The following is a 288,358-nucleotide window of genomic DNA, read 5'->3' as shown; positions in this document are numbered from 1 at the left end:
ACTAATTCAATCCACTACTACTCACTGCTCCAATCTTCCTCTAGAGCCCTGGGCATAGCACTTTTCTCCAATGGAGTCATGCACTACTCTTTTGCTTTCCTGGTGCCATGCCTTTGCTCAGGGGGCTTCTCCTACCTAGACACCCTTCCCACTTCTTTAGTCTTTCTGCCTGTCATTAGGGCCACTTCTAGCCCTACCGCTCTCCTTTAACTGTCTTTAATAGCTCCTATGGTGATCTAACACCTCTTGTATTATCCTGGATAGAGCCGGAACCCATTCTACTAAGTGAAGTATCACCAGAATGGAAAAAGCAAGCACCACATGTACTCACCAGCAAATTGGTACTGACTGAACAACTCTTAAGTGCACGTATAGGGATAGCATTCATCTGGTGTCAGGCAGATGGGAGGGGGGAGGAGAGGACGGATATATAAACACCTAATGGGTGCAGTGCACACCATCTGGGGGATGGACACGCTTAAAGCTCTGACTCGCTTGGGGCAAGGGCAATATACTTAACCTAAACATTTGTACCCGCATAATATGCTGAAATAAAAAAGAAAGAAAAAAACTTATACTGTGCTTACTTTGCATTAATATATCTTCACATAAGAAGATTTTTGACACGGGTATGATTCTATCCACATTACAACATGCTAGAAATGTCTTGCATATAGAATAGATTCAATAAATATGTATTAAGTTGGTCCTTAAAGGATTTTGGAAATGCAGAGAATTTCAGAATGCTCCAAGAGTAAACATATGTTAAGAGCAATCAACACCAAGATGTTTAGCAGGTCAACAGACAAGCAAGCCTTCCAGTTTGACATGACAAAATGCTCCACGTGTAAGATCGTTCCTATGGTGATGTCAGCGTGTGGCAGGGTCCCAGGTCCGCCACTTCCCGAAGCATGGAGATTCCCCTCGCTGCTGCTGTTGGCAGTTGGCTCCCTTTCCGGCACAAGGGCTCTGTTCCCTTGCTCCCTGGCTCACACGGCAACAGGAGCTGCAGGAGCCTAGAAATGTTCGGCTGAGATTCCCAGCTTTTCCTGTCCAAATTCCAGCTAATGTAACTTCCGAATTGTTAATGTATTTTTTACTCTCATAAAGGGAGGCTTAATCTTTGCAATGGAGGAAGTTATTTCGTGTTGCTCAGAGACTGAATTAAGAACGATCACGGAAAACCACGTTTCCAGTCCTAGCACTGATTTGCCTTGCATCTCAAAGCAGGGAAATGTCTTTGGCATTTTCTAACCTCAAAGGGATGCCCTAGCTTTCTGTGTATATTCTGGTCATAGAGTATTAAGATAGCTACTTTCTGTGTATAATTTTTCTCCTACTTTTATTCATCACCAGTGACTTCCAACAGCAAAAACCCTAAGGGCAGATGTGCTCAAGGTTCAGGTTGGTTCAAGTGAGCTCCGGCTCCTCTGTGCCTAACCAAGAACCACTGAAGCAAAGTAAAGAATTGGCCCCGTAAGTACCCAGCCTTGGTCACTATGCATTATATACTTGAAACAATTTCACATGTACTCCATATATTTGCACAAATAAAAAAAAAATTAAAGAATTGAGTACCTAGATCAGCAGAGGTTTTAATTCTTTTTTCTTTTTCCAGGCTACAAGGGCCACATCAGTCCACATCATCCAGACTTAATGCAGGATCCTCGGTTCATCATTTGCCAGTGCCGTAATGATTCATAAATCACAATGACTTTGCATTTCATTTCTCAGTGTCAGGTTTCAACACTCAGGTTTCAGGGCTATTTTGACATCACAGGATTTCTGATGTGGCTAATAAGCTCAGACTTCACCCAGTTCATTCAATATGTATTTTAAAAGTTGCAAAAAATATCAAGGGAGATTTTTATGGGCAAGATAATTTTCTATATATATATTTTTTGAGACAGGGTCTCACGTCTCACCCTGTTGCCTGGGCTAGAGTGCTGTGGCATCATCATAGCTCACTGCAACCTCAAACCTCTGGGATCAAGCAATCCTCCTGCCTCAACCTCCTGAGTAGATGGAACTACAGGTGTACACCACCATATGCCTGGCTATTTATTTATTTTTCTATTTTTTGTAGAGACGGGATCTCACTATGTTGCCCAGGCATGTCTCGGACTCCTAGCCTCACCTGATCCTCCTGCCTTGGCCTCCCAAAGTTCTGAGAGTACAGGCATGAGCCACTGCACTCGCCCATATTTTTCTATAACCTCTGAAAGCAAAAGGGATGTACGCTTTTGTAGATTGTCATGATGGGAGAGAAGAAAATGTGCAGCATCCCCTAGATCGGTCTGATGGAAAGAATGTAATTATCCAAGTAACACAACTTGAGAAAAATGTGGGAACTCCCCTCCCCAAAAATGACACATGAAGAGAGGACATTTGAGCAGAGGGAATGGCATCAAATGTGTAAAGCCTAAGGACAAATAGCTAGGAAGTGTGTGTTCATGACCAGAAAGAAAAAAAAAAAATAAGGAGAAAACAGTATTTCCTAGTGTGATAAATTAGGCCACTAATAGAGGTTTGGGCTAAAATCCAGGTTTGGGGCCAGACTCTCTCACCTTTCTTGCAACAGTGTCTTAAAAATTATTCTTTGTGAGACCAAAGCTATGGTGAGGAGGCTAATGACAGTAAGTCAGTCTGAAACTGTAGAGTGAAGAAAAGTGGACATTATTCTCCAGAATGATTTATCCACTGTCTGGGGCCTGGATAAGAGCCACACAGATCTTTAAAATATACAGGTATAATAGGAGAAATAGCATATGTGGTTAATTGCAAATGTCAAAACCTGTATGTAACCGAGTAATGTGATTGCATTTCTCTCTTACAGGATCCTCGAGCTTAACTCCTTTTATTTATTTTCAGACCTATAACAAACATCAAGATGCCTCACAGGTTCACATGGTTATCACCTAAGGGGTCAACTCATGCAAATAGTTTTATTAACTTCCTACTGGTTAGTAACCTCTCTACACCTAGCAGTTAAGGTCTTTGAGGGCAGGGGTTTTTGACTTGTTTGTATTCCCCACAATGACCAGAAAAAAATGTCTTACAAATATACTTAATAATATTCAGTTGATTTTCTTTAAGGTAACAACATGAGGCATAGTTTAGTGCCTGTCATTTTTGGAAAAATTGAAGGAACGACTGCGCATAATGAAGGTCGTCTCCTAATACTCACTCAGGGCAGAGAAGAAAGAGAGGGTCAGGCTCTGCAAATGTTTAATTTGTGTCAGGACTGGGTGGCTGGTAGCCTCTATCAATGTAATTTAATGCATAACCAGATTGGTGTTTGAGCACTGAATAATTCATGTGTAGCTTACACAAATATGTTTCTATTTGTGCTACATTATGCACATTTAGGTGAACTTGGGTTTTGGTCCTTAACCCTTAAAAAGGCACTCATTAAATTAAGCATAAATGTTTCATTTAAAAAATGGACTTGTTATTCCATAGGGAAATATTTGCTGTGTCATATTGTGACCACTCATTTAGCTAAATTGTGTAATTTAAGTGATTAAATGTGATCAACCATATCATCGCTTTATCATCATATGATACAAGCTTCCCACAACAAATGAGGCAGTTCATTGCTGATATAGGAGGAAAATAATATTTATTTCAAGAAGTTAGTTTTGCATTATTTAAAAAATATTTCCTATCTACTTTTCCTGCCATTTGTAATGTTTTGATTGAGAAATAATTTGCATGCAATAAAATTTGTCTACTTAAAAATGTGCAATTCCATGTTTTTTAGTATGCTTAAAATTGTGCAGGCATCAACATAATCCAAGTTGAGACTATTTTCATCATCCCAAAATGAAACCCCATATCTTATAGCTGTCACTCCCCATTTCTCCACAGACTGCCTATCTTGGACATTCCAGATGAATGAAATCATATACTTTACACTCTTTCTTTCATCTTCCTTCTTTCACTTAGCATAATGTCTTGATGGTTTATCCATGTTGTAGAGTGAATCGGCATTCCGCTCATTCTACTGAGAATAACATACCCCTGTGTGGATATACCACATTTTTCTATTCATTCATCCCCTGATGGGCATTTGTATAGTTTCCACTTTTTGGCTATGTCTTGCAGCATTTTGAAGAGGTGCATTTTCAAAAATTTATAAAGCCCGCTTCTGCTTTAACACTCTGGAAGCGTGAAAATGCAGCCTCTTCTCCAAACTCCAACAAGGCAGCTTTCCCAGCTTGTTGGCAGGGCAACCACCCCAGCCTCTGTGGTGTTTACAGTCTGAAGACAGGCTCCCATTTCCCCTATAAAACATGCTTTTTCTCTCATTCATTGGCTGGATCCATTTTACCAAGAAAGTCTTCATAATGTAATGGAATAAAAATACACATTTCCCAAAATTTAACACAGAGAGTGCTGCTGAGGTAGTTAAAAATAAGTGTTTCTGTCTTCAATCGTCCCATGACCTACTGGAGAAAACAAGCTTAGTCTTAAGGATTCCCTGCTCAAAGCTGTGTAGCAGTGGATGAGGAGCAACTCCTATGGTACAAACCTGCACCAAACAAACCAAGTGAAAAACCAGACCAATACCAAAAGCCAAAGAATAAAAAAAAGCTAACAAAACTTTTATCGCTGTGTAGGGGACTGACATATATTTTCCTAGTTTAAGAATTAAAGTTAGTGATTAACGTACGTGTTCTGCCCAGAGCATTTGAAAGTAATGTGTTCTGGACAAGGTCCTTGTTATAAACAAGGCTGTTGCCCAGAAGCATAACAAAGGACCTGAGTTACAAATAAGCAAGAGCTGCCCTGCCTCACGGCATTGGGGGTCTGGAGGCCACACAATAAACACATTGTTCCTGTGATTGCTGCACACACCCCATAAGATGGCTGGTCAGTCAATGACGGGTAAGACCCCTGTTAGCCACCCGAGTGGAAATGTGCAGTGTGCTCTCTGGGGTTTAGGAGGGAGGCTGGCCCTGGGACGACACTGTGGACGTCACCCGCTTGTGGTTGGTCCCCGCAGCCAGGAGACTGGATGAGATCACCTCTATGGAGACTCGCAGAGGCGGGAATCTGGTCCTGGGCCTGACTCCTCTGGGCCAGGAGATAGGAGGAGCTGGAGAGGCACATTAGTGGGTACAACCATTGAGCAAGGAAAGTCTCCAGGCCAATGTGGTGTCACAGAGAATAAAAAAAAAAAAAGAAGAAGAAACTATTTCAGGAAGGAGGAAGTGAGCAACTCTGCTAAGTTCCACTGAGAAGTAGAGGATAATGAAAGGTAAAGACTGATCATTTACTAACGAAGAGAAGGTGTAGATTTACTCCTTACAGATGCAGTTATTAGATGCAGTTATTGTCCCTGTTTGGTGGATTACAACAGAAGAGTTACAAAAGCTGTTTGCGACTTGGATGATGAGCTAGCTTGGGCTGGTAGGTCTCAATTTGCCAACAGCTTACAACTCCACTTCGTGTCCACGTGTGTTAGTGCAGAATCACGCGCCACAAGTGGATCATTCACTAAGTCATGGGCACACGTGACCTTCATCTGCACTCTCCCTCTGAGCTTCCATGCAGATCACTCTCAGAGGTTCCATCCCCTGGTCTCCAGAGATTGCAGAAGGAAGGCTCTGGGTGTGGGCTCTGCAGTGGTGGTTAGAGTAAAGTCTCTGGAAGAAAGAGACCCAGGAGTGTGGGCAGCATAACAGAAAGGGAAGCCTTTACCCTCCCCTGCTGTTTTCATTGCTATTCTTACTTCTATTTACTGACCTTTCCTATCCCTGTTGCACATTAAAAGACCCAGCCTATTAGGTAAGACCCAGCCTATTGGTTTTAGAGAAGTTTGTCAAATAAAATTTGTTGGCGATAATATGCAATTTTTCCTCCCTCTCTCCATTTTTCTCCTCCCTGCCTTTTGCAGTTGTGTGGGGCGGGAGGTGGGGAAACAGGTTAGCACAGTGTCATCTCAGCAGGCGGGGAACAAGCAAGAGGGAACTACCAAGTGAAGTGATGGATTATCCTCTTTCGCCTATAAATTTCTCAAGTCTGCATTAAATTCTAGCCCACGATCAGCATTGGCTCTTTATGAGTTTCTGGAAAATGAAGGTGGGTTTGGCGAACACATAGCAGTTTAATCATATAATCATGCACGGTATTGATTTATTTTTAAATCCTAGGGAAACCTCGGTCAAGTAAACGAAAGTTTAATTTCACTGAGAATTAAACACAAAGGTGGAATTTCTTTTTTTTTTTTTTTTTTTATTTTATTTTTTTTTTTTTGAGACAGAGTCTTGCTTTGTTGCCCAGGCTAGAGTGAGTGCCGTGGCGTCAGCCTAGCTCACAGCAACCTCAAACTCCTGGGCTCGAGCGATCCTTCTGTCTCAGCCTCCCGAGTAGCTGGGACTACAGGCATGCGCCACCATGCCCGGCTAATTTTTATATATATATATCAGTTGGCCAATTAGTTTCTTTCTATTTATAGTAGAGACGGGGTCTCGCTCTTGCTCAGGCTGGTTTTGAACTCCTGACCTTGAGCAATCCGCCCGCCTCGGCCTCCCAGAGAGCTAGGATTACAGGCGTGAGCCACCGCGCCCGGCCTAAAGGTGGAATTTCTACCTACCCTCTCCTGCCTGTCTCACCCCTTCATTCTCTGTACTCTGGTGGTTTCACACAGTATGCAAGTATCACAAAAACTCCCTGAAATGATCTATGGAAACTGACTGAAAGTGATTCCTCCTTTCTCCTTGTCACCCAGCTTTCCGGGGGGGGGGGGGGGGGAAACAGCCGCAGGTGGGTAGAGAGCACAACATGGTTCTGGTTCTGGATGCAAGTCACACGGCCCACATAAAGTTCAAGGACTGAATATATATTTTTAAATACTAGATAAACTTTAAGGGGTAACTTAAAGAAGAGCAATTACTTAGAGATTGATTCTATCTTTCAAGTGCCTTCTTGCTTTCTAGAATCAATCAAAGGTTTCCTCTTCTGGGCCCCAGACCCTGGGATAAGTGGGCATCACGATCCCTCAGGGTGTACTTCAGAGATGAGGCTGAGACGGGACACACGAATACCAGCCTCGCACTAACATCTCGCCTTTGCCACCCCACAGCGCTCCTGCAGCGGGCTCTAATTGCAAGACACTACACAAACGCCAGAGCCCTAACGGCTTCCATAGCTACGCCCACCCTTTCCTCACATTTAGTACAATGTTTTTAAGGCGACATAGACTTGCCGACTGCAAATTCACAAGCATCGATACATGACGAAGGCATGCAGGGCAAACTGGGAAGCAAAGATGAGTGATTTCCCTTGTGGACACCGTTGATCACAAAGGCAGGAGTCTGAAATGATGGGACAGGAGTCCTACACCATAATATTTTAGAAATATCTAGCCATGGAATCCTTTCTTTGCTACGCCTTCCTAGAATGTATGGATAACGGATATCTGAAGTCAGAAAACATCCCTAGTGGAAAATATGTTAATGCACCCATTATCTGAACACCAGATCATCAGAGATTGGTGTTACAAATATGCACATAGATTGGAAGTAGCTATTCATAGAATTATTTCTTCATCAATGAAATTATGGTATTTGAGCGACTGAATATAACAGAATTGTTTAGTCTCATCCTCTGAGGTTTATAATAAAAGGAAAACAGTGACATTTCATTATTTTTTTCCAAGACAAATTCTGTTGTCATCCACTGGGCTTCTCTTTATGCCAGTTCTTGTGGGAAGACAGTCTCTGATCTGTTCCCACATGGTATGTCATGCTGTCCGGCATGTTCAGAGGCACTAAACTATGTTTCTGGAAATATCTGGTCAAACCAATGCCACTGTAAAGTATAAATGAGTAGTTATTACTAAAAATATCACAGTGAACCAAAGTGAGCTTAATCCATTCCTGGACCCTTCTCTTCCCTTCCCCTCTCCTGTGGGTAACACTCTAGAAGGACCCAGCTTACCTCAACAATGAGATTTCACGTTTTCTCAGGAGAGCAAGGTAAATAATTTGAAGAAATCAACCACACTGTTTCCCCACAGTCAAAGCAAACAAATCTATAATTAGTTAAGCAAACATCTCAAAGGATCAAAAATGTGCAGCTCTCAGCTGGAAAGACGATCAGGGATTTTGAGACTTACTAACAGCATATTTAAGAAATAAATTATCACTTCATCTTCTCCAGAGGGAGAAGACCAAATAAAGGTTCTTGATTTCACAGCATAAGGCATGAAAACCTGGCCACAGATTTTTAGCCCTTGTTATGGTCCCAAGGACTCTTCCACTCTGGCTAACTCCACGGCTAATTCCTTTTTTGCGAGGCCTGATTGAAGTTGCTTAGAGAAACTAGTAATGTGAGAACACATTTTCCTAACTTCCTATGGACATTATCATAGCCAACCTCTCCAGCTAATATCTTAAAAATGGTGACAGTAGTGAAAGACTTCAAGGAAAAAAAATCAAGAAAAAAAGGTTAGAATATTTAACTGTAACGAAATAATGGGCACCCTACTAAATGTGTGTTAAGGTTTGCTCAGCATGCTCAGATATCAGGTAATGTCCGAGCTTGCTGATAGGTAAGTGTGGCAAATTGCTCTTTGTGAAGTTCACCTCCATGCCCTGTTGAGATATTGTCCTAGGGAGAGCTGGCTCTTTCCCTGTGAAATGACAACCTTGACAATTAGTTACTTAGTAGACGATCAATCCCTCTATATGTGGAAATTTTGTAGCGAATGCATTTAGGTTTTTCTGCTTGATGGGTTCAGAAACTGAACATTCCATTCAGAACCATCTTAAGGAACGTGGATCGGAAATGTAATAGGTTTATTTGGCAGTTTTTCGCTAAGCATAGAAGCAAGGTGGATGGATGTTTGTTGGATACTAGTACACATGACCATGTGTCCTCCATTCATTGTGGTTTCACATTTACATTGCAAATTATCACTGAATCCTGTTGTTTGGTTCAGTACTACAGCCTATGCATTACAGATTGCTATGTAAATCTAAAGTTATTTATTTAAAAAAATGAAAGGCCAACAAAGTGATGGATGTTAATTAGCTTTATTCGATCATGACACATTGTGTGTGTGTGTTTATATATATCACATTGTACCCCACAAATGTATACAATTATGATTTTTCAATTAAAACTAATATAAAAAAAACTTTTAAAAATGCCTTTGTCTCAAAGGTAAGAATATACAGACTCAGGAAATAAGAATTCACAGATTCAGGAAAAATTCTGTTATGGAAACACATATAACAATTTGGGGAAATGAAGCACAAACTTATAGGAAATGATGGGACTGCAGGAAGAGGTAAAATAAAGTCCATGTGACCCAGGGCTGTTAGGACTCCGGGCTGAGTACACACAGGGGCAGTGGAAGAGTCTGGAGCTGGCCAAGAAGGGCAGGGAGGAGGCACTAGTGCCACACACAGACCTGGCTGGGGAGGGCTTTACCCTGAGTTCTGCAAGAATGAGCATAATTACGTATGCTTTGCTATTTGGGCATGTTTGAGAAACCTGTTCATTAATGGAATGAATCGTTCAGTGATGTAACTTTTGGATAATGTGATGGCCAGTGTTTCCTACATTGTGGTTCTAGAGCAAATGCACCACATTTATTTTAGACCAATCTACAACTTGTCTTTTCAAATAGAATTGTTGGTAGATTTTTTTTTTTACATGAGTATCTATTTTTTCACTTTCCCCAGCACATACATGTTTTATTTGAAGCAGTTGTCTGCCTTAATTATTGGCATTCAATTCTCAGGAAATTTGAAGAAAGTAAATTGACAATCATTGTTAGTCCTATACCAAATAGGTTTGATAGTTGATCAATTAATCAAAAACTCAATTTAAATTGATAAGTCAAAAAAGTGACACTTACACATGTTAAACATCATATGTGAGCATGAAACACACATGCACAATCATTTGCCAATGTATTCATGCAGGACCAAAATCTTTCTTTGGAATTTGAGTAATTCAGTTATCCAAGTTTGGTCTTGTCTGTCTTGAGTAAATTGCAGCCCTTTGACATTTTTCACAATTTCTTGTTTCATTTTATTTAGTGTGGAGCAGGAATCTGCAGATTTGTGAAGCAATCTGATTTCACATTCAGAATTTTGAATTTTTACATATATATTGCCTTCAGTCTTTTAAATAAATAAATTTCTACTTATACATAAATAGTGATGTTTTTACTCTTATCAAATTTTTCACATACATTCCACATAGTTTTTACAAAAACCCCCTCTAGATGTGCCTTCACAGCTGATTTTAAAAGACGTTTGGTTATATCATATAATTTAAATAATAAGCTTGGCCACTACAAATGGTATTTTGAAGAAACAGAAGCATGTGGTGGTAGCACACAAACTAGCAACAGGTAGCAGAAATTCTAAAATCTAGAGAGAACCTAGCTAGCCAAGGAGCAGCACTGGGCCATGACTTGACATCAGTATGTCTAAGAGACGAAATATATAAATAAAAGGTAATCTGGGGTAAATGATAATCCATTAAGAGAACATCTCATTAACTTCAATTGACTTCTGAAATAATTATTGCCTTAAACTCTTCTGAGAAGCAGAAAATAAGCTCACATTCCCACGACCATGTTTATGATAATATATAAATGCTCACAGGGATTCAGATCCCCAAGCTAGGAAAGCAGGTGCCCCTCACACACCTGCACAAATGCCCATTCCTGAGCATCCCTCATCTGCCAAGTCATAAATACAGGATTGTTTTAAAAGGCCCATAAAACAAACAGTCTGGAATCTCTTCCCAATGCTGTCCTCTCAATTGCCTATGCTGAAAAAAGCAAGTTAATTACAAATATATTTTTTTCTAATAGCAATAAGTTAATGCATCAACAAACTAGAAGCTAAGCATGAATTTTTAATCTGATTTGGAAACAGGATGTCAAGATGTATTTTGCAATTAATGTTGCATTTTATTTTCTTTCTGATCAATATCTGGAGACGAGTGGGAGTGGAATACCGGGGCTGAAAGCACTTATTTGTATGTGCAAGTGTCTGGGCAATTTTCCCTCAACCTCCATCTCAGCCCCACTCCTTTTCAGGAGCAAAGAAAGCAAAGAGATGGGCGTTGACATTAAATAATTTTATTTTAAGCCCTTAATCACATTTTTATAAAAATCGATACGCCATTTTGAGTTTAAGTTCACTAGATGAGATCCAGCAATCAAAGACTGGATAAACTGTGTTTATAAAGTTTCCTTATTTTGTTCTGGAGAAATGATAGTCCATGTGAAATTCATTGGCCCCCTCTGGTGGCATCTTGAAGGCATTACCACCACACGTCTTGCAAAGGATCTAATGAGTCCCTGGGTTTTCTACTAATATTAGTCGAAAGTTATTGGCAAAGAAAGAATGGAGAATACATTTTTATGTCCATAACTGAAACTTATTTTAGAATTTCACCAAAAATTTATATTTGTACCAATTTTAATGAAAATGATACGTGCCTGAATTGACAGCAAATTTGGTAGATTCCTTTTGGTTGAAGGAATCAACCTGAAGACAGCAAATTTGGTAGATTCCTTTTGGTTGAAGAGGAATAATAAACTTTTTTTTTTTTTTACCTTGAGCAAACCTTGAAACAAAAGCAGAAATATGTCAGTGACCATCTCACAATGTTGAACTGAAGAGGCTGACATGGTGAGACAAGGAATCCGCTTTGCTGGTTCCTACCCAGTCAAGCAGAAGATTACATAAGTCCCCCTCAAGCACTTCCAGATAGAGAGGGCATGAAAAACACACACTTCACATGTTGCATTACGAAGGGCAGGGGGGCAAGTTTTAACCCAACCTGAGGCCCTGAGCAGCCTCATTCTTCTCAGTCCGCCAGTGATGCACGGTGATCGACAATATTGAGGGTGTCACAGCACACAGGCACACACGGCAGAAACGTGAAAGAGAGCTCGTGAAAGACGCAGTTTGCTGAATTACACCAGTGCAGCTCAGGGGCACACAACACACAACGTGCTCACAGCCACGCAATAGGGCAGTGATGTGATACATTGAAGCAACTCTAAATGTTTAAAGTTAGTGTCGAGTTTCCATAGAAGTTTGGGTAATAATTGCTCTGAATTAGAACAGCACCCTCAACATAGGGCTGTGAAAGCATCTTAAGGAATTGTTTCCTAAGACAATTTTTATGTATTTTACATATTATTTAAAGAGATGGGCCAGGTGCAGTGGCTCACGCCTGTAATCCTAGCTCTCTGGGAGGCTGAGGCGGGCGGATCGCTCAAGGTCAGGAGTTCGAAACCAGCCTGAGCATGAGCGGGGACCCCCGTCTCTACTAAAAATAGAAAGAAATCAATTGGCCAACTAAAACTATATAGAAAAAATTAGCCGGGCATGGGGGCACATGCCTGTAGTCCCAGCTACTAGGGAGGATGAGGCAGGAGGATCTGGCCTGAGCCCAGGAGTTTGAGGTTATTGTGAGCCAGGCTGACGCCACGGCACTCTAGCCTGGGCAACAGAGTGAGACTCTGTTTCAAAAAATAAAATAAAATAAAGAAATGTTCACATCAACTCCACATTGTGCGTATATGTATATATATGTGTTTATATATGTAGATGATATTAGATTATTTAATCAAGGATCCACTTCAGTTTTAGATCCATAAATGAGTCGCCTTTTTTACATGTTCAAACCCTAGTGATTTTCAGTCACTAACGGAACAGAATAACAGGGGTTCAGATGTCCCCCCATGGAGAGTCTGATCCCTGCGCCCTCCCTCCCACTGTGCCCATCACACGGCCTCTGCAGTTCTATTGTTCCTCTGATTTTTATAGTCTGTCTTTTCCTATTCCACAAAACTTATAGTAATATCTTCTTTTCGGTGCGTGAGCATTGAGCTCTCCTGTTTCTTAAACTAATCCAGCATCGGCAAAGCGGCATCTTCGTCTGTGGTAGTCAACCAAAGCAGTGAGACCAGGTATCCCTGAGCAGTATGTGTGCCTCTAGCTCTCCAATAGGGTAGAAGGCTTCTCTTTCAGCAGCTATGTTTAGACCAGTAGACTTTGGTCATTCCCGAATAGACAGCTTCTCTCCCCCTGCTAGTCCCTCGGAAGTCATTAGGAATTCTTCCTAAGGAAAGAGAGCACTCTCACTACACTGAAGGGCTTCAATCTTCATTTTTTTGTTTTTATTTTCCTTTTCTCCTTATCAGACACTTTTGCATCTTCTCAGTTTGACAGCCACTCAGCCTCAAAGGAAGCTATTGTTAAAGATTTGGCGCAAAGACAGGATTTCCAGTAAGTGAACAAAAATAAGAAAGCACAGATGTGGGGCTTGTCAGCTTTTGAAGAGATCTCATCACCGCTGCTTGCAAAGTAAATATAGTTCGCGATGGTTTATGAGTCATTTACAATAACCCATGTTGTCCCATAAATCATTTTATTAAACAATTTACTCCCTTTTTGATATTGAATTTTTTCTTATTAAAACTTGCACTTATTTTGCAATGTTAAGGCATCATTTTATCTGAAAAGCATATTGAACTGTTCCAGTAAGCATAGAATAACCCCATTTCTCCCAGTTTCTCCCTCTTCTAACTAAAAAAAAAAAAAACCCTGAACAAAATACAGCAAACAATCACAAGAGACTCAGAAGGAAGAGAAGGAGGTGGCAGGCAGGCTCAGGACCGAGGACGGGAGGAACGGCCTGGGTGAGAACCTGGATTTCCTCATCACCTGGCATGTTTCCCAGGACAGGTACTGCAGAATTCTCAAACACAGGATGGCCAACAGGGATGAAGACATACAGCTCCTAGAGAAGTTTGATTCTCCTAGAAAATGACCAGGAATAGGGTAGCCTAACAACAGATTTTTTTTTTTTTTTAGCAGTACCTACCCTGATCTAGCCAAACCCAAAAGAACAAAACAAAACAAAACAAAACAAAAACAACCCAACTAGGTGCAGACTTTCTACACTTCAATGAATGGAGAAAATATAGACACTAGCAGCTGGTGATAAATTGCATGTGTGTATTGTAATGCCTAAAACCACCACCGACAAAACTACACAAAGCAACATACTCCAAAACGCCATAAATAAATCAAGATGGAATCCTAAAAATACTCGAGGAGTTCGCAGAAAGTTTGAAAAAGAGAAACACGGCAAACAAGACATGGAGGAAGACATAAAACATAGGAAACGGAGGAAACAAACAGAAAGCAAGTATTAGAATGGCAGAATTAAACCATACGGAATGAAGGAGAGTTTGCAAGCTCAGAATACTTGGGGCATTTGACAAAGGTCACTATGGATGACCTTGAGGACAAGAAAGAGAAATGAGTTGGAAAAGGCAAAATTAGATAAATTTGTCTCAGGGCCCGAAAGGCAGCTGATTAACAAATACTATTAAGTAGAAGGAGTCTTAATTTTAGAGTTTTATAAGGTAAGCTCAAACACATAGTCCCTCTTTTATTTACCTGATGGTGACTTTGCACTGTTTTCTCCCCCTTTGGGCATCAGTCTCCTCGGGATAGTTGCCCATTTAAATGGTGCCTCTGAGAACTAAATAAGGACTCAGATGAAGCACTTGTCACGGGGCCTCCCACACCACACTCAGTACGTGCAACTTACTGTTCTATAGGACAGGGAGAAAGAACAGATTTCAGAGTTTTGGTTGACGGAGAGCTCACGCTCCATGAAATGTCTGTCTCTAATTTGGGTTGCAATTATAGAGCCGTGATGTAAATACCGAGGTGGGTGACAATCCCTCTGTGCTTAGCACTGCTCTAATGTCACCTTGAGTCGTGCTTTGGGGAGCTGCATTGTCACAGGGACCTGCACCAGTGGTTCCCACACCGTGGTTCCCAGACCAGCAGCATCAAGCGGCATCTGAGAATGTGTTAGAACTTCAAATCCGTGAGCTCCACCTGTCTCTGCTAAACCAGAAAGTCTGGGGTCGGGACCCATAAACCTGGTTTTAACGAGGTTTGCAGGTAATTCTGGTGCAGGCTCAAGTTTGGGATCCATTGACTCCGACGGACACTGTGTTTGGAGGTGGAGAGAGGACTCAGAACCGGAGCTCCTAAGGGTGCCTGAGGGACTCAGTGAGCTCAGTCTGGAAAGAAAAAATCTAAAGGGGAGACAGACGGAAGAGGGAGCTGGCTTGTTTATTTTTGTCTTTCCAGTGATGGCTGGGAGCAATCAGTGGAAAACAGGGAAACAAGGGTAGCACGGCGGCTTGGCAAAGGAGCACTTGGCCGTAACAGAAAACTAACGCAATGGCCTAACTGGCAAGGAGTTTATTAGCCAAAAAACAGGAATCCAGAGATGGGGATGTTCGCTGCCGGTTATTCAGCAGCTCAGCTGCATCCTTGAAGACTCAGGCTTTTCCCATCTGTCCTCCCCACCACCCCACTTGGGTCAGTAACTGTATTCAGGGGTACCAGGTGTCCTGCCATGCCTTGCAGGACAAGCCTGCACACCGTCACTCGTGTATGGCACCTTTCACCCATTGACGAAGATTTGGGTTGTTTCAGCCTTTGGACTACTGTTAATTTGTACACAAACGTTTATGTACAAATTTCTGGTTGAACACCTGATTTCAATTAATTTAGATACATAGCTAGCATCACAATTCCTGGGCCATATCCCAACATGTATATATGGAGACTATTACTATGCAATGTTTTCTTTTTTCACCGAAGAAGCTAAAATACAGTAGGGTGAAATTGGCTAGGGACTAGTTAAAGTACCTCAATTTTGTCTAAGACCTATGTATGTGTTGGTTAAAAATCTTATAGCCTACGGCTAACGTCATTTAATTTAGAAAGTAGCTGATGTCAGAACACTAAAAGAAGGAAATTTATGAAGATATATCCACGCTGACTACTGAGATCAAGAAAAGTCTGGCATAAGACCATTCCATCCTTAGTTAACTCTTCTAGTTGCTTAGTTGTGCTCGCTCTCTCTCTCTCTCTCTCTCTCTCTCTCTCTCTCTCTCTCTCTCTCTCTCTCTCCTCTCTCCCCCCTTCCTCTCCATGTCTCTTTCTTTCTGCATGAAGTGGTGTAATTCTCTTTAGGACCCGCTGAGGCCTACATTCTATTTTTTTTTACCTGCCCCTTGAAGCTGAATAAAAAAAGAAATGAGCAAATTAGCCAAGTCTCCTTGCCTTTATTTTCTCTTGCTGTCAATTTCCTTTATCCTTTCTCTGTCTTGCATGCTTTTATTAGAGCCTGCATAAAAACTGGGAGCAGTTTACATGACAAGATATCCCAAATGGGAGGTGACATTAATATGGCTTGATCACTTTGTCATAACCAGCAGTGATTATTGCTGCTTAGTTGACAAATGCAAAAGCAGTCCTTACTAGACTGCATTATGGAAGCCTCACATCACTCATTTGCAAAAAGGCAAAAGCAACAGACATGCAGGCACGTACACAGGTCTCCGCACACTCACACACACATTCATGCACACACAAACACAAGAACCTATCGTTCCCGAATACCTAATCTTTGATGAATAATTTCACAGAATTGTGAAGCTGGAGGGGACAGAGAACCTTCAGCCATCAACCGTCTGTGTCCCCTTCAATCGGGCAAGGTCACGTCAAACATTTCAGCTCACTACTTTCTTCTCTGACATTCACTAACGAGGACAGCCATGCCCCAGTTTCTGCAAAGATATTGAACAGCTCTCCTTAGACATCAATAAGATTGTTTCCACCCTTGAAAGTTCTTGATCTTTGAAATAGCCACTTCCTTTTCATATAGGAGGTTTCCTTTAGGGTTAAATGTCATGACGGATTAACTAGTGGCTTCAAAATGGTGTTTGGGGCTATGCCTAAAATTAATTGTAAAAAGTACTAAGGGTAATATTTGCTGGCCCATGGGCGTATGTCTATTTAATGTGAAAATGTGTAAGATTACACTGCAGAAAGGAACTTAAGTTTACAATGCGAGCATTATAGCTAAGTGGTAAATAAGTATGTACATCAATTTAATGTTTCTAAAATCCCAGAAAATAGGCAATTTTTTTTTTATTATGAAAAATGGGTATCGTGTCTTCAAAACTTCTGCTAGTCCCTGCGTATTACCTCAGCAGTTGGTTTGCCTGTTTAGTGTATTTCTCCTGGTAGGTAACCAGTTTCTAGGACTTCTGCACACCTAACCCCTACAAATGGTCACTGTTTCTACCAATTGGAATATGTGATGCGACTATCAGAGATCAGTTTCAAAGCTTCCACCCCTCATTTTACTCAACTGCAGAACTTGAGAACTGTACAGATACGATCTAGTACAGGTTTTTACAAATGAGGAAACCAGGACAGGGAAGGCAACTGACCACAGTCTTAAACTAGCAGCCCAGGCTGCTACACCCATTCTGAGCACTCACCGCTGTTCGCTGTGCCCCTTTGGGTCGGATTTCTGCCACAGAACACTGGGAAGTAAAGGAATAAATCCTACTCTGCCCTCCAAGCATTTCCAAACTCTCTACCGTGTCCTCTCCTATGTCTGATAAAATACTCATGTGCTAAAAAATAAAAAAATACTCATGTGCTTTATTGTATACAATGTTGACGAGTCATTGTATTCTAGTCCCTGGCGTGGATGCTGGGTGTAACAGGGTGGGCAAACGTGCACGGTCCTCCCCTTCCTGGGATTTACGCTGTGGTGAGAGAGTCAGTTAATCAGAGGAGCCCACACATCAACGTGTGATGACAGACGCTGATGCGTGCTCTCAAGGCAAACACTGAGTGTGAGGAGAGGGCAAAACGCGGGAACCCGGTCTGGTCCGCTGAGTCAGGGAAGCATCTCGGGAGTTGAGGATATTGGGTCTGAAAGCTGAAGAGAAGGAGCTCACTGGGAAACTGGGAGTCACGAGGAGGAGGTGAGTGTGAACACGGGTCAGAGGTGAGTGTGAACACAGGTCACAAGGAGGAGTCAGCGTGACTATCTGAGGAATGGAGAGAAAGAGGGTTGTATTGGCCAGGGTTCTCCAGAAAAATAGAACCAACCAACAAGAGATACATAAATACCTTTCTAGATCACATATATAAATATGCAAGAGATTTATAATTAAATGCAAGGTATTGTGCCATGAGTTGACAGAGGCAGAGAAGTCCCTGTTGCTGCCATCCGTGAGCTGGAGGACCAGGAGTCCTGAGGGCAGGAGCAGCTCGATGCCCCGGTGCAAGCAGTCAGGGAAGGAGTGCGAGAGTGAGAGCATGTGTCTCCTCCACCTTGCTGCTCCATCCAGGTCAGCGGATTGGAGGGTGCCCGCTTGCCCACCTGCAAGGGGAGGGCCATCCGCTTGGCCCAGTTCACCAATTCACATGGGAATCTCCTCAGGAAACACCCTCACAGACACACCCAGAGATAAGCTTTAGCCAGACCTGGGCATCCTGTGATCAAGTCAGGCTGACACGCAAAATTATCTCAGGTGCGAACTGGAACAAAGGAGGGAGGGAGGGAAAGGTGGCGTGGTGCAGGAGGTGGCCAGTTGCCCGGGTTGTCAGGTGGCGTCTGGTGTAGTCTTCATCTAAATGAAATTCTGGTGTTACTTGGAAGACAATTTACTGTTATCTAATTCTGTAGGATCTTTTGCTTTTCATTGAATTTTAGTGATTTTATGACTTTTGAAGTTACAGAAAACAGATTGTAATACAAACTATTTTTGTCTATAGAGATGCAAATAAATTTCATCAGGTGGAGATTTAATTGATTTCTATTTCATGGAAGAGATGACTCAGTGTTACAGTTTGTGCTCTGCGAATATTGACAAAGGAGCAATTAATTTCAACATTTCTGTTTGTCTATATATGTGTTTCTCTTTGAATTATTTTTGGAATCAGTTTTAATCATTTGCTTTCTAAAATCATTGATATGCATTCATTTTCTCATAGCATGAGAACCATGATCTTACACAGTCTTAAAAATATTCCTTAACAGGCCTCATTCAATATTTTAAAGCCATGTGACAAGAACCTATCTGAGTTATAAAATAATTTGTTACTTAGTCATTAAGGCCACATACCTACTACAATATCTACACCAATGTTTTGAAATGTTGCTTTCTTCAAGGCATAGAAGCATTTATATCCTCAGGCAATACATGCAATTAGATTCAGGATTCCTGAAGGTAACACCATTCTTTTTAAAGTGGCTAAAGAGAGACCCAAAAGGTGTTGGGAAAAGAGAACCAGCATGAAGCAGGAATGCACTAAAGTTAGAGTTGTCATGTGGATTAATTGAATAAATACATGTAGAGCATTTAGAAAAGTACTTGCAGAGAGCAAACAATCTCAATAAATGTCAGCTTTTATTATTCACTCGTGCCTATTGATCAAACAGAAATCTGTCTCAAAACTGCTCAGAAGAATATAATATAATAATATTATATATATAATATTTTTTCTTTTGATTCATGATCAAGGTGTATCTTTCTATGAATTAGGCTTTCTGTAATTACTCTCAGCAATGTTTTATATTTTTAATATAGAGGTCATGCAGTTTTTTTAGATTTATGTCTAGGTATTCACTAATTTTGATAAAATTGCTTTTTATTTTTTGTTATCTTATTTCAGAAACTTTAGGAACTTTAAATACTGACCTTGAATGTGGCAACATTGCTAAATACACTTGTTAATTTTAAATATTAATTCCAATATTTCATATATTGTTTTGGATTTTTTATGTCTGTGAATAATGATCATTTTATATTTCTTTTCCCATTCCCCTGCATTTAATTCTGTGCCTCCAGTACTGAAATTGCTGGAACTTACAACAGTACAATATTGAATTAAAGTGAACATGGCAAGCAGACTTGCTTGATTTCTAACCTCAGAGGAAAGGTTTATATTTTTCCAGACTTAAATGTAATTTATGGACATATATTTCCTGTAGATACCATTTATAAAATTAAAACATTCCCTTCGATTTTAAATTTGCAAAAATATTTTTCAATCCTAAATAGATCTTATATTTAATCAAATGTTTTTGTTGTTCATCTACTAAATGACCATATGATTCTTCCAGTTTATTCAATTAAAATGACAAATTATATCGTATAATCCTATCATTCCTGAAATATACACCATTCAGGCACAATATATTAATATGAGTTTTATATATTTATATATTTGCTTTGCTAGTATTTTAATGTTTTAAAAAAATATCTCTGTACATGAAAGAGACTGATCCCTAATACTTATTTTTTTGTAACGTCCATATCAGGTATCACTTATTCTAACCTCGTAAATATAAGTATTCTATCTATCTGTTTTCATTCTCTGGAAGTTTTACTTCCTTTATAGGTGTTTGGACAACTTCACAAGCAATGCTATTTGGGCCTCAAGGCTTTATTTGTAGAAACACTGATAATAACATTTACTTTAAAAAAAAATAATAGAAAGCATAGATTTTCTATTTTTCTCATTTTAATTGTGAATGTGTTTTTCAATAATTTTTTTAATTTTTTATTCAAATTATCAAATTTATTGGCTTAAACCATTAACAATAACATATTTTTATCTTTTATTTTTTGTATGATTTGGAGTGAACTGCTTTTGCATTATTTCTGATATTTGGCAATATGTGTTTTCTACTCTACTATGTTTTTTGATTATTCATTGTGGATATTTATAACTTTATTAACCTTTCAAAGAAATCACTTGGTTTTGTTGTTTTCTCAATATTTATTTTCTATTTTGTTGTTACTGGCTTTTATCTTTAATATGTTCTTCCTTCTACTTTCTTTGGATTACCAAACAAATGTAAAACTAAAAATTTCCCTCTAAGATTTGCTGTATCTGTATTTGTAGGTTTTGATTAGTTATACCTTCATAAAACTTTAACTCTTAATTATATTGTTTATATCTTCTTTTACTTCAGGCAATTGTAAATTTTTCTAGATATTCATTGTTGTTGGTTCCTAACTTAATTTTACTTAAAGAACATAGTGTGACTATTTCAGTCTTTTAAAATTCATTAGACCTTTCATTATTATCAAATATGTGGTGAGTTTTGTTAAATTTTCTGTGTATACATATGAGGATTTTGAATTCTGTCACTCTTGTATTCAGGGCTCTGTGTGTATGAATTCCATCATGTTAAGCATGTTTTTAATTTTTCCAAATCTTCTCAATTGTCACCTGTGTGTGCTGACTTTTTTTTTACTTCTGTATTATGTAGATAAGCAACACCTGTTTGATTTATCTAAGTGGTTTGCATATTTATTTAGTTTTTAAATCAAAGCCTTTTCCTGACAATTGACTATATGGTGCCCACATGTTTTTAATTAATAAATCTTTTTAACTATGTTGAAGTCGAAAGTATAAGATACAAAATCTTAGAGCAATGGAAATATAGTTGTGTTATTGTCCTGAAACTGAAAATCCGTCTGATAACAACATGTATTCTGTTCTCACCAGCAGATGTCTCTCTTACACTTCTTCAAGATTCTTCAATACACTTCTTCAATAATTTTTTAAAAGAGTTTTATGTAAATATTGGATGATACATTCCACTCTCTCAGCTTCATGTGTCTTTGGAAAATCAATTGCAAGTCGTGTCATCATTAGACAAATATTTTGCGACTGCTTATATGAAACTTTAAATAAAATTAGAGAATGCAATAATTGCAAAGGCTGGAGGAGCTTTCTGTTGTTATTGATGCTGGCTAACAATGTAGGAAAGAGACACTCTACATACGTAGATGTTTGCAGTCTTCATTTCCATGTCATTTAAAAAGAAGAGGGTAAATCTATCAGAGTTCTGGAAATGCACGCAAAATGCACTGTTCATGCCTGCATCAACCCTCAGATTGTCAGCTGAGTTTAACTCCGAGGTGTTGCTACACTTGGAGGAAGGCACATGGCAGCAGCTGTAGGGTATCAGCTGTGATCCTCCTTTGGATGAGCCAAATGTGTCTTGAGAGCAGGTGGAGGTGGTGGAATGTGCTTTTGTCTGCATTTGTTTCCACTGAATGTTGAGTAAAACTAGGTAAAAGAAAAGAAATACTCTGAGGGACTCTCCCCCAAGGACGCTTATACCTAATCACCGAAGTCTGCATAATTTGTAGTACTGCCTACACCCACCACTTTAGAAAAGAAGTAAAAAATTTGACAAAGGTTAAGGGAGAGAACTAACGTCAAACAACCTCAACTAGAAATTCAAAATCGGGTCTACATCGCTCCAATGTCAAACCATTTCCATGACGAAAAGGAATTCTGCTCATACATCCAGGTGTATACTGGTCACATGTGTGAGTTATTTACAGCATTTATGTTCGTATTCAGCACACATGAATGGGCTCAGAAATGAAACCATTTCTATAGGAATCACTTAAAAGTTTATGTTCAATTTAACAATGTTTTTTTTTCTGCTAAATTTTTGAACTACTCTTCTCTTGAGAAGTATTAAAAATACTTCTCTTATCTCACAGACATGGCTTAGACCCCATAAGATTCCTTCAACTCTTAAACATAAAAGAAAAAAAAAAGTGATTTGATTTACCATGTAGCTTCCAAGTTAGACAAATGAAGTAACATTTCTTTGAAAGGCTCCCTCAACTGACAATTCGGCTCACTGCCACGCCTTCCTCCACAGTGACGGAAAAGAACAACAGGAACCTACGTGAATCAGATGCCCTTAGATAATGGGTATGGAATGTTAATACATAAAAGCCAAATATTCAATTACTCTTTATAGAACCAACCTTCCTCTAGTACAAAATAATATTGAAAGTACCTATTTCACTGTTGATGTTTCTGCATTACTTTCAGCTTTCTTCAGGAAAGGAAGTGAGCTAAAATTTTTATGCTGAGCAAATGGTACACTTCTGCTTTGTATTAAATTGTTATCTCCTCAAAAACAAGAGAGCAAATTTTGATTCAAAGTGGCTGTGAAAATTGCAAAGATCGTGTATGAAGATATCATTTTCGTTAGGTGCTGGTATTTGAAGTTACAGGAAACAATTTCAGAGATAGGTGGGGGAAAATCACAGCAATAAAAATAATCATGCCCTAGCTAAGAAACTATTGTTGTCTTTATACAAGTCTCGATTTTCACTTCAGTCATGTATATACCTCATGAAATATTAGAGTGGGAGGATTTGGGGGGGGAGCAATATGAGGTTATTTTTCTACGTGGAACCTGGCCCCAACTCATTTCCTCTGTAACGTGACTCCTGTAAATCTTGCTATTATTCGCAAATCTATTACTTAGCAACAGTGCCACCCCAGGCTCTGAAGAACCTACTACTCCATCTCTGCTGCTGGCTGTGGTGGGGCGGGAGGGAGGAGGCGGTGACTCCTCTATTTGTTCGAATTGGTCCATGAACAGGGCACTGTGGCCTTTCTAGTAAATTAATGGTAATGCTGTGCCTTATAGATTTTTTAAAAGAACCACATAGACGACTTCTGCTCATGTTAATATGAAACAGAAATACTTCTCTTTTCCTTCTGCTAAGTCCTAACACACCTCTGAACATTCTATATAAAGCAAATATAAAAAGACCAAATTATGGAGAGAAGAAAGCAGACCAGCTAGTGACCTTGCAACCCAAGGAAGGCGTTAATGGTGAGTTGCTGGGTTTTCCTTGGCCTTATGTCAATACATCCCAGACTTGAAACTGAAGAATTCTGCCTGCAACCCAGAAACATCAATGGACACGGTCAAAATAGGTCTCAACAAAAGCCTGTTCTCTCTGGCCGAAGGACCAGCAAAAGGGCATCGCAGGAAAACAGAACATTTTAGACAATGACCTCTCCACTTCAGCAAATATCACAGGAAAAAATGAGGTCTTACCCCTCCCACCACCATCCAAGGGAGCAGGAGCTTCGATTTCCACCTTTGTCAGGCCCTAACAAGGACCCCAACCCCAACATCCCCTCTGAAAGGTGTCATCTGGCTGGGCAGTAGCGAGGTGCCCACGTGGCACAGTGCCAGTGCAGCGCATATGGGGGCCTGGACTCCACCCCACCCGGCACTGATGAGACACCCCTCTGCTTCCCTGCTGGGGAGACTCGGGAAGAAGAGTCACGACTTTACCCCGAGCCAATTGCCAGCAGTAATGGGGCCAACCCCCATTCCCCAGGGTCAGTGGAGGTCAACTGTAGAGCCGAATTCTCACCCTGCCAAAGCTCAGGAGCAGCCCTTATTTATCCCCTTCTCTTCTGGTCCGCAGAAAATGCATGGGGAAGCTGCACATCCACCCTCACCCAGCAGGAATGAGGTGCTGCCTCCTTCTCCTGTCTGAAGAGCAAGGCAGAGCCAGCTAAAACAGAGTGTTGAAATAAAATCGAGTGTCACATTATGCCTGGTTTCAACTGAAAATCACTCGTCACGCCAAGAAGCAGGAAAAACTCAATGTGAATGAGAAAATCCAACCAAACAGACTGCAAACACCAAGACGATACAGATGCTAGAATTGCCTGACAAGGAATTTAAAGCAGCCACAACAAAATGCATCAACATGGTGAGCACACTTGGAACAAAGTTCTTAAAAGTATTTATTTTTCAGAAAGAAAGATACAAAGAAGAACCAAATGAAATTTTTTTACAACTGTAAAATACAGCTGAAAATAAAAAAAAAATACTCATTGGATGGGCTCAAAAATTGAATGGTGATACAGAAGAATTAGTAAACTCTAAGGAAGAATAATAGATATTGCACAACGTGTAAAAGAGAGAGAAATTGATTTTTAAAATGCACAGAGCAACAAGGGCCTGTGAATATAACACAAGATTTATAACACCTCATCCAAGGTGGGGAGAAGAAAGATGACAAGATTGAAAATATAGTTACAAATTTAATGGCTTTTACTTCCCAAAGTTGGTAAAAGATACACGCTTATAGATTCAAGGAGTTGAGCAAACTATAAACTGTATAATCCAAAAGAAATCCATGATGAGATACATCATAGTCAAGTTTATGAAAGCCTAAGATAGAGAAAGAAAAAAAAATTGAAAGCAGGAAACAATACCTTAAACTTCTAGGAGAAAAACAATTCTATGAGGCAGGATTTTTCATCTAAAATCCTGAGGCCAGGGAGGTGTCACAAAGGTTTTTTAGGTGCTGGAAGCAAAGGACTGTTACCCCCCCCCAAATTTATAACTAGCAAAAATATTCTTCAGTAATGAAGAGGGAGTTGATATTCTCAGGTGGAAGAAAGCTAAGAGCATCTGCTTCTGGGACACCCACCCAAACGATGGCTACACGTAGTTCACCAAACAGAAAGGAAGTGATAAAAGAAGAAACTTTGGAACATCAGAAAGAGAAGAAGAACTCAATAAGAAAAAAAAATGTGGGCGAATATAACAGGTTTTCATTCTCCTCCTGGGTTTTTAAAACTATGTTTGATGGTAGAAGAAAAAATATATAATGCTGCCTGATGCAGGTTTCAGTGAATGTAAATAAAATATTTAAGACTTTTATAAACAGAGAAGCAAACAGTAACATAAAGGTAGGTAATGTTTCTACATTTTACTCAAACTGGCAAAATGTTGATACCCATAGACTGTAATGCTAGGTATATATATTCTAGAGCAATCACTAAAACAGTTATACAAAGAGATTTACCCAAAATTCAACAGATAAAGCAAAATAAACTAAAAAAATCTTCAAGGAACCCACAGAAAGGCAAGGAAGTAAAGAACAGAGAAAAAAACAAAAAACAAACAAAAAATAGCAGACATAAGCCCTGACATCAATAACTACATTACATTTAAATGGTCTGAATATACAAACTAAAACTCAAGAGATTTGCAGAATGGACCAAAAAACAAACAAAAACAAAAAGCAGGCTGGGCGCAGTGGCTCCCGCCTGTAATTCTAGCACTCTGGGAGGCCGAGGCGGGCAGATTGCTCGAGGTCAGGAGTTGGAAACCAGCCTGAACAAGAGCGAGACCCCGTCTCTACTATAAATAGAAAGAAATTAATTGGCTAACTAATATATATATAGAAAAAAATTAGCCAGGCATGGTGGTGCATGCTTGTAGTCCCAGCTACTCGGGAGGCTGAGGCAGTAGGATTGCTTGAGCCCAGGAGTTTGAGGTTGCTGTGAGCTAAGCTGACGCCATAGCACTCACTCTAGCCTGCACAACAAAGCGAGACTCTGTCTCAAAAAACAAACAAACAGACAAAAAAAAAAAAGCAATAAAAGCTGACCTATAACTATAAGCTACTTATAAGCAACTCACTTCAAATATAATGATATGAGTAGATTTAAAATAAAAGTATGAAAAAAGATCTACTATGCAAATATTAGTGGGAAAAAACAGAAGCAGCTCTATTAAAATTATACTTCAGAGCAAAGAAAATTGCCAGACACAAAAATGACCTTATGTAATGATCCACCAAGAATTAGTCATAATGATGCTAAACAATTGATCTGCAAAATATGTGAAGCAAAAACTGGTAGAGGTGGAATGTCTATTATCACAAGTAGACAAATTCATGATTATATTGGAGACTTCGATACCCCTCTCTTAACAAGTGATAGAACATCTAGACAGAAAATCAGCAAGAATATAGGAAAACTCAACACCACCAATCAACAGGTTCTAATCGATAATTATAAAACACTTCAAATAAGAGCCAAATACACCTTCTTTTCAAGTACTCATGAAATATTGACTATGATAGACCATGCCGTAGGTCATAATACAAACCTTGAAAAATTTAAACAATGAAAAATACACCTGCACTAGAATGTTTATAGCAGCACAATTCACAATTGCAAAGATGTGGAAACAACCCAAGTGTCCATCAATACATGAATGGATTAATGAAATGTGGTGTATATATACACCAAGAAGTACTACTCAATACAAAAAACAATGGTGATCTAGCACCTCTTGTATTATCCTATATAGAGGTGGAGTCCATTCTTCTAAGTGAAGTATCACAGGAATGGAAAAACAACCACCACATGCACTCACCATCAAATTGGTATTAACTGATCAACACTTACGTGCACATATAATAGTAACATTCATCAGGTGTTGGGCAGGTGGGAAGTGGGAGGAAGGGATGGGTCTATTCACACCTAATGGGTGTGGTGTGCACCGTCTGGGGGATGGACACGTTTGTAGCTCTGAATAGGGCAGGGCAAAGACTATATATTTGTACTGGCTAAACATTTGTACTGCTGTGATATGCTGAAATTAAAAAAATCATAAAGAATGTGTTCTTTGATCATAGTAGAATCAAACTAGAAATCAGTAACAGAAAGATAATAGGAAAATCTCTGAACACTTGGAACCTAAACAATATATTTCTAAATAATCCTTGGGTCAAAGAGAAAGTCTCAAGAAAAATAAAAGAAATAACTTGAACAAAATTAAATTTCATGAACTAAATACACTTATAGGAGATAAAGAATGATTCCTAAAAGATTTCTCAAAAGCCAATAAACTAAGATTTATAACAGTACACTAAGTATGAATCAGTATTTCTGTCGAGAATATCAGTGAATCTTAAAATTATGATATGATTAATATTTTTTAATTGTTGTTTTTCAGTAATTAGCAATAAAAATTGTTATTGAATACTAGCTTTTGTAGGGTATACATTGTTAAAATTATTATTTGCAAAAAGAAGATTTAAACGGAAAAGCACCAAATAATGTGATTATTCAACTGGCAACTCCCCGGTAGACAATCTAGGTCACCAAGAGCTATTGCCCCAAATGTGCTCACCTATATGAAGCATCGGAAATGGCTTCCTTTTGTGAAGGGCTTTATTCTTCAGAGAAAGAAAAGGGACACATCCCTGATTACAATAAGGACAATTTAACTTTAAAGAAGGAAGGAAGGCTCTTGATGTACTTTCTAAACACCTGGCAGAACATTTTAAAACTTGAGTGAACATGTTGGGAGGGACTTATAGAAGGTGTCTTTTTTGCATGTAATATCAGAGAGAATTATTATGAGGTTGTTTTATTTTACAAACAAACTTCTGGCAAATTGATGTGATGGTGTATTCCGAGTTACTGTCCTGACTCGCTGGCATTTATTATTTAGTGTGATGGGGACCTTAAACCCCAGCTAGTAACTGTTATATAAGAAAAAGATAAAATAAAATGCCATCTGTTATTCCTATTGCCAGATGAATACCACGAGGGCTTGTTAATGCCGTTGATGTAAAATGTAAGGGAGATGTTATAAAACTTCTCATGGCAGGTGTAAACACACTTCAAAATAGGTATAAGATCAATCAACACAACATGTGGCTCTCGCCAGCCAGCTGTTCTGCGTTGATAAGACAACCGTGCAGAGTTCCAGTGGGGGCCATGCCAATCAGATGCCCTGATTCCCTTACCTGTGCCCACGTGTGCAGGTGAAAGCTCATCTTAATTCAGATGAAACAATGGGGCAACAGGAGAATGATTTTGAGCTATGTCACCAATCTGGTCAGAAGTCCATGCAACAGATAGGGTAATTAGTACATAATTAGTATATTATTAATGCTAACATAATTAATGCTATGTCACTAATCTAAAATAAGATGGGGGGAGAGAGGGAGAGAGAGAGGTTGAGAGAGAGAGAGAGAGAGAGAGAGAGAGAGAGAGAGAGAGAGAGAGAGAGAAAGAGAGAAGAGACTGACTGCTGGAAAGCAGTTGTTGGAAAACTGAACAGCATATTAATGCCTTTAGGCATATACTTTCAATTTGAAATATAAACTGAATCTGGAGCTGGAAGGGGCCTTAGAAACCATTTGGTTCTATATTTTGCACTTGGGGAAAGCACAGAACTAAGTGATTTATTAAAGGTCATGGCGAGTCAGTAGCAGAACTGGTAATAGAATCTGCTTCTATTTCTGATTAGACATTTTATTCCTCTCCCCAAATTGCTACTATCAACCAGAACTCAGACTTTTAAAAAAAATGTTAATGCACAGGACCATACTCCCTTCAGCTGACGCACACGCCAGGGCTGTAGATGAGTTCAGAACATGCTGGAAGTGGAAGCTGTCAATCAGCCAGCCAGGGGGTGAGCGCTAGTTTACCTGACCGTACAGACCTGTGGAGCCTCTGTGTCCAGGTAGAAAACATCACTGTGTTGGAAACGGAACGTGCTGGGGACCTTTGCTTTTCTATTAATAGGCCAGAAGATAAGGGCTGCCTGCAGAAGTCCACAGGTACTAAAATCTAAACAAAGAAAACCCTGGCTTCCATTTCTGTTCTGCACATATGGCGAATCTCATGACAACTAAGTTGTGGATTTGGTATGGTCACTCATTAGGTAGGCAAGCCGTTTCATCTCTTAGATTCTTATTCTCTAGTCTTTAAAATGAGGAGTTTGATTAGATGTGCTTCTTCTGTTCTCATGTCTGATCCACAAATTTTCAAAATCAGGGTATCATTTACTTTTCTAGAGCCAGCGATGGGTAATAATGATACGTGGCATAGAAAGTGCCTGATAAAAATAGAGCAATCGCCAACAGTGGGAAGAAAAAAATTCAACCGCCTTGGGGGGCATGAGCCATGTGTTGTTTCCCAGAAGCCCACAGCAAGGGCTTCATAATTGCCCTTTTAATGCACTCTGTCCATATCCAGGGAAAAGTATAAAATGTTGTTTGTGGTGTATCCATTCATTCATTCAACAATGATTTTTTGAGAGTCAACTATATGTCAGGTGCTGTCCCTTCTACTGGGGATAGAGCAGTGAACAGGACAGGCAATGTCCCTGCTGGGAAGGAGGTCACAGTCCACTGGCGTGAGAGAGACAAATCACATCAACAAATGCGCCAATCCCAGATAGTCAAAGAGCCAGGAAAAACACAGGCTCTAGATGGAGTCTGGGAACAGCCTTTTCTCTAAGAAGGAAACATTTGAGTTGAGATCTCCATGACAAGTCAGAGATCAGGGATAAGGGATTTTCAGGCGGGAAGAATATACACGTTGAAAGAAGCACAATTTATGGAACTATAATCATTTCCACTATTCAGTATGAAAAATCACGATACCAAAATGTGTATTTGGCGTTTTAATGTTTGCAGCACTGCATGGGCATGGGCTGAATTGTTCTCCCCAAAACTCATGTGTTGAAGTTGTAACCCCCAGTCCCTCAGAATATGACTGTATTTGGAAATAGAGTCTTCGTAGAGGCAACAGAGTTAAAATGAAGTCATTAGTCTGGGCCATAATCCAATATGACTGTTTTCCTTATAGGAAGGGGAAGTTTGGACACAGACACTCACAGAGGGAAGTTGATGAGAAGGGACAGGGAAGACGCCATCTACAAGCCAAGCAGCCAGGCCTGGAGGGTGCTTCCCTCACAGCCCTTGGCAGGAGCCAACCTCATCGTTTCTCTAGCTGTTAATGAAAATATCTTAGAAATTTTAGATATCCTTTTATAACTCAGTATTTGTTTTCCCAAAAATCTACACTATTCCATATGCATTTTGTGATTTTTATCATTCTTCTTTGAGGTAAAAAAAAATTAGCACAGTTTAAAACAAAAAAGAACATGTGTCAATAAAAACTCCCTAATAGTGCAAAATTAAAAGGAAAATAAAAGGAATCAACACTACTGACACCTGGATCTTGGGGTCCTTGTCTCCAGAACTCTGAGATAATAAATTTCTATGGTTTAAGCTACCTAGTTTGTGGTCCATTGCTACATTAGCCTGACCAATCTAATTCAATAAATATGTTCTCCAGAAAAAGTGACCCCTTTCCAATTTATTTTTTAAATCAACAATAGTAAATTGCATTGGTGACAAAAAAAAAAAAAACAATTGGAAATGGATGTGAGAAAGATTTTGCAAAAGTGTGAATCTCCATCACATCATAAAACGTTGCCTCTTCCGTGAAGTCCTCCTGGGTCTCACCGTGCTGGCAGTATTGGACATACACACAGGAGCCCTGTGGCCACATCCCACTCTGGTAGCTGGTTTGGGAATGATGCTGTCATTAAAATGCATTTAACACAGTGATTTTTCACCATTTATTCAGTGTCATCACTAGTTTTTCAAAAATCATTTTGTGTTGTATTGAATAAATTCTAGGGCCTGTTAACAACCAGCCTCTGGGATAATCGCATAAACTACTTTGAGTTACTCTGCTAGGACACTCAAGATTTAACAAGATCTAAATTTAAGTGAGGACATAACTTAGAAAGCAGTTAGTCAAATTAAAAGAAAATTCATCATTTGGTTCTTGCAAACAGTGATTTCCCTCGGTGCCTTTAAAATACTATTTGTCGTACATTAAATATTTCAGGGCCATGGCATTGCACAAAGCAAGGCACAGATTCTTGATTTAATTTATTCAGAGGAGAGGTTCAGTTTTGATAGCTTCCATGGCAGAACTAAAGTTCTTAGCAGCTGGAGTGGTCATAATAAATTGATATTTCAGGGAAAAATGCATTTTTGCATTTTCCTAAAAACTTGACACAGCTTTTCTTTTTAAATCTCATCAGGGAGTCTTAGGAAAGTCTTATTTTTTTTTTTTTTTGTAGGTAATTCAACTAAGTTAACAAGATAAACCCAGTAATTCTCTTAAGTACTGCAGTAGTATTTGTATTTAATAAAAAGTTGGTATATTGTAGTTGTACATACTTCCGAGGGTACATGTAGTATTTTGATACAGGTATACAACCTGTAATTGTCAAATCAGCCTAGTTACAATACCCATCACAACTCAAGTATTTATTTTTCTTTGTGTTAGAAACATTACAATTCTTGTCTTCTAGCTATTTTGAAATATAAAACAAATTATTATTAACTATAATTAGTTTACCTACTGTATCATTGAATTCTATAACTTACTCCTTCTAGCTAACTGTGGGTTTTTGTGAGTGTTTTTTCCTGTTTGTTTTTGTTATGATGATTTGTTTTGTGTAGAAATCTTGGTGTCTGTGAATGGTTCACTTGGCTTGGGAAGGAGATAAAAGGAATCTCCTTCTTTTTTCTCTGGGTAATTAGGAAACCGTAACCTCCCTGCAATCCCTAATGGGGTGACAACTCTCTTAAAAAAATCTCCAATGCCATTCATTGTTCCCTTTCAGTATGCTAACCTGTGTTACTTTATTAGACCCCAAAGTGGGTGATTAGGGTCAGAATTTCAGAGCCAGATTTTACATTAACGAACTGGACACTCACGAACAAAGGAACAGTTCTACTTAACTTTATTGCAAAGTAGTCTTCCATTATTTGGATTTTTAAAGTAATTTACTGGATATTCAGTATTTATATCTGTATTAGAGAAAACACCATTATAGCTAAATAATTGTTCACATATTCAGTAATTTTATTTGAGTAACTTTACAAAAGTAAAATTGTTTTTTTCCAAAAAGTATGAATTACTGGATATTTTATATCCACATTTTCTCTCTGAAAAGGCTCTCTAAATTTTCCAGTATACCACCAGTCTGAAAAGAACTCATTTCTGTGCCCATAATGAAATGAGAATTCTGGATTTTTGCTCCCTAAATAGCCCAGCACCTTCTCCATATAAGTAAATGATGCCATTAAGCTGTCACTCAAGTTACAAGTTAAAACCTTATGAGTCATTTTTGATCTCCCTCTTTTCCTCATTCACCACATGAAATCTGTCAGCCTTTCCTGTCCATTTTATCCCTAAAGTATATCTGGAAGTCATCTTCTTCCAAGCCCTTCAGCACCTACCTCGTGGACAGCTGCTACAACTTTCCATCTGCCTCTGTGCTTCCCAGAGACTCTAAGCATGGACATGTACTTTGAGAGGCTGGGCAGGGCCAACCTTGAGGAAGGGCTGCCATTTTTAAATTTGTCTTCCCAGAGGGGATCCGGCCTGTAATTCCTCCCAAGGGGAGAGTAGATTCCACAGATGTTATGACCCTCCCACTCTCCTACCCCTCAAATATATTCTCTGCAGAGCAGCCACACTGACCTTTTAGATATAAACTTAATTGCATTGTTATACAATTTATGTCTTCTTATGGCTTTTTCTAGCATTCAAAGTTGTTTTTATTTCGAAACAATCTTAAAATTACAGAACAAAATTCAAGTACAATTCAAATAACTTTTTCTCCCCAAACCATTTAAAAAAAAAGTTGTCAACATGTTGCCCACCATCGGAGAATATTATAGAGTATATTTCCTACTAACAAGGACCTTCTCCTACATACTAACAAAATGATCAGCGAAGGCAAAAAAAAAAAAAAACAAAAACAAAAACAAAAACAAAAAAAACCGTACTGCCATATACTCATCTGACCTCATTCAAGTTTTGCCAGTTGAGATATGGGGTGTTAGGAAGCTGGGGAAAGATTGTGTAGGAGCTACTATAATGATGGTGTAATATAAATAAATGACAATGAATAACTAATGGCCTGTTTTGAACCAGACCATTAATTTTTGTAACATGTTTTTTTTAAAAAAAACATGTAACATGTAAAAAAGACATGTAAAAAAAAACATGTAAAAAAAACTTGTAACATGTTTTGTTTGTCTTGATTTCCACAAACAAGACCATTAATTTTTGTAACATGTTTTAATTCTTGTAACATGTTTCATTTGTCTTGATTTCCACAAACAAGTACACGGATGCAGACGTCCAAACTCTTTTTTTTTTTTTCCACACAAATTGATGTGACTTTTATTTGATCAACATGAAGTGATTGATTTACTAGTGCTTGTTATTTCTTTTGTGTGTGTGTGTGTGTGTGTGTGTGTGTGTCATTCTGCTTTATTTTTTTATTTCAGGATATTATGAGGGCACGAACATTTTGTTTACATTTTATATCATTGCCTCTCCCTTTGGAGATCATGTGCTTGGAGTGGACGAGGCCCCACAGCTTGCTGCCTCGCTCCCACTGGCAGAGAAGAGTGGAGGTTGAAAGAAGCCTTAGCAGTTAACTGTGAGTTTAATGGCCTGCATCTTTATAATTGATCATTTAGAACATCCCACTGTGGTATATCCAAGTATTATAATTTCCATTTTGCAGGTGGAGAACATGAGTCAGTATTAAAGCTGCAGGCTCCCTAGGAAGTTGTATTCAAACCTAGCTTGAATTTTAGGCTTATTAACCTGGTGGTAAGTTCATTAGACTGGGAAACCCCAAACCATCAATTGGAATAGGCGTTAACACCTACCTGCCTCGTTATGCACACGGGCACTTAACAGCTTATAAGTCAGAAAAGATTAGTTACAACCACAGAGTCCCTCTCCTGAGATTTTCCTTTTCTACTGGGTGGGTATGCATGGACTTAAGGCAGCAAGGTCAGCCTCATCACGCCAAACATTCCTATAAGGTGTGCCACTTTTGAACACCACGACAATGATGTGTCTGTGTTAGGATTAAGCTATTGGAATCAAGGAGCAGTGATTTAAAATGTCATGCTCTTATCATATAAATTTCAGAAATCAGTTGAAAAAGAATGAAGAATATATTTATCCAGAAGCACACAAAAAAAGTCTTATATTAAAAAAAATTTATTTTTTTTAAATGGGCAGGCTATTGTAGAGGAGCACCAATGTTGTTAAACATATAAACATTAAACAGGTATGGGCCTAATCACAGCTGAGTAACCTTTGGCAATATTTCTAAGGCTCAGAATCCTTATCTTTAAAATTGGCAAAATAGTAATGCTTATCTGAAAGGGTTTCTGTGGATGTTAAACAGAATAATGCCCTGAACTTGTTGAACACAATCCCTGGCACTCAGTAAGCATCTAAAAAATATATATTAGAAAAAATATATATATTTAAATGATTAGACTGTGTTGTACATTTGAGTACTGAAATATATGAGACTCAATGACAACCCTTCTTTAAAATATGGCTATTTTAAAAATCTGTGACTAAAAGTCTTACACCTAATGCTTTAAAAAGATAAATGAAACCTTTCAATACATTTTTTTAAATTTATAGTATCATATGATGTAGGTTTTGCACATTACAAAACAATTTTAAGTAAAACTTTTTTTCATAAGGAATTAGTGCTTTCATATGAGGTTGATAATATCTGCATAGTGTTGAAGTATCCTTTTCCATATATCATTTCACCATCAAGTATACCTTTTAAGAAGTGTCATAAAATAGTTAATAGTTTTCATGTTTTAAGCTACTTTTTCTATTTGTCATGTTAGCATGTGTTACTTGAATGAGAAAGACACATTCTGAGCAGTGTGAAGAAAACTGGTATGACCACAGATATATGTGTTTTTTCTCTTAAGGATATTTTAAATTCAAAATTGTTTCCTAGAAAGCAACATGCTCCCCTCCAAAAATAGATGAACTTTATAACTCATGCAAAATAACTGAATAAAGAAGGGAAAAAATTACCTAATCAGAGGAATACATCTGAATTTCAGGATGGAATTAGAGACTTCTTTCTTGCACATAAGAATATTTTTTCTATTTTTAATGTATTTATTTGGTTGTCTATTATTTCTGGAAACTAAAACATAAAGGAAATGCATTTCTTCATTTAGACTAATAAGTAGAATTTTGATACTAATTCTAACATGTAAAAGCTCCGTGTCTGCAGAGGGATCACGTAATACATGTTCATGCCATGTGGTTGTACATACTCTGAAGCCTTATAGGAAACTTTCTTGGTATTATTCTCTCGGCGTCTCTGTGGGCTGGTGAGTGCTAATTCAGATTGATGACTGCCAGCTGTGTTCCAAACTCTGTCACTAACCACCTCTTTTCATGCGCTTTCTCATTTTAACTATCTACAGCTGATTTCACTTGCAGAGAAAAGGAGCACTTTAAAATGAGTCACTGTAAATCCACAGTATAGTTAATGTGCTGGTGATGGTGCATTGTGTGATGGGCTTATCATGCAAGGAAACTGTATTTGGGGTATTTGTTTGAGAGTAATCATTGCCTTTTGTATCATGTTCTAGCAGTATTTGTCAGGTAGTAACATGATACTTAATGGTATAATTATCACCATCTGGGATAACAAGATCATTTCCTGAATCTATAATCAACAGAATACACAGTGAAAATGTAAATGTAAGGCAAAATTTGAACATGTTATCAAAATAATCTAGTTTTGCTTAAAAATATAGAGTCTACAAATTAAGATTTGTCATCTTTCTCGATAGAAAATCGTCATCAACTCCACAGTTTTAAAGCCTTACTTTGTTGTCTCAGGTAGCCCATGTTTTTATAGTCTCATTAATCTTCAAGGCCATATAAGGGACACAATGTTATTATTTCTATTCATGAGATGAAAAACCATAAGATTTAGAGATATCCGTTGGTCCCGTAAGTGAATGGCCTTCCAGGGTTTTCTGATTTCCCCATCATGCAATATTTCTCTGACTCTGCAGAATCTTCTGAGATCCTATTGATATTTTAGGAGCCATTATATCTAAAGAATGAATCAGCCCTTTGATGTAGAAATGTAATTACTAAGGCCAACATAGCAAGACGCTTTATAAGCATAAATCTGTATTGATGTATACATGATTTCTTTCTTCGCTTATAACAAAATGAAAGCAATTTTTATGTCTTAACTAATACCAACATTCCTCTTGGCAAAAAAACAATAAAATTTAGACAAAATAAAGAAAAAAGCAAATACAGCCTTAATACTCAGTTAAACTAGAAATCTAAGCTTTGTGTTGTTGCTTTATGATGGCTTCTAGAAAAAGAAAAAGTCAAACCATCCCTCATGAGACAGAGAATGGATTTGTTTTTAATCTTTCCAAGAACAGTTATGTAAGAACATCAAAGTGAGAGTTGAAGGATAAAGATGAGCTCCAGGAGAGGGTAGGACCCTATTCGTTATGTGGGAAATTGTCAAGAAAATCTCCATTTTGTGTGATTCAAGAAGGAACATTAAAAGTCTTTACTATGTGATTTTGAGTGTATGTTAGGCTTCAATAAATATGAAGCATTCTTGTGATCTTTAGTTGTTCATTAGTCTACTTACTCGCAAAGGCTTTGTGCGAGTAGATTGTGGGTGTGCTGAGAGGAAAGTGAGAGGTTGCATTTTTTCATCTGTAATTTCTCGACAAAGGGAAAACTTTGTATCACATGTAAGCAAAAGTGGCTAATAGAATATAACTTTTTTGACAAAACTGACAATACTATTCCAGAGAGGAACTTAGACACCCACACGGCTTGTGGTGTCAGGGAGAGACTCCTGAGCCAAACGAAGACTTGAGTTCTTAGTCGCAGTGGCCAGCCCAGAGGGGTGGTGTAGACGCAAGGACATCCTGTCTTCGAATGCGTCCAGTGCTCTGCCCTGCCACCCTTGTCAGGGGAATTTTTCTTATTATGAAATCAAAATAATCACTCTCACTTCAGGCACTATGTCTATAGTCCCAGTAGACAAAAGAGCAGGCAAAGCCTGAGCCAGCTGAGTTTGTTTTATGGCATTCTCAGAATCTCCACTTGAGCTGAGTTTTGCTCACACATCGTTGACAAGAACAGGCTCGTGTGGCCGTGTGTGGCTGGGCAGGTGAAACTTAACTGGACATGCTGATACTCTGAACAAAATTGAGATTCTGTTCTTAAAGAAAAAAGGGTAAAATATCGGTAGCACTCCAAAGGCTAGGGGACTCTAACGGTATTTGGTATACTATAACCTCTTTAAAAAAAACAAACACAAGTCTTAACAGTGAAGAGTCCAAAGGTGCAAAAAATTTAGAATTTGTCATTCTCTCCTAAATTTTAACAACCCTCTAAATACTCCTAGTCATACATCCTAGTCATACCATACAGTTAATGTAAATGGTAGTTTTCAGGCATAGACTCATTAAGTAAATCCCAAATGGATCTCAGGCTACAAGTTAGGAATTAAAAAAAAAAAGGTAGGCTTGTGTACCACTAGTGCATTAATTAGAACCCATCTGGTTTCATGAAAGGATTCCAAAATCTCCACAAGCCAAAAGGATGTGTTTTATCTGCCATGACAATAGCAACACCTAAGGCTCTGTGTCAACTGATTTGATAATTAGAATTCTTACCTGGCTGCAGTGCACGTTTCCTTTGGGCTTCCTTCCCAAGGTGCTACAACTCCAGCAGGCGTGTTTCCATAAATCCTTCACTTCTGTAACATTGTGTCTTTTTTCTTTTACATAAAGATACGGTGTTTTTTTTTTTTTTCCCTCTCTTTCAGATTTTGTTAGTATGGAATAAAACATGGTCTTGGAACTGAAGTCAGTTTTGCGAATGCATTGGGATCTATGCTGTTTTCCTGACATAGTTGACTTTGTAGACTATGTGGGGCATTATGTAAGCATCACCAATCTAGGTATTAGAAGAATGAAATTGTGTTCTCTGATCTGTTGACAGACTTTAAGGAAGTAGTTGGACTTTTTCTGGCCCTCAAGTTTTCATTTATGAAACCAGTAGTGTAGAATAGATGACCCTCAGATGACTTTTAGCTAGCACAATCTCTCTCCTCCATATGGTAAGACCTTGTCTATATACTCTTTAATACAGCTTTCTTACGGTGCTCATATCATGCTATGCAGATCATTTCCTATAGCTTCACTCCCTAGGTCCCAAAAGGGATAAAAGAAATCATGGCATCCATCTCATTCTTGGGAAGCTTTTATGACAGAAAGGTAAATAGACCCAGTCATTTTCTATTTTGCGGTAACAGAGTTCAGATGGGTTAATTGATAAAAAGTGCCTATTCACACATAATGCATGCTAATTATTAATAAGTAAATAGTCATTTTTTTAGGAAAGATACAGGAAATAATGGCTATAATGTCTGGTAAAATTGTGTTGCAAGACTGGGGTGGGGGAAGCTCACTCCTTCTTAATGTATAATCATTTACTCAAATTTCTACAAATTTATTTATTGGGCAAATCAGAAATTTGGCAAGATTGTACAGATAAATTATAAATGGGACAGTCTCTTCTCATAAAGTCTCCAATGCAATAAAGAGCCATAATTAATGAAACCTGTCATTGCAATTCGGTATTACCAAGGCTATGGTAGATATGTTTGTCCGGTGTATAGAAGCAGAAAAGGGAGACATCAAACACAGTCGATGAAGTCAGGTATGTCCTGGAATGCAATACATCGAATCCACTGAAGAGCTGCCAAGAGTCAGTCTGGCAGAGGAAGTATGTGAGGAATACCGAAGATCTTAGATTAAAACAGAAGTTATTGTAAATTGAATTGTATTCCCAAAATGTAATTGTCACCAAAGAAAAACTTTGGCCAGAATGTTCTTAATCTAAAGGAAGGTGAATTAATCTAGGATGTAAGGTTAGAAAATTTAGATGTCTGAATGTCAGTAGTGAAGATAAATAAAAAAAATATATGCACTGAGAAAGTAGGGTCAGAGAAACCTCAAATATACTTAGAATAAAGGGGAAAGTTATGTTGTTGATAATTGGTCAACTGTAGTTTGAACGGATTGAAGCTAAAAGAAACATCAGAAAACTTTTGAAGGTTTCAAGACAAGAAATGATAAAAAGCAGGTGGGGTTAGCATTGATAGAGTATGAGTAATCTGAAAATGAATCATCAAAAGTGTGAAAAAATGAGGCTATTTCCAGATTTCAAGGCCAAGGACAGTACTGATATTTAACTTGTTCACTAATTAGACTTGTGCTTTCTGCTCTGACAAGATAGTTTCTCTCATGTGACCCTACCATGAATAATTATTAAAAACTGAATAAAATATAAAAATTATTTGTTTGAAAATATTACCAAACATCCCACACAGTGCAGAGTAGAAAAGATGAGATGCTGGAATGGGGAGAAAGCATTGATCCTTTCTGACATCTGCCAGTCTCAGGATTTGGAGGCAGTGCTGGCTGAATGCTGAGTAGAACGTGATGGTTCAGAGCTTTTAGGAATCTCATGCCGTTGAATAGACAAAATGCTGGAGCTGAAGGCCATGAATGTAACAGGTATTTCTGAGTCCCGGGAGTTTTCCAGTTAACCATCACACCTGAGGGTGGTCTTGGTGAACATCGGCACAGCATATATTTATCAATTCCTTTGCTCATGTTTTCTTCTCAGATCCCACTTATTCTTACTTTGTTTTCCTTCTTATTAGGGACAGTGCAGTAGAGCAATTCTTACCATGTGGAACACGAGCAGCGACATTTTCCAGTCTTTATCTGGAAATGTGTTGAAACCTTTCTTCAAAGATTGCCCATCTGAGTTAGAATACTGGGTTAATAGACATGTTCCCTCAGCACTATCAACATTTTGTTTCTTTGCTCCTTTATTTATAGTTGGTAGTTATCTACTGACTACCATCATAGTGATAACAGTGATGGAAAAAACAAAGGTTTATGTGGCTCGTAGTATGTTGAGCAGCATTCTAAACATATTAATTCATTTAACACTCATGTCATAGTGAAGAATATGCAATGACTACCCCTCCCCTCAATAGAAATTAGAAGGGGACACAGCTCATGATAACAAGAAAAAAATCAAACAACCCTATCAAGAAATGGGCAATGGAAATGAACAGAAACTTTTCCAAAGAAGAGAACATATAAAAGAATGCTCAACAACTCTAATCATTAGAGAAATGCAAATCAAAACCACAATGAGATATCACCTAACCCCGGTGAGATTGGCCTCCATCAAAAAATCCCAAAATAACAAATGCTGGCGAGCATGTGGAGAGATAGGAACACACACATATTTTTGAAGTTATTAGTTATTATTTAAAGCGATTTGCCCTTATTATTATTAGTTCTATTATTTATGCACACTTTCTATTTTCTTTTGAATTGATCATGTCTCATGTCCTTTATTCCTGTTGTTAATTACGTCTTTTCACTAGTCCTTATTTGATGGATATTTAATTGATTTTAATTTACAATCGTATGCTTTTCTTTTCTCCTGCATCTGCCCCATGGGATGCCAAGATTGTAATAGAGGCCACACCCTAAGGAAGACACCCCGCTCCATAGCATCACAAGCTAAGCACCCCAGGTGAGAGGCCACGGGAGAGAAGTGACCTAGTTGTTGAATATGGTTCCTCAAAAGCGGGCCCTGAACCACAGTCTTCTCCTCTCATCTGTGATCTGTATCTAGTGGAATCCTCCAAGCCTTTGGGTTCTGTGGTCACCTGTGAATTACAAATTTATATCTCCAGCTCAACTTTTCTCCAACTCTAGAGACCCTTTGTATCCATCTACCAATTTATTAATGCATCTCATTTTGAGTATCTCAAAAACATTCACATCAAAACCCAAACACATGGGACCAGTACTTACTTTTTCCACCATCTTGCATTGGGTTATGTGAAAACCTGAGGACTTTCTTCTCTTCCACTAGTGACCAGACTATAAGCTTCTCAAAGTTAGAGAAGCATTTTCTTTTAAATTCATTATTGTCTCTCCACCATAAGCCTGACAGAGTTTGAACTGAAGGAGTGAAGGGTGAATGAATGTATTCATTTGCAAGAAGGTCAGCTAAGCAGGGCCATCAAGGCAGAAGTGAGATAGCCTGGCCTCTACCTACTGGCCTTGCCTCATAGGCAGAGTCTCTGGAACTCTCTGATCCTGTTTGTAGCCAGCAACAGCCATCACCCTTGGAAGAGTCCTTGGAAGACTCATGCGCAAGCCTCCTCGCCTGGAAAAACAGTATTGTTTTTCTTTGACTCCCACCTTAAGAGCCAGTTAAGTTGCAAAGGCTTTGTACGCAGGTAAACTGTGTTTGCATCATGGCTCTACAGTTTCCTGGCTGTGGGATCATGAACATGCTACCTCCCGCTGAGCCTGCATTTTTTTTTTTTCATTTCTAAATGGAGAAGATAGTTGCGTCTGTGAGGTCAGAAAATCACATTGTGCATAAAACAGCATGCCCAATATCAGGTATGTATGAAAACATCTTCATAATATTTTTAGGAAGAATTAGCTGCCTTCCCAATGCTTAATTTATACTTTATACTATTCAATGTAAGTATAAATATATTTATTTTTCAATATAGCTTGGATCTACTATAATTATCTATTTATATGATTCTCATGAGATCATGTATGTTAATAGTTACATTTCTCAATCCCAATTAGGTGTCTTGCATACCTCATAAATATTTATTTAATGTATGAAGCCATGTTTGAAGGATTAAGTGGACACATTGTAAATATTGTTTGAAATACAAAAATGGTAAAGTGATTACAGAAGCACAATCAAATTACTTTACTGCAAAACTTTATTATAGATGTAAAATATGTACATATGAAACCATATGTAGTATAACACAGTAAATATGTACCACAATCATATTTATTTCTTGTTACTGTCAGTCAAAACTCTGATTTATACGCACTCTGACTATTTTACCAAAAGCCTGAGAAACAATACAACAAGGTATCAACTTCCTAGGAAGCCAGGTAAAATTTACGTGTGCAGCATTGCTTATATTTATTAATCTTAAAGTTTTTATATTTTGGCTTAAGTTTAGATTCATTTCAGAAGCATTCTGTCAAATTATTTCAGGTTGGGAGACAGTATGAACAGCCGCTTTATTCTGAGATGTTTTGAAAGAATGTGGGTGAGAGAGAAGAGAGGTTCTTCTTTAAGAACCAAATTGAAAAGTCAAGTTTTTTGCTGCCAGTAACTATATTCTTATGTAAGTCTTTCAATACCTTTCTTATGAAGAAGGATACAGGAAAAGACTTAAGGAGAATGGCAATGACCTAGCAGATATCTAGAGTTAAAAAGGGTAAAAAAACAAAACCACTCTTGTATTTATATCTAATGCTGGAGGTTGGGGAAATATATCGCCTGAGGGAAAATCTTGAAAGCAGCTTGCAGCCCCAGGACCTGCAGATGGAGAAGAGCTCTCCAGCTTTCAGTATCAAAGCCATTTGGAGATAAGCTGGATACATTTTTTTCTTCTTAAAATTGCTAAGAGAAAGATGTCAGAAAACCAAGAATTACTTAGGAAAACAATAAAACTAGCTGTTTATTCCAACATAAAGGCATTTTTGAGACAATGAGGGAGAGGGAACAAGTACAGGCTCTACTACCATGTTTCCCTGAAAATAAGAGAGGGCCTTCTATTTATTTTTCATCAAGAAGACACCCTAGGGCTTATTTCAGGGGTTGTATTATTATTTTTTTAAGTACGGTACAACCATCTACATTTATTCAAATATAGTTAAGTCATCTTCTTCTGGAACATCATCATCACTCTCCAAACCCTGAATTCCATCCTGAATTTCTTGCAACTTTATTTCCTTTAGAACCATTGGCCCCAAGCTCTCATGTCGAGCAACAGAGCTCTCATGGGGCAGATGAGAAGAGCTGCTCCTGTTCTTTACCACTCCGTGATGAAATGCATGGGATGTGCAGATGCGCTGTATATCCACACCCATCACTAGGTCTTATTTTCAGGGTAGGGCTTATATTGTGCAAATGCTTAGAAATCCTGCTAGGGCTTATTTTATGGGTAGGTCTTATTTTTGGGGAAACACAGTATATCCGCGAGCTATCCTTGGAACATTTTTTACATGCTATCATTATATAATTTGCACAAAAATTCTAAAAGGTAGGTATTTTCTTTCATTATTTTTCTTATGCTAACATTAAGATTCAGAAAAACCAAAAAACCATGAAAGTTATAAAAGTCACACATATTTTAGTTACAAATCTCAAATCCAATGTATTAGATATTCAGAGGCCTTTCTGATTTTCATAGTTTTAATTAAGAACTCTGTATAACAAATTCTGGTCCTTGAAATTCATACGTAAAATGGAGACACTTTTAGGAAACATAACCTTCTTTAGCAGGATCAATTTTATAGAGAGGTGAGGTAGATTATTGTTGTGAGGTATTGTTTCCAACTATTTATTCCCTTCTATGTAAGATTTTATGTCCCTCCCCATGGATTCTGGGTTTGGCCATGTTACATGTTTGGCCAATGCAAGGTGAGCAAATGTGGCATCAGCCCAGACCAAGCAGAAGTTTCAGAAATATCACTTGAGTTTTCTCCAACTCTCTTGTTTCCCTTCTCTGAGGAGAATTGCTTGTCTTCAATAAAGGCTCCTCTTTCTGACGAGATCCCGAAATGAGAAACACGCTGAGCAGAGCTTCAGGAGCCAACTGACCAACAGTCCCTGGCACGTAAGGAGAGTGAGATATCAAACGCTCATTTACGTAAACCATTGCCTGCGTCTTATCTTACTCTCACCCATCTGTATAAAAAGAACTGTCTTGGTGCCTGAAACCACATAACTAAAGTTAACCATTGATGTCATTCTGGAATATTGAAAATGCCCGTTGGCCTCTAGATATGAAAAAAAAAAAAAGAATGAAACACAAATTATGATTTTTCAAAATTGTTTAAATTGTTTAAGTATCATTTATATATTCATTCACCAAATATATATTGCTAATCTGCTATGTACCTGGACCTGTACTGAACAGTGTACACAGAGTTAGAACATACAGTACATGGTGCCTGCCCTATGTGGAGTTTACATTCTAGAGGGATAATTGTAACTATACTAATTGTTGTGCTGTGGAGTAGTGATTATCTCAGTAGGGAGGTGGATTGAGGAACCAGGGGAGTTAGCACTACCATACAGTTGTCCCTTGGTATAGTTGTCCCTTGGATTAGCCCTAGAATCCCCATGTATACCAAAATCCCTCATACTCTAGTCCCACAGTTAGCCCTGCAGAAATGGCATATGTGAAAAATCTCCCCTCCAGGTATGTGAGTTTAGCATCCAAGGAATACTATATTTTCATCCGTGTTTGGTTCAAAAAAAAATCTGTGCATAAGTGGCCCTGGGCAGTTCAAACCCACGTTGTTACAGGGTCAGCTATACCAGGAATGCACGTACTGTTCAATTCAATGACTGAGAGTGGCTGTAGAACAGCAGCAGATAGTGTTTTAGCCAAAATGAAAGTTTCAGAAGTCTCCCAAGAACACAATGAAATTTTTTTCTGAGGCAATTGTTTTATTTTTTTAGTTTTATAGATTAAAACTTGGTATGACCATGTTGTACATATGTGAGGGCAAACACCACTAAGTAGATTTCCTGTTGGGCATGTACAGTATTATCATCAGTCATTGCAATGATTGCCCCTGATAAAGCACATCCAGTTAAAGAGGCAGAAAGTAGGTGTCTTTTTAGTTACTTTAAGTGAAGTTCTTAATCAGCTCTGGGATTCAGATGCATTCTCTACGACTCTTTGCAGGAAAGGTTCACTACACATTCATCATTGCTCTTTTTCATCCTATTAAAAATATTGAACTCAATACATTTTATTTTAAGCCCCCAAATCAGTATTCACTCAAGTCTAACAAAACATTATTTATAACCTGTTTTATTCATAGATTTGTATATATCTGGTATTTTTCAGATTATCATGAACCAAAATAATATATTTTTATATACAATGATGAGTAATTTTATTCAGTAATAAATTCCCAGCAGTATTATGCATAAATATTCTTTTATCTACCAGAGACATGGATAGACTAAGAATATAAAACACCTATAACAGAGGGAAGGCTGTTAATCTTTATTAGTGGATACTAATAGGTGGGACTGGATCTCACAATGGTAATTGCTTCAAGCATTTAATAGCAGGTTTCATTTTCAAATAACGTCCTTTGCATTAATCTTTATAATAGCATTGGTGACAATACTATTATTTTATATGTTTAGGTTGTATACTCTGCATACAGAAGCTACTTTTTCCCCACACATACAATTTTATACACTGCCACTTGGTACCTAGCAAGACCTTATCATTGCAATCTATGATTTTAAAAATCCAGGCTTTTAAAAGATATGCTTACCTGAATGTGCTATATTCATGTTTTTTGTACCAAATCACTTATTACAAAAAATATAATTTCCTATAAACTCAGTAGCCTCAAACTTTAGATACACCCAATAAATTGGAACCATTTAAAAAATAAACAGTGAAATACATTCTTTAGATTATGAACTTTAAAAAATATAGTTAAATATAATACAGCCAATATTATTATCAACTTATTTAATCCTTTAGTCTCATTCTAGACATTGGTAAGATTATTGTTGCTCTTTGTATTTATATGATGTCAAAATCCTTTCCGCATATGTGGGTGTGATCCACCTCAGGTCAAAACCAATGTTCACAAGCTTTGTGCAGTGGCAGCATTGTGGCCAATGAAATTTATCCAAGGCACTATTATTTCTAATTGAAAACTTTTCCTAATACCCTGCCATGACAAACTTGAAATATAGTTGGCATTGCCAATCTTTAACAATCTCTATGGAGACTGAAAATAAAAAAAAAAAATAGAAAAGAAAAGAAAAGCAATGTATACAGTTATTCTTATCCCCAAAGCAATATTGACCAGTAGAAGCAATTTGGGTAAAGCATTCACCTTATCATTTCCACAGGCTCTTTGCACATGTTAATTATTTCTCTAATGCCTGCTATCTTTTATTTTTCATAATAAACTGAGTAGAATTAAATAAACTTATTGTAATACATTGCAATAAAGTATATACATAACTAAATATACAAATCTATATATTTAATGTCAAGCATGTTCTAACCAAAAACAATTCTCTTTAATTTACAAAAGAACCACTCCACCTATATTGGTAATATCACGATTTGAATTAGGCCACAGGGATGATCTACTATCTGTGTTAGTCTGGGTTTAGTCAGAAAAGCAGAATTTCCATAGCATTGTAAGAATAAGGAATTTAATAAATGAATTGGGGCTCCCATAGGTGCAGGAGGAGATGGGGTAGTAAAGGTCTGGATGGTAGCAGCTGAGGGATTAGAGAAACAGTCAGTGAGGACGGGGGCTGGGGAGAAGCCAGAGTTCTCCAAGAGGTCAGAGCCTTCCCATCTGGCCACCACAGCTAAGGACCAGAGAAGACTGTAGACTCATCTAAGAAGCTGCTGCATCTTCCCACTATGGCATTCTGAGAAGAAATGACTTCCACGCCATTCTTCCTTCCAAATCCTTGCACCGACCAGCTGTAACCCTTAGCTAGAGAGAGAAGGCAGATTGTAGAGAGTGTTGGCAGAGCTTTTTAAAAAACTGACATCCCAACATAATTCCTATAAAGAGAAACCAAATAAACAACTCTGTGTTGACAGGAAAAATAGTTTTCATAGAGATGAGGATGCATGCATATTATAGACTTATTTTTCTCTGAATGGCTTTGGATCCTGTGACGGTTAATTTTAGATGTCAATGTGACTGGATTAAGTGATACTAAGATAGCTGGTAAAGTATTTGTTTTTTCTAGGTGTCTGTGAGAGTCTTTCTGGAAGGGATTGGCATTTGAATCAATGGACTGACTGGGGAAGAACTGCGCTCACCTAATCTGGCCGGGAACCATCCAATTGGCTGAGGGCCTGGGGGTAGAACAGAGGAAAGGTAGATTTTTTTCCCTCTCTCTTCTGGAGCTGGGACACCCATCTTCAACTGCCGGGGGACATCAGAACTCCAGGTTCTCTGACCTTTGCACTCTGGGACTTGCACCAGTAGTTTCCCAGATTCTGAGGCCTTGGACTGAGAGTCATATCATCAGGTCCCGTGGTTCTCATGCTTTTGGAATTGGATTGAGCCTGCTACTGGCTTTCCTGCTTCTGCTACTTGCAGACAGCCCACTGTGGGATTTGTCAGCCACCATGGTCATGTGAGCCCACTTCCCTAATAGATCTCCCCTTTATCTCTCTCTTTCTCTGTCTCTCTATGCCCTGTTGATTCTGTTCTCTGGAGAATGCTGACTTATACAGATTTTTTTTTTTTAATAATAAGTCATATAATGTCACCAAGCATAAATTGCCTTGGGGCAAACATTGGCTATTTTTACTTACCTTATAACATGTTTATAAGCATTGAAGTAGATAATGCACATCAAACATTAGTGCATTTCAGGTGCTCAATACATTAAGGCATCATTTTAGTAGAAAACGAGTTTGTTCTTAGGGTCTAGGTGCCCAATTCATTAATTCAGTGAACTGAATATATTGGTTGACTTCTTTAACATTCAGTTTACTTACCTGTAAAATGGAGAAGGTAACAATATCTTCATTTAGAATTACAGTTAAGATACAATGAAACAAGACAATGTGTGTCCAAGAATCTTCTTTATGGTTAACTTTGTCTTATTTTGTAGCAACATGTCATTCTCACCATCAATGCTTACCCTCAGACATTAGAAAACGGAGGGGTCTGTTGCTGAAAACCAGACCTTCCTAGCAGCTGCCTGAATCATTCACCCTTTTAGTGACTGGGAAGCAGCACAGCTCCAGCCTCTGCCAGGCCCCACCTGCCTTGACGATCAGGGGTACTGAGAGCAACCCATGAAAAAACAAGGGCAGAATGTCAGGTTCTAAAAGAGGCTAGTTGTGATGGTACTGTGACTTTTTAATAAGCTTCCAAAATATTTTCTTGAATAGTCCTTAGGTATATCTTTTCAGAACTTGACAAGAAGATTGAGCCGTCAATTTACAATTTACAAAGTATTACACTGAAAATTGTAATAACATCTGAGTCTCAAATCAGACTTTAAAAAATCACGTATCTTACTGAGGACAAACATTTTTTACCAGTAGTTCAAAGTATAGGGGTCATTATGAGATTCAGGCCAAGCATGGGGAAGGATGGATTGCAAACGAGGCTCTCAAGTTCCTTTAGGGTTGCATCAGTACCACTCTGACTCCGCAACGGAGCTCCCTGACTGGTGCATATGGGGCATCACAAGAGGAGAAATTTCAGTTACAAAATATTATCATCTTTAATCCGGTAACCATGTGCTGGCCCTGACAATTTTAGCAGATCTTGTGCTATGAATCTGTGAGTTATACCTTCATTTACCATCACTAACCTAGACAGACCAGGTACATCTTGCTAAAAGCATTTCATACATTTAAGATTCTCCACTATTTTTCTCTAGTATATACTATCTAGATATTAGATTGTAGTATCTACTAATAACATGTTTTCAGGAGAAATGAGTGTTTTATTGTTGTTACCTTTTTTTTTGGTCCTGGTCTCTTGTCTCTCTCTGGGATTGCTGGAGTAAGTAGGAAGGGTGGGTTTCAGATCAGTGGCTACCACTTTGCTTCCCACCTACTTAACCTAATGAATGGCTAAATCAATGAGAATCATTATGATGCACTGGTAAGACTATAGATTCTGCACCCACCATTTCCAAGGTTAAGAGCAAGCCTTACAATTTACTAGTTACATGACCTCAGGAAGGTTATTTAACTTTTTGGGGCCTCATTTTTTCATACTAAAGCTGATAACAACTACTTTATCAGATTGTCTTAAGGATTAACTGAGTAAATACCTGTAAAGTAGTTAGAACTATGCCTCCTGCAAACTGAATATTCAAATAGCTACTTATTGTTAATATTTCAGTGCAGGGCTGACTGTTTTGTTGGTTGTCTACCTTTCGAGATCAAGCCCGTTCTTCTTGTTGTGCCTTCAGAATTACCAAAATTTGCTAGATTTACTAGGAAAATAGAAATACATACATGTTAATATTCTGTAAGAATCCAAACTTGAGAAGTGCTAAGAATATTATTGTATGAAATAAGTTTAATCATGACAAGCTATAGTTTCATCTGATTAAGCTAGGAAGATGAATCTTTTCTTATGTATAATCACAGGCTGTAGGAAATCACAATTTAAACAGATCACATACTGAGTCATAATCACTCCACCCCCCTATCAGACACATCTGGTTGTCTCTCTGTTCCCTTAAGATAAAAGTTTGATGGTGGTTGCCTTAAATAGGTTTAAATCCTTTATCACCAGGTTATTAGATTTAAAGTCATTCTCTGAGAAAAATTGAGGTTATATATTTTTAACTTTCCAAGTTCTGTGGCTGGTTAATTAGAAGTTAAGTTGTTAACCCTCCTAGGAAAGGCTCTGAAACTTCTAATATATCAAAGTATGGTCTCTACGGTCTCTTTCAAGTCATCAGTAGTACCATACTGGACAACCATTTTGGACAGTGTTTTATTCATAGACAATAAAGTTACATTTATAGGCAGTTTAAAATTGATTATGGTCAATATACATAAATTAAGAAGTTGCCTAGAGCTGACTAGGTAAGATATATCAATTAAAAAGACAGTCCTCCTTCATTTCAATGTCATTTCAAGGTCATTGATATGTTCCTGTGAAATCCCCATGAGAATTGAGGACTACCCATTCTAAGAAAACAGAATGCCTGCTAATTATAAACACAGGCATTGTAGCCATATAAAATTTAATGTTTCATTGTATAGAACTAGTAACCCAGAAATAATCCAGTGAAATACTTCTTTCTAGTGGGAAATTTGATTAGGCAAAGTTGTCATAAATTAAGCAAAAGCATCTCAAGGAAGAATTTTTAAAAGTCCTTAGGAAGGAAAAAAATCCAATTAAAATTCATCTTAATCCTTTGGTCAGTGAAACAGAAAACATACAAGGTACCTCAACCCAGGGATTTTGATAAAGGTAATCCATTGCAAAGGTGTCAGAGTGCTGAAAAACAAAAACATTGTGGAGATAACACAGAGGTAATAAACTAAGCAGAAAATATCTATATATTTTGTAAATTTTTCTATATAGTTGGGAGGAAAACCTTGGCTATACAAAAGAAATGAAACAAGAAAGTATTTTCTTTTAAGTATATTAACCTTTCATAAAGTACTTTTAATATTATCAATTAATATAAGCTAATTAAACTTTTTAAAAAAACATAAAGATTATCCTTACAGAAAGTTGGACAAATACATTTATAAAAATGTTCTCACAGGATACATCTTAGCAATAATGATCTATTTAGAAAAACTCCCTCTAAAAATCAATTTTTTTAAATATAAAACTTTTATTCATAAAGATATACATGAGAGGCTAAAAATCTAGAATGTGTCATGGTTTCTAAATATACTGAATTGATATGTGCTTTAAGAAATTTATTTTAAATGTTACTCGTATTGCCCTTTAAAACTTCCCAATTTTTGTGTTTTGAGTGTGATTTTGTTTAGAAAGCACAACCTACTAATACTTCTTTTTAAATGAGAAAGATATATATCTGTGTATATGTATGTATGTTAACACTTTATTAAAATATAATTTACAAATAATGAAATTCATTTTGGTGTACCATTCAGTGAGTCTTGACAGATATATATTATTATGAAATCACAATCATAGTCAAGATACAGAATAGTATTAACATCTCTACCCAAATTCCCTCATATTTTTTGTGGTCTCCAGTTCCCGACAACTGATCTGTGCTGAGACATCTCCTCCTGTATTAGTTATCTCACTCTGCCTAACAAATCACCCCAAAGCTAAGCAGCACACAACAACACACATTCATCATCTCTCTGTTTCTGTGGATGGAATCTGGCAGGGCTTACGTCAACAAATTTATTTCTTTTAATAGAAATCATGTAAATCTTACCAACATCTAGATCTGAGAATTGTCACTTTTACAAACAATTTTATAATTCAGTGAAATTAAAATGCCTCAGTGACCTATAGGTTTACTCTATACTAGTCTCATCACGTTCCATATTTTATGACTTACCAGCTAAAAGGTACCATATTTAATTAAAATAATTAAATACAAACACGAAGGTAGCTAAATAATATATTTCATGACTGTTAATGAAAAGTATCGTTCTCCATTTGTCTGTGCATTACCAATAAAAAGGAACATATTTGGAATTTTACAAGTTATAAATAGCACATATGATAGAAAAATGCTAACAAAATGTCACTTTATGTCTATTAAGGCTGATGATTTATTATTTTCCTTTATTGAATGTCATCTAACTGGTCCATGCCTTAAAAGATTTTCTTTTCATCACTGGGGCAGGTACTGGATCTTTGCACTTATCTCATTTTCTTCCAATAATAAAATAAGTGAAACCTAATTTAATGTACCCACATATCAAAGGAATTTGTTCATGACAACTTGAACATTTTAGCCAAAAATTATCACAATTGAAATGTTCCTTACCTGGGACTATTTAAAAGCTTGCATTAAGAAATATAATAGCTTTGTCCTTACCTTGAATAACTGCAAGTTGGTCCAAGCATGCTATTTATAATTAAGTGGCAGTGACCAAGAAGTATATTGATTTGTCATCAACTAATTGGCTGAAAATTCTGCCTGAGGAATTGTGGTCTATTTTCATGTAATAAATCCAGAGCCACTAATTTGCTTTTATTTGCATCTTTCATACAGGCATGCCAGTACTAGGCACAGAATAGGCACTCAGTGTACAGCCATTGAGTATTATGCTGATGATTATGTAGTTAAAATAGCACCAAGGACAATACCATATGTTTACATCTTGGAGAAGATGGCAGTGACAATCTTTACCCTCCACTATGCAGAATAGTTAAAAATCAGCCAAATAAAAACGATACTCTTATGGATTATTATAAACAGTCAAAATATGATAAAATTATCAACATTTCTTGATATGAAAAAATAATTGATGTAACTATTCAAACTGAAGCAAATAAAAAAAAGCCCTAGGCTACTGTTATTTTAAAGGAGTCCAAATAAATGAATGGGGAGATAGGAAGGAAAAAAGGAGGGAGGGAGGAGGGGAGGAGAGAGTGTGGGAGGAGGAAGATTTTCTCAGCCTTAGATTGAAGATAATTACTGTAATCTAAATATGGCAACACCAATTAGCAGTTCATTAGAACCTATATAATCCAGTTGAAAATACAGATAACAAATGACTGGCTTTTTTTTCTTTATAAAAATATTTTTGTATCTGTAAACAATTTATATTTAATGGTTTAATTTTTATTCTACTTCAACCAGTCAAAAAATACTGTCCTTGCTTATTTATCCTCCAGTAGCTGGTGATTTTGTTTTACTTTCCTAAAGCCTAAGACACTGTATACTTTGCTTAGTGTACATTTTTTACTTGTTATTTTGTTAAGATGAAAAACAATTTTAATTGTGCCAAGATGTGTCTTGTCTTTATAGTCAGAATGTTAGAGCATAGAATCAAAATCATTTTGATTTTAATTAATAATTGGGAACATCCCGAACTTCCTCTCCCCTCTTTCTAATTATTTAGATGCCATTTTCAGTGATATTTATAAAAATAGATTCATGGAAGTAATAGAATACAGAGTACTAGGTTTATAGGTTAAATAAGTTCATAATATTTCAGATATGGTTTCTTAAAATATTATTTATTCATTTTTAAATAATAAATGATGAATAAACAAAAGCGAATGGGAAATTACTTAAAACTAGATTATCAGGGTAATAGAGAATAAAATATGTATAGATTTTTCTCATTTTGAGTGAAAATGAAAGAGATGGTTTTCAAAATAGCAATTTCCTATTTTTTGTTATAATTCCCTGGGATTGTGGAGTTCGCATACCACCAATCAGAGCTATCTGTCTCGACAATATAATGAACAAGATATTATGCAATGGCTATAAAAGCTGCTTACTAGGGTTCTCAGAAACTTTTTTGCTATAGTGATCATTTATCCATTATTTGAACAGCTTATTGGCTAAGAAATTATCTGGACCACATTATAAATAAAAATAGTGATTATACCATAATATTAATTTGGAATTGAGAATAACACTGTAGGTGATGTAACATCCAAAACTGCAGATATTTTAAGAAAATATAACTGTAAAATTATTTTTTATTTAAAAATATTACAGGGGTGCAAATATTTTTGGTTACATGTATCAATTTTGTTATGGGTGAGTCAGGATTATAAGTGTGCCCATCACCCACAGTGTTCATTTTACTCATTTGATAGGTTTTTACTCATCCCCTTGTCTCTCTTCCCCCTGCTTGATTTCCACCAAGTTTTACTTCCCTCTGTGCACATGTGTGCTCATCGGTTAGCTCCAGTTTAATAGCGAGCACATTGGGTATTTGCTTTCCCATTCTTTAGATACTTCACTTAGGATAATGCTCCCCAGTTCCATCCAGATTGTTGCAAAAGAACACAATTTATCCTTCTTCGTGGCTGAGTAGTATTAATGTATAATTATTAAATGCATAGTGTAACAATGTTGATAAGAAGGGAAAAAAACTATAAGTGGTAAAGCTCATTTTCCATATTTAAATCAATAAATAAAACAATTGTTGTACACTCTCTGTTATGCAATTCATATTATGAATTTAAATTTCTTTTTTAAGAGACCAGATCTTGCTCTGTCTCCCAGGCTGTAGTGCAGTGGTGTGATCATAGTTCACTGTAGCCTCAGACTCTTGGGCTCATGAGATCCTCCTGCCTTTGCCTCCCAAAGTGCTGGGATTATAGGTGTGAGCCACTATACCTCGTTGAATTTGATTTTTAGCAATTATATATAATGATGACACATAATTAGAACAATAATAATGACTCTATTTTTCTCCAACTAGATGAACAGTAACTAACCACATTCTGTTTGAGAGCCAAAAATGTTATTGTTATATAACTGAAAAATACTATAAAAATGAAAATAAATTAGGACATAATTTTAGATGGTAATATTTTAGAAAATGCATATTCTGTGGTTTATAGTTTAATATAATAAGAGAATACCAGTTAATTTTCTTAAGTGGATCCCTTCCCTGTTTTTCTAAGTTAATTGTTACTGATTTAATCCTTGACTTTTCAGGTGCAGTTATCTAAAAATAGATACATAAGAAAGACTGAAAATATAGGTGTGTGTCTGTGTATGGGGACTTTAAATGTATTTATTTATGAAAGGAAATGAAACCCAAATTATTCCAAATGTGAATACCAACTAAAATTACAAATTTTTCTGTATCATTTCAAAAATTTTCTTCTAACTTTATATTTAAATTTTGGCTAAATAATCCCCAGAAAAATGCCATCAATTTTCCTCACTTATGGCAAACCATATAAACAAAAATATACCTTAAATATAAGTGTGGGTAATAGAGTTTAAAAAGGCATCTGGGGTCCGGTGCTGTGGCTCACACCTGTAATCCTAGCACTCTGGGAGGCCGAGGCAGGTGGATCATTTGAGCTCAGGAGTTCAAGACCAGCCTGAGCAAGAAGTGAGACCCAGGTCTCTACTAAAAAAAAAAAAAAAAAGAAAGAAACAAATTAGCTGGACGACTAAAAATATATACAAAAAATTAGCCGAGCATGGTGGTGCATGCTTTTAGTCCCAGCTATTTGGCAGGCTGAGGCCATAGGATTGCTTGAGTCCAGGAGTTTGAGGTTGCTGTGAGCTAGGCTGATGCCACGCCAGGGCACTCTACTCCAGGCAACAGAGCAAGACTCTGTTTCAAAAAAATAATAAAAATAAATAAATAAATAGGTATCTGAAATTATTGCAACTGTGGAATCTGTCTCTTATTAAGACATATAGAAGTATCAAACTTCTCTGTAATGACAATTGTTTACAAATGGCTACTATGCCTTGGATAATATTTGTATTTCCTCCTTGCCATTGTATTCTCTCTCAGCCAAGAAAACTATGGATGTTTCCACCAATAAGATAGGGCTATAAATGGAAGAATAGATCAGTTTAGATAAAGGTTAAATTCATATACAAAGTAATATCACTAATAAATATAATCTGGGTGTGTTTAGATGGAGCTTCTGTGACAAATAAAGAAACTTATTTATGTACATGTAATTTTTTCATTTATTTGTTCACTTCACAGCACATATTGACTATTACTTATGTATAATGTCCTTAGTTATTTTGAAGGATACCCAGATTGGTCAGTCCTGATGTCTGTATTCAAACATATATTCTAGAAATTAGCAGTTCTCATATCCACATTATTACTAGCATATATGTGTTGGTAGATTATGGTAGATTATCTTCTGGTAGATTATCGCCATTTATATGGTGGCATATTAAGAGCTAACAGACAATATCTGATCCTTGTTTCTTCCCACCTTACTAATGCTTATGTTTCTTCCATCTGGTCCTCTGTCTTAATAATCCCTTAGAAATTGATGATTGGCTGATCTGTGACTTTTAAAGGTGAGGTCTTTTCCTGATTTGCTGAAAGCTACCAGGCTCACAGAGATGGAACATTTGTTTTTGCCAGGAATGCCTGTATCCACAGATACATAAAAAGTATAACACACAAGGGACATTTTTTTCCCCATTCTATAATGCAAAACACCAGTGTAAATACTACTGCCTTCACTGTGGTATCACTGATCTCATGCGGTGTTTTTATGCATATCGTCTCCAGTTCTCACAGACTCCTTTTATCGTTAGGTATAGCTTTATCTATTTTACAAAGAGTGGAAACTCGGAGGATTCAAAGAACTTTTTAAAGAGTGCATAAGTGGCATGAAATGAAACTAGAGTTTGAGTTCGACCTTTTGAAAATCTATTTTCACTACAGGACACCACATTTGTGTATGATAATTTTGGTTATACACCCGCACTTACCTACACGAATGTCCATTTGCTTGCTTATTCACATACCATTATGTGAATTTGTGCCAAACAATTATCTGTGATTGAAAAACAGGATTTGCTTTTCTGTGCATAGTTGATGATGAGAGCTTTTGGGGTCACTTAGGAGCTCCAGCGCTCACTGTTGTTCATGAATGATGAATAGCACTTCAATAAGATGACGCAATAAAATAAACATTGGAGGAGACATCATTCAGATGAAGTGAGGATCAGTGGGTTCTGAAAGTCATGTATTTTACTGAGGGCAAGAGAAGCTGGGAGTTTTTCTTCACTGCTGCTCTTTATAGATGACACATTTGTTCCGTGTTGGTTACGAAATGAAGTTTACACACGACTTTGGAAAAATGATTTATTTTGTATAATGCATTATAGGGTATAAAAAAAAATATCTTCCAATGTATAGTCATTTTGATCTTCACACTCGGTAAGGTGGAGAGAAGGTACTATAATACATATTTTTGCAGATGAGGAAACACAAAACTGGGGTTCATATGGATAGATATCAACTTTTTTCAGTGACACGGACTCTGTAGAATATTCATAGGGTTGTATTGCACAATGGTTAAAGATCATTGGTTGACTCTGTGGTTAGCTTAATTTCAAAGCTGTGTTCATCATTCTTTAAGTACAATCTTAGAAAATTTACTAAAACTCTCTTTAGTTTCCTCGTCTGTACAACTGATAACAACAAATATTATTATTCATAAAATTGCTAAGAATATCAGGGAAAAGATTACATGTGAAACACTGAGAATAGTGTTTGGCATGTGACACACAGTATGTTCACAAGTCAATCATAACCTTGGAACAATAATATATAGTAGAAAATAAGTTGAAAATCCAGACAAATATTCCTAGATATCTAACAACCCACTAGTTACTTTTTAAGTGTCTTGTTTCTAAACTGTTTTGATTTTCTCTACTTACTGCCACTCACTCAATTTAGCAAACATATTCCTCCCAGAGGATTTTACTTAACGTACCACTCTTAAGCCACACTTTGGTAACAGACATTAAAATATTCTCCCTTAAATAAAATGCATACTGCTTTGGATGGTATTACATGCACTCAGAAATCATGACGTAAACTCCAACTATATTTGCCATTATTTTCCTGTCTATGCTCCAGCCAGTTCAGACAAATGATCTTCTAAGACCACACCTGCTCTAATTACTCTAGGTGAAAGTTTCTCCCTGCAGTCCCTTTTGACAATGGTCTCCATCCTTTAAGAGCTGCTTATAGGGTCAACTATTTACAATGCCTCTCTTGATCCTCTTAAGAAGATATCTTTATCTGCTACTAACTTCTTGATTATAAAACATCACTTTTATGGTATTCTCTTGACAGCTGAAGAAGTTTTATCTTCCACAGGAAAGGATGGAGGAGTTAAACAGGGACGTGTAATCAGCTTTTCAAGATGATCAACACGGCAGATAATTTTGGGCTTAATTTTCCTTACACAGCTCCTCTGAGAACTCTTCCTTCTATAAGACTCCATAATTATGTTCTCTACTAGATCATCTTCTTCATTTTCCTCTCCTAAGTACTCAGGAAGGCATATAGATTGTAGAGGCTCGAAAAGGCTGGCTCTATTGACATCGAATTTAATTAATGGGAGAGTGAATAAACAGTACACATTTTATAATGTGATATAAAAGGAATGTTTTATTTTAAATAATTTATACACTGTGCTTTCTGTTCACTTTTAAGCTTTCTGTCAGTACCTGTGACCACTGAGAGAGGGCACAAAAATCAACTTTTCAAAAATGAAACACTGTAAAATAGCATGCCTCAGAGGTTGGAAAGATAGTAGAAGTCGGGACAAAGAACACATTGGCTGCACAATTATTATGGACATAGAGGGGCAGTTTAATTATATGATCATACTAGCTTGGGAATATGGACTTTGTGGAAACCAACTCAAGAAAATGACAAAAGCCTGAAGCAGGCTGAGTTTTGTTTCCTACCTCTGAGGAACTAGAGGCATGTTAAGAAAGCATTTACCTCTTTAACACACACAAGGGAGTACAGAACCAGAGGCTACGAGGAAAATAATGAATTGTTATGAATGTCTGACATCAGTCACCTGTATCTGTTATTTTTATTACCCTGTTTGATTCATTTAGATGATATAACTAAGAGAAATTTGTAGTATGATTTAAGCAAATTCATTAATGAAATGAATCAGGATATTTCTAAATTAACAAAGGGCACTGGATTTATTGAACAGGATTATTTATAAAAGCATATCTCTATTTTAACAGACTTTTTATTTTGCTACTTTATTCAACATTTAAGAGGAGCATGGGAAATACTAATCAAATGGATAAGAGAATAATAATTAACTTGTCTGTTTCTTTTATTTTTCATCTATTTCACAATTTTTTGGCTGGATCTTTCGTGCCAGACTGTGACGGACAGAAATGAGCCAATGGAGGAAAAGGTCCACAGAGATAAATAGCACAGAAGCTAACTCACTTCAGTATAGTTAGACAAAACCAAAACCCACTTTTCAAATCATATGCATCTGGAGTTCAGAGAATTTTAAAGGTTTTATTTATATAATCTCCCTCCAGAGTTGGAATCTGACACGTCTCATTTTCATCACTGAAATATACAAACTTCATGATAAGATGGTATTATTTATTTCACTGCCAACACCTCAATAAATTATTTGTCATCAAGTTAATAAAGGTAATGGGAAGCAGGATCACATTTTCTAATTTATTATGATATACTGAGGTTAACGAAAACCCATTCATGGATTTGGATTTTTTTAAAAAAAAAAAATAAAGGCTATAAAACTTGAGGAAAATCCAAATTAAATTCCTAAGGGAAAAATATGGAAAAAGTTGATGCAGTACCTTGCATGAATAGTCAAGTAATGCCAAAGACCTAAATATATTAACCACTGAGAATCATAGCTGATGGAGTGAATTAGACTCATTGGAATATTTTTAGTAGAAAAAAAATAATGTGAAACAGAAAAGTCAGCAACTCCACAATGTGGGTTTTTCTTCCTTAATAGCCCAATGATATTGATCTCAAATTATATTTATAGCCACTTTAATTATCTAACAAATCAAGGCTAATTATGGCAAATCAAACATCACATGTGTCTATTTTGCAATGTGATACATAAAATTGGCATGTGTATTAAAATAGGTACCAAAAATCAGATTTCCAAATCAGAACACTTTGAAGTAGGCAACTAAAGTGCACTTGGACAGAAGTATACAAATCTTAACTCAGCGCTTCACAGGTGATGCTTGTAAATTATGATATGCCACTGATTTTGAAAAGCGAATTCAAACACAGAAAAATAAAATTTAAAAAATAACTTTATCAAATTAACATAATAGACTAAACTCAATACATTATTTAAAACCAACTTACTGAATTAATAAAGTACTTGTGTTAATATTTGAATTCACTTTATAAAAAAATACAAAATATTTATTAAAATAACTTGACTTACACATCTTGAAACATCTCATTCCTTATCTACATATGTCACCCTCTTTCGAATGTTGGCCAAAGGTTGAATTCAGGTGATAAGATCTGATGTAGCCATTAAATAGAAGTTTTTAATATATTGATAAATTTCAATGCTGTTTTTAAAATAGGAACCTCCAGGGCTCTGGAGAGAACATCTCCCAGCTCTGCTGAAGCCCGCACTCCCAAGATCCAGCATCCAGAGCTGCTGCCGGAAAATAGCACGACTCCCGGACATTGCCTCGACATCCTCACTATCTTCTTTTCTGATGAGTCAGTGCCTACATGTTGCTACATAATTCTAGTATTACCACTGAGGAGGTCTATTCTTCATTTGAAATGTTTTCATTTTCCCATGAATATGCTGCGTATTAAATGCATGTGGGCTACTCATTCTTATTATTTTACTTAGTTTAGTTTGGTGGGGTTTTTATTAAAGTCTCCATTAGTGCATTTCTGGTATAAATATCTTTTAAGCATAGGATCATCTGTATGTTTAGGAGGAATTGGAGGGGATGGAAAGTCTGTGGGCAGCTACAGGACAAGTGAATGGTGAAATGGTCACCTAATTTATTTTCCTATCTTTATTGCTGTTATAAATAAAAAGTCTTGGCATATATATCATACTTTTTGAGATTATCATTCAAAGTGAAAGGAGTCCTATGAAGATATCTAAATAGTGAAAGCAATATAAAATATGACTAATCACTTAAAAAATAATCTTTGGAGCATTAACTCTGAATTAAAGGGCATAAAAGTAAGCATGGTAATAAATAAATTGGTCAAGCCAAATAAAAAGGGTACATTTTATCATAAGCAATGTGTATAAAGATGTGTAACATGACATTCAAAAATAATTAGTATTCATCATGTTTAATACATTTTTTCAGTTCCCCACTTTATCAAATTCATTGGAAGTGATTATTTGTGTAGGTTGACATTTTTTCAATATAGAGTATTCAAGGTTTTGATAATTTTTTGATTTCTCCATTATAAAAAATTTATTTTATTTTTCATTTACTTGTTTTTTAATGTAAGAAACTGAATTCCTGACAGAGATGTAAAACAGTAATTTATCTGTTTGGTTTGTAAAGCCTGCTTGAGTTGCAAGGTCTGAATTGTGGTAGACCAGATTGCTATGCTAGTTGAAGAACAGAATTCTTTTAGCCTGTAGAATTCAGTAGTTTTGAAAACGTTGGTAAGCAGATTTATAGTAATTCTGATTTTCATTTTTTTAGCGATTATATATACAATATTTTTAAAGTACTCACTCACTAAATCAAACTTTATAGAGTGTGCATACAATTCAACACAAATTAAATACATTTTAGGATTTTACTTTATTCATGTGAAATACATCATAATCACTAACCCTCCGGTGTCATATTCGTGCCTGAGTATAAGAATAATGGAGAATGATGTAATTTAGGTCATAAAAGAGCCTGTGATTTTAAAGCATCTAAAAAAAAGACCTTCCTATTCTAAAAGGAGAACATATTCCCTAAACTTTTAGAAGTCAAATATTTGGAGAAGTAAACTTCAATACTAACGAAGATCCTAAATCCTGAAAGGTGGGAAGATTGATATAAAATGTGTACCTATAAGAGTCAGTTTTTTTTTTATCACTCTAATAGAAGAAAACATTTCTCTTAACTCAATTTAGGAAATTATTATACATTTTATATATCTTTATATAAAAAGTTACAAGTAGCAAGCATATGACCAAAAGAAATGGAACAGTAACAGCAATATTTGAGAATGCATGCTTTTTACAATGTGTCTAACAAAAAGGATATTTTCCCAACTCAAATATCCAGTACTGACATGCAGGGTATTTTTTCAAACTGTCAATACAGTCATATTGCTAAGTGCTTAATCAAAAACATTTCTATTGTAGGGTATGAACGGCAAAATACCTTATTTCAAAAACTATTTCTGAAACTCAGTATTTTCTTTTGATATAAAACAAAAAGGAAATCAGGGGTATATAGGAGAGGCCAAAAATGAGATTTTTTTTTCTTATTGCAATCTAGTAATTTTACTCATTACTTTTTGCTGCATTTAACCATCATATAACAATAGGTGTGTATAGTCCATAGACCTCTAGCTGGTGTTTCCATGGTCCACATTTTCACTTTTCACTGTAGCATGTTCAAAATCACTCAGGAACGCACTATTCTCAAGCAGTCTATCTAATGAAAACAATGTACATGTAACACAAGGTTCATCCAAATTCATGTTTTTTTTTTTTTTCACATATCACACAATGTAAAATTATATAACAAAGACATAAAACAACATAGAAACAAAAGTGAAACTGACAGCAAAAATAAAGTTGGGGTAGTCTTAATCAGGAACTAATTTCTTCTTCAAGTTTCCAGTAAATCTTAAAATGTATTTAAAAACTAAGGAGCACTTGGTGGCCAGCAACCAAATTACGAAATGAACATATCATTGTGCAGCGGGGATGTCTTGCCGAAGGAATAACAAATGTCTGTAATTCTTATGTTTGGATAAAGGCAGTGGAATGAATTTAGAAATATGTCCACTTTTCACAATTCGCTATAGAATTTTCTTTTCATAGTCCCCATGTTTGTATAAATAGTTCTTCTCTGAAAATAAAACACAGTTAAAACATTTTCTCCCAATGAAAAATGCATACAAATACACCAATTTATTACGGTAATATAGAGTATGGAAATGCATTCACCTAATTCAAGAATAGTTGATAGGCTTGAAGAGTTTTGAAGAAATAACTGTCAAGCAAATTTAACTGGAGACACATTAGGCTAGTATAGATATAGACTATCAAGTGCAGTAAGTAAAGCCATTATGATATCTGATAACAAAATAGATGTACACGTAGACAACTTGTATTAATGGAACCTTGTACATTATCAAGCATTCAAATTTTATCTTATAAAATTTGACATAACATGCTGCATTTAATTTTGATGAGATAAATTACATATCCATGCAAAAATAAGAGTGCATAAAATATATGAGTACCACCAAATACTTAGTGTATGAATTTTGAGTTGACTGTTGCCAAATTATATAAAATAATTACCAGTTCTATATATTTACTTCAGCTGTATTGAGACTGAATATTCTAATTTTCTTTATTTCAAAAAACTTGGGTTTCTTCTGGTATTTCTTTGAAGAAAATTCATGATTGTATTATCTTTTCCTTAAAACATGTAAAATTTAGCTTACTAATTTGATGTTCTTTTTAATAACATTTTGGTACAATGCTTGATGGTAAGAAATTAACATTTATTTTAAAGACATATATCCTGAGAATCAACCCTCCATTAGCAATGAATAAAATATTCATTATACTTCTAATCATGAAATGTCATGAAACACATATCTCAAGAAATAATGAATAAATAGCACATTCCCTAAAAAACTACAAGACAATTGCAACAAAACAAAACAAAACAGAATACAACAAAGTGGGAGAAGGAACCAAGGGCATTTGCTTACCTTGAATTTTCTTTTTAGACCCTAGTTGTGTTGTATTCAGATTCATGTTTGCTTAGAGACCCAATGAGGCAGAACCTGGAATGTTATGGCTATTTCATTCAACAAAGTAATATTTGCACAAAAATAAATATATCCACACAAATATTTACTAAGAGCATTCCTAAAATTCATAAAACTGTGGAAATAGATGTTTCTTTCATCAGCATGCAAAATGTATCAAATTAACTAAAATATTTCAGTTTTTGAGAGTGTATGATGAATGGATAAAGCAGGTCAATTTATACAATAAACTATAGGCTAATAAACATGCAAAACAAAGTATAAGCAGACTGGATTTTGGAATTTAAAATAATTACTTTAATTTTTTTCCTGAAAACTTTCACTGATTTTAGGACTAATAATATAACACAGATAATACTCTATTTGTATTAAAAGGAAATAAATCAAATGTTTATAATAATTCTTGCTATATTTAAATATATATGTTTAATATATCATGCTATCATATGTAATTTGTAATATAAGTATTATGTGATACGTGAAATAAAAGTATTTTCATTTTCATACCAAAAATAAATATATTATATTGAAAAATATGTTATTTGGGGATTAAAATTATTCAGCAAGATGGGCGAGCCATCTTGGTAAGGCAATTGTTTCCAAATATCATTTCATATCTTAAAATATATAAATATTGATGAGACCAACATTAATGACCATGTGGAATCAAATTATCAACATAAATCTGTATTATAAATTAAAATCGATAATTTTTGTAGAAATAGATATTTGTATATGTTTAGAAACGAATGAAATATCTTTGGTCTGTGTGTGCATGTGTGTTCCCACACATATACATACCATGCACATGGATGGGACTTATTATTAAGTGTATGGATAACACCGAAAAAGAAAAAGAAGAAAATAGTTGAGACACTATGGCTTAAATCATTGATCAAGGGGAAACTGAAATATGAAGAACAAAATAGAAGACAACACTCTGGAAGTATTACGGTCCTCAGGTTATAGTTGTCATCAAAAAATCTATTGATACTGACCGCTGGACGGCTTTATCGTGTCTGGACAGCCTGTGACTGGTAGTCGGCACCTCCTCGATTTCGTCTATGTCACAGGCATCTGCAGCATCCTGCGAGTAGTTGTGTTTCATGACGAGGATGTTCCTTCTGTTCATGGGCGGGATGAGGGGTTTGATGGGCTGTGCGGGCATCTCGGTCAAGATAGAAGCATCTCTTGTGCTGAGGTTACTGCGGCTGCCTTTAGTGCTGGACAGTTGGGATCCACAGTGGTGGTCGTGAATGCATTTGGAAGATGACCTCCGCAGTTTATGGTAGTTTTCAAGGTCATCTGCCACGTCCACAAAGTCAGCTGTTGCTCCTGTCCCTCTGAGAGTACATAGCTCGTAATGAGGAGGCTCAAACACCTCCTGGAAAACCGTCTGGTCGAAGTCTGATTTCCTCTGGACGTACTTTTTACGAGGCTGTTTGATCTGCACGATGACAGAAATGATGATCAGGATGATCACGATGCAGGACGTCACGCCGATCACCGTCCCGCTGGTGTTGGTCAGCTGGTCCAGAAGGCTGGTTTTCCTCTTTTCTGTGCGTCGAAGAGAGTGAAAACAACAAACAAGCAAACAAGAAACAACCCGCCACGTGTTAATATTACAATCACGATGTATTACTGAGAACTTTAAAGTGAAATGGGCTGAGCATATGATTTTTACGGGCTTATAATAGCATTAGAAAACATTTAAAACTAAATAAAATGTCTCACTTTTCATGAAGGCCCTATCTTCTAGCCTTAAAAATAGCCCTTTCATTGCCCAGCATTTTCACTTTAAAAAAAAAATATATATATATATATGTTTAAAGAAATTCGTACAGTATCTTCAGCATGACATTTGGAAATGAGTAAATTCTTTTCTTCTCATTATTATAAAAAACCCTCTAAACTCCAATACTGGGAACATAAATATATCTGTTGTCAAAATAACAACAGCATTCTGATGCTGAAAGGTAATTCAATTCAACTTGAAGACAGATACTTTTGGAATGGTGGCATGAAGACCTACATAGACTCTATCCCAAATCAAATAACCATACATTGTAAAGAAATTACATCCAAAGCTCAACCACTTAAAGTCTGGTTTAAGGAAACTCCGGAAATTTTCTTAGCAGTGTACATTTATACATTTATTTAAACAAATTTACTAAATTTCTTTTGGAAGCATTAGAGTTGGTGGCACTGGAGCCATGACTTGCTCCTTCCACTATTAATTCATCCTGATGGAAACTCTACTCAGGGAGGTGGTTGCAGATAAGAACACAGGACTCTTGAAGCTTGCTGCATCCAGTTGTGAGAGCTAATTGTACCTCCAGATGGGGCAAACTACCAGTATTTCACATTCCCCACTATCCCAGATCCATGTTGCAGATGTTCTATTCCAGGCCCTGGTGACTGAGATGTCTGGGCCTCCCTTCCTCCCTTCCTCTTCTCAGCCTGGATCTGTAAGTGGAGAACATCAGTGCTGCTCCCCTCATCCAACGACTTGTTTATAAAGCAGGTCTGTTACTCCAGTTCAGGGGTCCTCAAACTTTTTAAACAGGGGGCCAGTTCACTGTCCCTCAGACCGCTGGAGGGCCGTTGGAGAGTGCGGAGCACATTCCACACGTGCACTGTGGGCCGGGAACGAGTTGGCTAAGCAGGACAGGCAGTCATGGCAAAAACACCTGGTGGGCCGGATAAATGTCCTCAATGGCCTGCATGTGGCCCACGGGCCGTAGTTTGAGGATGCCTGCTACAGAAGAATTTGGCCGCTCTTCCTGCCCCCACCCAGGGCAGTGGTACAGAAGGGTTTCCTGGGAAGGGAGTCAGGCCACATGAATGCAGGGCACGATAGCTTTTCCCCAAAAGGTTAGTTTATTTGGAACAGAGTGCAGAGAAGCTCAAACCCAAGGATAGTCTCCAAGACCACAGAGATTTTGTAGTAAGCAATTAAGAAGAGGCTGTTAGTGACTTAACAGCAACAAGCCAAACCTTAGAGGAGCTAGACGTTTAACAAAACAAGCCAGGAACTTAACAGCTGAGAAGAGAATCCCCGCATTGTAACAGCTCAAAAAGCCTTGACTCAAAGACTACCGCTGCAATCAACTGAATTTAATCGGATCAGACTGTGGAACAACTTATGATCCTGGATGTTGTCAAAAGCAGTAGAACAAGCAGTTGGTGATGAATGGGGACCAACAACCGGGTGTGGTGGCAACAGAGGAAGACGACTAACCAGAGAGAACAGGGAAAGAGACAAAGAGAGCCTTGCTAACACCACATCTGTCCAAGGGTGATTGTGGGGATGCCCGAGGCTGTGCCTTTGTGGTGCAATGGCAGAGGCTTCACTGAAGTAGTCCAACCAGGTCTACATTCACACACAAGCAAGAAAACCACAACAGGAGGGAATTTGTATCCAGAGTTGCTATAACGTATTATCTAATGTGCAGTTTGCAACAAAATTTTGTAAGGCATGTAAAGTAACATGGAAGAGGAAAGTGCAATTCATTTATAGAAGATAAAAAGGCAAGCAAAGAAAACACCTTTGATAGAGCAAGATTTCTGACTTAGCAGGCACAAATTTCAAAGCAGCTGTAATCAATATGCTTAAGGAAATAAAGCAAGTAATGAATAAAGAAGTTAAAGAGGATGAGGGCAATACCTCATTCAATAGAAAATATCAATCAATAAATAGAAATTATAAAAAATAGAAAGCTTAGAGTTCAACAGTGCAATCACTAAAATTAAAATTACGTAGAGTGCCTCAACAGTGGGTACAGGTCAGCTGGAAGCAGAAACTATCAGCAGACTTGAAGAGAGAGGTACAAAACTAGTGCAATCTGAAGAGGAGAAGAATGAATGCAGAAGAATTAATGGAACCTCAGAAAAGTGGGGAAACCATCAAGAACACCAATATAATGTAATGGCAGTACAAGAAAGACAGGAGAGTTAGAAAATAACAGGAAAAACATTTTTAAAAAATAAAAAACATCCTAAACTTAATGAGAAAACTCTAATCCAAGTTCAACAAACTCCAAGTAGGACAAATCCAAAGAGATCCACACCCAGATATATAATATTATAAATGTTAGGGAAAAAGAAAAATAGAAAATCTTGAAATAGAAGGAGATAAAAACAACTCTTTCGTAGAAAGGAGCCCCAGTCAAATTAACAGCTGATTTTCTCAGCGGAGATCAGAGGGCCACATGGGGACCAAACCAAAACAAAAATCCAACATAAAAACCTGTCAAACAAAAACCTAATATCCAGCAAAACTACTTTCAACATGGAATAATTGCCAGAGAGACAAAACTAAAGAGAATTCAATGGTTCAAGAGCTGCCTTAAAAGAAATATTGAAGAAAAATTTTGAGTTGAAAACAAGTGACCTCAGACCATGACTCAAATCTATGTGAAAAGTTAAACAGATAATGAATTAAATAAGCAAATAAATTTAGTCAATAAAGGCAATTATGTCTATAATTATGAAGAACAGTATAGTTGCATATTTCTTCTGTATTCTTCACTTAAGTTTTAAAAAAACAAAGTAATATTATATAATTGTATTTTTGAGCCTATAACTTATTGAAATGCAGTATATTTGGTGAAAACAGAACAAATGATGTAGGTGAGAGAAAAACAGTTATTAGAGTAAGGAAATAACACCAGAGGGCAATGAAAAGCTACAAAAACAAAGAAAACAAGAAATTGTAAATAAGAAGGACTGTATCACAAATCATGCTAATATATACTTGCTATTCTTTCTTCTCTCAATTTTTAAAAGGCATAAGATTATATACAGTAATAATTATTGTAATTTATTGTTGGGTTTGTAATATATAGATGTAATATGTGCAAAAACAATAGAAAAAAAGAAAGAATAGAGCTATATATGAATGATGCTTTTATATATCTCTAGAATTAAGTTAGGATAAACCTAAAATATATTTTGAGAAGTTACGCTGTATACTATAAGAACCCTAAAGCAACTACTAATGAAGTAAGTGAAAAATACATACATCCAAAAACCACTAAAAATATTTAAATGTCACATTAGAATGTATTTACTCAATGCAGAATAGAACAATAAGGAAGAACAGAGGAAAAAATACATGTGATATATAGAAACCAAAAATATAATGGTAAACATAAATCCAATCATATAAATCACAGTATTGAGTCAGACTGGATAGCAGAGTAAGATGCAACTATACACTGTCTACTCTGTATCTAAGATAGAGATAGAGTGGGAGTTAAAGGATGGGGAAAAAGCATGGACACCAAATCATAAGGAAGGTGGTTATACTAATGTCAGACAAAATATATCTTAAGATAAAAAATACATTACTAGATATTGGATCATTTCATAGTAATAAAAAGGTCAATCTATACAACAACTATAAACATACATGGACATAGCAACCAAACTTACAAATACATGAAACAGAAGCTTTCCAAGACTGAAGAGGGAAACAGACAATTCAACCATAATAGTTGGAGAATTTAATACCCACTTTCAGTAATGGATAAAACAGGGCAGAAGATCATAATGAAAAGAGAAGACTTGAACAATGCTATAAGCCTACTAGATGGAATAAGCATCTATAGAACAATCTACCCAACAGTAGCAAATCATATTATTTTCAAGGGCACATGGGACAATTTTTAGGCTACACCACATGCTTTCCATAAAACTAACCTCGATAAATTATAAATGATTGAAGTAATGAAAAATATTTTCTACTAATGCAAGAGAATGGATTACAAACCAAAAGAATAGTTTTGCCTTATGAAGAAAATAAATGTGGACTTTCATAATGCAATATTCACATCTTCTTGATTGCTGCCTCATGTCAAATATTCTTACATACATGAGGACAAATTTACATTGGGCAAACAAAGCCAATGGTGACTACTCATCATTAACAGGGCTGTGTTAAGATAATTCGGAAAGTATTTAATTTCCTATCCATTCAGAAGTGGACACAAAAATAATCATTACCAACACCCCACCATCAAAGTAATTGATACTGTAGAATATTTCTGACTGTAATAAACTAATGGACGCTGTGGCAATGTTTCTCTGCTTTTATCCACAGAAGGCATTTTAATAGGTAATACTGAACTTCAAGCATGAAAGAGTTATTTGTCTGTTCATCATCCTTTGCAAATTATTTAATATTGGATATAATAAAAGAACTTATATGGCACTTTTAACTTAACTAAAATATGCAACGTTCAGAATGCAGCCAAGGATCCCTTTCTGCATGAACAAGCCTTTGTGCGTAGGCTAGAGAAGGAGGCAGGAGCATTGCAAGCTGTTCTCATTGGAAAGGAAGGAAAGCATTTCCATAGCAAAACTGAAGTAAAGTGAAGTGGCTGGAAGCACTTGAAACAACAAATACTCCTGCAAGATATTTTATCTCTACAGGATGTGTACAAAGCCCAGTGAAGACAAAGTGGAATGGAGTGGTGTTGCCACAGATGAAGGGGTACCAGGTATGACAGGAAAACAATGTGCTCCACTGAAAGCTCTATTGTTCCCCCCCCCCCCCCCGCCACCCCATGGTTCTGCAGGCTCTAATAAGGAGATGTCTTTAACGAGTATTCAAGTGTTAAGGACAGCCCAGTGTGCATCAGTGAATGAGGAAACATCTGGATACAGAATACTTACAAATCGACTATAAGACATACACGGAGCTCACGAAAGCCACTCTATACTCTATTTTTAAGAGGTCCATGCATGTAAACTTCTCTCTTACTCCACAGGGAGGGGATGTCTTAAATTAGTAAGGACTAATCATTACCTTTGCAATGATTTTCGTCCCAAGGATACACACAGTTCTGGAGTCCATTGCAGACCAGTGTATTATTAATACACATGTTACTGTGGCAGAAGAATGTATTGCCTTCACAAGGAGCTAAAAACAAGAAGAACAAGACAAAGGAAGAGAGTTATAACTGATGCTCAGTAGTAAATCACTCACCCTACAAATCTAAAAACAAAAAGATTAGAATGATAATTTGCCATCAAAGTGAGATAAATGATCTGCCATGCGATTTTCAGAAATGTTGCTGCAGTGGTAATTATTTTTTTGTGTGTTAATAACGGAGCTGGCATTTTTCTAGAGAGGCTCAGCTTATAAAAACAGCATGGTGTGTTTTCCATCATTAAAATGAAGTGCATTATTCACTTTTTTTTTTAGTTGGTACATTCATTTAGCAAACTTTAAATGTCTACCATGTGGATAAATTATGTTTTACATTGAAATTCTGTATGTATAATTTAGTTTTACTTTGCAAAGACACAACTGAAATATTAAAATATTTTTTAAAAATATATACTTAAAAAGTACTAATGAAGAAATATTTTTTTTTTTTTTTTGAGACAGAGTCTCACTTTGTTGTCCAGGCTAGAGTGAGTGCCGTGGCGTCAGCCTAGCTCACAGCAACCTCAAACTCCTGGGCTTGAGTGATCCTTCTGCCTCAGCCTCCCGAGTAGCTGGGACTACAGGCATGCGCCACCATGCCCGGCTAATTTTTTAAATATATATCAGTTGGCCAATTAATTTCTTTCTATTTTATAGTAGAGACGGGGTCTCGCTCTTGCTCAGGCTGGTTTTGAACTCCTGACCTTGAGCAATCCGCCCGCCTCGGCCTCCCAAGAGCTAGGATTACAGGCGTGAGCCACAGCGCCCGGCCGAAGAAATATATTAAAGCAAACCCTGGAACACTTAAGCATAAGAAAAAACATAGTCTGTCATTAAAATTTAGAACCAGAAAAAAATTAATCCTGAGTAACATAAAAATATAAAGAGATCATGCCCATCCACATTTTATACATCCACATTGTATACATTTTGATGACATTGGTCTACTATGCATGTGTTTCACACATTCTAGTGACTTGATATCCAGTGACTATGATCTCCAGATTACAGTGGACATTTAGTGAATGGGAAGGCAAAATAAGAACTCCAAGACAGTGTGAAATCTGGCTACAAAATTATGTTAAAATGTGAGAAGTTTAATATAGTAAATGTAAAATGTAAGATATGATTTCAATATTAGGAAAACACATTTCTTTCATTTTTAGAGTAATAGAATAGTCAGAGTAATCAGTCTTTATATTAATGTTGCTTGTGAATTATAGTTTACAGAAAGTGCTTTAACGCTAACTTGTTTTTGCTTGTATTCGTTGCACATATCTCAACAAATACAATGTTAATGTTATTCTCTCAATAATAGTTCTGTAATACTTTTAATGATAGGCATTCTAGAAAAACATATTACATTCAATATATGTAATTTATAGTGATTAATCAATCAGTAAAGATTTATTAATGAGCAATATTATCTAGACACTGCAGTCATGTTATAATGTTTTCTTCACTTTCAAAACTATATGTTACATACATTTTAGAAAGTTAGCTTCTTTATTGTATTTGCTATCCTAATCAAAATTTTCAGGAAAATATTGTGCACAAAATAACTTAATATATGTTAATAGTGCTGGAAAAATCCTTTAAAAACATGAAAATTCTGAAAATCAAAAGTAAGGTAAAAAGATACAGCTAACTCAAGTAAAGTGATTCCTCCTGGCTCTTCATGCCTTCCACAGCCTCCCCCAAATCAGTTTCTTCTCTTGGCTCATTCTGACTTTAGGTTCCTGGTTACATAGTAAAAACCATGTAATGGTTGTTTTGAAAAACAAAATTAAAAGTAGAAAATATGTGATATTCATTTTGAAAAAAGTATCACAGTTAACACTTTATTGTGCTAATGATTTGTTAAGCAGTGTTGAGTATAAACCATTCATAATGTAAAATTTAACAATCTGATACATTATTGTAAAAACTTGCATTTTAGTAAAGAAGTAAATTTGAATATCTGTAGTCAACCATAATGGCCTCACAGAACAGATGTGGTTTGTTAAGCAGATAATGAATGTTGTCAAATTCTGTACACAGAATATAAAGGAGGTTTTGGCAAGTATATTAGAATGACTGAAAAAGGCTTTTGTAAAAATGTAAAAAACACTTAATTACAGTGGCTTTGAAAGTACAGTCATCCACCAAGTAAAGTTTATCTTTAAAAGAGCATAAATATTTATTGACCTTCCATGGTGAGTTGAAAAAATTATTATAATTATTATTTAATGGGATAGGTTAGGTTGAAAAAGTAAACATAGAAATAAAATTAAACTTGCATTCTGTAATTGAGTGAAGTACAATAGTATGTTGGTAACAGTAATGAGATTTAAATTCCAAATACTATGAATTAGATTTTATTTGTTTCTACTCCTTAGTAGATGTGAAACCATCAATATGCCAGTATCAGCTATGAAATACTAAATATTAGTGGTTTTACTGGGAATACAATAGGTAATCCAGAAATGTCAATAATTACATTCCTAACGCACTCTTTTACATTAAATAATTTTGCAAATACGCTAGTTAATTGGGAGTTATCCTCTTTTTTGTTTGTTTGACTTTTGTATTATTCTAGGTACTTTTCCATATCTTTTCTTCCTAAATTTTGCTAATACTTACCGAGTCACTGTGCAAATGACAAAACAAAAATAAAAACAAGGAAGTAAATTTTGTAATGGCTAAGAAGCAGATGTATAACATCTTACGTACCTTGAACGAAAATACATTTTTTCTTGCAGACACCAAAAATATAATATTATATTGGGTTCTGAGTTTTACTGCCAGTGTTTCTCTGAATATTTCTCTCATAAATGCATACAAGCAATGGTGCATTAAAGATTCTCACTTATCTCCTATTATGAACTAAAAATGGTGCCTTCTGCCTACTAAAATCAAGCTATTTTCGTATTCTCTTCAAAGACTCTGTGCATGAACACTCACGTCCTACTACTCTCAACACACACCTGACATATATAGCTCAGAGCCCATACACCTTTCCCCCCCTCTACCTGTCCCGAATACCCATTCTTCACTGTCATTCAAATCATATCAATACTATATTATCTAAGAATTTGTCCATTACCTCCAGGTTTTGTAGTTTGGGGGCATATAGATTTTTACAGTATTCAAAGATAATGTTTTGTATTTCCATGATGTCTGTAGTGACCTCTCCTTTTTCATTTCGAATTGAGCTTATTAGAGTCCTTTCCTTCCTATTTTTGTCAATCTAGCAAGAGGGCTGTCAATTTTATCTGTTTGAAAAACCAACTTTTGGTTTTATCAATCTTCTGTATGGTTCTTTTGTTCTTGGTTTCATTTAGTTCTGCTCTGATTTATTTCTTTTCTTCTGCTGGGTTTAAGATTGATTTGCTCTTCCTTTTCCAGTTCCTTGAGATGGTTTATTAGTTTGTTGATTGTGAACTTGACAATAAACGCTACATGTACCCGCCATCAATTGGTACTAACTAATCAACACTAAGGTGCACACATAGTAGTAATATTCACTGGGTGACAGTCAGGTGGGGGTAGGGTGGGGGGGGTAAATTCACAACTAATGGATACTGTGAGCATTGTACGGGCAAGGGCTCAATTGTAGCCCTGGCTTGGGTGATGCAAAGGCGTTACATGTACCCAAAACATTTGTACCCCCATAATGAAATTTTTTAAAAAAGTTAAAATAAAAAAATCTTCACAAAATACTTTAAAAAATCATATCAGTACTGTATTATCTATATGATCTTAAAATATTATTCTAATCCACCAGAAAACGTATCAAGTTCCATTTATACCTGTAATTTTTGAAGAGTTGAATACTTAGTATATGTTTATTGTCTTTCTCAACAAGTTTTTTAAGACTAGGGGCTATGCCTTTTTAAAATTTGTAACGTTTATGTTTAATATCTGATAATGGCTTAGCCTTGCTAGGCATGTAGTAAATATTCAACAGATATTTTAAATGATTAATATTACTTAGCAAAAGGTTGGCTCTGGCAGGGCTGTATACCTTACTATTCCAGAGAGTGGAAGTCTGTAACAGGTGCGCTTATTGGTCGAGAATTAACCTTCAATGGCATGGTCTTCAAGTGTGACATGTATTGTGATATTCTCAGAAACTAAAGCTCAGCATCATTTCTCTGGTTCTTTTACTATTTCTGATAAAGCATATGTGTTACCAATGTATAGAAAGCTTCCTCTTAGAAAATCCAATATTCATGGTTAAGACTATTGCCTCTTAAAAACCAGCCCCTTATTTCCTAGTTATTCAGAAGAAACTCAAAGTCGAGGTTTATTTATAATTAAGTGACAGCCAAGGAAGCATGTTCACAATGCTGTGCACCTCACACAGAACTTTCCAGGATCACAAGAATCTACTTATATCTATTAGAATAGCAACTATAGCTCCACATGGATGTTAAAATGCCAAGTACATAGATGGAAATATTTGCCTCTGCTTTTTGTCACTGAACTATTTTAAGATGTATTTATAAATGAGGAGCTCCAACTAATGCAACCTCACACTTCACTGGGAGGGTTTATTAACCATCACCATTTTATTATCCAGATCTGATGCTAAAAGGTAAACTAATTTGTAAATATGCAGTAACATAGTTTAGTCAGCCAAAAGAATGTCATGTGTGAGCAATGTGCCTATCATTTAAATCATTCACATATTATAGAAAGCGGACATTTTTAACACTTAAAAATGAGCCTACCTCACTGCTCCTTCTTCCTTCATACACGAATACATGCATATTTGTGCAAAGAATTCTTTTTTGTCTATGCAATAGCACGTACATTCAATAAAGCTTAGAGACACGTCAGTCTGGGGTTGGAGCAACCTCAGGAGAACAGAGGGCAGAGCTGTGACTCCTGCTGTAAGGACCAATAACCCCCTAAGGGCAGATGCTTCTTCCCTGAACAAAAGCAGGTGTATGACAGAGGGTAGAGTGAGTGTTTAGCAGACTTGCAGCCTGGCAGCCTGGTCTCAAATCCCCAGCTCTGCCTCCTTCAAGCTCTTTGCCCTTGAGCTGGAAAGTTGACCCGTCAGTGACTCAGTTACTATGTCTGTACAATGGGTATAAAGGTAATACTTACCTAATTGATTGAATTAGGCATACAATGCAGCATAGTGTCAGCTATATGGATGCAAACATTACAGACATAACTGCAAACCGTGTTTTAGGAGAGTATTGCACAGGGCCTGTGGAGTCAAAATGTCTGATTGCGAAATGTGGGCCCACCACTTCTTACGTGGGTGATCGTGGGCAAATTGACTCAACATTTTCAGATTCAGTTTACATCTATCACAAATGGGGATAATTATAAATATCAGATAAAGCTGCTGTGAGAATTAGATGTCAGATGGTTTATGGATGCCAGCTGTTTCTGAACTACTACGATAGGTGCGGTACTAATGACAAAACAAAACAAAAAAACTTACAACGTTAAGGAGACATATGATATAAAAGTCGAGTGACTTAGTTGATATTAAATCTCCTAATTTGCAGAGTGAAGATAGGTATTCATAGATCCCTTGTTACCATTAGATGACAACACAGACTTGAAAGGTATGCCCAGGATTTTCCTGCAACTAAGACTCCCTAGTTATCTTTATACCTTGGAGAATACAAGCCTTTGTTACAACCATGCCTAGTGTAAAATACCATTATGGCTAAATTCTAAAAAAAAAAAAAAAAAAAAAGGGCAAAAAGCAGAATTTATGTATATGAAATCAAATGGCAAGTACATTTTATGTCAATACAGGTTTTTGTTTTTGTTTTTGTTTTTTGAGACAGAGTCTCGCTTTGTTGTCCAGGCTAGCGTGAGTGCCGTGGCGTCAGCCTAGCTCACAGCAACCTCAAACTCCTGGGCTCGAGAGATCCTTCTGCCTCAGCCTCCCGAGTAGCTGGGACTACAGGCATGCGCCACCATGCCCGGCTAATTTTTTTTTTTTATATACATATCAGTTGGCCAATTAATTTCTTTCTATTTATAGTAGAGATGGGGTCTCGCTCTTGCTCAGGCTGGTTTCGAACTCCTGACCTTGAGCAATCCGCCCGCCTCGGCCTCCCAGAGAGCTAGGATTACAGGTGTGAGCCACAGCGCCCGGCCCTCAATACAGGTTTTAACATGTGTTGGTACTACTTAATAGGAGGAAGGCTTAGCTATATAAGATATTTAGTTCTGATATTCCTTCTTGTTTAAAAAGACCATCAAGATAACAGATATTTTCTAATATCAAATTGTACAGAGTGCAAATCCCTCCTTGGGAAGCCAAGATAAGCAACATGTAGAATAGAACAGATCTTGACCTTTTGAATCCAATATAGAAGGAGTTTCCAAAGATTTTAATGATCCCATAGAATTGAGGCATAGATAAAATTATTGTCTTATAATAGTAGTAATAAAATTTTTGGAATAGAGAAATTTAATATGCACAACCAGATTTTAGGTTATCTAGAGGTATCTTTACTCCAATTTTAAAATGCCAATTTAAAATGTCTTTGGTGGACATTTATTCAAACACTTCACAAACAATTATTTGAAAACAAAAAATTTAGTACAATATTTAGCTTGGAAATTGAAGACATGTAGTGTGAATCAGTAAGACTGAAAAACATGGTTTGTTACTTTTAGTGATTTTTAGTGCCTTGATCCCACTGAAAAGTTCAGAGAAGTTATACAGGAAATAAGCCCATTTAACTATGTTTAATCCAAACGATTCCAACTGTATTTAACACTTAATGTTATAAACAAAAACAAAATTAAATTTAAAAAATCTTTTGGAAAATATTGATGCAGTGTCCAAAAATAATTATATTGATAGAATTCTTAATTATTAAGACAATACATAATAATGTAGAAGATTAGTTAGATGTAAAATTGGGCAAAAAAATGAAGATACTTATTTTTAAGTATAAAAACTCACATACAAACACGTTTGGAGAATTTTTCCAGAAATAAATAAGCCCGACTGTCAATAATTATTATTTCTAGGAGTTACTCAAGTTATATTTAAATTTTTGAACATTTTTCATATATGCTCATTTGTATAAATATGTATATATACATACACAAACCCATACACACACGTAGTTTTATAATTAAAGAAAAACTCATAAGTTTTCATGAAAAGAATAGCAAATGTTACTGCAAAAAAGTCCATTTTCATTTTCATATTTTTGTTTTTACATAACGTCTTTACTTTGTTGTATTTAAAAATAGATAATGGCCGGGCACTGTGGCTCACGCCTGTAATCCTAGCTCTCTGGGAGGCCGAGGCGGGCGGATTGCTCAAGGTCAGGAGTTCGAAACCAGCCTGAGCAAGAGCGAGACCCCGTCTCTACTATAAATAGAAAGAAATTAATTGGCCAACTGATATGTATATAAAAAATTAGCCGGGCATGGTGGCGCATGCCTGTAGTCCCAGCTACTCGGGAGGCTGAGGCAGAAGGATCACTCGAGCCCAGGAGTTTGAGGTTGCTGTGAGCGAGGCTGACGCCACGGCACTCACTCTAGCCTGGACAACAAAGCGAGACTCTGTCTCAAAAAAAAAAAAAAATAGATAATGTACTTAGAAAGTGTTTTTACTAAATATTGCTTCATTCTCTTTTTGGTTCTATTTTTAAACCGTTATCCGTTCCCTTCTGACCACATGGTGGCGAGCTCACACCAGACTTCAGGTAAATCGCGGCGTTTCACTCCATCGGTACAGTTAAACTGAATTAACCTGGGGGAAAACGTTTGCACCTATATATCGATAATCCTTTTTTAGAAATTAATTATTTAGAAGAAGACAACCCCAAAATTTTTAGCGTATTTGAATTAGGTGAGAGAGATCAAAAGATTGATCACCACAGCACTCAAAATAAAGGAAGTTTTTGTGCAATGTGTTTAGTAAAGAATCATGAAACATCAACATCTTATAATGGGAAAGGTCTAATCATAAATGGTCCATCTTTTTTCAGTGTTTGTCTCACATGTTGGTAAACACTGTTTCATTTCTGTAATTAAAACGTTTTTTTAAAAAAAATTATAATTGCTCTTTGATTGCCCAAGTCACCAAAGATCATTCTACTGGGATTACTTATTTCCTTTTTTTTTTTTTTTAAATCCAGAAATCGACTATTCAAGAAATATGAAAACAAAACTTAAATCAAAACTGGCTTATTTCTTTCTGAAATGGAAGTTTCAACTACTGATGGTTTATGGTTAACAAAACTATCACTGGTAGATTAGTTTGACGTCAAAGAAGTAACCGTACTGCATCAAGAAAATTTGGAAATAGAAGTTGAGCCTGATGATACGCTCTAAGAAATCTCCACACCGTCTGAACACGCGCTTGGCGTAGGGTCTGGTCCTCTGCCCGTCTCAAGTCCCCTCCTTCTTGTTCTTGTCACAGATTCCCTGGGCTTCTTACTGCCCTCATATTCTTCTTTCATTTGAGCTTTGTCTAAACCCCACCCAGCTCCATGCTGGCCTGTGTGGGTGCAGCCACACTCTCTCTCACACACACACCCCACACACAGACACACACACACACTCTCAAACTCTATCACACACACTAATACACACACATCACACACAAACACACACAAAATCTCACTAGCACACAACACACACTCATACACATCTACACACACTAATACACACACATCCATGCACTCATGCTCACACTCACACCAACCACACACACTCACACCTTTGGGTCTTCTCCTTCTGCTCTTTTTTATTCCTCTTCTGTCCCTAGATTTTTAGCGCGAATTGGGACATGGGAAGGCTCCCCGACACGTGCAGAGAAGCAGAGGCGGAACTAGCTTGGAGTACAATTGCATCTTCTTGCTTTATTTCTCGGATTCAACTTCTGGCTGCCTTGAAGATTTATTAAACCTTTCTGATGCTCAAGATTGCCTACAGTCTATGACCCTTTGGTTGCGAGACGGAAACAAGCTTTTAACACCGTTATAAATATAAAAATGTGTTACATAGCTACATTATATAGTTTGGTAATGAATTCGTACTAAGCAGCCAAATCTAGCATACTTGAAAACTCAATTGCTTTTATTCCATACCCAACTTTGATCAATTCGGGGGGCTAAGATGATTTCCCCTGCCTCCTCAGGCCACTATGCTGGTGTCTACCGACCTCTGCAGTGAGGTTCCCTGGGGCCATCATAGCCCCGTCTCTCCTCTCTGCAGATCCTTTGTCTGGGTGGTCCCGTCAGACTCAGAGATCAACTCCCGATTCTGATTGTGTCTGAGTTCCAGACTCAGCCTGAACATTCGATTCCTACCTAACATCTCCACCTAAATGGAAGATGGCTGAATGGGCTCATGGAACACCATCCTACTCCTCCCAGCCACCCCATTCCCTGTAATTCTCCCCTCACACGCCTTCCTGGCATTAGCGAGGGGCACGCCCTCTCCTCAGCTGTCCAGCCTGGAGGCCTAGGATCATGTTTGGGAGCTTTCTTCCTCTGACCCCTTGTGCTAACTGGCTATTACTTGTATCCCCTCTACCTCGACTCCAGGCTCTTGCTAATGTCCCCACTGCGGCCACAAAGCCACGGCCACTGTTCACGGACAGCTGCCTCCCACAGCGTCCATGGGCCACAGTGGCCACGGGGACGTTGGGCATTGGAAAGTGTAAATCAGGCCATTTTTCACCTTGTTTATAACGCCTCAGACCTTTCCCAATATGATTAAATTCCAAACACCTTATACTCTTTAGTACGCAGCAAGTGATTTCCAATCTCAGAACTTCTGCTTACCCCAAACCTTTACCAACTTCCTGCTGGACTCAAATATCATCCACCACACAGGATGCATCCTGCCCTCTTCCTTCCCCAACACGTGAACCATGCAGGGGTTTCCCACAGCACCTATTCGGACTTGAGCTTATCCCGTATAGCTGACTTCCCTGGGCATTGCTTGCCTCCTCCTGCAAGAGTGTAGGGCAATGATCTGTACTAATAGGTACTTAATAAATACTTGTTGACTGACCAGACATCAGAATAAAATGGACATCTGGAGCACAATGTCATCCTCTGACAATGGATATTAAATGTCATCTTCTCACTAAAACCTGTAAATGATTTTAATTTCTAACAAATAGCAAAACTTTTCTTAATAAACTTGATGAAAGAAAATTACTAAAACATTAGAAATATCAATTATTAGTAATTAAATGAGGATGGATTAGAAGAACTTTAAAAACTGGTTTCAGAATGTATAGTTTGCTAATAATTTTTAATTGCAGTATTCTAATTAAAGAAACAGGAATATAAATATATATGTAATGTAAGTATATATATATTTAGACATTAGAATTGCCCTTCAAACAATTTTTTTTCCAAAATAAAGGGGAAAACTGCCCCATGCACCACATTAAACTTCAAATGTCCCTTAAGCTATGCAATTAGATGAAATGACATTTTATTTGAAAAATACTGACCAGATTTAAGGCCAGAAATAGATTTGTGCAACTTCTTTCCCTGTCCTTTATCATCTTCATATTTGTTTTGAAAAATCAATATCTGTTTTCCAAAACTCTCTGTTCCACTGTGACTGTTATTGGTCAAAAATATTTAGTATTATCAAGTGAGATGTACCTTAATCTCATTTTTAGTACAAGAAATTCTGTTCACAAATTTCAATTTAATCTCACATACATCTATTAGATTGCTCTCCAGTCTCTGTGCTAAAATTGCATATTCTCAATCTACATAAAGACATGATATTAAGAAAAGAGAAACATATCTTCATGTAAAATTATATTCTATAGATAAAGACAACTTCTTTCCTTTCACAGGGGGTAAACCCAATCATGATTTATCCATTCTTCTTTAGTTCCAAGAAATTATTATACATTTTTATATTCTCATTATGTCTGCCTGGAATCAGCCACACAATAATTTATTCATTGTGTGTAATTAGACATTATAATTACAGTAAGGAGGATATTAAATTTCTTTGGAGCCTGTACGCTGATTACTGTTAGATCCTGGATGTGTCATCCAAGGTTTGTTTTCATGATGTATACATGTCTGAAACAGTTGGTTAGTTTAGACACACTGTTCTTATCAAGGTGTAATATTTGGTTTCACTGCTGAACATGCTACGTCCCCAAAAGGGGAGTTGTAGTAAGTAAAGATTAGAGCTTAGCATAAAGAGACCACCATAACCTCAAGCTTGTCATTCTCCTAGTTCAAATGCTGACAATTCAGAATAATTTTCTGTCTCCATGTATTTTCAGTGACAGACACAAGCTATGGTAGCTGTGAAGCCAATATTAGATCAATATATATTATTCCCAAGGATCTTACCAAAAATTACAAGAAATTTGGTGCCTTTATTCTTATGTAAATGATTTACTGAAGACCCACACACTTTACTAAAGGCAACATTGATCTAAAATGTTCAGTGAAAGTTCTGCACCATTTGGTGAACAAACATAGAAGCCAAAATTATTAATATTTACATTGACAATTGTTTTATTCTAAAAAACTACTTGATAGAATTGATGTTAAATTTTAAGTTATTCCATCAAACTATATATCTATAGGTATAAATCTTTTACAATGATTTGAGTTGAATGGACAGGTCAGAAATAAAAGTCCATCAAAAATTCATTTCAAATAATAAAATATTTTTGACAGTTGTTTTCTTTATGGTACCATTCAACTCAATCAAAAGTAGTTTTTTTAAGAAAGGAAAGGAAGCAAGGGAGGAAAGAAGAAAGAAGGAAGGAGGGAAGGGAGGAGAAAAGGAAGAAAGGAAGGGTTGGTTGGCCCCTGGCAGATTATATGATTTTATTTTATTTTCCTTTGCTCAATAGCCTCATTATATTTGAAAGTAAGGAAGTGTTAACTATCAAAGTTTTAGTATGTTGTTATCCTGTTTACAGATATAATATTAGCCACTTCCTACTGACGATTTGCTCATTTCCAGACACATATATTTAAAATTTTTGGCTGCCCTGTACTGTTTCCTCTATTTTCTGGAAAGGGAATTGTGGATTAAAGTCCAGGCATCACACACGAGAAAGTGGCAGAATTAGTTGACTGACAAGGAGCTCATGTTCTCACACATTTTGTCATTCCATTTCAGGTTTTCTTTTAAAAAGCAAAACTATTTTTATTTTATTTTATTTTATTTCAGCTTATTATGGGGGTACAAATGTTAAGGTTACGTATATTGCCCATGTCCCCCCTCCCCCCTCCCACCTGCCCGACATCTGATAAATGTTATTCCTGTACGTCCACTTAAGTGTTGATCCGCAAAACAATTTTTTTTAAATGGCTGATTTGTGATTTTTGTTTCTGAAAATGTTTAACAATAATTTTAAAATTCCAAATATACATAGACTTGACAAACTTTTTAATAGTAATATAATACTTAATTTTAAAGATAATGTCTTTAGATGGAAGAGTACTTATTCAGTAGTAAGGCGTGAAGAGGGCCATGAGTTTAATTTAATATCATTATCAGTGGGCATTGGACGAGGGCTGTCCAGAAAGTACCCAGCCATTGTTAATACGACGAGAACGGTTATGTGGCTGGATGCTTTCCGGACAGCCCTTGTATACCTTCAGCTTTCAAGTCAACTAAATTATTATTTTTATAATTTCAGACAAAGAACCCATTAGTTTAATAAAAACAACCAAAACACAAAACAGAAATATCAAGTCTACCATGGTAAGGTAAATATGGGCTCCCCACTGTAGCTACACCTTAATTTCCACAACCTGTGAATGCTACTGTATGTACCTGGAACTTCACAGGTGTGATTAAGGATTTCAAGAAGGGAGACTATTCTGGGTTACCCAGGTGGGCCCAATGTAAAAACAGGTAGGGGAGGCAGGAGGTTGAAGAGGCAGAGGTGATGTAACGACAGAGCAGAAAGACATGAAGATGCTGCCCTCAGGAAGCTTTTACTTCCCTACCAGAAGTCCATATGCTTTCATTTCACCACACCATCTCCAAAATTGACTATTCCGTTATTATTAACAGTTTGATTGATGAAAATGGTGTCTCATTACCACTTGAATTTATATCTCTTGGCTTACTCATATGTGTAGGTGTTTGTTTTTCATATCATTAAAACATTCATGTTTCTTTTATGAATTGATTATGTAATTTATTTGTCCCATTTTCTATTAAAATGCTTATCTTTTTTATTTTTGAATACAATCGCTTATTCTTTATAGGATAAAAGATTATCTATTGCCTGTAGTTTATCTTACCGATTGTTCTCCAGTTCAACGTTTCCCTGTTTATTTTAATTAAAATGTTTCTATGTCAATAAATATTTAAAATTTATATATATATTTCAGCATAGTAATATTTTCTCTTATTTGTAGTATATTTTGTATCTAATTTAGAAAGACCTGCCGAAATATCACCTATACTAAGTATCTTTCCAGCATATTTGGTATACTATTTATATTTAAATCTATGCCATGGCATTTATGCTGTTGTGTGACATATATAAGTAAATATTTGCTACATTCATTAAGCGGTCTTAATCTTTTTAAGACACATCAGTTCACAATGGTGAAGCACTGAGATTTATGTACTCAAGACATCAATTTATACTGTGTTATGATTGCTAGCACTGCTTTCTGCCGTACATAACATTTTATTTCCTTATTGAAATACATAGTGAATAAAATGCCTTTTGATCTTAGTATTTATTCAAAACTTGTAATTGTGTTTGGCCTTGACTATTCTAGAGGGATAAAGGAAATATTATTGTGAAATATTAAATGAGAAGAGTTATGTTTTGGCCTCCTTATTCTCTTTGACTCTTTAAAATAAAGAACTCTAAATTTGAAAATGTGCTAGTTTATTTTTCCATCATCAACAAAGTATTTAAAGTAAACTTTTTTTCTTTTTTACATCTAAACAAAGCTGGGAAGGATTAAAGTGAGTTGACCATTATCAACGTATTTTGGTGTATATTCTCAGAGTGTTACAGAGTTAAAATCTTTCATTTTTTTCCCTTTAGGATCCATTAATTTTAGTTATTAAAATAATGTGACAATTTTACTTAGTTATTACAAAATTAGGATTTTGCACTATCCGGGACAGAATGCTAAGAAGAGGCAGATTGCAGGCTATAAGCTTGTTCTAGACAGAAAAAGATAAAACCGAATGGTGAAATAAAATCAATCCTGGTGTCAGAAAAGCAGAGACCCAACTAACATAAACAAATGCTTGAGAAAAGGAAACTCTATGAGAAGAGAAACAGACTTCTTGGAATACAATCTTCCAGTGCATAGTTCACGAAAGTAACTGAGGGTGTCGGTGGGGAGTGCGGGGCGGAACACTAGATACAAATGAGCCTCTTCCGCGGTGAGTTGCACACTTGAACTGAATGTGAGTTGGCGTGGTCACACAGCTCCCTAAGGGGAAAACCATCTTATTCATCTTTGTGCCATCAGTGTCTGGGCATTTAAGTGTTTACCGAGGGTACAGAAGAATAAATGGAGGAATGTAAATAAGTGTCAAAATGAAAAAGGATTGACAATTAGGCTGATAATCCAGCAATGGCACCTGAACAACGTTTACAATCAAACTGATGTTGGAGTGATCACTATTTTTTGTTTTCCTACAATTACAGTTTATCATGCCACATGTCCTGAAGTACCAAATTTAGAAATAGTACTATGTTGATAAAAAGTTTTATCTATCTATCTATCTATCTATCTATCTATCTATCTATCTATCTATATATATATATATATATATAGAGAGAGAGAGTCTCCTTCTTTCACCCTATGTAGAGTGCAGTGGCATCATCACAGCTCACAGCAACCTTAAACTCCTTTGCTCAAGCGATCCTCCTGCCTCAACCTCCTGAGTAGCTTGGGACTACAAGCCCGTGCCACCATGCCCAGCTAATTTTTTTCTATTTTTAGTAGAGACAGGGTCTCACTCTTGCTCAGGCTGGTGAAGGCAATATATTCATTAATGCTTTTAAGTAATATTTTAAGATTGACATTTAGATCATCTATTACCTGAAAAAGTCCCAAACCACTGCAATAGGAATATGTGTTACTTTTCTCTTGCTGAGTTGCAAACTCCCTCACACTTAACCTACAGCTTAAAACGACACCCTGTACTCACCCAAGTTTCTGTGTGTCAAAAGTCCAGGTAGGGCTCAGGTGAGTTCTCTCCTTAGGGTCTCACCAGGCTAACGTCAGAGTCAGCCTGAATCGGGTTTCCCTCTAATGTGTGGAGGCCTCGTCAAAGCTCTTTCAGGTTGTTGGAAAAATCCAGTACTTTGGAACGGGACTGAGGTTCCTGCTTTCTTGAAGTCTGACAACTGGAGGACATTCTTGGTTTCTGGAGATCTCCCACAATTCCTTGCCACGAGGCCCTCTGTATCGTTTGGCAGTTTGTTCCTTTATGGCCAGTAGGAGTATTGACTACAGTTAGGAATCTCTTGGCAGTTTGTTCCTTATGGCCAGTAGGAGTATTGACTACAGTTAGGAATCTCTCTGACTTCCTTCATCTCTCACCTTTAGACCCTCTTTTATTTAATTTTTTACTTTTTCTCTCCCAAGTTCAAACTAGCTGTTCATTGTAGTTCCTGTTATACCAGTACCTGAAGGCTGGCCAAAATTTCCAGAGGCTGTTGGGAAAACCTGCTGATGAGAGCTTTTGCTTTGCAAGAAAGAAAAACGGTGCTAGGATTAAAGTGCACTTTCTAATTAGTTAAAACCGTTGCCAGGCTTGTAGCGGAAAAGTCCATCCCGTTCAACAGTAAGCGTTCCATTTGGGTCCTTGGATTCTGCGATGGGTTCACTCGCTCAAAATGGTAGACGTGTACTTGCAGGTCTTTCTGAGGTGGCTTAACTTTGTATGAGGAGGAGTATGGCTTCAAGCAACCCCAAATTTCTGTGATGATTGAGAAAAGCAGCAGATTCATGTATCCCCAGCCTAGGGAGGTGGTGATATGACTAAATAATAAAACTGCACTGCCCCCGTGAAAGGGACATTTCACTGTATTACACTACAATTTAAAATACTACAAAGTGTATGAAACATATATGTATGATTTAAAGACTACCATACCAGTATATCCATTGCCCAAATGAAAGAAACAGAATGTTACTAGTATACTGGAGGCCCCCATGTGCCCTTGCTCAAGCATATTCTACTCCTGGACCCTTGAGTAGTGGATTATGGCCATGGATACACAAGGTCTTGGAACAATTCTCTTGGTTCAGTTTTCTGAGTCTTTCTCATGAAAGGTACTGTATGTTTGCAGCTGAGTAGTTTTATCAGATTGCTTCCTGCCATTAGAATTTTGGGATTCCAACCACCTCCCCTCATTCAGTTCTCCCGTTGTCCCTTCTAGCCCAAATTGACAGTATTTCCACTGAAACAATTTTCTCAAGAACCTTGTGGGCCTTGCTTGAAATTCAGTGGCTTTTGCTCCATCAGGCAGAAGCCACACCCATAAATCTCTGAGATAATCTTTTCTCTTGGGCTCCTGCCCGGATGACTGACAGACGGTGCCCTTAATCCTGCCAGTTAGATGTAGAGGATTTGCAAGGGACGGCCTTAACCTCTTGCAAGCGCCTTTTTGTTACTGAACACTGTGACCTTTTGATGTTTCTGATGGTTTAGCAAAGCTTACCCCATCACACATTCAGCCTTTTCTCTACGCTGTACTTTTAGGAGTCTTTTTTGACTTTCGACATCTTTACCACCTGGGGAAGTTGGGAAAGTTTAAAATCATCCATTTCTAATTCTCTTTTTGTTTAATAATTCTTCCTTTGATCTATTTCGCCCCTCTCATGTGTTACTATAAGCAGCAAGAGGAAACCAGGCTACACGTTTAACATTTAACTCAGTAATTTACTTAGCTCGGTAGCCTATATCTGTCACTCGCAAGTTCTGCTTGCCACGCACCTGCAGAACACAACTTTGCTAAGCTTTCTGCTGCTACAAAGCACACCTCTCCTTCCTCCAGTCCCTAATAACACGTTCCTCACTTCTGTGAGTCTTCCACAGCCCTCCAAATTCAGATTTCTACTCACTGTCTGTCCAAGGCAATTTAAGCTTTTTTTTTTCTCTCATGCTCTTCAAAATCCCTCCAGCCACTGGTCTCCAACTGTTCCCAATCTTTAAGCATTTGTTATAGCAATGCTTTGTTTTTCAGTACCAAAACTGAACTAGTTTTCTGTTGCTGTGTAACGAATTGCCACAAATTTAGTATTTTACAAAAAAACTCCCATTGATTGTCATACAATTTCTGTAGGTCAGAAGCCTGGGTACCGGATCATCTTTAGGAGGTGCAATCAAGGTGTTGGCTGGACTACAGGTTTTTACCTGGTGCTCAGAGTCCTTTTTCTAGGTCATTCAAGTTGTTGGCACAATTCAGTTCCTTGGAGTTGTATGACTAAGGTCCTCATTTTTTTTTTTTTTTTTTTTGCTAACTGTTGGCCAGGGCTGCTCTCAGCTATTAGAGGCTGCCCTTCCAACAGGCAGGCAATTCACAGCATAGCAGTTTGCTCTCTTCCTGTAGACCAGCAGTCTTTCTGAATGACGCCTCACCTATTTTAGAGAGCTCACCTGATTAGGCCAGGCCCACCTCTGATAACCTCTCCTCTTTTGATTAACTCAAAGTCAATTGATTAAGGACCTTATTTACACTTGCAAAACACTTTTTTTCCATAGAATGTAAGTTAATCACAAAATGACATTCCAAGCTATTCACAGATTCTGACTGCCTCAAGGGGAGGGGATTTATATATAAGGCTTCTATACCAAGAGGCAAGAATCTTTTGGCTGATCTCAGAATCTGCCTTCCACAGATTAATTCAACTCAATTCTTCTTGGGACTTAAATGTTATTGTATGTATGTTTCTTAAAGATTTATAGCTTAGACTTGATATTCTTTTGTCATAAGTTAATATAAGACAAAGTATATTCTCTCATTGTAGCTAACTGTCATAAACAATCCCCATATAAACTAAAAGTGGACAATCGGTTTTCATCTCTTTTCACATGCATGTGTGTTTTAAAAAGATATGTGTTACTTATGAATCAAGTATTGAGTGATCCATATTTTATTGTGCAAAAGCTCTTATGCTCTCATTTACGACTTCAGAAGTCAAAGTAGATAATACTTATGTCATTCATCCATTGCATTTACTGCAAATTCATCTTTCAAACAAAACAAGATTGGCTCAGAAAATTAAGCAGGAGATTTGCTTTGAATGGGCATATTCCACTAAGGCCTCTATTTTTTCATATTAGACAGTTAATATTAAATACACAGTTTTATCATGATTGGCTCTAAATTTTCACATATAATAAAAGTACACTTAAAATTAAAATTTTACTAACCATAATCAAGTTTTTCAAAAGTTGAGCAATTCTTTATAGTCAATGACTTCATAAAAGGTGACCAAAATGTGTAAAAATATGCTATTATAAATAAACTTAAATTGAATCAATAAAATAAAATATATCACACTTTCGGTAATCAATGTAAGAATTATCCAATATATGGTATAACTCAAATTGGATGAATTTTTCTTTATCTACAAGTATGTTTCTAATCTGATTCTCCCTGGGATTTGATGCTTCTTGACTCTTGGAATTAAATTAGTTACTAATAAATTAAATAATAACTTTTAATATTAGCTTCATATATTTAAATGTTAAATAAGTCTTCTTTCTTAGAGAATATAAGCCAAAAATGATACTTAAATGTTTTGTCTTTTTTTTTTTAATAACCCATAGATGTGCTCTTCTCCATTGGGTAAATTCTTTAAGAGTGTACTAAATATTTTGAGTAATTCAAGTGCAAAGTGCCACTTAGGTTATTAAAAAGGCTATAACCTAATAGATTAAGAGAATTACCCTTCAGTGACAATATTGATTTTTGCTGTTGTTGTTGTGTCCCTAGGTTTCAATATTGCTCTATAGCTGCAATCCCCAACCCCTGGACCACTGACTGGTGCCAGTTCGTGGCCTGTTAGGAAACAGGCTACACAGCAGGAGGTGAGCGGTGGGCAAGCACTCGAAGCTTCGTCTGTATTTACAGTGGCTCCCCACCACTCACACCACCACCTGAGCTCTGTTTTCCCCCCACCCGTGGTCCATGGAAAAAGTGTCTTCCATGAAACAGGTCCCTGGTGCTAAAAAGGTTGGGGACCACTGATATAGGATAAAGAGACTGGATACTACTTTTTTCTGAAGAAAAAAAATAATATTTAGTTGGACAGCCAACAGCAGTGTGAGGCCACAAATCAGGGCAGCAATCTCTAGCAAAACTGAGAAAGGCAGAGGTGATGAGTTAGCAAGGCAGTTGATACAGTAGTACCACACTTATGGGAGTAAGCTATAGAGGTGGTATTTCTTCAAGCCTTAGCTGCAAGTACTACTTCTCCTTTTTAGTGATCTTATAATCTCCACATTACTGGTATTAGAGACTATTTTGTTGCAAATATTGGTGGTTAACACAGGCTTTATAAAATGCTTCTAATATGTATATGCAAGCTAAAAGTCCAAAGACTTTTGTAATAATAACTTCATACTTCCCTTGTATGCTCATTATTTTATTTCCTTTTTCTATAATTTATTCACACTCAAATGTAAACATATGATAATTTGGAAATATATCCATATAGGCATTCATTACTCCCCAGAGTAGTAAGTTTCAGAACAGAAGCCACTCCTTATGTTGTATTTTTTTCTTATATTAGAGGTCGTATCAAAGTGGCAGACTGCATGATTACAGCTTGTGAGCATTTATGGGCATAGTATGCCGCACATAGGACAGAAATATCAAACTTCAGTTTGTAATCACTTAAAACAATGCTTACATATTAGAATAACTGGTACCTATTTTTAATCATGATTATCATCATCATCATCTTTAGATAATGGGACTGCTGTCTCAGAAGTGCTGCAAAAGTGGCAGGCAAAATTATACACGAGAGAATTCATGAGATTAGGAGTCAGGTCTTAAGTTCTTACCTCAGTTCTGTTAACAAATCATTAAGCATGAGGTTGAGAATGTGCAGGGAAAGTCAATTAACTTCCCTGAACCTCTTCTTTTTCTTTCTGAATTCAGAAAATGTGAAAAATTGAAATAGATGGTCTCTAAACTCTCCCCTCACTCCAAAAATACTCTATGGTCCTCACATAAGAAATTTTGGCAGATATTAGGATATTATTGAATATGTTCTGTTTTAGCCCATTTTGTATTCTATAAAAGAATACCTGAGACTGGGTAATTTATTTATAAAAAAGGTTATTTAGGTCACAGTTCTGCAGGCTGAGAAGTTCAAGGGCATGGCTGCCGGCGAGGGCTTTTATGCTGCAGTGCAACGTGGCAGAAAGATCAAAGGGGACGAGGACATGTGAGAAGAAGAGTTGAAAACCTGAGCAGTGCCCTGGCTTTATCATAACCCACACTCTCATGAAATAACCCATTCGTGAAAGAACTAACCCACGCTTTAGAGGGTGAGAATTCACTACTACTTGGGGGTCAAATTCCAACATGAGTTTTGTGGGGGAAAACCAACCATAGCCAAACTATAGCTTGCACAGAGTTCATTTGGGCTGCTGCCACAAAATACCATAAATTGAGTAGCTTTTAAGCAGAAGAAACGTATTTCTCACTGTTCTAGAGACTGGAAAGCCCAAGATCAGCAGATCTGGGGTCAGTGGGGGCTTGCTTCCCCATAGACAACTGTTTTCTTACTTTACAGGGCAGAGAGTTGAGGGGTCTCCCTCAGTTCTCTTTTCCAAGGGCACTAACCTCATTTATGAGGGCTCCACCCTTGTGGTGTAATCACCTCACAAAGGTCCAACCTCCTAATATCATCACCTTGGGGGTCAGGATCTCGACATAGAAATTTTGAAGGGACATAAACATTCAGACAATAGCATCACAACCCTGGACCCCCCCCCCAAATCTATGTCCTTCACACATGCAAACTGTATTTATTTTGTCCCTGTAGCTCCAAAAGTCATAACTTGTTTTGGCATCAATTTAAAAATCTAAGTCCCAAATCTCATCTACAGCAGATATGGGTAAATTCTAGGTATAATTTTTTCTGAGGCAGATTTCCCTCCTACTGAAATCTGTGAATTCAAACATGTTATGCTTCTTCTAAAATATAATGATAGGATAGGCATAGGCTAGATATTCCTGTTCCCAAAGGGAGAAACAGGAAAGAAGAAAGAAATAACAGGTCCCTAGCAAGTCCAAAGCCTTAAAGGTCAAGGATAATCTTCTTTGTCTCAGTGCTTTGTCCTCCAGGTCTACTGGGGTGGAGGTCCTTCCAGAGACCGTGGGGTGCAGGTACCACCCCATGGCTGTGCTGGAAGCTGCCCATGCCACAGCTGTCACAGGTTGGAGTCACGTGTCCCTGGCTCTAACAGTCTGGGATCTCAGGGGTGACCCCATCCCACAGTTCTGGTTGGCACGGCCCAAGTAGGGGCTCTCTGTGGCAGCCTCCCCGCTGCAGTGGTTCTCTGCCTGGGTTCTATGCATACCTTGAGCTTTTCTGGATAAAATGCACATGCTCTAATTGGGGCAGTGAGGAGGAGTGCTGCCCCAGCATGCGGGGATAAAAGACTGAGATGGGAGATGGTGCTGGCCAGTGGTGACCATTCTTTGAAGTCACTGTGCCCATTCCCCAGACTCTGCACTCTCAGCCTGAGATGGAAGAAGCAGGACCAGTGATCTCTGAAATTCCCTCAGTGTCATGATTGCACTGTTTTGAATAATACGTCCTGACATCCACTGAGATGCCCACCCATACCAGCCTCCTTATCAAACGGTCGGGTGGCAACACCCTTGGTGCTGTCTCCTTAGCACACCGTCTCATTCTCTACAATATGGGTAGGCTGGGAATTTTTCCAGCTCTTTAATCTCTGCTTCCCTTTGGATTAAAAATCCCACCTTTAAATCATTTCTTTCTTCTTGCATTTGACTACAGGCAGTCAGGAGGAATCAAGCTGCATCTTCAACACTTTGCTTAGATATTTGCAGTTTCATCACTCACAAATGCTACCTTCCACAAAACACCAGAGCAGGAACACAGTTCAGCCACATTTGTTGCTACTTCATAACAAGGACGAGCTTTCCTCTGTTGTCCAATAACATATTTCTCATTTCTGTCTGACAGCTCATCAAAGTGGCCCTTACCAGACACATTTCTGCAAACATTCCGTTCAGGCTTACTTAGGGTTTCTCTAAGAAGAGTCTCCTCTCCTTTTGAGCCTTTACCTAGAATTACTCTTTTTTTTAAAGATTTTTTTTTTTAAATAAATTTTTGTTAGTTTCAATTTAATAGTGAGTACATGTGGTGTTTCTTTTACCAATCTTGAGACATTTCACTCAATCCCATTCAGATTGTTGCAAAAATGTATTAATTCATCTTTTTTATCGCTGAGGAGTACTCCATGGCATACACACGGTACATTTTATTAATCCACTCATAAATTGATGGGCACTTGTGGAACCAACCCAAGTGCCCAGACAGTGTATCTTCCAGAACCTTGACCTTGGGCCTGCCAGCCTCCAGAACTGTGAAAATTAATTTTTGTTGTTTATAAGCTACCCAATTGATGGTATTTTGCTATAGCAGCCCAAACAGGCTAAAATATTGCCTACACAGTTTTGTTAAAATGTTTTGTTTTTCTGCATTGGCTAACATTTGTACAGTATTCTACTGTTATATATATATATATATATATAAAACAGTATATATATATATATATACCTGCTGGCAGATATGCTGTCTGGTTAGGGCCAGTTTCCTAGTTCATAGATGGAATTTTCTAGCTATTGGCTTACATGATGGGAAGGACACAGCTACTCCCTGGGTCTTCTTCATCAGAGCACTAATCCCATTGATGAGAGCTCTGCCTTCATGATCTAAGCACCTCCCAAATGCCCATGTCCTACTACCATTACACTGTCGATTAGATTTCCAACATATGAATTTTGGAGGGGCGCAAACATTGCAAAGACCAACATAGCTGGCAACATGACACACAGCATAAACTTGTTTCAGTGGGAGTTTACTGTAAGTATACGGGATTATCAGAGAGAATGACATTGTAAAACTCGACATTTGAAGAGAGTGATTATTCATCCACCGTACAGGAACATAAAGAGTTGGGTGCCCTTTCTTTCTATGTTGGAAGAATACTCTGTCTTCTGGATTACTCATTTAAAAGTCCACCCACTTGAATGACTTCCTGAGAAGCATTTAACCATATGAATTAGCACTCTATTTTTATTTCAAATAGACATAGTTCTAATGATACATGCACAGTATGCTATAATTCACCATTTCTTATATATGTAGATGTTTAAAGATTCATAGAAAATCAATTTTAGAGTCGAAAGGGGCATTAGGTGCTATTTTCCCCTATCCAACACAGATATTTTTCTTACACCCGTTATGTTAGATGATAATCCATTTTCAGATTGGACCACCCTTCTATCCGTAGATTATATCTTTCATAGAAATCCATTAAATTTTTGAATATCACAGCTCATGAGCTAGACATTTTCCCTTAAATTGCACTCAAAAGTTTCCCTATAATTTTCAAACATTGATCTTACCTTTGAGACATGAATTCCATACTACCCAGCATAAGTCTAAAGTAGTTATCACATTTTAAACAACAACAACAAAGCCTAAGGTAAATATTCCTTCTTCTTGGGCATTATATCTCAATTCTAAATGCTCCTTCATCTTTGTCAGCCTCTTCTAGGTGATCACTGCCTTCATTAATTACACCCCAAAAAGAACCAACTATATCCTTTTGCATTTTTACTAGTGCAGTTTCCCATGAGACTGTTATGTTTGCATTGTTCCTGCACTTTCTTTAATATAGGCTAAAATGGTTCAACATGATTTTTGTCAATTATAATGGAAGTATCAGCTCCCACTAATTTTGAATGAAATAAAACCACAGGAAGTTTAGGAGTCAGGGTTCCTTTACGTTATCATTAAATTGATTTTTTTTAAATGTGCCAATATGTTTTTATATGTCCCTATTACATTTTATGGTGTGGCTTTGATAAAAATTACAGATATTTAAACAATTTTGATTATATCCTCTAACATATTAGCTTCCTCTTCCATATTTTTGTCATATAAATTAGCAAAGAGTTCTCAATAGGTTGCTACCCAAAACTTATAAGGATAGTGAATATATAGAGAACCTTGAGATCCCTTCACCAAAGGCAAAATTCATTGAATTTGGCACAGCAATCAGCAGCGAAAGAACAAAAAATGCTATCTTATAGCCTAAATTTCTTTATATTGTAGTCAAGAAAATGACATTCCCTCCCCAATACTGTGCTAAAATAGAGACACATTACCTCTAACATTTTAATCAACTACTGAAATAAAGACATAGATAGCGATGTACTGTTTAAACCTTACATAAAGCTGGGAAAGAGATTTATAGCACCCTCGATGATGGTAGCAAGACTTACAAAGATGGAGTGATATTCAGTGCTTCTGGGGCCCTAGTATCCCCCCACCTGTTCAGTCTGAGGGAAATTGAAAGTCAAACCTATTTACTCACTGTATAAAATAACTGTCTAGGCCAAGCGCAGTGGCTCACGCCTGTAATCCTCGCACTCTGGGAGGCCGAGGCGGGTGAATTGCTCAAGGTCAGGAGTTTGAAACCAGCCTGAGCGAGACCCCGTCTCTAGTAAAAATAGAAAGAAATTAATTGACCAACTAAAAATATATAAAGAAAAAATTAGCCGGGCATGGTGGCGCATGCCTGTAGTTCCAGCTACTTGGGAGGCTGAGGCAGGAGGATCTCTTGAGCCCAGGACATTGAGGTTGCTGTGAGCTAGGCTACGCCACGGCACTCACTCTAGCCTGGGCAACAAAGAGAGATTCCTTCTAAATAAATAAATAAAATAATTGGCTAATACATTTAACATTTATGAATTAAAAAAAAAACATACTGGTTGCTTTGCTGCTGACAACAAAAGGATCCTTGGAATTTCAAAAATATTTTATCATATTTTCGAATTACACAAAAATGTATAGTTGCAAAATACTAGATGCTTATTTCCTAAAGCTGTATCACTCAGGGATCTTTTTCCTTTGCATACATTTCTGACACAGGAGATAACAGTTGCTAAAAATATTCCAAATACATATCTATTAATATGACTTATTATTTGTTAGAACATAATTTTCTAAAGTTTCCGTGCTTTGCACTTCACTCTGGGTCTTGCCCATTGTGCCATTTTAAATATTTTCTGGAACTTCTTCTGTATACTGTCTGCTCAAGCAATTCTCTCTCCCTGCCCACTTTAAATGGAACTCTGCCATCGCAAAACTACTTGGAATAAATGGGACTGCAAGGGAGACCTACTGAAGAGAACCTACCAAACATTTATATGTAGCTTTTTTGTGCTTTTAAGATTTAAAACCAAACTTCATCAGAATCTGCTGCGTCAGTTCCGCATGCTTCGTAAGAGCTACACCAAAGACAAACAGAATTCATCATTTCCCAGCGGAACGCTGTGAACTGTCTTAAGCAAGGATAACGCGATGCATATGTGGAAATAAGTAATCAAAATGTAATACGTAACTCTCTCCTTGTCAGTGCATCAGAGTGAAGGAAAGGGAATCTCAGTGATTTTTGTCAACTTATTGAGGAATAACACCCTGCTGAGCTCAAACCAAGTGAAGAAAACACCATTAACAGCTTAGGAGACTGGCAGCATACGGCAAACCTAAAGGACAAACAGTCAAGCGCAGAGAATCTTACGTTCTTGAAAGGATGTGAAGAGCATCTGGAAGCGGCTGTTGCGACTGCCCTCATCTGCCCACATGCGGACCACCCCGAGCCCTGTGCGTAGCATGACGTCGTTGGCCACTGTGCTGCAGAACTTGGCTTTCAAGTCCTCCACCGAACTGCTCCCGTCATACACAGCCACGAAGTTCCTCTTGCATTCGTTCGAATTCTGCATTTCATAGTCCAAGAATCGTAAGTAAATCTGTAAAACAAAGATAATTTCCCCACATCAAAATAGGAATGTAAATCAGTACCAGAACTTCTTTTTCTCATTTTCAGTCTCACAAAACAATCCTGATTGCAATCAATCTTATTATTTTTTTCCCCTGTGAATAGCAGAAAGATGTAGGAGTAAGAACAAATTGTTTAATGTATTTTCAAATGTCTCTGAATAAATGCTATTATTACCAGTAAAGCTGGGTATTTTTACCCAAATGACCCTTATGTCTTCTCATGACTTACCTGGAATCAGGTATTCGTCTGGCACACTTATACCTGTTTTATTTTGATTAGCAAAACATATTTTAAATATCCCTGATACACTCCTGTTAAAGTGCCCTGGCTTTTTTTTTAACTCTCTGGAATGTTTGGAAATAAATAATTTGTATTAAAACCAAAGGAAAACAAAACAAAAATGAAATTGAAAGATAGTCTCTGATTTCAGTTTGTTTAAATTATATAACAAAAATATGCTGTTTCATTTTTGAAGCAGTATATATATATTTTTAAAGGCCAACCTAGTTTTGGCCATTCTTGCCATCTAAAAATCAAGCCTTTTAGGTACATCCAACTAAAAAAATAAATTAATATTTAATGAGTAAAATGTACTATGCAACCTGCTTTATATGCTATTTTTAATACTTCTAACAACTCTATCCATTCATTTTATTTTTATGTTCAGATAAGAAAATTCAGACTCAGGTGGTATAAACTGGAAATTAGATATGAGGACCTTCTAAATACCTAGCCATAATCCTTCCATAATGTAGACATGGCTTCAGATAGACAGATTTTTTTCTTTTTCTTTTTCTTTTTTTGATCAACAGACATTGGACTCTGAACTGATCTGCATTAAAAATCACAAGTAGCTAATTCAGCCAAAGATAAGTCTGTAAAGAAGTTGTTTGTTCATGCATCCATCAGTTTAGCAGTATCCTCAGCTTGGCCTGTTACTTTGCTGCAGACACTATTTAAGGCATTGCAGATACGACTGAGAACAAAGGAATGAGGGCCAGTGCTGGAAAAGGTGCTTCCGTTAAATCATGACCCCAAGATACAATGTCAAACTGTTGGAATTATACAAAGCAAGAAATCTGTGCACTATGAGAGGTATACCTGGAATGGTTTTGGAATACAGAAGGAATACTTCACACAGGTATCTTCTAAGTGTTTTTACATTTTATTCTAACATGAATGCATATAGGCTATTTCCTCTTAAGTTCAATTCTCTTAACATGACAGGGATATGAAGATATACATTCAATTTAAAAAGTCATCTTTTCATCACTACTTTATGCATTTTCTCGTATTTCATAAAATGGGAAACTCAAAAGCCTGTTTTTTTCCCAGATCCAGTATGTCTACTCTAAATTTTAAAAATTCACTATTTGCATTTTTTGCTCTCAATGTTCTTGTTCAGTAGGGCACTAGTCCCTGTCAATTACACCTTCAAAATATTTGTTTTCCATCTCCACTGACACTTCCGTGATATTTCAAGTCTGCTGACTAGCCTGGATGTTTGCAAGTGACCGGTTCTCCTCCTATCCACAAAGCTCATCCCAGCCAAAGTTATCTTTCTAAAAACAAATCTAACAATAGCTCTCTTTTTGCCAAAATTTTAACTGGTATATAATTAAAAAATAAAAAGTAACAAACTGGCAAATTTACCCCCTTTCTTATCTATCAACGTCACACACTTCTTTTCAAAAATGCCATCCTTTATAAACATGACATTGGTCTTATATGAAGTATCCATTCCCCACCTCTGCCTAGCAATTTCTTCCTGATTTATCAAGTTTAGTTCAATTATTGCATTTCCAGTGAAGGGTCTTCCCTGCTCCCACTCTCCGACCATGGCAATAGTAGCCTCTATTCCCTCTATCCTAAAATATAATTTTGGACATATTTTAAGCTGTGGTTATATGTCCCTTCTAAGAAACTATGTGTTCTTCAAAAGCTGTGGCGGTGGTATAAATTTTTGTATTCTAAGTGTTAAAATATATTTTGCACATATTAAGCCCTCCAGAAAAATTTGTGACTGAATAAACCTGTGAATGTTCAGTTATTTGGAAATTTTAATTTCTTCATTGACTTACTTTGTTCTGCATTCATCTAATATTTATTGGGCAACTATACGACAGACCTTATTTTAAGTGCTATAAACAATGATAATTATATAGAACAATATATATTTTATTGTTTACCATAGGAAATTATACACAATAATTCTCAAAACAAGGTATAATATAGATCTAAACTATGACATAAAAGGGTAAGATATCATGTTGCTGACTTGTAAGGAGTTGAAAATAAAATGTGAAGTCCCAAGTGAGGAAATTCTGACTTTGAGCAGGAAGAACAAAAACAGAGAAATGTGGGAAAATGAATGACATTGACCAAACAATGGAAAACGCTGGAGTTTTTTTATGCTTTTCATGGTAAGAAGATTTTCATATACAGATAACCTGTAACACTTCAATTGGAAGCCATCCTATAATTTCTAAATATTTTGATGTTGATTTTAAATAACTATCATTGCTATAGCCTTAAGAAACATACACCCAAGAAAGTCTGCATTTTCTTCATGCTCAGGTTATTGCTTTATTTTATTCTTTTAAAAACTAAAATATTACATTGTCTGTGATCTCTCCTCTCAACTCAATATTACATTACTGAAATTATCCAGAGAATTTGAGAAATTGTCCAGTTTAAGAAGACATCTGAAGGGTATCTGATAATGTTAAACTTCTAAGTTTATGCTAACATGTTTCGTTTTCAATGTTTACATGGATTTTCAAAAATGAAGGTTTTTTTCAGATGACCTTTATTAGAAAACTGCAGCAAAGGATACAAAATGACCTGCTTACGGAAAAGAAGCAAATTGAAATGGGATCCTTAAATAGGATTAAAATCCCCAATTCTGTTTTTAAGTCTCTTTCCACATTGCCCTCTACTAAGTAAAAGTATACAAACTGAAAATACTATAAAAATAAAAACAGAAATCTAGATATTATAAATTTGTTAAATCAATAAAAAGCTAAGTATATATTTATATTCTAAAATGCCATGCAGTAAATTTAACAAGTTCGTCAGTTCTCAATTATATGAAATTTCAATTTGAAATATACATTTTTATGAACAGGAGAAAACACCGATTATGGTAAATGGAAAAGTGCATTCTACTTCTTTGAAGCATAATACAAAATAACTCCTCTCCCTCAATATTCTAACAATTTTTTTTAAAAGTACTATTGCCAAAGAAGAAAAACTATTTAATGAAAATACTTATGTTACTGATTTAAGAAAGATATTTGACCACTTGATGTTTTCAGGTTGAAGTGTTTCAGTGTCCTCATGTGTTCGAGCAATTATTTTAAGTTTCTTATATAGCATGTACAAACACAACTTAAAATGCAAATTTGTTATTGGTTAGGAAAAGAAAATATGCATGGTTTATTGACAATAGGTTAAGACATTGCTAATGCATTATTTTAAATCTCTCAGCAACAACTGACACTTGTTATAACCATTTTAGGATGAAGAAAACTGAGGTTAGAAAATAAAGTAACTTTGTCAATGGGATTGTATTGTCACTTAAATAATGCATTGGTATTGAAGTCAGATCTGCTATACATTATCACAAAATCAGCCTTGGATAAAATTTTTTAAAATGTTCACAGGCTTATATTCCAGAAAGAAAATTATAATCATAAATAAAACAAACTACAACAAAATAAGTAAACAAATAAGGAAGCAAAGCAAAACAATTTCCATTTTGCTCAAGGGGCCAGGAAACATGTTGACTATCAGGACATAAGCGACACTCATAGAAAATAAAAGTGTCCCTCTGAAATAAATGTCTGTCTTTAAATTCTTTGAAAATAGGATTATTTTATAGAAGAGCATTGCTATATATAGGAAATCAGTTTGCATACTGGGCCCATGTTTTCTCATTTGACAGTTTTGGAGTGTCTATAGTTTCCATACGAGGTGATCAACTTGCATTTGTACATGAAGTGCAACAACTGTCTTTTAAGTACCTTCTATATGTAAAGGGCATTCTTATTTTAAATAGTGTACTATTTAGACAGGAAGTGAATGATTACACAGTCACTAGGTCTTATGTAATCACTGCTGAAGCATTCAATGATTTTTTAACTTCAATTTTTTATCATACAGAAAAAGAAAATATACAGCTATGACATTTGCTTTACTGGGTCCCCAGCTATCAAATACAGAAGCCAGATTCCATTTGCCAGGAAAAGTGACCACGCTTTCCCACACTAATTCTGGTTTATGTCATATAAAAGTCTTCTCTCCATGGTATGATTTGAATGACTATCTCATCTGTGTAAAGCTTGTGTTATAATAATACCAAGGGAGAGAACTATTTAAGGTACCAAACTGCAGAAAGCATGTTAGTTCTTCTATTGAAAAAAAGAGAAAATGATAAACAGAGTAATATATAATAACTCCAGAAAAATGGTCAGACTATCATCTCTCAGTGAATCATTTTGACGCATTCTTCGTTTTAATCAATCACAGAGTTTACGTCTACAGGGTAATTTATTGAATGGGACATAGGAAACTTCAGAACATAAAAACAATTTCTAGTAACATCTGTTTTCCAAATCACACTGATATGTAAATCAGAATCCCTTTTTATATGCAATGAAAATAAACATAGACAACAATTTGCTAAGTCATATATTTACCAACTGCCCAACCTGGTCTATTCCTCATATCATAATGATATACAGAAAACAGAAATTATTTGGGCAATTGTTTAAGACTTGCCAGAACAGTTTTCTCCATAATAAATAAAAATTAAATATGCCACAGTCCAAGAAATGTTACATATGTCTTTAATACTACTAGACACTTTTATAAATAAACCATATTCTAAAAAGCATTCAGCCCTGGACTTTTTTTGGTTGCTGTTGGATTTGTGACCAGAAAAAATCAGGTTTATAATCTTAGACAGGATGTTCCTGAAATTTGCAGGGTAGCAATGTACCCTCTATTTGGAGAAGAAAACCAGAACATCATACTGTTCTATATAATATGTTAAAATACACACACACACACACACACACACACACACACACACACACACACACCTCTGTAACAAATCCTTACATAACAATATTAAAATGATTTTCTTGAATGAATAAATAAGTATCAAAGTATTTAAAGTCATCTAAATAGCTCTCTAAAATCTGACAGTACAAAAATGAGATTTCCTTTCTTAAAAAATGTTGAACTATACCATTCTCATTGGTAGTTATCTAGCCAATATAAGTTTTCACTTTGTTTACCTAATTTTATTCTCACTTTTGGAGATAATGAGGGCACAGCCAATCTTTAGAATCCTTAATACTTATTGTAGTTACTTACATTTAGTACCCTTAATATATTGCATTAATATTCTATTGCTCCATAGAAAGTATCACTAATTTAGCAGCCTTACACAAACATTCCATTACACGCTTTCTGTTCTGCAGAAGTACTCCAGGCTTGACTCTGTTCTTTGCTAAGCGCAAGTGAGGGTGAGAATCCTTGCAATTCTACAACCGAGACTCCCATTTTCCTGATGGCTGCTGACCAGGGGGTCGTCCTCATTCCCAGGTTCTCTCATTCTCTGGCTTCTCCCTTCACTCACAACCAGAGAGACATCTGTCTGCTTTTAAAGGTTCATGTGATTAGACTAGGTTTAGGCGGTTAATCTAATTTTGATTAACCCAAAGTCAACTGATTGGTAATCTTAATCACATCAGCAAAATCCCCTTTTGCTGGGTAACAACATAATCAAGTGTGTGATATTTTATCCTATTCACAGCCCCAGGGTTTGGGGCTGGAGTCCTGGCTACCCTCTTAGGATTCTGCCTGTAATACTTATGTTGATTGTATAAGCAACTTTAACACCTGTACCACAACATGACTATAAAATTCCATTGACTTACTGTGTTTGTCAAGCATCTATGCACACTTGATTATAATTTGGCACACATTACTTTTGAATTAAGTAGAAAAATTAAAAATTATTTTGAAACATTAAATGATGGGAAAATAGTAAAATCTAGAGCTTTATTATCCCAAAACATTGACTATTAATTAATAATCTTCATTTGTACATTTTTATAAGTCTTTTGACTCTATCCCCGATCCTTTTTTAGCAAATGATATGTGAAATGATATATTTGTTAATAGATTGATTTAATCATTCCACAATGGAAACATATATCAAGACATCACATTCTACTTCCACAACAATTATTATTTTTCAATTAAAATTACATTTAAAAAGTATTAAAAATGAAATTAAAAATAAAACTTGATTATTATATCAAATAGTGTGGTTTTTGTGACATCAAACCATACCAGGAGTTAGGAGGTGTTCATCTTGCTCCAACTCCATTACTAACCAGCCAAATATCTGGGCAAATCACTTATCACAGCGTCATGGAATTTTGGTTTTGAAAGGACTTTCCTGTTACCTGTGCCAAACCATTACTTGACTTTTAATTATTATACAAAGACTCTGCCAAACTCTGTTTGGATTCCTCCTGTGAGATCCCATTTGATCTCCATTATTAAAACAAAACAACCTTTTCTATATTAAATTGAAAGCTACATTTCTCTAGTTTCAAATATTCAAATAAATTTCAGTATTTAAAACTATGCACATTAAATCTTATTCCTCTGTCATATGACTGTACTTCAAATATTTGAAGATTACTATATGACTTTTCTTCTAGAACTACATAAGTTCATTTATTCCATGAATTTTAATTGAATAACAGGCATTTGGTTGACACTGGGTATCTGGTATACAAATAAGGCCCGGCTCTGATGGAGTTAAGGTTTGAATATTAGATTTATCTCCCTTCATTCTCTTCTGCTGGTGGTTTCCTAGACCAGAGTCAGAACTGGACGCTATAAGACCCTATGCCACCCTTACCTTAGTATCTTGGTATTTCTGAAATACTTGCTCACAGAGGCGTATTTCTATACCCTGTTCTTAGCCCGTGTTGAACTTTACGGTCCTGACTCAGTTTATTCATCTTATAAATGATCTAGACAGTAACAGACTTTCAATGTTCTCTCTGGCTTTGGTTTTCTAAATTCTAAGAAATCTTGGTTAATCCCATTCTAGTTAAATGGGACCATCTATATTACTATTCTCAAATAAAGGAGATACCAGATATTATATTTTCTATTTGTCAAAGGTCTGAAAAGCAATATGTAATTTATATAAATTTTAATGGAACCCAACTAAGCTATTTAGCACTTTGATTGGGCAATATGGTTCAGTCACCAGCATCATTCAAACAGTCACCACGAGCCATTTCAAGTTTAACGCACGCTTTGATAGTCTGTGCTCATGAGCTGCTAGGAGCTCCACAAAAATAGAAAGCCCACACAGGCAGTAATCTCCAGTTCTTGCTTTTCTCCGCAGTATTCAAAGCCACTTCCTCTCCTCTAACCTTTAATTTAACAGAGAAAGCCTGTCACAAAAGAGCCATCTTTGTCCAGCTCTGCGGGCTGCTTCCCCTTTGGGTCACGGAATGCCAAATTTCGTAACAGACAGGTACACCCGTTATTGTTGTCTGAGATTGTACAAAAGACAGCCTATTTATTTACCAGCTGGAAGGGAAAGGTGTGTTCTTACACTCTCACGAAATCTTTCTCTTTAGCACTGTGGTGACAAAGGTGCTGGTTATGACACCAAGATGTGTCACATATCTTTCCTGTTGAAGGAAAGTCTTATAAAATCTTTCATTCATAGAGTTTAAGAAAAATAAACAGCACTTGCATGTGAATAGACATTTTATGAAAGAGAGCATAATGAACTGCAGTCTAACTCTTTTATAATCCATGTAGTGGGTATTTATGGTTTTATGTTATCAATAGCTTTGGACTGACAACAAAAAAAGAAGAATAACTATGTATTTCTTCATAATGCAATTAACGTTTTCAAAGATTTTTCTCAGATGCATAGGGAACTGCAAGTGTCAAAAGCTGGAACCTGGACCAAAATCTCTGAATCTCTGTAATTGGAAATCAGGAAACAACATGCCACAACTCTATTTTATATGCAAACGCTAGAGATATATATCCAAGGAAGCATCAAGTGAAAAAAGAAAAAAAAATATTTCCTGAAATTCCAACGTCCTCAAAGATGGCACTTCTTTGTTTCTTAGCATGAATATCCGGTCACCAAATTCTACCCTGTCTCTCTTTAATGTTTTCTTCATGGTCGACCACTGTGATCCAGTCTAAAGACACTGGGATTCTTGCTTCTGTAGCTTCCTACTTGGTCTTCTACTTGCTGTGTTGACTCCTCTGTCTTTTCCTCAAAGGAAAAAGCTATTTTCCCAAAACGCACTCCGGTCATGTCACTTTTCTGCTTCCTTCTTCTGTGTATCACTAAAGCACTCAGGGAGACGTCCTAGTTCTTCAGGGAGCCCCACAGAGCCCTTTAGCATCATAACCCAACATTCCCCCATCTCTAAGCTTTTTCACATGCAATTACTTTAATTCCTGAGAAAGCACACTCTTAGGAGTCCATGACTTCACAGGTGCTATTCTCTCTGCCTGGAGAGCCCTCTCACCTCACCTACCTGCCAATCCTATTTCTCATTAACTCTCAGCCTACACCCAGACTGCTATTCGGTTCCACCTTTGACTTACCCTACCAGGTATATGTGGTCTTTTCTCTCACTCTGTTATACCTGATAAATACCTCAATGATATTACCTTATTGCTTAGATTAATTTGTTACATAGTTTTCTAGAAACAAAACTAAACACTTAGAGGACAGGGCCTGGTGCACTTTTCCATTTCTCTGGCATAGTCCTTCAGATTGTACAAGGTCACTGAATCAATTAATTAAATAATAAACTGTTTCAACCTCAATAGTCAACTACAAATCCAATAAATTAATAACATTTTCTTGCAACTTCAGAACTGAAGAATAAGAATAAAAGGAGGATAAGCCAATATTCAACACTGTATATCCATGATGGCTACTGGTGCAAAATGATGATGCTCAATATTTTGGAAGATATTTCCATAAATAGGATGAATATCTACTTCATTTTATTCTATAGAAGTGGTTCCAAAATGGTGGCCTGAGTCTGAATCTGGCCCATGACAAATTTAATTAAATACATACAATATTTATAATCTTTACAATGTATTGCAACGCTTAAAAATCAGGGTGATCAACACAAAATCTACATTTTTGGTGTGTTATGAAAAAAATGGAGGACTTGGTAATGCAGGACCCACATTTTCTCATAACAACAAAGATGAGGAACTCAATGGGCAGGTGAGTGGAGCCTGCCCCCTTGGAATGGGCACAGGCTCTCCCAGGTGCTGGAATCATTGGCCCCCAGGCTTGTTACACCTGTATATTATATGCCAGACACACATGATTTTGTAAGCCCCTGCTAATTTCTTCCATAGATACAATTTTACATTAGAAAACAAACAAATGACAGATACTAACAATAAGAGCAGAAGTGTAATTATGCTTGGAACAATGGCTCTGGCATAGCATTTCAATCCATTTTTCAGAGAGTTAGACTTACCTGAAAGTCTATTGTCCAGATTATCAAATGATCTCTTCAACACACTCTGCATATTGTTATTTATGACACTGTATGTTAGATTGGGTAGGAGAAAATAAGTTGCTTTTCAAAGCCATAATAAAATCATAGCTTACAATTGCACTCTGAAATATATTAAGCATGTCCAGTTGCTTCAAAGCAATGCAGGTTAGAGACACTTGTTAAGTACACTGTCAAGTCTGGGTTTCATATTAAGACTAACCTTGGATCGTGGAGGTGCCCGGATATACCACTTGCAATCAACGGCCTCACTAGCAGAAGCTTTGCCTTCCTTCATAATTTGTATGGACTCCACAATTCCTTCAGGACCGCCCATCTCAAACTCACACACTAAATAACAAAATGCCAAACACACACACAAAAATGGAACTTGAATAATAAACCAAAAGTATATTTCATAGCAGAATACAAAGTCCTCTGAACATTATTAAATATCTATTGTACTAACCTGGTAATGGTTTCAAAACTCCAAGGTCCTTAAAGTCGGGATCTTAAAAATTGAGAAAAAAGACAATTAGTCTTATTCTGCATTTATTAACTTGCAATGATTTTGAGTAATATGCCATTAAATTATCCAGGAATCTGCCTTAAAAATACATTGGGGAAAATTAAATGGTGAAATTAATAGTGCATAATAATATTATGCACGATGCAAAATGTTAATTTATATGTTTTAGAATATAGTTTTATTACAAGATTTTTCTCAATACAAAAGACACCATTTTAAAAAACCTAATGCAATTTCTGCATCTTACTATCAAATCAAAATTTTACTCATTATCTATAAATCCATAATTAGACAAAAGATGTTTTCTGTAAAATGTACCCCTAGGTAATTCAAGGTGTGGGTCAACTTCCATGTATTCCAAATATGGTTCTTTTGTCTGATTCAAAATATTCTGTTGTTGGAAAACAATTTTCAAATAGAATATTAGGAGCACAAAGTTAAGCTGTAAAATCTAGTACTCCTCTCTTTTGGCTGACTGAACTATCTTGTTTTCATTAAATCTTCATCTTTAACATTTCATACCACGCTAGCTTTCAAAGTATTCCTCAGTATTCTATCTTGTCAACTCAACACCCACTCTCCCCATTCCTCTTCTGAGTTCAGGTATTTGTTTCCTTGATCATTTATGTGTTTCAGAGGAAGCTTGTTTTATCATAAGCCTCAAAGTTTCCTAATTGCTGTAAGCCAAAAATGGGGAGAGTCTCATTCCCATTTTTTGTAATTGATTTTGAGGTAGGTATGCAGCAATGAAATACAAAGATGAGCCTTTTAGAAGGCTACTGGTAACGTTTCCATCATAATAAATAGAGACAAGGTATATCCAGTTTTTCTGGCTTGCATTGTAGTTGTGATTATATTAGACTCTTTAGAATCATATAATAGCCAATGTTTGATGTTGAGAGAATCCTGTACTTAGAAAATCCCAAAGAGTCAACCGAGAGACTCCTGGAATTGATAAATAAATTCAGCAAAGTCTCAGGATACAAAATCAATGTACACAAATCAGTAACATTTCTATATACCAATAACAGTCAAGCTGAGAGTCAAATCAAAGACTACAAAGAAGTAATAGCTACAATAGCTACAAAGAAGATAAAATCTGTAAGAATATACTTAAGCAAAGTGGTGATAGATCTGCACAAGGAGAACTATGAAACACTGAGGAAAGAAATCCCAGAGGACACAAGCAAGTGGAAAAACATATCACACTCGTGGATTGGTATAATGAACATTGTTAAAATGTCCATACTACCCAATATGATTTACAGATTCAATGCAGTACCCATCAAAATACCAAAATACTTCACAGATCTAGAAAAAATAATTCTGCACTTCATTTGAAACCAGAAAAGAGCCCCAATATCCAAAACAATCTTAAGCAAAAATAACAACTCTCACAGCATCACATTATCAGACTTCAGACTATATTAAGGTTATAGTAACCAAAACAACATGGTATTAGTACGAAAATAGAGACATAGACCAATGGAACAAAAGTAGAGAACTGAGAATAAAACCACCTACCTGCAGCCAACAGATCTTTGACAAAGCAGACAACAATGTACACTGGGGGAAAAAAGCCTTATTCAATAAATGGTGTTGGGAAATTGGATAGCCACATGCCTAAGAATAAAACAGGAACCCTATCTCTCACCATGCAGAAAAAATAATTCAAGATGGATAAAGGACTCAAATGTGAGGCATGAAACCATAAGAATTTTAGAGGAAAATGTAGGAAAAACTCTTCCAGATATCAGCCTAGGCAAAGAATTTATAAGTAAGACTCCAATGGCATTCACAGCAACAACAAAAATAAATAAATATAATTTAATTAAACCAAAAAGCTACTGCCCAGCTAAGGAAATAATCAACAATCAAATAGACAGCCTATGGAATGGGAGAAAATATTTCTAAGATATATATCCAGTAAAGGGCTAGTAACCAGAATCTGTACAGAACTCAAACAAAATAGCAAGAAAAAGCCAAACAATCCCATTAAAAAATAGGAAAAAGACACGAGCAGAAGTTTTTCAAAAGAAGACAGACAACTGGCCAATAGTTATATGAACAAATGTTCAATATAACTAATCATCAGGTAAATACAAATTAAAACTACAATGAGATCACCTTACTTCTATTAAAATGGCTTTTATTAAGAAGTCCAAGAACAATAGATACCAGGACGGATACAGAGATAAAAAAAATGCTTATATATTGTTGGTGAGGCTACAAATTAGTACAACCTCTATGGAAAACAGTGTGGAGATTTTTCAAAGAACTCTAAGTAGACCATTATATCCAGCAATCCCACTACTGAGTCCTTACCCAAAGGAAAAGAAGTCATTTTATCAAAAAGACAACTGCATTCAACTGTGTATTGCAGCACAATTCACAACTGCAAAGACGTGGAATCAACCCCAGTGCCCATTAATTCATAAGTGAACTAATAAAATGTGGTATATGTATACTACAGAGAGTACTACACAGCCATAAAAGGATGAATTAGTGCCTTTTGCAACAATTTGGATGGAACTGGAGAGCATTCTCCTAAGTGAAGTATCCCAAGAAGGGAGAAACATACACCATATGTACTCACTATTAAACTGGAACTAACCAATGATCACACATGTGCACAGGAGGGAAGTAAAACTCAGTAGAAATCAAGCAGGGGGAGGGGGAGAGGAAGCAGAAGGGGAAAGAAGGGATGGGCAAAAATGTCCCAATGGGTACAATGAACACTATTTCGGTGATGGGCTCACCTACAGCCATGACCCAAGCATTACAAAAGTGATCCATGTAACCAAACCCACATGGCTGAAACTGGACTCTTTGCTATTAGAAACTATACACATGCTTATAGCCTCAGCCACTCTGAGTCAGACTTTTGTTGACTTATGGGTGGGTGAAGGCATCAGTGGCTCCCTATGTTGGGGACACTTAGTAGACAATGTAAAAGATGATTGTGAAATTTAATAATTCATTATTAGTGTGGTATTTGCGATGAATTAAACATATTTTGGCTTCAGATATAATTTTGTGAGACACTGCTCACTCCAGTGTGAAGAGGTAGCATTCTTTCTGGAGAAAATCATTTCTGGATATTAAGACCATGTGGGTTTAGATATATGTGTGTATCCAATTGTGCTTCCTTGTGTGCCTGTGTGTGTGGATGCACCACACTTATAATTGCAGGCTGACTTGTGTTAGTTTAGTTATTTTCATCACAGGTTGCTTTCGTTGTTGGCTTGTTTTCTGTTTTGTCAAACAGGGGTGTAGACTGACCTGCTGAAACCGAGAGCCTGGATCACATCCACGCTACAACCTGACTGTATCAGCTGAGACTCGTTTTTGTTACAGGGACCAACTAGAAACTGTTAATAAATTTTGAATGAAGATATAAATTCATTTGCATAGCTGTTTTGAAAACAGCTTTTTGAAAATGTTTTTAGAAAAAAAAAAAGAAAAAAATACCTCTTTTTTCCTGCGACTTCCGTGAAAGATGCAGAAATGAGGACATCATAGATAATTTGTACCAAGATAACCTCCTAGCAGGAATTTTTTTCCTTCATCTGAATCAATGAATATGTAATTATTATTCCAACAAACTATGATTTTGTAGCACTACTAGATTGGTCGTCACTATTAAGCAGTTTCATTGGTATTAAGGAGACCCATCCATATCTTCCTTGTTTTTATATCAAGCTTGACAACTCCAGTTATCTAGATTTTTTTGTTGTTGTTGTTATTCATTATATCCTTTGGCTATTAAGAATAATGCTTAACTATATTCATTATTAATACATGTTATCTCCTTTTTGATTAGACTGTTTCAGCCTGACATTGTTGTTTCCGTGATTTTTGTGGAAATGTAGTTGATATTCTGTTTTCTTATTTGAAGGTTAACATTTGTCATTTTTATAACTCATGCCAGACAACGCTGAGAGAAATGCCAGTTCTGGGAATTGAACATTTATTTTTGTCTTTATATTAATAGTGATAGTACTGATGGTTTAAAAACAAAACTTTAGGTAAAAAAAAGGGTTTTGCAATTCCATTTGTATTAGCCACCGGTGATATAGCAATTATAGATGGCCCATATGACTAGCAAAAACAAATAGATAACAAAATGCTGTTCCTGAAACAACCTAAATTGAAGCTAAGATTATAAAGATTGATGGATTGCCCAAGGTTGTTGTGGGGCAGTGACATAAATTATTATGCAGATGCACAATAAGGTGGTTCTACTCCAGATCTATCTTTAAATCTAAGCAACCTAAATAAACTTTTAAAAACATAAATCAAATGTTGGTGAGCCATGGTGCTCACCTGGCTTTCCATTGTTCTTAGAATGAGACCACAACTCTTTCTAATGGATTATAACACCTCTTGTGTTCTGTCTCAGACCACCTGGCCTAAGGTGTTGGCCCCTCCTCTTTCCTCTATAATCACACTAACCCATTTCTGTTTCTCCAACACTCAAGGCCATTCCCATCCTTGGCCCTTGGAACATGTCCTTTTATTTGTCTGCAGTGCCTTTCCCTATGGGGCTGGATCTTTCTCATTCCTCAGTTATTGGTTGAAATATCATATTCTCTGAAAGGCCTTCCTCGACAGTCCTCTCTAAAGTAGCACTGTCTCCCATTTTCTTTTCTTTCTCCATGGATCTTAGTACAAAAAGACAGAGTTAATACCTTGTCTGCAGAACATTACTTTTGTCTAAGAAATAGACGAATGTGCAGACATGAATGGGCTTTTTTATTTTGATTAAACTGGTTCAGCGCCAGCCAACATGGGCCTATCATCAAAGATCATCTTTTATGTGGAATGCTTGGCAATACATCCAAGTAGTGTTGAAATATTCAAATTTTTTTTTTTTTTTTTTTTGAGACAGAGTCTCACTTTGTTGCCCAGGCTAGAGTGAGTGCCGTGGCATTAGCCTGGCTCACAGCAACCTCAATCTCCAGGGCTCAGCGATCCTACTTCCTCAGCCTCCCGAGTAGCTGGGACTACAGGCATGCGCCACCATGCCCGGCTAATTTTTTGTATATATATTTTTAGTTAGTCAATTAATTTATTTCTATTTTTGGTAGAGACGGGGTCTCGCTCAGGCTGGTTTCGAACTCCTGACCTTGAGCAATCCGCCCGCCTCGGCCTCCCAAAGTGCTAGGATTACAGGCGTGAGCAACCACGCCCGGCCCTGAAATATTCCAATTTTTGAGTAATTTTTGAATTTTATGGCTTATACCAGAACATCTGGGTTGACATTTGCACTGATGGTGCAAAAGCAATGGTGGATAAAACCGCTGATGTTTTAGAAATGAACCGGGATAGTGGCATCAACCTTGGCATCCAGTATTCATTGCAGAATTGACTGCCATATATTTGCAAGGCAGAGAAGAAAGGAATTCTACTTAAAAATCTCCTTGATGAAGCACTAAAAACTATTTTTTTAAATCTATAATCTTGAGTAAATGCCTCAATATCCCATAGGATGTAACATTAAGTATGAATAAGGTACTTTTGCTGCAGACTGACTTGCATGATGGTTTTCTTAAGAAAAAGCCCCGTTGCAATTGTTTCAGCTGAGAGATGACCTAACCACCTTTTTCATGGAGCATCATTTTTCCTTGAAAGACACATTACAATAATAGTTATTCAGATATGGATATTTGGCACACATTATCTTGAAAACGAAAAAAAAATGAATTTGTTGGTTTCTAAGAAAAACAACTGATAATATTTGTTGCCAATGATAAAATTCAAGCTTCAAGGGAAAGAAATAGTTGCTACTCTGCTTTTGACAGCTTCCCAATACTTAGACAATTTTTAAATGAGATTTTTGTTGTCATGAACAAATGTGATTTTTGATATTTTATGAAGAAATGTGTCAACATTTGGAAGTTCTGCATAATAGTAATCCAATAACTGCCAAATAAACAATGCATAATTTTAAACAATCGTGCATGCATAAAAGAGCCATTTAAAGAGGAAAATACATTGATAGATATTAATGTAACAGAATACAAAAAATTTCACTGATACAGTTTCACACTCCCTGTTACAACTAACCTCTAAGAATTTATCAATAGTTGAGATTTGATGTAGTATAAAAGAATAACCACTATTATCTGAAAAGGCAATTAAGATATTATTCCTTTTTTCAACTACTATCTCTGTGAGGCCAAATTCTCTTCATCCACTTCCTCCATAACAATACATCATAAAAGATTTAATGCATATAAAGTAGATGTGAGAACCCAGCTGTCTTCTAATAAGTGAGACACTAGAATTGGAAAAACATACAAGAATGCCATTCTTCTAATTAATATTTATTTATTAATATATCAATTGATGTTTTAATGAAATATGCCATTTATTTTCACACATAATTGGTTTATTGGTGTAATTTTTATGACTTAATAGCTATTCAGAATGTTTTCAGTTTAAATGGCTAATATGATAAATATTGAATAATATAACCAATAAGCCAAAGCAATTTGAAGTTGTCAATAATTCTTAAGATAGGAAAGGAGTTTGAGACCAAAAAGTTTCTGAAGTTCAGCCCTAACCAACCCAATCTTTGTATCATGGGTACCTTCTTCCAACAGAACTCTAAGTCACAATTTAATTATTCAAGCTTGTGCAATGCTTTTATTTCATAATCTAAAGATGTTTCCATACTGCCAGCCACTTTATAAGTGAACTTTCTAGGAACTGCTGTTTGACTTATTAGACTATTACTGAATCATATCAGAGGTATCTTCATCTTATTAAAAAAATGGGAGGTTAGCAATTTTAGAAAAATGCAACTTGTTTTGATCTAAAACCTAAATAGTTTCAGAGCTGCCTCTAGAACTTTGTGCAAATCATTAAATCTTTCTGAAACTTCTTCAACTAAAATGAGGATACTGTTGGTTTAGGCTTCTACAACTCAAGTAGTCCATGATACCTAAAAGTCTCTACTATTTGCTATGGCTTTGAATAACTGGCCAGAATTTTTAAATGACCTTGAATGGTGTTACATTTTTATCAAATAAATCACAAGTAAAATGTGGAAAAACTGAAGTCATGTTACAATGTCGTTCATAATCATCTTAAAAATCTTATGAGGCCGGGCGCTGTGGCTCACGCCTGTAATCCTAGCTCTTGGGAGGCCGAGGCGGGCGGATTGCTCAAGGTCAGGAGTTCAAAACCAGCCTGAGCAAGAGCGAGACCCCGTCTCTACTATAAATAGAAAGAAATCAATTGGCCAACTGATATATATATATATAAAAATTAGCCGGGCATGGTGGCGCATGCCTGTAGTCCCAGCTACTCGGGAGGCTGAGGCAGAAGGATCACTCGAGCCCAGGAGTTTGAGGTTGCTGTGAGCTAGGCTGACGCCACGGCACTCACTCTAGCCTGGACAACAAAGCGAGACTCTGTCTCAAAAAAAAAAAAAAAAAAAAAAAATCTTATGAAATAATAAGGCTCTGATATATAATTGCAAAACATTCCTTAATTGGACAGAAAAAATAAATCTAGTATTCTGGTAGAAGTTATTCATATTTATACTACAAAAGCTAATGCAGACTTTAGAATAAATTTATATGTGTTAAGCATTCCATAATTGTTTATAAAGACAATCTTTCAGAACTTTTTAAAAATACAAACTACATTACAAATGAATCAGATTTTTATGAGGCTCAAGGCTTTTCAAATATTCTACACACATGAAAAATAAACATAAAAGTTTGAAATATATCAACATAACTAAAACACGATTTGTTTTGTTTTCTTGTTTTCATTCATAAGTATCTAGATTCAAGAAAATACTCCTGCAATAATTAAAATGTTCTTATCACTTTGAATATGGTAAATTATTAATTTTTTAACATTATAGCATGAGGCAAATCACAATATTATGCTTATTTTGTAGCTGAGGGAAACAGGCACAGAGGTTTTAAGTAACTAGCCTAAGAATCCAAAGTCAGTAAGTGGTAGGGCTTGAAATCACAATTAGGCAATCTAGCTCCTGATTTACACACTGTCATTTTCTATATCCCCAAATTTCTAAACAAAAAGTGACTTTTGGTTCCAGACCTACAAATGTTCAGAATGCCATCTCGTCTGCTAGGCCTCCTGGGCTCTCTACTGGGCTGTTCGTGCTCCTCCCTTGAATTGGGAATGAAACGACTTAAAACAATTTTATACATAAAACAGATAAAATATAACCTTTTGGCATGGATGAATACGTTCAAAGATCATATTGGAGCTATGGTTAAAAAAATACAAAGATATTTAAAATATTTCAAAAATGAATTTCAAAGATCAAGATGCTTATAAGAAAGTAGATATTGTTCAATTGTGCTACAAAGGAATACATTAGAACTATGTGTTGAAAGTTAAGGATGAGAGGTGCTAGATGCTGCCATAAGGAAACAAGTATTGAGTATGCTTGGAGGTGGGGTGGTCCACTAAATTACCTGTGATGTTTGTTTCAAACCTGAAACCCAGGGATCCTGTGATTAGATGATTTCTAAGCATAGGATTATCTTTGGGTCCAAAGCAAATTTGGTCAAATTCTCATAGTCTGCAGTACATGTTCCCTGAGTAATTACTTTATTTTAGGTTTGCTCATGGATTGGATATTGGAAGTGAAATAGAAAATAAAAATTAATAAAAATGTTCAGTTCTCTCATTTCAAGAGACAATTACACTCCATGAGTTGGGAAGTTATTCAATTTTCCACTCCCAATCTGTAGACTCATCTGGATCCACTCTCATTCTTACCTATTTGCCATCTGTCTCAGAAAATTCCTGTCTCTCAATCTCATCCTCCACATGTCTTCGGGATTCCCTAATAACCCCCCCTCGTAGCGGTTAGCACATCAGTTAGCTTTTCTCCTACCAGTGTTCCACCTTCCTTCGGTTATCTATACCCTTTCAGACAACAAATTGGCTCAAGTCCCTTTTCCTCTAAAAACAAAGAACTTTACTGTGTTTCTCACCATCGACTCCTTCTTCCCCGCCCTCCTTCCATTGCCAGATAAAGTTTCTTAGATGTGACATCCCTAATGGGTGTTCACTTCCACATCTCCTACTCACTTTTGAGCACCCTGCTGCATCTGTGCACATGTCTTTGTCGAAACAACCCTTGCCTCGAAACTAACTGTGCCGTGTTCCTGTGTCCTTCCTTCTTTCCCTGTCGGCAGTCCCACGGTGGTTTCCCTATGCTTTGTCCGTAAGACTGAAAACCATAGTTTTTGAAATCATTTAGCTGCATTTAAAATGCTGTCTTAAAAAAAATCAATCACAAAAATATCTTGACAGCACGGTACTAAAATAGCTTACATAATCGTATTAATAATCTGATTTATTTCACCCTTGTCTAGAAGCAGCATCACTCTAGTATAAAATTCATAACACAATGTTTTAAACTCTTTTAAAGATGTACTGTTTTCTTTAAATATGGGGTTGTCAACTATAGCTTCTCATTTTGAGTTTGACTTCCTGTTTTTTTTTATTTTTATTTCAGCATATTATGGGGTACAAATGTTTAGGTTACCTATATTGCCTTTGCCCCACCCGAGTCAGAGCTTCAAGTGTGTTTATCCCCAGACTAAAGGTTTTAGTGTGGGCATAGAGTTTATATATCATGAATTCTTTTTTCTAGTTTAACATAAAATTTACTTATATATAAATTTCATAAATACAAACTTATGAGATATATAGGAAAGAAATTTTCAAGGCCTTAAAGATAGTATTGATATTTGCATGGCTTTTACAGTTCTTTTTTTCCTTGTTTTGTTTCACTGTAATATATGAAACTTCCTCATGGGCTTGTATTCATATTTTTAAATAAATTAATAAGACGAAGCTCTTTTTATAATGTAAATACATGTAAGCTGGACTTTGAGTGTGCATATTAAATTAGCTTTTGCAATGCTTACGTGTGATGGACAGCCATAAGGCAATAGTATTGCTCTATGGAGAAAATGTGTTTCTATTATATGTAATAATAATAAAATGCGGAGGAGAGGGAAAGAGGAAAGAAAAAATTCATCAAAAGAACAAAAAGGGGCAGAATCAGAATGATAAAGACAAAACCCCCAAACTAAACAAAAATAAGCCTAGATTTTCCAAAAGTTGGTGTTTGTATATTCGAATAAGCTATTATACATCATAGAACACTATTTTTTTCTGTCCAAGGGAAACCAGGGAAATTCTTGACTTGTTATTAGAAATCCCCTTTCCCCCTTAATTGTCTCGCAACGAGCTCGTTCACTCATGTAGCGAGTACCTCCTAAGTCACGTGGAACCCACAATAAACGAGTCCATCTTCTGAACCATTTTTTCACTAGAACTGGTTTAATAGGGCATTTCTTCCTGGCACAACTGTGGCGCCAACACGGTTAGTGCATAAAACACCTCTACTGTCTTCTTTCTCTCAATTATGCCACAACTCACACGTTTCCTAATATCCATTCATGTTTATTGATATGCACAGAAAGTGTTGTCTAGAAACCAGGGAGAGGGAGGAAGTGCTGACCGCAGAAGAGTTTGGAGCTAATCTCACGGCAGGTAGGATGAGACTGGGTCTGAGGTTTGATGCCCAGAAAGGCGAGAGAGCAAGAAGTAACTTTTCGTGGAGCTATGCCAGAGTCTGCGTATGCCTAATTTTACTGCCTTGGGACCCAGGCTAGCAAGCGTGGCACAAGGCTGCAGAGGAGGAGAAGGCCCTGTCTCTGACACACCACAGGCTGGAGATGGTGGTGGCACGACAGGTTAGTGTGCATGTGGTGGGGACGGGTAGGGGAAGGCACTATCCCCACTGACATGGTCCTCTTCATCCCATTCATGCCACTGTAAACTAAATTAATTATGTCGATAAAAACCAAGAAACAAAATATTTTTTATAAGAAAAGTTGTGCTTTCTCCATTTCATTATTCCTCTTTAAAGATATAAACGTGAGCGTCATGAAGAAGCCTTATATGCCACGGTTAAATATAGGAAGGACACAGTAAAGCTATATGAGCCATGTAAATGTAGCTCCAAGACAAGGTCTTTTTGCTTCCAGTGAATTTGATGAGCTTTAGCCCCTTGTAACCAGAGTTGGAGCAGCCTCTAATTGAAAACTTTTGGAGCTTCTTCTGTTGGTGCCATTGGCAAGGACACTAGAGATTTCATGCCAGGCGGTGGCAGTGCACATGGGCAAGTGGAGCCACCGTGGGACTGGAAGCAGAGCAAACGCAAAATGCCCAGTGCTGCTGCCACCAGAGGGTTGGCATGGAGTGTGCATGAGGCACCGCTTGATCAAACCTAGGGATCAAACCTAGGGATGATCCAAATAGCATGAATTTCTACCGGTCTGGACAGGGGGCTGAAGTTACCACATTCTGCCTTTAAAAGTGAATGTATCCTTACTATTGAGTCACATTTCTTTTCCCTCACCAAGGTCAGAATATTTGAGTTCTAGCCATCGCTCTGCTTTTCAAATCTGCAAAATCCAGCCACTGACTTCTTAAAAAGCCACACATGATGCATTCTTACATAGAAAGATTGAAATTAAAAGGGCCAGAGGTTGTTATGCCAGTCAAGCAATAAAAAGAAGAAAAATCTTTTTGCAATGATGTTATGTTAAGCAAAATGGATTTAAAAGCAAAACCAAAAGATACAATAAAAAAGTAGGTCAAATACTTAATTTCTTAAAGAACAATTCATCAGAAAGATTTAGTATGCTGAACCTGCATGTGTCTAATAACACCTATAGACACCTATTCCACCTTCTAAGGCATCACTTCCCTCCCTTATAAAAGATTGGGAAAAATAATATCAATTGGGTTGGTGCAAAACAGAGTACTTGCAAATATCAACTTATTAATGAATGGAGTAGAGATTTGCCAAAGTATAAAATGCTACATAAATATAAATTATTCCAGTATATACAATTTATATTTTGAACTTCTTTCTTGGTGATGCATGATGAGAATCATCTGAATTCATAACAGCACCTGAAATATGATTGCTCTTTTATAACCATTATTTACAAATCAAACACTATTGTTGTAGCCTCACCGGCTATTCCACATACTGAACTTATTTTTGCTGAAAAACATTTAACTTCAGAAATAAAGAGGACTTCATCTTACTTCTTCAAATGCCTGAGAACAGTTGGAGAATCCCTGATGAAAATTCTTAACATAGAGTTTACTGCATGTTTACAAATATCCAAATAGTGACACATACTTGCTAAACGCCCAAGTATCAATGTTCCCCTTACTATATATTAATAGCATCATATGACAAGTATTAAAAGATCTTCTATGTCCATTTAGCTCAAAAATCACACCCAAATCGTAGATAATGATAAAACTGAGCTAATGTAAATATGTATGAAGCACTTTAAAAAATATTTCTTCTACTATCACAAGTTACAATTTATGAGGTCTTCCTGGATGTATGCACCTGTCTGAGAACTTAAAGGATTTATTTGCATTCCCCAAATCAAGTAATCTTGGTCCAGTTTAGAAGTAGAAGTAAAAAAAAAAAATTACCAAAAAAATACAAATAGCTTTCACCTCTATTTTCTGTATTTATTTTTGACCTCCTGATACTTGCTTTCCCAATTATTGTGGTAATTCTGAAAGTTTGAATGGGCATCTGAAACCAGTATTTGTAATGGGTAGTGCACTTGAAAAATACAAGTGATCACATTGGGTAGCTAGTTTTGGACAACATATGGGCAGAGTTAGACTAGAGCTCATTAAGTTCCTCCTGCCTCTGAGAAAGAATTGTTTCTAGAAAATGTAGCCTCTACCCTGGGGGACTGGGAAGAATGATAGATCCTGGAGCTACAGATAGAACTAGACCTCCTCGGTCCACTCGGCACCTGAATCTACCACCTCCCAAGGATTGTAAGAATCAAGAACATTTTCAGCCTACGTCAAATACAAGTATAAATATGGGCTGAAATGGAAGTCTTAGAATTGTTAAAAATGCTATACCATTTCCACTGGCATTTAAAACAATCGTGTGATTTTGAAAATGGCATTGCATTGATGAAGGACTTTGAGATGGCTCATTTTCCCCTAGATTGCAGATGAAGACACAGCTGTTTATCGAGGCACTTGCTAAATCTGCAGTTCCTTGCTCATTTTCCTGTCATTCAAGCACAAGAGCATCAAAGGTGATTTCATTAAGAGGTGTGAAAATAATCCAAGGCTTTCTCAGAGTAATGGTCTAAAGCAATGAAAATCAATATCATAATTTTTAGGTTCTGTTATGTTAGAAGGAAATAATAGATCTCTCTCGTTTCGTTAGAGAGTGAGATTGATGGGGTGCCTTCAGCTTTATTCCTTAGACTTTTCGTTTTTATCCGTCATTAACTTGAGCTTGGAAACTTCCAAAACAAAATAAATTTGACTCCTTGCTCACACTTTCCCTTCATCAGAAATATACCAAGAGGTTTCAGTTATTCTTTGTAAGATCTCTGCTACTTCCCTTCTTTTCCATACTGGTCATGATTTTCTTAGTCCCAGACATCATTGCCCTCGGGCTCCAGAATCCGAACCATCGTCTTCCCTTAACCTCACCATCCTCCACCGCTTTGCCACTGACCGTTCTGGAGTCCAGATCTGAGTATCTCACTCTGCACCCACCGACGCTGAACGCCGCCACCTGTTCCCGCGATCAAAACCCGTGAATAATTTCTGAATTCTCATTCTAGAGATTTTCTTTATTGTAGTCACGTTTCCATTTTCCAAGGACAGCTTTCCCTCAACTTAGAAATTCTCCTGCATCCATATTCCAAAAGAAGCTTTCATCAGCCGTACTGCTAGTGAGGATAATCTTTTTTCTTTCTTTCCTGAAATTCTTTATTTTGAATGTTTTATACCACAAACTACCTTTCATTTATCTCACTAACTTCAACGAGTTACACTGGTACAAAGCAAATGACGAAAACACTTGATAGACTAAGTGAAAAAGTAATTTATAAATAAATCCATGAATTTGGGTCCTGAGTTGTGTGTGTGTGTGTGTGTGTGTGTGTGTGTGTGTGTGTGTGTTTTCTTGGTGACCTTTCTCTTGGCTCTATCTCTCATTTCAGCTTTTTAGGTAGATGATGCCCAGTTCAAAAGTGTGCGGGATCTAAGCATGCAGACATGAGCGTACAGATATTAGTAAGGGAGTTGTTTCTGCTGTGGTGACGGCAGCATAAAATTGTAACTGTAAGTCTAATCCTAACATCTTTATTGAGGAACTGTGGTAGGTTGGATTTTGTTGGATAAACTGTATGGCATGTAAGTAGTGAAATCACTGCACTCTATGAAATGTGCACAATTATTCTCACTGAATGCAACAGAAAATCAAAGTATATGAAAGAATAAAGAACTCACCCCAAATCACAAAGCGAGTAACTGAGGTGGCAGTATTTAAATGGAATCTGTGTGAACCTAATTGTTCACAGCTGTGATCCACTATTACCTATCAAACCTCCAAAATGGGTCGCAGTTTCACTGATAGTTCAGCCTGACATTTCAGCCCGAATATTGATTTACCACTTCAGAATCATCAAGTCTAAAATTGACATTGTTATCTTTTCTCCGCTTTTTCCCTACAATTTTGGTCACTGTCATGAATGATTTTAAAGTTATCCAGCTTTAAACTCCAGGAACTTGTTTGATTTCTCCCCCACTCTTACTATCCCTTCATAATGACCAAGTCCTGTTAATTCCTCTCTTAAATGCTCTTCTTTACATTACTTTTTCCTCTCAATTCCCACTACTATTTCCTTCATCATACTCAGAGCACATCACTTGTGCCGCCCAGTCCTCCTAATTTCAATGTCTGTGCTTTTCAAACAAGTCCTTCTAGAATGTACCTTAGATGCTGCCGACTTTGTCAGAAATGTTGAATTACTTCTATATTAATAAATGCATAATAAATCTTAAAGTTTTAGATATATTTTACTAGCAATCATTCAAGACCTGTCTTAAATTTTCTCTGGGAGCCAATCACCAAGTGAGAACGAACTACCTCATCACTGCAACATACCTCCTATCACACAAAATGCAACTTTGGTTAAACCGCCATTATGGATGGCGTGCTCATCTCTGAGATATGTACATATCCAAGTTTTCCCATTTTTCAGACTTAACTCCAGGGCCTCTTCCCATAATTTAATATCTCACCTATATCTGCACACAGAATCATTTTTCTCTCATGACTGTCAAGAACCGTAGTACTATTTTTTTAGTCCCTGCCTGACAAATGGCTTTAAATTATAATTTTTTATAGCATAGCTTTGGCTCCCTTATACATGGTAATTTTATGGAAGGTAACATCAAGATTTTTAATAATAACTCTACTAAACTCTACTAGTTTTATTTTTCTTAGGGGTGATATCTATACTTTAAGACTGTATCTTAATAGAAGTCAAAATAAGGATTATTAATTGGTGAGCATTCCAAGATTATTCACTCACTTATGAGAAAGTTACTTAAGGACAAAGAATTTAGTACTTAATAAATCATAATAGTAGACCAGTAATTCTCAAAATTGAGTGTGCCTAGACATCCCTATATGAACACATTAAAGTTCAGCTTCTGGGTCCAATCACAAACACTGTATTTCAGTAGAATTAGATTAACATATGACACATTAAGTATCCAGGTCCTAGGAATTCAATCTAGTAATATATAAATTATTTTGCCGTCATTAGCACTTTTACACAAACACTCAAACTACTTCAAGAGCAATTTTAACTATCAAGATAAACAATATCACTAGCTACCAAAAGAAGTTGTTATATCCAGGCCAAGGCTGGCAGAATTTGAAATTCTTACACCTGTGTCTAATCCATTCAGTAATGCGTTTGTCTTAAGGAGAGTTTTAGATGAGATAACTAGTCTATTTCTGCCCCAATGCTCAGTGTGAGGTCATGGTGAAGAGTACATTTTCAACAGGCTTTCAGGGCTGGCCTTTGATTCCAGCTCTTCCAGCTGCAGCCTGTGGGACCCTTGGCTAGTTACCTAACCCTTCTGTGGCACTGTGTCCTCATCACAGAACAGGACCAATGATTAGACTTCTATCACAGCACTGTTTTGGGAATAAAGGAATTAATACAGCAGTTCACAACCTTTATGGCACCAGGGACCAGTTTCATGGAAGACAATGTTTCCACAGACTGGGGTTGGGGATGGTTTCAGGATGATTCAAGTGCATTACATTTATTGTGCAGTCAAACCTCTCTGCTAATGATAATCTGTACTTGCAGCTCCTCCCCTAGCACTAGCATCACCGCCTCAGCTCCACCTCAGATCATCAGGCATTAGATTCTCATAAAGAGCACAACCTAGCCCTCACATGCATAGTTTACAGTAGGGTTCTGGCTCTTGTGAGAATCTAATGTCGCCACTGATCTGACAGGAGGTGGAGCTTATGCAGTGATGCGAGCAATGGGGAGTGGCTATAAATACACCTGAAGCTTTGCTGGCTCTCCTGCTCCTCACCTCCCGCTGTGCAGCACAGTTCCAAACAGGCCACATACAAGGGCCTGTCTGTGGCCTGGGGGTTGGGGACCACAGAATTAGAATATGCAGAAAAGAGCTTAGAATGCCCAGCAAAGTTTATAAATAGAAAATGTATTTATCCAGGCTATAAATTAGCTAACACATGCATCATGTGTGATTGTGTGTGCATACCAGATAATGCTAATAATGCATTAAATAATCCCCTATAAACTTGGCCATATCATTACAAGTAAGTCTGCTTTAATCCTCATTGGCACATCAAGAATCTGATAATTAGAAAGGTTGGTGGAGTACCTAACATGTCATGTGGTGTAAGATAAAGTACAGGGTTCATCCAAGGTTGGGAATCTGAAGAGAGACCTGCTGTCCATGAAGCTAGAACTGGGAAGTGCACCACCTCTTATGCAAGATGAGTGAGAGGGAAGTCCAGCTCCTGCTGACTTCCCACTCCCAGGGGTGAAAATAACGGAAAAGAGAATAGGCCTTGCTGCTGAACAAAAGTGAGGCACAAAAATGTGCATGAGAAGTTTTAACCAACACTTTTAATTCCAGTAGATTTTCATCCCAAATACACAATACCTGGATCATCCAAATATCTTAAGCCATGCATTTAATTTAAAAGGGTTAAAATGCGCTGAAGTAAATATAGCTGTTTTCTGCAGGAATGTAACTTCATTCAAGGCCTCAAACAATTCCTGCAAATAATTTTCCAAGGAAAATGGGTTGCTATAAAAGATAACCATTGGAGCATAAGACCTGAGGGAGAAACTGTGAAAACAAAACAAAAATGGATCTTGAAAGATTCCATATAATAGAACTACCATACACAGACTATAAAAGAACTGTGTTTACAGTCCTTAAATAAATTACAAACAAGATCAGACATATCTGCAGGGAACAGGAAACTATCAAAAAGAACCCAATATTTTCAAAAAATGACCCAATAGATTTAGAAATGAAAATCACAATAATTGAAATTAAGAACACAATAGACAGATTTGACGGCAGATTAGAATACATTCAAAGATACCAGAATAAATTCTCTAGTATGTGGCACTAGAGATAAACAGTGTGAAAATATAAGGGAAGTTAAAAGGCAGAACAGAGCAAAGCCGTCAATCTTACCAGATTTCTAGAAAGAGAGAGGAAAATGAAGGGCACATAGTATTTAAAGAGAAAACTGTTGAGAGTTTTCAAAACTGTTGAGAAAGTTAAAATCTTTAAAGCATCCAGAGGAAAGAAAAGAGTAGTTTCCTCAACAGAGCAGTAATTAGATTGATACCCGAGTTCAAGACAGTCTGGAAGATGTTGGAATGATATATTCAACATGCTTGAAGAAAATAAATGCCCACAGAGACTTCATCACCTGCATCAAACTCTTTCAAGAATAAAGGTAAAACAGGATGGTTTTAGTCAAATAAAAACTAGGATTATTTGTCAAAAGTGATTTACTTATATACATGTGTAAATATATATATTTAAGAATAGTATGAGGGTACAAATGTTTAGGTGACAAATATTGCCTTTCCCCCACGCAAGTCAGAACTACAAGTCTGTCTGTCCCCCAGACTTTTGACGGTGCTGTCAAAAGTCTATTTTCCCTAAGAGAATCTCTGAAGTCTGCAGTTCAGACAGAAGGGAAGCGATACTAGGCGCCCAATTTTAGATGCAAGAAGGAATGAAGAATACGCAATATGTGGGTAAACACAGATGGGCATTGACTGAATCAAACAATAACAGTAAAACAAAAATAACATATAAATTAAATGACAGTAATTTGGGATACAAAATTTTTAAGTTTCTCGTGTTTTCCAAGGAAACAATAAAAACAGATTTTAAGAAGATCATGTGTATATTGTAATATCTCAGATAACCACTAAGAAGATAAAAAAGAGTAAATTAATTTCAAAAATAAATAGAGGCAGATAAATGGCATTAAAAAAGCATAATTTTTTTTTTTAGAAAAGGAGGAACAAATACAAAGCATAAAATAGGATGGTTGATCTAAGCCTGGATATATGAATATAAATGAACTAAATGCATCCTAAAAAAGTAAAGATCAAAGGACAGGTAAAGAACAACACAAATCTATTACTGTGTTGTTTTTCAGAGATATCTATAATATAGGAATACAGAAATGTTGAAATTGTCGGAAATAAAGTTATCATACAAGTCCAAACCCAAAGATATAGCTATTATTATAGGGCTAAAAAAAAACCTTAAGGAAAAAAGCATTAGATATAAATTGAGTTATGTCAAAACTCCAAAAGACTTAATTCTCTAAGCAGATACAAGATTTTTAAATGTACATGAATCTAATACTATAGGTACAATATTATCATTGCATCAGTGAAATATTTCCAGACTCCAAAGAGAAACAAAAACCTATTATCATAGAAGCAGATTTTTATCAGAGGCAAAATTTAAAAATTATAATTATTTAATAAAAGTATTATAAAAACAACTATTATAAAATACTATATAAACAAAGTGTTGTTGCTAAAGCAGAGCTTACAGGGAAACTTATAATTTTAAGTTAAAGGCAAAAATGCTCAACTTTCTTCAGCAGCATCTGTCTTGATGATCTATTTTTTAATTACTCATGTTGGTATAACTTGGTATTCGTATGGAATCAAAATGAAACTGAACCCCTGCTTTGCATCACACACTAAAAGACAAAATATGAAAGGTCAACAAACAGTATTTAGATGATATTAAAAATAAATCTTTGTTATTTCATTAAGGGGAGATTTCTTAAATCATAAAATGAAAGGCAAAAGTTATATTGTACCACATTGAAATTAGGAACTTCTAATCCTCAAATGACATCATAATGAGAAATGCAAAGATAGGCTGCATACTATAAGAAGATCTTATCCACACATAGAACTTCAAATCACCAATGTCCAGAATATATACCCGCTTACTACCAATCACTGTACAAAAAGAAAGACAATGCACTATGAGACAGGCAAAAAGTCCTGAACAGGTATTTCACACAAAAGGAAATCCAAGGCTCCCTAAAATGTAATATGAGCCATTTAATCTTATTAATAATTAACACAGTACAATTAAAATAGCAATGTGTGATTCCATTAAGAAGCCAACAGAGGTCTGGCACAGTGGCTCATGCCTGTAATCCCAACAATTGGGTGGCTGAAGTGGGAGGATTACTTGGGGCTAGGAGTTCAAGTCTAACCTGGGCAACATAGTGAGACCCCGTCTCTACAAAAAAAATAAATAAATACATAAAATTAAATAAAAATGTTTAAAAAGCCAGCAGAACAGGAAGAAAAAAATAAGACTGACATGTCAAGTTGAGCCAATGGGCTGCCGCCACGGAGTGTCATCTGCACGCAGACCCAGTGCATATGATGGGGTGCGAGGCTGCAAGCTGATGCCGTCATGAGATGACACTTTTGAGAGTTTTGGAAGCGGGTGCGTGCGTGCAAGCTCGTGGGAGGCATATGGAGTATTACAGCCACAGGGCAGACCAAGGTAGCTCCACATTCAAAGGTGTGTTCCAGCAAGTTCCCCTCTCACTTTATATCTCTCTTTATAGAGGTAACAGTTCTCCATCAAGAGGTAGAGTTTATTTCTCTTCTCTTTGAACCTGGGTTGGCCCTCTGAGGCTAGAAATGGATGTTCCCTCATTCTACTTTGGTTCTCAAACAGGTACCGTGCACACTATCTAGGTAACAGGCACACTTATGACTTTGACTCAAACTATACAAAAGCAATTCATGTAACCAAAACGGTTGTACCCCAGTAAAATTCTGAAATTTAAAAAAAGAAAATTTGATTTGAAATACTTGATAGAATAAAAACTTTTACTATTAATATATTTGTAATTTCATCTCTTTGAATTTGAATGTTTAAAATTCCTTTCCTGAAATTTCCTATTGACAACTGTCTCTAAAATTTTCACATAGTGAGACATACAGAAAACATAAAATAATATTAAACATAAAAAGAAACACTAAATGTAGAGAAATTTCTAAATAAAATATAATATGCCAAAGGTGAAAAATGGTTTAAATGCATAAAAACAATTTTAAATTATATCTGAAATGAAAAAATGCTCTAATTCCTGGATATTAAATTCAAATATTATACTGGGATCAGATTTCCATTAGCTCATTTTGTTTAATTATCAGTTTCTGTTTCAAAATTTATTTTGTTGGTGAGAGATTCATGCAATAAAAAATCAAACATATAGATGGCAGTAATCTGGCACTAACTAGGAGATGAAACAGTTTCTGTTTTGCTTTTGTACCAAAAGGATGTAAAGAGTATGTTTTATATTAAAGCTCCATAAGTAACAAAAAGATCAAATTTATAAGCTACTCTAAAAAAATTTAGAGCGGCCTTTTGACACATATATAGTCCCTTAACGTTCATTTAATTTATCTACAGACAAGAAGAAAAGGAATGAATTTTGTTTCCTATTTTAGGAAAGACCAACAATAAATGTGTACAGATTAAAATTTACAAGCACATATTTCTAATGTTTCAACTCTTTACAATGTACCCCACTTTATAGCAATTAAACAAGGATCTCCGCAGTTGTCTTTACCTAAGGACAACAGAACTCAGTCACTCTCCACCCCAGCCCATTCACTCTCCTTCTATTGGTGCTGTTTGTTCAGATCCTTCTGACCTCTTTGTTGCGGCTTTGAAAACATATAATAAGATGGTAAAATGGTTAACGCATCACCCTGACTGAAGCTCTCTTGGGGTGCTTGGCCATTTGGCCAAACATTACTCTGAGTGTGTTTGTGAGGGTGTTTCAGATGAGATTAGCATTTGAATTAGTGGACTCAGGAAGTCACATTGCCCTCCCTAGTGTGGGTGAGTGGCATCTAGCCAATTGAAGACCTGAATGGAACTAAGTGACCAAAGGGGAACAACTCCTGCCTAATTGCTTGAGCTAGGAAATGGGTTTTTTCCTGCCTTCCCATTGGAACCGAACAACTGGCTCTTCTTGGGTCTTGAATCAGCCAGTTTACAGACTGGAAGTGCACCACTGGATCTCCCTAGCTTGTCAACAGCAGATTTTGGGACTTCTCAGCCTCTGTAACTGTGTGAGCCAATTTCTTATAACACATCTCTTTAGATAGATGATACATACATACATACATACATAACCTCCTATTTAGAACCCTATTACAAATGGCACAAAGGCCTTCATGACCCACCCCTGTATTTCTCTGTTGTCTGAGAAACAGCCCTGCATCTTTCTTTCATCTTTCTGATCCCTGAGCAGCTTCCCTTATCTGATACCCTGTCCTTTCCTTAGCCTCCCGTCTTCTGTCTTCTGGAGCTGAGTCCCTGCCATGCAACTCTGTTGGCTCTGAATGGTCTCTTCTTTACATAAATAGATAAAAGTATGGGAACCATCTCCAGAAAAAATCATGCAATATTTAATAAGCCTTTACTATGTGCCATGCCATATGCTAGAAATGTTAACGTTGATGATAATCTCATTAATCCTCAAAATGATACCTATCTCATGGGGTTGCCATCATCCTAGTTTTTAAGGTTGAGGAAAGAGACACTTAAGGCAACTGAGAAAATTAGTGACAGTCGCACAGCAAGCAAGGGGAAGAGCAAGAATTTGAATACAGGTAATGTTATTCTAGAGCCATAGTCTTAATGCTACACTATTAAAGTGTCTTTATAAAATTTAACATAAAGGAATTATAAGGGGCATATCCTTCATTGCTCACCTAGGTTCATGATGTCCTTTCCCCTTGTTGAATTTCTTTTAATGTTTAAAATTACCCCAACGTAGGCGGAAGGTGGATGGGGTGGGCTACTGAGAAGCAGAAAGGTGAAATTTTACTCGCTCACTGGAGACTGATGTGTGAGGGGCATTCCTTAGACAGCCCTGTTGCCACAGTGGCCTGGAACTGGAAACAGCATTGGAGGAGTCCATGAAGAGTGAGAAACAAAGAACTGGTACTCACCCAGACTTTTCCTTACAGCTGGGGGGGGGGGAATTTGCATGTGACTCATGGACACAGAAAGGATAGTGGACATTGAGCTTGATGGGGGCTCAAGTCTCCAAGGCTGGAGGAGATGTGAAGAAGTGGGCGCCATAGGACAGCTGGCAGCAGGTGGGCAGGTGTACTGGGCAAGGAACCTGACTCCCCATGGCCTCACCAAGCCAGGAGGCTGCAGACTGCCCAATGTGCCGCCTGGGAGAGCAAGCACAGGGCACAACCCTGCCACGGGTCATATGACAGGCCAGGACACTGCTACCCTGGAGTCACCAGGCAGGACTTGGGGAGGAGGAACTGGGAGGGGGAGCGATTTGCAGGGACACTTTCAAAGAACTGAGTTACCTGCCTCTTAAATCCAACTTTTAAAGAGAGAATTCACTAGATAAGTTTCAGTTTTCTACTGCCAAGCAAAACCACGAGCCTCAGAATCAAGCAAATTATTTTAGTTATAAAAGAGAGTGGAGTTTTTCTATCCCAAAATATTGTACATTTTGTAACTATAAAATATATAACAATTGTGCTACTGTTACCAAACAACATGGATTGTCATAGGAACAAAAGCTGAAGATTTAACTTGTGGCAAGTACTGTTCTGTAAGCTTTTTTATACATTATTGAATGTGCGCATATAATCATATTTCTGTAAAAACAAGAACAACAATGGCAGTAGCAATCATTTCTCCTACCCCTCAAAAAATAAGCAGGGGGGTCATATGCATGGGTGTATGTTTGTATTGTACTCATACATATGGGGCATAAAGAACAGTGTGAATATTTACTTACCAAACTGTTCCAATGTCTCAAATGAGTGGGAGTGCAAAGAGTTTGGGGGATTTTAAATTTTTCTTCAAACATCTCTGTATTTTTGACTTCTTAAGAGCATGCATTACTTTTACAACATGCATAAACACAGAAAGCCTCCTACATAACTCCCCTCATGGTGAGACACATTCTTTTGACGTGCTCAGTGTCCTTCCCATCCTTTTACTACTTAGTACACATTTATTGGGCGCTTTTTATGTTCCATACATTATTCTAGGTGCTGAGGATGTAATATTTAGCAAAAAAAAAAAATTATGGTAGTAAGACTATAAGAATATCTAAAATGTCATGCAGTGATAAGTAATGAGTGCTATGGGGAACATTAACTAGGATTAAGGAGGAACAAAAGATGGTAGGTGGGTGAGGGGCTACTCTTTTATATGAGGGGGCAGAGGAAGATGGGAAGGGCGAGAAGACCTTTGGGATCAAATGACATCTGCAGGGAAACTGGAGGGAAAAGAGGAAACCAGCCTGGGGATAACAGGGAGAAGGGTTTGCCAGGCAGACAGAACAGGACATTTCAAGACCCCGAAGGCTCACTCAAGGAAGGGGCATCCGTGGAAGAGACCAGAGTGGCTCGGGCAGTGAGAGAAGAGGGGATTGTGGGTCACAGAAGGGCACATCCTGCCCACCCCTTGACTGTGTACAACACAGGAGTTACAAATGTTCTTTACATTTAAAAGTAGATTTAAAAAATATATATATTTTAGGACATGAGAAAAGGATTTGAAATTCACATTTTCATGTCCATCAGTAAGTTTCATTGGAGCACATCCGAAGGCACTCCTTTCCTCTTTACTGGCGTGATGGTGCAGCCCAGGACTTGCCACAGGACCACGTGGCCTCCCTCAAAGGCACCAAAATTAACTCTCCGACCCTTCACAGAAGATAAGCCTGCCAGCTCCCGCCAACGCACAGTGGCGCAGGGCGACAGAAAGACTCTGATCAAAATGAAAAATCACTGGATGGGTTTGTGGAGGAGGGACTTTGCCTGACTTGCATTTTTAAAAGATCACTCTGTCTGCCGTGTGGAAAATATTCTGTGGGGAACAGGGCTTGACAGAATTTTTACAGAATTTTGTTCTCAAGTAATAATATTTCCTCATCCAAAACTAATACATTAGATATGCACCTTGAGAATAAGTAGCCTTGTTTGTTTGTTTGTTTGTTTTAATCTCAGTAAATACAGTTGTCAGAATCCCTAACATTTGGTGCGTACTTATTAAATAATTGTTAAAGAGCAAATACGTTCAAATCTTTCCATGCAACTTGACTATGGGTAACTTTGATTCTTGTTATCTTTTCATGCCATTCTACTATTAATATGTTTTTTTTGTTGTTGTTGTTGTAAAACTTTTGTGAGCCTCCATCTTAGAATTATGATCTCCAGTAGAATTTATAATTATCTTGCTCCGTCTACTTGGTACAGAGGTCCCGTCTGAACAACAGAAAATGTTCTGGGAAAATAATCATTAACTTCTAAGAAAATCATCATATGAGAATAGTTCCCAAATATTTATTTCAATTCCCGAGACTATAAAAGCAAGTTAAATTGTCATAAAAGAGATTTAAGATTCAATCTAAAAAGTCCTCTTGATTTTAAAATAATGGAACAAGAAAAGTTGTCAAATATTCTTGTGAAGGTTCTGATAAGTAAAAAATCTCCAACGATGAACTCAGAAGCCAACTGTAATAGACATGGAAACAGATGCTAAATAGGGGGAGATGAACAGTCACTATTTAGAATATGATGTTGCAATACAAGAGCAGTGAAAATTAATCCTGAGGAAGACAAGCAAGTGACTTTGTAAAGGAAAAGGCCAGAAGAGAATGCCAAGGCTGGAATGGCGCATCCCAGATCCCTCACATGGGGCTTTCCTCATTACCTGTGGTGCTACCGATTTCTACTTTATCAAATAATAGCAATCGTAGGCTTTCTGTTTCTTCTCAAGTCATATTTTTATGTGTGATTTTACTCGCGTTTCTTAAACATTGGCCTATTTTATTAAACTATTCTAATATACTTGGCAAGAATTTCTCAGAACATTCCTTTTACTCCTTCTAAATTGTATTCACATACTCTAATTTCATTGATATTGTTTATTTCTGCCTTTTTCATTTCTTGATCAACTTTCATGACTTGTTTTCAAAGAAGCATGTTTTCATTTTATTAATTTTTTTTAGTTTCTTTGTTTTATTTCATTAATTTCTTCTCCATCTTTATATTCTTCCTACTTCTACTTTTAAAAAAATGAGTCTATTATAATTTTTCTAACTTCTTGAGGTAATGTTTAAATCTTAAATACTTTTGATCATTTATCAACAGTTGTGTTTAGGTAGCTACTTTGGGTGTAAGCCAGAATGTGGTATACAGAGCTCTGTTAACACTTTCATTAGCATGAAACTCCAATTACGTTGTCATTTTCATCCTAGTTCCTTCTTATAACCACTCAAAGTGAAATTTTAAGTTTTTGAACAGGATTTTTAACAATCACCTTATTGATCCCATTTAATAAATAAAATGCTATTAAATCACTAGATTACTTAGGAAGTGTTGAGATCTTCTCTGTGACATACATGTGGTAAACTTTTGCAAATATTCTCTGTATTCTTGAAAACAATAGATACTCTAATTATTGAGCGCAGAGCTGTAAACATATTTGTTAGATCAAATATATTAGTTATCTTTTTGATGTCTTTTATATGCTAACTTACTTTTATTTGTATAAAACCATACCTAGAGAAGTCACAAATTTTCCGTAATTATTGTGGTTTGCTAATTTCTTGCTTTAAATATCTGCTTTTAATTAATTTATTTAAAAGTATATTGTTGACACCTAATGGCTTATTTTATTTGAAAATTTTCTTATTACCATTATGTAGTTCCTTCCTTATTAAAGATTTTTTTAATTCCAAATACTAATTGTCCTGATATTAATTTTGCTTGTAGCAGATTTTTTTATTTAGTACCTCTCTGTACATATTTCTTAATTTTCAACCTTTTTGCATGTGTGTATGTACGTTTTACTTTCAACTGTATTATTTATAAATACTAAGTTGCTGGCTATTTTCCTTAATGTAATCCATTTTTCATGGTTTTTAAGTGGTAGATTTATTCTCTTTACATTTATATTTATTGATCACTTTTACCCTTATATTCTGTGTTTTTCTTATACTATCTTTTTTATTCGCCTTGCCTTTTATCTCTTTTCTTGACTTCAATTCGAATGATGAAGATTCTTGTATTCCCGTTTAATTATGTGATGATGCCTTGGAAACTACAGAACGCATTTCTATGATCCTGAGAAGCAGGTGCGCTGTGCACTGGACACCAGCTTGGCTTTTCTGAGTCTGCTGAGAAAGAGCATATTTGAAAACAGCAAGCTACAAGAAGAGAGTTTACGACCTCCAGGTAGGCTTCCAGGAACAATAGAAGCCCAGGACACAGGGTGAGTGGTCTCCTGGGACTCATGACACTGCGTGGCATGAATAGAATCTCATCTTCAAGTGCCCCACTTGCACCATGAGTGATCCCAGAAGGCAGCCCACCCTGGGGGTTACAGCCTCAGTGAAGCAGGACACACTAGTCCAAAGCCTTGAAGGACAACCTGTTTCTAGAGGGGACTGGAACAGAGACCAGACTGCTCTGGCCAGTCACCCTTATCTCAAGATGCTGCATTCCCAACACACTCTACAGTTATTCTTGAAAACTATAGCGAGAAAGGGGGAAAACCTGGGTCTATCCAAGGCCACCCAGAGAACTGTCCTGCCATATCTAATGTTTCTTTCTCAAATTTATAAGTTACGCCTATTTAATTATAACCTTCTAATATTTGTAAAGGCTCAGTAGTGGGTTTGCTGAGTTTTATCTTTTTCCCCTATATCTACTGTTTAATATATTCACAGTAAAGTCAGTATTTGAAAAAATCTGAGGACTTTTTGTAACATGAATGAGTAGGAAGCTACACACACACACACACACACACACGCATGCATACACTTCCCCATCAATAGTCTCTTTATAGTCAAACTCACGGTGGCCTCCCTGATCTCACTGCTGCACGATAAACTCCCAGACCCAAACAACCAGGTAACCATAAGCTTGGCAATGCATGATTCCTATAGCAAAACTTCTGTTGGAATATTGAACTTTGGGAAAGAACTGAAAAAGGATGCTTGGCTTGGGGATCTTTTCTGCATCAAAAACATCTGAGAGGTGTTGAAGTGGTTTTGTTGAGATGATATCATTTGCTATTTGCAGAAACAAAGCAAAAGCAGAAAAAAAACCCATCATTAGAGATAAGTTTCCCAGCATTATTCTATATAATAGTAACAGCTTAAAAGAGCAAATCGAAAGCTCACAAAAAGGCTCTCTATATATGAGAGCCAGCAAAAACGACATACAATTGATCCTAGAGTTTGCAGTTGTCAAATATAGAATAGTTTTCTGTAGGTATATGCGCAATGTTTTGGAAAAAATATATAAAAATAAGTATACAGTAAGAAACTATAAGAAGCAACGAGATTAAAAGTGGCATTTTCATTAAAAATTGTTAAAGAATATAATTAAAAAATGGCAATATTCAAAGAAATAATAGCTACAAACGTCAAAGAAGTGGGTAAGAATCTGTAGCCTCTGTTCTGAAGGAATAATATATTCCACAAAGGAAATAAACAAAAAGATATCCATACATAGATACACGGCAATGGAATCGCTAAACACAGAAGATGAAGATAAAATCTTGAAGCCACAGAAAGAAAAGCCATGTCAATTAAAGGAAATGACAGTTGGGATGATTGCACATATTTCAATGGCAAAAACATCAGCCAACCGACAGTCAAATAATGTCTACTAAGAGCTGGGAAAAAATACCTGTCAACCTAGAATTGTCAGTCAGCAAAACAATTTATCAAGGATGAAGGGGAAATAAAGACATTTACAGAGTAAGTAAACACTGAAGGATTTCATCTCCAAAAGAACTTTTCTAAAGAAAATTTTAAGAATGTAGTTCAAAAAGAAACCAAATTATCTATGAAAAGCCTCAATTGCAAGAAAGACCAGTGACCAAATGGAATGGTAGGGAAGAACATTCCACAATTCCAATTACATGACAAAAATAAATGAATTTCATTTAGAAATTTAAAAACACAATCATTATAAAGAAAAAATGGATCAAAGAAGGAATTTTAAAAGACTTAGAACTGGATGATAGTAAAAAATATTAGATAAGTGAAGACCTAAATAAGTGAAAACTCATATCATTTACCTTGTTCATAAGATATAAGACTCTAAATATTAAAAATGCTAGCTCTCCTCAAGTTGATGTATAGACCAACCAAAACCCCAGTAGTGATTTTCTTTTTGGAACCGGACAAGCTGATTCTCAAATTTTTAACAAAACAATAAAGGCACAAAAATACCCAGGATATTCCAACTATTGACTAAATCATATTATAGTACTAATTATCATTATTATCATTGTTACAGCTGTATTTTCACAATCCTAGCAACCTTCCCTCTGATGCACCTGATATGGTTCACTCTGGGATTTAAATGTATATTTTCACATCTAGGTTCTACTTTAGCTGTTAAAATAGCGCTATGTTTGGTTTACCCTAATAGGTGTTTAATTTTCAGAATATAATCTGATTTGTTACTCCCTTGCCAAAAAGTAGACTGAAAGAATATAGAATGATAAGAAGAGAATGAAAATTCTAGACAACAAAACAATGTTTTGAGGATTACCCTTCAAAATGAGGGAGGTACAGTGTTCACACTGGTGCTCTTAGCTGAGAGCATAAGACAGTGCTGGTCTTCCTTTACTTTTCTGTCACCTCAGGGTAGCCCTAGTTACAACACTCTTATCCTGCGTTGAGACAAATCAGCATTTCCTTAGCATTGACGTAGGAAGGTTGAAACAGTTCTGACTGTATTTAAAGTGTATCCAAATGGGAAAATAATAAACCCACACACAAAAAAGAAAAGATACAGACTTTTGGTTGTACAAACGCAGGTTCAAGAGAAGGTGATTTGGAGCAGATCATAGTGCGTGCCTCTGAGACTGCCTCAATTCAGTCCCCAGATTTATACAGGTGGCTGAAATAAGAAAAGTATCGAAAGACCTAAGGCTTTATCATCACATAGTATTGTGTGCAGAATCCGTCCACAGAACTGGGGGAGCGGCAGCGTGGGCGAGGAGGCGGCCCTCACGTGAGGCAGGAACAGCAGTGCTATGCTGGTGCGTGCTGGTGAGAGTGGGAGCAATGCTGCTGGAATCCGCAAAGGCTGCCGCGTCTGCGTCCACACAGTCAGCACCCTGGACAGCGTCTAAGCACCAGAAACTGGGGTTGGCAGCGAGGACTGAGCTTCAGGGACATCAGGATGGCCACGTGTGCTTTCAGGAAACCATCGTGGTATCATCTTTGTTGGGCATTGAGAGGAACTGGGTCATCTAAACTAGGAGTCCAAGCAACAAATAAGAAATGACAGAAATAAAGAGGGCTGAGGGCTGAGGGCTGGTTCCCAATGCCTCAATGAACACATGTGATACAGAAGATCGCCAGCATGTTCCAGGATCAGCTTTCAGTTTGGAGGCAGGGGTGGGGTGGAGAGGGGGGCGAGTTTCGCAGGTAGAGGCACAGCATAGGAAAACCTGTCTCAAGGCTGCTTCCTAGTAGAACCATGTCTTGACTAATGAAGCGACAAAAGATGAACTTTATAGAGCCCCTGCGGACCCTGTGTGGTTCTCCAAATTCACAAACCGCTCTTTCTTAATCCTTCCTCCACATGATTCCTTTCACAGACAAGGCTCCTGAAAGATTCTTCTACACACATAGGCTCCAGTTGCTCAGACTTATTCCCTATTTTGTTCTCTGCACTCTGAATTTTTACCACCGCCGGAAAGCTGCACTTGACAGGATCATCAAATACTCCTTTTGGTTGCAGTCTCTACTTGGTAATAGTATTCTGTTTTACAAATCAGTAAATAACTCGACTTAAGTATGTCTGTCTTCTTGGTTTTCAGGACCTTCAGCTCACCACTTTAAAGCTCACCTTGCCCTGCTGGCTACATTTTTCAATATTTATTTTAGGCTCCCCAAACAACAGCCTGTCTATTCCTTTGCCAGAACACCTACTCAGATGTTCTGTCTTTATTCTTCTTGATATTTCTTTGCTGAGCAATGCCTTCCACACCCGTGATTTCTACTACCACCTCCATGCCCATGACTAACGCATTTGATTCCAAAGACCACATCTTTCTTATAATTTAAAATTCTATTCAACAAGTGAAGCCACAACAATGAATTAAAATGATCTATTTCTTAGTAGAATTATACTCTGGTGTGTCAGATGATAAAAAGATACTGGGTTACTTCACTTCTGCATCTCAAAGGTACCTCAAATGAAAGATGTCCCAACATAATTCACTGTCTCTTCTCCTCTAACACAATCAGCATATGCTATAAATTTTAACATCTATATAACTCTGAAGCTGCATCTCCCTGTTCATAGACAATGCTACCACCAGCGCTTATTTTACTTCACCTGGACATCTTTTACAGCTTTTCAATTCATCAACAATTCCACCCTGTCCCAGTTTACCTTCTATCTTATCACCCAATGGTGCTTCTATGTCTCAGATGTGATCATTTTCATACATAAAATATTGGGTGGTTTCCACTGTTTCAAGACTAAACTCAATTGTGCTAGCATACCAAACACTGGCATTCAGTGTTTGGATAACTCTTCTAAACATAACTCATTATATCTCTGTACATAGCCTTTATTTCTAGTGGAGAAGTGATACCAATATTTCTGTCTTTGGCATTGTAGCTTCACAGCCTAAAAGGCCCTTTCATGCCTGCCTTCTAGCTAGCTCTTCTAAGTGCTTCAAGATCAGCTTTGATGTTATCTCTTGCAAGTATTGTCATATAGTGTGGGTTAGTTTAAGTTAAAGGTCCCTTACTTCTCTAAAATGATATGTTTACCTTATTGTAACATATATAACATTGAACTAACTCCCTAAATAGGATATAAGCAGGGTCTGGGTCTCTTTTATTTGTTACCTCCAGTGTTTAGCACATGAGTAAATGAATACCTGATAGATGAATTAGATGGTGCATTTAACATTCCTGCTAGCTCTCCAATTTCTTAATTCTTAAAATTGGAGGTGATATAAAATGCTTTGTAATTCCTAGAAAGTAAAATAAAATTTTCATTCCCCAAATTTATAAACAGTTCTTTCACAGCATTCAAAAATTTTGGTATGACTCAGTATATTTTTAGGAAAAACATTATTGTTTTCACAGCTAATAAATCTCAATTCTGAAATGAGTAATTTGCATTACATTCATATGGATCAGATTTCTTTCTGATTTTATTTACCTACATTTATCTTTCAGGAAGAACCACTTCTAAATTATACTGCAAAAGAATTAGGAAATAGCCAAGTAGTCTCCTTTAGACTTTTATTAACCCATACACTGCAATAAGCAGATCTCACAACTCTATCTCTTGAGCTCCTACATAACACCTGGCCATTGATGTTTATAAATCCTGTTATGCAACATTTTCTGGCTTCTTAGTGTCATCTAAAGGATCAATGTGTGACTAGATGAACCTAATGTGTTCTGCCTGCCACTCTTATTTATATAGGCTATTATAATAGCAATAGGGAGACAGAAGGATGGTTTATTAAAATTCAGTTTTTAATATAAACTTTATAGTGTTGGGGTTAAATGCATATTTCCACATATACAGTAGTGTAATAAAAAGCTGTTTTTAATATTGGTGTGTATTTCTTAAAAAGTGATACTATTTTATTTTATTCTGTTTTTGTAAATGTGTGGTTTATTGTAAATGTCTGGTAGGTTGAAATCTGAATAAAAATGAGCAAGAGTTAAAAATGCTCTTAAATAGTTTGCACAATGGTTAATGAAAATAATTGTTATTAATCTAATCTATTTTATTTTCCCTGGTCATCAATTCATAATCATTAAGTACCTGTCACCTTATGACAAGTCTATAGTTTTTAATACTCACCATTTCCACATAAATATAGACTATGTTAAAAAATAACACAGAGATTTATGTGGCAATTAATCATAATCATGGTTTCTGAACAGATATATGCACCCTAGAAAAAAACTGTCCCATAATTTATATGGTTTTGAACTGAAGCTGTTATTTCCAAAATTGATGACATTTTAGAATGCTACAAAGGTCCCTCCTTTAATGCTTTTCCTATCTTCAGCACTCAACTGAGAAATAGGTGAAAAATTAAGGAGTTAAATTCTAAGCCTCCATACAGCTCTACAAATCTATTACTTTTGTGAACTCAACTTAAATGCCATATATATAAAGAAACCATCCAAATTCTTGGTAATCATCAGCAGAACTGGAACCTGAAATCCAACATAGGAAACTTTGAAGCATCTGCACATTGATGTACCCATATAAAATAGCTTTTCCAAAATATGAGTTTACCATTTTTCATTGTTGCTCTGTTTGAGTCATAGACATTTCTGACAATTAAGTTTTTCAGATGTTTATGGTACTTAAGTTCTTCACCTGGCTACAACCTCCTCCTTCCGTTCTGTATCTATCCTGATGTTAATATTTCAAGGAGACTTTCTCTGGCCTCTAGATGGTTGGATTCTTTGCTGAATTCTCCAATATCACCCTGTTTTCCCCATCGAGACACTCACACACTTTATTCTAATGGTTTAACATTGCATCTGCCACTAAAGCTATATGCTCTATATTTTTCACTACTATTGGCTCCTGTTTTGAACCGTTCTTGCAACATAATTGTTCTCAAGGAAAATTGGTTTAATAAATGAGTTATTTCACCATTACTGTCTCTCCCACCCTCGCTGATGCACGACACATTTCTGACTCTCACATCGTCCTGACCCCATCCACAAGCCCACCTGGTCACTCTCCCTCTCACAGTCAGGACTGGGCTGAGAGCCAGGAAGAGTATAAAGAAGATATGGCCTGCGGGTGGCATGAACTATATATGCCTTACATAAGACTTCCAACTTTTAAGAACTGAAAGCCTAAGGATTTGTTTGGGGGCCTAAATAATGGTCTCCATCTTAAAAACAACTATGTAAAATTGAGGACTCAAAACATCCCTGCACCAAAATATTAATAGCTATTTCAGCATAGCCACAAAACATTCCATTTCTCATCAAACAATTCAATTTGCTTTTTTAAAAAAGATATAGTTTCACATTTATGACTTCTACTTCTATAACATCTGTAGGTTAAACTTAGCAGGTCCACAGTGAATCTAACATTCTAATACCCAATTTTTCAAGACATGGATAAAATATTTTCATTTAGATATTTATGTTCATTTCACTGCTTAAAGAAAGACTTAGTTGTGTTTCCTGCCTTATTTTCTTGGAAGATCCTCTGTTTAACGTCAATAGTGTGGTGTTTAGAACTTTTAACAATCTTTTTGTTTAAAAAATACTATATTTATATGCATATATTAGTGTGCTGTAAAATATTATTATGGTGTAAAATAAGTTTAAATTATATCCCTACAATGATAATAATATTGACTGTCCCTACAGTAACAATGATGTTGAAAGAAATAACTATGACAAATCTATAATTTAATCCATTATTTTTTAGAAAGAAGGGAAAAGAGATATTAAATAGAAAGAGGCTTAGGAACCAGACAGCTTGGATTTTGTGAAGAGAGTAGAGAATATCTCACTAAATTTCCAAAGAAATACAAAACACAGAAAAAGATTTGGGCCCAGACACCAATTTCATTTTTAAATCATGTGATACTTTTAACAGTTAATCAACTATTAGAATATCAATTATTTTATAAGTAACATAAAAGTAGTGAAAACATTGTTGTAGTTTATTTCACAACATTGTTGTTCAGATCATGACACTGTTGGAGATATAGAAAATTCATGTTTTATAATTGATTAATTCACTTATGTATTTGTTTTGGTTCCTTAAGTCATCTCCAACCTTCTCACTGAACGGAGGAATAACAGCTTTTACCATTTCATTGTTTTAACAAAGATATGTTAAATCTGTGGTAATTCCCAGGCACTGACAATAAAAAAAACAAAAGCAAAATTTCTGGGCTGAAGAACTTACGACATACTGGGGAGGGGCTGAGTTTACCACTAACATTGTTTTAATAATAATAAGATCATGGTGCAGGGATAAGAACAAGACGTAGCTCACAGAGGAAGCTGGTGAGGGAAGAAGCCCTGGAGGAGAGGGACCGTCTCCTGAGTTTTGTGGCAGGAGATAGACACTGCTAAGTGCGAGAAAGTGAAGAACTTTCTCTGGAAAGATGGAGGAAACAGCATTTTTAGGGACACAAATTATGGTGCCTCAGGAGCTGGGGGTGTGTTCAAGATGGCTTTAAATCAAAATTCTAGGCACTGGGGCATCCAGAGATGAGGTGATGGAGAAGGAGGTGAGCACAAAATAGTCTGTCCTGCTAAGGAATTTATATTTTATTCTAGAGGCAAAGAGAAATCAATAAAGAAGTCTAATTATATAAGTATCATGAGAGATGTGAATTTTAGGGAGTCCATTTTCACAGATGTTTGGATAATGTGGGAGGAGCAATTCTGAAGTAGGAACATAGTTAAAAATCTCTCCTAGTAACCCAAGCACCGTGTTTCCCCCAAAATAAGACAGGGTCTTATATTTATTTTTCCTCAAGAAGACACCCTAGGACTTATTTTCAGGGGATGTGTTATTTTTCCCTCAAAGCCTCAGCTTGCAGCACGCACAGGATGGCCGGGACCTGACAGGGGGAGCCGAACTTGTTGGTGGGGCTGCCCGCACCTTCCCGGTCACCTCTGGGATAGTAGACCTCAAGATGGGGCAGATGAGAAGGGCTGCTTGTCTTCTTTACCACTCTGCAATGGAATGCATGGGTTGTGCAGATGCGCTGCATAGCCATGCCCATCACTAGGTCTTATTTTCAGGGTACAGCTTATATTGCACAAATGCTTAGAAATCCTGTTAGGGCTTATTTTATAGGTAGGTCTGATTTTCTAGGAAACACAGTAAGAAATGAGGACGGCTTGAACTCAGTGCTGAGGTGGAACGGTACGGCAGAGATTCGAGAAATAACTAGAAAGCCTTTCTGAAGGATGTGGTGTTGAGGGAGAGGGAATAAGGATGGCTACCACACAGCCTACTGTTTGGTGGACTGGACGTTGGCAGCACTATTATCCCCAGCATGAAATGAAGAAGGAAGACAAACACTTTCTCACAAAGAAATACTGACATTTTCCAGTTTGAGGAAGAAATGGGACACAGGAGTAAAAACAACAGTAGGCTGAGAAATAAATGGGTGAGAGGAGGTAATACGCGAAGTATATGCTTCCATATGTTGACACTATGGCTAATGTTTGGAACACAAACATGACTCACGGTTGCTTCCTTAGAAAGCTCACAGCCGAGTGAGAGGAAAAGAAATACGTAAACAGATAATTGCAGTGCAACGTGAGAGGGCGACAAGAGAGGTGTCTGTATGTGACGGTGAGAGCACTGAGAAGAGGGGGTGCTTCTCCACCTTGAGGCAGGAGCAGGGAAGGGATAAAAGGCAAGGAATGAGTAAAGGGGCAGCATTCAGGGATAATTCACAAAAGTACATAAGAATTTCTCAAGGAGACCATCTCCCGCTACTTCTATTTGAGCGCTGCCCATGCTGTAGGCACGCTGCCTTCTTTTAGTGCCTCCCTGTGCCCCGCTGCTTTGCACCTGCAAGCTGTAGCAGAGGCTTTCCGCTGTCTAGAACGCTCCTCCTTTCTCTGCCGGCCCAGGATCCACAGTTCCTCTACACAGCTGACTTCCACGGCCCTATGGACCTCCTCCCAAAGTCTCTTTTTCAGGAAAGTCTTATCTTTATCTCGAAAACTAGGTCAGATTCCCATGTCATGCTCTCTTTGTAACGTTCTCTTCTTCTCCTCGATCCTGCCTACTTATAGCAATTTTAAACGTAAGGAATGGTCTAAATATGTTATTTAAGGTTTGTAATTAGATGTTTAAGGTGCTTAAGACTAAGGTTCACATTTGTCTAGATTATCACCGTGTTCCCAGTGTCCCGCACACAGAGCAAGTGTACAGTACGCATTTCATTAATGAATGCATGAGTTGACAAAGACATTTCTGGCAAGAGAAACACATGCGCAATATTTCAACTGCAAATAGTTTTGTGTGAACGGAGGTCTTGTGTCAGAGGGAGGGTGGTGGAGGAAGGCTGGATGTAGCAGACAGGGATCAGATCACTGAGGCCTTTGATCGCTGTGATAAAAAATGGTATACTAAGCTAGTGGGTGTTTTTTATTATTATTATTTCAGAGTTTTACAAGGGTACAAATGCTTTGGTTACATATATTGCCTTTGCACTGCCAGAATCAGAGCTACAAGTGTGCAGATGTCACAGACAGCACACGCCACACCCATTAGGTGTGTATATACCCATCCCCGCCTCCCCCTCGCCCGACACCTGATGAATGTTATTCCCATGTGTGCACATAAGTGTTGATCGATTAATACCAGTCTAATGGTGAGCACATGGGGTGTTTTTTTTTTTTTTTCCATTTTTGTGATACTTCACTTCGAAGGATGGGCTCCAGCTCCATCCAGGATAACACAAGAGGTGCTTGTTCACCATTGCTTTTTATGGCTGATTAGAGTTCCATGCACCACATTTTATTAAACCACTCATGGATTGCTGGGCACTTGGGTTGTTTCCACATTTTTGCAATTGTGAATTGTGCTGCTACACACATTTGAGCGCAGATGTCTTTTTATAGAATGTCTTTTTTTTTTTTTTTTCCGTTTGGGCAGATACCCAGTAGTGGGATTGCTGGATCAAATGGTAGTTCTACTTGTAGCTCTCTGAGGTATCTCCATACTACTTTCCACAGAGGTTATAGTAGTTTGCAGTCCTGCTGAGTGGTTTTTAATCACAGGGCGGATACAATTAGATTTTTGTTTCCTATAACTCTGATCTAACTTTGTTAAATCAAAATCAGAAGTGTATTTGGAAGAGACAAAATAGCTATTACATTTGACCAGGTGACACACCAAGGGCCAGAACAAATGTGTGGTCAGTAGGAAAGGAGAGATAAAAAGCACATAAGAAGTTTTAGGATGTATATTTAGCAGGACTCAGTGATAAATTAAAGATTAGAAGGAAAAAGAGAAGTGAAATATGTTTCACAGAATGCAGATTTGAATTTCTGGGTGCACATTGTGCTATTGTTCCATGATAAATAGAACATAGGAAAGACTAGGGCTTGCGGGTATTTTTCAGTATGTGCTGCTCATTTGGGGATATGGAGTTAATGAGTTCAAGTTTGTAGATCATAAATATAATGTGTCGAATACATCTAGGGAATTCCTGATAAGTAGCTCTGAACTCAGAATTGAATTTCCATAGAAAGTGCAGCAAGATAAAGAACAGCAGGTGGTCTGGGTTTAAGAATATACAATCCTTGCATTAGTCAGTAAAATAAAAATTGAGTCAAAATCGTGTTCTTTCTTACTGTGAACATATCTACAACTAAATTTAAGTCATTTTGATTTTCACGGGTAGTACTGCATAGAAGTTAAGAGCAAATGTTTAGGGTCAGACTGCATGGGATTTGAATATTTTTGCTATAATTTGCATATTGGTTGTCTTTGGGTCACCAAAGTTTCTTAACTTTTCTAAGCTTCTATTTTCATATTTCTAATATAGGAATACAACTACATATGTAACTTATTTACTGAACTTATCTCTATGGAGTTCAAAGAAGAATAATCTTACTTTATTTCTAACTATGGGATTTAGCTGATGTGGTGTTTCCTTTATCTGTCCTTCAATGAGAACTTGGGGGGATTTTATACCATTTTAATTCTTAAAAAAAAAAAAGGAAAAAAATCTTGCTATAACCATTAAGACTCAGTTTCAGATATTTCAGCTGTTTAAAAGCCAATAGCTGCACATCTGATTAAAACAGTTAAAACCTTCTCTCTTCCCCATCCCCACTCCCTATGGCAGGGACGTACCTACAGAGGGAAAAAGGAGCCAAGCCTGTCTTTCCTCTTCTTATTTCCCTTACCCCTCTTGTCTTCTGCAAATTTCTGGTTGGGGAAGAGGTTAAAGGAAAGGGAGCAAAATTTGTATATTTAGCTGAAGATGCTTGTAGTCAAATCTTGACTTTTAATGGATACACTGTGAGTGGCAGGTGTTTGCATAATGCTTTTCGCTTAGAGGACATGGTTCTGTGAACACTTCAGACTCCTTCCTCCCAACCCATTCTCTTTAACTGATGTCTTGAGACAACTCTTATTGCACCACTAGATCTGATATCCCTTTTAGACCACCTGGATGGGCAGGTTCTTTTAAGACGGTTTCAGCAGCGACCACTTGGCCCATAGGAAACTGACACACTCTTGCTATCCCAAGATGCAGGAGTACAGGCTTGACTTGATGCCCCCCTCACACTTCGACTGCCATGCCAGGCTCCTGCATCCACACTCCAGCCCAGGAAATTCTCCTAGTGGGAAGCAAGAACCTCTCCTTCTGCTTGAATGCTCCCAAACTCCAAAGCCCAAGAACTCCCTCACTGTGTTGCTCCACTGTGTCTTGGTGCTGGAAGACCCTAGCTCCATTCCTTGCAGAAGAAACCCATAATCGCTAGATTGGATCTCTTAGAGAATCCACGACTAGGGGAAAGAGCCTTCTACTCTCAGACTTCCTAAATTTTCAGTTTACTATTTACTGTTGGAAAATTAGGGGTGAGATTTGAACCACAAGCTTGGTCACTTAAATTATATCTGAAAGTTGACTTTAGAATGTTGGGATTTTTTTTTTTTTGCCCTACTTTTCTCAACTGTAAAGTTTCGACCAGAATTTTAAGGCAACAGGAAAAATTACATCCTGTTATAATCATAATAATGCTTAAACTTTCAGGGTTGTGTTAGGGTTAAATGATTCGATATTTTGCCTGTTGTTATTCATTCTTGCCTACTGCTTCACTAAGAATTCACAACCACACGACATTGAACAAAGGTAAACTTCTGTCCCTATAATTTCAAAAGAAAGTAAACAAAATAAATGCTCAATGTTTTCTCATCACAGAGCAATTATTAAGAACTGGACATCAAGGGGGAGTTCTACTGAAGGTATGAAATGAAGAATCTGAATCTGTTGTCTCCCAACATGAGTAAAAAGAAACTATGTAGAGTTTAGAGTTAAGCAAAGTGAGTTTGGACATTAAGTCTTTCAGGTATTAGTGATAAGCAGTGTGCACAGCCCCCTTAATTACTCCAAAATTCAAATGACTCATCAATAAAATAGGAATGCAGGGAAAACAACATAATTTTGTTTTGAAATACCAAGTGATCAATCTTTCTAAAAGTAATGTTAATGGAACAGTGAATGACCCTACAATTTTAGAATGTTAGAGCTGACCAGTCTTGGATGACATCAAATATTATGTTAAAAACAGAGGCCTCACTGGGTGAAGGACCCTCCAAACTTCATTTGGTCAAGTTCTTGACTCGGGGCCCATCAGACCATGGGCGTTGAAGGAGATGAGAGGAGCATTCCCTCATTTCATTAAAACTCTCACTGGGGGACACACACGCTTGAAGCTCTGACTCGGGCGGGGCAAAGGCAGTACATGTAACCTAAACATTTGTATCCGTGTAATATTCTGGAATTAAAAAACAGACCCTCCTCCAATGCCTTCGTATTTCCTACTTCAATAGGTTCTGTCACAAAAAGGTACAGACTCTCTCCCTAAGGGATATATAGAGAAAATGTAAACAAAGCAATGTTTTCCACATGAAAGGAACAGAAAAAGGGAAAAGGCCTTTTTCTGTAGTCCAAATGTTCGAGCACATTGGAGAAATTTTATTGTAAGTATTTTTGTCTCTAATTAGCCCTAGCCCTTATATTTACCATGATTATACTTTTCTGTTTGTCTCCTACTTCTGGAAGACAGGGGCAGGCTTTGTGCCTATGACTTCCAGTACCTAGCACATAGCAGGTACTCAGTGCCCATTTGGCTAGCGAATGCATGTGCCCTGTGAGTTAAAGAATATTGCAAAGCTGTCAAGGTTGTTTCTCTCTCTCCATGGTTCCTATCGTGGCCTAGAAGTATATCCTCCCTGTTTCATTCCTTTGAAACCAGCATGGTTTTCAGTCTTTGTGAGTCATTGTTTAAAATGCAGATTGCCCTAGTTAGAGTGGATAAAATTCTTCATTAGGTAAAATTCCTGATCGGTAAGGACTGGGTTACAGGGCCATTCTCCAGTGGGGACACGAGCTCAGAACTGTATCTGTGTGACTGAGACACCAGATAAGATTCTGAGGTTTCACTGACAGACAAAAATGGGGAAATGCAAAAACAAGAGCTATCCATGTGCTAACCACAATCCTCCTTTTCCATTATTGGCTGGACCTAGTTTGCCTTCTATGCTCACGGGAAAACAGAATATCTCTGAAGCACTCATTCTCAGTATAACCACATCCAGTTGCTCCATGTATACAGTAGTTTGATACAGACCTCAAAACCATCATACATATCATCAGAGTACCAATTAAAGGCAAACAAACACTCCAAAAACAAATCATCATGTGCCCGTCAAGCATTTCACATTTCAAGGATCATTCTTCCAATGATACAAGCAACAGGGGAGCAATTATTGAGGATGATTTATAAAAATCTTGGAAAGTCCACTAGTGGCCTAGAGAAATTGTCCATAAATTATGCATTATATAACTCAACAGGAAATTTGAATTTGCTCCAACAGGAAATTCAGAGATTAAAAAAAAAAAGACAGAACAAAGAAAGAATTTCTTAGAAATTATGGTCTAAGATTTAACCAACAATACAGATATAACAATGCTGTTAATTTAAGTTTAAAGTAAGGTTAATTTCCTGGCAAGATCAGTGCTTGTTTTAGAGATGCAGGTGGAGTGATGGACAGTAGATATGATCACAATAGTACACTAAAGAAAATTTTAATAGGCATGAAGTAGAACAGGTAAGTGGTGACTACCAAATAATTAAATGGAAGGCTTTTACCTATCTTTTGTAGAGTGCTCACTAACTCATACACTGTCAGGGACTGTACTAAAGTATGTCCAAAGGAGAGAGTCCTTTCCTTATCCCTAAGAGCGGTAGAAACCTGAGGAACAGCAGCTGTCTGTTATTTAACTGTTGCCAGGATTCTAGCTGTTGGTTTAGCCCTCAGGGATACAGAGGGGAGGGAAGAGATTGATGCAAGGATGATGGTCAGACTGAGAAGAGTTTGAGGTAAGGGAGAGAAAGAGAGTATTTGATGGTTGGGAAGAAAGCAGATGTTTAAAGAAAATATTTAGGAAACCTGCTTTTTGATATCTGAATCAATTACCTAACCCGTATCCTTAAACCGTTAGTAAAATTTGCATTGTGGATCATTGACTTTGTATTACATTTTAATTTTTAATATGTTGACATGAAAGAGTTTCCAAGACCAGTCTATAAACAGGCCCAAGGTGAGAGAGGAATCTGTAATTGACCCTTTCAAACAGGTTGCTCTTATATTATCTTATTTAATTCTTGTAAAATTGGATAGAACAGTTACTATAACTAACCTTGGCAGATGAGAAATGAGCTCGGAAAGACTTTGTTTCTTTCATTAATATCTGTATGGTGCCATAAGTGGCTTGGGTACAGGTACATCTTACTTCCCTGATCTGCATTCCTTTCTCCACTGTATCCACTGGAGCTCCCACTTGCCAGCAACAAATAAACCAAGAAGTTGTACCATTTTGACATTCAAGGTCCAGGAAATGTGGTTAAAAGAAAAGACATTTAGCTCTTTCTGAAGTTTAATGAAAAGGGAAAGCTGATTGATACTATTTCTCCGCTTAGTAAAACAATTAAATAAAATGTATACAGGACATTTTCCTGAGAGGGAGGCAAGATATTTGCACTGTAATTGCAAATTTTCTGTAAGTTTAGTATCGTTTCAAAATTATTTTTTTAAGTACACAGAAATGTAGATTGGTGCCCGTGGGGGGAAATATTCAAAATGAAGAAGGCGAAAATCAATTATTATTTCAGCATTTGAAATTGTTATTAACTTTTTCCCACTAGTTGACAACATAGACTGAGTGAATTAATCACTTTTCTATGGCAAGTACATATTATAATATAAATGACAAATACTGTCATGGATTTGAAATAGATGTATAAGATATAAATTATAAGCAGTGATATTGTTATTACTGACATTGATTACTAATACTGTTGACTAATATGATGATGATGAGAATGATGAAAGCAATTACCATAATTAAGATTTTTTAAATGTAGGGGAAATTTTTTCTTAAATCATGATATAGGGGCAAATGTTGATGTTGTATGAAAGGTATTAGAGCATAAAATAAACAGGTAGGCTATAAAAACCAAAAAAAATAATGCATGCAAAGTGCTTTGAACAATGCTTAGCATCTGATATGAACTCAATAATTCATTATTCTTATTAGGGTGGATTTCTTATAATGAGATTTTTAGAAAGCAGGAATGACTGCCTAATTATTTCATTGGAATTAATTTTGAATGGCTGCATATATCACAAATTATTCTACTGGACAATTTCATGGGGAAACTTAGGAGAGAGAGTTTTATCTAATTAATATATCCAAGTGCTTTGGATAAGAAAGAAGTCATTTTTGTTAATATATTAAAAATATGTATCAGAATACTTTCCAAAATATTTCCTCTTTCTTATCTAAATTATAGTCAATGGCAAATAATATTGGTATTTTACAGTGTTATGGCTTGTAATTGCAATTAGATTAAATCCTAACAGAGGATTTAATCAAACAACAGTTAAAGTAGTAAAGTAAATATTGCTGAATGACAAAGAAATAATGAATAGAAAGAAGTGGCTCTTTTCTCCACCTTTCTTCTTTTTTTTTCAAAGCTGGACCAAATATATTTCTTCAAATCTTGCAGAAAACCTGAAATAATCCTGGTAATAGAGACACTATGGTATTTTCAAAAGCAGGTAAAAGTAAATGAGGTCATTCCTAAAAGGAAGCATGCCAAAGTTATACAGGATGAAAATTAAACCACATATTACCAAATGGCCTGGTCATTTCATATGCATTATAGCTCATGTCTACACTTGTCCTTTTCAGAAATACACCAAGGAAGCTCCTTTTTTTAATTATGTAATGAGTCTCATGAAACTAGTTCTCTCTATAACTCAGAAAAGGTTCCAAACATGAGACAAAAGAAAAACTCTTCCCTTATCTTAAAAAAGAGTATACTATTAGAGTCAATCTATCCCCAAAGAAAAACTGATGCCAGTTGGTAACATGCTAAAATTGTCTGTAAGGAAAGAGACCAAGACTGAATGAAATGTAAAATTCCAAAATACACAATCTGTATTCTAATTTGTTCAGACAAGAGGACTAGCTCTAACTCATACGATGTTCTACTTTATATGTGGATGGCATCATTAGTTGACGGTTTGTTCTTAGTTATCCAATAAGCTCGCTTCTTCACCTTCCCTGGCCACTCCTCCTTGCCTGAGCTCTAAATTGCTAATGAGTCCACAAAAGTGCCTCACCAGCACTTCTCTTTCAACACCTTTAAAATAAACAAAGCATTTTCTATCATTTTATTCTCCAAGGTAAATTATGGCATAACCAATCACCAAATCGCGAAGGATAGTAACCACGGCCATTTCTACTTCTCCTTCTCGACACACATACTTAATTTGCCACTAAATTTTATTAATTTCAGATTTGTTCTTTCACTCCATCTCCACAGACACGGCTACTCTGACATCAGTTCTAGCCATACTTACCTGTATTATTTCACTTGTATTTTAAATGTTTTATTTTTCCCGTGTGTTTATTCTCTCTCTCTATTCAATTTATCATCCACATTCTGAAAAAAACACACTCCTGCAGTAAAGATCTCAAATGTTACTCTTCCATTTAAAATATTAATATACTTCCCACATCTCCTAAAATTCTGTGTGAATCACTGGCATGGCTTACAGAGCCCTTCATTATCTGAATCAGATTATTACTTCAGTCTGATCTCACCTCCTCTCCTTTCAAAGTCACACACCTACTTTCCAAATGGTCTTGACTACAAGACACACAGCAGCACATGACCCATGTTTTCATATCTGGTGCCTCACTCACTTTACTTGCTTTGATTACTTAACTTTGTTCATTCATTTATTCATTCATTGACTCATTAGGTAGTCATTTAAGCAAATTTCATCAAGTATCTGCTGTTGCTGAACACTACTGAGACACTGGAGATTTAAAGGTGAAAACCAAAGTTCCTTTTTTTTATAGGAAGCTTGGTGTCCATGGAGTGCAAGATAATGCACTTTATGATAATGCACCTCCCAAGAGCATGAGGGAGCTATGGCTCAGTGAGCGCAGGAGCACACTTCATCCATCCTGGGGACTCAGGAAGGGCTGCACAGAAGTACTGCAGAGGTACAGACTTCATGTCCCACCAAATGTGGCCTGCACCCCCTTGTTGGTGAACATGACATTATACACATGCCACAGCACTCATTGAAATGGATATAGATATTTGTTTCTCCAAACGCACTCTAAGGCCCTCAAGCAGATGCTGCATGTAAACCATTTCATATCTCAGTATTTATTGTATAGTCTAGATTAAGTATGGGTCAATAACCCTTTGTTGTTGAATCAACATAGGAAATAGTGAATCAGAGGTTTGCATGTGATCTCATGTGATCAAATGTGAAGTGCTGTCAGTAATTTCACCATATCATTAGGTAGCAACACCTGGAATGGTACCTGGAAGATGCTTCTCTCATGAGGAATCTCAAGCCCTGTAAGAATAAGTAAATCACTGCTGCCCAGAAGCACATAGCAAGAAAGTATCTAAGCCAGAATTTCACAGTAGACAATCTAGCACTGTAGTCCATGTTTAACTGTGCTTAATGAAACTATCATATCGAGATTATATGATACAATGATACATATATAAACACATCTATAAGATGAAGCTATGAAATACAGTAAATGAGTTTATGCAAAGTTGAAAAACTGAAGACACATACGAATAGACCATGGCAATGATTTGGCATATTGTCTTTGAAAGGAGCTAAGCATCATCTAGTATATTTTAAAGAAAAAACTCAAAATAAATTATTTTTAGTTGAATGTGTACAGTGAATTATGACCTCAAAAGATGAGTAATATTTTTTCCTGAGGAGGAAATATAAGTTACAGTGAAAATTATTCAAAACCATTAAGGAACTTTGCTAGAACATGAGTAGCTCTTGCAAGGCATAAAAGAATATTTTATCCAAACCACACACAAAATGTGAGATAATGAGAAGAACATACCAAACCATATTTTTATAATCACTTTACCTGAAATTAACAGAAAGTTGGGCTTTATGGTGTACTATTTTGTGATTTAGATTAGAATATTTAAGTTGTTAGGAAAAAAAGGAAGCTATTTTCAATTCAAGCTATACAGCGAAAAACTGAAAAGTCTAGCACAATGAACAGAAATGTCAACATGGGCATTTTTAACAGGAAACTAAATATTCTACCTACTCATAAAATTGCTATATTTCTCCTACATTGAGGGCTCATAAATAGTTGGAAATTATATCTGTATTTTTTTCTAGAAAGTGTGGGAACAGACCAAAAAAAATTTAAAATAGGGCTGGCAGAGTCAAAAAATGTAATATGCATTCAGAGCCTGGAGAAGGAGCAAGTCAGAGATCATGGGGGATGCACAGTCTAGAAGTAGTCAAGGAAAGGGCTTGGGAAAATGAAAGAATCCAAAAAGATAAAAAATAAGATGGACAGAATGGAAGTGATGTCAAGGTAAAGCAGTTGTAAACAGAAAACAAGCATGGTTGTATTATTTTTTGAAATAATTATTTCCTTTTTTAAAATTCCTTATTTAAATTTAACATTATTCTTAAATTTCCTTATTTAAAATTGAGATGCAAATATTCCCCAAAGAATGAATATTAAAAAGAACGTAATGTGCACCTGCAAAAAAGCTAGAAATAATTTTCTCACCAGTTAACCAATTATTTACAACAGCAGATCTCTGCAGGGCCGATTCATTTTTGTGCCCACGGAAACTCTCTATTTCAGACGTTACCTATTATTGCCATGGCAACCCTCGTCTGTGCCATTCTACCTCGTCAGCACAGCCACTGACCACCGTACAAATTCTACTTTGTTTACCCGCCAAATCTTCTAAACCAAATACACATTCCTTTCAGACCGCAGGGGCGAGCACAGCGGAGGTCTGGGAATGTTTTAAGGTATGAACAGTGAAGATTTCCATATCATACCTGTTACACTGCATTTCTCTCTGAATCACTTACAGAAACCTCTTGGGGCTTTGAAGTGCAGATTCCTGAAGGAAAGTTCCCAGGGAATAGCACAGTCTTCTGATTTGGGTTATGATCAATAGAGAACAGAATGGAAGTGACATATTTATGACTAATATATCCTCCTGCTTAAAAAAGTCAACTGTGGTTCTGTCGTGGGTACATGGCCCGCCGATTGTGAACAGTCATACTGTATTGTAATCACTCTGCAATCCCTGGGCTTGTCTAGCTGAAGCGAGGTATCGGAAAGTAGCTGGAAAGGGAAAATGCCATAAGGACATACTGAAGCAGAATTTCAAGCAAGTCAGCATAGCTGCGGAATGGCAGGCAACTTGCCAACTGAGCAAGCAGGAACAGACAGCATAGCTCTTTTGAAGCAAACGCATCAGGCGGATATGCCATGAAGAGGCAGAGGCTTAAAGTGTGCCAGGTTCTACAAATAGCTATTATTGCCACAAACAAAAATGCCACCATCCCATGCACATCTTTGGAAAGGATCGCAAGTTATTTTGTTGGGGCTTTAGCCATATTTATGCATAAAGATGGCATTCACATAAAACCAAATGATATAAAAAGACATACATGAACATCTATCTAGATAGATGCTATATTGATTTTCTTTTGCTCCTGTAACCAATTGCCACAAACTCAGTGGCTTTCAACAATGCAAAGTGGTTATCATACAGTGCTGAAGATATGTCTGAAGTGTGTCTCACTGGGTTAAAAATCAAGGTGTTATCAGAGCTGTGAGCCTTACTGGAGGCTCAAGGGGAGGACCTTTTCCAGCTTCAAGAGGCTGCCCACTTCCTTGACTCATGGGCCTTTCCCTCTTCAAAGCCAACAATGACCACTGAAGTCTTTCTCACATTGTGTCATGTTGAGACTAACTCTTGCTCCTGTCTGCTTTATGTTGAAGGACCCTTGTGATTACGCTGAGCTCTTCCAAATAAACCGGGACAATCTTCTCATCTTAAAGTCAACTTATTAGCAACCTCATTCCATCCACCATGACCTTAATCTCCTTTTGTCATGGAACATACCATAGCCACTGGTTCCAGACTTAAGAATGTAGACATGTTTGTGGGTCATTTTTTTTTTTTCTTTCTATCACAGTCTGACCTCTGATCCGTCACAAATAGATCCATCCACACACAGAACACATTCATTCCATCTCAAGTTGCCTGGAAGTCACAACCCATTACAGCATCAACTCAAAGTCCAAATCCCATCAGCTCAAAAGTCCCACATCACAATATCTGCACCATCAAATAAGGTATAAGTGAGGCTCTATATATGATGCACTCTGAGGCACAATTTATCTTTGATCCTATACACTCAAGAAACATGTTACCTGCTCCAAAAACACAATGGTGAGGCAGGAATAACATAACATTTATAGACATTACTACTAAAAGATTAAAAAAAGAAAAAAAGGAAGGGAAAAAGAAATTCGCCATGTCCTAGGAATTTTGAAATGAGGCTGACAAATTCCACTTGTTTTCAAGGACTGGGAATCAACCTTCCTTTTTCATGAAATGTAGCATATATTTCCATCTGAGTAATTATAGCAGCATGCTCATTGCCTGCACAAATTTGATGGTTCTGATCCTCCTCTCCTCCTCATCCTCTCTCTGTGAAGGTGGCAGTGTTTCTGCTGATATAAAATTCTCAAGAACCGTGTGTATCTCCTGTGTATGTCATGAGATTCACTCCATTAGCCAAAATTTTTCTTCACAGGTCTTTCCTAGGTAACCCCATCCTATTTTTGGCTTCTGCTGAGATTTATGAGTCACACTCTTAATTATTCCAAAAATCCTTTTAAATGAGACTGAATACTCTGACCTCTTGATCATTCTGGGGGATTAGCAAAAGGTTCTCTAGCTCAATTTTTTTTTTCTCTTGGGCCACGCTTTTCCAATCATGTCCAAAGATCCCTTAAATTTTAAATGACAGTGAATTTCTTAAAGGTAAATATCCAAGTTAATTGCTTAAAAATTCTGTTTTCCACATAACTCCAGGATATAATTCTACTAAGCTTTCAGACTCAACATAACAAATAAACACCATTCCCTTCAGTTTCCAAATACACGTTCCTTATTTTCCACTAAGTCATTATCATCAGCACCTGTAACCTTCGTATGTCTAGCAATAGTCTGTTTATGACGATTTAGATATTCTGTAATGCAAATGTTTTATTCACGATGCCCCTGCCTTCCTTGTGGGACATTGCTGGCAGTCATTAACATCCATATTTTTACTAACGGTGTGTTTAAGGCAATGTAGACTTTTTTTCTAACATGCTTCTCAAAATTCTTCCAGCTTTCGCCCACTGCCTAATTTCAAAACTATTCACTCATTTTCAAGGCATTCTTTACAGCAGCATTCCGATTCTAGCAACTAAAATCAGTATTTGTAATTGTTTCTCCAAGAAATTACCCCAAACTTAGTGGCTTTACACCATACCAATGTGTTATCTCATGGTTCTTAATGTCAGAAGTCTGGAAGGGTCTCACTGGATTAAAATAAAGGTATTGGCAAGACTGTGTTCCTTATTGGACGGTCTAGAGGAGAATCCACTCCTTGCCTTTTTGAGCTACCAGGAGCTGCCCATATTCTTTGGCTTGTTGACTCTTCCATCCATCCTGAAAGCCAGCAGTGGCGGTTGGAGTCTTTCTTACAACACATCACCCTGACCCTGTCTCTTCTCCCTCCTTGCTCCACATCGAAGGAGCCTTGTCATTACACTGGGCCTTCCCAGAAAATCCAAAATAATCTCCCTCTAATAAAGGCAGCCAATTGGCGCCCCTAATACAATTTGCTACTTTAACACCCCTTTGCCTTATAACCTAACATATTCATAGATTCCAGAGATTAGAACATAGATGTCTGGGGGCAGGCACATTATCTGCCTTCCAGACTCATGACTTCTATCTTCTAATAGATGCTGAACCCACTGTATGGAAGCTAGGGTCTCATAGATACTGTATTTCTACCACGTTAGCATAATGGATCAATCAAATATGTTGAATAAATGTAAATGGCTAATGCAGTCTAGTAGAAACCGAATCATTCTGGGTATTCACTTTAAGAATACGAACATGAGTTATACTTAATACTTATAATGGCATACAAATTCAAAAATAGCAAAACATTTTTGGTTAAAACAAAACACTGTGGGTTATTTTTTTACTATAATCCCTTGATTTATTCAGTACATGAATAAAATAAAAATAAGCCTCAAACTGTCTGCAAACTGTTATGAAAGGCAATGTTTAAGAGAATGAAAAGATGATAACATTTTCCCAGGCAAAATATAAAGGAGGTTTAAAATTTGAGAAGCATGTTTTTGAATATGTAATAATAAGCTAAATGTTTTTTAGAGGTTTCTGGAAGAGTTTACCATGAAGGCTAGCAACTAGAGACACCCAAGCACATGAGAGTCCAAAATGGAGATAGAACCTATGCATCATTTCTTTGTTGTGTTTTTATCAAGTTTCTTGAGTGTTCCTCTTTTTTTTAAATGATGCCATTTTTCTTTAGGACAATGAAAGTGAAGTCTGGATGCTGGTCATCTGAGGATGCGATTGGATATAGAGGTGATGTCATGATTCATCAAGGCATGGCCTCTGCTAGCCCATAGCACATCTTTTCATAAATTAGGAAACGGTCCTACTTCTCTACTTCTCAATGTCACCCTGCTCCAGGGAATCATCCCATCTCTCAACTAAGTGTCTTTAATGTGCACAACTGGATACCACATCCCTGGCATCCCTGGGGACGGGGTGGTGGTGGTGGTGAGGGAGGTGACAAGAAGTAACTGGCATCACAAGAAAAACCCAAAGAGGCGTACATATTAGGGAATAGGGAAAGCTGTGGTACAGCTAGAAGAAACAAACTAAAGTTTTTATTTTCCCGGTGAGTATTTAACATGTGAGCCACAAGTTTCAACTAATGAGAGCATTGTACACACAAAGACCATGTCAATAATAATAGATATTTGAGAATAACAGGAAATGAATCATGTACTTCAGGCTCAGATGGGTGGAGAAGGCAGAATTTTATAATAGAGGTAGAAGGAGGGGGGGGAACCATTGTTTCTTTGTTCATTGTGAACTGAAAGACATTTCAGACAACATGGGAAAGGTGCATTTTAAACTCATACATCAGTTAATGGTGAAACGTGAGTGATACAGTATTATCCCTTAATTAAATTCTTACTATAACTATACTAAAATCACCTGCAATATGTGACGTAATTAAAGTCATAATCTCAACACTTTGTGGAAGGTGTATCAGCACAGGGTTACATAACTGATAAACAGGCAGAAGTTTAGTGTCTACACAGAGTTCATGAACCTGGGCAGCACATTTTCTCTAGATTTCTGGTTTCTTTATCTCTAAATAAAAAGGTTGGACAAGATAAATTTCAAGGTCTCTTTCTGATCTAAAGAAAATATATGTCAATAATGGAATTATATCTGGGGCCCCATGGGGTCCAATCCCAGACAAATCATATTCAAACCATACAGTCCAGCAACTAACCGATAAATAAATATAAACACACCTAAGCCCTTTTCTCTGCCTCTCCAGGAAACAAGATGAGGAAGACATTCTTTCTGTACAGGAAACTTCTTAAAAGCCTTTCTTCTCCTTTGCTACTGCTTTCAATATTCTCTGCACAGATGGGAGCTAATCCTGGAAATTTTCTCTCCCACTCTCAGCTTCTCTCCTGAACACCCACCTAGACAAAACAGCATCTTTGTCTCTCCCTTTATTCCTCGTGCCTTCTCCTGAGTCCTATCCTACATAGATCAGATCAGCCAAGTCGAGGGCTGAGTGGACTGGAGTCAGGGATGAGAAATCACCTCACATGGACAGCTTTAGTACCTACTATACACTGATAATTTTGTTAGTGACTCTCAAGTTTTTTAATTTAATTTCTTGAAAAATACTCCTCAAGAAAAAAAAATGTAATTTTGTTCCTTACATTTTCCATTTGAGAACTTTTCCTGGGGATGAAATGAGAATATTTTGAGTTAACAGTGTAAATATAATAGTTAAAAAGACAACACATACTGACCTAAATTTGTTCAATCTTTTATTTCCATGTGAAAAATATAATCAAAGTCCTTTGAATCTTAGCCTTTAAAAGTTTCTATTCTCTTATTTTGGTGTAAAATGCAAACTAAACTTAAGTTGCTGAAATAACGATAATTTTTTTTTTCTTATTGGAACTCTGATTATCTGGCTAAAAAAATTTAGGAAGTTTTAAAATGGTTGATACTGACATAGGCATTCATATTTCTGATAAAAATAAGAAAAACATTGCACTGAGTAATTAAAATAACATTAAATCCACAAGGATATCTTACCTTAATAATATATTTCATTTATTTATGCATAGAAAGTTTTTAAAGCAGCTGAATTTAAATCACTGCACTGTCATGTGTTGTTTCTTTTGCCTTTGAAGTGAATCAGCATGGAACTTGAGAGGAGGCTAGGAATTGGTCAGAAAGTCCCTAAAATATTTTTATCTCCTCAGACGAAAGGTACTATTTATGTACAAAGTATCATAATAATTTCACCATATTTAACAACTCCACTCACTTCAGTGCCAATGCCTAACTCAACCTCCTCACCTATTTGGTATTTTGAGGTATATTCCTTAAGTTAAACATCTCCAGTACATTGTGTGTACTTCACTTCATAAAACTAGTACAGAAAAAAAAATATACTCAAAAGAGGAAGATTCCATAAATGTCTCATTCTGTTTCTATAAATGGCAGAAAATCTCTCCATTAGGAAATAAAGGACAAGGCTAACAAAAGATATCTGTTACTAAAGAGATTGGAAGGTTTGCCTTCTCCAGGAATGGAACATCCTGAATGTTTTCTTTCTTAATACTGAATATAAAATCCCTGGGTAAGGCCATGGTACTGAGGAGTACAGTAGATAACTGTGACGTGTCTCTTCTTCTATTTCCAAGTGCAAAGAAAATTGAGGGAGGAAGGCAGCTGGCTGCAGGGAAATGTTGTACTCTGCTCAAAAAGCATTCTTAGTTTGAGTGGAAAAATTTGTGAAACATGGAAAAATGATATTCCCTTTTCTAAAAAATTCACTAAAATTCTCAACTGTGGTATTTATTTTTTATATCTTATTTACTTACTTGTGTAATACCAAAAATACAGTATCCATTTCAAAAATTAAAGCATCACCAATGAAGTTGAGTCAGTTTTTACCCTATCTTCTTCCCCTTGGCCCCTGCAATCCCCATTCTCCTCCTCTGCCACCCGTTATCCAGGGTGCTGAGGAATGCTACTCTGATGAGCCTGGTGTTCGTGATATTCCAGGATTGTTCAAATCACTTGTATCACAACATACTTTCTGATTATTTGCTTTTCTATAATAAATTTGGTTAAATCATTTCAAAGAAAAATATCCTTTTAACTGGGAAAATCATATAATTCTATTGCAGTGAATACTTTCATATGTTTCTGTATGTTTTCTTATTGAATTGCCTGTTATCAAATTTTTCCATCATGTAATTTTTGGCATTGTCAGTGATTCTGCACTCATCTCTCTTCTGGGAAGTGGGAGAGTGTGTGGGAGAGGAGACTTCTTAGCACAGGAAGAAGAGAGCTTGTCACTACAGGCGTCATCCCTGAGCTGGCACCAGAGCTCTAGGTCCCATATCCTTTCTGTCAGTGTCACTTATGCCCTTAGCAGACCCCAGAAATCGAACCGGTTGATTTCTCCCTGACTACTGCTCAATCTCAAAATCCTTTTTGTGCATGCCAGACTATAATCCTAGGTGATTCATCACTGCATTGTGGATGTGGGCAAAGCCACAGCATCTAAAAATATCTGTCAGTGAACTAAAAACCAAGGGATCATCGGAATATGTCAGGAGAAAGAGAAGAGCCTCCCGTAAGCGAGTTTCCGAGGGATCTTCTCTATCTCTGCCCTCCTTCTCGCCATGGCCACGCATGACCTCCGGTTGGCTGGTTTCCATATATCACCGGGAATTCGGAAGCATAACTCCCAGGAACAGCAAGAGCCAGGCCATTCTTTAAAGCGCAGTGGAAAAGAAAGTCAGGGACCCAGATACTAGGACACAGGAACAATTTTGTCGATAAAAGTCTACACAGTCAGTGTGCTGGTTAAGATGGGAACAGAAGCTTGGAGACTGGAACTAACCTATGGTAGTGTGAGATCTAAAGTTCCCTTGGAATAAACGGTCCATGTTGTGGAGATGGATCACTAGGTCTTAGCTTGATGATATGAAACATGCATGTTATATTGTTTCATATTTGGATTCCACACTCAATAAACAACTTTCTGATATAATATGCCTGCCCAGGTATGTTTGCTTACAGGAAAACCTGTGCTGTGTGATTCTAAGAATTCTTACTGAATAAGTGTGTGTCTGTATGTGTGTGTGTGTGTGTGTGTATATAATCTATATATGTATGTGTATTTATGTATGTGCATTGTGTATATATGTATCTTCAGTCTTGCTAGTTTGGCAAACATGATTCATTCCTAAGAGATGGGTATGCTCTCAATGTGTTGACATCAAGATTCTGAGACTATAAGATTAAATCTAGATTCCAGATTGTGGTAAATTCATAAAAATAATAAAGACCACCTGGCCTCTGCTGCTGCTATCTCTGCCTTGACATATTTTATGACTGTCATCATAAATAGCTATAACCCTCACCTGGAAGTCCAAGCCCAGCTAAATTAACTAACTTTCCTAAACTAAGGAAAAGTAAGATGCTATAGGTATGAATTTTGTGCATCTACTCCAAAAAATCAGGGGGAAAGGGGGTTAGAATTAAAAACAAAATCTATCTGGGACACTTGTTCTCTCAATTTCCTATACCATGTCTCCTTTTCTTTGAAAGAATGCATGATCAAATTAAAAAAATAATAGCTGTCAATGGTTGAAATCTTACAGGCACTCAAAAAGTCCATACATATGCACTGGTTGACTTAATCTTCAAAAAGTTCTGTGGTCAATATCATCCTTATTTTACAACTAAAAATATGGAGAGAGAGAAAGTTAAAAGCTACGCCCAAAGTTTACAGCATGCAAGGAAAAGAAGTCAGAACTGGAAGCCAGATCTGTTTCCAAAGCCAGTGCCCCTCCCAGCAGACCAGGTGTCTGAGATGACCTGTTAGGCAACCTTCGCCACCAATGTGTGTCTACTCAGGTAGCCTGGCAACTCCAGCAATGCTTGACAACATACATAATTAAGTTGACTTGAGAAACTCCTCCTCCCTCAGTTTCTCCAGGCCACCACTTGAATCATACCACCAAATAAAAATTAAGCCGAAACGACTATTTCAGCCTGGCTCCAGATTCCATAAATGCAGTCTAAATTATCACGAATCTTTTCCCACTTCCTACTTCAATAACTAATTGGCTTCCTCAGCCCCTTTATGGAATGAGTTGTACGTTGTTCTGCTGCTCAGACAGTGGCCTCAGGCCATATAATGCCAACTTTTGCTGTCATGGAAGTTTTACAAGTCTCCTCCTTGTGGTCCCGTTTGTTTGCTCATATGCCAAGTTTCCCTGCAGGCTTCACTCTAGTTGATCTAAGTGTAAACAGTAGCCTCGGCCCATTCTTAATTCATCCTAATTTCATGGAGCCATCTCCTCAAATGGGCTTCTGATTCGCTTGTCCCTTGAAACAAAACTTTCTACTTCTATAGATGAAGTATGGTGGCTCCAAATAAACAAAGAGCAATGAACAATGCCCAGGAAACAACAACAAAAAAGGACTTTCAAACCTAGATCAGACTGAGCAGCACTATCTGTCATCTCAAGTAGATCTAGACAAGTGGATAGCATTGCTTATGTTGATACAGTATGTTAGTCGACCCTACGATCTTCACGAAACCACGATTTTAAAGCCTAGACATTATTTTCATGATCACCAAATGCAGAATTAAAATACAATGTATAAAATCCTGGATCGTGCCATGTTCCACTGTCTCTAGCTTTAGATTATATTCAAAATTATCAGTTAAGAACAAATACAAGACATTTCCATTTACAACTCTAGCACTAATAATCTGTCAGGTAAAATAAGCTAACGCTTGTACTTTATTTTGGAGTATCTCAAATTAGTTTAGTCCTGGCACATGAAATATCCATGATTTCTGTGAGCGATCCAATATTACCAAAGCATGATTAAAATCACAATCCCTCGGTGATATTATAAAAACATTCCTAAAGCTTAAGATTAATGCATATGATCCAGTAAATATCTGATTAATTTAACACACACCATGTCATAATGAGAGTCATCATTAATATTCTGTTAATCATTTTTAACGTTTTAGTTTTTTAACTGAGCATCAAAGCCCCATTTAGATGTTACATCTGTAACACTCAATAGAAATTTCAATGAAATTTCACACATATTTCAAATTCTTATATTACATGTTATAACCTAAGTAAAAGAATACATACAGACCAAAAATAGGCATTTATATATAAATAGTGGGCTTTATGTAATTTGAATCATTTTTTCCATTTAAAGTAATGACTTCATCAAATCTCAAATTGATGAATATGAGGCATTTGCAGTTTAAAACTGTGATAACCAACTTTTACCGTGATGAATGGTAACTTCATAAAGTGAGCCAGTCAACATCACAGACCGGTTTTATTATTAGCAGGTTAAAAGCAAAATTGACATAGATGCATAATTTTATAATTGCACATAATGTCTGCAAGGCCTTGCAAATGAATATTTGGCTACTACAGGTCTCAGTTTTCCTTTCATCGAAACTCTTAGGAATTTGTATTTCTATAAAGAGATCAGACTACTTTGTAGTAGAATCTATTTGCTTTAAAAAATGATAATTTTCAGAACAAATGAACTTTTTATTCAACTTCTCCAAAGATCATTTTGACTGATATATTTTATAATACTGCAATTGCCTTTTCAAGTTTCCTGGGATCCAATGTATAATTAGTTTCCTCATTACAGACTATCTCTCAAATTGGACATTCAACATAATAGAAGTCCATTTAACTAACTATGTTACTGATAATCCTGGAGGCCTCTAAGTCCCTGCCCTTTACCTCTAGTGTAGGCCACATGTCAAGGAAAATAGGAAATTTTCCTTTCAGAATTCATGAAGTGAAAAGGGAGCATGTTGTAGGTTTGGTTTTAAATAGAACTTGAAAATTCTTTGAAAAGTTACAATGATGTCTTACAAAAGATTTCGTACCATAAAAATAGAAAACAGGAAGAAAAAGACACAGATTTAAAAAAAAAAAAAAAAGGCAAAGAAAAAGCCCTTACTTACCAGGTGTGAAATTGTATCGAGCTGAAAATCCCATAGATTCCAGCTCTCCATCAGCAAAAAATTTAATCCATAGAAATCTTCCACTGGATTTTATTACCGGTGGATTTTGTTGTCCACAGAAACGTCCAATTATTGGAGAAAAGCCAAAAGGTCCATCTCGAACTTCAATATGATCAAATTTGCACTCCCAAGATGGCTCAATAGAGTACTTTTCATCAAAGTAAAGTTCAATGCATTGTCTTGGGGCAGCTGTGAAAAAGAAAGACTTTTTTAGATTATGCCTGAAGGGCCTTTTCTTAAATCTTTAGGTTGACTTTTCCGATTTTATTTCAGATTCTATTTGTACGCCTATCAAACTTTGCAGATGATATGCATGGAAATACAAAGAAAGCATATGGTACTTGCTATTCTAAGGGATAACATTTTCATAAAAATGTCTAAGGGGTGAACCTTAAACCTGATGAAGTTGCACAAAATATTATTCTGATATAAAATAACCACTTTTATGTCTAACACAGAACTAACAAGTCACAATATGTTTGTGAAAAGCTGCCAGGTCAGGTTTAAAAGTTCAAGGGGCATTTTTCTGAGTCTTTCCTTATGTTTTACAGAATACCCAGGTTTAAGATCGGAAACCAGTTAAGAATTGTTCAGCATAGATATACAACTGCTCAAGGAGTCCCAGTCAGGTGCTTTGATTATCTCCAAGTGCATATCCAAGGATATTAAGAGCAATTTGTGGAGAATGAATATCTGATCACATCCCTCTCAGGTTTAAACCTCGGCAATGTACGTGACATATCTTATCCTTAAAGATATACTACTTCCAAGGTATTTCGCCTCACAGACAACCCAAGTTCAGACCACGTCAACAAGCCATGTTGTCTACGGCAGGATGCTCTTTCAAGCTTTTACGTACGTTCCTATACTTTTTAAGACTGGTCAAGTGTAGTACTGAGAAGGGGGAAAGGAGTAGAACAAGGAGTTTGACCTGTAACTGACTGGGAGCAAATTAACTAGCTGTGAACTCTATCTTTAGAAGAGCCCATATTTTCCCACTTTCATGAATACTGATACAAGTACAACTTAACCCTTTTTTATCCACTTCCTCTTTAAATCATTCATGAAAGATTAAAAAAAAACAAACATATCTTATTCACCTTCTTTTCTCAGCACTTAGTACTTGTCATTAAGAATTTCCCCCAAAAATATTTTTGAGCAAATTATAAATGAGTTTATTTGCATAGATGTCTTTATAGCTCTCTAAAGAATCCCAGACGAGCATTATGGGGCTAGCAACTCAATACACCATCACATGAATGCATTTGTTAATGTTCTTCCATTCTTCCCCTCTCATGTCCAAACCAGCCCAAAATTCTGGCACTCCAGACTTACATTTGGCCAGCTTACTCCAGAACGGCCATAACATTTGTTGAAATATCAACACACATTTATCCTAGTTAGTAAGCAGCTGTTGCCTAGAGCCCTCTGAGTGCTTCTCTGCTCTATGGCCCTCTTCAGGGACTGAGCCCCTCCAGACACTTGAAAGTTAAGAGTTAGCACAGCGGAGCCTGCTCCCCCACGTGACCAACAGCCATTCTTGAATGGTGGCCGCCCCTGTCTCACGGGTTATTAAATATATACTGAATATCGCCCTTGATGACTTAAAAACTGAACACTTGTATGCAGAGATGTCAAGAAAATTATGCAAAATTAAGATACATAGTGACTTGGAAATTAGAGACTTATAGAACAAAATATAACCTTGATGCTCTCTAAATGTAAAATGAAAGATCCATAGGTTAAAAGTCCATTCATGTTACAAGATTATTTTGCAGATTATTTTTTAATTTATAAAAATGTTTCTGACTCTTTTCACATCAAAAGGAGACTCTTTCAAGACCTGGCATACTCTTGTCCATTATTAAGATATATCGCAAAGGTCAACAAATATAGTATCCACAACAAATACAGTATCCACAATAATAGATTTGAGGGAGTTTCAATGAATTTTTTTAAATCTGCACATTTGAAAGTAGCCTAAGAAACTACCTGAAAAACTATATTTTCTGCCTAAAGTATGAATCTAAAAACAAAAGGAAAATGCTTAAAGAGCTGGACCCATGTGTGTATTTGCATTAAATACACCATTTGCATGCTTTATTTTCCGATAGCATATATCCCTGTTTGTCTCCTTTTCAATAAGTCAGCATCAAAATTTATGAGGAAACAAACCATTTCTGATTATGGGATAAATCCTTTTAGATATCAATAATGTATGTCTAGAGAAAGGTAAAGCAATGAGAACAGCCCCTGCTAATTTGCTTAGAAATCTCTCTATCATCTACTGACAGATGCCCACCCATTTCCTCTATTAGGAACTACACGGCTTTCTAACATGAATTCATTTATTCATAACCTTCATTTTCATTGTTGCTTACGTTCTGTCCAACATGGATGAACAAATCTTTCAATATTCCTTTGGGAGAAATGCTATCATTACAGCTTTTGACAGACTGTGTCATACGTGGACAATTCATTTTCCTTTGGTCCAACACGTTGAAGTTAATGACACCCACGCATCCACATAGGAACCCCACTAGCTGAATTTTAGCAGGTAGTGAAATAACTTTTTAAAAATATGCATGCCATATAGTTCTAGTTGTAGACAAAAAAAAAAAAAAAAGAAAGAAAAAAAAGAAAAAAGAATGATTAAGGCACATGTAAACCATTTGAAGCTATCTGGGTCCAGATCCCTAAAGTTACATTTTCTTTACTTTCAAATCTCTCAGCTCACAGCTGCCTTTCACATTAACACTTCCTCTAAGTTATCTTGGGTCTAAAACCGAGGCTCCTTTATGAGAGGTTTCATCTTCTGAGAATCCTTAGACACGTCAAGGAAGGAAGGAACTTTTACCTGAATAGTGCACATAGATACAGAATATGTCCTCCAATTTGGGGAAGTTTTTAGACCCCCTGAAACTCATAAATGGACTCCCCTTTTCATTTCTGAGAACTCACCTATATTCATCACCACACTCTATCATACCTCTAGAAACTTGACCAATTATTTATACCTCTTTCTCTTATATTTTAAATTTACTTTTTCCTACAATAATACAGTATCTGTTTAAGAGCTAAAAATATACAGTTTGCCCCATGAAAAGAAGAAAATACAGAAAGAGTGAAAGCAATTGCCTTTCTACCATGGGCTCCACCATCCGCCAAGCCCCTGCACCCACCAGCAGCCTCACTGCTCCCTGCACTGGGAACTGGCTTCACCCACCACGATGTCAGCAAGAGTGCTCATCCTAAAGTTACTAACAGGCTCTTAATTGCCTCATGTAACAGATGCATCTTGGTTTTTAACTTATTTTTCTTCGCTGTGAAAACTTTGACAGCAAACTTCTGCTTTTTGAAACTCCATCCACTGTAGTTGCTGTGGCAACTTCTACCTGATTCTCCTGCCCAACTCTCCGGCTCTCCTTCTCAGTCCCTTACTTTTCTCCTTACTCTCTTGCATGTTATTTTCCAGAAATCTAGTCTATGTCCTCTTTCATCTCAGTTTAGACCAAGTACACCCTGGCATCGCCATGGAGGGCTGTGGCAATACAATGATGCCTGAGGCTCCATCTAAGACCAATTAAATCAGAATTCCTGGGGACAGACCCAGGCATCTGTATTTTTTAAGAGTTGAAAACAGTGCTCCAAAATCTTTGGATAATTTTATTCATATTAACAATCTCTATGACACACACACACACACACACACACACACTCACACTCACATACAGATATTTTTTCAATGCAAATCTCTCTACCAAACTAAAGAGCCATATATCCAATCTCTTTATGAGACATCTCCATAAAAAAACAAAATTTAACACATTACATTTTCTTTTTCCACCTGCATTCCTTTACTGGTATGACAATTCCCTCTAACTAGTTACCAAATGAAGAGCCTTAGGATTCCCTGTTCTCTCATCTTCACCGGCAACCATTCATGAGTTTCTTAAATTCATCCCATTTCTGCCATTTGGTCCATCACTGGTGCTGCTTCTTTAGTTCAGGTTTTTACTGTGATTTACTTGACCGTTTGTAGTCATTTCTTAGGGTATGTTATTTTCCTTCAGTTACTCCCCCACCGAAATCTCACATTATTTTTCTACTCAAATTATTTCAATGGTTCCTCACTGTCCGTAACATAACATCCAGACCTGCATGAGGTGGACAGATAGAATGCCAGGTACTCCTTTTTCTAGGCACGTCTACCTCTTCAGCCTCCTCTCCTGTTCTCCTCAGACTATGAGGAAGCCCTAGAATCCTGTATGTAGATCCCAAGCCATACTGTATCTCTGAACTTGTGCACATGCTGTTCTAGGGAGGTGAGCACCTCTCCTTCCCTGTAGTCTCCTCTTTGCTCTCCTTGTTCCAACCACGCTGTGCTAATCTTGGGGCCCCTTTACATTGTTTACTGACACGGAAATGGTCCCTAGAACATATCGTACATCCCGCAAGGCAAGTATCAATTTCCTTTTCTATTACTCATAAGAGGAAGTAAAACTGCCAGACCTTAGTTTTATTCAGCGTTATCCTTTTAATATCAGAGCTTATCATTTTACCTTCTTATAGTGTGGTGTATTTTTGCTAAAAGTCAACTTCAGTACAAGGGGGGGAGAAAAGATACTTCACCCAAAAATCACAAAAAAAGTAAAAGAATAATTTATAAAGATTCTTATAATCAGTTAAACATAATGTCTGCTTCTTTGAAAGATCAATCAAATAGAGATGACCCTGATTTACAAGTAGATACAGAGCACACCTGCCTTTTCAATTAAGGCAGCTTTGTCTGTATACGTGTGTGTGTGTGTGTGTGTGTGTGTGTGTGTGTGTGTGTGGGTGTGTGTGTGTGTAGTGTTGGTGGAGCCTTTGCAAGTATTAGTCAATAAGGTGCTAAGATTTAAAATACTATAAGCTTCTGGCCAGGTACATTGGCTCATGCCTGCAATCCTAGCACTATGAGAGGTGGAGGCAGGAAGATTGCTTGAGATCAGGAGTTCAAGACCAGCTTGAGCAAGACCCTGTCTCTACTAAAAATAAAAAAAAAATCAGCCAGACAACTAAAAATAGAAAAAATTAGCTGGGCATGGTGGCACATGCCTGTAGTCCCAGCTACTTGGGAGGCTGAGGGAGGAGGATTGCTTGAGCCCAGGACTTTGAGGTTGCTGTGAGCTAGGCTGATGCCATGGCATTCTAGCCCAGGCAACAGAGCAAGACTCTGTCTAAAAAAAAAAAAAAAGATTTTCTACCATTAGATGAAATGTTTATATATTTTACAAAACTGTACTTTATACAGAGACGTCCACAAGGTCTCTTTTTCAGCACTGTTTATCCTTCAAGTTGGGAACAAATGATGAAACAAAGCACCATAATTTAGAATCCTGACTTTGACTTTAAAATATGATAATGTCACTTGGTAGCACAAGATAAGGTAACTGGCTTTCAGAATGATGTTCAGAAAATGTGATTTTAGATTCATCTTTGACATTAATGTGTTTTTTGTGCTTTATAATAGTAAAGAAAATAGTAACCGGTGTATAGGTCATTCTAATAATTGTTAAACTAAAAATACTAGTTTCTCAAACTGTTACATATTAGGTAATATTACACTAACTTTGAATCCACTCTCTTACTTTGGAACTCTCAATCAATTAAATCCACTGCAAAATAAACTCTGAAGTGGTTGTTTTGTATTTATTTTCCAGAATTTGCTTGTTCATAACCCATTACTAATAATTTCGATAATTAGGCTGATTCCAGACTTTACAGTTATTTGATTCACCCAGAGATGTTTATGTGCACAATCTCCAAAATCAATTTTGTAATGTATATATGCATATTGTCCATCCAAAGCATAGGGATGGCCAGGTTTTGGCATAGTGTTTCTCTCTAGCCCTGGCACTCTCTCACTTACCTTCTATGATGTAGATGCACTCCCGGTCAGGGGGGTACTTGCTGGGATAGTTGGGAGAGGTGAAGATCCCTCCCTCAGCATGTTTTGTCCAAGTTCCACACTGTACTGACTTCTGTGTTTCTGAGGTGGTTTGCTTTTCTGTAAAAGAAAAAGAAATTAAAGAGAGCCATCATCCAATTTTCTATAATACTAAAAATAGGACATTCTTTATAATATCCATTAGTAAATGAATTTCTAAATGTTGTCTTACTCAAAACCAATCAATTATACACACTACAAAAGATTCAGATATTCTGGAATATTAAGATTACGAAGAAAATAGAAAAATACAAAATAATTAGAGGTCTGCCACTAGCATTTTTCTAAAGAAACACACCTGTTCCTTTCTTGGTTGCCCCAGACAAATGGAGGATGATTAAACTTGCTACAACTGAAACAGAAAAGAAAAAATTAGAAAGAATATAACAATGATCAAATTCCATAGAAATATCACATAATTCAAAGATAAAATAGTATCAAAGTAGAATAATTTTATCATTGCTGTTATATGTTGGCACAGAACTTGCAAAAATCTCATTTAAAATATAGAAATCAGGAAAACCTGGGACTCCCTTCAGGAAGTAATACCAGTTAAGAATGGATGAAACCCAAACTCCTAAGGCAAATACATACTTCAAAACTAAGAGGCAACATGAGAATCTACCAATGCCACACACATTAGAAGGGGGTTTGGGGACCCACACTGCAGTTTCTAAACTACCCTTTGTGGATGGCTTTGCCAGCATCTCTAAAGGAAGAGAGGGAGGCAGCAGGTAGAGGAGGAAGGGAAAGTCAAATAAGGAGCCAGGGCTCCATGGTTGATCCTAACACATTGCCAGTGTGGTGGTATTTTAGAAAATAAATACTCAGGCAAATCCTACTGACTGTGGGGGAGGGGAAAAAAGAAAAAACAGATTAATGTGGATTATAGGCATTAACCGGCATTATTAAAAGGTTTCTTACAAAAATGTACTGAGCTACCAATAACCCCTCTCCTCGGCCCTTTCTAAGCTGTGGAATTAATCTATTTTAATCTTAATGTTGTTTTAATATTGTTATTCAGAAATGGATTATTATTTTGCCAAAGGTGATTTCTATAAACATTAGATTGGGTCAGTTTTTTCTTTTTTTTTCAGTATCAAAAGGAGACCTGATCTGTAGCTACACAGTAAATGTACAAGTCCATCATAACCTGAACTTCTGTTTCACTTCTGTATTCTCATTTTTACCAAGCCTAAAACTAAAAAAGTATATTAAAGTCATCCTGTCTTCATAATTTCTGATTTTTCCTCATCTATTTTATTTATTTGGTTGTCTAATTACATAAAGGATCTATGTTTTCATATTTCCACTTAAAATGAATTTGGGGGAAGGAGGGCATAATTCACAATTATTTCCTGAACTAAAGCTCGTTACAGAAGCTTATAAAACATTATTCTAAGGAAAGTATCTGGGTCTTGATAATAATATTTGAGAAATTATCAATTATATTACTTAATATTCTAGCCAGTCATCTGCTTTTTAGATGGAAATATTGGTTGTTGTTATTGTCTGTGAGTGTTTAAATAGAAAAAAATAAATCATTTTAACTTGCCATGACTCTACTCTCTCTCTCTCTCACTCCACACACAGGTATACATCCATCAGTATCAGGTTGTATATTTGGTGTTTTTTTTCACTCTGCTTTTCCCGTTTTGATGAAATCACATTATGGAACATGTCCTGTGTTTAACTCATCAGTAAAGCCGGGTCTTTGAACTGCGTGGCACAGGATTAACACTTCCATCCTTGCTTTATAGCGTTAAATTTCCACCTCCTATTTTCTTACATTGCCTTTTGCTAGATGACTTTTGACGCTATTTGCCTCTCATTCCTTCCCGCTTCGACACTCCCCGTTACCACGGATCTATAAAGCAGCATCAGAGGGTCTCCCGGGCAGAACCGAGCTGGGGGCGACCCTTGCGCTTCGCTGCTCCAGCACTGGGTTCGAGTGCAGCCTGAACTACCTACTGGATGGGGATATGGGCTCGCTTAGCCCCAGAAAAGCGGATTATCTCTCCTCGTCCCACAAAGTACCAGCCCCGCTTTTCCGTCTCTTTGCATCTGCGCCCTTGCCGGGGCCCCCAGCCTCCCGCACGTGCCCATCCCCTAGCGGCTCGCCGTTCTCTGCCCCAGGCAGGTGCCAGCCCCGCAGACCCTAGCACGGAGCTGGGGACCGACTGCGCCGCCCCCACGCCCGGGTCTATTTTGCTGCAATACAGAAAGTTTACACGTGCCCCACGACTCGCGGGGACTGCGGGGTCCGGCCGGAGCGCGGTGGCTGGCGCGAGGCTTTTCCCCCCGCGCGTCTGGCCGCGAGGGAGGGGACGGAGGGCCGGCCCCGCGCGGCGGCGGGAACGGTACTCACTGTGGAACAAACTGCGTCCATGGATCATGTCTGTGCGTTACACCAGAGGCTCCGAGCTCCACTAATTCCATTTAGAGACGGGAGGGCTTCCAGTGGTGGGGGACGGGATGGAATCGGGAGATGTTAAAGAATGCAAACCAAGAACAACATAGAGCGGGGACAGAGAGAGGAGGGGGAGGAGAGCGAGGGGCGAGTCCACCCCGCAGCCAGACCCGACCCGGCCGGTCCTCCGCGCCCGCGGGCTCTGGCGCTCGCCCGCCCTGTCACCGCCGCGCAGCCAGCATCCCCACCATGACGCTCGCATCACACCCGGGCGCCGGCCGCCACCATCAGCACGGCCGCGGCGGCTCCCTCCTCCCTTGCATCACCGCCGCCGCCGCAGCTGGCAGCAGGACGCGGCGGGCGGGCGGGCGGCGGGCGGCGCGCGGGCGGCGGCGGGCGCGGGGCGAGCCCCGGGGCGCCCCGGGCCGGGGCCGGGGCCGGGGCCGGGGCCGGGCGGCGGGCGGAGCGAGGCGGGGGCCAGTCCAGACCGACGGCAGCGACGGAGCGGGCGGCGGCTGGGGCTCGCTCAGTCCCCGGTCTCATAAACGACGAGCGGCAGGTCGGAGCCGCCTCTCCGCGAGGGTGTCCAGCAGCAGCCCTCCTCTCGCCAGCCCTTGGGGACCTCCCGCTGAGGCATGGAAGGCAGGAGGAAGGGGTCCGTCATCGGCTCGCCAGGCGCCGCGCCACCCCTGCGATCTTGCGGAGAGAGGAGCGGGTGGGTGGGCGTCTGGGAGGAGGGCTGGAGGGTGGCGGCGGGGAACGCGGGTGGCTCGGGGGGCGGGGAAGGGAGGGAGGCGGAAGGAGCAGGAAGATGGCAGAGTTACCAAGTGGGCGCCTTAGTCATGGCCTTAGCGGCGCGACCCTCCTGGAAGCCCCGAGCAGGGGAGGACTCGCGCAGCTCCGCGCGGCCGGCGGCCCCGGGGCTGGAGCGCGGCGGAATGGGGCGGCGGCAAGGACATCACACCCGCTCGGGTCCTGGGGGGAGCGGAGGGGGAGGGGGTGAGGACCGGGCCGGGATCAGTCACTCGGCCAGCCCCGGGCTCAGGGGCGAGGATGGAGCAGGCGAATCCGGAGCTGGATCTTGGTGCCGGATAAAAGGCGGGGAAGGGGGAGGGGCCGTCTTGTGAAAATCCCTTTTGGGGTTTGGTTTTTCACTTTTTAAGGGTTAGAGCTAGCGAGCCAGCTGCCTCCCACCCCTATAGTCCAAGTCTAAAGCAAGTGAGCGCTTTCTCGCCCTCTGTCCCCTCCGGGATGGAGGCTTTACCCTGCGCTCCAGCCTGCCTGGGAGTCGAGGCAGGGCGCGCGCCGGAGGAAAAGGCAGCGGTAAAAGTTTCGCGGTTAACCGCGGGGCCGGATGCAGAGGTCGCCACCACCAAATTGCTCCTGCCAAGACGCGGGCTTCTTCCACTCCTATCCCCCCCCTAAGGTATTTAAAACCGCTCCAAGGCATTCACGGACCACCCCCCAGCCCACCCCAACATCCACGTCCACGCGCGCGCGCTAAACTAGGGGAGAGAGGAGTTGCTGGGGAAACGCCACCGGAAGAGCCCCAGCTTGTACAACGCGAATAACAGAATACGAAATAGCGGAAAACACGAGGCAGCGGCGCGCAGGGCCGGGGGCCGAGTGGCGAGTTCCTCCCGGGCGCTGCAGCGGCACCTCCTCCCCTCCCGGTTCTGTCCCGGCCTCCCGGCCTCTGCGGACTCTGCCCGCGCAGACCACGGCCGCGCCAGGCGGACCGCGGGCCACGCACAGGCCACCGCGCGGGTGGTCTGGGAACCTGGGGGGCTCCGCGGCTGACCCGGCGCCTCGGGCTCACAGCCGGGACCGGCGCTCTGCTTAGGGATGACGGCGGTGGAAAGGTGGGAAGAACTGAGGCAGGCAGACAGCGGCCACACGCTGTGGTCACGCCTGGGGGGGGGGGCTTCAAAAGGCCGAGGAGAGAGGAAAGGGCCCTGAGAGGAGACAGGAGAGCGCTGGGAGCTGGGGCGCCGCCGCCGCGCCTGGTTCCCTACCCAGCCTTCGCTTCCCGACACCTGCTGCTGCCGCTGCGGCACTGGGACGCCCGCCCACGTGGGGCTGTGGGCGCTCGCCGCGGTCCTGCCCACATTGTCCCCAGCACGGAGGGTGAGAGAGGGTGGCGATCTCCTGGCACTAAGTTTGGGGTGAGGGACAATGAGATGGCCGGGAGGGGGTCCCCAAGACCCAGACCCGGACGCAACCTCCAAGACTCCTTCCACCAAGCTTTTGGTTCCTAGTTTTCCATGTAGCTGCAGGTCCTCGACGGTGCGGTAAAGTGGCCAAGCAGAGGGGTGGGGGGGGGTGCGCGCGTGTGTGCGCGCCTGTGTGTGCGCGCGCTCCTGTGTGTTGACCACCCATTTACTGAAAAGCTGGTAGGTGGGCAGGGAGGGAGTGGAGCGAGAGAGAGCTAGGAAATAGGAAGAGCAAGGGAGAGCGCACCACAGGGCTTGGGGGGAGGATGGAGAGAGAGAGAGAGAGAGGAGAGAGAGAGAGAGAGAGAGAGAGAGAGAGAGAGAGAGAGAGAGAGAGAGAGAGAGAGAGAGAGAGAGAGAGAGAGACTGACAGTACGTCCTCAGAGCTCCAAGTCCTCCAGACCCAGAGGCCTGCGAGAGGAGCTACAACCTCGAGAAAAGGAAAAGGGCTGAGCGGGCAGTCGGGATGGCTGGAGAGCGGGTGAGTATCTGCCCACCTACGTACTTGGAAAAAGATCTAGGGGAAAACATGCAGAAGATCGCGCGGAGGTCGGGTGGCCCGTGTGCCCATGTGCGGGGGTCTCCTGCCAGCGCTGGAGTTGGGGGTGGCGGTGGTGGGAGTGGAGTTGAGGAAGAAATTCTCCAACTGCAAAGAAGTAAAAGCGTCCAAAGAGTGGCGAGAACGGTTAACAGATGGATGAACAATGACAACAACGCCTGTAAAACGTTTACTTGGATCCGGGTCATCTGTAGAGAAGGTGGGGTTTCTATTAAAAAATGGCCAGGACGCGACTTGACAGTTGAATAATGGAATGTTTAAGATTGGATGGTAATTATTTTTCTATGCAAAATATGCCTTCTTCACGAAAATGACAAAATTCTTCAGTGAAAGTGGCAACATTTAAAATTGTTTTCAGGGTGGGGAGGGGTTGGGTAGTGGCTCTATCCTGTAATGCTAGCACTTTGGGAGGCTGAAGCAGGAGGATTGTTTGAGGCCAGAAGTTCGAGCCCAGCCTGAGCAAGAGTGAGACCCCATCGCTACCACAAATAGAAAAACTATCTAGCGTGGTGCCGCAGGCCTCTAGTCCCAGCTACTGGACAAGAGAGTGGGGCAAGAGGATCGCTTGAGCCCAGGAGTTTGAGGTTGCAGCGAGCTATGGTCACACCACTGCACTCTAGACAGGGCCACAGAGTGAGACCAGGTCTCTAAATATATAAATAAAATATTTTTTAGGAAAAAATAAGACATTTTTCAAACACAATTTGAAGGTAAAGAAAACTTGGTGTTATGCTAAATTCACTCATTCAAGTAACCTCTTCCCTCCTCTTTGCCCAGTTCGGAACACATTTTGTAACCCAGCACAGGAAGTGGCCACCTTGATACACAGGTAGTCCTTTTATCAGGAAATTTAGGAAGGGAAAAGCTCCTAACCTTTTGTCCATGTCTGCTTTTGAGGCCAAATTCTCATGAACAATGGCGTCTGATCTGGGCAATGCCTAGGGCTTAGGCTTTGAACTTCTGCTCAAACCTCAGTGTGGAGGGGCTGAGTGTGTGCACATCCTGGATGGGGACGTGCAACAGAGGCCTGCTCAAGTGCGCTGTTAACCAACCAACGGAGAGACTGAGCCAAGCCAAGTGCCCAGGCCCTGGCTTCTCTCTCTTCTTAATGCTCCCAGGTAGCAGGTGCACGCTTTTCCCAGAAGATTGTATTCATTTCCCCTTATACACATCTGCACATACTTTTAACCATCCACCACATCCTACTTACTTGACAAGCTGCCTTCTCATCTTTGGGTTACAGAATCACCATTGCTGAGTAATGCTACCTCTTGAATTGGGACCCACATTTTTTTTTTTTTTTTAGAAAAACCAACATGTGGAAAAAGTTCAGCTTCTCCAAGGGAAGGTTGTGCACACATATGGTGAAATTACAAAATGTGATGAATTTGAAAGGGACAGCTTATAAACTGATAGCTTCTTTGAGTTAAATGTGCTGCCCTGGAAGACAATGCTTTGCCACAGTTCCCCAAGTTTAGCGTTAAAATAGTGACTACTATAAAAGATAATGTAGAACTAAAGGCACTTGAATCCAATTAATGTGTCATTAATTTCTTTTTAGCTTGCATCTTCATAACAATTAAAGATAAGAAGGATTTCCAAAACCTTAAGAAGGGATTGGTGTAGGATACTTATTCTTCCAGTTCAAATGCCCATAGTATTTGCATACATACATGTACTTCTCTATATATTTGCATGCATACATGTAGTTCTCAATAAAGGTACAAGTCCACTAGGGCTGCCTCATTAATTCATAGCAGCACTGGCATCATCTTAAAAGTTGCCTATCACAAAAAGAAGTGATGTTATAAAAAATAACTAAAACAAAATAGTGCTTCTGACACATTTCATATTATTTTAACATTAATTTCTTAGATAACATTTTAACTTATTTACATAGTTGTGAGATATAAAGTTGTTTCTTCCATTTTATTAACTCAATATGTCATAATATTAGCTTATCAAAATATTAATAAATAACTTGCTGCCAAATATTGTAGTGTTTTTGAAAATTTTCTGCAATACTCTATGAAGCTTGTTTTAAACAATATTGATGAAGACATTTCTCTTCAACAATGCACAGGTGTATCCTAACAGAGTAGACAGTCTTCATAAAATACAAGACATGCCAAAATCTTTGATATCTCACATTTAAATCAAACAGGATATTTTATGATCACTACTAGGGAAAAATGAAAAATGGTTTTCTTAGAAGTACAAATACATGGTATTTTTAGATAGTATAAGAATATTAGCCTCTTGTGGGTAAGAACTTTCATAGCACTATTTTAGTCAAACAATTTAACCAGTACTTTCAGATACATAGTTATTGTCCATGTTGTTTCACATAAAGTAACAATTTTGCTCCAAGAACAATGTAATTACTTTCTCTATTTAAGGAAAAAAGGGATGAGGGGCATTAAAAATAATTCCACGATGCACCAATCTATGCAAAAATTTCAGAAAAAAATTATTTTGATTTTGATTGATATTTAATTGACAGTGGTTTATAAAAATGCTATCAAGATTTTTTATAATTGTTTGACTAATTTATAAGCTTAATATTCTATAAAACAACATAACCTAATGGGACATTTAGAAAGATATATCCCAAGATTGAAAGATGTGAAGGCCTACCACGGAGCTGCCTTTGTACTAAGTATCATACAGCAATGTCCATTCACTGATACTTTAGAGAAATAACAAGTTTCCATTCCTTGTTGAAAAAGGAATTTAATAATATTTGGAAAATATAAGTTAAGCTGAAGAGTAAATCTACATATTCCATGTCAAAATATCCGTTAATAAATGCAAACAGCAAAACATTACTTAAAATTGCTAAATCATATATATGCATGTTAATTATGGGTTGGATATACATTTTTATCTATAATTATATAAATAAATAGCATCACATAAGCTTAGTAGCATTGTCTATAGAAGACATATCACTTTATTATGATTTATTATAATGTGGATTTGGAAAATATTGAAAGCCGAGATTTGTATGTTGAAAATAATCCTGGAAGTTAAGACAGAACAAAAGTTATATCTGACTTGTGAAATATATTTTGAAGACAGTTAACAATATTTGGTGCTTGTGGAGTAATGTTGAAGTACATACTGAATGAAAATATTGCTTTGTTAAAAATAATAACAAAGTCATTTATCTATTCTTCCTTCTTTGATTGTCCATTCTCTCTTATACTTGATATGGTATAAGGAAATGTCCAAAAATGTTTTCGTTTACATTTGCAAGACAAGACGAGAAAAGAAATATAAAATAACTCTGTTCACAGTTTCAGGGAAGACCAAGTTACAATTTCAGAAGGCAGCAATGCAGCAAAGTATTTGCCAAGCACTTTGAGTTATGATAAATTTCAAAAACCAAGGAAAAATATCTTTCAATCTTTTTAGTAAATTATCATTTAAAATAATGGTCTCCAGGGGGGAGGTGGGCATGGGCAATATACGTAAACTTACCATTTGTACCCCCATAATATGCTGAAATAAAAAATAAAATAATAGTCTCCAAAATAATTTTCTAATTGATATATATATATACATAATTAATTTCTCAATAGATTTCTGTAGGAAGTAAAGTGTTTATTATAGTTATTATGGGACTGTCTACAATTCATGACTTCTGTCATAATTGCATTTCCTCCTAAAATGATGTTTTGAAATCAAGTGAAAAGAAAGAAAAGGTTGTTGAAATTGACAGAAACAATAAAATTCCAGGGGGAGCTCTGAAGGCTGCCTCAGCAGAGTCCTCTGAGCAAGGTGGACGTTTGTCAAAGGAACTGACAGGCACGTAAAGGGAAAAACATCGCTACATATACATATGATACAAATTTGAAATTTTTATTTTAAAAAGAAGTTTATTTCTAGATTTTGCCTGGAGATTGTGGGGTGGGAGACATGCTTTGGTATTTATGAGAACTAGATGCTATCACCAGGTCAGGTTATAAGAACTGAGTTAATACCTGAGTCAAAATCAGAGAGAACTAAGTTAAATGCTGTTAATGTATAAATGGAAAGCACAGCAGAGTTCTTTTGAACCAAAGGTTATACACTGATGCTTTGGAGCAGGGGTCCTCAAACTATGGCCCGCGGGCCACACATGTGGCCCGCCTAGGACATTTATCTGGCCGGCCCAGTGTTTTTGCCACTGCTGGCTGTCCTGCTTAGCAGCCGACTTACTCTTCCCTGGCCTACAGTGTGCATATGTGGAATGTGACCCGCACTCTCCAACGGCCCTCCCACGGTCTGAGGGACAGTGAACTGGCCCCCTGTTTAAAAAGTTTGAGGACCCCTGCTTTGGAGTAATGTGATTTATTTTGCCTAGTTGTGGATCATTGCTTCTTCCCTTAAAAATCCCTATTGGCCCCCAACTGACCAACTTCCCTGAATATCAGTGGTCTTTTAAATCAGAACAAGTAATTGATAAGTCACCACAATCTCCACCATCCTCAGCCACTCCTTGAAGCTGTGTAGGAACTATCCATACCACTTTACCATTTCATTTGCAGTAGCATGCAGTTTTACACCTCCATCAACCTTTTCCATCTCCATCAACATGTTTATGACACCAGTTTTCACTATTTAGAACCTAGTTATGATTTGTTAGAGCTTATATGCCTGACCTCTATATGCATTCCAGCTAGCAATGCTTGGTCTTATCCTCTCATTTTAAAAGTGAAGAAAATGGGGCCAAAAGGAGTGCAGTGATTTCCACAATGTCATTTTATTTATAACATCATAGCTCACTTAGAAAACCAAATCTAAACAAACAAACAAAAAAGGCAAAAAACCTTGCTATGCATTTTGGATTGTTTCACCTGAATTCAAAGGTAAGCTCTAATATTTTCTGCACTTTGACATCTGCTCACTTCTAGCTGGAGCGTGCATGCCTCCAGAGCCACTGCCTAATGTAACGCGTGTCTATTAGAGTTACCAGGGGAAAAAAAAATAAAGAAAGAAAAGAAAAGTCCAAAGGGCAATTATAGAAAAAAAAACGAGAAGTTTATTGTAGGGAACAGTACAGAGATCAGAAATTCCTTGGTGCACAGAAGGTAAAAATTGGGGGTGGCAGAGATTATCAGGTCATTGTAAAATTTTACGGGGATCACATATGTGTATAGACACACACATGCAACATAAGGAGAGATCAGGTGGGTAGACAGGAAATATAATATGCAAGCTAAACAATAATAATTTTACCTTCTAGAAAAAAATAACAATTCCTTAATAAGATTTTTACAGTATTTGAATGTGATATGTAGAAATTAAGAACACTGGAGTCAAGAACATTTTGTTTTGTCTGGGCACAGTGGCTCATGCCTGTAATCCCAGCACTTTGGGAAGCCAAGGCAGGAGGATTGCTTGAGCCAGGAGTTCGAGACCAGCCTGGGCAACATAGCAAGACCTCATCTCTATAAAAAATAAAACAAAATGCGTTGGTGATGTGTACCTGAAGTCCTATCAACTCTGGAGGTTAAGGCAGAAGGATCCCTAAGTCCAGGAACTTGAGGCTACAGTGAGCTATGATCATGCTACTGCACTCCAGCCTGGGGAACAGAGTGAGACTCTGTCTCCAAATTAAAACAAAACAGAACAAAACAGCACACTACTTAAACTCTCTTAGCTTATGTGCTCTCATCTGTAAGACAGGAATAACACATAAAGATGTCAAATAACTAAATGAAAAGACATAAAGTACTTAGCGCTGTTTCTAGCATATATAAATAAAAATTTGCTATTTTTATTAACACAATGATCAGAACTACTTAATTCTGTGAATAGCATATGAAAGCAATTCCATAAAAGCCGAGTAGTAGGATAATATCCACGCGTATACTTGTAGCTACAGAAGTGCCTGTACCTACGTTAATGTTAATACTTACTGTGTCATCGAGGCACCTGAATTTTGTGGTTGAATATAAAAATGCTGGTAGACACCTAAATCAAGAAAGTTTGGCACACAACACAGCCAAGCTCAATAGCTAATACAAATTATGTGAAAAACGGCTTAGGAAAGAGCAGAGGTTTGTGCCCTGGGTGGAGAAAACTGGAGAGGGCTAGCAGGTGTGAATCAGGGTTTTCCGGGGGAAAGCTTTGTGTAACGCCACCTCAGAGTGAGAGCAGGATAACATAATGACAAAAAAGGAATATTTCAAGTTAATACTAACATAATTATAGAACATCATGAGACCTCAAACCAAAATCGCGTATACAGGACTAAACAGAATATTTTGAAGAAAAAATACACAGCTAGAACCACAATAATAACATTTAATAAAATCAAAGAGAGAAAATTTGAAAGGATGATGAAGAAAATTAAAAATAACAGTATCAGCATAAAACACAGGTGACCTCAGAAAAGAAGAATTAGATTAACAACAATCTTTGGAAAAGTAAACCCAGGGCACACAGTCATCAATGAAGCTACATCAGAGTGTTAAAGGAAAGTTTTTTGAACTTAAAATGTATATGCATGTAAACTGTCACTTAAATTGAAGAGTATAGAGAAAGATATTTTCAGCATATCCAACTTTAAAGAATGATTAGATGACATATTATAGCAAGAAGAATGATGACTTGAGGATTTTGCAATATGGAAGTAAAGGTGAGTAAAGGTCTTATGAAAATTCATTGTTGTCTGAAGTTTGGTAATCACTATAAGAATAAAACTGAAAGTAAAATGTTACCTAAGTAAACTTCAAACCATCCAATGGAAGATAACAGTAAAAAAAAATCCCAAATAATAAAGCGTGAAAACAAAATAAAATAAAAATAAAAGCATGCTACCAGAAAGCATAAAAATGACAACGAAAATAATCCTAACAAGAGAATTTGCAATTTTCAATAAAAAACAAACAAACAAAAAATACTAGGTACAGTACAGTAAACTGAAAGAAAAAAAAAGGAAAGAAACAAATAACAAAGAAAATGCTAAAAATCAATGCAACAGAGCACAAGAATCTGAGTATTTATTTGTTTCGTTTTGTTTCTCTAGAGAAAGGCAGTTGGTACCCAAAGTCTTCCCAGGATGCACATCCTTAGGATGGAATTCTGGCTTTGGATCACTCACTGACTATATATAACACATACTCCATTGATGGGGATTGCTGTAACAGTGATGCCCCTGGCATGCTATTAATATCACATCACAATTGCTAAGGCTTTTGCCTGTGGAAATTGGGATAGAAAACAGAACAGGCTGTCCCGGTGTATGTCTTTTCACCAGTGTTTCTGTATTAAAGTCCAACTCTGGTAGGGAAGAAGTGGGACGTTCAGGCTTGTGCTGGAGGTTTCGTGATGTCTGTGCTTGAGAACGTTGAACGCTCAGATTTTTATGAATCTTTTGGGTCAGCACAAGTGCCCCATCTACACTTGCTAGAGAAACAGCAGCCTCCACTTGTCTCAATCCCTGTAATTTCTTACCCTACAGTAAATACCATGGAGGATAACATGTATGCCCTCCTCAAGATCTGACCTCACCACACTTCACCGATTCTAAACCAATTACCAGGTTCCAGTTTCAGCATGGCTTCACTGGAGAAATCCTGTCCCTGTATAGTGAAAAAGGAGATTATTAGCACAACTTTAGAATGGATCTCGAGGGTTCTATATACCTGCAAATACGAGCATCACCAGCTGATTCACTGTGAGCCATTATTTTCTTGAAATTTCAAGGAGACGGTCTAGTAGTTTCATAGTAGTTTATTGTTAGTGCTTACTTCAGGTGCCTTTGCCAAGTTAAAGTCTGAGTCACAAGCAAGTTCTCTTCCCCCGTGTCAAAACTCGCTTATTCATATTGTCCACACCACCCCTCTATCCCAGCCTGGCACCTGCTAATTGCTTCCAAGGTCCTCCTTTACTTTCAAAACAGGGACAGGATTTCCCCAGTTGGAATATGTTGAACCTGGAACCTCATCATTGGTCTAAAATCAGTGAAAGGAGGTGAGGAACTGAGTTTTAAATCATAAGTGATTATGTTACCTTTAGTTCAGAATATAATTGTTTTCTTCTATTTGAGCAAATCATAGAGCTTAAGAGTTCAGTTCAGAAATAAGAGAATAGAGCTAGCCATACTTTTACACACCACATACATAGTTAACTTATGTTTGCATCCAGTTTTCTCCTTTAGCCCCACAAAACAATTTTATTTTCAAATTTGAAGGTGGCATTCCTCATGAATTTGGATAGCTAGCATGGATACTCCACATGAAAGCTCATACTGTATCTGAAAATTTTTCTCAAATTTGAAAATGGAAAAATATTTGTAATAGATATTACAGCTGTAGAAGTCTATTGCACATATTGAGGATGGTTTCCAAGAATTCCAGAGGATAGTTAAATATATTATGTGTCTATATCTATGGTCAGGATGTTCACCTTAAGGAGTAAATATTTATCTTTTCTTGGTTTTTGTTTCTGCTTCTCCTGAATTATTTTTCAAATGACAAAATCCTCCAGGGAAGAACAAGATATTACATAAAGACTCTTCTTTTTAAGCTTTTGTTTTTCTTTTCAAGAAGATTCTGTATTGAATAAACAGAGAGTAGATTTGCAAGGGAGAGAGAGAAGGTCAGGTTGATTCATGAAGAGTCAATGTGCTGTACTAAAATAATTCTTCTTATACAGCCATAGAGTATATTTTGTACAACCAAGGCCTACTTAAACAGACAAACAATACTAATAATACAGATTACTTTTAAAAATGATAAATGAATTGTTTCCTAGTAATTTTGATCCATAAAAAACAGGGAAAGAGCTTCGATAAGTGAAAAATATAGATATAAAAATAGATGTTTTGATAGATTGATAGATGATAAACAAGCAGCTGGTGAATAGTCATATGTTAGAATTTAATACCTTATTATTATTAGTTATCTAGAATTTACTAATTACCATCTTATACATCTTTTTGAAATGAAGGTTTTGCCTTTACTTAGAAAACATACGTATTACTTTGAAGATGGAATACATTGTTCATGTTATCCTTAGCAATAAGAATTTTTATAATGTATTCTTCATATATATCTTTGGCTCGTATTCTTTCATTTTAGGCATACCACTTAGGATAACCACATACATATGGATAGAGAGAGGTGCATGGAAAGAGAATCTGCTCTTCTGGACTACTGGATTCAAAACTAAAGCCTGTCATTGTAAGCGGAGTTTGGAGACAACAAATGAAAGATGTAATATCATTTTTAAAACATTATTAAAATATAATGAGTCTGTACTTTGCTGAAACAATAAAGAATGACAGTGATTTTATCTTGAATTCTGATTTATTCGGGTAAGCTACTTTGAGATTTCTTGAAAACATCTTCTATATCATTTTTTGTTGTATTCTGGAGAACACTCCAATTTACCTAGTACAAATTATATACAAACTGTACTTCCCTGAGGGCATTACTGTAATAGAGGCACTGAAACTCATTTACCTCTTATCCTTTCATTATAATTTTTTCAACAATAAGTCTGTCTATGCTATATATTCTAGGGCTATCTGAAATCATGAAATTTATTAATTCCTCCTAAAATCATGATCCTGAAGGTAACTCAGCATAAGTCTGATTATGCAAATGAAATCAGTTAGTTTATACTTTAATATACATGTTTAACTAGAGAGAGAATTTCCAGTTGCTTGATTACTTTGTGAGGTAAGAATTTGTTAGCAACTGTCTCAAATAATCTTTTTTGAAGAAGACATAAGGGAACTTCAGAGAAAAATAGATAACATAAAATCAGATTTGGCTGTTCTTTGTTGTAGAAAACTTCATTTGATAAAGAAAGCTGAGACACACACACAGACACAAAGAAGCTTACAAAATTTATCAATAGAATAAAACACATGAAATAAAGTCAAACATAAGTCAAATTATTTTTCCTATCTTACTCATCTTGAAATAAAGCAAGCAAATCATAATACATCCCAAGACAGATTCAGGGGAGAGATCTCAGGAGAAAACTTGCTTTTAGGAGAGAGTTTATGGGGTGCCAGTTTTCAAGGGTCATGATATCTTATTTGATCACATGTTTCTGCAACTTCAAAAGCTTTATAAATTCCAGGAATGGTAGCTACTTATCCCCCCTTCTAAACATATGTGACTAATCACTTAAACATCATAAAATAAAACAGGAAGGCATCTTAAATGATCAGGATGGCTTAAATATCTATCCTAAGTTTGGGAATACAATTCTTGGTAAATTATTTATCATAAAAGGTGTTGGTCTACTCCCTACTTTTGAACAAATCCCTTTGTCTCCATCAAATTATAGGTGAATCAGTATGTTGGGTTTCTTCTAAATTGCAGAACTTGGTATCTAAACTTAACAGATTTCTGATAAAATGTACAAAGGATAAGTACATTTTTGATAAATTTTATTTCTGAAAAGTACTGTATCTACTCTCAATTTTCAATTAACATTTTTTCTAAGTATAGAATTCTGCACTGGTAATTGTATTCTACCAGAAAATTGATTATTTTTCCCAGTTGTTATTAATAATTCTAATGCCATGCTGATTCCTAAAGCTTTGTACACATTTTTTCCCACTATGGTGCCTTTAAGGTCTTTTTCAATTTCATTTATAATGCAGGCATTTAAGTTACCTTTTAATCTGAAAACGTTTGATTTTTAGTTCTGGAGAAAGAAAAAAAAAGAACAGAAAAACAGAAGGAAAAATGTGCCCCCAAATTAGTTTATGTTTTTGCCTATGTATCCTTTCTAAAGTTTCTACAATTCACATGTTAATTGTGGTGATACAAAATGAAAAGTAATAAAAATTTCAAAAAGTCTTTTCATTAAAAATTATGCCAGGCACGGCATTCCAACACAAACAAGTGTTAGAAGTTTCACTTCCTTCCCAAATGTTTGTTTTTAATCAGTGAGGAGGAAAGCGTTGGCACAAGCAAACGTTTCAGCATGGAGGTGAGCTTCCCATTTCCCTTTGGCGATAATTGAGTCACATGTTCCTGCCTAAATCAATCCCTAACCAGGGCAAAAGAATCACGATGACTGGTTGAAGAGTCAGATCCTTTTCCTCTCAGGGCAGAGATCTATAACAGGAGCTGATGTGAGGGACCAATTATTACCACATGTTGCACAGTCTCTGTTTAACTGTAAGGGAGAAATTTTCCACTCCCTTCCTAATAGTAGCATAACTGTGAACTAGCATGACTAAGCAACTAAAGAATGACCTTTGGGTAGATTTCAAACTTGTGCATAACTGCAAAATAGCATGACTAAGCAACTATAGAGTAACACGTGACTAGACCACAAGCCTGAGCAGACTTTGTAACCATTTGCTTCTGTGAATGTATAAAAGCCACCATGCTTAGAACCCATTTTGCTCAGAATTTGAAGGTGAGACCCCTCTGAGCTCGCCAGCATAATAAAAGCCTGTTTTGCAGTACTCTTGCGTGCCTCTTGGTTTGTTTCCTGGCCTATTCTTTCTCTGGCATTGCATATTAGCTGTGTTGGGCATGAATAATTTGCCTGGTTCTCTTATGAGATAAAATTATGGAAAGTAATTATGGATTTGATGAAGCAAACTCTATACAGCAACACATCTTTACTTTGGATCTGGGGCAGTAAAAGGGTGAGAACATGTGGATTTTGTGAAAGTGCTTTTATTGTAAACGTGTATTTTAATGTACGTATAGGATGAAAGGTATGAGTGGATGTCATACATGCAAAGAGAGGTACATATAGTTATTGATGGTGGCCATACCAACATTAACTGCTCACTTTGTATGTGCTAATTCAGCTCCAAGTTCGTGAAGCTTTTCATTGCTTTGCTCAGAATTCAGTTCAAGTTTAAATACAAATCCTTAAATTGATGATGTCGGGGCCTTAACTGTTGTTAATGTTTGGTTTGGACATGAGCATGAGATTTTTCTAGGAAAAGTCTACCGTGATCTTAAAAAGAGAAACTAGAAAGAGGTGGCTTACCTTCTTCTGTCTTATAACTGTTGTTGTCATATGAATCCTCTACCATTATGGCTGTGTTTCAAAAACAATGTATGCTTCTCTTGCAATCCTGCATCTGAAGATATAGTCCACATATTCAGGAAGAAGGGAAAACCCAAGAGAATAGCAGAACATGAAGATTCAGAGCCCAGAAATGGTGTACCTGAAGTCTGTCTTATCCTGAACTCTTTGTTATATATATATATATATATATATATATATATATATATATATATATACAGTAAATTTCTCTATGGCTTAAGCCATTATTACCCAGATTTTCTTTTACTTTTAACTAAAAACTTAAAAACTACAACTTTCTCAAAGAAAAATCATCTGTGCTCTAATAGCTCTGTCTTGTAGCTTCTACCATTATGCTGAGCAAGATTCAAAATCTGCTTCTTGGTTAACCTGTTTATTTTGTCAATGTACATGTATATCAGCTAGGATAAAGCTATGTTGTATTAACAATATCAACAAAATCAATAACTTAAAACATGATAACATTCTTAAGCAACATATAATAAAAATTTCATTTTTATTGATCTCAAGTCAATAAAGAAGCCACTCAAAAATAATTATAAATATGGAAATAGTAGCACTGAAGGATCATTATTTTACTGTTGTCAAAATAAGAGAAATCAGGAGCCAAATACAGTACAATTGACCTATAAACCCTAATTTATAGAAAAATCTATCATCCATATATAGATGGTCAATCTGTTTATTAAATAGACTCCCAAAATTTGTTTTGCCAAAGGAATGGAGAATACAAATAACTTCTAAATAGCATCTATAGAAACTCTGTGGCCATATATATGCAAGAACTAATTCTCTAATTTAACTAAAATTTTAAAGAAGAAAATAGATGGATGCAAAAAATTTCTTTGTAGAAATACAAGAATATTTTGATAATATTACCATCATAATTCAAGATCTATAAACCTAATTTAAAAGCTGTTAAATCAAATAAACTAGATTTCTAATTATTGGAATGAGACAAATAACTAGCTTGACTTAATTTCGACATTGAAGGTTCAAATCAATGCAAAACAAACCCACGGAACTCTGTGTCAGAACCCAAACAAAGGGTTGGTTTAACCTTTAAACCAATCAATGTGATTCCTTACACTAATAGAAAAAGGGAAAATATATATGATCATTTTAATAGATGCATTAAAAAGTAGTAAATTTCAAAGGCCACCCCCAATAAGAGTAAATTGTGAACAAATTGGGCTTTCCTCATCACAATAAATATATCAACAATAAAACTGTAGTGGTAATCATGCTTCATGAATATCTATTTATATCTTTTCTACTAGATCGATATTTTGCTGGAAGTCCTAACTAAAGGCAAGCAGAATAAAATGTAAGATTTAGACAAAGGTAAATAAAACTACCAATATTTGATGACAATATGATTGTTTATATAGAAATTCCAAAAGAAATCTACCAATAAATTATGAGAAAAATCTTACCAGTTCTATTTCTCTACGGAACCCTAATATAATGAATATTTTAAAATTTTGTTCAGGTATTAAAATTTCACTCTTTGTGATGTACGGTTCTGTGGATTACAAGAATGTAATCTATAAGTGTATACAGCCGTATGCCTACCACTCTATTGCCATACAAAACAGATTCATCACCCTAAAACCCTACCTTTCGTAAACACCTCGCGATTTTCCAACTTTTCTGCCTCTATATTTTTGTCTTTTCTAGAGAGCTCTACAAACAGAATCATGCAATGTGCAGCTTTTTGCAAGTGAATTCTTATTTCATTCAGTAAAATGCATTTAAGATTCATCCATGTTACTGTGTGAATCAATAGCTCACTCTATTTCACTGTTGAATAGTCTCCCACTTTGAACATGACAGGACAAGGTTAAGGCCAAAGCCAATATGCTGAGGATGGCAGTATGGAAAGACTGAAAGAGTCTGCTTGTTGATGCCATTTAAGCATTGAGCTGCTGAAATTACCACCAGACTTTTCAGTAAGTAAATAACACATCCTATTATTGTTTAAGTCATGTTTTATTTTTCAATAGAATACACAATAGTTTTTCTGAAAATACACTAACAATTAGCATCTGATTGTACAGTTTAAAAAATATATCTAGACGTTCTGCATTAAAATTCAACCTTCTGTAAAGAAAACGTTTCAGGCATGCCTTGAAGAAGTAACTCATGAAATCCACAGAAAATGTGGTATGCATTAGAAAAATAAAATACAAATGTGTTAATTGTAGCCAGTACTGCTAGAAGTCACATCATCCTCTTGCATTTACCTTTTTTAAAAAAATCATTTCAAAGATTAACAAATAGCATAAATATCGTTATATGTCGAGTCCTTGCTGCAGGTTGTTTGCTGCGGAGACTTGCTGGCAGAGGGGCCAGGTGCCTGGAGAAACAGAACAGGTGGAGGAGAGGGAGGTGGAAACCACCAGCCAGCACTAAAACAGGCCGAGCGCTCACACATGTATGTGCATGAGAAACACGGGTTGGGGGAGGGGGGGGGAGCAGACCGCAAGGCACTGCCCCCATCTCCTCTCTTTGATAGTCACTCCCAGGCTGTATGCTCCTTTTTATGACATAATACCTTCCTGTTTTCACATTCAGAGTTGCTGGTTTTGTTCATTTAAGATATATTAATCTGTAAAAAATGAAGAGAAGCAGATAAACTAATTTCGATCTATTTTATTTTCTTTCCCTGTCACAGTTGCCTAAGGACAATTTCTAATATCTGGTGAGAAGATGAACGATAGGACTGAGTATTTATTTCATTTCACAGACTATAGAAGGCATGCGTGGACTGCATAAATGTGGTGCTTCAAAACTCCATTTATCCTATTTTCTATGTTCGATTGTAGATCCATTATATCAAAATCTGGACTCTACTAACTCAGGCCCAGTGATAAGACCAGCCAATTGTGAGAACTTGGTATGAGTGGAATACAAGAAGAAAACTGACATTTGTATTTTCTGGATTCTTTCTTGGCCATATTTTGTTCACAAAAACAAAAGATAAACAAAAAATATACTCTTAGTTATTGAAAACTTCATATAGCACTGAATAATTCTTAACTTGAAAATCTCTATGATTCTGAAGTTGACCTTGGACTCTTGGATTCTGTTAAGATAGAATCCAGCTTGTCTTTAAAGAATATATTTAACTTTACCCAAATAATACATGAACATGGATGGAAATAAAATAATTCTGAAAGTCTTTTAAAGAAAAACACTGCCCCCATATTTTTTCCCCTTTGCCTCTTTCCCTCTAACTCAAGAGATTTGTTGTGCTTTAGGTTTTCTTTTGGTAGAGACATTGTATCTTTCAAGTTACACAGGTTGCTATATCTTGATTTGTCAGGTTGGAGCCTGCCGGTGTACTTCTCACCATGAGGGATAAAACTTTAGCTGTCTTCCACCACATACTACTTCCATTGCTTCATCCTTCAGTGAGATATAGGCTATATTTAAGCACAAAATAAATATTTATAGTGTTTACAACATGATCATGTAAATAATGTTCACTGAGAAGTCAAGTAGTATATCACGATTACATTTCTTTTACTGCTTTTGCTTTTCACTGGAGTTTTTGACTTCTTTTTTCTTTTTATTGTAATGTCTTCTTTCAATATTTCTTTTTTCCTGATGCAGCAGATATTCTTGGGGAACTACGTTTCTTCCTTAAGGACTCCTCATCTGAATGTTTTGTCCTCCGGGCACAGACTGATCCAGACCCCCTCTATTCTACACATCCTGAGATTTTCATTCACCCATTTGTTTTCTCAAATGGACCCACTATTTCCTGTTTCTTAAGTGCAGCAGACAGTGGGCATTTATTGATCTCTCAGCATCCATTCTCCTCCCTAGCTACATCCATGATTTTTTTTTTTCAGGGTACCATTTTACTTTCACTTTCAGAAAATGTGGTTTTTGTGCAACTGGCCCGAATTTCATACCAAGAGGTGGAAGCCGGATAGTTTAAATTATGTATCCTAGGTAATTCCTATTGCTTCTGTTTTGTCTGAGTAACCAATTTGGTCCAATAAGAGTCAGGCCTTAGAGTGCTATTTTTGTTTGGTTCTTTGTTTTTGTGGGAAAGAAGCTCTTCCGGCTTCCATGAACATGAAGCTGGGAGACACTGTGTTTAGATACATTGCATTCACTTGCAGTCAAAAGAAGGCTAAAAGAGACAGAATGGAGTAGACTAGTGAATGAAAAGAGTGTGATCCACAAGGTGGAAAAAGTCAGTTGTGGATAGAATTGTTTGAGAGTAAAACCAAACTTACCCCTAAACTTTAATGTTATGCAAATGAATAAAGAATTCCCACCTTGTGTGGATGATGTTTATGAGTAAGATGATTTGCATTTGGTAGTTTGTATTTGGTTTTCAGTGATTTACAGTTAAAAATAACCTAATTAATATATCCAACTTTACACTTTTCTAGTTTAATTCTTTGTCTGGAACACATGTACTCTCCTGAGAAAAGCTAGAAAAGGAAGGGAATTTTCTGAGTTATTCCATGTCTGGAAAATCCTTTACTGAACCTTCAATTAATTGATAACTTGGTGAGGTATAACATTTTTTTGAGAGGCAAAAGGAGAATTTATTTACAAAAATGACAAAAATAATTATAACATATCCAAGGGAGAGAAGAACATAGTTGTAATGTAAGTAATTGGTTTTTTTTGCCCTCATGTACTGAAGCTTAAAGTTTAATGGCAGAGACAGACATAAACGATAGACAAATAAATACATGAGGCTGAGAACAATAAAATTCATGAAGACAATGCCGATTCTCAATAATGCAGGAGCTGATAACAGACAGCTTTTGCTGGAAAGAGGATGGAAAAGATCCACATTTTTAGGTTAATTTATTTCCAAATCCAAAAAGTCCAGCTGAATAGACTACATGGAAGTAGAATACACACACACATACACAACTTGTAAATCAAGCTGTCTGTAAAGATTATTTACCTACATTAAGTTATTTTTTTATTTCAGAATGTTATGGGGTACACATGTTTTGGTTACATGGATTACTTTTGTACTGCTTGAGTCAAAGTTATAAGTGTGCCCATCACCCAGATAGTGCGAAATGTATCTGTTAGGTCTGATTTCACCCATCCCCTCCCCAACCATCTGCATGATTTCTGATTTCTGTTGAGTTTTACTTCTATCTCTGCATATGAGATAGTTAGTTCCAATGTAAACGTACATGTGGTGTTTGTTTTTCCATTCTTATAACACTTCACTTATGACAATGTTCTCCAGTTTCATGCAGGTTGTTGGAAATATATTTATTAAATATAAATATATATTAAATATATTAATTAAATTTTTATGGCTGAGTAGCACTCCATGGTATATATATACCACATTTTTTTAAACCAATCATGAATCGATGGGCACTTGGGTTGATCTTTGCCATTGTGAATTGTGTTTCAACGAACATTCTAGTACAAGTGTCTTTTTGATAAAATGACTTTTTTCCCTTTGGGTAAATATCTAACAGTGGGATTGCTGGATCAAATGGTAGGTCTACTTTTACTTCTCTGCAGAATCTCCATACTATTTTTCTTAGAGGTTGCAATAGTTTGCAGTCCCACCAGCAGTGTGTAACTGTTCCTTTCTTTCCACGTCTCTGCCAGAATCTATTGTTTTGGGACTTTTTGATAAAAACCATTCTCACTGGGGTTACCTGATATCACACAGCAGTTTTGATTTCCATTTCTATGATGATTAGTGACATTGAGTATTTTTTCATGTTTATCGGCCGTTAGCCTATCTTCTTTTGAAAAGCTTCTGTTCATGTCTTTTGCCCACTTTTTAATGGGGTTGTTTGATTTTTCTTGCTGATTTATTTGAGTTCTTTGTAGATTCTGGCTATTAGCCCTTTATCAGAATGCAATTATTTTCTCCCATTCTGTGGGATGTCTGTAGGTTGACTAAGGGCAGTCATTCTGGATCAGGGCCCCCCTCCCAACTCCAGTATGACCTAATCTTAACTAACATCTGCAATAATGCTATCTCCAAATAATATCAAAATCTGAGGTTCAGGACTTTATATTAATTGGGGAGTGTGCATAATTCAGCCCATAACATTGGGGAAAAGCTAATAACAAACACGTTGAGGACTGTTGGTCACAGGGCCCATGTTGGTGTTTAAATCTGACTATCCCAAGCTTCATCGTGGCCCCTGTTAGGATGGAGGCATGTGGGACCCAGGTAATGAATGACTCTCACTGGGGAAGGGCCAAGCAGAAGCCTGAGAAACTGCCCTTCCACTCCCAGCCAAGAGAGTAGATCAAAACAACACCGCATTTGGGTGGTAGGGAAGGCAGCAGCCAGAACCAGCCTTAAGGGCTTAAATCAGGGGTGAGCTAACTACAGCTATGAGACAGTGGCCTGTTATTGCATGGATGATAAGCTAAGAATGGCTTTTACATTTTTCAAAGATTGTAAACACAAACAAAAAATACGTGACAAAGACCATATGTGGTGCATAGAGCCTAAAATATTTACTATTTCATTTACCTTTATATAAAAAAAAAAAAAGACCTCTGCCACCATGATCTAAATGATTGAGGGCCCAAACATATTTCTTTTTAATTGACCATCTGGTACTGTAGACAAAGGATGGATCTCAGAAGGTGACAGTGCCCTACAGCAGACTCAACTAAATATTAACCCAATGGCTAGGGCAGATAAACACACCTGAGTCACATGCCATTTTACCATTGATTTGTTAAATATATTATTTCCTATTCCATCAGAAAAAAGGATACCGTCAGCAGACAATACCCAGCTGTCACCTTCTCCAGGGTGTGCCTCAGCAGTAGTGAGCTGCCTCACCCAGGGTGGCTCACATCCAGTCAATAATCAAAGCAAGGTCATAAGGGCCTGGCATTTCTGCCCTGCATGGGGTGACTCCAGCTGGCCAGCTATGCCCCAGATTTGCCCCATGGGCAGGACAAGGCTTTGTGGAACCTGCAGTGCATGTTGCCTTTGCCTCTGACATTTCTTGCTTCCTGCCCTCAATCTGGCCCCCACAGTTATTGATTCCTACTAAATACCCCACACATCACACCGGATGTTGGCGGCAGCTTCCAGAAAAGCCAGCCTATGACAGGCATCAATCAGAGTTCACCAGAGCAATACATAAATTTCTGTTCTGATTTTGTGATATAGCTGTTAGTATTGCTTCAATAAAAAGGCTTAAATATATTGAATTCAATTGATGAAGTAAAATAATATAAATACATCAAAACCAAGCAAATAGGTAAATATTTAAGTCAAGATAATAGATCAAAACAATCCTGCATTGGGGTGGTAGGGATGGCTGAAGTCAGCACCAACTTTAAGGATCTAAATCATGGATAAGTAAACAACAGCTGTGAGACCACGGCCTATTATTGTACGCTTGGTAAGCTAAGAATGGTTTTTATATTAAAAAGTAGTGACTCCTGTTAAGTCAATGTAGTGAGCAGTCCTCTCTTTGTTTTAGGTCAAGACATGAGCTTGTCTGAGCTACATTTCCCTTTTCCTTTCAAATACCCTGATTCACCAGCTCTTTTTGTCCATGGTGAGATCAAGTGCAACCCTGAAGCTTGCAAATCTAAATTATTGAATTTTATTCTTCCCATTATATTTAGTTTGAGCAACAAAAAGCAATGTTCTCACTTGAAAAAATAAAGATTTTTATGAATATAAAAAGTTTTCTAGCACAAATATATAAACATGAATCTGTGATCATAGATGCAGAGTGTCCTGGACATTCCATTTCTACATGCTCTCACATAGTTGTGGTTTTCATGGAAAGCAGCGTGCTTTTACCTGGGGACCAGATTCCTGAACCATGATCACCAACATCCATGGAAATGGGTTCCCTGACTTCAAAGAGAAGTGCAGTGTCCGATCTCGGTCCTGTAATTTTCCGGATGGTGCACTCTTTTTCGTGCTTCATAAGCATTGGAATAGGGTCTTACTTACTACCATAGTACCAAAAAGGTCCCTGTGTTCTGAGCCACAAGCATACAGCTGCAGACCAGAATCATGGAGATGCACTTGTGATGTATAGGCTAAACAAAAACAGGGGACTTTTTTCCTTTGTTGTGTCATCCAGATAAAGAATTAATTTGGAAAAAAGAGAATTTTATCCTATTGTTATCCATTACTTTTTATATGTTCTCTTTGTTTTGACCAAACCACAACCTCTTTGTTTAGAACAAACTACACAAGTACAGCTACTCCATATTATATAATTGTAATTAAATGCAGTTAATTGAAAAACTTAAGCAAGTTTTTATTTGGCAGATTTTATGACTAGAGCATCTTAATTAAGTAGAATTTCCAAGGGATATTGATGATAGTATTTGGTTTTAAATTGAGAACAAATTTCTTTAACCCAAGAGAATGAAAGCAGCATATAGAGACTGTATTTCTTTTTCGTTAAAGAATAATCATGTTGAATTTGTTTATAGAACTGTGCAGTGCAACAGATGACTAGTATATTTAAGTCATTAGCCTCTAAAGTAGTGAGGTAATTCCTGGCAGGCATAGGTAGAAGATGGTTTGTGAAGATCTGGCTGATTCAGTTATTCAACAAAACATATAATTGCTGCAAATGTATTCATCTTATTCTGAAACTGCACCTGCAAAATGGGAATCAAAAAGTTCAAGATAAAAATTCTTACCAATTTGGCTTATAGACAGAGATGTTTCTTAACCTTTGTTTGCTATTTTTATGTTTGCTTCTCTAATTAAGGAATTAATTAAAAGAAATAAATCATAAAATATTCTTTGTAGATGCAATTTCATTCCTTCTCACCTTCTCACAGTATCTTATTTTATGTATCTTCATGCCTTTGCTAGAGAGAGGTCTTATCTCTGTCTGCCCTGAAGTTTTAATGCAGAAAGTAAAGACTAGAAAAGATAAGTGACTCGATTTTGACTAACTTACAATTAAATGATGAAGGTAGACTGGAGGACATTTCACCTCTACCCAGAAATTTGAGCTGTAGGAGAAAGGAGAAAGAAAGGACCACCATTCGAATAACTTTTGTCAAATGTTCAGTCTCAAAGTCACAATAGGTCTTGACTAATGTAAGAGACTGTAAATTGTATCCTAATTTTCAAGCAGTGATTTAGATAAATAAATTGGTGTCTTGTAGTAACATAAATAGAAATAAAATTACATAATTGTAATCAGATAAAATCTACTAAGCTAAAATTATCTTATTTCTCTTTCCTTCCCTAAATTTTTTTAATAAGAACCCCTAGAACATGAAGCTTTATTACTCATATTTAATCTAAAAAATTCCTGCTCACAAGTTAATGTTTCATATAGTTTGATAGCAAAATAAAAATTGAATTTATGTGAAAGTGGAGTCAGCGAAAGTTATATTCTGTTGGAATATTATGTTATCCTTTGGCATATTACAAATAAAAAGGTTATTGTAAGCTTCATGTTGTACCTGTGGAAACAGTGTGGGCTTAAAACAATAGTAAACATTACAATATGCGGCAAATCTATCTTATGTTCTTTATCTTTAAACACCATAGCCACTTTACAAGTCTTGAGCTTTTCTCAAAATGCTACTGTATGAATTTTGATAATTAAATTAAGTAATCTCCTTAGGTTTATAGCAATATTCCATATGCCACACTGGACAATGAGAAGAATTCATGAAGACTATAATGCAAATTTTAACTGAAAGCACAAATCATTGAAATTGGTATATTTTAAATATTTTAAAATGTATCATGTATATCTAAAATATCTAAGATTTAAGAGAAAGTTTAATTCTGAACATGATTATCTTATCTATTGATAAGACTTTCGATAGCCTAGAGGGTGGGCTTCTGATGGAAATTTTTGTATTTACATTGTTATGAATGGATATTTAGTTATCATAGATTATATTTCCCCCAAATAAATAACATGAAAGATCAATTATTCTTTTAGCTTTTATGACATTGGCCTGCAAAAGATTTGACATTTTTCTTAAGATGGAATAGAAAACATTCTTTCAGCTCTACCATGAGTTTCTGAAATTATAAATTCTATAAATTCTCAGTAACATGGTATGTACTTGTAGATAGATGGAATTTTCCTAATTACAGAGAAGTGAATTTGCAATCAATGATCTTTTAAGTTCTGGTCACATTAAAATTTAGCAACATTAAACCATTTATGTTAAAATGAGGTCAGATTTCTACTTTTAAGTGGTTTTTATTCTAGATTCAAGTATACAAATTTTTCCAGTTCACACTTTTATGTGTAAGTGCACAATATGCTCTTGTAGGTAGTAATTACAATTCAGTTTACTCAATATATTCTGCATACATTATCCAAAATAAACAGCACATTGTCTTATCTATTCTTTTCCTATAAACCAAATATTATGTTAATAAAATTGAGAAGCAGTACAACAAATAATTGCTTCTGAGATTCATAATAAAATGGTATTTTAATTAAAATGATTATACATACTAAGGACTTGCTATTCACTATCTAAGAGTTTTCCTGGTCATAAGAAGGAAACCATTTTTAAAAGCATATTATTGTTTTGAATTATCTAATATGCCCCAAGGATAAATAACACTAGTCAGGAAGGACTAAGAAAGAAGTGTAGGAAATTATTAAAGGAGCAAAGAAGCTCCCGAGATTTACTGCAAAATAAGAAATATATATCGATGGGAGTTATACAGGATAGAATGGTGTCCCTCCAAAAGTCATGTCGACCTGGAGCCACCGAATGTTTCTTCATTTGGAACAAGGGTACTTAAAGATCTTGAGGTGAGTTCATCCTGGGGTGGCGTGGATCCTCCATCCAGTGATGAGTGTCCTTACAGGAGACAGGGAAGGAGGGGTCAGAGACGCTTGGAGTGGCCACAGGAAGATGGAGGCAGAGATTCAAGGGCAGGCACAAGCTAAGTGACACCAAGGATTGCCAGCAACCACCAGAAGCCAGGAGACAGGCATGGAACAGATTCTCCACCTCAAGGGATTCTAGGAGGAATTGGCTCGACCATCACCTTGAATTTGGACTTCTGGCTACTTGAACTGTGAAAGAATAAATTTCTGTTGTTTTAATCCACCAAGCTTGTAGCAATTTATTATGAAAGCCCAAGCAAGCTAATACAGGGACATATCAATTAGTATTTAAACTTGGCATATGTGTTCAGTAGATTTTAAAAAGAGAAAATGATACACAAGCAGACATGCATGTGTTAGTGAGGAATCTCCCCAACTGCACACGAATTCGCAGCTTTCTTTGATTTTGAAAGTTCATGTGCTCTCCATGTCTAAAAGAACCCTCCATTCCCTATTCATTTGAAATTTTAAAATGCAGAATGACCTCAAAAGCAAAAATGTATATATAGAGTTATATTTTTAACTGAGATTATCAGATTATTTAATTTCTCATGTGTTTACTTTTACATCTGGGTATCTTCTATGTGATATTTTAAAGCCTATTTTAATGTGTACTATTTTCTTGCGGTCACCATGTAAACTCTTCCAGAATTTTTTCTGTGTCACTGCATATTTTTTTTTAACAATTACATATTTCTGGAAGTTTAGGAAAGGAGACAATTCCAATCGTTAGGGATAGACTTCTACTTAGAGTCCTATTTAAACATGACTATAAGTGTAACACAAATCTGCGTTTTAGCTGTTTGAAAGTTCCTTGCACGTTTATGAGAAATGGGCATTCTTGCATAAGCACTTAGGAAGCAACTTACCATTTAAAAACTGCTTTGAATAAATTGAGAATGAACAAGATTTACACTTTTGATAAACAAGCTGTTTGTTCAAGAAAGGAATGAGTCACCACTAGAGTAATAACCATTCCTTGAAAACCTCGTTTTTCCTTTCCTCTCTTTACCTTTGCTTCTCATTCCCCACCTGTTCTCTTCATCTGCATTGTGCTCAGCCTATCAGCAATATCCTCCAACCTCAGGGACCCCACATCCTCTCGTCTCTGCTCTCTCGTTCGCTGTTCTGTTGTAGCTTTGCCTGCTTCTTCTTCCACTCTATGACCTCCATAAAGAAGAGGTTCTACTTCCTCAGGGTCTCTTCATTTTGAGGAGCCCTGGAAGGTGGACACACTCCCTGCATGCCTTCTTCTTTGCCTCCCAACCTTCCCTTTTCTCATTTTCTTTTTCTCTCGCTGCCCTAGGGTGTGTCACCTTCCCAATAAAGTATGAGCACATCATCTTTGCCTCCAGTTCTGTTTCTGGAGAACCCAAACTCAGATGCATGGACTTCTAGACTGTCTGCTACTCTCTCCTTTGAATCACAGCCCATACCTCTCCCCTGCATTCCATCCGGCGGCCCATTTGGCAGCTGCAATCCTGCTCCACTCTCCCATCTGTTTTTGCCATAAATGGAAGCTCCCTGCTCCAGTTGGTTAAAGGAAAAAAAAAAAACCCAAAATTCTTTACAGTAATCTCTTATTTCCCTCATACTTCTCATTTCATTAATTGGCAAACATTGTGACCCTTTCTTCACGTTCCATTCAGAGCACAGCTCCTTACTACCTTTGACAATGTCCACATCCCGTCACCATTCCTTGCCTTCACTGAGCCAGTCACTTTCCATGAGGGTTTCCTAACTCCACTCTGACTTCTTTAATGGTGTGGTCTCCACATTGTAACACTGTAGCATTGGCAATGCTAATGCAAGTGGTGTCCTTTCTCCCTGCCCAAATTCCCATGCTGCTTCCCATAGCTCCAACTAATATTCTAGTTCCTAACCTCACTCTGAGAAAGGGCCCTGCTAAGCAAACCCCTATAACTTTTCTGACTCATCAAGTTCTATTTCCCTGCCTCTTGTCTATGCATTCACTTTGGCAGACAGGTCTGAGTCCCGTTTCAGGGCTGTTGTATTCACTGTACAGTCTGGTTTCAAGTTCTCGTCCTAAGATGCCAATGCATTTTTCTTCTTTGCTTCCTCCAAATCTCCAGCCAAATGTTATATGATCAGTAAAGCTTGATTTGATGTCTCAATACATAAAAGCATCTCCTCCCTCCATATCTTCTTATTTCTCTCATTCTACCTTACTTTTTCATTGGAAATCCTTTTCACTGCATGGCATACTACGTATTTATTTGCTCATTTCCTCCTTGTTTTTCCTCCACTAGAATATAAGCTCCATGAAGGCAGGGCATGTGATATGCAAATTTAATGATATATCTCCTTCGCTAAGGTAGTGATAGCCTTACACATGATAGTCTCTCTAAGAATATGTGTTATAGGAACGAACAAATAAATGCTCAACCCTACTTAATTCATAGAGTATTTATTGAGCACTTTCTGGACACCAGACATGGGGTGATAGGTGCTAGAGATCCCATAAGCAAATAAAGAGCCCGAAGTCTACATTCTCTCTAGTGCTCCAGCTCTGCCTCTGCACGACAGCACCTACAGCAGAATCTTTTATCCTCTTGTCTTTCGAGCTTACCTTCCCCGAGCTCCAGGTACACGTCTTCTTTCTTTTCCCAGCTACGTTGTGCAAGTTGAGCACCCCAATCCAAAAATCTGAAATCTGAAATGTCCCAAAATCCAAAAAAAAAAAAAAAAAAAAAAAAAAAAATGAGCACTGACACAATGCCGCAAGTGGAATATTCCACACCTGACCTCATGAGACAGGTAGCAGTCAAAATGCAGGTGCAAAACATTCCATTTATTCAGCATCCGCAAGGGGACAAAAGATCCTGCCAGCACCCTTGTCCACACTCTCCTGGATCCCCCCACAAACACACCCACAAAGGGCAATGAAATGGCCTGTGTGCAGGCTGATGCACCAATAGCAGGTTTCCCACAATGCCCCCAGGAAGCCAGGACCTACGTGCATCACTCACTGGGTTTTTTTGGCTTACTCTCTGCTCTGCAGTGTAAGGATGTTGTTGAAAGTATCAAAGAGGCCTGAAAATACCCTGATGATGGGTAACAATGATAGGAAAAAGAGGAAGCATTTATGTTTATCTGCAGCACAGAAGTCACGCTGTTGGAGAAACTGGTCAGTGGTGTAGGTGTGGAGCACACCTACAGGATAGGATGGTGTTGGAAGGACCACCATCTATGACCTGAAGAAAGGGAAGGATAAATAGTTTAAGTGCTAAGCTAAAAGTGATGAACAAAAGTTAATGAAATATAGCAAAGAAAACACTGCATAAAACTAAAAATGAAGATCTTGACCATGTATCGAAAGAGTTGAACTGTCAGTGTCAAAGTGAACATATGCCACTTAACGGCACACTGATCATAAAACAAGCAAAGATCTATCACAATGAACTTAAAATTGAAGGGGACAGTACATATTCAACAGGATGGTTGCAGAAATGTAAGAAAAGACACGGCATCCAGTTTTTAAAGATTAGCGGTGATAAAACACCTGCTGATCAGGAAGCAGTGGAGAAATTCATTGACGAGTTTGCCAAGGTCATCACTGATGAAAATCTGATGCCAGAACAAAGTCTGTAATGCTGATGAAACATCACTATTTTGTGTTATGGCTCCAAGAAGACAGGGACTACATCTGATGAGACGGCCCCTATAGGAATTAGGGATGTCAAAAACAGAATGCCTGTGCTGGGATATGCAGCAGGCAAGCATAAATGTAAACTTGCTGTGACAGGCAAAAATGTGCCTCCTTGCTGTTTTCAAGAAGTAAACTTCTTACCAGTGCATTACTGTATTATGCTAACAAAAAGGCATGGATCACCAGGGACATCTTTTCTGATTGATTTCACAAACATTTTGTACCAGCAGCTTGCGCTTACTGCAGGGAAGCTAGACTAGATGATGACTGCAAGATTTTGTTATTCCTTGACAACTGCTCTGCTCACCCTCCAGCTGAAATTCTCACTAATAGTAATGTTTATGCCATGTACTTTCTCCCAAATGTACTTTATTAAATCATCCATGTGACCAGCGTGCCCTTAGATCAGTGAAGATTAAACATAAAAACACTTGCGGAACAGTGTACGCTAGCAGCAGAGTGCAGAAGTGTGGTGTGCAAATAGGAACGGGTGACTGAGATAGTGACACTTTTGCTTTTTGGTGGTTCAATTTATGCAAGTTTTGTTTCATACATAAAATTATTAAAATATTGTATAATATGACCTTTATACCATGTGTATCAGGTACATATAAGCCACAAATGAAATTTGTGTTTGAATTTGGGTCTGGACACCAAGATATCTCACTATGTCTATGAAAATATTCCACAATCTGAAAAAAAATCCGAAACCTGAAATAATTCTAGTCTCAATCATTTCAGGTGAGCGATACTCAACCTATATTACAATAATTTTTTTACAGCCCTGGTTTTCATTAGACAATGAGGAAAGGGATATGTTCTCTGTATCTCCTCTGCTTTGAACTGTGCCAGACATGTCTCAAGTGGAACTAAATGTTATCTTCTCCCTTCCCACCCCAAAGATGTTTCTCTTTATGTTGGTAGCATTGCTATTTTTCAGATCATAGCAGTTTAAACATTCATAATAATGTCCTAGTTCCTCAAGCTTTCAGTTCATGTCTAATTTCTCCCCAGCCCTGATCTTAAGTAAGTATCTTGAAGTTATTCTTTATTTAAAGAATATTAATAATATTATTAAAAATATATTTTAAATTATTATTAAAATTATAATAAAGAATATTATTTAAAATCTTTATTATTTAAATTTGGACAGTAAAGTCAGTAAAAGTTGATGTGTCCCTTAAGAGTTCTGGTTTCAGATTCACTGAACATTTAAATCTTTATCTATTTTCTGCCAGACAGTGAGTTTAATGCATGATAGCTATAATCAATTCAGAATGCACATAGTGGATTTATATCTTGAACATCTGGTAAATAGAGTGAATTATCTGTGGAAAATACTGCTAATCTTTTATTTGTTTGGTGGGTGGAAGTAGCAGATACACCATTCTGTGGTAGCAGTATTTGATCTAAGGAAAAGAAGTTATCGTAAATTATCATCATTTGGGGAGTCAAATAATCTTTGTGATACTTCTAATAGCTGTGAAGTATCAAAGTTGATGACTTTAATTCTAGAATCTGAGGTATGGAATAGCCTATTTGCATATAGAATATTTTCTCCTTTTATTGGATTGTAATGAATTGCTGTCTTATAGATCCCAAAAGATTCTAAACTATATTAAATAGAAAATACTATCTGCTAAACAAAATGAAAGTATAAAAAATATTTATCATAATTAGTAACTCATCTTGACTTCCATCACCAGAATGGTACAATTTAGCAGGACAAGAAAATAAACTGTTATTTTTAACATATTTTTTGGATATAACATTACACACTGATTTAATTATAATATTTTGTTTACTCTAAATTATAAAAATCAAGGGAAAGTTATCAACATGAACAACTACAATTCCCACAATAGAGATATATAAATATATGATTGCAGTATTGTGATTTTAATAAACTTTTTATATTGAAATGATTTTAGACTTACTGAAAAATTTAAAGATAGTGAAGAGAGTTCGGATACATTCCTCACTCAGCCTCCCCTAATATTAACTTCTTACAACACCATGGTACATTCAGCACAACTGAGAAACCAACATTAGCACACTACTACTAATTCAACCCACACTCTATTTGAAAATAATCGTTTTTTTTCCTTAATGCTTTTTATTTTTGCTTTCAGGATTCAAGTGGGGATGCTGCATTGCATTTAGAGCATTATGAATTTGGTAAATAAATCTCATAAACAAGTTTAAAATACGTCTGTATTCATATAATCAGCTACAAACATGGCAAAATTATAAAGTAATTCAAATAAAATAAAAGAGCCTAAATTTAAAATATTGAAAAATATTATTTTGCAAAAAAATTCCAATTATTTTTATTTGCTTATTGAATTTCTTTCTTCATAGGCTTTAATTTTTATTATCTGCTTTATTATGTGTTTAATATTTCCCTTTCATTATTTTTCTTTCATATTTGTATTTATATTTTTATATTTTAGATATAAAATCTAAGAAGTGATTTTTGGAAAAATCTATGAAATTCAAGGGGAAAATTCAGTTGTTTAACCTCCAAACTAATACCTATATTTTTAAAATCAAGTGATTTTGCTACATAGCACACACTATGGTAGAAAAGTAAAAGTTAATGGCCATCACATTCAAAAAGAGTCAATAGCCAACCAAAAATCCATATATTCATGTTACACATTCCAAAATTTGGGCATTTAAGGCAAAACTTTACAACTTCTGAAAAATTATAATAGAAGCTCTGACTTCACCCTTATTAATAAAAAGTTGGTGTAAGAGTATAGTTCAATAAATTGGGCTCTATATTATTATACAAAAGGAGACATTATGTCTTCATCACTCAATCTTACTGCAGAATTCCATCTAAATCTAGACCTGAGAGATTTCTCACGTTTGTGTTATGTGGGGAGGATAAATGTCTCATCACAAACAGCAGTGCAAAGTTTACCAGCTTCATATGATGAAAAGAAAGGGTACATTGTAAGTGCTGAGACAGAAACATAACACCTATTTGTGAGTTCAAAGCCACTCTTGGCGTTTTCTCAGGACTAGTGACCAAGTGTTTGGGCATTTGCAGGCACTGTGTTTATCTTTCATACGTCAAGTCTACATTTACAAGCTAGTTTCTCAGAATAGAACGAATGTAATTTTAAAGTGAGAATTTCAAACTGTAATAAATAGGAAGATCAGTTTTATAAATAGATACATTTGTAGAAAAAAATCTATATTTAGTGACTTCACCCTGCATATAGCATCATATTTAAGGGCGAGCTATGTTAATCTTAAAGGTTTTGTACTTGTTTTCTTCAAATAATATACAGTATATTTCAATCAAACTATTGGTGCTATTCCTCTGTTCTTTAGGAAAAAGGAAAAACTGAAAGAGTTCACATTATTTCCTTTGCTTAATAATACTCCTACCTCATTTATCTGACCTCTCGAGATTTGTCCAAAATAGGCATTATTTGGAATGAAGGCTTACCTTAGTTGTCTTTATCCTTCAAAAGATGCTCTGCAACAAGGAATTCAGGAGACTCCCTGCTTTCACCTCTCACTGACCCTGGAGGGCTCCATTATTTGGTATGTGTGTATGTGTGTGTGTGTGTGTGTGTGTGTGTGTGTGTGTGTGTGTGTGTGTGTGTTTTGTATTAGCTGTTCGTAGTCTGCTGCAAGAGCCCTCTTGCATTAATCTCACCATCATATGGACTCCAGGGACAACATTTCGGTTTCCAGGTAGTCCTAGGATATATTCCACAATAAATCCGGCTTCACAGTAAAGTGCTTCAGCCCCTGTCCCTCCTGTGTGGTCACAAGTCTTTCCATGACACAACTATCATTTCAGACTTCAAGCCACTCAAATAAAGCTGAGAAAAAAAACTGCAGTGACTCACCTGACTTCAGAATAATGAAGTATGAAGGCTAAGAAAAGAATGTGAATTTATCCACAGTCTTGCATCAAAATAGCAAAATGAAAAATACAGAATGCAGCTTACTTTGGTCAGTAGGAAGTTACTGTTGCCATATTTTAATGTGTAGCTATTCTCCCTTAAATGACATATTTTTCCTATAGCCTCCTTCTATTGCAGAATTCAAAGATTCTACTTCCAGGAGAACACTTAAAGTTCTTAATTTTCTAATTCCCGCCATTTTGGGAGCTACCACTCTATCTCAGTCAGCGCCAACAGTTAGGCGCTGTCCAGCATGCAGACAGTACTGCCTGGACTTGACTGGGGGCTGGCTTACCCTCAATTCTTAACCTCTGTTCTCTGAGTGTTAATTTAATTTTTTTTTTTTAGCTAATGACAGCAAGGTTACTTAATTTGACAGCTAATTTACTATTTACACTTTCAGATAACTGATCTAATTTTTTCCTAATGTTATCAATTTATTGTGTGATGTCTGCATATTTCAAGCTTTTCAAATGCTTTTCCCTTCAGCATTCTTCCTGTGGTTTTATTTTGACCACAGTTTTCAAAAAGAGAGAAAACTGACTGTGAATAAATATTTCGATCTTACCCTGCCACTGTAACCGGATAGAGCTGGCAATATGGAAGTAGTTTAAGAGAATGTAAACAAACAAACAAACACACACACACACACACACACACATGCACACACACATGCACACACACATACACACACACGCACACACGCACACACATTCGCATACACACACAGATACACATACACCACACTTTATATATACCACATATAATACATAATTATATTTATTTGTAATATGTAAAATTACACTTATGTTCCTATTTTTTGAAATTAGTGCATACATTCTGTACCTTTGACGAAGCCATCTGTAAAGGCAAATGCTATTATTAGTGCTCCTTGTAATCTATTTAATAGTGACTCTGGCAGAGGAGGAGAGAGCAATTGAAAATGAGGCAATGTCAGAGGACGCCAACTATCTTGAGACTTGGCATTATTTCACTTAGAATAATTTAAGTGAATTAGGGATTATCAGATGGTCATTTGGTTATAAACCACTACTTCCAGTTATAGTTATATATTCTGTAGATTTATGTTCAATAATATAATCATATATATTGGTAAGATTATTTTAGGAATGAAGCATGATATATATTATTCTGAACAATGAATTAAATATGACAGAGAATTTGGCCGTGTGTCCAACTCTTGGACTCTGATGGGCCATTTTACAATTTAATTTGCTGCTACAGGATTTCATATATTATGTAACTTTGGTTTTCTTTGGACATTAAGTTTATATATTATGGTAGCTGTTTTGTAAATTGATTGTAGTTGCCCATGTTTATCTGCTATATGAAAAGTAGATGTTTATGTATCTGTCTTGCCCACTTCAATTTGAGTTTTTAAATGCAGATTGTATTATTATGGAGTTTCCAGGCTTAAGCACAATGACTTATATACATTAGGTTGTTTAACAAATATTTTAAAATTAATATTATGCTTTTAACAAGGCGATATTAGCAAAACTGAGCATATAATAAATGTTTTTTGGTACTTTTATGACATTTGCTAAGTACCCCAAATTAGTGTTTTAAGCGCCTATAAAAGTCCCTTATTCCTTAAATATATGGGAAACAAGGAAAAACCACTATTTTCTTCACTGATCATAATTAAACATTTAATAAATCATTAGTCATGCTATATGTATAACTTAAATAATAAATAATGTTATGATGTCCAGTTCCTTCTATTATTTCTCCTGTCATTTGAACAAGTTTCTAATCTTTCAACTTCTTGATCATTTTCTTTAAAATAATATTTAATTTGACAGTAGTCCTCTAATTTGCTGCCTAGGACAAAAATTACACTCCAGATTTGTTCTAGACACTTGCTAATGTCAAAGGCCAGCAACATTAACATAACCTTGGAGTTCAACATACAGACACTCAGACTTCATCCAGACCTATTGAATTATCTGATCTACTCAGATTCCCAGTGACTTCGAAGTACATTTAAGTTTGAGGAGCAGCAGACCACAATCTACAGAGGTTGTTTACTAACCTTGAGATAGCTACGTTTTTTCTGACAATGTAGTGTAAAATTGACTTACCTCTTTAGTTGCTGAATCACACAGCTTGTACTGTGGTTATGATTAACTATTAATTTCAGGGATTTGTTTTTCCTTTTTTTCAAATGATTTGGTTTACATTTCAGTCTCTTCCATACAATGAAAATAATGATGATGATTATAATAGTGATTAATATTTCTTGAGTGTTTACCTAATATTATGTACTATGCTAAACACCTTGTGTCTTGCTTAATCTTTCCAAATTTCCATTCCACAAAGAAGAAACTGAGTCTAAGAAAATAAATAATTAGCTAAAGTCACAACAGTAATAGTGATAGTTCCTTGATTTGATCCCAGTTTTATCCAACTTCAGAGTCTACTTTCTTAAATCCTGCACATTCTTCTTCCTTACTCATACACACACACAATCACACACACTTTCTCTGCTATATATAATAGTGAACATTTTTTCCTTACTACATTTCATATTTCTTATTTGGCTTTTCATTTTCATTTTCAAAGAGCATGGCAAATACTGTTGCTGCAGTTCTACATGACAGCCTACTAGCTTTGTGCTATCAGTATATTTGTTTAACTCATATTTTACATCCTAGAAGTAAATGAAGAAATATTAAACTTAAAAACCAAGGACAGAGACCATCTGGCTGATGCTCATGTACATCAAACAACAATCTTATGGAATGCCTTTTCTTCTGGAAAACTCCACAATCTTCTATTACTCAGCCATATATTTATGATATATCAAGATTAAGGCTTTGAGATGCGGCTGCAGAGAAAAGGCAGAAAAATGGAGATAATCTGAATTTAGCAAGAGGCTGTCAGAAAGCTGGGAAAGGGACCAGAAGCAAGCCTTGTGGTGGACAGAGAGTCTGAGGTGGGCATGAGGAGCGATTGATACGATCTGGAGAAATAGCCAAAGGCTGTGGCAAAAAACTCTGTTTAATGCAGAAATGGGATGGTGTCTCATTTTTGACAAGGAAAAGGGAATGTATTCTTTGATAAGGAAAATGCAGGAGGTTATAAGGTCCGCTATCCTATCCTCAAATCAAAAGCCCAGGAAAGGATGTGTCTACCACACAGCAAAACGTCAGTTATAAGAAGTAAGATAATGCAATAGTTATGGGGGAGGAGGAAACTGAGGCAGCGTCCCTGACTTAGAGAATGACTAAGATAACAGGGAACATGCTACCATCAAAGAACTACTATACATTTGAGAGACATTAAAGGCAGAGTTCTGGCCCAAGGGCAATACAGGTGCCAAGTAACCAGGGTGGCTTCAAGAAACTAGAAAGACAAACAGAAGTGCAACAATTTTACCTGACTTGTGAACTAGGTAGGAGATTGTCCTAAGTCCCACCAAACGATCGCCGTTGGAGTTTCATCTGTGAGGAGTGGAGAAAATAGAGGACAAAAGTTAAACATGGGCTGTACTCTTCCCTTGTTACACACGAGCACCTAATTGGGAGTGTGCAAACTTTGACCAGAGCGTTCATTTATATTCTAGTTTAGCGCATTTATTTAAAAAGGAAATAAAATTAATGTTAAATAATTTTATAGGTAATATTTTATGGTTTCTTTTAATTTTAGTTATCTGTTAATTTTTTTAAAGCTTTATTAGGAGTTCAAAAACAATTATTTATATTTAAACTCTTTTGCTGTAATTTTTGACCCTGAATATTTGTTCATTTCTGCTCTTTAAATAACTACCTTGTTATATGTTTTATTTTGGGGGAAGAGTTGTTTTTCTTTTTTTTTCTTTTTTTTTTTTTACTTGATTTAGATACTAATAAGGTTCATTCTAATGCCTTAGTATTATTTGGCTGCACTTTTTAAACTTCATTTTACTTCCAGTCATGTTAGTTCTGCCCTTTCCATGTTGAGTAACATTTTCCTCTATGAAAAAGAAAATAAAATAGGATTTGTGCAGTTTGCTTTCTACCTATTGCTGCTAACACTAAATCATTGCATGAAAACCTACAGTTTAAAAGAGAACTGAAGTTTGAGCAGCTTAAGGACATTGAAATTTATTTCTTGTTCACGTCCAGTACAATAGACACACAGGGAGCTGGACTGTCTCTTCCCCAGACACTCATACAGGTTATCTTGATGGTGCAAGCTCTGCCATCCTCAACAGATGGCTTCCTGGTGTTGACATCCATCCAACAGACAGGGAAACAGAGAGTATGGAGAATTACCTGGCAGGTATTTATGGATCAGTCCTGGGGTGTATGAAACATACCTAGAAACAAATACAGCTGGGAAATATAGTCCTTGGATGGAAACTGTTTCCCTGCAAAAAAAAAAAAAAAAAAAAAGGTTTAATAAATATTGATGGATAGCAGTCCATTTCTGTCAAACGTCCCCTCTGGCCATTTGCTTCTACATGCAGAAACCATGACTGTTCCTCCAAAAGACAAAACTCAACATTTCATAAAAATGTTGCAACTCAGTTTTTGTATTACAGGTGATACACAGTCTCTCCATCCAATCCACATGGTACAGCAATCTATGAACTAAAAATACATACCATAAGGCAACACACCTTCCCCCCTCCCACACACACACAAACACTGATGGTGGAGCAGGGACAAGATAGGCGTGAGAGAATTTGCCGTCACTTTTTTCACCTGTAAAATGGGTGATAATAATTCTCCCCTCACATACTGTTGTGAGGATTAACTGAAATTAATATATCTATGACACTCAAAACACTGCCCAGCACATTGAAATTTCCATGTAGATGTTAGCAATATTGACCAGGGTGAACAAATTACAGCCATCACAAATACTGAATAGGTATCAAGCAGAAACCATTTGCTTACCTGTAGGAGATTTATTACTACTTTCAAAGAGCACTTCATAGCGTTGGCAAGAGAAGCTTAAAAGGTAAAAATCAAAATCAGAAATATTTTTATGTGGTAATTTACAGGCAAAAATTGTGACCTCAGAAAAGGGGAAGAATTTCTAAATAAGACACAGCAAACAAAAAGGAATTTCAGATAACCAGGCTACATTAAAACAAGGAACTTCTGCTCACCAAAATACACAATAAATATGTAGGAAACTATAAAATGAAAAAGATCTGCCACTTCAGAAAATGAGGGTGGCGGAAGCTTTGCTGCCTGCTCTATATGCCCTTGATCCACCGGTGTTTCCTGGCAGCTGGAGAGAATTCTTGTGAAGCTGGGAGCTTCCCAGCTCTGCAGCATGTTTCTCTACCTTTGCACTGAAAGGCTAGCTCTGGCAACACCAGGGGCTCATGCACAAGCACAACTTGGAAGTTCTGTGAGGAGGATGACATCCCTGGGTCAACCTTTGGCCACCACGATGGCAGTCAGTAGACAAGTGCGCCAGCCACCCTGTTTTTCTGTGGGATGACTGTGAGACGTGTTACAAAGGGTATCTCGGAGGTCTTCTGCAGGCTTGAAAGTGATCTCCCACCCATTAGCATACGTTTATTGGCTCACGGCTCTTCCCGGTTTCCAATCCCTCTCTCCCCTGTCCTTCCTTGAGCTTCCTGGGACCGTTACCCAATTAAATGAGCGGATCTCCACTTCTTGTATCAGGGTCTGCTCTTCAGATAAACCAGGACTTGACCGTTGGTAGTAGGAGTAACCTAGCAAACAGTCATTCAGACAGGTGTTAAGGAATTGGATCTTGATTCTGGAATTGAAAGTCACTCATCAGACAATGCATATTCTGGGTCTGTAGGTCTGTGGTGGGAGCCAGCATTCTGCCTTTGCTACAGGTGTCTGCAGGATGCTGATGCTGCTTGTCTGTGGATCACACCTTGAGCAGCAAGGTGGGAGGTTGTGAATGTTCATAACTTTTCAGCATAACCTAGTTCCTATGCTGGTATGACTCCATCGATGTGATCTTGCTTCAATTGCATGGTAAATGTGGTAGTACACTAACAAACACAGATTATTTAATAGTTTCACTGAAAGTCTATGAAAAAGTCCTCAAAAACCTGCATTCGATGCCAGGTATTAATATCACCCTCCTCCTACTAGGACTGTGTTCTTGTTCTCTGATTTCTTGTCTTCATTTGGTTTATTTTTTTAATTTAATTTTTCACATTTTTAGCTTATTAATTATACATTTTACATTTGGATTTCTTTATTGTCACCCTATAAATTAAACATGGTTCCCTGACTTTCAAAGCCTAATTTAAATTATTTTATCTTTTCACTGCAAATACAACTTTAGAACTCTTTAAATCAATTTGTATCTCTTCTAAATTAAACTAACACAGTTAAATAGATTAAACTAATGAAGTTAAAGAACTTACAATAACTTTTCATCTATTTTAATGCCATAAATATTTTAAACTCTTTAGGATATTATTGTTTCATATAGTCAGTATCTATTTAGATTTTCACACATTATCATTTTCTTTGTTTTTCATTCCTTTGAGACTATCTGAATCATCTGCCTTCCCTCAAAAGAATACTCCTAAATATTTCTTTTAATAAAGATATGGTAATCATGAATTTACTCAGTTTTATCTTCAAATATTTTTATTTTATTTCATTTTGAAGATCACAACTTTTTCTTTGGGTTCGTCTTTATCCTATGGAGAAGTCAGCTGTCAGTTTTGCTTCTGCTCCTTAGAAAGATAATAACTTGGTTTTCTCTAGCAGCTTTTAAATCCTTTTCTTTGTCTTTGGTTTTTAGCAGTTTTACCTTAATGACACTATTTATAATTTGTTTTTTTTATATTGATCATGTATGAATTTTGTCATTATCATCTAAACTGTGGCTTAAAATCTGTGGTCAGAAAATATTTACTACATGTATTATCTAGAAAATAGCTATTATCTTTTCAAATATTGGATGGGTGTCATTTCCTTTCTATGTTTTTGTTTTTTTTTTTTTTTTTTTCCTTCTGCAGCTGTAACAAGAGAAGACATATGTATTTGGCTTCCTATCTATATGGCTCTTTTTGTTGTTGTTACTCTGTGCCCTAAAGATGGCACAACCTCTTTCGTGTATGCTTTCTGCCTTGGCTTCCTCTACCTTCGATTTGAAATATTCTCTTTTTGCCTCTTCTCCTTCTCAGCTGCAGCTAAGGTCTCTTCTGCTGCCTCTCTCCTTGTGTGTGTCTAATGTCTGTCAAACCCACCTGCTGAATTGTTCACTTCAAATGTATGTTTTTATTCAATACTTACATTTAATTATTTTAACATATTTTCAACTTCTCTGCACATTTCTCAATCTTGCATTTTAATTTTTTGAATATGTTATGCAAAGTTATTTTAAAAATAGTATTTCTGTTGACATTATAAGAGGATCTGATGACTTCAAACTGATTTTTGTTAATACCTTGACCAATTTTCTAGTTCTTCTTACTGGGAAGACTAGACCAAATTACTTATCATTACTCGAAGTGAAAGCCCCATAACCTTTCATATTATTTTGAATGTATGTTGTTAATTATTTTATTCCTAAAATATATCCTTAATTTTTATAGCTAATGTACGGAGATAGTCTCTGAATATATTTATTATAGCAATTATGTTACTATGTGGCATAAGTTACTTAATTTATTGGAAAACAGTTCTAAACAGTGACAGTTTCATGCCCATCATATTTAGTGTATAGGAAAATGCCATTAAGTTTAAAAAAGGAGTATTTGGATAATTAAAAAAATTTAATTAATAAATTTCTAGGTTGAAAAATAGCAACACCATCTTTTAGTGCAGAGTGTATTCTGTATGAGGCTCTGCATTACACATTTGATAATATTCGTCTTTACCATAACCGACAGAGGCAGTATAATTGGATTTCTGTTAAAATATAAAGATATTTACCTTTTATGTATGTATCTCATATGTTTAGTCACATCTTCTTTTTTCATTTATTTGCTGATATATCCCACATTATTATACTCAGTTCCATATTTAAATCTTCAACCAGCTCCTGCAGTTTCCCACTACAACTTTGATATTTCTGTGTTCAAATGCAACATTTTCTCTCAGAGAGCCTTTAGCATGTATGGCTTTCCAAAATAAAATGATAGATCCAAGTTTCTGTTTCCTATCCAGTTTATTAACTAAAATTCATCTCCTTTAACATTCTATATTAAGGCTAAATCATTTTATCTTCCCTGTGAGAAATCAAATCACAGTTTATGAAAACCAGAAGTATAATAATAACTCAGAATTTATTATTGATCAACCAATTATCCTTTAGATTAGAAATTACAATTGAGGTTGGTTAAAAACAAGGGTATAAATAGTAATTAAATTGAAAAATTGAGAGGATCCCCGGAGGATAAATGGGCCAAATGACTCATGTACTAAGTCAGCTGCTTACCCGTTTTACCTCTTGGTTTTTGCCAATAATCTGATATTTTTATTATCCACACAACAATTTTTCTAGGATAATATTTCTCTTTCTATATAATTGCCTGGAATATAAGGCAAATGAAAAAAAAAAAGAAATAAAAATGCTTAGAAAGATGTCTGCCAAATACTCCTGGTTTTAAAATCAATAAAATTTGATTAATTTAATAAAATAATGAAAATGAAATGCCTTGCACATGAAGAGTATGAACATGGTATGGGATAGATCAAATAGCTCCCTTGATAAATCATGTGCATGGTCAGTAAAAATAAAATTTGTTGCCAAATGTCTTTTCCCAATAAACTCATGGTGGCATTTACTTTGCATCATTAGACTTTGCGTTAAACGAGTTTTTCAAAATAGACCAAAAAAGATGTGTGTGTGTGTATAGATAAATATATGCATATATATACATACATACATATATATGTATATATGCAGTTACAGCATTTAAATATTTTTTTTTTTTTTTTTTTTTTTTTGAGACAGAGTCTCACTTTGTTGCCCAGGCTAGAGTGAGTGCCGTGGCGTCAGCCTGGCTCACAGCAACCTCAATCTCTGGGGCTCAGCGATCCTACTGCCTCAGCCTCCCAAGTAGCTGGGACTACAGGCATGCGCCACCATGCCCGGCTAATTTTTTGTATATATATTTTTAGTTGGTCAATTAATTTATTTCTATTTTTGGTAGAGACGGGGTCTCGCTCAGGCTGGTTTCGAACTCCTGACCTTGAGCAATCCGCCCGCCTCGGCCTCCCAAAGTGCTAGGATTACAGGCGTGAGCCACCACGCCCGGCCTAAATATCTTTTTAAAAATAATGGAATATGTATGCCTGTATAGTAGCAGAGATAATCATTATTCTGTGGTGGGGTTGGGTGGAGCACAATGTACCCTGTTGGAACATTTCCCAGCTTCCCTTGCAGATAGTCTGTCCAAAGGGATTTATGCAAAAATAGTTAAATAACGGTTCTGGTAAGGGTGTGTAAAACTACTTGAGCTCTGTAAGGATCAATTGGGGGATACTTTTTGGGTTTTTTTTTCCCCCTTTCCTCTTCCTTACTGGCTCAAATGCTGAGGAGAAAGACAGTGGCCCCATATTCACTGCAGAGTTGGGTAGATGAGAACAACACTGGGTAGAAGGGCAGTGCATTGGGAAACTAGAGAAATTCTAGCTGGAGACCCAGGTCTCTGATATCATAGCATTACTATACTTGTCTGGGTTGTTTGTCCCTGAATATCTCATTGTGTGAAAAGAAATAGAATAAAACTCCGTTTTGTTAAAGTCGTTGTTTTTCATTTCTGTATCCGGAAGTCGAGTGCTGTTAAAATGATGATCCAAATAAATTTCAGTATATTGTGTACACATTCTGTTTGCATATCCACATATTAGTCTGCTAGCTTGCTTGTGAATGGGTAGGTTATAAGAATGAAAACAAAAATTTTTTTTTGTTTTGATTTTGTTTTTTGAGGACAGGAAGACAGAAGTTTCAGATGTATAAGGTTTATTTCTAATTATTATTCTTCTTCATCCTAGAAAATAAATGTATTTTAACTAAATTTCATGAACAAGTGTGGTAAGAAATGGCATGTAAAATATATTAATTAAATATAAATGACAAAATCCCTATGACAACTATATAAATAGACACATTACATAAAATATTATATAATACACAGAATAGTTTGGTAAAATTATGTACATATATATATATGTATATATGTAAATATACCATGGTTTTAAGTTTCCTGGCAACCAGGGCAAAAAAAGAGATAGTTTATGACTGAGTTATGGGAAAGAGAATCATAATAAGTTATTTAGGGAAGAAATTTTTTTCTCCTGACTTTAACTTTGAAGAGGAGGGATAATGTGGTGCTTTTCTTTATCACACAATAATAAAATGGAAAAAAAATTCTTGATATTCTTTAACTGTAAAGCCAGAAACTGACTTCATTTGATTGTTTTATGCATTAATCTTCCAAAGATTGCTGTCAGTAAACTCATTGAAACTGCTCAAATATTCAAAACCTTTACCAGTCTTTCAATGTAATCATTTAGGTTGTATTGAAATCTGCCACTTAACTATTCATATTACAAATCACCAATTATAAACTTGCTTTTTTAAAGAGGCTATTAATATTCATATTAATGCATTTGTCATAGATCACATAAAGTCTGATATGGATGGCATTTAGGTTCATAATACTTTCTGATAGAATATTTAATTTCAGAAAGTAGAAATTAAATCAAATAATTTAGATAATACTGAAAAAATATAAAAATTAGTTTTAACCTATTATGATGAGCTTCATCCTGTGACACTACATTCAAATGGATGGCATTATGGTACTGAATCAAATATTAACCAAACTAAAAATATGACTTTTATAATATCCTTTCTTTAAATAAAGTTTCATGTTAGTACCTAAATTTTCAATGCTATTGTGAAAGATCCCTAAAAGAGAATTATGAATCACTGAGGAAGAAGTTATGCAACATGTAATGGAACAGGAAATGTAACCTGCAAGACAGAACTTGCTTGGAGACCTCTCGTACCCTTCTAGACTAGAGCATGTCAGTGGATGGCTTCAGACCTTTTACATCTGATAATCCGATTCTTTGTGTTATTTCAGTAATATAATTGATGATATTGTTGAATCAATATTACATTTATGGATGTGATATTGTAATAACATTGTATATAATGTCCCTCATTACTATTTTTAACCTTCTCTATAACTGTGGCTGGCTAATCTTTCTCATTCCACATCATATTAATCTTTTTTCTTTTATTGATTCTTAGCTTCCCCAAGGAGTTTATCTATTTTAATAGCCTTTTCAAGGAAGTAGCTGTTATATTAATTTTTCATTTCAAAAGTACTATATAGGAAGATACATGTTATATGTAATATATACATGGACAGCTATTTTGTATGTGATATATGAAATTCTGGAGTTCTAATGGTTTTTGTTTTGTGTTGTTTTTCTTCTCCAATTTCTTATCGCTCTCTCAATTGTTTTCTTTTTATAATTTTGTACTGTTTTCTGGCTAGTTTGTCATCTCTGTCATGTTTTGTTTTTCTTTCTCTAGGACTGAGTTACCAAGAAATAGGTTTCTAATTTTCCACAATCAAGGTTATTTCAGAAAATTGTTTTATTATTTCTAGTTTTATTGAATTCTGGTTTGAAAGTCTATGACTTTCAAAACTTAAGATGTTATTTAGGAAATCATGCATGATCAGTGCTCCCTAAGGGGGTGTGCATACGCACATGCACAATACTGTATAGTACACTATATTCTTTTTAAAAGTTTATTTTAAGAAAAAATTTATTCCAGGAAATGTCTTGTGGAGTCTATACTGGAATATTTATATATACTCCTGAAATCTTCTGTCTTTGTGTCTCCTGGTCTCCAGGTGGACCCCAGGCTCACGACAGAGAAGACTCATCATAATTGCTCATTGTCTTTTCTTCTGCTTGGGGGCAGGGAGTCCAGACAATACTCTGAAGGGAAGCGAGCATTCCCCTTCCCTTGATGATACACAAATATTTTCTGTCCCAGCTCTTCTCTGGCATCAGTCTGGGGCTCTGTAATGCCTGTATCTGCCCACTCTCCAGCACAGAATGGTGAAATTTCTGAGCAGGAACTGGAAGGAAATTCTTAGCCCTGGGACTTGCTTTTAATTCCTCTATTCCATGAGAATGCAGAAGTAGCAGTGACCTATCTACTATACAGAGGAGGGTTTTTCTCCCTGGGAGATGGCAGAGCAATTAAATGAACTATCCCTGGATCCCTGAATGACGTTATGGAGAAGAACTGCACCACTGTCCAGAAATGGGTAGATAGCAACATTATAGAGAAATAAACATCAATCTTTTCCAGTCTATTGTGTTTTGGAGTCCTTTTGCTAAATACACATACATACACATATATATGTATATTCCTATACATGTATACATATATCTTAGTGACTAATATAGTACAAGAGAACACCTTTCTCACACTTTTGACAACAGTCATGTTTTGTTCTTTGCTAACTACTATGTAAAATGGTATCTTATTGTCCTTTTCATTTTCTCTCTTTTTCTGAATGAGATTGATAACATTTCATGCTGATTAAAATCACTTCTGACTTCAGGGAACTCTGGCATTTCCTTTGCTCATTTTTCCACTGCTTTATTTAATTTTTGTTATTGTTATTTTTATCTTCAGGAACATAAAAGCTTACAGTGTTGTATTTGTCACAAGAGATTTCCCATATTTTCTTCATGTTTTATATATTTATGGTAATATTTTTGCCATGAAGAAAATTGTGATGTTTTAGGTAATGACCTTTAAAAATGATTCATGATTTCTGTTTGATGCCTACAAAGATCTTCTATACTCCAGTGTTTTTTCATAATTGATATTTTCTGCTAGTACTTCGTGATATATCTTGGTTCACTTGCATAATTGATCCTTCTGGAATTTATTTTGGTAAAAGTTGCAAACTTGTGATTCATCATTATCTTGATCTAAATGTCTGCCTGATTATCATAATATTTATTGAATAATTCATCTTTTCCCCATAGATTAAATGGCAATTTTACAGTGTTAATACTGAAATTTGATATTCAAATAAATGCGATGCTGCAGACCAAACATTGGAATTTAATATTATTTGTACTAATAATATAGAAGCCCAGTTTAGGTCTGTTCTCCCAGGTAAACATTTTTATTATTAGTTCAGACTTCACTGGGAGTGCGTAATAGAATGTTATTGAGGGAGAGTAGTAGAGAGCAACGAAAGACAATGTTAAATACCTAGACCTAACAAAAGGTAATTAGAGAAGATATTTTGTGTTCTCACTTAATTTTCACTTTTAGAAAATATTTGTGAAATATCCACAAAATGCTTTGCAATTTTATTTTATTAACAAAGATCTAGATGATTATTTATTGAGTCTTAATTCCACAGTGTGAGTTCACCGTAAATTGTTTTTCACCAGTATTACATCTAATGGTAGTTTTGATTTGAAATATATTTTGCAAAATTATGATTGACAGGGCATTTACTTGTTGATCTGTATCAATTTCCCCTATATGCTTCATACACGAGGGGCTCGTACATGAAATACGCCTACGAAGGCTTCATAAATTTTTGGAAATTGTGTGGACTATTCTTGTGTGAATCTACTTTATTCAGCACCATCAATGGAGCGTGATTGCTACTTGCTTAGGGATGAGAGGATGTAACATCACATTCAAATTATTCTCTTTCAGACAAATGAGGATTCTCAAGGCACATGAAACTGAGAAAAAAAAATATTGTTCATCAAGCTTGTTACATTGGCAACATCTGCCAATTAAAACACTATTTAAACTTAATTGAAGGATCTGTCAAAGAGAAGGGCGTATAAAAGTTTCCGTAAAGGGGCCGGGCGCGGTGGCTCACACCTGTAATCCTAGCACTCTGGGAGGCTGAGGGGGGTGGATTGCTCGAGGTCAGGAGTTCGAAACCAGCCTGAGCAAGAGCGAGACCCCATCTCTACTATAAATAGAAAGAAATTAATCAGCCAACTAATATATATAGAAAAAGTTAGCCAGACATGGTGGCACATGTCTGTAGTCCCAGCTACTCGGGAGGCTGAGGCAGGAGGATCGCTTGAGCCCAGGAGTTTGAGGTTGCTGTGAGCTAGGCTGATGCCACGGCACTCACTCTAGCCTGGGCAACAAAGCGAGATTTTGTCTCAAAAAATAAAAAATAAAAAAAGTTTCTGTAAAGGAAATACAATCGGTGAATCAAAGTGTGCGTGATGAGGCTGTGGTGGGCAGTGCACACAGTCTGAGAAGGTCTGAGGTCACACTGTGGGCCAGGCTGTGTTTTAGAAGAGAGGGGATGATTTAGGGTGGGATCACATCTACGTAGTAATCAGGATTTTGTTCAAGCAAAATGATTTGCAAGGGCTTCCTAATTAAGACTTCCAGATACTAATACATAAGACATCATCATCTTGCCCATAACACTGGCGGCTTCAGGCGCTGAGAAAAATGTCCTGGGTCAGGAGGCACATATCCCTGGTCTCTGAGCTTGGTGGCCTGAACTGTCCCCTGTGTTCTGCGACAGGACTCAGGGTGAGGCACAAACTTTCCAACCACGGCCCCAGTGATCTCTCTCCTACTCCCATATCCGCCCATTCTAATAGTTTGGAGGCAAAGATACTAATGACAATCTTGAAAAACAAAATATCCCAAACACCAAGGAACAGGAGAACTTAAGTGCCAAAAAAGGGAAGAAATGAAAGTTTAATCTTCTGTTTGTATTTTCTTGACAAAAATCTGAAAGCTCATGCCTTTATTTTCTTCTGATGTTTTCCTTTAAAATAATTTTAATTTTTTTTCAACCTCCAGAGCCCTCTGTATAACCCTTGATTTATTTTGGTCTTCTTTCTTAAATCAATTAACTGTGTGATAGGTTTTGGCTACTTTTTCAAGAAATATCAGATGAATGTGTTTCTGAATAAGCCAATGATTTATGTGTAGCCCAGTTTCACCACGGGGCAGACTCACATAACCCTCCCCTGGGAGTCTCAAGTCCTTGGGCACTGCCTCAATGCTCTCTTGCATGCTTCTCTTCTTGCTTTTGGTGTTCTTTGTCCTGTTGGAAAGATTGTAAAAGCAAATTGATGCCTCATTCTTTTCTCTGCAGTTTTTCGTCATCATCTCTGTCTATATGATATGTGTATTGTTGACTTTCTTTTATCATTATTCCAAATACAGATTTACCGTAGAAAGCTAAAGAACTGCCTTCCTGTGTATTTTCTCATGGTTTCATGTACTGTTATTCTATATTTTTAATGTTGAATATTAATGAAGAGGAAAGGATGATGTAGAAACAAAGGTATATACATGCCTTAGGTTGCTGTTGTGCAGTGCTTCAAATTGAAAGGAAAATGGGCTACACCACCAAATTCTAATTAAGAAGAGATTCTTAACTTTTCATCATGTAACAATGATACAAGTTTTATGATAATGTAGAATTTCTGGAAGCATTGATGTTCAAAATACAGAAAATTAGTTAGCATCATACCTGTTTCCAATAAAATATTATATATTGAAGGAACAGGTATTGATGATTAACAGGAAATTATTATAAAAACAGCAAAAAGACTCATCTATTCATTCAATCAATGTTTATTGAGCAGCTACTATGTTCACATAACTCCTCTAAGTGCTGGGAAAACAGCAGTGAATAAACACGCAGAGTCCTTGCCTTGTAGAGCTTAGGCATTTAGTAATAAAAATTTAAAAGTTGAGATACTGGTGTTATAAAGAAAAATAAAGAAGAAAATGGGATGGAAAGAAAAGGCAGGTTAAATGTTAGATAGAGTTATAGGGAAGGCATTTCTGATGCAGCACTTTTTGTTCAGATTCCTAAAAGACATCAGGCTGATTTGGGAAGAGCTCTCTCTTCTTGACAAGAGAGATATCCCAACTTCTGAATGTCTTGTCTCTGAAAAACTGATCTGTTTGTTCTGAAAATGAGGCATGTTTTCTCTTAAACTAAACAGAACAAATAGCTGTTAGGCTCCTAGGTTAACTAGCACACTCTAGATAGTTGCTAATTTAACGATGAGTGTTCTTTACAGTGAGCATATCAGAAAAGCATCGAATATGAAATACTCAATACCCATGCAATATTCATCTCCAAACATATCATATGTCAGAGCATCTGAGAAGAGGCAGCCCCATTCGAGTCAACTCAAAAACTCATTCACACTAAAATGTAAACCTAAGTAATGCTCCTGAGTGGATGAAGAGAACTAGGAAAGAACCTGTCCGTTCTGCCACCCTCAGATGGATACACACACTTTTACTCCTGTGGCCCCGTAGGGGGCATTCCATGCTGTTTTTTCGGAAATGCACTTGGCAGGTTGGAAAAGACTCACCACAAATAATTTTAGGATATATCACCCTTTCGGAACAATAATGTTAGTGGCATTTTGTGAAAAGCAGACATCGTAAGTAGCTTTCTTTTTCAGGCTCTGCATGCACACAGACATCCAACTCTGCTAACAGTGTCTGCTGCCCTAAGACTTGAAGTAGTTTCCACTCTCATGACCCCATTCCATGGCACTTGGAGTTTTGGTGATCTAGAAGCAATTCGTGCATTCTGAGAAATGTTTTGCCACCACCCTCTCTACAAGAATGTTGTCTTGGTGAGTGCTGTCTCCAATATACAGATAGATGTAAAACTGAGAGGAGATTTGCACATAAGCAGATGCTGTATACGTAGCGTTTGCCAGAGCTGGGATGAAAGCCCCAAACCTTGATCTCTCCAAAGAGCACAGAGAGACCTCTGGGTCAGTGCTTCCCACATTTTGTTATACCTCAGAATCACCTGAGGGACTTACCAAACACACAGACGGCTGAGACCCACCCAAGAAATTCTGACTTGGCAGGTTTGAGCTGGGGCCCAAGAATTTGAGGCTCCAGTCAGTTCCAGGTGATTCCCATGCTGTTGGTCCAGGGAACTTACTTTGAGAACATGATGTGTTCCATGCTGGGCCAGATGCCCACTTTTGCTTTGAGAAAGTTTGAAAGTTTGACTTTGAAGTTATCATCTTCATTTTTTTTTAACCTAGGCTTACTTGATATTGGTGGGAAAAAAAATGACAGTGGCTCTTTTTATCCTCTGGAGATTCTTCCAGGAGGTGCAGTTGAAGGGACAAGCATAGACTAAGTTTTTCACTGCGGGAAAGCAACAATGACCTCTTCTGGAATTATGATACAAAGGGAGTGAGCTCTGTCATACCAAATACTAAGGGTGGCAGTGGCTCGTAGATGCCACTAAACTCTCATGAACAAACAGTTTCGGTTACTCAGCATCACGAGGTCACTCTCGGGTAGCTCCTTCCACATGACCTGTTTTAGTCCAGTGAATTTGGAACGTCACTCTGGCAGCTTGCCAGGCCGTAGACATTATCATGCTCTTAACCATCTTAGAAGATATACTGCCTAGTACTTTTTATAAGTGACTTACAACTATTGAAGTTAAGTAAAAATGAAAAGGAGAACAAGTCTCTTGGGTCTTTTTTTTTTTTTCTGAAGTGTCGTTTGCTGATGAGTCCTAGCTGCAGACATGCCTTACTCCCAAGAAGCTGAGAAGATGCATGGAGACGTACAAGCATTCCCTGCAAAGACCTGGGCATCCAACACACTTTCTAATCTAACCACTAGGAGTTAATCCCTCACACCCTTAGCCTGAGAACTTAGCTAGTAACTCTTGAGAAATGGATTTTTCATTGGACTCTCTGGATGGTTAGATGTGAACTTGTTTGGACAGGGACATATTTTTGGTTATCTCATTTCCTTCAGGGTGACAGGAAAGAGGAAGGAAGAATAAATATACTTTCTAACTTTGGGGGGTGGGGTAGGTGAAGCAAGGCTTTTAATGGAGTATGAGAGCATCGCCGCAGCCACGGCTCCTAAGATGTGAAAAGGCTCCTGTCTTTGCAACTGTTTAGAATTGCGGTTTTGAAATCATTTTGCTAGTTTCTCTGGAAATCTATGTATTTCCTCTCACATTTAAATTGGCATCTCATGTTTTTCATCACAAGTTAAAATAGTTGTAAAAGATGAATTTTGCAGTGCTGTAAAAATTAACATGATGAACCAAAATTGTTTTATCTTACTTATAAATATGCCATATATTATTGATGCCAATGCCATTCAATACCCACCAAAGTCCTTAGGAAATATACAGAAAAAAAAAAATTCACAATGGAGTCACACAGGATGCACTGAATTCCCGAGTGACACACTGAGGGATCACAGGTTTGAAATGTCTATCTTTCATGTCTCCTTAGACACACTCAGCGCCCGGGGTTTATACTGGGTGCCAGTTGCATAGGCACTCTCTGCCTAGCATATGACCAAATTCCAGACTCTCAGAAGGAAAGCAGTTTCAGCAAATTCCATATTGTTTGCATAAATGGCTCAGGTACGGTGAGCTACACTTATCAAAGAATAGTGGGAACCTCCTGAAATCCAAGTTCGCAGACGCCATCGAAGGGTAGACCTTGAGAACAAGCCTTTCGAAGGGGAGTAGCCTCAGCCCTGCTCTGTTGACTTTTTTCTGCACAGTTGCTTTCATTCTGTGGTCTCATTTCACTTGTGATTCAAGCTCAGTTCACGTGGGCTACTCATAGTCAGCTACTAAAAATACATCAATTAACATAGTTGTCGAGAAAAAATAGTGATTTCCTCATATTATTTTAATAAAGTATTTTATGTAGTACCTAGGGGAACAGAGATTTTTTTTAGATAATTAGAAAAATATGCCATGAAGATTTTTCTTCACACAGACTGATCACTGAACTCTCAAAAGCAAAGTCTTTCACTCAAAAGTAATTCAGCTATATTGATAATACTCTTCAGGTTTAAAAAATAATGCCTTGTCTGTATACATTTGCAAGAACTATATAAAAGGTCCAATTCAAATGGGATAGCTCTATTCAAGGGCTTTTGTGCAAAAAAAAAAAAAGTAGTGATATTTATTGTGGATTAGGGTAATGGCTAAATTTTCATCAAAGAGAATATTTTGAGCCTTCATAGAATAAATCAACTACAATTGCTGTGTAAATGAATTTTGAAAGTGTTGATTTATTTGTTATTTACTTATGTGACATGTCATTATGGATCATTAGAAGCTCAAGATCTCAAATTATCTATATAATGTTTGCTGCATGATCCTCTTACAAATGTCTCCTCGGATGAGGAGTTTATTTTCTGCATTGACCTTTGAATTCAGGATATCTTTGATGATAATTATTTTCTTCATGCCATTGGAAATGAGGTGGCACTTAAAAATAATTTAGTATTAATTTCTCCAGTATATTAAACTCAAGTACTAGTGAACTATTCTTTTGGTCCTAAACAAGACTCTAGATATTGTTCAGAATGATACATGATGAGCAAACAGCCAGCATTACTCTGGCTAGGAAATTATATATTCAATTAGAATAATTAATGCTAGGTGCTGTAATAATCAAATCACAAAATATCATTGCTTAAGTGCAACAGTGGTTTATTTTCCACTCATACAAAGCTCAACATGGGTCTGGCAACTTTCACAGGGATTTAGGTTATTTTAATCTTGGGGTTTGACCATCTCATCATCTCATCGTGAGACCTGGAAAGGCACTGTCTGGAGAAGAAAAAGAGGGTGTAAATACATTGGATTTTTAATCCCCAAATGACAGCATGACCGTGTCCAGCCAACCTGGCTCAAACCCAACTTCAAGAAAGACTGGGGAAATGCAAGCGAACAATTGGAATATTCGGTAACCATTGTATTTCCCAGCTGTACCTGTTCCTAATTTCTCTTTTGTTCTTTATAAATGTGTAGCAAAAACCCCCTTTTCTCTTGTTCAGATAACTTACATTTTGTTGTTTTAATTTAATAGACACACAGCTGAGTAAAAAGACAGTTACCCAGTACTCTGAGGTAATTGTCAGGATGGAAGTTTTGGAAGCCTACAGAAAAATATAGGCACCTGGGATGCCAATAGAGAGGGAAGTTTACCCAGAGAAAATGTCAGGTAGGCAAAACTAAACTTTAATATTACAGCTTGTACAGCTGTGCCATTCTATTGCTGTGTACCCTGACTGTCCGCTTAGATGCTTTTTATTTGAAACATTTAATATTGAGTATAAATTTATAAGAAAATTTTTTTCTCTCAACTTTATTAAAGATATAAAGCCAACATACAAAAATCGATATTGTTAGAGTGTCTACAGATTCAATGAAACCAAATAAAATAATCTGAATCATCATTGAAGAATTGAAACTATTTTAATAATTAGTTTTGAGCTGTCCTCTTATATAGAGTAGTTGCTGTTATACATAAATAGCTCTGCGCTTGTCCAAAAATAATGTTAAATATTTGTAAATAAACAAAGATGACCAACAAAAATATTTCTAAAATAAAGGGGAAATGTAATTAATTCTAACATATTCATATGCAGTTGATCAGATTTAGCTTTTATGATCTATAACTATTAATATATTGTTTGAATATCAGTTCAGTTTTTATAACTTAATGGTCTGAAACAATAGTTCTGTAAAAAGAAACCATTGTTATCTACCCAAAATAAACGAACAAATACATGTTCACACAAAGGCTTGTTTTCAATTGCTCACAACAACATTATTTATAACAAAACAAATGTTTGTTGATTGGACAAACAAACCATGCAATTGAATACCGCTCAACAATATAAAGGAACCAACTACTGACACACAAAACAACACGGACAAAACTCAAAATCATTTTTCTGTATGAAAGAAACCAGACACAAATTACCATATATAAGGCATATGTGTGTACATCAGGCATACTATATGATTCCATTTGTGTGAAATGCAAACTATTTAATACTCTATAATAATAGAAAGCAAAACTGCAGTTGCCTATGCACGGAGGCAGAGGGAGGGGGAGATGTGAGGAATCTTTTGGGAGGGATGAAAATATTCTGCCTCTAGACCGCCATGGTGTTTCGACACATGAACACATCTGTCAAGACTGAGTTGAACACCGCAATAGTGGTTCTCTTCACGTGGTCAGTGGCTCCTTCTATCTTGGGTACAGAGTTTACATGCCTCTCTTGCTGGTGAGACTCCAGACTGGTGTGAGATTGGGGGCTATTGACTTGCCTAACCTAGTGTTTAATCCACCGCCCGACGACAAAAGGTTTGGATAATAGATGATCCTGATGGTAGATGTTCAGGATAAACAAGGCAAAAATCCCTTTCCTCAAGGAACTTACTGATGATTGGCAGAAATAGAACAGGGCATAACTAATTTAAGTTTTAGGATCGAGCTCAAATTCCACTCCATTCTTGAAAGTTTCAATGCCAATGGGTTTTATAGAGAATTTGTTTCTTTCCTTTCAATGTTTATAGCAGTTATGGATTATAGTATATATTTGCTTCTAATGAGATACCACAAGCGATGCAGTATTCACATGTGCATGAGGTATCCTCTACACAAATGTGAGCTCACGGCGAGCTGAGAGCTTCTTTGTGGTTCTTTGTATCTCTAAAGGAGCACCGTGCATTTAGGTGGTGCCCAGTAACTGTTTTTTACTGATGTCTATATATTCTTCATAACAATAATAATAACTCATTTTACTAAAAGGCTCCTATATATTTGAAAGGCTAATATGCCACAATGCATTATGAATAGCATAATATGTAAAAAGATACATGTGCCTTAAGGTCAGAGTGATTACACTGCCGTTAACCCTCCTGTCTAGATTTTAAGACAACTGTAAAAATCTCCTTAATAAGCCTGGTATTTAGATAAGTTTTTGTGGCATAATTACACTTAAATAAATATTTTATGTAAGTTTGCAGCAGGGGAGCTATATTTAGTCATGGGTGTGTAATAAAAATATCGACACTCCTGCCTGCACTGATTTTGAAATTCAAATAAAAATTATCATATTATAAATACAATTTTACATGAATTATATATCATATCAACGAGTTTCTGAATTTGGGGAGCAAATTATGACACTCTGAGAACAAAATGCTTAATAGCAGCTCCTGATATTAATTTCAGTAATGGTGGTGATTCTTTTAGTTGCACCTATGAGAAGAATTTCTGACAGTTGTAAAAAGAGTATCTGAGTTTCCAGAAATAAAGCCTCAGTGAGAGTGCTGATTTTTAAGCTACTGTCTGTTAGTTACAAGCCCATCTTGATATACTTTGCTTGTGGATACAAGAGCCGGTCTCTGCAAACCACATTTCTCCTTTGACCAATAAAGAATAGAGTCACTTATTTGAGCTTAAATAAGATCCTGGGCAAGTAAGGCTCTCCTTCAACATCTGTGTCCCAGTTCAAAGGAGCCCCATCTTTCAAATTTCTTTTTTTTTTTTTTCTTTTTTTTTTTTGAGACAGAGTCTCGCTTTGTTGCCCAGGCTAGAGTGAGTGCCGTGGCGCCAGCCTAGCTCACAGCAACCTCAAACTCCTGGGCTCGAGTGATCCTTCTGCCTCAGCCTCCCAAGTAGCTGGGACTACAGGCATGTGCCACCATGCCCGGCTAAGTTTTTATATATATATCAGTTGGCCAATTAATTTCTTTCTATTTATAGTAGAGACGGGGTCTCGCTCTTGCTCAGGCTGGTTTTGAACTCCTGACCTTGAGCAATCCGCCCGCCTCGGCCTCCCAAGAGCTAGGATTACAGGCGTGAGCCACAGCGCCCGGCCCTCAAATTTCTTTTTTTCTTTAACTCTTGTAAGCACCAAATTTTAATATCTAAGTCAATTTTGAAGGGAAAGAAACACCATCAAGAACTTCCCTCCCGAACAAAACAATGATGTTCATTCCTCCAAACATCCAAATTGAAGGTCTACCAAAACAAACAAACAAAAAAGCCCATACAGAAATAAAAACAAAAATCACATTCTAGCGGGTCAGTGCATTTAGCAGTCTTCACTGTGCTGTCTAACTGTCCTTCAGCTGACTTTCAACAAAAATAACACCCTAGCTAGCTCATCAAAATATGCATTTCCCATTTTCTTTCTTTTAAATTAAAAATAATAATTAAAGAAAACTTTAAGAGATTTACAATCAATTGCCTGACTCATTTTGATGTCATGTACAGCATATGGAGGTCAGGAAGGTTATCTGCAGCACACGTGATTGGGGATATTCATCTTCAAGGCTTAGCTTTCTTCCACACAGTGTAAAATACCCACAATTCCAAGTATGAAGGGACACAAATGATCTCAAATTCCACAGGACAATACAGGTGCCCAAGCTGTTCTTCATAGACCGAAAGGGCTTCTGTCAGATTGACACAGTTCCTCTGTGTGAAATATTTCCCATCCTGTTTCAACACTTTCATTAGAGGTCAAGAATCAGTCTGAGAAACTCCTTTGTGGAATCTTCTTCTGGAGATGTGGAGATTGGAACAGCTGTCGGATCATTAATCACATAATCAGACTTTCTCCCTTCTTTGGTGTACCTCTTCAGTACTGGAATACAGTCTTCTGTTAGAACCTGATAGCAGTCTCCTTTAAGACTGTCTAAGGCATCACCGCACATTTTCCACATATATTTCTTACATCCATCAATCACCACTTGGTCAATCTCTACCATAGTGATCATCTTTGGCTTCAGTTTGACTATTTCAGATAATATGCCCCCATCTCCACCTCCCAAAACCAGTACGTCTTTGCCACTGCCCATGATGGCCCAGGTATATGCCAAGTCACTCTGCCAAATTAACATCCCCACTAAGGATGAGAATATTCCCAAATTGCTTCGAGTGTAGAATTTTAATTCTGACAAGGTGAATCTTCATCATACACCACTTCATCTATGTCTTATTCAACGAGGCGCCCATCAGCTGTGGGCCAGTATCTGCCCTTCCTCAAACTATGGGTGGTAATCCAAACTTCTAAACTCTAATAATCCCAACCTCTACCCTTTATGCTTCCAAACTTCTAAGTAGCTTCTTTCTGCATTACACATTATGATCTTTTAATGTCACCTTTTTACCTTGGCAGATCTCAGACACTGGCACAGTTCCAGTGTCCTAATTGGACTCTGATTCATGTAGCTAAGCAGGCATCTTGTTCATGAATGTAGGGCGTGTCACTTGGACTCCGCTAAATAGCTTTAGTGGTTGCCAAGCATGGTGGTTTAATGACAAGGGGCTCAACATCAGGGTGACACATGGGCTCCAATTCCTTTTATTCTTCCACATAAACCTGGGGAAGTTATTTAACTTCTGGCACTTCTCACAGCCTCAGTTCTCTCCATGTGTAGCAAATGTATTTAATAATAACAAGATTGTGGAATTAGTACAATGAGCAACCATGGATGCAAACTCTGGGTGCACAATGCTTGGCAAATAGTAGGCTGTCCAATCATCCCTTCTGGAACTAGAAATGACGACTTCCTGATTACCTGTATGTTGTCTTTTGCTATTTCTACAAGCAGTTTATAGTATTTCCATGCTATTAAGATTAAGAATCATGTTTTAACTCAGGGAAAAGCCCATCAGGAGATGATTCACTTCTGTGTTGTACAGCCCTTAGGAATGTGTCCATAATCCTATTGTATTGTGGTCATTGGTTAATTTCTTTCACCCATGAAATGCTGAGTCCTCGGGGGCAGAGACTATATATGTCATGGGTATATTTGCCATTTTGCAATCAAACTTTGTCACTTTATCACACCCACCTTCAATTAGCTGATGCCTCTAGGCCTTAAATTAAAAGCAGGCACTTGACTATAATGTGCCAGCTTAATTCAGGCCACATTCACTGTTTGAAATGACAGAGTGTGGTTAATTTGAGCTGCTACATTGTTACTCAGCCTATTTTCTGCCTTTCAGCCTCTGCCATGTCTTTACTCAGCAAACAGGAAGCCAGAGGCAGAAGACGCCCGAGAGAGCCAAGGACACCCACCACCCGCCCAGGGGGTTCAGAGAAATAAAAATTAACACTAAAGCTGGATTTCATATTATTCATATTTTATTACTCTATGGCTCCATGTGAATGAAGACTCATTTACAGAATATGATTTTTCTTACCTTTGGAACTAGAAATTCAGTTTTGAGACCTTCATTCATATTTTTTTAAATTCTTGATTCTATAGTGGGTATATAGTCACCTCTAGGAATGTTGGCAGAAAGACAGGCTAGAAGGAAAAGTAAATGGAAGAATGGAAGGTAGAGGAAGGGCAGCAGGGAAGTAAGGAAGCAAGAAAATAAGAGGAAGGGAGAGAAAAAGTCTGATATTTTTCTCTTGATTGTTGTATTTTTGTTTTATTTATTTATTTGTTTAGTAGCAAGACTGGGCTAAAGCAATGAAGTTTATATTTCCTGTAAATGTTTTTTAATAGGATAGCTTTAGATTTAAAGAAATGTCACAAAGGTAGTAAATGGCATTCCTATGCACTTAATACCCAGTTTCTTGTGTGATTAACCTCTGACATTCGGAGGCTACCTTGTTCACAATTAATAAACCAATATTGATACAACATTATTAACTCAAGTGCTCACCCTGTTCATATTTCTTCAGGATCTCATGCAGGATATGACTTCACATTTAATTATTAAGTCTTCTCTGGCTCCTGTAGACTGGGAGAGTTTCTCAGATTCTCCTTGTTTTAGATGACACTGACAGTTTTGAGGAGTATTGCTCAGTTACTGTATAGTCCGTCTTTCAATTTAAGGTTGCCTGGTATTTTTCTTGTGGTTAAACATGGAGTTACAGGTTTGTGGGAGGAACACCACAGTGAAAAGGTGTCATTCTCATCGCCGTCAACAGCATATCGAGGGTTGATCTCCTGGCTGAGGTAGTGCCTGGTGGATTTATCCACTGTAAAGTTACTCTTCCACCTTTCCACATTGCGTTCTTTGGAAGAACATCTCTGTATGCAACTGACATTTATGGAATAGGGATTTCAGTTTCACTTCCTTGAGGGCAAAATAGCCACACGAATTATTTGTCATTCTCCTGCATGGGCAATTTGTCCCTTCTCCCCCATTTATTTACTTAATTATCATTTATTTATCATTATAGACTCATGAATATGTATTTCCTATTTAGCGCTGCAATTCAAGAATGCATTTTTTATGGTGTCGCTTAAGTTGTCCTAGCTTTGTCCATTGGGAGGTCCTTCTGTGGAATACTTGTCTCTCTTGACATACCCCCACTGTTATATTTTTTGAGCACCTCCCTTTTTCTAGCACTCTATGATACTACGTTCTCATCTTCTGTATTCCCTTCCATAGCCCTAAAATAAGTCATCTCTGCAAGGATCCATGTTTTTATTGTTTTCTTGTTTGTATTAGAATGGTATTATCTTACTTTGCACCAGGCCCTTCCAGGTCTCCTCACATGTTACACTTCAAAACCTTGGGGCCAGGGATGCATGAATGTCTTCATCCATCTCTGGTCTTGGCTGTTCATGTGCTTAGCCTCAGCCAGGACTTCACTTGCGCCAACTGAGATGGCAACCTCAGAATAACGAGCCCAGTTTTTGGCCCTCCTTCTCTTGCCTGCTTTCAAGTAGTCACTGCCATGGACAGAACTGTTGGGCTTGGCATTAGTCCTCTGGTTCCAAGATGAGTCCCTGTTAACCCTGGCAGAGAAGTGGCTCCACTCACTGTTTGCCCTGGCAGAAACTTGGCACTGCCAAGCCAGGAGCAGGTGTGGAAGCACCCCAGGCCTTAGTACCAAAAGCTCCCACTACTCTTTCCCGGAGTTCACAGTATGTAAAGCATGAGGCTCAGAGTGTTGTTTGCCTTTACTCAATTTCCAGAGCACAGAGACAATAGTTGTCAATTTGTTTAAATTCACATTTACTTTTGGGGAAAATATTTGTCAATCTCCTCACCTGGCCATAGATGAGGGTCTCACCTCCATCCATTTATTTGGCCAAAGAAGCTTGACATGTCATGTCCTGTGGATGCCCTAGCAAGCTATACCAACACAACAGAGTGGAAAAGAAACCCAATGAATATTTAGAGCCCACCTGCCACATCAGTGAAGTTTTTAGGAATCCAGTGGTCTGGAGAATGCTGGGTCTTACCAAAATTAAAGGACAAGTTATTATATCTTGTACCACCTACCACCCTGAAGGAAGAACAGCACCTGTCAGGCCTCTTTGGATTTTGAGACAGCATATACCTCATATGACCCATTTTGTGGGTGACTTGGAAGGCTGCTGACTTTGAGTGATGCTCAGAGTAAGAGAAGACCTGTGCAGGCTCAGATTGCAGTGCGTGAGTACCTGCCTGCTACAGACTGAATGCTCATGTTCTCCCCAAATTCAAATGTTAAACCCCAACACCTGTAACAGTATTATGAGGTGGGGCTTTGGGGGGTCAATGAGGTCATGAGGGTGGAAACCTCACGAATGGGATTAGTGCCCTTGTGAAAAAATTACAGTAGAGACCTTTACCCCTTCTACCATGTAAGGACACAGCAGGAAGGCACCATGTTGTGGTTGCCCACCAGACACCTAATCTGCTGGCACTTTGATCTAGCATTTCCTGTTCTCCAGAACTGTGAAAGTTAAATTTCTGTCTTTACAAGCCACCCAATCTATGGTAGCTTGTTGGAGGAGCCTGAGTGGGCTATGACACTGCAGTGTGGGCGTTTGGATCCAGCAGATCCAGTGGTGCTCCTGGTATTTTGTGGTAGTCAGGAAGCCGTGTGGTTTCTCTAGCAAGCCTGAATAGTTAAGCCAAAGTGCAGACGCTAGAGATACGGAGCAAGACTCTGTCATCTGCGGCAGGTTACATTCCCAACCCGGCTTCTGCCGTGCATCTAGCCTCTGATAGAGACTAAGAGACTGGATACCTGGCCATGGTGAGCCAAGTGACAAGGTAAGCAGAGCTGTTCATCACCATCAGATGGTTGCTGCTACATCCATCAATATGACTTGATAGGCAGGCAGGCGCCACGAAAATCAATTATGCAAGGGTTCAGCAGACTAAAGGGCTAAAGGAAGTTACACAAAAGGATGGTCCAGACTTTCATGTTACCTGTCTCTGTAGCACTGATATTTATCACTCAGGTCACACCTATGGCCTTAGGGTGATGAGTTGTCAAGGGGAAAGAGGTTTGCTCCTTCATGATGGGGCTGCGACTCAGCAGATCCTGCAAGCACTTGCCAGGGCTCTCCGCATCCAGAAATAACTGTATACCTGCAACTGCTCCAACTGTGGCCAAAGACTTAAGAAACAGGTGCAGAAACCCTAAGCGACCGTTTCAGTGCAAACAGCATAAATCAGCAACCTACTGGCTGGGGTTGAGCGTCTTGCAGAAAGAACGGAAGAGGAATGAGATTAGGGCTGCAATACGTGGCCCTAAGATTAACTGAAATAGTGGGAAGCGTGACCTCATCCACTAATCCTCCCTTGTGAGGCTCTTTTGTGTCCAATTAGAACAGTCCAAGGTGTGATTGAGTAAACGGAGCCTGGACATCACTGGGGCAGAGTGTCACAGGAGTGGTGAGGAGCAGGTGTTCCTCTCATGCTCTACCCAACCCCTCAGCCGTGCAAAGTGAGGCCACCACTGTAATATACGGAAGATCAGTTAACACCAAACCATGTAAAGTGAGCACTGCTTGTGTTGAGGTATATTTTTGACAAAGTTTTCATGGAATGTTATAATTACATTAAATGACTTTTAAAGATGTTAAAGAGTTAAAACTGGCAAAAAGAAAGCATGCTTTTGTGTATTTGTTTGAATTGTTACTGTCTATATATCTATGTTGCGTGCTTCCTTTTAGGTTGTAAGATTCTGCATGGCCCAAAGTAATTTGGTTTGAAAAATGAATAATCTTATAAATGAGCATTTGGCAAGTTATTTTATCAATTTCCTAAAATCAAACTTTGGCTGCTTCTGGCATGGAATTCTCATTCTATTTTGTAAGCCTGAGTCTTCGCGCTGGCTCATCCTGGGGTAAATGTTAGAGAATCAAATACTTTTCTACGTCCACAAACATCCATCAACAAGCAAGAGATAGTTTATGTGCCATCAACGGCGTGTTTGGCTAACTGTGCATGTGGAGTGGTTATGTATTACTGGAGAGATAAGATAAAGTTGAGCTGCATAAAAATGAGTCCTGTGGGTGACAAGACAAGGGAGAGATGGTGCACGAGGCCTGGGAGCTGAGTTAAACATTCCCTCCGTTCAGGCGTGTGATGAGCTTGACGGTGAGTGAGAAATAGGACAGAGAGCGCCGAGGGAAACAAGGTACCTCAGGAGGCAACATGAGCACTGTTTTGCTTGTTACAATGTATCAGATGTCTATTCATTCAACTGATGTATGTGACACATATTCTATGGAGAAAACAGTGCCTTGTTTGGACAAAAGTCTACAGATAAGTTCAGCCAGTTTGGGACCTGTTTGCAGAGGTTCTAAAAAGCTTGATGTCCTCTTGTAGGTCTTAAAATCCTTTGACTTAAGCTCTGGAATCATTGAAAGTTGAGCCTCATATCTATTTTTTATTATTATTTTAGCGTATTATGGGGGTACAAGTGTTAAGGTTGGGTATATTGCCCATGCCCCCCTCGAGTCAGAGCTATAAGCCTGTCCATCCCCCAAACTTTGCACATCTCACTCGTTGTGTTTGTATATACCCCTCTCCTCCTCCCCCCTCCCACCTGCCTGACACTCGATAAATGTTATTCCTATATGTCCACTTAGGTGTTGATCTGTTAATACCAATTTGCCGGTGAGTATATGTGGTGCTTTTTTTTCCATTCTTGAGATACTTAAGCAACTGTCTTGGTGAACTTGACATGAAAATTCAATGAAATAGCATAATTTCAAAGAATCATTTCCAATGGTTGCATATATTCATATGTTTTATTAAAACAATCAGTTCATTCTAAGTGATTATTTCATCATGTAATGAGCAGTTATTTTTAATAAATTTATATTATAAACCTAGTATATACATCATAAAATCATAGCTTTACCTACACATTCTACACAAAAATTAAAACTTTAAAATATTAGTTTATAAGTATGTAACTTCGAACACATATAGGTTTATACTGGGAAATCTATAGACATTTAAAATTAGGAAAAATATCTCCAAGTTTAATATAATATATGTTTAATATAATTACCTTTTCTAGTTATTTGTCTGTTTTAAAACAAATTTAAAAGCAATTTTGTACTACTCATTTAGAAAATTCCTTCCAGGAGAAAAGCATGCCTTCTTTAATCTAACTGACCTTTAATATGCTGTTTAAAATAAACATTATTTATTGTTTATGAGAATAAAGAATCTACATAAAATGGTATGTATGCTCTGTCAATAATAGAGTATTTTGAAAATAATATCTTGGACCCCAAAATTATTTATGGAATTATATAATTTTGGCTTTGGAAGGGCCTTTTGGGATTTTTAACGTAACTATTTCAACAGTGTTGCTTGTTTTCTAGAAATGCATGCTTCCAAATTCTGTAAGCTTTAAAAATAATTATTTTACTAGAATCTCTACAAGGTGCCACATTTAAAAATTAAGATATTATTTTATAGCCAATCTGTGCCATACTGAGTGTGCCATTTCAACCCTCTGTAGAGTAAACACGTGGCTGCTGCTTTGGGTGGAGCAAGGGAAGGCTCTGCAGTGAGCTCAGGTGGCAGTGCCAGCTGCTCTGCCAGGACAACAGGACCCACAGCACTCGATGTGTCCGTGCAGAACGGGGATGTCGTATGGAGCCTCTGGCTAGCACCAGTGCTAGAATCATCGCATAGACCTCTAAGATTTTGGAACAAATCTATACTCTCTTCTGCAGATAAAGATTTTTCTTTTTGAGATAAAACTGTCGACTGGCTCCTGGGCCTTGTACAAATAGGACACTTAACCAAGGGACAACAGGTGACCACATGATCCGAGCTTCCATGATTGATTGGCTGTTGTTGGACCCACCTACCCATACATTCAGGTGTGCAGGGCAGAAATCTGTCATCGAACAGAAACGGGGTCTATGACTCTGGACTCAGGCCGCTTTTGGAATCACAAGTAAGTTGCAAGAATAGGTATAGTTCCCACTCTTTCAGCACCAACCACTGTGGCTTTGTCTCTTCTCTCTCAATCCAACCCTGTGGCTGCCCGGAATGTCCTGATAGCCAACTAGCTGGGACACAACAAACTGGTGCCTGGTTGACAGACTGTTTTTTCCACAATATATGGCCCTGCCTGAACACGAGCAGCTGCAGCACTTACCGAACCACTCAGGGGTGAACACAAAGGCTTTGGGATGCCGGAAAATCCTCCCAGGGGGATGAACTTCGAGCGGCGCATTTGACGGTCCACTATTTCTGGAGTGAAAGGCGGACAGAAGCGCTGATTTGTACTAATTCACAAGCTGTTGCTTGTGGTTTGGCTGGGAGGCCAGGGGCTTGGAAGGAACAAGATTGGAAGATTGGTGAAAAGGAAGTTTGGGAAGAAATATGTGGGTGGGCCTTTCAGAATGGGCACAGGAGTGTGAAGATATTTCTGTCACTTGTGAATTCTCAGCAAAGGGACCACCACAGGAGGAGAGACTCTTAAAAATCAGAAGGACAATAGAACACTCTCTGGGGCTCTTATTCGGTGCCTTAGTCAATCTTCCCAGAGCTTGTCCAATGGGCCCATAAACACAGCAGCCTTGGATGGAATGAGAGCATTTGTGGAATTATTCTTATCAAGACCGGCCTGCTGAGTGCCTGATTCCCCATCACCTGAGACCAACAATGAGTCCTGAGCACCTGATATAGAGCCAATACCCCTGCAGAGAAGCCTGGTACCTGGTGACAGGGAGATTGCAATGGGCAACAATATTCCTCACTGGAATAGACTCACACTCCGGCTATGGATTTTCCTTCCTGACTCAGGATGCTTCTGCTGGCACTGCAGTCTGTGACCTCACAAAAAGCTGGATCTGCCCCAATGGCATCTCAGATGGCATCGTGTTGGATCACGTAACTCACATCACAGTGAGAGAAGCACAGTTGTAGAGCTAAACTGGTTCATTCTGAATCTCAGTGAAGACCTAAATAACATAAGGAAAAGGATAAACACTTGTGAAGATACAGGAAAAAAATTTTCCAGACAGATAAGCAAGTGCAAAAATGCTAAGGTTGGAATAAAAGTGACATGTTAAAAAAAAAAAATAACAAGTAAGTCAGTGGGTGTGGAATGGACTAAGTAGAAGTGGATTAGCAATCAGTTTAGAATAAAAAGCAGGGGAAGATCCTACAGGTATTTTTAGATCATGATAAGAAATTTGGATTTTACTATTTCAAACCATTGCATGTTTTGTTGCTGTTGTTTTGTCTTGTTTGGGTCAACTCTACAATTTTGTTTTGTGCCCACATCCTTTAATGAGATGCAAACTTCAAATCATTTTGACCTAATGCCAAGATAATGGCTAGCTGGCTTCCAGAGAGATCTTCTTCTAGGTGGTCAGCAAATAATTTCACACATTGCTTATTCTCCACCTCTGATTTATGCAGAGATAACCTGCTCTGTGTTCCCTAAAGGAAACAACATTTAAAATAACGTAACGGTCACTAGCTGGAGGCATACGCTCACGAGAGAAAAAAGAAAGTAAACATTTCTTAAATAGATAGTCTTAAACTTCCAAATAGAAGGGATATATGGCTTGTGCAGTATTTCACACATTTTTTACATTCCTTTCAAGACAATAAAGTGGCTGGTAAATTATTTAAAGGAATATATCTACATTATGCATGTAAACAGATCCCATAGTTCAGTCAATAGCAACTTAGTACTTGCATTTGCAGTGGTACCAATGTCTCCTAAATAACTGTATTCTGCACAACAGTGAGAGCAGTTTGACTCCAATTGGGAGCATGAGTTCCCATAACCCTCCACGCACAATTTTTTTGAGCCAAATACAATCTCACATTTATAAGGAGCACATCTATGGCAGTTACTATTCGGTGAATCCTAATCTGACCTGTACAATTATTGATTCCTCACAACAATCAATGTGGCCATTATTATTACGTTCCACTTCTCATAGATGGGGAATCTGAGACGCAGGGATGCTAGGTCGCTAGCCCAAGGTCACACAAGTTATAAATGGATGAACCGTGATGCAAATCTCAGCAGTCTGGCTTTCGAGTCCTTGAATTTTCCAGATCTGGCAAAGAGAATGTAGATATACTTTTGAATGTTTTCAAGTATAGCTTTGATGCTGACAAAAATAAGCATGGGGAGTGACAGATGGCTCTAGAATTTTAATGCTTTGGTGATTTTATTGAAAATATAACTCAGCTTGACAAAGATGTGAGAAGCAGCACGGTGGAAAGAAAGTGGACAGAGCATTTTATTCAGGAGACCTTACTATAAGTCCTGCAAAGGCCCCTGACCAGGGACCTCTAGGAAATTAGTGCATCTCATTTCCTTGGCTCAGGAAAAAAAAAAAGTACACATCTCATTGAATACCCAGCAACCATCTTTTACAGTTTTTAAAATCATTTTTGTCATTTGAATATTTGCTTTTCCTATTTCCCTCAAGTTGACATTTAAGTTTCAGCATTAGGGTAACAGAAACGTAATGTTAATCTACACATGGATGGAATTTAAATTTGGAGAATGCTATGCATGTTAACATTATTTCTTCAATTAATCACAATCGGTTTAAAGACAACGGCACACCCAGATACTGTTGTGAAGATACACTAAAGCTGCAGTGGTTTGCACTAGAGAGGTCGAGGCTGGCCCTCAGCAGTGATGTGCAGTAGCTAAGGGTGCCTCGGCCCCCTCAGCTTCTGTTCTGTGCTCGCCCACATCCCTGGAGGGTCTCAGTGCCCTCGGGCTGCTCACGGGCTGCCCACGCACAGTTGCTCCAGCACTGCAGCCAGCCCTCCCCCAGCACAGACAGGGCTTCCCTAAGCTCCACTCAGCTTGCAAACGTTCCCCACTCAGCAGGGCCCCTGGCGTTGTGCCCAAGAGATAGACTTTCTTCATGCAGGGAAATTTCAGTGTCAGACAGGACAAAACAGTGAGATGGTGTGCGTGAATTTCAGAGAAACCCTTTGGGGAAGTGATTTAGCTAGGCCGATGTGGTACTACCCTCCAAAATGTACCATGTAGGTAGACATGAGTACACATAGACAAATGTTCTGGAAATAGGCTTTGCCATAGGCCAGTTAGATGGAACTAGTAATTCTCCACTAAACAAGGAGTCTGCAGACTAATTGTCTTCCGGGTTCCACCTTTTTGCTCATGTGATCTTGGGCAAATCGTGTTAAGTCCTCTGAATTATCAGTTTCTTTAATTACAAAAGAGTACTAGTTATCCCTATTAATTTCACCAATTTCTTTTGAGGACAAAAAATACGTTGAAGACTATTTTAAAACAAGAGTATACTATAATTTATTCATTAAAAAATTAATTCTCTCTCATTTTTTTAATATAAAACACTTACACCAATGACATTAATAGCTAGATATTTAACACACAAATAAAATTTTACAAATTCAAATAGAGATTAATCAAGTAATTCCTAGGGCAGGAGCCCATCAAATTAAATACATTAACTGGAATAATATTGATTTAGGATAAGCAAATCACCTAAAATGAATATTAAACACTGCTAATCTGATCAATTAATAAGTATACCCCTAAAGCACTCCTACAATAATTAATAATTATATTAATAAGTATACCCCTAAGGCACTCTTACTCCTATTCTTATAAACCCCTACCCACTCTCACAAACTCTTGGGTAAACACCCAATTTGGGGGTAAACTTTTTGGGTAAATACCCAGTGTTGTTTTTTTTTTTTTTACTCATTAATGCTAATGTATTAAATATACCAGTGGATACACATGCAACACAAATATATTCTGAAGCCAGCATGGAAAATTAGACATAAGTAGCCTTGAATACTAGAAGATAAAAAATGGTCCTGGAAGATAAATGAAGAAAAGTGCAATCAACTTTCAAAAAAAATGCACAAGGGCATCAGTACTCTTTCAAGTTTCATTAAGTTTCTCTGAAGTAGGTCACTCCAGCCCTGCTCATCCACAAAACCTTAGAGGGAGAACTCAGAAAAAAGAGCTAGATCCTGGGGCATGCATTAATCTTGGCTAATGCTGAGGAGAGACACTTCAACCTGAGTCCAATATTTTCTTACTAAAATAATAACAGAAATATTAATACAATTGTGGAGACAGAATTGGAATTCTTCCATTGATAAAGATTTAACATAAAAATATTTTTTTATTTCAGGTTATCATTACAGTTCAAGGCTGTTTATTTTATTTATTTATTTATTTATTTTTTATTTCAACATAGTATGGGGGTACAAATGTTAAGGTTACATATATTGCTCATGCCCCTCCTCCCCCCTTGAGTCAGAGCTTCAAGCATGACCATCCCCCAAACATTGCACATCTCACTCATCAAAGATTTAACATAAAAACTTTTAAAAATTAGAATTATATTTTTTTAAAAAATAAATGAAAAATTATATTTAAAAAAATAATTTCCTTAATGTTTCAATCAAACAGTACAGTGTTTATCAAATTGTAGATCCCCAACCATCTGTACCAGGATTATTACCTGAATTGCATTTTAAAGATACAAATTCCTGCCCCTGCCCCCCACTCAGAACTACTGATCCAGTAGGTCTGGTTTAGTTCTAGGAATCTGCATTTAAGCAATTCTCCTAGTACCTTTCAAGAAACAAAATTTGAGAATTATTGATTCTACCCTGTTATCTTCAGACAGGGTTCAAATACCAGTTCTGCTATATTTGCTGCAAAACTTTAGGGAAAATAGTTGAACTCTTCAGATCTCCATGTGTTCATTTGGGAAATTAGAAAAGATACCTTATTCATAGGAATGTAGTGACATTTGCCTTTCTTTACCTTTTTCCCTGCTACCTATAGTGTACTCAGTACCTGTAGCCATTGCTACTATTAATCCAATTTTAGACTTTGCAATTAAAGTAAGCATTAAATTTATTCTTTGGGAAGACAACTGAAATATAATTAAATAGCTTTCTATGCAGTGCAAAACTCTTCCGAAAACATTGGAGGAAAATTATTATTGTTTTGATGAAATTTTGTAAAATTTCATTACAAACACAATATATGCACAATTGGGTGCTAAGATTGCTTAAAACTTCTGTTTGCTAAGTTTGGTTTAAGATATATTTTCAAATAAAAATTGTATACATTTTCCTTAAAATATTCTTATAGCAATTATGTTTCTTTTTACCATTTTCCACCTGCATTTTATTGACTTTTGATGCAATACTTATTTCAACTATGATTATACATCACAACAGCCAAATAAAATTTCTTCCATACTATGCAGAATGCTGGATTTACCTGTACAGGTTGATAATCTCCCTATACTTGAGGTTAAAATCACATAACATTTTTCTGGTTTCCATTGATGTTAGAAGCAGGATAATCTACACAGGTTACAAGTGGCATAATGATGAAATAACATGTAAAAGTGCCTTAACATGTTACATGACTAAAACCAGTGTAAGTTATTATTATCACTTCTACTGTTATTAACTGTCATGGTGCCACATAATGCCCTCTGAATGAGAGACAGTAACAATTACACTGTCATTTAATACGAGCCCAATTTGAGCCCGGCACATTACTAGATACTTTATATGCATCGTGATGTTTTAATTTACTCAACTGAATGAGGTTAGTCACATGCCCATTTTTAATGGAGAACCTGACACCTAGAGTTGTTAAGTAGTGTTTTCAAAGTGACACAGAAGTGTCAAGGTTGGACAGGGAACTTGTCTTTCTCTGGCATGAAAACAGATGTGGATGGTCACAGAGAATTTGTGTAACCCCCACATGGAAGTGGAAAATACCGTATTTGCCTGCATCCCTTTGTCCAGGACTCAGGGAAGCTGTAATGTGTCATTTTACTATGTGCCTAGAAAGAGAAAAAGAAAATGGTTTTAGGTAGACATGCAGTGCCTTCACTGTACAATTGTACTGCTTTTAGAAAATATTGCATGATAAATTTCCCATTGCTAATGGATTATATGGAGAAGAGAGATTTCATAGTTTCACTTTTTCCCATTTATACACCTAGCACTGTTAAGCTATTTTTATTCTACAATTAAACTTTATTATTTCAATCAGCACATTTCCATATAGAGTAACTTTTAATTCCTCTGTGTTAGACCATAAAATCCCATCATGTACATTTGACCTATGCCCCCTGCTTCCCCTTTCCCCATTATCAAATCCCCTGAGAAATGTCATTTCTGACTCTTTGGTTTATTTAGACAATGGCATATGGTATAATAAAAATTATACCATATGGGTGTTTTCTTATTGAGGGCTGAAGTTATGTTTAAAATAATATATTGTACTATAAAATAAATGTCTCTAAATGTAATCCCATGTTAACGCCATCTGCAATTCAATTTGAGAAGGCTGCTTCTCTTCTGGTTTGGGTAGTATTTTCAACAGTGGAGAAACACTTAGCTTTAAGGGGCAAAATTCAGTTTTATTTAATGACTACCTGAAGTCTAGCAATTGTCTTGGAAGGAAGGCACCTGAATTTTATGGTTCAGTGATATAAAACTTATTCTCTGCTTTTTGTTTTTGTGTTTGACATTGTTTAAATATCAGGTTTTCCACTATGTTATTTTATTTTATAGCTTCAATGAAAATGAGAAGTAAACTCTGGCATTTGTTAAAATAATTCAATTCTTTTTCCTATAAATAAAATATGTACTTATGTTATATTAGGTTATATTGTGTAAAATATATATTTTTCCATATAGTAACATGCTAAAAAAAACCCACTCAATTTATCATCTCCTACTGACTATTTGCTTGTCCTTTTATGCACTGAGAAGCTATAATAAATAGCTATGTAATTATGATATGGCTCCTAGGGTGATATTGTCATCTCAGCACTAGCATTGCTTAAACTGGTTGCACTGTCCCTGTTGGTTTTCACATATATGCTGAGAAGCTCACAGAGGTAGTTTTTAACCTGAAATGATTTGGATACATCACTCTTGAGTAGCCTTTAGTGCTGCTTAAAGCCTTGTTAAGAGTTCTTTGGAGATTTACTTCCGATGGCTATGTTACTTAGCTATGTCTTTACAATAACATGCATTCCCTTTCTGTTTCAGGGATATCTGTTCATTTCCTATGTATTTTGTGCTTTTATGAAACTATTGGAAATGGCAGTCAAAACATTTTTACCATGAATCCTGAAAGAATGCAGAACTTGGAAATGCCTTCTCAGTCATCAAAGATGAATTAAATTATATGCAGTATAGGGAAAGTAGGATATCTTATTGGCAAAAATACGTAACATATAATTGTCCACATTCTCTAAATATTTTAAATGTCAGGGCTTATTATATTTGGTACTTACATATGGCAAAGAACAGGTTAATTTAAAGCCATTAAATAACTAAGAAAAAAACTCATTTTCAAAATGGATTTCAAAACTAAGCAGTAAGATAATATAAAATATAGGGATAATTAAAATGTTTATGACTCAACCAGAAATATGATCTCCACTAAAATGCCTGTGATTCAATCACTATATGGAAGCTAAGGGACATTGATTTCATTCAATTATGTTAACATGTTTGCATACCTTCTATGCCCAAAACCAAGCACTGCATTTGTTTATGAATCAAAGCTGCTAAATGGAATGATTGATTATAGATATGGAAATAAACAAAGACCACACAAATGAGACCAAGCAGAGGATTTTATTCAGAGCTTGCTGTATAGCAAGGTGCTAAAAGCCACTGTCATGATTGGCAGAGACTCAAAGAGTTAGGTTAGTGGAAAATCCTCAGAGTGGACCAAAAAAACAAGAAAAAAGAAAAAGGGCTACAGGTGTGCTCTGACTGGAGATTGTTGGCCTGGGGAAGCTGGAAGTGAGCTATCTAGAAGCTGGGCATCTTGTATTAGGTTTGGGGGTACATCTGACTTTACCTGGTCAGTCCTGACTTCCAAGCAGGGCAAGAAGCTAGGAGTCCTATTATTCTAGGCTGATTGCTGCAGAGTTGTGGTTTGGCTTTCTGAACAAAGTGCTACAGATTTAGGGTCACAGCTCTATTGCTATGATGTGGTCTGACCAACAACCATTTGTGTACTCACTCTCTCATGGATGCCATAATTGTATAACGGATTTTAATTATAAGTTGAATAAATGCATTTTACTCCTCAAAGTTATTTTATTTTTTTCTTCAAATTTTATGAAAGATGCAAATAAACTAGTATATATTGAAACATTCTTCACACCTATTCTCAACAGTCTGATTTTATTAAATATGATCTACCACTGTCCATGATTTATAAATATTAAGTGGTCATGATCCTTTCTTCCCAAATAGTTCATGAGTAAATTTACTTCTTGGCTTAGATGCCTTTCTCTAACAATTCTTAAAAATTATCCTTAATCAACAAATATATAAGAACAGCAACAAAATATATAATATATATTCAAATATGTAATATATATTCAACTATTTGAATATATATTATATATAGTATTTGAATATACTATTATACTATAATATACAATATACTATTGAAGATAGTATACAATATATTATTATACTATAGTATACAATACTATTTAATATAGTATACGATATACTATTTGAATATAGGTTCCAAATGTGATATGATTTTCCATTTTCCTCATCAACTTGACTACATATTACTGAAATACTCTCTCTACCTTTATCTCTCTCTCTCTGTCTCTCTCTTTCTTTCATATTACTCAAGCACTGTTTCCTTTTTCTCCAAAGACATGTTTCTGCTGCAAATATTTTTGTCCAGGGGAATTAGGTTCCTAGAATTTTGTCATTTAGCTATTCCATGACATGTGTAACTTGCATAACTAATTTTCCTTTCATTTTATATTTATTACCTAATCCATGTTTGTAATTATAATGAGTTAAAGATGTTTGTTTTCTCAAGGAAGACAATTATTGCTATAAATTTCCCTCTTACTACTACTTTTGTTGCCTCCCATAAGCTTTGGTTTGTTTTCTTTTCATATGTTCCAATAGATTTTTATTTGTACAAATGTATGGTGTAGATGTGCAGTTTTGTTTAAGATACTTTCTATATTTCCCTTTTGACTTTTTGAAGAGTATGTTAATGTCCACACATTTGTGAAATTCTTTGGTTTTCTCTATGCTACACATTTCTAGTTTCATTTCATTTTGGTTGGAAAACATACTTGGTATGATTTCAATCTTGTTAAATGTGTTGAGACTTGTTTAGTGACCTAATATATGACCTGTCCCGGAGAATGCTCTGAGTGCACTCGAGAAGAAGGTGTATTCTTCTGCTGTTGTGTGGAATGCCCTGCGTATGTCTGTTAGACACATTTAGTCTATAGTGTTGTTCAAGTCTGCTTTTTTCTTATTGATTTTTTGAACATTGCATTCATTGTTGAAAGCAGGGTATTGAAGTATCCGTCTATTATTTTACCTCTGCCTATTTCCTTCCTTCAGATATGGCAGTGTCTGCTTTATATGTGTAGGTGTTCTGATGTCGGGTGCATACGTATTTATAATTGTATCTTCCTGCAAAGTGTCCCTTTTATTTTTATATAATGGCCTCCTTTTTCTCTTGTCACGGTTTTTTTGACTTGAAGTCATTGCACCTAATATAATTAGAACCAATCTTGCTCTCTTCTGTTTGTCACTCGCATGGAATATTTGTTTTCATATCTTCACTTTCAGCCTATGTGTGTCTCTGATTCTAAAGTGAGTAGTCTCTTGTAGATAGCATATTGTTAAGTCTTATTTCTTTACTCATTCAGCCATTCTAAGTCTTTTGATTGGAGAGTTTCATCCATTTACATCTATAGGAATACAGGAATTAATAGATAAGAACTTAGGACTATTTTATTAATTGTTTTCTATGTGTTTTGTAGCTTTTTGTATCCCTTTTTCTCTCTTTCTGTCTTTGTGATTTGTTGATTCTGTCTGTAAGAGGTATATAAAATAGTTAAATTCCTAGAAACAGACATTAGAATGGTGGTTGCCAGGGCCTAGGGGGAAGGGGGAGTTCTGTTCAATAGACATAATATTTCCATTATTAAAGATGAATAAGTTCTAGAGATCTGCTGCATAACATTGTGCCAATAGATAGCAATATTGTATTGTGCACTTAAAAATTTAAAGGAGAAAATCTCATGTCAAAAGTTCTCATCACAATAATAATAGTAAAAAACCCTGAGAATACTGTCTTGCCTAGAGTAATAAATAAATATAACTATCATTTTAAAAAAATGAGTTAATACAGAAAACAGTAACTGAATACCTTGGTAAGCAATTAGTGATGCCTTAAAGTCAGCTTTATAATTAATTAATTAACAAATGGAGAACATACAGTCTTATTCTCAAAAATTTAGGTGATCTTCCCTGCAAACCTTCAGAAAAGTCTCCATTTAAAGAAAAATAATGAGTTGTTTTAAATACCACTTTGAATTTCTTCACTAATTTTTCCTTTCCCATAATGGGGAATGATGGATGAGGGTGAAAAAAGAGTCAAAGACAAAGTAGATGCATTAATCTAGCGTAAGTGATAACTTGCTCTTATATAACTTGTAACTCAAACTTGCTTGGTTAATCACAAGAGTCTAGCACATCCATGAGCTTGAATTTCAGATTTGACTTTGCCATTTGAGATTTCCTTGTTCTCATTATGTGCCCTATTCTGAGGGTAAGTTTTGCTACAGTCTATTAGCCTATAGCAATCAGCTGGAGAGAGAAGACGTGGCCAAGATACAAAGCTCCAGTTGCTTTAAAGATATTTGAAATAAAACCAGAAAGTTTTGTGGTTGCTGCTGTTGTTTCCTAACCATTACATTATCCAAAGTAGTTTCTGCTGTATGCACAGGGAACATTTTAAAAAGACAATACGATAGCTGATTACAATGAAGTTAAGTGGAATTAGTGCTTAGGCTCATTTAGTGAGTCAGCAATGGAATTAAGGATGTATAACCATCTAGATTAATGACACTTACTGTTCAATCAATGCAACTTATAGAAAATTCAGCTTACCATAAGGTTAGAGTACAGACACATCAATAGGATGACTAATTCGCCTCATAATACGTGAGCAAAAATGAGCTAATCTTAGAATCAACAGAAGACTAGGTATATTTTTATTTCTCATTATTTTATAAAAAGTTTCTGAACTTTTGAAACTTTGCTTATAAAAAATAACTCATTTTCTAAAATTAAGTATGAAATATTTAAATTAAAATTGCAGGGTAGTTTAATGAAAAGCTATAATATTTTCTATCCTTTACTAAACAATTAACCTTTTTTTGAATTAGCTCATGGCAATTTTACAGGCCATGAGCTAATTCAAAAGACTTTTACAAGTCTTACATTCTGAAATGAATAAAAAGGGGTGTTATTTTTGTCAATTTTTCCAACTACATATTGATATCTCTCATTAAAAACAATGAAGTATCATTGCAGAAATGAAATTATCTTTTCTTATTAAATAAAACTTAGAATGCATTGCATGACATTTCTATCAAAATTATACATAGTAAACATTTTCTATGTGTATATATCATGTGTGTAAATATAACTCATTTAGTTTAATTCACTATAATTTTAATGGTCCAGATAATTCACAATATTAGGCTAGTAAAAATTCTTTCATATTTAGACATACAAAGCATGTTTCCATAAAGTGAAGATTTCTGATATATTTTCAATCAAGTTCACACTTTACCTAACTTTCATCATATCATTGTCCCAGTCTTTCCATTCCATATTCCATGTCTTTTTACAATTATACAAAGTTAAGCTCACACTCAAATTTGATAAATTATAAAATGTTTGTTTTATTTTCTCTGTCTCATCTCTGGCTTTCCCTTTTGTCACCTTAGCAATAAATCACTAAAAATTTCACAAATATACCCATTGCACAAAATCAAGGAGACTAAGTATACTCCAGTGTCAACATCAATCATTAATTTGTTTTTGTGATGAAAGGGTTACATAGACCTGCCCATATGCTCATATATTGTTTTCTATATAATGAAAACTCAAGATAGGTATAAGTTTGAGTCCTTGTTTCTCAATGTTACTATAGAAAATAAATAACATGGAAATGGTAATCATCACAAAAAAACATCGCTTATCACACCATTGCAAAATACCAATTTGAAAACAAAAGCTAACTTCTCTTAAAGTTCTATCAAAGACTAGAAAACAGGTAAGAAAAAAGAGTATTGTGACATAAGACAATTATACAGAAGAAAAGTATAAAGAACGTTATCTTGAAAAGATTTTGTGGGTGGATGGGTATATGAACAAACACTGTACTTAAGAACCATTTTAGATTCATTTTTAGCAAATTGGAAACCATAGGAGATTCAATCAAAAAGAATAAGTGAAATAGCCCAGTAAATGATAGCAAATGTGAGGATTCTATAAGAATCCATATACACACACACATATGTGCATGCACACATATATATGTAACATAAACATGTATATGTTATGATACAATGATATATTTGTATATATTTGTGTATATAATACATGAATATAAAATAGCAAAAATTGTAGTAGAATGAAAAGCAGAAGATATTTAGTAAGAAAAACAGCAACAACAACAAGCACAAAACATATAACAGTGTATTTATATAGGTGACCTGTTGATGAATTGGAGTATAAATTGTCGTTTTAAAAATAAGAAAAAGAACCAGTGGTTCTTGGATTAAAAAATAAATTAAATGAGAAAATCTTTGTGCATTTCTTATTCATTATGTGGGACAATTCTTTTCACATAGAATAAATCAATAAAACCAAAATTTAAAACAATGAAAGTTGCAGCCTGAGGTAGTTAAGGGGATAGCAGGAGTATTTCACCTTCAGTAAATGGGGTTTACCTACATATCGACTAATTGTTCATCATGACGTTAAGCACGATTGAAGATTTATCAGAGTTATCACCATGTTTGGGAATATTTTCTTAACGGTAGCTATGCTCATAGACTGGAAGTAAACCATTATTTCAATTGTTAGAGAGCAGAAAGAGAAGAATATTCTTTTAAATATAGGATGATGTCATATTATGGGAAATTTCCAGAACTTATCAAGTAGATAGTGTGAGGATATTTTGACAAGTTAATAATAACTATTATATTTTATTAATAATTTAATCCATATTCTTCTGCCATTCATACAAAATACTGAAACTCTTAGTAGACATAAAAATATTGAAAGGGAATTATGCTTCATTTGGCAAAATATTTATATTCAGAGGACAATCTGACAAGAGAATGACAAACAGAGTAAGTAAGAGTAATAACAACCTTAAACGTTTAATGCTTAATTGGCTACATGAACGTTGATTAATGGTTTACACAATCTGTAGATATTGATGGTTTTCACGTTTTTATTTTAGCTTTAGACACTGGGCCAGAGAGGTCAGCAGCACATGGCAGTCCGCCACCTCCCTTTGCAGTGGGGAAGTGCCCCTGGAAAAGCCAAAAGAGAGGTGACTCATTAAATTTCCTTGTAAACTTGCTAATGACCAAACTGATCAATGCACTAAAAACTATTTGCTAACATAAGAGTCTTTACTTATAGAATGCTCTTAATTACAGATACCAGTTTTGTCCAAGAGCCTACAGTTTGTGGATGGGTGGAGCATGGCAGTCTAGAAAATGTCAGGAACATTATTTGATCTTCTGAGCATATAATAGAGGAGTTTCATTATCTAAACATGTCTTTTCTGTGTCAGTGATGTGTCTGCACATATGACTTAAAGACCTTCAATGACCTGGGCCAGGGCACGCCCCATGTGGGGAGCACGAATCTGGGAGGTGTGCTGGGAGTCCCAGACCTGCTCCATGATCACTCGTCTCTTTGAAATTATGAATAAACCTTGATATTGAGTAAGATATTAGATTTGTGTGCTTTAATTTTTAAAAAAACTGATCCTTTTGGTACCTTAAAAACTTTAATTAATAAATTATATATATGTGTGTGTGTGTGCATACATATGTTATTATATATGATAAGAGTAGAATCAATTGATGAGTGAAGGTGTGATAAATAGAGGTAAAAGCCCCTTCTAGGTCTTTCAACCACAACTGTGGTTGTTTCCACTTCTTTGGAACAAATTATGCACTTTTTGTGTTCCAGAAAGATCTTAATTTTTGCAGTAAAGTAAAAAAAAAAACTTGGAGTTGAACCTCTAGTCTATCACTTACTAAACTTTCTTTAAAATGTTTTGTTAAATTCTGTGAATTTACGTTTTTTTGTAAAGTGTAGTTGATTATGTCATGATCATCTTGTTATTGTCTCCAGAGTTTCAAGTTTGTGGAATGGTGCTCAAGTCAGAAACTTCCAGGAAACGGTCATCCTTTCTAAGGGCTAGCAACCCTCTCTGCTTCCTTTCTTTCATTCTTTTTAATTCATGCTAATTTATTCACTTCCCAAATGGCAATAATTGCACTGCCTAATGGGCCAAGGCTTTCATTAACCATCATCCCTCTTTTTCTTCCCCCTAGCATCAGATATACTTCACTTTATTAGTTCACATTTGTAAATAAAGCCAGGCCTATCACTTAATTCTGAAATGAATGGGTTTTATTTATGCATTTATTCAACAAATATTTTTGTTCCAGACAAAATACTTCTCTTTAAATGTCATACCAAAAAAAAAAAAGTCTTTAAAAATTTTATCTAGCTCATACTGTAATAAAGAAAGCATTCTATTTGGAGCTAAATATTTTCATAATATCTACCTTATTTATTTAAATTAAACTACTGCAAAAATGATAGGACTGACTAATAGAAAGCGAGCTATTATAAGAATGGTGGCCCCCAAGTGAGTGATGTTTTGTGATGACCGTGATCTTGTTTCCTGAGGATCGTGTTTATATTATACACTTTATGGTCATTTCTTCCATTTTACTTTGTAGCCACTGAGCAAACACAAGCTAGAACATGAACACCCCAGGCTGCAGTAAACTCAGCTAGTAATTTCCTTGTCAAACACCCTTTCCCCTCAGTGGAAAGAGAGGGTAGGTGGAGATGACTGCTAAAATAAAATTTACTGGTATGCAGATGTTATTGGCTATTATGTGTCAAATGTAATGACAGAAACTATTATGCTTTTCAAAGTGTTCCTCAAATATCTACTATTACAAGACATTTTGAAGAAAAATGTGCCATTTATTTCTGAAAAAATACCAAAACTCAGAAAAGATTATTTTTTAAATATAGTGCAGTTAGCACGTACCTATTTCACTCACAGAAATTTGTTTTTATCTCCACTATAGAACTATAGTACTGTTTATGAAATTCCACTGGAAAAGAACATTTTATAATGTGCGCCTCAGTAAATAAACTATACCATTAAAAGCACTGATATGTGAAGTGCTTTGTACTTTATTTTGGCTGTTAATTTCATCCAGGCAAAATATCTTTATACCCTATAAAGACGTAGATAAAGCAAATTGCATAAAGGCTAAGCCATTGAGAGCTCTTTATACAATATAAAATATGTCGACACCTACATTCACTGTGTACTTATAAGAGTGAGTCACTAATTTTAGGGGAGAAATCATGAATTTCTTCAAAAGTTCCAGTACTTCAACTTCTGAACAAAAGATGGGACACACTGTTGTTCCTGTGTTTGATGTAGAAGCCACCCTGATGCGTGTCTTTATACATATGTGTTTCCAGATGCTGTGGTGTGAAGGAAGCATACATTATTGGGGCAAAGAGTGGGTAATGTCAGGAGCATTTTGTCCTTCGGAACAGAGTAGAACTTGCCTCAGTAAAGTGCACTTTGGCACGTGATGTAGCAAAGCCACTCTAGGCACCTCTAGTCCTTCTGCGCAGTCTTCATTGCAGATCTTCCTTCCAGACAAGGGTATCTTATCTGGGTCCAATTACAGACTCTGCACGTGCATGTCTCTATGGCTAATGCATTTTCACAGAATTCAAGGGAAAGCTCCTTACCCATGGAGTACTTTCTTCTTTTCCGTCCCTCCTGGAATTATCCTCACAATTCTACGTTTCTCCCTCCCCAAATTTAATTATCAAAAAGTATCCCGATGTTAGGAACCGAGGCCTTTGAGGGTCTTAACCCATAAATACCCTGAGCTGTCAGAAGGTGCTTAATGGCCGTTCTGAGAAAGATCGCAAGATATTCCAGGCTTGGCGCCAGAGGTTGTTTGTGACTAATAAACACTTCAGGCTTGGGGCCAGAGGCTATCTGTGACTGATAAACCCTAGGAAGTTTGTAATTGATTGACCCTAAACTGTTCTTGACTGATCAACCCTAACCCCCCGCTGCCCCTCCCTACTTCTTTGTTTCTGTATGCTTATAAAACCAACGAAAAACCTAGTAAAGCAGACCTTGACAACCCTTTGCTTGGTCTCGTTCCTTTCTCTCGCCCATCTCTTTCAGGCACGGTCCCCCTCGACCCCCGCGAGTAACAGAAGGTCCCGCGGGCCGGGACATCCCAGAATAAGTATTTCTCAATCAAGTGCTTACCCAGACTCTAAATTAAAAATTTCTATTCTCTAAGTGAACCTCTCCCAGGGTTTCTCAGAGTACACACTTCCTCAAAATTGCCTGTCTCTTCAAGTGTTCGATTCTTCATTCTAGAACATGATTACTTTAACTGAATTTTTTCTCCCTCAGAATAAGATCTACTATAAATTTTGAAATTCCCGAAGATAGTTCATAGCAAACTAAGGACATCAAAAAAAGAATAAAACTAAAGAATAATCTTCCAACAAAACAAACCAAAGTTTGCAATGTTCTCTCTAAACTGAGCGTTATCTATAATTTAAGATGCTTTGTTATTTATGGCTGTGTAACAAACATCCCCACAATGTAGTAGCTTTGAACAACAACGGTGTATTTTATCTCTTCACTCTGCAGATTGGCCAGGAATGTCTTCTGCTTACGTGGTGTTTACTGCAGCCTTGAGAGATGGCTGGAAGGACCAAACTTACCTCCTCAGATGATTGGAAGTTGGTGCTAGCTGCTGGCTGGGAATTCCACTGGGACCCTCCATTTGGCTGCTTGTACTCCCTCTGAGCAAGAAGGCTGGATCCTGAGCAGCAGCTTTTCAAGAATAAGGAAGTGCATTCTGCCAATCATCACAAGGCTTGGGCTCCAAAAGTGTTGGAAGTCTCTCTGCAGCATGCCACTTGTTGGACCAGTCACAAGGCCAGCACACATGCAACGGTGGGGCCTGGAGGGGGTTCTGTTTCTGAAGAGGGAACTGCACTTGCATGCAGGAAGAAAGCAAGTGGCAGCACCATATTTGGAGATGATCTACCACCCATAGCCTGAGAAACACAGTTTTCCACATGATACCTTCTGAAAAATTATCTTTTTTTACCCCTCAGGCATATGTCTAAATCATCCCATAATTTCTTTCAGGGTCTAAAATAAACTTTCTTCCAAAGGACTCTGACTCACAGCAACGTGGTTAATTCCTCTCATACCTGACAAAGCAACGCCTCTCCTTCCAGTCTCGGTAAGGAAGGCCTATCCAAGAAATACATTTCCCTGGGCTATTAAAATATTATCCTGCACAAAATACAGAGCAGATACAGCATGTGCTGATTATCTTGTCATCAGAATGCCTCATTATGTCTTTCCTTTAATGAGGACTTTATTTGTGAGATTCCTGAGCTGCAAAATACATTCTAATTAATTGTGGAATATTAATCGATTTTAAATATTTTTTACTTATAATCAAGAAGAGTACAATTCTTTCTTCTGTGTAATCAACTCCATGTTGTAAGTGATTTGTCATAAAATGTTGGCTGGCCATGCCTATAAATACAGCAGCATACAAAATTAAGATGACAATATAGATTATTGAGAAATTCAAATTATACCAAATGAAGTTTCAATTGCAATCTGTTTTTTAAGAGGATTAAAGATGCATATATTAATATATGTCTGCATACATATGGTAAAATCATTCTAGAACAATGTCTATTAGAAGTAACCTAAATCATCCATGCTTACCTACTTAATAATATTAGATTAAATGGCAGTCTATTTATCTAGCGTCTATCCATGTTTCCGTGTGTATTGTCCATGATCATGTACCAGGGGGCCTCTTGCTGATACACTTTGGTTGTTGTTAAACTCAGTTTTCTGTTCTGCATGGACATTTGGGCTTTTAGATCAGATCTCAATCATCACCTTCACTCCTCAGTGTCAGGATATTAACCTATTCAGCTGACATTTGACGTAAGTATAACTTGAGAAAACACACACATGGACACAAGCACACATAGATCAACCATGGCCTTTTTAGTAAGTACTGACTTGTAAACTAGGCAACAGTGAGTGTAAGGATAAGCCTATTCCTTTTATCCAAGCACAAATATACATTTCAGCACACCATGAATGATATATCTTAACAATATCAAACAAAATATATTATTTTAGTAATATATTTTAGTTCAAAGAGCTTTCTTTGCAGAAGCCTAAAAACATAATAAAATTCAAAATGTGTGATCTTATAAAGTTGCTTAAGTTTTCCAAAAAATTTATTCTGAAATTGGCATGAATAAACACGGAGACTGAAGTACTTTTCTTTGAAATGTGAAATCATTAAACAGTATGTTCACTTCCCCAAAAGAACAAGAGTCCAGTGGCTACTCTGTTGCCAAGCAGAAAACACCACACAAAACCTCACATATCTGTATTAAAAAATATTATTGAAAGATTTAAGAACAGAAGTTAAACTTCACAGTTGATGAATCATCTGCACAAACTGCACATACTAAATCTCAAATTTCATTAGGAAATAAAAGATTTCCATGGTTTGAACTCTTTGGACCCTCTGGTCTTCAGGTTATGTCTTAAGTTGCTTCCTGGAATCACCCCTCCATCTCTTCAGAGTGGATTAGTGGAATGAACTAGTCCATTTCAACTAAATGTGTAAATCTTGATCTGTGTATATAAGATGAACATATTTTAAAAACTTATCTGAGATCTAAATTAATGGAGAGATGTCTCCGCATCTATTAATAGTTCAACTGATTTAAAGAATATTACCAAATGATTTCAGATAGTTAGATTTTGTGATTTTTTTTTAATCTAAGTATCTGGCTTTACTAACTTTTTCTTGAGAATCCCATTAACAACTTAAATGGAACAGGGTTCAATGAGTGATTGACTGGGTAGAAGCCACGATATCTGGTATTGGGGAAACATTGGCCAAAATATGCCACAAGGAACACGGCGCCTTGTAAAAGTCATTTCAGTGACAAACTTGTGGCCTCCTCATTACAGTTTAACTCTTTTTATCTTATCAGTCTAATTATTCCCTATGCCCCTTGACACTATGCCTTAAAGAATGTCCTTTTGCAAACAAGGTTTTCAGCTGCACTGATGCATTTGTGATGTGGATAAATGAGTGTTTTGCAGTAGTGAGAGACAAACCACATCAACAGGCATCTACCAACCAGCCCTCATAATGCAACCTGCTCGTTACCAAGAGCATGCAACCACCTCTCACCTCATTTCCAATGAGGTGTCTGTGATAGAATGACAGAGTAAGATGCTGCAATCTATTCACTCAGTTTGAATGTACAGGCCGATATTTATGGTAGACATTGTGCACAATATTAAAACAAATTAACATGTGAGAGCCCGGCAGCCACCATGGGAAGAAGTAACAGAGACGCAGTATGTGTGCTTTGCTCTTGCCTAGTCTCTCTTCAGGGACTGAGAAGGAAACAGAATTGAGGTGAATGTATAGATTCGAAGTATCAACTTTTTAAGCTAATTATAAATACAGATAAAATATCTATGTCTTCAGATTGGAAAACATGTAAATTTCTATCTCTTTTTACCATTCAAATTAGTATTCCATCCTCTGCCTGGCCAGAGTAAGCAGGAAGCTGCCCTGGCTGTCACAGCACATCACCTCTCTCTGCATCCCATCCGCTGATGCGTGTTCCGGACGTGGGTCTGGAGTCTCGCCCTCTAATGTTTCTTCGACAAGAAAACCCACAAACCCAGGACTGCTGAAGTCTTAGTCCTTTAGAACCACTATCACAAAATACTACAAATTAAGTGGGTTATAAACAATAGAACTTTATTTCTCCCAGTTATCCAGGCTGGGAAGTCCAAGACCGAGATACCAGCAGATCTGGTGTCTGATGACAGCCCGTTTCCAGGTGAAGAGATGCCCATCTTTCTCTGTGTCCTCACAGGGTGGCAGGGTCAAGGGTCTCTCTGAGACCTCTTTTATAAGGACTCTAATCCTGTTCAAGAGGACTCCACTCTCATGATCTAATCACCTCCCAAGGGCCCCACTTGCTAACACCACTATCAGGGTAGGAAGGGTAGGACTTTAACATATGAATCTGAGAGAGTATAAATATTCAGACCTTAACAGCTGCGTTGCTCATGAAGAGATCATCACAAATGTGCCCCTACGACCCTCAGAAATCTCTGAACTCTATACCAAGAAGCATGCAAGACAGGGCCCTAGTGGTGTCTCACATAAATTGTCCGGCCACACAATCACCCTCATTAACAGTCGAGACTTTCCTTATATTATGCAACTGAAGGAGGCACATAACGATTTTTGCTTAATAGAGAATAAGGAGAATCTGATTTCAAAAGACCATTGACAGCTTCTCCTACACTAAGAAGCAACTTTTAAATGAAAACCTCACAAACTTAAACTAGAAGTGCCTGAGCAGAATTTATAGCATATATATATATAACTCCAGGATTTATATCTTATATCAGTGGGCTTTATTTTATATCATTCACATTTTTATCAGTTTTTTATTTTCAGTCCCAAACTCATGCCTTTGAATTCATTATTTCCTTAGATAAAATTACATTCTCAGCATTCTTTGTTTTGATAACATTGAATCTAAACTCACTGTCCCTTTCAATGAGCAGTTTTTGAATATTATTTTGTTTATTTTTAGCTAAAATTAACATTTCTCTACCTAAAGAATTGTGTGAATTAATAAAAACACACTCCTTCAAATTCTTACATATATACATACATACAGTCACATGTACACAGTGTACATCTCTGTTCTATTCAGACTGGGCTACTCCAGAGTTGAACTATGCAAAGAAATCCATAGACAACCAGACGGTCCTGTTTATTCAATCTCCAAGTCAGAGGAAGAGAAACATTTAACAAAAATTGGATGTCTGGCAACATATAAATCAAACAAGTTATTTGAATTTTTGCATTTTTGTTTGGATGTAACATCCTTGAAATGAATTTATTTGTAATTTTGTTGTCTTTCTAAGTTTCAGATATGCAGCAAGACTTACCTTTTAGATATCAGTAACGTATAACAAAATCAGTCATGTAACAGATTTCTTGACAATTTCAATAAGAATATTTTTGAGATAAAAAGTAAAGCATTTGAAAATAAGTTCAATTTATGTACAAGAAATTATTCTCTTCATGGTAAAACATGCATTTCACTTTACAGTGTAGGAGAATAGATACACTGATATCCTGATCTTATTCAAAGTGTGAATGTTTGTCATGTTTACTTAAAATATTGCTATCATCCTACATAAACCATAAAAATCAAGATACAATCCATTTGAAGGTGGAAAGGAAAAATTGTTGAAATGCAGACAAAGGCAGCATGGCTTTCAGAGTTGACATGGTTATGGTGACATATAAATCAAAGTTTCCCTTTAATCAGTTTATTAGAAATGTGAAAATGAATACCAAATTTATCATAAAGTCATGACATAATTTATAACTTATAGATTCTACATTTTTCATTTCTTGAATATACCACACATGTGACTTGATATTTCCAAATATTTAGACATGGATTTTTGCTTTATTTTTTTACTGAACACTTTTGATGATATTTCCAAAGCAAAGGATTGTGGCCAATTATATATTTATATTTTATTTTAAATATATTCATTTAAACATCTTTTAAAACATTTGCAAGATTATCATTCACTAATAAAGATTCATTTATTTGAATGAATAGAAAATCCTTGTTTGGAAGATTTCACTGAGAAAAAAACTAGAAAATAGAGATAATAATTTTAATATTTTAATACTTAATTCTAGTGTATTAAAGTAATTGCTGATTTGCAATCTTTAGGTTCCTGCTTTTGGTTGATTCTGTCATACTAGAATATTTTTATTATGTTTTTCTTAAGTTCTCAAGTTTAACCACTATTTTTTAATTGGATATTTCAGCCTCCATATAAAGTCTTAAATTGATTCAGGGCCAACTTATCTGCCTATATGGGGGAATTGAAAGAATATAATTCAACAAAATTAAAAACAACAATAGCAAAAATAAATAAATAGTTTTTCTTTCTCCATCTGATTCCTGAACACTTTCCTTAATTTAAAACTTTGGTACCTGTTTCAATGCAGCTACCATAGTGAGAATATTGCTCACCATGTTTTCACATTATAAGTGTGGGTTACAAAGAGATTTTGATGGGAGGTTTTGATTGTTTCAGAGCAAGTTTGAGAAGTAAGGCATAGGTACCAAACATTTCAGATTCGTGAATATAGAGAAATGAGGCTGAATGGGGAAATCAGGGTCTTATTGACAAACTCTAAATAATGTACAATTCTTCCTAAAGTTGGCCTGGAGTGTCTTTGAGTATTTTGTGTATTTGAGTTTACCGTGGTTAAATGGTTATATATTTTTTTCCATTTGGTAAAATGGAAAAAATTTTTTTACATTAATGTGTGAAAAGGAGAATGTTCTGAAAGCTAATGGTGCTGTGAATGTGATTTGAGATGAAGGATTTGCCAGGATTGTTAATCAGGAATCATATTAAGTATATATAGAATCACATGAAGCTTACAGAGAAAAATTCCTCTCCAAAACTTTGTATAATTCCATATAGAAATCAAATAGATATATTTATAAACTGAAAATTGCACTTCCTAAAACATTTTAAGGTATCATTATTAGTAATTGAAAATTGAAATAAAAAAATTAATTCTACTCTATATATCAATATATATTTAAACCTGTTTATAAGAAGAAAGAACAACATAAAAATATTCTAGCTCATCAATTTTAGATATAATGGAGAAAATTAAAAGTAGTATTTAGAATCATTCTGACATTTTATAAGCCACATTAACTAGGGGCAATTTATGTGAAAAAATAACGAAATACATAATCATCATTTGTTTTTAGGTCTGTGCTCATAAATCTTGTCAGTGAGACTATGACATAATGAACAGAGCATCCTAAGTTACTGTCAACCTCTTGACTATTCCATCAAGAAAAATACCTAGTAGTAATATTTTATTTTTACCCAATTTTATACTTTGAAGTTGCAAGAAATGTCATATAAAATAGCATGGTAATCCTCAATAATATTTTAAAAATGAAAAACACTACTATTATTATTACCTCTGCTAAAGTTATGGCAGTTGAATATGTGACTGTTTGAATAAGTTAATTACATATAACATCTAATGATTCAGGTCAATTTAGTTATCCAGGTTCAATGTCACAATCAACACAAGGAGAGGAATTTTCCTACCTCCAGCTAAGAACTCTGTGACTCTCTCCACTTGAAATAGCAGAGAATATTAAAAGGCAAATAAGAAGTTCATGTTAGAGGTTTTCAGTGTTCCAACCAGAGTAACAGAAAGCATTTCTGGGATCCAATGGTACTTAACACTCCTGGCAATAAATGATAACAAAAGACTTCATATACAATTTTATGCATGAATACATGCTTTCATGTAGAAAACCAATGATAGTCTAGTGCAGGGGTCCTCAAACTTTTTAAACAGGGGGCCAGTTCACTGTCCCTCAGACCATTGGAGGGCCGTTGGGGAGTGTGGTGCACATTCCACACATGTGCACTGTGGGCCCGGGACGAGTCGGCTGCTAAGCAGGACAGACAGCGGAGTACCCAGAGGGCCAGATAAATGTCCTTGGCTGGCCGCATGTGGCCCATGGGCCATAGTTTGAGGACGCCTGGTCTAGTGGGACTATCATGAAGTTGTTTTCTTTTTAAACTCTGTGTGAGTAATTGACCAAAATAAATTGAAAGGAAATACTCTTTCTTCATATGCATATCCCCCTGGGATGAAACATCACTTATCATTTTATCCTAACACCAATGGCTATGTTCCCTCATAAGTTAGATGCAGCATAACGATAAAGATAAATAATAGATTTCTCAGGAAAACATATGACTTTTCAGATGACTTAAATAAATACTCAACATTTAGCATATGAATATTTATATGTAACATTTGCTATAACAAAAGGCAATCTTGCTCTTACAATGCAAATGCCCGCAAGTCTTCATCAGCCTGTGGGGAAAAGTGCACATATATTAATTCTTTGGATGGAAAATATATCATACCTCAATAATGCCAAAGAATATGATTCCACATTAAGGCTAAATTGATTTAACTGAATTTTCTTGCAGGTACAGTTGGACAATATAACCATGTTTGTAAATTAAGCAATAACTGCCTTAGTGCAGATGGGAAAATGAGAAATGTAAAATGGCAACAACATCAAAGATGATAGTCAAGGAGATGATTCAGTAAGAGTTATTAAAAATGCTAGGATATTTTCATATATATTTGAACACATATTAATATTTTTAATTTAGCAGTTTTCTATATTTTTAGTAAAAAATTATTATAACTAGGACATACGGCAGAGCTGTAATATTCTTTCATATAATCTTGTTCTAGCTTACTTAGTGGCCTTAGCAGAACACTCTTTTGGGGGGAAGTTATAAAAATCTATTTAAGAAAGTTATATGTGAGAATTTGGGGCAGTCTATATTATTCAAAAACCATTCTTAGTCTGATCTAGTTGGTCATTAGGACAAAGAAGCTCCACAATATTTTCCCATTCTTTTAAACACCACTTTCCAGAATTTGAATGCAACATTTCCATATATTCACTGGATTACATAGCATCTCAAATTATTATTTTTTCCATTTTTGCTATTTCACATGGCCATTAAAATGTGAGGAATAAGTCTTCATGTATTTAATAATTGCCAATAAATTGTGACACTGAAATGCAGAATATACCCTATACCCTGCAAGTTCCTTGGTAAATTTTAAGACTATTCTCTTAGCCCAAGAGACTAAGAGACATAGAAAACAGAGACTGAGACAAAACTTTATTACCAGTACTTTACTGGAAGGCAAAACTCCAGGGCAGCAAGAGAGAGGGACAGGAGCAGGACAGCACAGGAAGCAATGCAGATTCCTGAATCTCATCCTGGTCACCGCTCCGTGAGAAACTGCAGAGCTACCTGCCAGATGCCCACTGTGCACACCTGTGCCGCCTTTAGCACCTTCTTAAGAATGGAGACACTGCCTTGTGGTGTAGGCCTTCATTCAATGCAGAAATGGGGAAATGAGGTAGGGACACAGTGAATGAAGCTGGTAAGCTTCAGGCAGTGGAGTTACATGGATCGAGCAAACTTGGTCAGCCACCTTTAAGCATCAGCTAAGGCTGAGCAGAGCAGTCCAGTGTCAGGAAAGGATGTGTAGCCAAGAGGAAGCTCCAGAGATGCCTAAGATGGATCTGATGTAGACACCACAATAGACTGGGCACTTTATGACCCTCTAATCCCATGCTGTTTCCCTAAATGTCCAGAATATTTCAGTATCATATTTCACTTTTGCTCTGAGAGTTGTCATATGGACTTTAGATGCATCCATAGCAAGATTTCACAACTTGGCTCTATTAACATTTGGGCCTGGATACTTGTTTGCTGTGGAGCTCTCCTCTGGGCACTGCAGGATGTTTGCAGTATTCTTGGTCTCCACCAACTAGTTGCTAGTAGCTCCCCTGCCCCAGTTGTGACAACAGAAAACATCTCCAGACATTGAGAAATATTACATGGTTAGCAAAATTACTCCATTGAGAATTTCAGATTTATACAACCCACATACTCGTTAGAATCTACTTGTCCAGTCTCACAGTTCCCTGGGTCTACCTTTCCTTACCAAAGACCTAATCTGTGTATCAATCAATGAGCTTAAACACAGCATGCTATATGAACGTAGTGCATTTTGATTTTCAAGGCATTATACTTGCCTGTTTTCCTCCTCTTCTCTAAGCATTGGTTCTCTGACTGTTTTTATTATTCATCTTTGAAGAAACTAATAATGGGTAAATACAAAGTCCCTGTTTATAGAGCTGGACTTTTCTCTCCAGGCCCCAAATTATCTTGGTGATCTGAATCACCCCACTCTTTTAAACACCCCCTGTTTTGCACGGTGTGGCATACAGGCAGGCTTGAAATCAGACTGGCTAGTTATGAACTCTGACTCCACCACTGGAAGCTGGTGTGACCTTAGGGGTGGGGATGACAACAAATAGCAATATCTACCTTTTAAAGCTGCATCAGAACTACAGGAGAAATTAATATAATTAATATAATTGCCATGATAACTGGTATATCTTAATAAATATTAGTATTTCTTATTATTATCATGTATGTTATCTTTCAATCTCTCATTGGAGCTACACCCCATAAAACATCTTCATTGAGACATGGTCTCGGTTCATGTGAGATTTGAATATTTCAGGAATGCGCTTATGATTGTTCTCATCAGAACAAGCACACTTTTTAATACTTTTCAAGGACATGAGCTCTTGTCTTCTCTCTGTTTTGAAATCGTGGAGACGCCTCTACTGTCTTCCACATCTACTCTTATTTCTTATTTAATACAATAACATCTCATATTTGGATTTTGCTTTGTGGCTCCGAAAGTATTTTCTATTTGATTCTTTCAAAATCCCAGTGACTCAGGAAGGACAAGTGCTTTCAATGTTAATTCAAAAGAAAACAAAAATGTTATTAAGAACAATGATGAGGCAGACACTCTTCTGATTTCCAGACAATGAAATCAATGATCATGTTCCTGGATTACTGTAAAGTTCCTAATTTGTTACCTTGACTCTGGGTCCTTCATTCTTTCCTACCCTTCTTCTAAATCATTGCTAGATAATTTTGCCAGAACACAATGGTGTAAAGACCTAAGATCATGCATGTGTTTACGTAAGAGTTCTCCAGCAGCAACTTGGAACTTAGCTAGTCTTTCTCAATATTTTTTATAAGGTTTTTAACTCCTAAACTCCATTTTGTTCTGGTAAATCTGCTCACTTTCTTTCAAACATTCTTGGTTTATTTAAAATTTTTTCTCCCAATACTATTATTTCTTCTTCCTAAAATTCCATCCCTAGTCTTTTTGGATTGTAGAAATCTTACATATCGTTGGCAAGTGCAACCATCTACACCCGCTCTAGGCTGGGGTGGTACTTTATGTATCTGAACTTTTTACAGTTCTGAGTTTCGCACTGCTTAGCATTTAACCATTCTCCAATTATTTTTTGTGTCTTAGTTCTGCCTCCTGGGCTAGATTGTAAACCTGAGGAAAGATGGAGTCATACGGATGAGTACTTTTATATTTATCAGATATTTAAAACATGGCTCCATACGAAGCATAAAATTATTTTTTCTATATCTGTGAAGAATGCTGATGGGATTTTAATAGGTATTGCATTGAATCTGTAGATCAGTTTGGGTAGTATAGACATTTTGATGATATTGAGTCTGCTGATCCACGAGCATGGTATGGATTTCCATCTGTTTACATCCTCTGCTATTTCCTTCCTCAGTGTTTCATAGTTCTCCCTGTAGAGGTCTTTTACCTCTTTGGTTAAATATATTCCTAGGTACTTTAATTTCTTTGTTGCTATTGTGAAGGGAATTGAGTCTTTGATTTGTTTCTCAATTAGATTGTTGTTGGCGTATATGAATGCCTCTGATTTCTGTGTATTGATTTTGTATCCTGAGACTTTACTAAATTCATTGATCAGTTCCAGGAGTTTCTTGGTTGAATCCTTGGGGTTTTCTAGATACAATATCATATCATCAGCAAACAGTGAAAGTTTGATCTCTTCTGCCCCTATTTGGATACCTTTGATTCCATTTTCCTGTCTGATTGCTGTAGCCAAGACTTCCAGCACTATGTTGAACAGAAGTGGAGATAGTGGGCAGCCTTGTCTGGTTCCAGTTCTAAGTGGGAATGATTTCAATCTTTCCCCATTCAGTATGATGTTGGCTATGGGTCTGTCATAAGAGCAATTCTAGGCAACAAAAACAAAATGGGAGGCATTAATATGCCAGATATCAAACTATATTACAAAGCTGTAGTAATTAAAACAATATGGTATTGGCACAAAAACAGGAATATTGACCAGTGGAACAGATGTGAGAATCCTGATATAAAACCATCCTCATATAGCCATCTCATCTTTGACAAAGCAGACAAAAACATATGCTGGGGAAAAGAATCTCTCTTCAATAAATGGTGCTGGGAAAACTGGATAGCCACCTGTAGAAGGCTAAAACAGGACCCACACCTTTCACCTCTCACAAAAACCAACTCACGCTGGATAACAGACTTAAACCTAAGATATGAAACTATTAGAACTCTAGAGCAAAAAGTTGGAAACACTCTCCTAGACATCGGCCTGGGCAAAGAGTTTATGAAGAAGTCCCCAAAGGCAATCACAGCAGCAACAAAAATAAATCAATGGGACATGATCAAACTACAAAGCTTCTGCACAGCCAAAGAAATAGTCATGAAAGTAAACAGACAACCTACAGAATGGGAGAAAATTTTTGCATCCTATGCATCCGATAAGGGACTGATAACTAGAATATACTTAGAACTCACGAAAATCAGGAAGAAAAAATCAAATAACCCCATTAAAAAGTGGGCAAAGGACTTGAACAGAAATTTTTCTAAAGAAGACAGAAGAATGGCCAACAAACATATGAAGAAATGCTCAACATCTTTAATCATCAGGGAAATGCAAATCAAAACCACAATGAGATATCACTTAACCCCAGTGAGAATGGCCTTTATCAAAAAATCTCCAAACAATAAATGCTGGCGTGGTTGCAGAGAGAGAGGAACACTTCTACACTGCTGGTGGGACTGCAAACTAGTTCAACCTCTGTGGAAAGCAATATGGAGATACCTTAAAGCGATACAAGTGAATCTACCATTTGATCCAGCAATCCCATTGCTGGGCATCTACCCAAATGATCCAGTGACACTCTACAAAAAAGACACCTGCACTCGAATGTTTATAGCAGCACAATTCATAATTGCAAGGCTGTGGAAACAGCCCAAGTGCCCATCCATCCAAGAATGGATTAATAAAATGTGGTATATGTATACCATGGAGTACTATTCAGCTCTAAGAAACAATGGTGATATAGCACATCTTATATTTTCCTGGTTAGAGCTGGAACCCATACTACTAAGTGAAGTATCCCAAGAATGGAAAAACAAGCACCAGATATATTCTCCAGCAAACTGGTATTAACTGAGTAGCACCTAAGTGGACACATAGGTACTACAGTAATAGGGTATTGGGCAGGGGGGAGGGGGGCGGGTATATACATACATAATGAGTGAGATGTGCACCATCTGGGGGATGGTCATGATGGAGACTCAGACTTTTGGGGGGAGGGGGGGAAATGGGCATTTATTGAAACCTTAAAATCTGTACCCCCATAATATGCCAAAAAAAAAAAAAAAAACATGGCACTTACTCTGTAAACACCTCCTGGAGGAGCATTTGATTTTCCTAGAGACTAGAAATAATAATTCAGTCTAAAGAGAAGCTATCATGTTGCTAATCTGGGGCTTGCAGTATCTCTAAAGCATGCTATGTGTCATCCACTTTTAGTTGATATCTTTGTGATCATGCTCAGTTTAGAGATTTTTTGTTTGTTTGTTCATTCTTTTTTTGTTTGCCCTCTACAAGGCTAATCACAACAAAACCACTCAGGAAGAACTCTCCTATGGTCTTGTCTTCAACACTTCTTTTTCCAGACAAGCCAGGAGCTACATCAAAAATTCCAGAACTGTATGACTCATTCATACCTAGTGTTCGGTGCTGTTGCAATTTGTATTCATAGGTAAAAAAATGAATATTGCATTAGGACATGTACATATGTCTAGGGCCTTCTTATAACCTTATACAAATGATACCTTTTTGGAGAAATGAGAAAGAAATAGATTTACAATCCTATCAAATTTGTCCTAACATAAACAAGTGTGTGTGTGTGTGTACTTTTCTACATGTTATTCTCAGAAAAAAAATGGAAATGACAGTGGTAGTTAAAAATTGGTGTTAGTGTAATTTTGGTTTTTACTAATAGTATTCTTTTGTTTCAATTTAAAAGCACAGTTCTTTATAATATACAAATAGGACATCTGTATGGATCAGTTTTATAAATATAAAGATGCCCTATTTTCCATCTTTGACAAAAATTTGTAATATTAGTCTGCCCTAAAAATTTGTCTCTTTTATCTAAGAAAAATATGTGTAATTTATAGAGGGTAAGTTTGAATGTTATTAAAACAAATGATCATACATTTGGAGATTTTTCAGGACACTTTAAAAATCTGAATTGCGATTATTTTTTTTAAGTTTAAAATGATAATATTTATTTCAGAATATGTTGCTGAGGTGTTTTCCTAAATGATCTCCAAGAATGATACCTCACTGTGCCGTTTTGGAAGCAAGTGAAGTCGATTTCTGTGGACTTTTCACTTGTTTCTTCAGAACACCAAAATCAAATTCCTTGGTGATTTCTTCTTTCTCATTTTAACATAAATATCGAATCGCAGTTTCAGATAAAAAAAAAAATGAGTGGACGCAGGGGAAGGTGAAAGAGTTGCTCTTTTAGCTCTGGGGAGCCAAAAGTTATTCTCATCGAGTAAAAAGCAGGAGGACGCTGAATCCTTAGTAGCGGCAGGATTAGCATAAGGACTACTTTCCTCAGTGGGCAGCATCTGAAATTGGAAGTGTTCTCAGGTCACCACGGTTAATGAGTCTTCCTTACAGGAGGTAATTTAAGTACCGACTTAACATCCACATCATGTAGAACTGTGCCTTGGCCTACAAAGGTGACAAATAAGAGTTGTCCAGGTCTGTAATAAAGCTGGGGTTACATACAATGTGCACTCTCTGAACTCATCAGAGGAGCTGGCAGAGGAGTAATTATTTCTTCCCCAGTGAACAAGAGGACTACCAGCCAGGTAAACCCGCTCAGAAAGAATGATGACATTCTTGCATGGCTGACAGCTACTGGTTCGATATGATGCGTCAACCGAGCCAAAAATACATCGTGTGACACGACACCTGAAAAGTGAAAAATCTACTAGCCAGCTAAACGCTCTATCTAAGAAATAAAGGAGATTGTAAAAGTGGACGGCTGAGAGTGCTTTCCACTTGGAGAAGCTGTGGAATAGTCATGATCACTGACCAATGAGTTCTTAATAAAAATTTTAAAAAAAAGTGAGGGGGAGAAGAATAAATAAGAGGTATGACAGTGGCAAATCTCTGGTTTTAGCTTTCAGGAGCTTGGCAGGTGTGATGAGCATGCTACCTGCCAACTGTTCCATAGCTGGAGATCTCGCTGGCAGAGTAAAGGGAACATTGGAATTAACAGTCTTCTTCCTGTCATAGGTGTGATAGTGTGCAGATAATTTCCATAAATTACACGAGGATACTTAAGTTTAAGCATAGAAGTTATCCGGAGGCTTCTAAGATTCTCAAAAATTGATTAGTGGTCACTTAGGAGTGACTACAAATATTCTCAGTAAATATAATTGAGCTGATTTCCTTGTTTTGCATGTGATATAACCTAGAATACTATTTCCTCACTTGCCTGATAAGTAGCTCTGGTTCACTCAAAACTCTGTTTAAGGATCATCTTTTTGGCTGGGCCTGGTGGCTCATACCTGGAACCATAGCACTCTGGGAGGCCTAGGTGGGAGGATCACTTGAGCTCAGGAGTTTGAGGTCAGCCTGAGCAAGAGGGAAACCCCGTCTTTATTCAAAAAGAAGAAGAAGAAGAAGAATCATCTATGCAAACGCTTGCCTAACATGCAGCTCCTTTACCCACGAGCAGAATAAGACAATTTTCCTCATCCTCCCTCTGCTTGTAGGGTACCTGCCTGTTAACAGAATTTATCATAACATGATACATTTGCTTCTTTCCTCTTTTGCATAAGAATTTTTTCTCTATAAGCTTGTTGCACAAATGCTTGAGGGGTAAACCTTGGAGACCAGCAGATTAGGCAATTTCTCTAAATTGAAGAACGTGAGTATTTTGTTGAATAAAACAAAACCATTTCCTTATAATCCCATATTTCCTTAACTGCTCGGTTTATATTCTCTACTCCAAATTCCTGCTTTATAAGAAGTCATACTCTCAGGGATGTGGAGTGTGTGTGTGTGTGTGTGTGTGTGTGTGTTTGCACATGCATGTGTGTGCCAGAGTAACTTCCCTGTGCCCTTCACTGGGAGGATTTGATGTTCGACTAATATTTTTGAGTGCACAACGATTTTAATGTGGAAGCGCAGAGAATACTGGACTTGGATTCAACTGTTAGGAAATTATAAAAGAGCTTTTTCATTCACGAGGCATATAAACCTGGGAATGCACCTAAAATTGCTCTAAATGTCCATTTTTCTCATTTGCAAACTAGTGATGAAAGTGGTGCTCAAAGAGTTGCTATGATCTTAAGTAAGATTTTTTGCTTCTGAAAATCTTTATAAAATATATCATTATATTAAGTCAATTTTTTTCTGTCACGATCCTGTAGGCATACTTTATCAGCAATGCCACTGCCATTATATTGAGAAACTCTTAAAGGTACTTTTAAAAGGTACAAGTACCTTCTTTAAAGTACTATTTGTCACATGTGGTGTCGATTAATGGTGTTGATCAATAACATGTGTTGATTAATAGATGTACTCAGGACTATAAAGAACACACAGAGAGAAACAAAATAGAAAACAGGAAACGTAGAGGAATAAACACACACAAAAAAAAACCCAAAACAAAGGCAGAATGCTACATTCCAGACCAGGTCATGTAACTAAACTTTCTAGCCACTGCTCTGTAGCACGGGCTCTACTCTGACCTCTGACCAACAGTCTAAGAAACGGAAGTCATTGATCTTTGAATGCACATATGCTCACCCCTGTGCCCATGAAATGACAGCAGTGTGACCCTGTCAAGTGTGACGATCAGCCTAAAAGGAACATAATTTAATTTCCAATCTTTCTAATTTAGTTAAATTTGGGTATAGGATTTCTGGTATATTAAAACATATAATAAGTTGCATAACTTAACCAGTAAAGTGCTTTTAATGACCTTTTCCCAATTGGTGATGTCCTTTATTATATATTGTATGAGTTTTGGAAGCAACTTTGGGGAGGGCCACACATTATATGATTTAAAAAAAACCACACACACAAAAAAAACCACCCTTCACCAATTAAACTACTCAGATGGAATGGTTTGGTAACAGCTGGGGAAACAGTTGTGATGAGGAGATAAAGTGAGATTTTACTAGAAAGAGGTGTTAAAAGAAAACTGAGAAGTGACAGAGGTTTAGACTTATAGGGAATGATTAAAGAACGAGGTCACTATGAGTATGTGGATCGAAGACATTATTTCTACAGTGTAGGCTAAGAATATCACTGAAGGATAGAGAAGACACATCTTGAACACAATGAAAATCTTTAGATTAGGTAACTTCCTGTAAATTCATATTCAGATATTGAACCCCACAATGTACATTTTACTTAAATATTTGAAAACATAGGTTCCAATTGTTGTTTCTGAATTCAACTACACCTATATCTGCATTTTCTAATTTATTTTATTAAGTAATCATCTAGCATCTACCATATATGGGTGACTATGATTTTAATATGTCAGGAATAAATCAATAGATAACACACCATTCTAGTAGTAAATAAATTTACAGTCTTATCAGAAAGAGAGATAACCGAAGAACTCACTGTGAGACTGAGAAATGTATTTTTGATACAAAGTGGTATTTACTGTGGTGGTTTTCCAAGCCGGGGGATCATAAGAATCAACTGGTCAGTAGTTTACTACATGAATTTCTCTTGTCACATTCAAGATCTGCTGAAATTTCATAGAAAAAAGTAGACATGAAGATATAAGGAAATTTTTAAAAAGCAAAAATTGGCCTTTTAAGAGAGTGGAGCCATGAAAAAAAGGTGCAAAACCTTTTTTGCAAGATAGTCGATAACAACTACTAATAATGAAAGTAGTGAAAAGTAAGAGTATTTGTGTAGAAACTAAATAGATCATCAGAAGGTTTATGTGGTCATGTCCAGATAACTGTAATGATAGACAATGTGGAGCCATTGATGTCACTGGGATAGGAAGTTACTGGGCTAGGATAGTGTCTTGGCAAAGACACACTAACAATAGTGACCACAACCGGCAGGAGAATGAGACAAACTGAAGAGAGCTAGCAAGACTTCATAGTGGTACAGTTGTGTACGATGGGAGCTCGAGTTTGGACAAAGGCTCTACACATGGACAAGATAGGAGAGATTCACGCAAAAAATGTCAGGATTGGTTTGAACTTTTGAGCTTCTGACCTTGGAATATTGCATTAAGTCAACTAAGACACGGGCATGGAGGGGGGCATAATAAATTCAGATTTGAGTATTTTACATGCTTGATACTAACAAGATATTCACTATGGGCATACATAGAAAAAGCTCTAAATGTTGGGTAGAAGATAAAGAGAGAGATAAAGAAGAGAAGTAGAAATTTGAGCATCGTATTAAGATGGGAGGGTAAACACTGAGGGTAAGTGAGATCAGTGGTAGAGATCAGAAACAATATCAAAGAAGAGAGGAATGAGGAAAAAGTGACTTAGAGGAAGTTGAGGCAGAGAAGAAGAGAATGGATGATGAAGAAGGTCTGAGGATCACCAGAAGTGTGTAATTTAATTGTGCGCAGTACAAAGGATGATGACAGAGAAAAGTGCTATGAAACGTCTAATGGAATGAAGAGTGGGAAGGCACAGGATTTGGTAAGTAGGAGGTAAAGGAAATTCTGTGGCTATGACAAATGTCAGACGCTTTCACTTGCCCAGAGTCTAGTCTTCTTTCTTCACGTGCTACCTTGCTGGTGTTTCTTTGGATGCCTAACCTTTCTTCAATGTGCCTATGGTGGGACTTTCAGTAGAGGTGTTAAATGCTGGACGTATATTCAAAACTTGACAAATCAGATGCTCTCAGAAACGTGATTCTGGAATGAAAGGGCTTGAAAATGATAGCTGATGATTCATCTTCAGAAAAATACCAAGAAGAGAGTGCATTAAATGTTGCTACTTAGCCCCTAAAGCTGCCCTTTTCCTGTCATTTCTGAGGTCTGCTCCTTTGTCATGGTCACCTACCTCATTTTCTTTCAATATCTCTTTGGTTTAAGTTAAACATAGTTTATGTTGCTTGCAGTCACAACATTCTAAGTGATATAGAAATTAATATAGGTATGGGCTGACACAGAACAGAATTAATAAGTTAAAATGTTTGAGTCAAGGCAGATAAAAAAGGTATGATAATCATTCTATGCCGATCTAGATATTGGTTGCTGCCTTTTGTGTATTAGGAGGGTTTGTGCTTACCATATTCTTAGTTATAAAAATTTCAACATGTAGAACTGGGTTGGCCAATTATTGTAACTTCAGAAAAGTCCAACATCAAAGAGATAAGAGAAAACACAGGAGGGAGGAGGAAGACACAGGTGGAGCCCAAGCAAAGCTTTCCCTGCACAGCACACTGGCCCCATGAACACCTGCGCAGCTCAGGTGTTTTGGCAGTGATAGCACCTTTCGTTTATTGAGGAGTAACTGGAATATGTGTGAATGGAGAAAAAAATATATGTTAGATTTGAGATATATTTTTGTAAATGAAGGAAAGGGAATTGTGGTCCAAGAATTGTTTGTTTGATTTTAAGCATAGAGGAGACATGAATATGCTGTAGACATAAAGAAGGTAGCCTCGAACAGGAAAAGACCAGCGTAAGAAGAGAGGAAATGAAACCAGAGGCCTGCAAAGACAGAGGAGGAGAAGAAATAAAGGGTAACATGCTCATGCAATAGGCATTTACCGAGGGACGGTAGATCATGCAGGGTTAAACAGTGGGAGTGTGTATTTCCCATCAGTCCTCCAATGCCAGCCCTACCTAACAAGATATTTTTAAAGCAGCCTGTTTGGCAATCTAATTTATCTTCTCCCTTCACAAACATTATCCATTTCAGTCCCTTTTGTGTAGCATATTTGGAGCCATGGCTGCTGGGGCTACGATCAAGTGAAGACAAAGCTCTTGCCCCCACTGAGCTCTGAGCTGAGCAGTGGGCAGTGTGTGCTGAAAACACAGAGTCTCGTTGCAGTGGGATGTGGAGCAATATCTAACCCGGTCTTCAAGGGAAATTAAAACCTTCTTGGAATAAGTGGCATCTCGGGTAAGATAGAAAGAATATGTTGAGATTATTCAAGGAAGGGATGTGGGGAAAGGGGAGAGTGTTCAGGGCAAAAGAATGGTAGGTACAAAAACGAAACTCAAAAGTTACTCTGAGAAAATAACAACAAAACCTATGCAAAGAGACAAGTTAGAATGTAAATGACATGATAAAACTATATATGTTTTTAAACATGGCAACTTCATTTAAAAAGACTGAATAAATTTAAGGAACGTAATACTACCAGGTATGACACTTAAATTGGAAAGTTAATTTTATTGGGAAATGTTAAATAAAATTTTTTTTTCAGTGTAATGAAATGTTATGTTCACTATAAAAAGAAATGTTATTTATATGTGTGAAGTAATACAGTTTCCTCCCTGGAGACAGTTATTCCTTGACATAAAATGATCAAATTCTATATGCATATAATGAATTTTCCCTTTGTGTTTTTTATTTCATATTTCATATATTTATTATTGTGTATTATTCTCATATTTTATATTTACAATTATTCAAACTTGACATTGAGAATAGAGATGAAAGTATAGTTTTTATTTCGAGTTTCAATAAATGCATTTACAACCCATTTGAAGGCTGGATTTTAAATTTTACATAGGTATTTGTCATTCCTTTGTTTTGAAATCCCATATCAATACATTTATTCAGTGTAGTGGTTCATTTTCTTTTTCCAGTCAGGCTTTGATGTTTTCAACTCTTCTTTAAGTGCTTGGTGTCTCATAAATTTATGTAAATTTTTATCTTTTTGTCTTTTAGAGAGGGTCATGATAGTTATTTTACTGAAAAGGGACATAGCTTTGGAGCTGAAGAGACATAGATTACTTTTCTGTTTTTACCTCTCATAGGATGATCCTAGAGAATAATACTTATGTTATCTCACCTTTAGTTTCCTAAATTCCCATATAGAAATACTTTCCTCTCCTAAAATAATTTGGCACTTTCAGCATGAATTTAAAAAATTGTATATTCAGCCAGGCATGGTGGTGCATGCCTTGTAGTCCCAGCTACTCCAGAGGCTGAGGCAGAAGGATTGCTTGAGACCAGGAGTTTGAGGTTGCTGTGAGCTAAGCTGACACCATGACACTCTAGCCCGAGCAACAGAGTGAGACTCTGTCTCAAAAAAAAAAAAAAATTGCACATTCAGTTGAGAAATTTAACTTTGGAGAAGATAATCTGTGGAAATAAAAACATCACTATGTAAGTGTATGTGCAAATATGTTTGCTTCAAAATCCTTGAAATAGTAACACAACCAACATCAAATAACTGCTCACTGCAATGCTCAAAGAAACGTACAGACCGATGGACCGAGGCACATGTGCTGGTGGAGAGCAGCAGAGCCTGGGGAACAGGTCCAGGAGGAGTCAGGAGCTCCCGGCCCTCCCACAGAGGGGATCACAGCAGTTCCACAGACGTCACCCTGGTCACTCTTAGGGTTGAGAGGATGCACTTCCCCTTAGGTGTGATGGGGCAGGAAAGAAGTGGAAGATCCAGTGCTCCGTGCCACTGATTCCTTAATGTACGAATGGCATGTCCAGTAACATTTAGACAAATATTGGAGATCACCACAAATTTTTCCTTTGATTTTGAATTTTCCCAGAGAGGATGTTCTTAAACCCTAAAAAAAAAAAAAAAAAAAAAAAAAAAAAAAAAAAAAAAAAAAAAAAAAAAACACCCTGCAACCTACTCTCACATCCAAGCACACAAGAAATAATATTTTACTTCAGAGTTGTCAGAAACCATGCTCTACACAATTTGTATAGATATACTTTGTGGGAATGTTGCTCTTCTGTTCTAATTTTCCTCTTTTTGACTCAGGTTGGTGACTACATTGTCCTAACCCCAAACCAGTCCACAGACAAGCGTCTAGGAGCTCCTGCCATGGTGTTACCATCAAGAACCTCACCAGAAGACCAAGTGGAGATGGAGAATAACGTGGACATCGTCACTTGCATCCTGGTCTAGATGTTTAGTGCTCAGAACCTCCACTGTATTTTGATAGCTTCATGCATCAAATGATGCCCATGTCTTTATTTCTCCTATCATTATTCCCCAGCTCTAATATTTTTACCATGCAATGAATTATTTTGTTTTCTTTTAACAGATTGTTTTATGTAAAATATATAAAAGGAGAAATCTGGAAATAAGACCAGTTTGTAGAACCAGACTAAAACCATCAATGAGGCTATAGATTCAATTCATGGTTTATGTGCCTTGTGCTAATCTAACCCAGAGAAGGAATTAGGGTCAGAGGATGGTATGGGGCTGAAATAAAAGGTGAGAACAAGTGGTCAAATCTGTAAAGGGGAGGGGTCCAGAGACAGAGCATAGACACGTTATTATACTTGCCTAATGCCTTGGTAGAACAAATCAATAGTAAACACCACCACAATAACCATAGCTAAGGGAACACAAAACAGGTGCTATTGTCTAAGGATGTGCAGTTCACGCCATGTAAATGTTCCATATGGGAATCCAATTGTAATAGGCATTCAACATTTTTTTTTTTTTTTTTTTTTTTTTTTTTGAGACAGAGTCTCGCTTTCTTGCCTAGGCTAGAGTGAGTGCCGTGGCGTCAGCCTTGCTCACAGCAACCTCAAACTCCTGGGCTCAAGCAATCCTGCTGTCTCAGCCTCCCAAGTAGCTGGGACTACAGGCACAAGCCACCATGCCCGGCTGATTTTTTATATATATATATATTAGTTGGCCAATTAATTTCTTTCTATTTTTATGGTAGAGACAGGGTCTCGCTCAGGCTGGTTTTGAACTCCTGACCTTGAGCAATCCGCCCGCCTCGGCCTCCCACAGTGCTAGGATTACAGGCGTGAGCCACCGCGCCCGGCCGCCATTCAACATTTTTTAAATGTAACTAGTGTGAGGTAACATTTTTTATTTTGATTATGAGCCGAATACTTCAGAGAGAAACACATACCTCATAAACAACGCTGCATCTCTGCTTAGAAATTTTGTGAGTGGTCTTTATTTTTTATGAACTTCCTGATTTGATAGCTGAAAAAAATTAAAAGTAATATGTGGGTGTCTCAGAATCTTAGATCAGACTTGCTTTGGATCCTATCTTTATCAATTCATCTTAGTCTGTTCAAGCTGCTATAACAGAATGCAATAGACTGGGTGGCTTATAAACATCAGACATGTATTTCCCACAGTTTGGGAATCTGGGAAGTCCAGGATAAAGGCACCAGCAGATCCAGTGTGTGGTGGGGGCCCACTTTCTTGTTCATAGATGGCGCCATCTCACTGTGTCCTAACATGGCCTTTCCTCTGCTCTTGCACAAAGAGAGAGCACGCTTCGTTGTCTCTTCCTCTTTTTATAAGAACATCAGTTCTTTCATATTAGAACCCCACCTGCATACCTCCTCTAACTCAATTACTTCCTTGCAGGTCCTAACTCCAAATGTTGTCACTCAGGGAGTTGGGACTGACTTCAACACATGAATTTTGAGGGATACAATTCAGTTCATAACAGCTCCAGAATGAGATATTTATATTATTCCAACTCCATTAGTGAAAACTTCGATCTCTGCTTTGTGTTAGTATTTAATAGCTTGAAAGTCCCTAAGGTTGGAACTGCCCCCCCCACCACCACACACACAACAAATCCTCTATAATCTGTTTGGGCTGTTCTGGAGCACGATCATATATGTGGTTTGTTGTTGACCAACACATAGTTTTATGGCACACAACTGAATTTGTACTGAAAGTATGACTAAATATCCATGTTAGAGATAATTTCAAAAAAAAAAAAATAATGACAGCTACTAACCGTGTCAGGTGATGAAGGTTAACATTGACTGTGTTAAGCCATGTTGATAATAAGTACCCCAGATTATGCTGTGATAAAAATGGCAGTTCATCAATGTGCTGTTTCTCCTTAAACCCATAACCCTAATCTATTCATGTGAAGAAAACATCAGACCAATCCCAAGTAGTGGATATTTTAGAAAACACTTGACTCATACTACGCAAACTCTCAAGGTCATCAAAAATAAGGCAAGTCTGAGAAACTGTCAAGTCTAAGAGAGGCTGAAGGAGACACAAGGACTACATGTGATATGATTTCTGGGATGGGATCCTGGAACAGAAAAAAGGACACCAGGTAAAAACTAATGAAATGTGAATGGCATGTGAACCTTGGTTAGTGATAGTGCATCAGGACTAGTTCATTAGTACTGTGTACCACACTAATGGAAGATGCTAATATTATAATAGGGGACATTGGATCAGGGCACATGGCAATTCATTGTCTTATCTTCTCAGTTTTTCTGTAAATATAAAACTATTTTATTCTAAGACAAAAAGTTTACTTAAAAACAGATATTGTCAACCTAATTACTGTTTATTTTTATATAATACTTTTTAACACTTCTACTGAACAGAAGTAATCATAAAAAACTACTAGGACCATCAAAACCTGACGTAAACAAAATTAGAATAAATCTCTCCTTTCCCATTAGAATTCTCTTAAGAGAACACTACAATTTGCATTAAGTACAAATGTTTTTTTCGTAAGTGCCTCACAGGTAATAGCATTTACATATTATGTAAAACAGCAAGATGCCTTCTCCTGGTCTGTCTGTAACAGAGATCTAGGTACATGACCTTGGTATATTTTCTTTCCTTTTAGGTCTTACTCTCCTCAATCACTAATAAGAAACTTTGTAAAATACCTCTATGTTCCTTCTTAGTTTTAATATTCTATGAGTTAATAATACTTCCTTATTTTAGTTCATTTCATCTTCTATTTGATGTTTAAATATATGCAACTATGAAAAGTTAGCCGAAAGTTGCAAAGTGCTAATCACCAAGCAGAATTAGGTTTTGGGGAACAGAGATTAGGTTTTTTTTTAGAAGAGAGATATTAATGAGTTTCTATGTTACATGTTGCATTCTGGAAACGTGATAAGATTGCATTAGCCCTTTGCAAAAATATAAACAGGTATACATGCTAGAACAAGTTTTCCTGAGTATGTTTGCTATTGCTGATGTTTTCCCTTTAACTATGGACAGTTTCAAATGTCAAAAAAAAAGTGGAGAGAAAAGCTCTCATGGACCTGTCACTCAGCCTCATCATCCATCAATATTTTGCTGTATTTCGTTTGTTCCACTCTTAAAAAAAAAGAAAAAAAAAATTTCTTCTGGATCAATTAAAACAAGATAAATGTTTAATTATTTCCCATGAATCATTATTAAGTTTTAGAATAAAGAACTCATTCTGCACAAATGCTAAGGTATTCGTTTCATTTATTCCTTTTCTCTTTCTCCTGCTTTTGTCGCTTTATTTTTTTTTTTTTTACAATTTCATTATGTGCCCTAAACGTGCTGAAGTAAATTGTTATCATTATTATTAGCATCCAGGTATTTTTTAGTAGTTTGTGGTTTGATCTTTAATAGGTTTCTCAGAATGTGCTAATGGGGACATAAGCCATGCACCTTGCATGCTCATATATACTTGTCTGAGTCTTTATAATTGACAGGCAGTTTGCTTGCATATAAAATCCTGCCTCACAGTTCTTTGCTAGAATCTCGTAAAATGTTACTAGTACTGTATTGTCTTCTGCTATAAAACCTTGCTCTGAGAAACTTGATGCCAATTTGATTTTTTTATAAATGACTCAGTTTTTCTTTTCAAATGCCCAAATATATTTTGTTTACCTTAAAAGCTAATAATTTTTCTAAGATATATCTCAAAATGGAGAATACTGAGTTGCACTTAATAGGTACACAGTTTTCCCTTTCAAAATTTAGACCTGTATTATTTTATATTTTGGAGAGATTTTCTTTGTTATAGCCTTCCCAGTGTCTTTTAATATATGTATGAGAAATCTCTTTTGCCTTTCTTTTATGCCCACCATTGTTTTTTTCTTTGTTTCTTCATGTCTATTTTATTATTTCACTCTTCTTTTTTTATTTTTTATTTTCCAGTTGCATTTATTTGCTTGTCTCCACCTACTATAATCTCCTTTTCTGAATTTTTTCTCTCCATTTTCGTCTATTTCTATTTTGCCGCTGTTTTCTCAGGTTCACTTTTTGTTTTATTTCTTCTTTTTCTGTCTTTCTGTGATTTTTCACAGCTTTTTTGTTTTGTTTTCTGATTTTTCTTTTCACTTATTTTGACACATTCACTTGTTTTGACACTTTTTATCTTTTTTTGTATCCACATTTTTTCAGTGTTTATATAATCTGTTGGATTATTATTAGTTTTTTTTCTCTTACTCTCTTGTATATATTTATGTGGTTTTGATGAGTTTCCTTCTTGCTGCTCACTTGTGAGTGAGACGGGTAAGCTAGGACTGAGTGTTAGGAAACGTCCCAATGTAAAGGTTGGGATAAGCTTGGAAGCCTTTCTGGCCACAAACCTGAAAGTCCTCTCTGCTGATATTTCATATCAAGACACATGGCCTCTTTGTGCACTTGCTTCTCTCATTTGTAGGATTAAGCTTGATTCAGAAACCCTTCCTGCCTCTCTCTCCATAAATCCAGAAGCTCTACAAATCTTGTCTTCTAAGGCAGAGCTTCCACCTTAAAAGATTTTATTTTTCTCTTACAGGGTATTTTAATTCTGTCTCTTCTTCTACCTCTTTTCTGCTTGGCATCTGAACTTTTCTTCTTCCTGGAATTCTTCAACATCTCTACCTTTCTCAATTTAGGTTCCATTTCAAGCATTGTTTTTGTGTTTTTTTTTTTTTTGTTTTGTTTTGTTTTTTAATTCTTCTTGGTGGATTTATGAAAGGACTTGAATGTTTCTGAAATTTTTGAGGGCTCAAGAAACTTCACACTATTTTAATTTCATGATATGTTCCAATTGGTGGTTCCCTTCCCAGTGGTCTCACTCTGCTTATTGAAAATCTGGAGCCCATAAAACCATCTCCCAGCCTCACTGGTGTCTTTGTGATTTGCTAATTTTGATTTTACTCAGCCCAGGATGCTCTCCTTTTGGGGATGAGTTTCATTTTGCAATGTTCGTTCCCCTTTGTCCTCGTGGTTTCTGCAACTAGAGTTGCACATCTGCTTATCACTGCTGGGTCCTGTTGTTGTTCCTGTTTTAGCAACGCCAAAACTTTGGGGCTTATGGAATTATTTATCCCCTACTTTGTTGAAGATGTCACCAGTTGTTTTTTAACTATCTTTATTAATTCATGCATTTTGAATGGTTAAGAGAGCAGTTTAAAAAAATACGTTATTTTTAACGTATTTAATCAATGGGGATTTCAGAGACTTCATACTTTTTTTTCTCATATACAACTATAAAGCTGAGAGGTTGAAACTGCATGGAAGGTGATCAAGAGAGCCTTGCTGTTGATCTTGGGTTGAGTAAACTTGAGACAGGTTTCTTCTTAACTGTAGCCCCTGATCTCTCTTTTCTTAGGACATTAAAAAAAACTTTCAATTATAACTTCTTTCTCTGATCCTTTGAAGTGTAAATCTCCCAACTTCTTTCCAGTTTTACAACCCAGGAATGTCTTTTTCAAAGGACCTTGGAGCCACTCCTCCGAAATGCAGTCATCAAGGAAGACAGCATCCCTATGTCCCAGTCTCTTGGGAGGAAGAGAGCCTAACTCTGGTAAGCACCAATCAGCAGACAGAGGTGGCCTGATCACAGTGACCAACCTCCACCTAATGTCCCCCTGAACATTCCCGTGGCTCACTCCCACATTTTTACTGCTTTTTGTTTGGGGATAGTTTTCCATTTCTTTCCCCTACTGCAATAGCCTTGAATCGAGTCTTCCTTGCCTGTTTAATTCATCCGCTGCAGTTTTTCTTTGACACAAAAAGGCCCTTCATAGATTCAAGAAGTCTGACATGGGAGATTTTTATCTCTGGCTGGCCCAAAGAGAATGCTTTTGCTTCCATGAATTTCTGATTCATGAGGTCATTTTTGGAAGACTAAGGAAAATGTTTTCTTAAATTCAGGAGCTAATATTTATTTTGGATAAAGACCACACCAAAGTCCTTTAGCTTCCTTAGACACTTAAATACATACAAAGTCATGTTGAATTATGTGCCAAAATAGCTGAGAATGACACCAGATGGATGATAGCTTCATATTTTTAGAAATGAAACATCTTAATGAGAATGAGTTGAAGTACAGGGCAGGAAATGAAATGACTTAATTCTCTAAATGGATGTACCCACACCTAGCAAGTCCTTCCACATATGCCTCATATTACTAACGTGTTAAAAGGGATCAGCTAACAATATCAACAATACTACACACACACACACACACACACACACACACACACACACACACACACTCCAAACTAAAATTAAAATGTATGCTTAGAGAGTTTCTATCTTTTGGAAGTCCTTTATGAATATCAGATTACTGGATCACACCTGGCAGGCAGTTTTGTTTTAAATTAGCTCTCCAAGCCCAACTTGACAAGGATAACTACCTTTATAGCTTCAGAAAGGCATATATTGTCATTGCTATTTTAATGTTAAAAAAAAAAAATGCAGAAGCTCCATTTGAGAGACAACTGCTGGGTAAAGTAGGAAGTAACCCATATTTTCTCTCCTTTCCTTCCTACTTATTTTCAAAACTTTCTCAGAGTAGGTACTTCCAAATTCCTCCCGATCTATATATGTAGACAAGTGGGTGCTCTTAAACTGTGTGTCAGTGTGTGTGATTTCAGGACCAATTTAATGTGGCAGACAGGATTTCCCTAAATCTATTTATGATCTGAGGTCAAACAATTGTTTTCTTTCTCATGGGAAGGAGTAGGGTAATGTAGCTAGCAGCCACTTTTATTTGAGGAATGTAATAAAAGAGACTCTGTAGAAGGGCTTTTTGCATCTCATTATCAAACCTTCTACTAAAGTAGTTCTTTTTAACGGAAAAAAAAAAGGAACCCTTTCTCCTGAGACTATCTAAAGCTTTATGCTGTTCATTAAAAGGGCTGAACAGAGAGGTCTCACATCTTTATTCAAAGCTAACATTAGACAAGTCTTTAAAAAAATTATTAGAGCCCTCTTTGTTACCAATTCTACCTCATTTCTTTAACCTCGTCCTCTGGCTGTGAACAGAACCCTCCAAAAAAAGCACATTCAATTCCCTTTACTGCAAATGAAGATGGACTTTCTACCGTGCCACATGAATATTAACCAGTAGGGGGGACACGGGCAATCTGGAAGTGTATGCCGAGTTTATCTCTTTTCATTTCTAAAAGAAGCACATCCATTAAAAAATACTTGACTGGGGCCCAGGAACACAAATTATAAGAGTGGTAAAAAAATAATTAAAATGAGGTATTGAAGCTAAAGATATTCTAATCCTGTGAGGCTGTGATAAGAACAAGGTATCAGGTAACAGGAGGAGTGAGGCCAGAGTCATCACTTGGAACAAAGTAATGCCCTTCCTTTTCAGTGCCCGCAATGAGACGTTTTCTTAATAAACAGTGGAAATTAACAATGCATTTTCAGGATCACCAGAGAATGGATAATCAAGTTTGGTGTCACCTGGGTGAACCAGTCTCTTTGGCCTTATCCCTTATGCTTGGAAAAACAACCCACATTTATGAATATAAAACCAGCTGAAGATAATGTATTTCATGTAATTACTATTGAAACTGCTGGGAATCACACCTGGGACAATCTATGAACCCAAAAAAGACTACAGAGTGTTCATTCACATGCTGCTGGCAGCAATAATCTGAAGCTCTACCATAAGATCTAGAGAATTCCAAGGCACAGGGTCCTTGCATAATGAGAAAATCTGACCAGCAGCTGACTTGTTTTTAATAGTCTGTGTTAATGTGGACACACACGGGAAAGGGTCCGTCTTTCAAACTGCTGGTTTGTGAGCTATGTATGGGTACCTAACAGGCTCCAAATACAGCCTGTTGAAGGCCAAAGCCCGGTTACTCTCCTTTTTTTAACCGAACAAACAACTTAACTTTTCTGTGAGTCAGTTTCTTCATCTATAAAATGGGCACAGTAACAGTTTCCATCCCACAGGGTGGCGGAGGTGAACAGTGTCTGGCACATTCCAGCACTCAATAAACAGCACTTATTTCCCAAAGCTGGGTTTTACAATGACACTGTTTTCTTCCCCCTTCTTTCTGTTTCCTTAAGCAAGTAACAATCATTACAAAAAAAAAATTCTTAAATGCAATCAAGCCTAAAGAAAATAAGATCACTCTTGTTCCCACGGTTCCAAATATACATTGGTGTATTATATCTTTCTCATTTGTTTAATGCCACTATATACTTTCATCAATTTGATATATATTTATTATGGACTTAAATGAGCCTTGTTCTATGTAAATAAAGCAAGCAAATATTCTGCCTTCAAAGACTTCATATTTCAGTGGATAAGAAAGACAATTGATTGCATGCATGCATGCATGAATGAATGCATACATACATGCATATGCATACATATATGCACATGTTTTATACATATATGCATACATATATGCACATAAAATACTGTTAGACAAAAGTGCTATGAAAAAAATTCTGTTAAGTGATGGACATGTTATTTTATAATTTATTCTACGTTTCAGTGACATAAAGTACATGTGTATAGTTAGTCCTGGAAATCAAGGCAGTTTGGGGGAAAAGAGTGTGTTAATATTAATAATTATGCTGTGACAATGAAGATGATGGACCATTTCAGGTACACGAGGACTCGATATATGGTAAGTCAATTCCACTGTGGTGGTCCTTGTAGGATTTCCTTTCAGGAAGCTGTGGGAATTCCAGTGACAGGAATGGCAATATGGCTTTACAAACACATGGTTTGTTCACACGGCCAAGCTGGGAGAAAAGGCAGCAAATTGGTATCATGTCCCAGGCCCTCAAGCACACAGGCTCAGTGTAAATTCATCCAAAATTCATCTTTTAGAATGGACGATATCAACAACATGTTGCTTCTCTTCTTCATTATTATCTTTATTATATTATTATTTATTATTTTATTTTGTATTCATGTGTGTTTTTTTAAATTATAGAGGTATACACTTACGATAAGCATTGCCAAATTGATGATTTTCACTGCTACCTAATTTCCCACTCCTTATGGGTAAATATGTTTTTGATTGTTACTAATCAACAGAAAATATATCAAATTTTTATGATCTGTATTTCTAAGTTTTGGCACAGCCATTATATTTGTTCACTTCTGAACAGTTTACTCATCATCTCAGCACATTTTCGAAAGTGTTGTTATTTATTACAGCTAGTATTCTATACATGCTCTAATTATGTGTGCCCAATCTGACTTTTTGATGCTTCATTTTAAAATTAGCATCTGTTCTATATTTTCCTTTATGGCTTTCATGTTTCATGTCTAAAAAATCCTGTTCTCCAACTCAAAATTATGCGAATATGTATTCAAATTCATTTTTGAAAATATTTCTCTCAAATTACATTAGCTTTTAGGTCTTGAACCATTTGGAATTTATTGTTGTATGATTTAATATCAAGATTTGGCTTTTTAAAAATTAAAATATTTAACGTTTAAGTTTCCTGTGTTAGCTGTGTCACTGGGGTTTTCAGTTCCTCCCCAGTTCTTCTGTACTCCTCTTCATGAAAAGAGGTCAGAAGCCTGAAAGCCACATTCTTCGGACTTGCTATTAAATGACCTTCTGATGGGCTCTGTCTAAGGTAGGCACTAACAGGTGCTGGAAGGCAGAGGAAGGAGGAAGCTGTTCATGTCCCTGCTCTGCTGCAGCTTAGGTAGCTTCTGTGCTGATTTCAGCACCAGGAGGAGCTGTCCCTGCCCCAGGTGCTGGCTTCGTGGTGCTCAGAACAGCAGTAGCAGCAGCTGCTCATGCTGAGTGGTGGGGCATCAGCCGCATGTAGAAGCACGGCACCCTCCAGCACCGGTCCTTCTCTGCATTGCACTATCGATGCTTTTAATGGTTTAAAAATCACTTTATATCCAGTCACTGTATATGTGTTTCAAATACCTGGAGTGGTTTCTATTTTCCTCCCTGGACACTGACGAGATGCACCGATTATTTGCCAAGTTGTCACTTTGATCTTATACCGAATCCCCTCCATTCTCCCTCCCAACACTTATCAATGCTGAATGTACATTTCACACATCCTACTGCAAAACGAACAAACAAACAAACAAAAAGTCCACCTCAAAACTCTCAAATAAATCCTGCAGCCATAGGGATCTTTTCTATTTACAAATCTCATATAATTGCACTCAGCTTTGCTAAAAACTTTCAAAGAATAACCATGTCTCTTTCAATAAAAACAATGTCTGTGAAATGATCTACATGGTGCACCTTGAATGGTCTCCCTGACCCGTCTCAACCCGTGTTCCTGCTCACTGTTCGTACACACTGTACCTTGGTCTTCCTCCAGGCACTCATGCTTGACACACCTCTCTGCCCAGACCTCACGTTCATGCTGTTTCCTCTCCTTTGAATGCCCTTTCTTACCTTTGTTCACTTTTGCAGTCTTGGGATAATTACTACTTATTAAATCAAGACTTCTCATGCCCCTCTGATTAGTCAAATCCTCTATTAAAATTCATTACTGTGTACATATGCTACATTATACTTGGTAAGATTACAAATTTATATGTGCTGTAGAGATTATTTGATTAATATCTGAATAATAATATCTGAATTTTCTTTCATTCCAACAAGACTCAAGACACCTGCTCATTCTTTAACCACAGAATGCAGCATATTACCAGACAGACAGGAGATTCCATGTTGTGGCTCTTGTTCCTGGATTCTCCATGGGACTCATGAGTTGTCCCATTTCTGTACTAGTATCCACCTGTATAATTAGAGAAACATTCGAATATATTTCGCCACATCGTTTGGCAAGTGTTTATTCTTATTGCTCTCCTTTCAAGATTTCATTGGCTATTCTTGCACATTCTTTCAGATGAACATTGTCAATGTTACTCGTCTTAAAACACACTGACAGAAATTGATTGGGCTTTAAATGATAGCTAACTTTGTCATATACTGTATTATTTTAGAGAAGACAATATTTTCCAAACAATCCTTTAGTACTGGGCATTTGATTTGCTTGCAGTTGTTTTATATTATAAACAACTGTGTCCACATGCATGCGTAGTGTGTGTATATATTAAATTGAAAAACAAGCACCACATATATTCACCAGTAAACTGGTATTAACTGAGCAGCACCTAAGTGGACACATAGGAACTACAGTAATTGGGTATTGGGCAGGTGGGAGTGGGGAGGGGGCGGGTATATACATACATAATGAGTGAGATGTGCACCGTCTGGGGGATGGTCACACTGGAAGGTCAGACTTGTGGGGAGAGGGGAGGAAGGGCATTATTTGAAACCTTAAAATTTGTAACCCCATAATATGCTGAAATAAAAAAATTATTTTCTGTATATTATGTTCTGACATCTTAAAAAAAGCTTTATCTCTGGAGAAAGACTGCCTTTTCTGGCAGTAGAAGGAAATAAACTATAACATGGATGAATCTGAAAACATTCTGGTGAGTAATAAAAGCCTTATAAAAATATGGTATGCATACCATATGCTCTTGTTTTTATAAAGTTCTAGAGCAAGTGCAAGTAATTTATGGTAGAAAAAGTTCAGAAGAGTGATTACATTGGGGAGGGCGGGTGCAGATTGTCTAAAAAGAAGGAGGAGGAGATTTCTGGGGTGATAGAAATATTGTCTTTATAGGGATGTGAGTTACACTGGTATACATATTACCAAAGCTCATTAAGAATAAATTTATATATTTTTTGGATTCTTTTGAATGCAAATTTTACCTCAGAAGGGGAAAAACATGAACTCACATTGTACACTAGATTGCATGCTTGCTGAAGCATTTGGGGGCATAATGACTCTGCAACTTACCTCAAAAACATGGAAAAATAAAGTGGCTTAATAAATAGAGGGATGGATAGATGAATAAGTGTGATAAAGCAAATTTTAGAGAAATAGTAATTGTAAAATCTAGATGGTTGGTACATGGTGGCTATTTGCTATAAAATTCTTTTCAGGTGTATTTATGTTAGAAAATTTTCATTATAAAATATTGTGAGAAAAATAAATAAGAATTATAATCATCCTTTTTAGGATAATGGTATTTATTTCTACTGCCTAAATTATATACTTTTGAGGAAATTTGACACAACATTGAGAATTTACAGAAAAATAATATGAAACTGTAATTTTATATTTGGATGACTTTCCATTATTATTCAAATAAAACTTTCTCAATATTCATTTTCCATTGACTATGAACCTCTTTTTTATGAGTTCCAGAAAGATTCTGTTAATTCATGTATATATAAAGCAATTTTCCTAGATATGAAAGCATTGTACGTTATCTTATAATCATATACATATCAACCTTATTCATGTATGAACTTCTAATACAATTTTTTGTTTTACTATGACATTTACTATGACATCTCTGCTCATGCTTCTCATGTGAACTACATAATATATTCTACAATGACTTGTAATGAAGGCGTTTATTTCAATATGGCTCACTAAAAATATTTACATAACTTTAGTAATCAAAGTAGTGATTAAAACATTTCTGGCAATATGGTTAGCATTTGTTTAAAACAATTGAAACCATTTCCTTAAAATGTTGGTAAACTATACTCTCTTTTTCTCTGTGTTTTTTTTTTTTTTTCTGGAAAGGTAGGATGTTGAAATTCTCCTGATTAGAAGCCCCAGAATTTAAAACTCCGAATGTTCTAAATTTAACTATATCAAGATCACATTAAAAAAAAAAAAGAGTAATGTCTTATATAATGTTATCATTCTTTTGCAACTTTAAATTGATACTCTATTATCTATTAGCTTGTATTCTTCTAGAGGTTGAACCAATTCCTTTCTTATAATATTAGTATTTGACACTTTATAGTAATTACTGGAAGTTATAGGCTGAATAGTGGCCCACCTAATTTTTTATGTTGAACTTCTAATCCCAATACCTCAGAATGTGACAAAATTTAGAGATAGGGTATGATAGGGTTTATTAAGGTAAGATGAGGTCATCAGGGTGGGCCCTAATCCAATGTGACTGGTGTCCTTATAAGAAGTGGAGATTAGGACAGAGACACCCAGAGGGATGACCAGGTGAGGACACAAGGAGAAGAAGCATCCACCAGCCAAGGAGAGAGGCCTCAGGAGAAATCCACTTAGCTGACACCTTGATCTTGTACTTCTAGTCTCCAAGACTGTGAGAAAATAAATTTCTATTGTTTTTGTCTCCTAGTTTGTTGTACTTTGTTATGGCTGCCCTGGGAAACTCACACAATGTTGACTATCAGTTTTCAAATTATCCCTCAGATCCTAAAGTCCTCAAAAAGTTTTAAAATGTCTTTTTTTTTCAAATTTGGATATATATATATATATATGCTATATATAATTTATTTTGGAAAATATACATTTTGAAATGGCATCAATATATGGTCGTTTTAGATGCTCACGAAGAACTCCTGACAGAATGGGTTAAGAAGGAAACGAAGAAACTTAGTCTAGATTTATTTATTTTTATTCCTTATATGATATAGCTCTTGCAAAATTGTAATGATTATTTTTTAAAAGAAACAGTAAGTGGTTATATTGTGTAAACTCCTTCTGTCCAAGTGAGTATTGTGTCTGGAAGTTAAAATATCCAGTGACAATATCAGTCACATATTTAAAAAGTATTATAAATCAAGCAGCTTATATGGAATGGAAGAAAATGTACTCTGAAAAACATCTG

The 288,358-nt window shown here is 36.9% G+C and overlaps 1 protein-coding gene, 1 long non-coding RNA gene, 1 other non-coding gene and 1 pseudogene across 5 annotated transcripts; 1 reads left to right on the top strand and 3 right to left on the bottom strand.

Annotated features, from left to right (window-relative positions):
• The first annotated feature begins 46,005 nt into the window (after positions 1–46,005).
• LOC142861737 (U4 spliceosomal RNA) lies at positions 46,006–46,147 on the top strand. Its single transcript, XR_012912893.1, has one exon. It is a non-coding gene; the product is annotated as a U4 spliceosomal RNA (small nuclear RNA).
• Positions 46,148–46,566: 419 nt separating this feature from the next.
• LOC105880297 (uncharacterized) lies at positions 46,567–47,639 on the bottom strand. The gene is made up of 2 exons (XR_001158130.2): positions 47,212–47,639; positions 46,567–46,876 (listed from the first exon to the last, which is right to left on the bottom strand). It is a non-coding gene; the product is annotated as an uncharacterized LOC105880297 (long non-coding RNA).
• Positions 47,640–54,965: 7,326 nt separating this feature from the next.
• On the bottom strand, positions 54,966–172,752 carry NETO1 (neuropilin and tolloid like 1). 3 transcript variants are annotated; one of them, XM_012781220.2, is made up of 11 exons: positions 171,975–172,356; positions 169,905–169,958; positions 169,529–169,666; positions 163,555–163,803; positions 106,409–106,450; positions 106,163–106,329; positions 96,080–96,308; positions 70,160–70,273; positions 64,347–64,905; positions 63,289–63,363; positions 54,966–61,991 (listed from the first exon to the last, which is right to left on the bottom strand). In XM_012781220.2, exons 1-10 carry the CDS (start codon positions 172,000–172,002, stop codon positions 63,303–63,305), a joined length of 1,641 nt encoding a protein of 546 aa, XP_012636674.1. In that variant the 5' UTR covers positions 172,003–172,356; the 3' UTR covers positions 54,966–61,991; positions 63,289–63,302. The 3 variants fall into 3 exon arrangements, with proteins under 3 accessions (XP_012636674.1, XP_012636677.1, XP_012636673.1); XM_012781223.2 differs by having other exon boundaries at positions 54,967–62,411; positions 106,163–106,290; positions 171,975–172,752; XM_012781219.2 differs by having other exon boundaries at positions 54,967–62,411; positions 171,975–172,355.
• A 55,634-nt stretch (positions 172,753–228,386) lies between these two features.
• On the bottom strand, positions 228,387–231,103 carry LOC142861598 (spermine synthase pseudogene; annotated as a pseudogene).
• Between the last annotated feature and the right edge of the window lie 57,255 nt (positions 231,104–288,358).

Source organism: Microcebus murinus, chromosome 17 (assembly GCF_040939455.1).
Source record: "Microcebus murinus isolate Inina chromosome 17, M.murinus_Inina_mat1.0, whole genome shotgun sequence".
In the NCBI taxonomy this organism is placed as follows: domain Eukaryota; kingdom Metazoa; phylum Chordata; class Mammalia; order Primates; family Cheirogaleidae; genus Microcebus; species Microcebus murinus.
Note: the sequence above shows the minus strand (reverse complement) of the source record. Positions and strands in the feature narration are given on the sequence as shown.

Bases quoted from the DNA above. Each gene is read 5' to 3' on its own strand.
- NETO1 (XM_012781220.2), bottom strand. From the start codon at position 172,002: ATGATCCATGGACGCAGTTTGTTCCACA. The intron at 70,274-96,079 runs GTAAGATTCTCT...TCTTGTTTTTAG, and splicing joins CTTCACATCCTTTCAAGAAC to CTCCTTGTGAAGGCAATACA. The intron at 64,906-70,159 runs GTAATGATTAGT...TTCGACGCACAG, and splicing joins GGACGAAAATCATTGCAAAG to AAAAGAGGAAAACCAGCCTT.